Source organism: Diplotaxodon limnothrissa, linkage group LG12 (assembly GCF_057381915.1).
Source record: "Diplotaxodon limnothrissa isolate DT_005_m linkage group LG12, D_limnothrissa_male_GT1.1, whole genome shotgun sequence".
In the NCBI taxonomy this organism is placed as follows: domain Eukaryota; kingdom Metazoa; phylum Chordata; class Actinopteri; order Cichliformes; family Cichlidae; genus Diplotaxodon; species Diplotaxodon limnothrissa.
The window spans coordinates 37,200,711-37,437,845 of NC_140607.1; the positions used below are offsets into that span (position 1 = coordinate 37,200,711).

General features: G+C 41.0%; 8 protein-coding genes and 1 non-coding gene across 15 annotated transcripts; 4 read left to right on the forward strand and 5 right to left on the reverse strand.

Moving 5' to 3' along the window:
- Window positions 1-4,200: 4,200 nt before the first annotated feature.
- On the reverse strand, window positions 4,201-5,807 carry LOC146621840 (E3 SUMO-protein ligase ZBED1-like). Its single transcript, XM_085367568.1, has 3 exons — window positions 5,254-5,807; window positions 4,825-5,077; window positions 4,201-4,648 (listed from the first exon to the last, which is right to left on the reverse strand). The coding sequence occupies exons 1-3, from the start codon at window positions 5,754-5,756 to the stop codon at window positions 4,232-4,234; spliced, it is 1,173 nt and encodes a 390-aa protein (XP_085223694.1). The 5' UTR covers window positions 5,757-5,807; the 3' UTR covers window positions 4,201-4,231.
- A 7,568-nt stretch (window positions 5,808-13,375) lies between these two features.
- On the forward strand, window positions 13,376-85,798 carry LOC146621841 (protein unc-13 homolog B-like). 3 transcript variants are annotated; one of them, XM_085367567.1, is made up of 43 exons: window positions 24,816-24,887; window positions 26,493-26,712; window positions 26,795-27,022; window positions 32,767-32,908; window positions 34,084-34,253; window positions 34,403-34,518; window positions 36,466-36,629; window positions 38,754-38,904; window positions 50,301-50,369; window positions 50,834-50,923; window positions 51,688-51,828; window positions 52,608-52,852; window positions 54,400-54,485; window positions 54,608-54,643; window positions 55,455-55,496; window positions 56,671-56,797; window positions 57,306-57,402; window positions 59,856-59,999; window positions 63,104-63,181; window positions 63,469-63,546; window positions 64,510-64,530; window positions 64,846-64,884; window positions 65,363-65,395; window positions 65,525-65,539; window positions 65,671-65,700; window positions 67,772-67,798; window positions 69,453-69,497; window positions 70,049-70,063; window positions 70,160-70,180; window positions 72,497-72,523; window positions 72,708-72,728; window positions 73,472-73,492; window positions 76,966-76,992; window positions 80,399-80,487; window positions 80,661-80,798; window positions 82,770-82,893; window positions 83,454-83,498; window positions 83,797-83,868; window positions 84,053-84,200; window positions 84,323-84,379; window positions 84,889-84,972; window positions 85,269-85,428; window positions 85,516-85,798. In XM_085367567.1, the coding sequence occupies exons 1-43, from the start codon at window positions 24,816-24,818 to the stop codon at window positions 85,796-85,798; spliced, it is 4,038 nt and encodes a 1,345-aa protein (XP_085223693.1). The 3 variants fall into 3 exon arrangements, with proteins under 3 accessions (XP_085223691.1, XP_085223692.1, XP_085223693.1); XM_085367565.1 differs by lacking the exons at window positions 64,510-64,530; window positions 64,846-64,884; window positions 65,363-65,395; ... (8 more) ...; window positions 73,472-73,492; window positions 76,966-76,992 and adding exons at window positions 13,376-16,082; window positions 17,136-17,158; window positions 17,735-17,784; window positions 18,186-18,261; window positions 20,316-20,321 and having other exon boundaries at window positions 24,813-24,887; XM_085367566.1 differs by lacking the exons at window positions 54,608-54,643; window positions 55,455-55,496; window positions 64,510-64,530; ... (10 more) ...; window positions 73,472-73,492; window positions 76,966-76,992 and adding exons at window positions 13,376-16,082; window positions 17,136-17,158; window positions 17,735-17,784; window positions 18,186-18,261; window positions 20,316-20,321 and having other exon boundaries at window positions 24,813-24,887.
- Window positions 85,799-91,606: 5,808 nt separating this feature from the next.
- LOC146621842 (SEC14-like protein 2) lies at window positions 91,607-114,792 on the reverse strand. The gene is made up of 12 exons (XM_085366914.1): window positions 114,499-114,792; window positions 107,815-107,890; window positions 102,366-102,409; window positions 100,678-100,740; window positions 100,366-100,554; window positions 99,125-99,220; window positions 98,985-99,045; window positions 98,826-98,909; window positions 98,626-98,732; window positions 92,999-93,138; window positions 92,055-92,224; window positions 91,607-91,979 (listed from the first exon to the last, which is right to left on the reverse strand). Exons 1-12 carry the CDS (start codon window positions 114,550-114,552, stop codon window positions 91,828-91,830), a joined length of 1,236 nt encoding a protein of 411 aa, XP_085223040.1. The 5' UTR covers window positions 114,553-114,792; the 3' UTR covers window positions 91,607-91,827.
- A 920-nt stretch (window positions 114,793-115,712) lies between these two features.
- Window positions 115,713-123,484, forward strand: rnf215 (ring finger protein 215). Its single transcript, XM_085367571.1, has 10 exons — window positions 115,713-116,075; window positions 116,400-116,552; window positions 116,704-116,775; window positions 118,126-118,211; window positions 118,835-118,889; window positions 118,993-119,097; window positions 119,315-119,431; window positions 120,176-120,319; window positions 120,490-120,592; window positions 120,773-123,484. Exons 1-10 carry the CDS (start codon window positions 115,836-115,838, stop codon window positions 120,793-120,795), a joined length of 1,098 nt encoding a protein of 365 aa, XP_085223697.1. The 5' UTR covers window positions 115,713-115,835; the 3' UTR covers window positions 120,796-123,484.
- On the reverse strand, window positions 122,982-137,316 carry ascc2 (activating signal cointegrator 1 complex subunit 2). 2 transcript variants are annotated; one of them, XM_085367570.1, is made up of 19 exons: window positions 137,233-137,316; window positions 134,329-134,432; window positions 134,070-134,228; window positions 132,961-133,134; window positions 132,733-132,862; window positions 132,586-132,653; window positions 132,345-132,458; window positions 131,323-131,435; window positions 131,170-131,244; window positions 130,973-131,077; window positions 130,808-130,876; window positions 130,410-130,484; window positions 128,990-129,248; window positions 128,628-128,824; window positions 127,846-127,965; window positions 124,540-124,764; window positions 124,377-124,467; window positions 124,012-124,103; window positions 122,982-123,918 (listed from the first exon to the last, which is right to left on the reverse strand). In XM_085367570.1, the coding sequence occupies exons 2-19, from the start codon at window positions 134,410-134,412 to the stop codon at window positions 123,747-123,749; spliced, it is 2,322 nt and encodes a 773-aa protein (XP_085223696.1). In that variant the 5' UTR covers window positions 134,413-134,432; window positions 137,233-137,316; the 3' UTR covers window positions 122,982-123,746. The 2 variants fall into 2 exon arrangements, with proteins under 2 accessions (XP_085223696.1, XP_085223695.1); XM_085367569.1 differs by having other exon boundaries at window positions 134,329-134,435.
- Window positions 137,317-140,492: 3,176 nt separating this feature from the next.
- On the reverse strand, window positions 140,493-168,274 carry slc39a14 (solute carrier family 39 member 14). 4 transcript variants are annotated; one of them, XM_085367572.1, is made up of 10 exons: window positions 168,102-168,274; window positions 156,871-157,049; window positions 155,079-155,404; window positions 153,457-153,634; window positions 147,430-147,599; window positions 146,018-146,140; window positions 143,676-143,849; window positions 143,213-143,447; window positions 142,811-142,995; window positions 140,493-141,994 (listed from the first exon to the last, which is right to left on the reverse strand). In XM_085367572.1, exons 3-10 carry the CDS (start codon window positions 155,373-155,375, stop codon window positions 141,842-141,844), a joined length of 1,515 nt encoding a protein of 504 aa, XP_085223698.1. In that variant the 5' UTR covers window positions 155,376-155,404; window positions 156,871-157,049; window positions 168,102-168,274; the 3' UTR covers window positions 140,493-141,841. The 4 variants fall into 4 exon arrangements, with proteins under 4 accessions (XP_085223698.1, XP_085223700.1, XP_085223699.1 ...); XM_085367574.1 differs by lacking the exon at window positions 147,430-147,599 and adding an exon at window positions 148,959-149,128; XM_085367573.1 differs by lacking the exon at window positions 168,102-168,274 and adding an exon at window positions 161,199-161,243.
- Window positions 168,275-169,895: 1,621 nt separating this feature from the next.
- On the reverse strand, window positions 169,896-169,967 carry trnap-ugg (transfer RNA proline (anticodon UGG)). The gene has a single exon. It is a non-coding gene; the product is annotated as a tRNA-Pro (tRNA).
- A 633-nt stretch (window positions 169,968-170,600) lies between these two features.
- Window positions 170,601-179,548, forward strand: LOC146621847 (STAM-binding protein-like A). The gene is made up of 10 exons (XM_085366915.1): window positions 170,601-170,718; window positions 172,740-172,964; window positions 173,087-173,162; window positions 173,264-173,359; window positions 174,029-174,419; window positions 174,632-174,756; window positions 175,178-175,315; window positions 176,281-176,393; window positions 176,527-176,626; window positions 178,652-179,548. The coding sequence occupies exons 2-10, from the start codon at window positions 172,762-172,764 to the stop codon at window positions 178,706-178,708; spliced, it is 1,299 nt and encodes a 432-aa protein (XP_085223041.1). The 5' UTR covers window positions 170,601-170,718; window positions 172,740-172,761; the 3' UTR covers window positions 178,709-179,548.
- A 1,611-nt stretch (window positions 179,549-181,159) lies between these two features.
- On the forward strand, window positions 181,160-211,210 carry ppil2 (peptidylprolyl isomerase (cyclophilin)-like 2). The gene is made up of 20 exons (XM_085366916.1): window positions 181,160-181,298; window positions 181,483-181,532; window positions 182,025-182,070; window positions 183,355-183,417; window positions 184,151-184,202; window positions 185,344-185,395; window positions 185,773-185,864; window positions 186,263-186,352; window positions 186,441-186,516; window positions 186,619-186,779; window positions 190,807-190,882; window positions 191,616-191,722; window positions 194,996-195,085; window positions 197,225-197,258; window positions 203,448-203,565; window positions 203,962-204,018; window positions 208,056-208,128; window positions 208,507-208,569; window positions 209,471-209,613; window positions 210,989-211,210. The coding sequence occupies exons 1-20, from the start codon at window positions 181,267-181,269 to the stop codon at window positions 211,089-211,091; spliced, it is 1,578 nt and encodes a 525-aa protein (XP_085223042.1). The 5' UTR covers window positions 181,160-181,266; the 3' UTR covers window positions 211,092-211,210.
- The last annotated feature ends 25,925 nt before the right edge of the window (window positions 211,211-237,135 follow it).

Consider the following 237,135-nt stretch of genomic DNA (forward strand, 5'->3'; position numbering starts at 1 on the left):
TTTGATGTGGAGCTACAGCGTCTGACTTTAATGCTGTTTGGGGTTCCACGTTTGTTTGGATGGGTTTAACAGCCATAAACTGATCTTCAGTTCTCACTGTTAAAAGCTGCCCTGTGTTATTATCTCGTAAACAAACAACGAAACGGGAAACACATCGTGCCTCGTACCTGTGCGCGTGAATTTTCTTCATCTTTGAACACTTGCAAAGTGGATTTTTTTTTGCTTTGAAACTTAAATTGTTTATCTAAACAAGGCTTTCTCCCACTGAATGTGTGTGTCTGCTTTATTTGTTCCTTCATGCCACCAACTGTTCAGTGATTTAGCATGACAGAGAATGGAACAAAGGGATTTCCACACTGGGTATGCTGGCTTTAAAACAGCCCTCGGAACTTCAGCACTGGTCAGAAAACGCGTTACGTTCAAACATGAAGATCAGTAAGTGCTTCTGATGATCCGCCATCATCACTTTTCAAAAACTGCAAAGAAACAGAAGAATATGCACGTTTCTTAGGTAAAGTAACTTTGGCAGTCATACGAAAAGACTCTTGTCATGATCTCCTCGTTTGCTGATCTCATTTTCCAGTCAGTCTTTCTACAGAACATTTGTGCTTTAACTTAATGAACTGCACAAATTGGGATAATGGTTCCACTTTTATTCCTCATAGACAGAAAATGGCGCAGAAGTAATTTTGTAAAGAATGAAATAAGATCTTGGGAGAGGAGCTCAAATCCTGCCCAGTTTCTCACTTGTGCACCGTCACTCCTTTAGTTGGGAGCGTTTGTCAGATTCTTATGGAGATACGTTAAAAAGATGGTGAGACGGCGCAAACCTACAGCAGGTTTATCATATTATGTCTGATTGGCCCTGAAGCAACTATTTAAACGTAAAAAATCTGAATCATTTTGGACTCTTTTTAATCACTGACTGCAGTGGCTGAAGGACCAGGCAGCATCAATTTATTACAGTCAGCAGAAGGGAGAAAGCTTTCTGTAAAGAGCCATGGTTTTCTCCAAAATTGGCAGGAACAGCAAGAAGCATCATGGTTTGGCATCTCTGAAATGGCTGAGAGTAAGCTAAATCAATTAGCCTCAAGAGGCAGTGCATTGTCATTCGCATCGGGTTACCAGTGGCAAGCAGCCAGCTGCGGTTCATGGAGCAGACGTTCACTCAAGGAAACGGGGAGGAAAGGATTAAGAGGAAGGAGAGGAAGGAGAGGCAGCAGGGCGGCTTATTTGATTTGCTCAGGAAAGTGATTAAACCTTCTACTTAACATCCTCCCCTCCCTGCTGCTCTACACGTTAGCTGCTGAATGACTGTGGCACACCTTGCCAGAGTGTTCCTCTTGGCTGCTTTTGCAGCTTTGAACTTCCAGCGCAAACATTTTACCTCGTATTTACATCTGTTCATGCTGCGGACCAAGTTTTGTTGCTGGTGCTGTATAGTTTGTGTTTGATTAATGGAAAAAAAGGGCTCTTGTGTCTTTCTGATTATATATTTTTATATGTGTGTGTGTGTGTGTGTGTGTGTGTGTGTGTGGATATATGACTGATGAAATTGGACGGCGTTGGAGTGGCGATGATAAATCAATTAGAGTGCATAGGAGAATTAGGCTAATGAAGGTGACAGCAGGGCCAGCGTCCCACTCAGCTGTGACTCAATCTTATTGGTGGGTGTGTACTAGTGCACATGTGTGCTCTTACTGGATCCTACACAGGAGCAAAGAATTTTAACAAGGGTTTCATAATGATCGGGAACTGTAATATCACTGGATTTCAGTAAAAGATGCATAAACAGAAACAACCGCCTGCACTTTTAGATAAACCTGATGAGCACCGTTTGTGGCCATGTGGATTTAAAGCTGCTACCAAACTTTTATTTATTCTTTTTTGTATGAAATATAATGACTGGCTACTGCATGAATCAGTAGGGAAACTTTGTCTCTTACGCAGCAGAGACCTGCAGCATAATTAGAAGAAAGCGAAGCCATCGAGGATTTGAATGATAGTCAAACAGCACCAGTGACACCAAAAACGAAAAAGTTGCCGTCTCCCATGAGGTCTGTGCTAGAGATCTGAAATTTCACACAGAAAGTTTGGAGATTTGCATAATTCGTGATCTAGTTAACTGACTGACAGATTACAAAAAAGTTTGAGGACACTTTTTAAAGTTAATTTCTGATGTTTTTAGGTTGTTGTTTTTCAGCAGCTTGAAGATCTCTTTCTAATAAATTCTCATACGTGCACAGTTTGGTCCAGCTGTTTTCCATATGGGGATGTCAAATAGCAAAAAAAGGAAGTGATGCCAGTTGTTGGATGTTAAAAGATTAAAAACTGTTCCTTAAGAGTCTCATAATAATAAATGAGATATAATAAAGCTGCTGTAGTTTATTCCAGAACTGGACTAAAAGTGATTGCAACACATAAAAAGAAGATGCAGACAAAAACAACACTGATGTTAAATTCATGGTTCTCAGAGGATGAACCTTATTCGCTGGCAGCCCTCTGAGTTTTCTGTTATCTTCCATCAGTCTGACATTTTTGGTTTTAAAGAAATGTTCTGACACCTGTCAGATAGTTTGGTATAGATTTTATTTTATTTAATTTTTTTGCTGCACGGCGTATCCATATTCACTAGTGTTCACCGGTTTCATATCAGCTTTCTTCACTTCCATCCATCCATCTTCTTCTGCTTACTCGAGTCAGTGTCGAGGGGGTGCTGGAGTCTATCCCTGCTGCCACAGCACGAGAGGCGAGGAACAACCTAGACAGGTCGTCAGTCTGTTGCAGGCTTACTTCATGTACACAGTGAAATGTTTCGTATGTGAAACTGTGATTGTGGGCATGCAGAGACTGCTAAGAATCAGCATGTCATGTAGCAGGATGTTAGCCTTTAGCTCAAAGCAACGTCTTAGATTAAGAATGACTTTTCTTCGTTTTTACGCTCGCTTTGTTCTTGTTGTAATTTGGCTGATCGCTGGACTATAAAGAAAGAAACTCAAATAATCCTAAACTTGAGTTGAACTGGTTTTGATCTCAGACCTTTTTCAGTCCCACTTGAAATGAAATGAGTTTGGGGTTGGCCTCAAAGACTTAACAACTGAGAAGAAAGGAGGACCCTTAGACTACAGCAGATCACTGCCCTTTACTGTAGAGCTTTTTCTTTATTTCAATTCTATTTCAAATCATATTCCATGAGCATATTGTCTTTAAGCTATTATTTCCCCCTTATACTAATTCCATCTATTTACTGCCTAAAATTGCTCCTGTCATTGCCGTCTACTTTGTCACTCTTTGGAAACAGCTGTTATCGCACTTTTCTTCTCGGTGCTTTCTCTTTTAACTGTCTCCCTTTCTCAGCCAGCTTGCCACTATTCATCTGGTTGTCATTCTTTTCACAGGATTCATGCCCCCTCCTAGTAGTGGTATTTATTTTCTGTCAGGCAGTCTTTGTCCCGAACAGAATAGCAGGCTCATTAGACACACACTGACACGTTAAAGATGCTTGTGAGCATACACTTCTTTCACACAGACACACACTAACACTCCCCAGAGAATTGTTACTAATCAGCCTTATTTATGTACTTTCCTGGGTATACTGTACCTGTTCTTTCCCTGTAGATAAGCAGAAGGATGTCCATAGTAGTTTAGTGAGGTGTTTGAATGCAGTGAGATTGATTTGTTGTTTTAGCTGTTTTAGCATTTCCATTTTCTTTTTATTTCTTCTTCTTCATCTTTACTAAAACTAGTGCTGTCAAGAGATTAAAAAAAAATAGAGATTAATTAATTATGATTTTTAATTAATTGATCTAATTAATCTCTTTTTTAATCTCACCTAAAAATAGCTGAGGAAAGCCCTCAACTTATTGTGGCAGACCAAAAGACTGATATAACAAAGAAAGTAACTTTATAAAGTCATTTATTGTTTAACAAACGTTAAATAGATGCAACCATTTACATACTGTTGTATTCTTTTGTAAAATAAGTGGAAAAATAAATACAAATCAAATCAAATAAATTAAGTGCTGCAAGTTAGCACATCAGAGTTGCTCTTTTCTGAGCAATACAGCACTGAAATTCCTCTGCTTCAGATAATGAAAAATAAAACTGACATTGCAGTGCTGCAAGTTAGCACATCAAAGTATTCTTCCATCACAAAAAAAAGTGCTGAACATCAAGCAATCTATTCTAGTAGGCTACAAATGACACAGCAGCTATGCTGACCACATGTGTCTCATTTCTTCTTCCTCAGCCAGTCGCTAAGACACACCAGCCTGGTAACATTTTCTGGAAGCAAGGCTGCCCTTTTCTTTTGCACTATGTGGCCTGCAAGGCTAAAGAGTCTCTCACAGGGTACAGAGGTAGCTGGGGAGGCCAGGTACTTTTGTGCTAGGACTGACAGCTTTTCATAGACTCCTGAGTGAGCATACCACCACTGCAGGGGACAGTCATCAATACTGATGCTGGGTTCTGCTCTGTAGCGCTGCAGCTCTCCAGACTCAATTCCATCTTCTGAGTCAGAGTCAGACCCCAGAAGGAGTTCGCTCCTCCTCTTCTTCTGAGCTGGTCCATCATCCTCTGTGGAGGGCTGGAGACTATCTGCTCTTCTGGGCTCTGCTGCCTGGAGCATATTCTCCAGAATGGTCCACACCTGAATGAATGAATGAATGAATGAATGAATGAATGAATGATTGTGATTAAAACTAAGTGCTTTTTTTTTTTTTTTTTATTTAATCTTGTAAAGAACTTTGTGTTCCATATAATAAATAAAAGTTTGATTTGATAATGAATTGGACTCATTAGTCCAGCTTAACCTTATTGTCCTACCTGTTCCCTCTTTTCTCTTGGAAGACATTTCAAATCCTTAAACCGTGGATCCAATGCTGTGGCCACCTCGAACCATATCTCGTTGCCATTAGCTCGTCGTGCTGCCAGATCCTTCTGGAAGGCATTCTTGAACTTCACCACGTAGGCAGGATCATCATCAGTAATGTCCATGACACGGTACAGATGGCGAAAAGCAGGCAGCACTACAGAGCAAGAGACGTAGGCCTCACCACCCAGCAGCTCTGTCACATACCTGCAGAGGTGGAGAGGTTTGCTAAATAAACCTAGCTGGATTCATTTAAATCAAAGTGTAACTGATTTCCAATTTAATTGTCCTTAAAAGTTCCTTGTTATGTTCATTAATTTTGATTTTACACATGTAACAGTAGTTTATATAATTAAAATGGGAAGGTGTTTATTTGAACTTACTTGCATGGTTCAAGCAGGAGCTCCAGCCTCTGCAGTTTCGCCCACTCAGCTTCGGTTGGCAAGACCAACCTGTGGTTCTGTTGGTCCAACGTAGCCTGGACAGCCTCTCGGTTACATAGGAGGCGTGAGACCATTGCGAGAGTCGAGTTCCACCTGGTGGGTACATCCTGTATAAGTTGATCGCTCTTCTTTCCGAGTGCTACTTGTTGTTGGTTAAGTTCTGTGGTACTCGCAGGGCTTTGTTTAAAATGACCAACAATCTTGCGGCACTTTGCCAGTACACCGACAAAACCACTGCTATCGAGACATACCGTGATGGTCCTCTGGAGAATGTGAGCATTGCAGGCGATGTGCTCATATGGAAGTGCTCTCATAGCAGCCAGCATGTTTGCTGCGCTGTCTGTGCCAATGGTGGATATCTTGTTTTCAATACCCCAGTCATTTGCTACCTTGAGGAACTGTTCGGCGCATTTATCAGCAAAGTGCCTGGTTTCTGTTCTCATGACGGTCAGTGCAAATGAGTTGAGGTTCCACTCACTATCAATAAAGTGTCCAGTCACCCCAAAACAGCTGTGGTTGCCAGCTGAGGTCCAGTGATCTCCGGTTATAGCAACACAGTTGGGAGAATCCTCCGCCAAAATCTCAAGTTTGTTTTTCTTTTCGCCGTCGTACATTTTGCTGATTTTGGTCGTTACTGTAGTCCTGCACGGCGGCTTGTATGACGGGTCATTGGACGCAATTTGCAACACCTCTGTCAATCCTTCGTCCTCTACTATATTTATCGGCCTACAGTTCATCGCTATCCACTTGGCAATAACATTAGTCAGCCTGTCGGTCGCAGACTTGCTCATACGAGGGGTATTCTCTAGTTTTGTTTGGCGAAAAGCTTTGCTCTGGCTTGCTATATTGCTAACGTCTTCACTGCTAGCTGTTGCTGCACTCGCGGCTGGGTGCTTTGCGTTGAGGTGATAGGCCAAACTTGAGCTGCTTCGGTGGTAAGCAAACTCCTTCTTACACTCTAGGCAGACCACTTTACCTTTGTCAATGGTGCCGTCGGGGCGTTTATGAAATACAAATTTCCCGTTCATTGGGCCAACAACTCTCAGATGCGCCTCCATATCCACACTGTAAGCTAATCACCACTTCTCACCTTGACCTCACGACGTGACTCCACCCCCAACAAGTCAAGCACAAGGAGCCCAGCACATAAAAACGGATTTTTATAACATAGCAACTCTCATACAAAATCAATGACGTCAAGAGATTAAAAATTAGATTAACGAGATTAAAAAACATAACGCGCTAAATAGCATTGTAATTAATTAATCGCAATTAACGCGATAATTTGACACCCCTAACTAAAACAGCAAGTTTCTGGCACAACAATAAAAATGTTAATCATAGCTGCTCTTTGTTAGTCTCTGTGGGGCCAAGAAGAGCCTTGAGAAGGCTCACTAGATGAGATTAAATCAAATCTATACTAAAATGATTATTATGTTCCAATATTAGTCTCCAACATCAGGGTCACAACATGTAGAGTGAGGAGCCAAATGCTGGACTCCAAGGTAGACAAAGAATGAACAGGCAATACAAAAGTCTAGAAATAAATAATAATAAAATCCATCAGGTGAACAAAATGTAAGAAACGCATGAGGCAGGAAATAAATCCAGGAAAAACTGGGACAAACAGCTGCACACAAGGGAACACAAACAGACACATTAACAAAGGGCAAGGGGAAGACGGGACTTAGAGCTCACTGGGAACAAGAAATGGGAGAACCGAGATACAGGTGAAATGAGATGATGCACAGCTAAAAATAAATAAATAAAAAATCAGGATACAGACTCGTAGCAGACACAGAGGCAGAGGGAGAGGTCCTAACAAGAGACGAGATGGAGGGACGAAAACCGTCAAACACAGAAGGAACCTGAACACTAAATACTCTTAAAACGCAAAAGAAACTACAGCAACAAAGAAATGAAAGTAGGAACCCTTAACTCAGAAACAACATCAAAGAAAAACGGTATGAATCACATGACTTGGTAATTCTGTAACAGTCAGAGGTCGTGTTTTCTAGCTGACTGTGGGAAGCGTTGTGCTGTTTGCTGGTCTCTTGTGTGGATGGTTGGTTCATGGATGAAGTGCTTGTATTTTACATTAATAGAAACTGCATGCCTCTTTTGTGTTTTCCTTCATAAACCCTCCTCTTTCATTACCTCTGATTGGTTATCCTGTGTAGCTTGTAACTTGATGCCCGGTGTCATGGAAACCTGCAGTATGTTGGCTACTGAAGCCGGCCTTGATTGATAGCCTGTGTGTGATATTGGCAGAAGGCAGGTTTTGTTTGCCTGGTTACGGAGGAGAGTTTAAAATGCTGATCAATAAGTTTACAGCCTCTGAATAGGAAGCATGCTGTGGAGCTTTTACCAGGCCTTTGGACCAGCCGAGGAGAAAGCCATTACCAAAAGGCTTTGTCTAAACAGATGAGCTCAATCAGACTCCTGGCAGAACAATCACAGGGACAATCGTTCAAGTTTATAAATTCACCATTCAACATCTGTCTGCTCAAAAGCCTAGCTGGCTGTTATGTGTCGACGCAGATAAGATGAAGTGAAAAAAAGCAATCCACTTGACACTGTCATTGTCAAAGTGCAGCCAATGTATTTTAGTGTTCAGTAATATGGAATAAATCAGTGGTTTTCTAGATGTTTAGGCTGAGGATAAGCCAAACTCAAATCCAGATCCACAACGCACATCTGTATTCACATTTTTGCAACATAGCTGATATCAGTTCTTCTTTTCTTTGGACTTCTGACAGCTTTTACAGCATCTACTCACAGACACTTGAAATCATTTATGCAAGAGTGTCACCACTCCACTCGCACATCGTCTTGTCAGATACTTTCAGACAATCCAACTAATGTTCCTGCAGCCTCTGGTTTGGATCCAGGGCTCCTGAGGAGGCCAAGTTGTCATCATAAGGGAAAGTTGCTTTCCAAGTCCTTTAGTTTGTGGCACCATATTAGCATTACCAAACCTCTCCTTACAGATGATGCACCTGGGCTGAGAGCACCCCTTAGTCCAAAAGACAAGTATCTTTTGCATTTTTCCCCTTGCTTGTTAATCATGGTTTGCTCAGCATAAGTTCATTGCTGGTAATCGAGGCCTTTAATATATCGCACATATTTCCCACCATTTAGCAAGGCAGGTTGCATTTTTTTCAAGGATTTTTTTTTTTTTAAAAAGGGCTGATAAAGTAAACTTTTTGTGCTGATATATTTGCAATAAAAACACGTTAGTCAGAAAATGACTTTGTGTGCTTGTGATTGCTCACATCTCCTACAAGTAGCTAAATGTAGCTTCTCTAATTATAAGACATTTTTTCTTTAGTTTGGTTCCCTGACTCGGTGAGGTATCACTCTTGTACTCATTACTTCAGATTGTGACTCCTGTAATACTCTGTTTACTGGCGCAATAAATATCTCCAAAGTCACCAGCTTTCACCTGTCTTTGCATCGCTACACTGGCGTCCAATTATTTGGAAGCCAGCAGAGATGCAATGTATGTCAAATCTTTCCATTTTGATTCCAGCAGCTCTAATAGGCCTCCCTTTTACTAATAAACTTTAGGCTGTGGCATCAGAAAGGACACATGGCCTATTTTGTTGGTAAGATGGGTGAATAGCTTAGAATTGTTAAATCATACTTTAGTTAAGAAGCAACTATGTAACTAAATCTTTGTCCAATTAAGCTTGTGCTTACAGTATGTTCACAACTTTTGTTTGCAAATTCCCTTTTGTCTGTAGACATTGACCCACTAAATCCAACATGGAAACCCAGAACCCTTCATCGGTAGCTGTTACCAAACCTCTATGCTGTCCTTAGATGGCTGCGCTGACCACGGCCTGTGGACACGCTACAGTCCTAAAAGATTTAAGGAAGAAGGCCAATTCTCTTGGAAGCCAAATCACAACTTGCTCCAAACTTTGTTCCTCTTTTTTCAGTTTTTATATTACCCCAGTTTTACTCCCAAATGCATCAAATCATAAAACTGAAATGCACTTGGAAGTGACAGCAAGGTAACAAGATTCTACTCTGGAGCAGAAACACACTAGATATTGGCAAGTCTGAGATGTCATAATGCATTTACCATTATGAGGTGCTGTTTCTGCCTGTCATTAAAGGAATAATAATAGATTAGTTTTGTTGTAAATTGCTAATACAAGTATTTATACTATATTTAAATATATTTAATATTTTTAAGTGGTCATTGCAGCAAGGTAAAAATAAATATTTTGGAATTTGACATCTCATTCTTCCACTTGTGCTGTGACATGAATGGATGCTGCAGGATCATTCAGCAGACAGGAACAGGTAAATCTCCAAAGTAATCCTTGTCATTTGCTGGCACTGAAGCAGACACTCAGAAAATCTCCCCCTTGGCTCAAGCGTGAGTTTCTCCTTTGGGTCGAGTCCAATGTGAAATGACACCGAGCAAAAGCAAGAGGAGCATAGCCAATAGAAAGACAGAAGTAAGGATGAGCAGGAAGATGTCGCAAGGAAAATAAACTAAATTATATAAAGGATCTTTGTAATTATATCCAAATGGTAGCTTTTGATAATAAGGGCTTTGAGAATGAATGAGTCACCCCAAAGAAAACCAAAACTTGGAGTCTTGACATGCCCAGAGCTTCCTCCCATCCTCCCTGCAGCTCACTAATCAGTATGGCTGGATGGGGATGATGGGACTTTCTAACCTGCCATCAGCCAGCTGCTCTCCTCCAGGCTCCAGGGGGGGAAAAGAAACAACCAGCGTGAAAACAGTGATTCTGCCATAGAAATGTTTAATTATTTGAACTTTATATTATTTTTCTGCCTTCTTAGTGATATATTCGTGAGTCTCAGCTGCTGTCGCCAAGGAGAAGAAGCTAGTTAGAGCACATATCAGATGCTTTTTTTGGCATTTGAATTAAATTCAAATGGCAACAAAAGTTACTGTTACAGAAATTCATTCAAAAATGATCCAGGTTACAAAATGAGTTCATGAAAACAATGTATAATCGTTTAATTGGAGTTGCACAAAACATTTTCTTTGTCGTCTCCAATTCGTTGTGCAAACATTGTCATTTTAAGCTTGAAGAACAGGTGCCTTTTACTGAAAAGTCTTATTTGGAGTTGTAGGAGCTTCTTTCTCTCTCTTATTTTTTTTCAAATCACAGACTCAAATATTTCCTTGTGGATTACATATTTGCCAATCCTTCAAGTCCCCACGACACTACATGTTTGTTTTTTTCAAGCAAAGTAAGGCTTGGCCTTAAAAACTATGATACGTTACAGAAATGTTACAAAATAACAAGATGGTTCTGTCTGTGTTTTGTAAAAAGCAGATTAAGGAAACACTGCCAGGGGAATGATTTATGTTTTGGTTGCTATGTGTTTTCCTCTATTCTTCCCCGTTTTTAAAACTGAGTGTGCATAGCATAGCTGTTAGAGCTTCTTCCGTATGTTTAAAAGACATTAGGAATCCTTCATCTTTGTTCCATGTTTCTTTTAGTAGACCTAAGCTCGGTGACATGCAGGAATAAGGGGAAACAATTGTTCTGTTCTGATTCTTCTGGGTTTGTCTGAGCTCAGCGGTAGCAGATATTTTCTACAGCCAGGACAAATCTCAGGGTCTAGCTTTTATAATCATGCCTGAAACAGTGCTCGGTGTTTTCACATTGGTTTAATAAAATCTGTTTGCTTGATTTTTCACTCTGAAAATGGCCATAGTGTTTTAGTAAAGGTTGTCACTGACTTTATTCCTCATTGTCATCGTGTAAATAAAATGTTTACAGAGGAGTAAACATCAAAACAAAGAATAATTCATGTACAAGTTTCAAAAAAGCTGTTTGTGAGTAGCTAATATTTATTGTTCTAATTATATAGTATAATGGAGTAATTAGGTAGTTCATGCAGTTTGTTATCCTGTTTGTTGGTGCTTTTCTTTCACTTGCGTAAGAGTTGGTTTGCCAGCCGTATGGATTGTTGGTAGACCAAAACAGGACCCGTCAATTTGTGATGGATAGTTGTCACTGTTTTCTAAGAGGTGGAGGGATTAATTGATTAAATGTTTAAATAAAATAGCAAATTGACTGTTTATGATAATGTGGTATACTCAGCAAAAGTTCATCAATCTATATATTTATTTAAACCATGGCAAAAAAGACCGGTTTTTACTGGACTTTCTCATTTTGTTTGGTTTTGTTATTTTAGTGTGGTGCTCATTTGAGAATATTCCCAGCTTTTTGTAAGCTCAGCAAAGCCCAACCTAAGAATGAGTGTCAGTCAGTTGTGTCAGTTTCTAAATCAAGCTGCAGAAAACAGGGTGTCTCTGCTGTGAGAGAGGCACTTTTACTGAATCTGAAATTTTCCATGTCTGTCCTCATTTATCCTTCTCTAATGACCTTTAATTAGGCTTTAATGCTTCCTCTGTCATTATAGGAATTTTCATACTGCCTAAACAATAATATGTTTTTATTGGGCACTTGTGTTCATGTGCTCTTTCGTCCTTGCTAGACGTTTATTCATAAGAATTCATTGTTGGTTCTGCAATAAAAAGATATTAAGGATTATCTCTAAAACGGTCAAAAGAACATTTAGATTGCGTTAAAGCTTCTAAAATAAATCTTCATTTTTCCTGTTAGCTGGCTGACTTATAGTTTCCCCTTTTTGAAATATCAAGTAATTACCCTGTAATCCTATATAGCCTGTCTGTAACATTCATCACGTGTAAAAGCAACAACCATCATGTGCTTGGTCTGTTTTCATGAATAATGATATTTATTTTTAGATTTCAGCATTTAGGATTTGATCAATTATAAGGAAAAAAAAGCACAAGCTTCCATTTTGAAAGCTTTTAAACAACGGCTCATCTTTTTATATCCACGTGAGTGTGTTTGTTGATGTAGTGGAACTGGGTTCATATGTGATTTTTGCAGTTGACACTTTCATTTGCTGTAATTGCGATCAGTGTGAAGTGCTCGCTGTAGGACAGTCAGTGAATCTGATTAAGTCTGTAGTTTGAGGGTGATAGGCCAAAATCTGGCCACAAACCAAAGAGTCCCAATGCTGTTCAGTCCTCTTCTGTTCAATATTTTCTCACCAACAACTGAAAAAAGATTAAACATGTAGAAATCTCAGAGGTCGAACAACTTTGTCCATTATTTTGAAATGTACTTTTTGAGTTACCTGAATATTGAACAGAAGGCTTTGTTAATTTTACAACATATGTCAGTCTGCTGCTGAATGTGCGTCTTTGAAAGACACAAGCTGTGTTTTGACATTCTCCTTTAGTCGTCAGTCACTGAGTAATGTCAAGTTGTAGTGAATGCAGTGGATTAGGAAAGAGCAGTTATCATACATTGCATTGCAACAACGTGGTCTGTCTGTTCCAGGAGCTTTGCAATTTTAAATAGTAACCATTTCGTTATTATATTTGGTGCAAGTGCTTGAAGCTGGAAGGATTTTAAATGAGCTGGAACTTACAGCACTACGTTATAATCTTTCCTAATTGAAGTTCATGCCATTCTCATTTTTCAGATATTCTTGTAACATTTACGAAATAAATAATCAAATTAATCGTATTAATTTGAACATATAAATGTTTGATAAATAGCAAATGTAATTAGTTTCTGATGTTCAGAGCTGGAAATTTGTGTTTCAGATTGATCTGACCCGGTCAGGCTGTTCTGACATAACAATTGTTTTCTGAAGGGTTGATTTAACCTCATCGTTCCAGTACAGCGAGGACAAGTTTTAAGGCTCATGGAGAGCAAGGAGAGGAAATGTGTTGGGAGCATTGCTTTTTTTGTGCATGAATTAGTGTGCATGCGCCTTTTTTTAAAGAGTACAGGTTGATTAACTTGTGACATCTTTGCTTATCTAATGATGACAGAGTATTTTTAATCTTTACACATTTTATTTTTTGTCTTCCCATTTTAGCCATGGGCCACTGACTTTGAGTGGCTGGGCTGGATAAGCTTCTGACAGGCTTTATTAATGAACTATGATACATCATATATACACATCTCCCACTGACAATGTGGGGAACTAGATAAGGACAGACTGCTCTCTTTAGAATATGTTCTCCAAGAATCGTTTCAATGGACAACATGGAGCAGGTGTTTCCCCTAAAGGAGGCGCAAAGTCAAAAGTTCACCCACCTAAGAAGAGGGCTCCAAACCCAAGGGTAGCACTAGTTATTCGGGGCAAAATACATCGTTTATTGCAAGGATCTGCAGACCACCATGTCCCAGATTCCCACCTCTATTATTCAGGTATTGAGGAAGACGAGGCGAGAGAAACACATGAGAGCAGAAAGGAGCGCAGGAGCATATACCCAAAGGTTAGCCCAAGGGCAGAAGCATATTCCCCCACAGTTTCAAACACTAAAACGCATGGTGTAGCATCTGGGCCACCATGTGTAGGAGAGGTGGAACTGAACAGAGAGGGGTGTATAAGAATACCCTGCACTTTGCAGCATAAAAGATGTAGATCACCAGCAAATATTAAACGAATCTCCTTCGAAGAAGGACTTCGGGATGCTCCGGAGCAATTACGGCCACCCCTACACTATGCTCCGGTTGGTCCAGACGTGAATGGCAAGAAGTTCGTATCAACAGCAGGAAGGAATTTTGCCTCACCCCGTATTCGGCCAAAGAGACCTTATTCTACTGGTGACTGTGTTGACTACAATTTTAACAGACCTCTCCCTGGTACACTGCTAGAAGAGGATGAAGATAAAGAGGAGGAGTCAAGTGCCATCATCGAGCACATTCTAAAAGAGCTGAGGGGGATCAACAAGATCCAGGAGGAAATCTCCGACCTCAGGGATTACCTGACCTCAGTTCGAGGGTCAGTTGAGGAAGTATCATCGTGTGTAGATGCTGTTCTGTTGGAGATTGAGGGCATTCGTTCTAGCAACAAGCCTGGAGCCCATGCAGGTACTTGGTCAGGGGTAGGGTGCAAAGATGGTCCATCCTGCCGCAGGAGGCCTGCGAGTGCTTATGGCAGTTTAGGTAGTGCAGTGCCAAAGTCAGAGTCAAATTGTTTCCCTCAAGCATGCAATGAGCGCCATAGCATACATAGAGAATTACTGCTATCCCAGCCAGAAGACTCAACAGTTTCCCCAATCGCTGAATCAGTGGATCATCGGGAACTAGAGGAACCAGAGGAACCAGAGGATACCTCTGAGCATAGCTCTGATATCCCAGTAGGCGCTATAGCAAGAAAACTCAGCTTTGGCTACCTTGACAGGCAGGATGGTCAAGACTGCCTGAGCACCAGCTCTTTGTCTTCTGGTCATAGTTCCAAATCTGAATCAGACATAGAAAGACCATCATCTAGTCATGGAAGAAAGCAAGAGAGGACTCGTGATGGGGAGGAACATTGGACTAATGCTGTACCAACACACAGTGGACCTATGGAATCCGTGTGGCATAGGGAAACAGCTTACATAAGGGAGCATGAAGGTGTGAGCCCTCTTTGCTGTGAAGGAGCTGGGAGCTGGGAACAATACAGTGGTGCGACGGGATATGGTACATCTGGGCAGTGTTCTAATGCAAGCTCAGAACATCTCTCTATACACTCTGGAAAGCATTACAACTCACCTGCCAGCAGTTCTAGCAGAGAGGAATGGCAGCCGCGAAGGAGGCGGCCTCAGAACCAGTCTGGGATTCATGGATCGGCAGATCCCAGTGAAAACTCCACTGTAGCATATGAATGTGCTGCTGATTTGTCCTACCCGCAAAGTTCTGGTTACCACTCAGTTGATGGGCATGATGCTGAAGCAGAGGAATCAGACTTTAGGCATTCAGCTGATCTGAGCTTTACAACAACTTGTCAAGTTGAAACGTATTTAGCATATGACGAGTCTACAGCAATGACGTGGACTGAGCCATCCTGCGTGACTGACGTCAGTAACCAAAGCTTAGGAAATCAATTCTCTCACCCTGGCAATGCAGATCCCCAAGCTGGGGGTTTCAACGTCAAACGCATAGGTAGAGCAGTACTTGATTTTAGCTCTGCCTTGCGGGGAGCGTTGCGCAAACTTGAAGCACCTGGAGCTGTGAATCCTGAAGAAGAAACAGACTTTGAAATATCAATGCCTTCAGAGCTGCCTACAACTCAGTTGCCTTCAAAACCTTTTTGCTATGAGACACAATTGGTTCAAACATCTGATATAACCCAAAAAGGTGATGTGGTTGGTGGTGATGATATTGCTTTTAGGGAAAGCATAACCAGCATTGTAGATACATTAGATACTTTCTATGTGGAGCCTATGCTTAAAGAAGCCATCAACAGCCTTACATTGGAGTGTACAGAAACTTACCAACACCCTTTTTCTGACATTGTCCCACCGTGTCCTGAGGAACTCCCAGTCTGCCCTGACATGATTTGCAGTAGTGCTGCAAAACTGCCTCAACCTGATGGCCTTACAGAAAAACATGCAGAAACTCTTGCAGATGTGAGCCTTAAAGAAGCTCAGCTTTCGCAATGTACCACTGCGGATTCACTGTCGGCCTCGGTTTTGGCTGACGAACCTGCAGCCGTGGAAGAGCAAGGGCAAACTGATGTCCCACTACCACAACAAACTAGCATGGACGCCCCTATAGTTTCTGAGGACAAATCAGAAGGAGAAGCAGCAGAGCTATCCACAGAGATCAGCCAGATGGATGAGCGCAGGCTAAAGTGTCTGAGGAGCTTTCAGCAGATTCTTCGTGAGAAGAGAGAGACCAGGCGCAGCCTTGCCAGTGTGTCCACCTTCTCTCAGGATGAGTTTGAGCAAGGTAGTCATTACATGACATTTAATGTTGGGCTCATCTGTTGTTTTATTGTATGAATTTTATTTGGTTGTACAACTTTTTCAGTATCAATGCTGGTAATGTTTCAACAGCCAATACTGGTCATTAACCGGAGAATATTGGATTTATTAAGCTGTATTCCACTCTGAGATGTGTTGTGTTAACGAAGAATTGAGCAAAAACATAGAATTTAATTGATCAAACTGATTCAGTTAATTTAACTCTTTGAGTCAGGACTGGATAAAAATATCTGATTAATTTAATTTGGGTTTTTTTTTTTTGCTTTTTTTGTGATTAGAGTAGATGAACCATTAAAATGTTTCAAATGAAGAGCGATATGAACACACTTCATCTTCTCAGTAAAGGAGAATGGGTATTTTAATTCATTCAGATGTCTATAAATGGTAACTGAGTCATCATTTAACTTTTTTGTCAACACAAGTGTTTCTAGAAGAACAAACAGGAAAACTTTTCCTTCCCAGCTTCCTGTCATCAAAGCCTCTTCCCGTTACTGAAACTCTTTGATCTGTCCTGGCTGCAGTGCATCGTTTTCGTTGATGAAAGCTTAACCACCGGTGTCCTCTTTAAATACCCTCACCCAGAGGTTATGAATAAGCCCCAGTACCAAACGGTTCCGTTGGGTATTTACCGTACCAAATGTTTTCTGCTGGCGCTACACTTTTCTTGTCCCTTGAGAGTAATGTATCACCTGCCACTCAAGAGTCCCTTACTCCTCTAAGGCAGTGGCCATTTGCTGAATTAGAAAACATTAATTATCTCCTTGGAAAGCTAGCCTCACATTAAAGAGGAAGGAGAAGCGAAATATTAGGAGTCATTTTCATGATAAATTATACATGTTAATGAAACATTTATGACCTCAGACCTCATCTATCTGATAGCTCAGCAACTGTGCCGCTTTTAGCATTACTCAGGAATTAACAACAAAATGAGTAATCCAGGGTGTGGCATGTTATTTCACAAACTAGTCTGTGACTGTTTTCCATTTGTTTTTCTTTTTTCTTCTGTGCTGTGTTACAGATGGAAGTCAAGATGGAGATCAGGTTACTTATTTTGTGGTTTCTCCCCCATTAAAATTATAAACGCAGTATTTTTAAAGAAACTGTTCTTTCTATAATTATATTTCTGTTGTATTTATACATTTCCATCATGCTTGTGTCTATATTTAATTTTCCTTTTGCATTTATATCACTTAGATGTTCAGTTATATGTAGTTATGTATATGCAATAATGCCCGCACTGATTAGGACATAAAAGATTGAAACGTGTTAGTCACTGTGGTATTTCCTTTAATACCTGTTAGAAGAAAAAACAAAAACATGGTAAATATTTGGTTTGTGTTTTCTGGGAGCACATGTTATTTGTGTTTACTGTACAAGGGGAAACCACATTAATGAGGCTCATATATGCATGACGACAATTCAGTTGATCGCAGAGTCCTGTTTGGCATGCGGTACTGAAACTCAACCAACACATTTGAGTCCCTGTGCTCCTGTCTTGTTATTTCCTTTTCACTTTCTTCTATAGCTCATGCTTGTGCATGTGCATGCACCACTGTTATGAATCCAGTAAAGCCAGACCCAGTAGCTGAACGCCTGACCTGTGACATTCTTTTTCAGAGCCGAGATCAAGATGGTGACCTCAGCAAGCACCCGTGGGCCAAGCCAGGGTCAGTAAAGGTCTTCTGATGTGTGTGTGTGTTCGTTCAAGCGAGTTAGTATGATACAGTCGACCCTAGAAATTTGCAGGTGTCACGTTGCTAGAGCACCCGTGAATAGTGAAAAACTGTGAATTTTGGGTGTGGTCATAAAATGCATATAAATTCCTGTTATTATAGTTTAAACCCTTAATTTGGGCTTTAAGAAGACTGCTATGATACGAGAATGCTGGAGATGCAATCAGCAGAGATATAGAACGCCCTCAGATTGGCTATATTTGTGGTTTTTGTGGGTAGTTAGGCTCTAAAGAAAAATCTGCAAACGACTAAGGCCGTGAACTGAAGGTATGCTGTACTGTTTTCCTTATTTAAAAACCGATCAATACATTTCCACATTCGATTGTTGTGTACAGGGGGAACACACCGTTTGGCATTGACAGCATGCCAGATCTCCGCAAGAGAAGGCCCATTCCCCTCGTTAGTGAGCTGGTAAGCAAACACTCAATCATTTTCCTTGTGACATTTTAATTTTAACCCTTTCTGACCCTAAACTTGATCAGCTAATTGAAATTAAAGACAGCCACCTTTCATACTGACTTGTATTTGAATATGCAGATGTACCAGTTTGAAAATGTCAGTCAATCGTGACTAAGCGAGCTAAACAATCTCCCACATGAGAGCAATAAAACAGGTTTATCATTTAACTACAATGATGGAGTCAAGTGTCACTGCTGTGAATAATGAACAACTCGCTTAATTAAGTTTTCCCAGCTAGCATGAGTTTCATATTTGATTATATCTAAAATTATTTTGCATTTCTAATTATTGGCAAAGTGAAGGTCTAGCTATATAACTATATTCTCAAACGTCTTCACTGACCCATCCAAATCATTGAATTCAGGTGATGCAATCACTTCCACGGCCACAGGTGTATAAGATAAAGCAGCTGGACATGCAAGAGTGAGTCGCTCCCAGGAGCTCAGGGAATTCCAGCAGTGTAGTGAAATTTCCAATCTGTTAAATATTCCACAGTCAGCTGTTTGGGGTATTATGACAAAGTGAAAGTGACTGGGATCACAGCAACTCATTGTGCCGAGTGTAAAGTTTGGTGGAGAGGGGATTATGGTGTGGGGCTGTTTTCCACCCTTTAGTTCCAGTGAAAGGAACTCTTTCATTTTGGACAATTTCATGCTCTCAACATATTGGGAACGGTTTGGGGATGGACCCTTCCTGTTCCAACATGACTGTGCACCAGTGCGCAAAGCAAGGTCCATAAAGACATGGATGAGAGATTGTGGGGTGGAAGAACTTGACTGGTCTGCATGGAGTCCTGACCTAAGCCCAGTAGAACACCTTTGACTGCAAGCCAGGCCTTCTAATCCAACATCAGTGTCTGACCTTTAAATGTGCTTCTGGGAGTTTGGCCTAAAATTCCCATAAACACTCCTAATCCTTGAGAGATGCCTTCCCAGGAGAGTTGAAACTGTTGAAGCAAAAGGTGTGTCGACATATCAATTAAGTCTATGAATTTTAAGAACGGGAGGTTTTATTATTGGTTAGTTAACAGTATTTTTACCGTATGCACCAAAGCAGCAGTGTGAAATAAATGAATATCTGCAGCTTCCATTCCTTATCACTCAGTTGAAACGTTTGGGTTAAAGAAACTGCTGATAAATATCCGAAATAAAGCTAAGGCAGTATAGATCATAGGGGACTTAGTATGTTCATTTCCTGTTTAAGCTCCTCCCCTTTTAAGCTAACTTTCTTCTTATTGGCTGCTACCATAAACTAAAGGTTTGAGCAGCAGAGGATCAGCAAAGGAAGGGTGGGGCTTCTGTGCTCACAGCCAAAAGTGCGTCTCAAAGTTATCGTGTAAGGTAAAAAAAAGCTGAATCCGTTCACAGAAGTCTGAAGGTTCAGCTTTTGGTTCACAGGGTTTACTAACCTGTGCAGTACCAATACATACAAGTCAGAAAATAAATAAAAGCATAATAGTCCCCCTTTCAGATTCATGAGCTTCAATGCTGAGCTTTGGTGGAGTACACACTGTTGGCCTGACGATGGTCACCAAAGCAACCGTTGCTCTCATTTGCTTGTTTTTTTTCATGTACCCATTGCACAAATATGTATTACGGGGATTTTCCAATGTGTTGTTTTGTCTAGTGCATAGTTTTTGTTTCTCTTTGTGACTGTGGTGCACGAGATGTTTTGCCATAACTTTACTTATGGATTTCAGCTGTAATGACCTATTAAAGGCCTTCAGGTTCTAAAGTGGCAATTAAAAAAAACTGATGCAAGAGTTGTACGTACTACAATCACCTGATTTGATTCTTAAAGATTGATAATTTGCAGGTACATGCTTGAAATAGCACTGTACAGCAGCGATCGCTGGGTAGTAGTTTGTTTGCAAGCAGTGAATTGTTGGTTTCAGGGTAAAAGCTGCTGGTCCTCTCAGAGGGGAACCTGTTTGTTTTGTCTCTAACCTTTTCTTTCTTCTTGTTTTCTTTCTTTGCACATGTCTCCCTGCCTTTGTCGGCCCTCAGGCTATGGTGAGTAAAACACCAGGGATTTCAGCTGCTGTACTTTATTATTTGTTTGAGGCGCTTTGTTTCAAACTCTGCTTTGTAGCGAAGCATTTTGATCTGCTCAGTGCGAGTTTTTCTTTTGTGGGTTTTCATACATTCAGTGTGAGCGTGCACACACATGCAGCACATACGAGTCAAATATAAATCCGTTTATTTCAAAATAAGCTGACAAAACTTTGTGTGAATATTTTCAGATTGGCCTTTTTTTGAGGGGGATTTGTGTTTTCAATTAAACCGCTCCATTTTTTTTACATAACACATCCACTACTCTACAAAAACGCTAATAAATGTTAAGGTAAGTAGTGGCTTTCTCCCCTCAGTCTTCAGCTGAGTACTTTGGAGAGGCTCAGACGTAGATCCATTGGCTGCAGCTGTGAATATTCAGTCCCTGAGACTTGTTTGATTAAAGAAACTCGTCTCCTTTGATTTAAAGTGATGCTCCAGGGTGAAGGTCACTCTTTCAATGGCTGATGTGACAGATCAGGTTTGAAGGGATATAAAGATTCTTGAACAAGCTCATCTAACTTCAATTTGTCAATTCATCAATCATAAAGAGTAAGTTTCCCAGACAGGAGATGATGCCCACGGATGAACAAGAAACTTTTCAGATGGAGCTAAAGTAGTTTGAGGATGAAACTGCAGAAACTCGGAAAGAAGAGTAAAAATATGAACAGACAGTGGTTTGTGATGTTACCTGTAAAGAGTAAAAGTTTCAGATAAATAGAAATAAGATAATTACAAAATTGCTGCTATTTTTACAATGCAAAGCACACTTACAGCAGAGAGCTTTTTAGGAGCAACATGGTGTCCAGCCAAAGAGTAATGCAGCCAAACCAGGAAACAGGCACACATAGATACAGTGGGATGCGTATTGACTAGATGTAGTGGACTTCTGGTTCTGGCTGATTGTGATGTTATGTGGACTGAGCTGCAGCGTGCCGTATTTCCGCTTTTACTTTGATAGTCTCGTGTGCTTTGTTAGCATGTTTACTTTTCCTTCTCTTGTCACGTCCTGCCTAATTAGTTGCAGTTGTGTTTCCCTCCTGTTTCCCGTTCTCTGAGTTCTCCGATGTGTGTTTTAGTCCTCAGTCTTCTCCTGGTCGTTGTGGCGTTGTTAAGCTACACTCACTCCGTGCTGTGTTTGCTCCCTTCGTGTTCCGAGAATTCCCTAGCTCGTGTTTCCCAGTTTAGTCTCCAGTGTACAGTTTAGTTTCTAGTTTTTGTGTTTGACATTATAGTTAGCTTTTGTTAAGTTAATTTTTATGTAGCGTTAGCTACGCCCTAAGTTTAACTTTCTGTTTCCGAGTCCTGCAATTGGGCCCTTCATCCTGCCTGCCACACAGCACTCACCATGACAAATATAACTTTAAAAATTCATAAAACCTTTGAAGTGTTTTGTTCTTTTAATAACATTTGATGGCCAGTCCTGTTTTTTAAACCCTGGTGTTATTGAAATTAAAGTTATGGATCTCTTTCCATTTAGATTAGGGCTAGGTTTGCTTAGGACAGGGGTGGGCAACTCCAGGCCTCGAGGGCCGGTGTCCTGCAGGTTTTAGATCTCACCCTGGGTCAACACACCTGAATCAAATGAATAGTTCATTACCTGGAGAACTTCAGGACATGTTGATCAGGTAATTTAGCCATTTAAATCAGCTGTGATGCATCAAGGACATATTTAAAACCTGCAGGACACCGGCCCTCGAGGCCTGGAGTTGCCCACCCCTGGCATAGAATAAAATAATTGCGTTGCATCCTGTTGCTAGGACATCCTTCTACAAAAGATATGAAGATATAAATTCTAGATACTCTTTTAACCTTCCCTGCTCACAGACAGGAGCTTCCAGTCTGTGCTACTGGACCACGGACATGTTTTTATGTTTTCCAGCATCGACTGACCTCTTTTTGGCACTTTAAAGATATTTCACCTTGGGCTGTCTACCTGTCCAGTGGTATCGTATCCACTTCTATGAGCTTAGCTGTCAGAATGGATTAGGAGAAGCTGAGCATTTAGAAAGAAAAAAGAAATTTTCCAGTGAGTCACGGCTGGAGAGGGTTTAATTCTTTAAGCATGCTTGGTAATACCTTTCAGGCTGATGCACTTCAGCCAGAGAGGCTTATGTCAGAGAACTGACCATTACAGCAAATTATTGAACAGTTAGCTCTAACAGGAAAGACGATGGTGTTTTAAGAGGGCTCGCAATGACTGTTCAGAGAATTCGATAACCTCACTTCACTGATAAGTTCACACGAACACAACAAACTAGTTGAAAAATAACAGGAGGTTGTGGCACTGGCATGTGATTAATCATCAGAAAAACCGTGACTAAGCAAAAGGTCTTATATCTATCTCACATGCATGATTATAAACTGATCATACTGATGGTTCTCCTGGTTTCAGTGAATGTGACACGTATGTGAAACAGCTCATTCCACTCATATGAGCACGAATTCAGGGCTCAGTGTGATCCAATGCCAGGCTAATATTAAAGCTACGATACGTAATTACCTTTGTTAGGTTAGACAGAACCAGTGAAAGTTTGGTTTATTGATATAGATGTTTAAGACCTTGAATGTGTATATATACAATCTATACTCCAAAAAACCCTCACTCCATATAATGGGCCATTTTTGACATTGTAAATTAATTAATTTTAGCCCTTGATGTCACAAAAAGAGAGTAATAAGTATCTCTCGGTAACTGTGATCTGATTTCCCTCTCACTAATTTCCAATGAAGGAAGCTAAACTAAATACAGGCAACTAACAATCAGAAAACTCTTCATTGCACTCAATCAAAATACTGCTTCTTCAAGTGAAGAGTTTCGTAATGACTCATTCTGCAAATAAATGACTTTGATCAGTTTAACATGATGATAACTGACAGCAAGCTGCTGTGAGAGGAGTCACTGTAGGATTAAGAAATCTGTGCATGTATTTGAAGAATATTCTCAGGTGCGTCACACAAATGAGAAATGGAAACACTTTTCAGCTTTAGTGGTTTCTAACCTGTGTTCTCTTTATTTACTTCCTTTTTAGTCAATAACTTTCTTATAGTTTCACATTAAATGTAAACCAACAAGAAGCAGAAAATTAACTTAGCTTAGCACAAAGACTGGAAGCAAGGAGAACAACTTCAATAAATGTTGAAATGCTGAGAGTGAAAATGATGCAGAGAGGGGCGGAGCACAAAGCAAGCTCAACATAACCGGGCTTCCTTTGTGTTAGCAGACTCATCAAAATCCAGTAATGATATTAGCTTCGTTTTCTTGTACAAAGCTTTCAGCTTAAGGCTCCGCGTTTGACACATGATTTGAATAATCGAGTGCCGCCTACTCCAGCCAAGAACAGGTCATAGAGAGATGTGAAGGATAACGATAACATTTCCAACTGAGACACGAGAGAAGTTAATATATGATGTTTCAGAGCATCTTTAGTGCTTCTTTTTATTTCTTACAGCCGCACAACAGAGGCCTAAAATTTAAACTTGATCTTATTTTTTATATTTTTGCTCAATTTGCTGAAATTCCAGATGTGGAACAAAAACCTGAAGACCAACTGCAAAACTTGTTCTTGTGTTTTTTTTTTGTTTTTTTTTTAACCAAAACTTACCAAAAGGTCAGGTTAGTGAAGATAAGCAAATTGTGGTGACCAAGAAATACAAAAAAAAGTAAAAAAGCAAGGTAAGCCAATAGTAATGAACATAAATACAGTGAATAAATACGTATAGTTGTATCATTTCAGGGTTCATAGTAAGATCTTGCAGTGTCGACAATTATCTAACAATGTTTCGCAGATTCGCTGTATTGTGAAGGAGCATCACTGTGTGGTGATGATACCGGCAGAGCAACAGCTCACATGATCCTATCTGCATTTGTTATTTTTATATCTTTTTTGTACACTTAATGGTTTTCAGCACCTCCATAAACACTTAATCATAAAATGTAAATCTGTGGGCAGTTACTCCATGCCCCCCTGAATTAACCTAACCTATGACTTAACAGCCTCATATATGACATACGTGATATTCGTAGTGAATATTATCTGCTCATCTCAGAAGGTAAAACATAACCACCTTTGTGCCACTGAAAACTCTGCCTTCAGCCTCGACAAACCTGCCGAGCAAATTTGAAAGATTCCTGCTAATCGTTCATTACAAAGAGCCTCACAACTGTAGCAGTGCGAGCGTGCGTGAGGGTTCGTCCTCAAGGAGACAATACGTGAGAGTAGTGTGTTTCAGACAGTGTGCCTCAAAGACAAAAGGAGAACAAAAGCGTGTGTCGTTCTTGTGATGCTGAGCTTTCACTGCTTTCAAAGAAAAGCCCAACATCACACAAACTATTGATTTCCTGAATTTTAAAGCTGAAAGTTTTCTTTGTCTTTGTCTTGTAAACGTGTTTGTTTGCGTGTTTCTCTGTGGCTGTGAAGTCCTGATTTCTGTTTTCTCTCTCATTTCTAGTCTATGCTACAGTCCAGGAAAGCTAGACTCGCCCACACACTGGCCACACGGACCTCCCTGAAAGACGAAGAGCTTGTGAGTGGCCAAGTGCATATGCCATACAGATCAACACACACACACACACACACACACACACACACACACACACACACACACACACACACACACACACACAATAAAGGTGTGAGTTACCTACAGGGAGACTTGTCACCTCGATGCCAGCTAATGGGGACTCACGCAGACCTCAACTTATTTTTACAAACAGTCACACACACTTTCTCACACTTTTTTCCCTCCAACTGTTTTCCTGCTGTCATTATCCTGCAGATCCAATATACTGTAGGCTCTGGATTTTGCTGAGTCAACTTCAGACAGCTTCATGTTTTAATGGAGGCAGGGGCAGACTTCATGTTTGTTTATTATAGTTCATTCTGCAATTCTTTTCCATGCCTCGCCTGTGCCAAGTCATGATGGTGATTACATTATATATCAGAAGAAGCATTAATAATTAAAGTGCATAAAGTAGGTCACTGGATTTGGCAGAAAATGATACAGCAGAGGACAGGAGGAGTTTCAAAGGTTGGGATTTTCTTTTCAGAGTATAATTACACATGAAAAATTAAGAGCCTCTTATTTGGATGAAACGCAGTTTACTAGAGTCCTACAGTGTAGAAGACTTGTGCAGCTCAAGTGCAATGCTAAAAATAGACCATGCAATAAATACCGGCTCGCCTTATAACTGAGTGACTTTAGTTTTAAGGCCATAGGTTGTGTTGGTGGACTGAACCGTATTGATGGCCTCTCACCTTTTTTCCTATAATATATAAACCTTCATGAATTGTGTTGCAGACTCTTTATTTTGTTGGATTCCGATTCCAAGTTTGTTTCTCACCAATTCAGAAAGCCTAAAGGTTCATCCTGTGGCAAAAACAGTCGCAGACAAATGGAAATCAGAGGTGATAAAATCACAGAAAAGCACAAAGTGAAATCAAAAGGTCAGATCAATAAAAGTGAAAGTATTGATACAAAACAGTCATTTCTATTAGTAACTCCACTACACCAGCATCTCTACGATGGTAATTATAAAGAAAAGAATAAAGAGAGCATTAACAATAATAATGACTCACTTGCCCTCGATACAAAATTCACCAAATCAAACTGGGCTTCTTGTCAAGGTGTCCTCTGGTCTTGTATAGATTGTTCACCTCCTCCCACACTCCTCCTACAACATCAGAATTTAGTTCGTCAGAGAAAAGTCGTAGAATTTCAATCAAATTAATTGCTGTACATAATCAAAGCTCGCTGTAATTTTAAATGATACTTCCTTAAAATTACGCTGTGGTTAATTTTGACAGCTTTCCTGAATTACTTCTGCAGACCTTACTTAAATCAGACTACAGTGAACACAACTAGCTAATATATACTTTTATATAATTATGTATTACTAAGTGCGAATAGTCTTTTGTGCATTTCTGTCACTGACCTCATCGTCCTCTGTCTTGCCTTGTTATGCATCCTCGCCTTTTTGCTCCATATCAGTCTCTAAGCTGTTGTCTGCTCCCTCCGTTTACTTTCTTTGGGAAATGTTTTAAAAAACCAGTCCTACTCCTCGCTTTTATGCTTCTTTCAGACGCACGTTCTCTTTATCGCTTCCTCTCTCTCTCTTTTTTCCTCCAACAGAAAAACCACGTATACAAGAAGACCCTGCAGGCTCTCATCTACCCCATCTCCTGCACCACGCCGCACAATTTTGAAGTGTGGACCGCCACCACACCCACTTACTGCTACGAGTGCGAGGGTCTGCTGTGGGGCATCGCCCGGCAGGGAATGCGCTGTGCAGAGTGTGGGGTCAAAGTGCATGAGAAATGCCAAGAGCTGCTAAACGCTGACTGCCTGCAAAGTAAGTAAAGTTATTAAACTACCTGACAGCTGAATTGTCATATTTATTATTGCTTCCTGTGAACTCGCTGCATCGCCTTCAGGAGCGGCCGAGAAGAGCTCCAAGACCGGGGCAGAGGACCGGACGCAGCACATCATCATGGCCATGAAAGACCGGATGAAAATCCGCGAGAGGAACAAGCCAGAGATCTTTGAGGAGATCCGTAAAGTGTTCAACGTCTCCAAGATGGTCCACACCCAGAACATGAAGAACATTAAACAGAGTGTGCTGGATGGCACTTCCAAGTGGTCAGCCAAGATCACCATCAATGGTATTTACTTGTTACTTCTTATTTGAAGTTAAAGACCTAAACAGTTGCCTGTTTTCTCTACAGAGACCATTGAAATGTTTACGGTAGTTTTAAACTGGAGTCCAAATGCCGCATTTCACTACAAGGCATCCTTAATCTGCCTCTGCTTTTGTCTCACTTTCAGCTATTGAAAGATAAAAACACATTTGCACAAACTCTCCCCAACATTTTCAGACTCCTGTTAGGAGCAAATTTCTTGCAGACATCCAGGAAAAGTAATTCCCAGATTCTTTTCACTCTAGTAAAATGTAAAGGTTCCCTTTTATTATTGACCCTTTAAAGCCGGTCGGAGCAGAAACGCTCCATTTTGCCTAACTATTTTTAAATCTCAGTAGCACTGCAATCACGTGAGCTAGCGCAATATTTTTTTCTGCATATGAAACCGGAGGAGTTGTACTTACATCTTATGCCATCAGCTTGTCCTCGGTCACAGTTTCCTTCCACATATAGCTTTGCAAAAGCTGCATAAAAAGCACTTGCAGCAACAAAAACATAATATTCCAGAAACACGCTTTGCAGATCCGATCAGCTGTTCATAACACTTCCTATGTCCATCAGCGTGAACCATTGCATGTCCGCCATGTCGAAACCGGAAGTGACGTCATTTTTGAGGAAATGTAGTTTTTTACCATCAGGGCCTTATGAGCCTATACTGGTGTTTTTAAAAGTTATTTTTGACTTTATGACTTTCTGTGTCGTCTCTGGGATGCTTAGGACTCATATTGCACTGCTGGAAATAGTTTATTTTGATGCATATGCTGTTATTTTGCAAATTTGCATTATAATATTTATTTTCGTTTTTCCTGCAGTATATGAAAATTGGTGTATTTCAAAAATAAAACTATGAAGACACTTAAAATTAATTTCCTTTGGTGGGAAACTATTTTGTGCAACTTTTTTGTATTTACAGTTTTGAGGGATACGCCTCTTAAATTTCTCTAACTAGAAATATATGTTAAAAAAGCAAAAACGATTTTAAATTTTTTTGTAGTTTATTGCACTTTTTTGCAATTTATGTAATTACTATGCACTTAATGCAGACATATTATTAAAATTTGGGCTATAATGGTTGTATTGATGTATAGCAACTTGAAATGCTCCCAAAAATGGCTCCACAGCATGTAAAAATATAATATAAGCTCTGGCGGACTTGGTTCTATGGTAGGTCTTAAAGGGTTAACACTGACTTCAGCCACATTTAGTTTAGTGTATTTTAGTTAGGCCCCACATTAGTCAAAATAATCTCCGCTTATATGTGGAAAGTATACAGTAGTTACAGCACCAGCAAGACCTCCACAGGCATCAGTGACAAATATGAAACTGGTTTGGATGGTGGGTTGCAAAGTGTCTTGCAGAGGCAGCAGCAGCTTTAGTCAGGCTAATGGGTTTCAGCTAAGGTGTCAGCTGATATGGGCTGGGATCACCTGGGATTGGCTGAGTCCCTAAGGTGTCATTAATGTCCGTTAGTAAATAAATTCTTCTGGTAAATGCAAAAAACACACAGTGCCTTTAAGGAGGCCTAAATTTTAGTCAACCAGGCCTCAGTGCACAATTTCCGACACTTTCCCAAAGAGTGACTGTGGGTGTTAGAAAGTTGGAAAAGCAAAGCAGTTTTTTTCATGCATATTCAAATCCGATGAGAGTGTTAGGAAAGCTGGCACAGTTGTCGCCGACACCTGTGTAAACCTGCAGCTGTGTAGAAGTGAAGCAGAGTGTCGCTGAGCCGGAGCGCGACAGTTGCTAAAAAAATATCCACCCATATTCATAAAGCATCTTCTTTCCTCACACCGTCTACTGAGCTGTGCTGAAACTTTGACTGTTTATAGGAAGGAGTTACTAATTTGAACGGATTCACATCCCCACCTCTCTTCGCCGCACATCATCAGGACTGCCACTGTTACCAAAGCAACCAGACATATCACACCATATATTGGCAGCAGTGTTTCCATAGCAGCCATCACACCTTGTCTCCCCAATCAGCAGAGATGAGCTCATTTAAAGATGAGATACAGGGACGGGCGTGGAGCTGCTGCTTTGCTGAAAATCATTCATAACCTAATGGCTGTCATTCACTTTCCTGCTGAACGAGGTCTGACAAACATACTCAACCAATTCTTGATATGCAGTCATTGTCACGGCTGGGGCAGCAGTCGTGTGGTGGAATGGTAAATGGTAAATGGCCTGTATTTGTATAGCGCTTTTCTAGTCCCTTTTCTAGCGCTTTACACAACCTGTCATCCACCCATTCACACACACATTCACACACTGGTGATGGCAAGCTACAATGTAGCCACAGCCACCCTGGGGCGCACTGACAGAGGCGAGGCTGCCGGACACTGGCGCCACCGGGCCCTCTGACCACCACCAGTAGGCAACGGGTGAAGTGTCTTGCCCAAGGACACAACGACCAAGACTGTCCAAGCCGGGGCTCGAACCGGCAACCTTCCGATTACAAGGCGAACTCCCAACTCTTGAGCCACGATCGCCCCATGAATGAACGAGGAGCCAAGATGCAGATGGCAGTGGAGATGCAGGTGGAGATTTATTTACAGTGAAAAACCAGGTGAGGGCAGAACTGAATATAAACCTAAACTGGGAAAACTAACACAAACCGAGGACACGAGGCGAGGAACAGAGAGACACGGAGACATACCAAAATGATGCAGAAGCTTCACAGAGAAACACAGACGACGCGACACATACTATAAATACACACACCAGGTAACCAGGAAATGGCACACAGGAGGGGACACAGCTGGAAGTGATGGGCATAACGAGACTGACCTACAAAGTAAAACAGGAAACACACAGACTGTTTTACAACACAAAACTCGGGAACCCGAACAGAGCACAGAGGTAGGGATAATAAACACGACAACCAAACCCAAAGAACTAATACAAAATCAGAATAAACTAGAAAATAATAATAATAGACTCAAAGCGCTGGGTCACCGACCCAGGACCATGACAGTAATAGTTTTTTAAAAAGTACATGTTCAGAAGCTTTGGACGCATAATCTCTTTGTACAGTCCTCCTATCAGTGTGGCTGCTTGTAAGCACAAGAAAAGCTTTTCTCTGTAGTTGTAAATGGGATAAAACCCTTTAAACAAGTGAACTTTTTAAACACGATAAAGAAAAGGCTGCATGTGTCTATAAATTGATCAAGCTGTCTAAAACGTCAGTCATGTCATCCATCTGAAAAACAACTCGAAGCGCTTTTAACTCGAACCCCTCTGGACTGACAGGAGATGCTTCACAGAGAGCTCTTTGAAGACTCACTCGATTCCAGTAGGGAATAACCAATTTATATTCAAAATGCTCTTTAGCACAGAGACGTGGCCACTAAATGAACAGACAGCAAATATATGACTGGAACGTTATGGCTCATAACAGCATATTAATCGTACATTCGAACATACATCTCGTTAATCGACATTTTATTTGGGAAAAAACAGGAAACAAATGTTAAAGTGAGAAAACGGACCATTTAAAGAAATTGGGTAATTTTGATTTTGATGACATCATGTTTCCCACTGTGTGCAAACATCTGGGAACTGAGGAGACCACCTGCTGGACTAACAGGAGAACAATGTTGTCCCGTTCTTGTCTGATGGAAGATTCCTGCTGCTTCACAGTCCTGGGTCTTCTTTGCTGTAGTTTTAGTTTCGCGATGATGCAAATGTTCAGCACCCAGACTCTTCTACTGTGAAGCCGTGCTGTTGTTGTCTTGCTGAAATACACAAAACCTTCCCTGGAGAGAAGCAGGAGAAAGTCATCTGGCTGGGAGCATATGTTGCGCTAAAACCTCCTGAGCCCACGGAGCGATGCATGTGAATGCAGTTAAAAGGCTTTGCCCGTTATGCACAGAGATTTTTCAAGTTTCTCAGACTCTTTCAGTGATATTAGGCACTAATAATGGGATTTACATCATTCTGAATTTGTTCCACAATTTTTAGACATCATTCTTTGGAGTGTGGTGAACGTCTGCCCATCCTTACTTCTGAAAAACTCTGCCTCTCTTTTTATACACAGACAGGTCAGTGACCTGTCGCCAATTAACCTGATTGTCGTTTTTAGCACCATTTACTTTTCCAGACATTTGTTGCTCAATCCCAACTTTTTGGAGACGTGTTGCTGCCCTTGAATATGGTACATTTTCTAAGCTCAAATATTTAATTTGTTTTTTATGTTCTATTATAAATAAAATATGGGTATGCGACTGTCAAAGATTGCATTCTGTTTTGAATTATAATTTACTCAGCCTCCCAGCTTTTTTGGTGAATCTGGCATCAACAATGCGTTTTCTTCTGCTGAACTGCTGCTCGCGGGATGATTTTAGTATTTCAGGCCATTCTCTGTAAACTGTAGAGATGGCTGTGCAGGAAAATCCCAGCAGATCAGCAGTTTGTGAAATACTCAGACCAGCCTGTCCACAACTAACAACCATCCAAGTCCCTTAAATCACCTTTCTTACTCATTCTGATGCTCAGTTTGAACTTCAGCAGCTCATCTTGACTATGTCTGCATGCCTGCATGAGTGGAATTGCTGCCATGTGATTGCTCTATTTGAACATTTGCATTAACAAGCACTCTAACAGGTGTACCTAATAAAATGGTTGAGTGTAGATATTCATAAATGGCATAAATGTGTTATTCTTTTTTCTATTTTTAAAATTAAAAACGGATGTGATCGCCTGTTTACATTTCATACATGAACTGGCTTTTTTCAAATATTAGACACAAAAAACATGTCACACTCTTTAACTACAGTCAGTGTTTGCTGTTAAGCAACAGCTATTTATGGCCTCGGACACACACAGGTTGTGCAATCGGCATCATTTGCTACGTTCTGAATGATGAGACTCACCCTGAGCTCACCCTGCATGTCGAATTTCTGTCAATAACCTTCCTCCCGGTCCTAGAAAATGTGCGTGCATGTTGCTTAGTTCATTTGTCCTCAGGCTTCAGCTCTAGTTAAAGTCTGCAGCTATGAATAGTTCCCTTCATTAGTATGTGCTGCAGAAATCCCGCTTGCCTTCTCACCTGGATTAAAGTGACAGTGAGAGATGGCAGAAATGAAGTTGGCCCTCCTTGGTACCTGTTGACCTTCCGTTGTTGATAAATGTCTCCAGACACAATTCAGATCATCCGTCTATCAAAAAAGTTTTGTGCCAGCTGACTGGAGAGAAGCCAAACAGAGCCGGGTGTCACAGAAGCGGCTTTTCATTTATTGCTTGGTTGTTTTAGGAGAGTAAGGTACAGATGCAGCATACAGAATGCAATGTGCAAAAAGGAGATAAAAAAAGATTGCATGCCATGTGCTGCTGACACTACAGGCTTCACTACGCTCTGGTGCAACAGTGGGACCACATCATAGCCTCAGGGTTTTTTAAAGCCTACTTTCACCACTTGTTGCACAAAACCTCGCGGTTATTTAAGATATTTAGTAAAAAATGTTACCCAACATCTGCCTGTGAGTCACGAGTATTGTGTTACGAGGCTTTGCATAACTGTGTGGGTGATATTGTGTGTTTCGATGTGTATGTGAATGAGAAACCGAAAGATGATGGTAGGGAGTAGGTGTTTGTTGTTCTTATGCAATTTTCATAGTCATTTTCTCTGCGTGTGTGTGTGTGTGTGTGTGTGTGTGTGTGTGTGTGTGTGTGCGCGTGTGTGTGTGTGTGTGTGTGTGTGTGTGTGTCAGTCGTCAGTGCCCAGGGTCTCCAGGCCAAGGACAGGACAGGTTCCAGTGATCCTTATGTGACCATCCAAGTGGGTAAAACCAAGAAGAGAACAAAGACAATCTACGGCAACCTGAACCCAGTCTGGGAGGAAAAGTTCAGCTTGTAAGTGCAAGTTGCTGTTTTCCTCCAGGTTTAAAACGTAGTTGGAGCTGAAAGCTATGTGCCTCTGTCACGGTGACCCCGCTGTGCAAGAAGATGATTTGTAATCGTTTTCCTGAAGGTCCCGCACATCCATAGGAAACCCACACAGATGATTTCACTTGGTTCGTTAGAGGTCTTTTCAACACTGTGTGGGTTTGCACAGAGTATTCCTCGTGATCATCTTTGCTGTGTTGTTCCTGATCACAGCATCTTTTTTAAGTACACGGAGCCCAGTGGAACAGATGTAAAGGTGTGCAGGACTTAGAAATAGCAAAATGCATATACAGCAGTAGTATCAGTATCTGTGGTTCCTTTGGGTCCAATGGGTTGTGGCCTTGGGATCATATATCCAGGCAGATTAATGCCTGGGTTTTCATCAAGTTTTTATATTGTGGTCTAACATTGTTTCCATGAGGGAGGCCTGACATGTGAGGTGTGTGATTGTGCCGCAGCAATGGTGGGCGGTACGTTTCAAAGTAACACCCACGTCAATGTCTAGACCAAAGTTTCCCAGGAAAATCCAACTTTAAAGGCAGCAGTCATGTTAAGCACGCCTCCTGTCAGTGGGTTGAATGTTGTGGATGTTCTGTTTGATAGAATTTTGTATGCCCTCCTTTGGTTTTCATTGACTTTATTATATAATCTGATTAATAAGTAAGGAATATTTGAACAGCTGCAGACCAGTGTGGGTCAGTTAGCACTAATGCGTCTTATTAGCTTTTATTGTCTGGTGCAACATTGGTAGCCCTCTCACTTTGTATATTTATATGAATTTTAGAGCAGTTAAGAAGTTTAAAACTTTCCTCTGTACGGATAAAGCACATAAGAGGAGAGGTTTGGAGATTTAAAATATGCACGATGTAAAGTTGCGTCACATGCACTTCTTCAAGCTATATTTCAGCTTTGGGTTAGGACATCTATTTTTTTTTTTTTTTTAATAAATATAGCCAAGACGAAAACATTTTTTTTCCTTCAAATTAATGAGTCAGGAGCTGCTGGCTGCAGAGTGATAAAGCATGTGGTTCTTAAATCATTTCAAACATATGTTTATTTGCTCTGGGCTTGCATATGCCTCAGCTGCGTGCTGCCACATGTGTCAAAACAACAGCCCACCCACCTGTTCCCTGTCTGCACAGCGAGTGCCACAACTCATCAGATCGGATCAAGCTGCGGGTTTGGGACGAGGACGATGACATCAAGTCGCGAGTGAAGCAGCGTCTGAAGAGGGAGTCGGACGACTTCCTGGGACAGAGCATCATTGAGGTCCGAACGCTCAGTGGAGAGATGGACGTGTGGTATACCCTGGGTATGTAGTCACTCAGAACTCAGAGGATTATGGGAATAAATGTCTCAGAGTGTTTGTTTGTCATCTAAGACCTAAAGAGCATCTCAAATTCAACTCTGAGTGATGTTTCACTTCAGAGTAATTGTGTCTGTGTTTTTCTCTACTTACAGAAAAGAGGACAGACAAGTCGGCGGTGTCTGGTGCCATCCGTCTTCAGATCAGCGTGGAGATTGAGGGAGAGGAGAAGGTGGCGCCCTACCACGTGCAGTACATGTGCCTTCATGAGGTAAAGGACATCAAACATGTCGTGGGGACACTGACTGTATTTGTTAAACAGTTTGCTATGCTATAGTTTCTATTCAGATGAAGCTATCAACAAAGAAATGGTTAAAACAGCTTTCACAATTTACCACATAAAAGAGAGACCACGGCACGAGCACAACGATTATGGTCGTGTGCGATAAGTCTGTTTACAATTGAACGGGGTCAGGTTGACAATTACATGCAGTCTGTGTGTGACAATACTGCAGTCAGCTGTGAATAAATCAGTGCTGTGTACACAGAGACATTAAATCAGATTGAATTAAACAGAAATTCAAATTAGCTGCTTACATTTACCAGAGAACTTCAATCTATACATCTAAAAACCACAAACCAGGCGAGAAATTTGGGTGTAGTGATGGATGCAGACCTAAACTTAGAAAAACACATTAAGACAATAACAAAGTCAGCTTACTATCACCTCAAGAATATATCAAGGATAAAAGATCTGATGTCTCAACAGGACCTGGAAAAACTAGTCCATGCATTCATCTTTAGTAGGCTTGATTACTGTAACAGCATCTTTACAGGTCTACCTAAAAAATCAGTCAGACAACTACAGCTCATTCAGAACTCTGCTGCACGAGTCCTCACTAAGACCAAAAAAGTGGACCACATCAGTCCAGCTCTGAGGTCTTTACACTGGCTGCCTGTCCGTCAGAGGATAGACTTTAAAGTTCTGATGCTGGCCTATAAAGCTCTGAATGGTTTAGGACCAAAATACATCAATGACCTCCTGACCCAGTATGAACCATCCAGATCCCTCAGGTCATCTGGATCCGGTCTTTTATCAGTTCCCAGAGTCAGAACCAGACACGGAGAAGCTGCATTCAGCTTTTATGCTCCTTATATCTGGAACAAACTCCCAGAAAGCCTCAGATCAGCTGAAACACTCAGTTTATTTAAATCCAGGTTGAAGACTCACCTGTTCTCAGCTGCATTTGAATAAAGCACCAAATCCACACTTTAAGCTTAAATTTCAAAACTTACATTTAACTACTGATTTTATCTGTTTTGATTTTATATACTGTTGTTTGTTTGTTTGTTTGTTTGTTTGTTTGTTTGTTAATTAGTTAGTTAGTTTATTTGCTTGTTTTATTCAATTTTAAATCATGCTTTTTATTTGTTCTTGTTTCTAATGTCTCTGTAAAGCACTTTGAATCACCTTGTTGTTGAATTGTGCTATACAAATAAACTTGCCTTGCCTTTAGAGTCCAGCCAGAACCTCACAGGTTTGAAACTGAAGTTTCTCCACAAATAGAGACGCAGTGTAACTGCACAACGGCACGGGCGCTCGGTGACCTTGTTTTTATATGAATACAACCAGAATATAACCAGCTGAGTCACGTCTCCTATTGTAAAGAGACTCGTGGCAGTCAGTCTGTGTGATCTGTCTGCATTTATTGACCAGATGGCAGATTGGATTGTTTGGAAGCAGGTTGCCTCCCACCAGTAACCCTGCACGCTCAACCTCTGGCCAATCAGTTGGTCACTGCAGCTTTTTGCAACTGGTTGCTGAAATAGAAAAATATCTGTGCAATCACTGATAAACCACTGATGCCATTTTTACTCCATTCTTACTGAAACATAACTACAGAAACAACAATAAAAACAAAACAGCTTAGGGGCAGCAACCGAGAAAGACTGATCACCTTCAGATTTCAGGTGAGAGGAGGGCACTGAAGGAATGACTTTTGATTGTTTTTGGTTATCCGAAAAGTCTTGGAACGTTTTTCACACCTCTTTGGGATTTCTGTTTGAAATGGAAATATTCATAAATACTTTTTGAGGATCAGTAGACACACGTCTGAGTCTGTTTGCTAACACAAAACAGATTCCTAAAATAAACAAAGTTGTTTCATGTGGTTAATAATTACAGTTACATTTTTAAAATTTTAAATCCTCTCTCTAGAATACGTTTCACTTTACGACGGATGTCGAGGGAGGCGGCGCGGTGAAGATCCCGGCCGCTCAGGGAGACGACGCGTGGAAGGTTTACTTTGATGAAGTGCAACAGGAAATTGTGGATGAGTTTGCGATGCGTTACGGCGTTGAGTCCATCTTCCAGGCCATGACGTAAGCTCTGTTTGCAAACTTACCGAACACTTGACTACAGTCCATCCAACAGGCTGTGATGTGAGGTAGATGTATCAGGAGGGGCTCGTCGGTATTATTTGTGGACCTGTGTGTTTCCTGCATGTTAATGTGATGGGAGGCATTAATGTCATGAACTATAAACAACATGCAAATTAGTTTATCTCACCTAATGAGAAAAGATGACCCCTCACCTCAGAGATTTCCCTGCTGTTTGGTTGGATCATTGCAGGCAGGGGCACAGAAGCACTCAGCAAGCATTCATACACACATCCTGGTTTAATTGCATTAATAATGTCAGAATTTGGGCTTAAAGGGACGTGTGTTGGTTTTGTGTGCTGGGAAAAGGAGCGCAATCACATAACGCAATCATGTGGGGAAATATTGAGTGAAGTGAAGCTGTAAGCAGAAGTGGGCCAGACTCTGTCCCAGCGGAAATGTGGATATGAGCCGTTCAATGACACAGCCAAATGAAAGTGGTGATTGGAATATACAAGAACACTGTGGCCATTATAGAAGTCTCACTAAGAACTCGGTGAACCGAACAGCTCCTTCACCGATGAGGAAATTAATTTATTCACCTGTTTTTAGGACCCTGTCTAACATTTCACACACTCTAAATGGTATGTGTGTATTTGTTTGTACCAAACAATTTATAATTTTGTGGATAAGTTTAGAAGCAATTTGGCATCCTGCAAAAGTGAGCTTCTAAGGGCTCCGCTTCAAACTTCCACACTGGGAAACATCAATGACATCAGGGGCCAGACACTTGCAGCTTCTGAGATGTTTTATTTCAGTAAAAAGAAATTAAATGTCAGTTTCCCTAAAAGCTTGTTCACATACATTATGCTCCACTTAACATATAAAAAAGTCATCATGTTAGTCAACTGAAAAAATGCATTCTGATTACGTTTTACGTGAAGGTTGCCGCACAGTTGCCATACAACTGGCTGTTTAATTAAATGTAATATATTATTTTTCCCCTCAATATGACAACTCAGTGTAGTGTCTGCTTTCTGTGTGAGAAAGTTTGTTTTTATCATGTAGTTTCTCTGCTCTTTACAGCCTCTGCTTCTCAGAAAAAGCTACCACTCGCAAATACTCATATTCTTTTTGCAGCATCTTCCACTGAATGAGCCATTTCCTCTGCGACAGTGAAACCTGGTTTCATCACTTTGAGATTTGGCTCAAAGACAGTTTTTTGCTGTAGCTGCATGCATCTTTTCAGTTCAGTGGCTTTCTGAAACCTCTCCACCCCCTCATATGACTCCACATCTTTTGCTGGCGTGTGGATTCAAAATGACAACACAAAGAATATGAGATCATCTTGTGACGCGTGGATACAGGGGCCAGTCTTTAGAGTGAATAAAGGAGTTCCCATTCTCCAGCCTCCGTTAAAACTGGCTGCCTTCAGCATCAGCTTTCCTGTTTTGTGTCATTCTGTGTTTGCTACATTGCTGCTAAGATATTTAGACCACAGCCAAAACCAAGTGGACCAAAACTGATTCAAATGTAGCTATGGGGACAGAAAAATGCTTGCACATCTCAGATTTTATTCTACACCCAGGGTATGTTTGCACCCAACTCAAATCCATTTGGTCCATCCATATCCAGTTTCCTTTAGCTTTTTTTGGGGTCTTCAGAGGGAAATACTGTTTAACTCCCCCCCCCCAATGTTAAATCATCATTGGCAATATTAATTTCGGGTCCACACAAGAAGTTTCCTTCTTTCTTCATCTTCATTGACTTAATTTTTTGATCATTTCCCGTCCGTCTCTCTTTGTGTCTTTTGTTTTTCACCTTCTCATTATGTTTCGCTACTTCCTTCCTGCCTCCCTGCGTCCACTTCAATTACTCTCTCCCTTTTCTCCGTAATTTATATCCTCCTCCTGCTTCCACTGATTCCCCCTCTGGCCTCTTTATGTCTCATTCTCGACCTTCTTACCCTCTGTCCTCACCTGTCTTATCCTAATTGCTTACCCACCTTCCTTCCCGCCTCTCCATAACCACTTCTGCCTTTTTTTAACCTGCTAACTGCATTTATATCCTCAATCTTCCTTTCTCTTTCTCCCCTGCCCGTTTCCCCACATTTCTTCTCCTGCTCAGCCAATTCTCTTGCCTGTCCTCTAAGTACATGCTGTCAGGGGTGCCGGCAGTGATGAGCACCCTGCTGGCCAACATCAATGCCTTCTACGCCCACCCCACCGCCTCCACCAATGTCTCTGCTCCAGCCAGATTTGCAGCCTCCAACTTCGGGGTAAGTGAACACCCATCACGATAAAATATAAATGTAAAGTTGATCATCCAGTGAGAACATTTTGGGACGTGGTAAAACTGCAGTAATTCTCATGCTAAACTAAAAAAGACTAAAGAGATAGTTTATTAACATGATGTATTAACTGTCAAGAGCTTCAATGAGAGGCAAGCTGATTAAACACACACACTATGACTCAGAATAAAGGCTTAGAGTGAATGAAGCTGAAGGCTGAGATGAGACGTTTGTAATTCTAAGTGTCAAATATTGGGTAGCAGTGGTTGGCTCGTTTTCTCTTTGTTAGCTTTTTCTCTTCAAAAAGTTACATAATAATGGAGCTCTATTATTTCTGTGTCTGTCCTTGTGGTAGTGGAGCTGAATCAGTCTGTTAGACAAGGTGCTCTGCTGACTGTCCAGTAAGTGTTGCAGAAGGCAGTGAGGATTATTCATGAAGCTTCAGACGTGTGCCAGTCACAGAGCCAGTGTTCCCAATTACTTTATTCAGTCTGTTGGTGTCACCAGCTGATGATGCTCCCCCAGCAGACCACAGCTCTAGATGCAACAGAGCTGTGGTCTGTTAAAAAACCTCCAACATCTTGCTGCACTGCACAGAGACATACAACACCTCTGTGTTGGTCTTTCAGTTCAGCCTGTCAATGTCGATGCCCAGGTTGTTTGTGTACTCCATCACATCAGCATCCTGTCACAGGGTAGACACAAGACATGTAGCCATCCTCTTCCTTCTGAGGTCAACATCCATCTCTCTGGTGTCTGTCCGCATAGCATAGCGCAGTCCCCCGAGGGGCTCCGGTACTGCACATCACCAAGTCAGTCGGACCACTGCTCAGTCTCAAGTACTGTGGCCTGTTTGTCAACTAGTGAGTAATCCATGAGGTGGTGGACATGTTTGAAACGTCCTGTACTGTAGCTTCTCCCTCAGGAGCAGTGGACCGATCACTGTTGTCACTCAAACAAATTCAGAAATGGCGGCTGGTTCTGTTATTGCTCTTCAAAGCAAATTTTCTGCACAACAAGACTTCAGCAGAATATTTGAAACCATTTATTTACTAATGCATGTGCCAAATGTATTACATAACCATAAAATCTGTGCCCTTTCATCCTTGCTCAATGCCATCACTTTAACTCCAGTTTCTTGGTAATAATAATAATTATTATTATTTTAAGTGTCGATTTCCTTGAATCGAAGCAAACACTTTGGTTAAACATGCCTTGGAAAATTAGTTAAAGTAATTGCATAGCCACCAACAAAAGTGCCAGTGCGGTTATTCCAGTAATTCCCACCACATCACGTCCACAGTGTGCTTCTTTTTCTACATCCATATCATGATCAGGATTATTTAGATCAACACCGGCTGTAGTTGCTGTGTTGGCATCGACTTTGAAACTAACTCTCTCTCTGCAAACTCTTGTGCAGGAGCTCAGTGAGCTCGACTGGAAAATAACATTTTAGGAGTAAAAAGTAAACCATATTCACCAAAAAGAGCAAAGAAGATACAAAACCAGCAAAAGAACCGAATTTTAGAGAATCTTGACTGCAGTTTAATCTTTTAAGATGGTATTTGATGATGTAGCTTTAAAGCTACAGTTTGACCTAAAGTGAGCAAAGTCTTCTCACAGAAGGTGACCCAGGTAACGCCTGAAGCCTTGCAGTCTATTTCACGTAGGTATCCATGAGAGCGGCCGTACAAACCCAGCAGGTTTATCTCTATTCTGCTAATAATCTGCCCCAATAAAAGGTAATGTCATATCGCTGTTGGACCTTTGGAATGGCTCTGAACTTCGAGGTGGCACAAATTTGGCTCGTGGACCCCAGAGGAGCCACAGGCAGGGGGACAATGACAGTTAGAGGCCGAGCTTAATGACTCCTGGGATGGTTGCCAATAGCGAATCTCCTACTGGTCACACTCGGGCGCTAACGATATACGAGCATCCTCAGGCTGAGTGCTCCTACTTTAAAGGGTCCGGGGAAGCAGACAGACCTGCTCTCACCGTGGGCCACGGCGTTGCAGGTCTATTTCTGAGCTGCCAGCCTGGATAAGTTTACTTATCTCATTTAATATCACTAAATTGACTCGTTTTCTGTGTGGGTATCAAAGAATGTTTCATTAGGCTGTTTTCTTTCCCTGTTTGATGACAGAGGGCGTCAGTAATATTTGAAGGACTTGACAGTAATTAATGCACAGCGGCGAAATATTAAAGTTTGAATTTGTGCATGGAATATTCAGTCGAGTCTCTGCAACTCGCACCAATGAATGTTTTTCTATTAAAATGTTCGCTTCGTACATAAATACGAAGGTTCTTAATTTAACTCATCTAAATTCATCAAAGTGCTTAAATAAATTTCTTTAAAAAGATTTAACAAGGCATTAAAGCTACTGAACAGGAAGCACAAATAAACTGATATGACAACCACAAATGTAAAGCACATATGTCATCATATCAAACTCTGCTTTACTTATGAGACTGAGCACATACAGTGTTCAGTTTTCCAAAACTAGGGGACTGAATAAAAGGTGTTTTAGTGACCATTTGTACTTCAGCCAAAGTGGCTGCGTGTAATTGGTTCATTTCTTTGACTCCAAATGGTTTGTGTGGATGGATTTGGATGAGTTTTTTCTTTCTAAGCTGAGACAGGACCTCCGAGATTTAATAGGTTTTTTTTGCCATTCCAAGTTTCAAATTAAGTCTACATCTTCAAGTACATATCAAATGAAAAGGGCGGTTAAGAAAAATGGGTCTCGATCTTCTCAAGTAAATAATTGCAGACCAATTCTGATCCATGTCTAGGGGCTCTTTTTTTTTGGAGGAGGTGGTCTTGGACTTTACCCGCATTTCTGGTTCATGTCTGATTATTATTACTACTAGTAGTAGTAATAAAAATATAAAAATATTAACTGTCCTGTTCATGTATGCCCAGCACTGGGCATCTCACTGCCCCCTGGTTTGATTCCTGCTGTGTGACAGTGACTGTGTGGAGTGGAGAATAAAGGACCCAAATGCAGACAAAACAAAGCGCGGAAACAAACTTAATGTTAACTGAAAGTGAGCCATTTATTAAAGGCTGGTTTCAACTGTACAAAACAAGGCAAAACTAAAAACTGGCCTAAACTGGGTGAACTAATGCTAAACATAAAAAAACCTTGAGCGTGAACATGAAAAACCTGAACTGTGAAGACTTGGCAAAAGTACATGAAAATCCTGGAAAACCTGCCACGAGCATAGCAGAATAACAGACGACGAGGAATGAGTGAAAACACACACAGGAGATGAGCAGGAAACACATGGAGAAACAGCTGATTAGAATAAACATAGGAAACGTAAACACAGGGGTGACAACAAAAAGAGGTCTAAGAAACAATGGACTATGACGGCAACCTAAGCATAATAGAAATGAGCGTAGATAAACTAATGAACTTGAACCATCAACATCAAAATATATTAAAACTGAAAACACTGGGTCACATGACCCGGGATCGTGACATGCTGGTGACCTTTGCTTTGAATGAACGATGCTTTCGCCCCATCATGTTTCCACAGTCACTGCTGAATACCCAGCTATGGTTAGTATATCCAGATTTATAATATATATTTAAAGGATAGAGATGCATTTATTAATGAGTCACATCTTCTTGAAATCATTGAGTCGCTGTGTTTAATTATTTGCATCGACTTGATCTGTTTATTTATTTTCTTTCTTTTTTTGTAGTTTTACACTGAACCACAATCACCACTAACTTTCTTATTTTGTTTTTTTTCTCTTGATAAACCATCTGCTCGGTGACACTCGTGTCTTTTGCCCTCTTTTCATTTGCTGGAGCTTTTTTTGTGTTTCTGCCCTCTGCAGTGCTGCTGTGCTTCCTCTAAGATACGCAGCACTCTGAAAACCTAGGCATTATTTACCTCCACCTTCCGTTTCCTGGGATTTTATTACTTTTATTTATTTATTTATTGCCTTGAATGTTTAGCCAGTCCAAAAGCACCTGTTGCCATGGCAATGAGGTGCTTTTCTGATTTGTACGACTTCACTTGAGCCTTTCCATTCGATACAAAGAAAGCAAAAAGGAGGAAGTGCTCTGGGAACTACACGGTGTCAGACCCCCTCAGACCCCCTCGCTGTCATCTTTGAAACATAATCCACGGGCCAGACGTCGTCGTCTCCATCTTCTCTTTCCTATTTTCTCTACCCGACCCTGCTTCTGTCTGGAAACAGATACCATCGTATTGATCGGTTCCTCCCGTCTTCTTCTGCCGTAATTCATCTCTGAAATCATGTCATCAGCTGATAGTTTTAATGCCATTGTTGAGAAGAGCAGGTGTGTGTGTGTGTGTGTTAGACTGGTACAAATATCTACAGACATGCTGGTGCCTCACACCTCCCACCTGTTTCTTGCGGGTGAAGCTGTACATTCTGTCAATGGGAACAGGATTCGCTGGATTTTTTTGTTTGCTCGCTTTCACATAGACCAACTTTCCTGGGGAACAATTACTGAGCATCTGCAGTGTGCTCCTGTTTGGCTTTGCCCCCCAAGCTGTTATACAGACCTGGGATCTCGCCGGCCGTCAGCCCGTAAAGTTGAAGACGCTGTGAATATCTTGTTTGACAAGTACTTTAATCAGAAAAAATGAAACTCTAAGGAGCAGCAGCAAACTTGATGAGCAATCCCTGCTCTTTAAAAGCACTTTTGCAGTGGAGTAGGTCACGGGAAATTGAATAGGTTCATGTAAGCTGAGTGTAAAATGTTTTATCTGCAAATTTACTGGATAATGGCAAAACTTACATTCGCTCCTCTGAAGTGGTTCTTTCATGGGGGGAGCTGATTTTTCTGAGTCATTTTGGGGCCATTTTAGACCCTCAGTGTGGCTGGATGTGAGTGGGAGCAGAGGCACTGTGAAGGTAGATGTCAGCACAGTGTGTTAGAAATGGGCTTTATAACAGCTATATAACAGCAGTTTTCCTGGAAGAACTACTGTTAAGTATCCATTTCATGGGTCAGACAAAAACAAACGTTATTAATATTTCATTTTATTTAGTAAACATAAACAGGGCGATGTTTGTGAACTTTAAAAACACCATCAATGTGGTCTGTTTTGTCATGAAGCAGGTGTAAATAATTAATCTTCATTTGCTCCTGTTATCTTTTGAGCGCCCTGTAGGGGAATTGCAGCCAATTGGCTGAAGGTGAAGAAGCTCTCTGTGGATTGGCTCTGCTGTTAGTGTGTATTTAATGAAGAAAAAGGAAAACCACTTGAATATGTTGGTTTTATTAGTAAGACTTGATTGTGCAAAAGTTACTTACAATATGCAAACAAATAAAACTGATTCCTTACAGGGAAACGTGCTGTGAGATCATCGTTCCACAGTTTTTGAACAGGATGTGACTTCCCGGTGTGTTTGTTTGTGTTATTAAACCAAAGTCATGTAGTTCAGAAGATAAATGCCCAAAGGGAAAAATAAAATGTTGTCAATCAGTTCCAGCCATGTCAACAAATGTCCCGGCTTTTCATCATTGCAGAGCCTTTTTCAGTTTTCCTCTGCAACTCTTTCAAAATGATAAGACAGAAGTAAAGTGCACTGGCAAGCCTCCATTATATCTGAAAATGGTGACCGGCGGAGCTTTAACAGCATGACACAGAGTAGTCTGTACATGGGTCGTCAGGTTGTCTAGGGTTAAATAAGCCTGAGAGCGTGTCTGGCAGTCGAATTATTCATGGTTTGTTACCAACTTCTGTTTGGCTTGTAGACTTATTGAAGTGTTTTTCTGCTTTGGGCAACAGTCTTTGCACGACCAGAGCAATACAAGCACTTTCCTTCCAAGATAATTTGATGTCATCTGCCTGCAGCAACTTGTTTAAGGTGCCTTTTATTGGCTTGTGGTGAGCGTGTACCTGCTCCACACGGGAAAAGCAGAAGCTGTGGTGCTGAAAGCAGCTCGCAGCGGTTTTCATTAATGTGTGGGGAAATTTCAGAAGGAGGAAACAAGGATGTGATTTGGGTTCATATATAGATAACGCTGAGATTGATCCCTTTGTTTAAACCCATTAGTAATAAAGTTACCAAAAATAATGTTTTTACACAAAACTTTCTCAGACCTCCCAAGATTCGGTCGAAGGCAGAAGAAGGACACCGTCTGCTGGTCAGGACGAAAAAGGGTTCAGTAGAGAGAATAGAATAGAATAGAATACAATAGAATAGAATATTGATCCCAAAGAGGAAATGTATTTCTAGTAGTGATGGGTATCGTTTAGGTTTTATCCGATACCGGTGCCAAATCGGTACTTTTGAAACGGTGCCGGTGCTCAAACCGGTGCTCAAACCGGTGCTTAAAGAATGGAGAACACAAACTTTGTCCAAAAACCTCTCATGTTCAGCTGTTTTTTTTGTAAAAAGATAACAATGTTAGCCTTTTCTGCAGCTATGGGGCATATATGGTATCACTCTTGGCTGGAAGCAGGGCTTAAACAATGGAAAAAACACAAACTTTGTCCAAAAACCTCTCATGTTTAATTGTTTTCCACTTTTTCTTTGGTCATTTTAGCCTTTTTGGCCAGGGTGAAGGGAGCATCTGCCATCAAACAAGAAGACAGCCGCATGTAGCTATGATGATGTTTGCTAGTTCACCTTACATGCATTAATGTAATAACGTGGTTAGCCTACTAAACGTAAATTACACACGAACAACATGAAGCTACTCACGCAGAGAAGAACGGCTGCTGCTGCATCATCATCCTCATCATTTCTGCTACACTGGCAGGGCTAGGGGCCAGGACTCTAATCTTCGGGTTCTTGGGGGATGTTGCTAACTCCGGGTCCGATAACAGGCACCACACCCGCAGTAGATGTGCTCGATGTGAGGTCTCGCAGCAAGCTATCATACGGCGCATTTCTGGGCTTTTGAAAAAAAACGCTATGCGTCGCCAGGTGTTTCATCGGATTCTTGGTGTTACTTCCTTTGACAGTATCACAGTATCAGCTTAAAGCACTTGTTGCTGCTGAGTTTGCGTCTTTTGCTGTGAAGTACAGCCAGACTTTTGACCGCTTCGCCTTGGGCATTTTTAATCTGTAGCTCTGCTCTAAAAGAACATACGTACCTGGACCCGCCTACTATCCTCGGAAACGTAAAATGATTGGCTAGAAGTGTATCTCAGCTCAGGAAAAAAAAGCACCGAAATAAAGCACCGAAATGTGCGCTGCTTTTCGGTCTGGTTACTACCGTTTATGTCAGAACCGGTGCCATCATGGCACCGGACACCGGTACCCATCCCTAATTTCTAGTTTAAAAGTTCCAAACAGTACAGCCACCATATACATGCAAAGCACAACAAACCACAATCTGAGTAACGCTAAACATCAGTATAACTGTTCTGCTGCACTCAGTGACCTCGTTAGTACAGACTGCTGTACAGATCACTGATTGAACAAGACACAGAGAAGCTCTTTATCTTCTAACAGAAGGTAACCGTTCATATTGCGAGTACAGGGTCGCACAGAGTAACCCTCGTTGTAACACTTGCTGTTAATAAAGAGTCAGGACTGTGATGGGCGTCGTGGCTGTGATTTTCATGGCTGTCTGCAACCTTCATCTCACTGTTACTGAGAGATCTCTAAACCGTGCTGTTATTCCATATCTGATTACACAGAAGTGTCATTTCTTTATTTAACATTTATTTAACCAGGAAGTTAACGTCTCTTTGTCAAGGAAAACTTCCCCAAGACGTCACACCATTACAGTGTTACAAGTTTAAAGTTAAATATCTGCATTTAAAGTAAATAATAAATAAATAAGCAAAAACAGGAGAACTCAAAGTAAAAGCAAAGCATCTACAGGTCTCCAGCTGAGCAGCACCACCTGAATGTCTCACAGGACCCCAGAACAAGACGAGCAATAATAGTGATCTAAGAAAAAACAGGCTCGCCAAATCTAGTCAATACAGTTTCAGTCATAATACAAATTACAGAAAATCCTTAATATCACAGTGGCTGACATGGCCGTCTTCTAAGAATATGGAATACAATGCAAATGTATTACATATATGTATCATATGTTTGTTTTCATCAGAAAAACTTATGACAGGAGCAGAGGACAGGAAGGTGTCAGCATGTGGGGAGGAGCTACAATAACAAGGCGTTCATTATAATCATTACCAAGAGAGGACGAGCGGCGAGTGTGGTGGACAAAGATGGGTTTGCTCTGGGGAAGGACACCATGGGGACGGTGGGATGTTTTAAAGGTCAAAACTAAGATTTGTCCTTTTTTCATGCTTTTTAGGTTAAAAGTGTTTCTGGTGTTTCACACAATCAAAGCGGTGACATTTGGCATGTTCATCACTTTAAGTTAAGGTTCTAGGCTGGTTACAGCTGTACGAGAAGGTTGATCAGAGATCAGTGGTAGCTTGGATAGCTTGGTGTCTCTATAGGCTGGCTACAACACACAGAGACAGAAACCTGCTGGGGTTTTATTTGTTTGTGTTAAAATGTTGAAATATTAGAATTCCCTCACCAAAACAGTGGGACGGTCTTCTCAGAGAGGCTTTTAGTGAAGCTGACCTCAGAGTAAGGCTCCGACACAGTTGAGGTCAGGTTCAGTAACTTGAATTAGTTGAGGTGAAGCCTAGCAGACGACTGCCTGCTGCTGCCTCCTCTGTGATTATGATCTGTCAGCAGAAGCAGCCACTACCTAATGGCAAAATTAGCTTTAGGGACCAACCTATTAACGTGTTCATCTCTTCTGTAATGTTGGACCTTTTAAAATGGGAGCTTTGGGAACTAACTCATCTGTGGAAATCTGTGGAAATAGCCACAAGGACCTGATGTATTTGGCACTTTTTGGTTTAATTTGCTTGCTTTCAGCAGATTTAATCCATCAGTCCTTCCATTTGCTTTTATTTATCCAGGGCCGGGGCACAGGGCAACAACCTAAGCAGAGAAGCCCAGACCTCCTTCCCCTCAGACACTTCCTCAGGCTTATCCAGGGGAGCACCAATATAATAAAACTCCAAAATCTAATCATCATAAGGATTACTATAAGCAGATGTCATTAATGTGCACCGCAGCGAGGCAGTGGTCCTTAATTCGAGCCTTCCCTTCCCTGGTTTAGGCTCCAGCACCCTGGCAACCATGGCTTTAAAAGATGATTTGAATAGCGTCCGACTGATCGCTGACCTTATGTTAAATTAGAGAAAAATCTATTTTGGAGAAACAAAATGCGCTCTTGTGTGTTCAGTATTTGGTGTCTTAATTAGGTTATTTTAATAGTATTGCACAGATAAATTGGTGCATCCAAGTTTCCCCAGCAAATAACTGTATTTACAGCAGCGGGAGGGTCTGTGTGGGAATGACTAAAAACAATGTTCCTGGTAATGAAGGGATGTGTCATATGGCTCAGTGGTGTGGTTTTAAAAGTAGACGACAGCTCTTTGTTACAGGGGGGAAAAAGTTACAAAAAATGTTTATTTCACAGAGTTTTGGATAGTAAATAAATAATATTAGCAGCTGAAGCTTTTTAAGTCAGATTTGATCTTGGGTATGTACTTGTACTAGTTAGTGGATTTCCCTCCTCCCTCTCCTTCATCTTTTCTCCTTCATCACCAAACTTGTCTTCTTACTTTCTTAACGGTGACTCACAAAGCTGCACCACACTGTGTATCGGTCTCTGTTTCAAACATGGTCATTAACTGTTTTCGTTGTTCCTGCCATCACAGGACGCACAGATAGTCACATTTTTTTAATTGCTCATTTGTGCCAGTTATTGTTGGCTATTGTCCATCGTTGCACCCCAGGATTAAAACAAAGGGAAACCCTGTGCAGTATGTTAACAATTCAGCTGTTATGCAAGCATGAGGGTTTACTTTTCTTAGGACACGAAACACTGAGAATCGTTACACAATCGCAATGCACCCATTTTAGTATCCACCTCTGTCCTTACCTGTTAGATAAATGTTTGGGTTTTTTAATAATTTGTAATGACTAACAAGAAAGCCTGCACTTCTTTCTTCTGCCCCCTCATTTTCTCTCGATTAAACTCAATATTTTCACCTCCTCAGTTTATCAGCCACGTCGTGACTCCCAGCACAGCAGAGGACTCTGTCCCTCTCCCAGTTTCAAGTTGCTTTATTGCCTTTCCATGTAAATACATCTCTGGTGCCAAAGCATATGAAGGAAGATAGAGGGGAAAAAATTAAAAATAAGCATTGGGGATGCCTGTACTGGCTGACTGGCCATCGATCACAGGCTGGTTTGATTCCTGGCTGTTCCCGTCCAGATGTCTTCCTGTATTTAACTAAGATGCAGAGCACCAAAGAGCTCTGCTGAACACTAACAGTTTTATTTTGTAAGTTCTACTCTTGGTTGGTTCGGTAATACCTAATAACAGAATGATCCTCCAGAACGCACTGTAGTCCACAGCAGGGGTGGAACATATGTCTTGAGTAGCTGTCTGATATGCAAAAGAAGAGAAATAACAGATGCGTCTGTTTAAAAGTGCAGCCAAACAAACTCACCTGTGAGAATTTAATGTGAAACTTTCTCCCAACAAAGTTTAAAAATCTCAGGAAACAGGAAAATGAAAATATGCACTTTCACCATCCCGTGAATTCTGCCTCACGCTGCATGCGTTGCTCCCTGAGTGGTAACTACACATTGCAAATAAGTTTACTCAGTCATCTCCTACATTGTATCTGATGATCTGTAAATTCCCTTTTATGCTCACCAGGTGAAAACTCTGCCTGTAGTTCTGATTCTGCTGAAGAATCTCAAAGGATGATCACAAACAAGTTCTGCGTGTACTCTCAGGCTGCACAGGAAGTCTTATATTTATGTACTTATACTGCTTATACTGTACGTCTCAAGTATTTTCAACAAGAGAGGAGAAAGTCCCTGAATGGTTGTTGCTGTGGTTGCTGTGGCTCATTAGGTAGAGCAGCGTGAGTGGTATGATCCCTGGCTCCTGCAGTACAGGAGCGACATATGGATCATCCATGAATATGTGAATGAATAAAGTGGTTTTAAAAATGGTCAAATGTTTTTATTAAAAAGCCTAATATAAATGCCAATCTATTTTTGTGTCCAAGTTTTTTCCTCGATTCAGCAGAGGTCATAAAGTGCAAAGTACCAGAAAGTGCCAAACCCGCTTTCCAACTTGCAAATATATTCATGCAGCTCAGTTTGTATTTTGCACATGCATAGAAAAAAGCACATCTCCTTTTTGACACTTTTGTGAGACGCATCATTCTTTTATCTCCACATCTCTTCTTTTTCTGCTTTCAAATTCTGTATACAGTATGTTCAGTAGAGACACACAGACTGAGGACATTCATGTCTGTCTTCCTCACTGTTTGACAGAAGTACAAGAATCTGAGTTTCTCCTTCTTTTTCCCAACAGAAAGACCGTTTTGTGAAGCTCCTGGATCAGCTGCACAACTCCCTGCGTATCGATCTCTCCATGTACAGAGTGAGTCAGAGCTTCCAGCTGCTGATAATAGTTTCTTAACTGCAAACAGAGAATACGGTCGTATTAATTCAGTCGTTCACAAGATAGCACACGATAGAGGGCAGAAGTCAAACTAGACTACACGGACTACTTACTACATATTTCACCCCCTTCTGCTGTAAGGCAGTTTCCTTATTTCCTGCCAAAAATAACAATAAAAAAATCACCCAGCTGTTGTCCGTTTTCTTTATTTTAAGTTAATTCTGGACCTACAGAAATATGTGAATATAGCATTGGTTTCCATTTGTAGCCAAACGTTTTGCTTGTTATACAATTGAGTGCTTGATTCGATGAATGTTACAGTTTCATCACCATTATGAACAAGAGTTACAGAATATAAGAGCCTAGAAGAGCCTGACCTAAATAGGCTGATGCATTTTAGAAGAAACATAATTAACCAAGTGTTCGTGTGTGTTTATGTGCAGAATAACTTCCCAGCCAGCAGCAAGGCTCGCCTCAGTGACCTCAAATCTACTGTGGATCTTCTCACCAGCATCACTTTCTTCAGAATGAAGGTAGAATCAGCTCATAGTGTATAATCACTAATATCATAGCACTAAAACCAAACAGACAAAACACTGCTGTTATATTATAAGGTTAGATACCTTTAATGATGAAGTATTGACTCAAAGTATTAAATGTATTTTATAGATTTTAGCTTGTTTATAGAGCTTATGTAGATGGATGGATAAATAGATGTTTTTGATACACTTTATATGAAATATACATTTTTTTCCCCTTTGTAATCAGGTTGGTTGGGTTGCTGTTGGATTAGGACATCATAGTTGCACTGTAGTGCAGCATGCTACAATTAAAAGCTATACTTTAGCTGTTAGCAGTAGCGCATGGTCAAAGTAGCTAATTATTTTACTTGAATCTCTCTCTTCCAATTATGTCCTTCCATCTATTGTCTTATCATGTTAATTACACCTTCCTCTGTCTCTTCCTCGCTCTCTTGTTGGGAAGGCTGTCCCTCCTGCTACACTTCTCTGTGGCTAGTGCTAGGAACAGCAAGGGCCTTATATTAGTTCTTGCTGGTACTACGGTGCAGCTGCAAACACAAAATTTAAAGCATTGGTAAAATAAAGAAAAGAATGTAAAATACAGTAACAATGTATACTATACAGAAACACTGCACTGCCACCCCACGTCCCCTCTCTGGAGATTATAGCGTCCTGCTTTTTATCAGGCAAATTTATATTCTAGATTAATAACATGATAACATTGATATTCACCCACTGTGTTCTGTCTTCCCACTCCAATACCCGGTCTCATGCAGGTCTTGGAACTGCAGAGTCCTCCCCGTGCAGCCAACGTGGTGCGAGATTGCGTCAAGGCCTGCCTGAACTCCACCTACGAGTATATCTTTAACAACTGTCTGGAGCTCTTCAACCGCCAGTTTCAACCCGCCGTCCAAGCAGTGAGTGGCTATGACAATAAATAAATAAATACTAATACTAAATACTAAGTATCGACATGTTTTAAGCTTCCACAACAGATCAATACATCTTCTGGGAAATTTGTAAATGTTTGACTGAGAGAAGTGATAATACAACAGTATTTCCCATCAGCTACAACCAAACCCTAAACAATATGTCTGTTAGAGTGATAGAAAGCAGTAGTTTGCTCTCTATCACTATCCAGTGTTGTATAGTGTTACAAAGATCTATGAGTTACTTTTCATGTGACTACAGTGGTTTCTCCCTATTCTGTGGTTGATTTAACAATATTTAAATAAAGCAAACACCAGATTTAACTCTCAGTTTTTACATCAACTCCTCAAATTGCAATATTAATCACATTAATCTGCACTGCAGCCTGGTTTAAGTGATGCTCTAATGAACCCCTATCTGTAGCAGCCACAGAAATATTTCCAGAACAAGGGAAATTTTTAACCTTGCCAAGAAAGATTTTTGTATCAGTGTGTCTAAAGTCATTAAACCATTCGAGTCCCTGAATAAATTAAAAATATGTATTAATGGTGTTATTTTCAGCTTCATGGAGTGTACAAAATCTTATCACATAAATATGGAGCAAGAACATTTTTTAAAATGTGTCATATTATGATAAATTATTCATCGAAATTTCAACTGTCAAGAAAACTTCTGAACTTGTTTTGTTTTCTGCTTCCGTGTAGAACTGAAACATGTCAGGCAAGTCAATTCTTCCTTTATTTCATATTCTTTTTCACGTATGCAGCCCGAGCCAGACAAGAAAAAGAAGAAGAAGAAGAAGGAAAAAGCAGAGGGTCAGGAAGCTGAAGATGATGATGAAGAGGAGGAGGATGAAGAAGAAGAGTTGGAAGAGGAGGAGAAGAAAGAGGAGAGTCAACCGGAAGAGCAGGGCCCAAGCATCCAGAATCTGGACTTTTGGCCTAAACTCATCACACTCATTGTGTCCATCATTGAGGAGGATAAGAACTCGTACACACCCATCATTAACCAGTCAGTGTTTTCCTTTTGTCTTCTATATTCTAATTCTGGGAAATGTGTTGTTGCAGAAGTTGTCTTCATGGAGCAGAACTATCAAGTGTATTATATTTTTGAACTTATATATCTATTGTAATGAATGTTTAAAGACATATAGTACATTTTATTCATACATAAGCTCATTGTGCTTAACACAAGATAAAAACATAAGAACCTGAGTAGGTTTTGCCTTAAGGCAGTGAAAACAGCTAAAACAAGACTGTTTACTACAAAAGTATAGAAGTATAAAAGATCAACTAGGAACTAAAGGTGGTAGGTATTTTTTAATAAAAAATAATAATAACAAAATAAATAACACTTTTATTGTTGAGCAAACTGTGTGGTCTGTGGAGGTGCTAGATAAAAAAAAATCTCCAAAACACAAAAGCTTTGTACGTTGCAATAGAATCTTTTCTTTTGTTATAAACAATCTTTTTATTTTTATTTATTCAACTATTTTTACTGCCACAAGGCATTGCAAAACCAGGACAAGTCCCAGTAAATCTACTTCTGGTTTGCTATAGATCAATGGAAGTAACATTTAAAAAAACCAACATGGCCAGGGTTGAACCAGAGCTTTTGATCAATAAGGTTTAAAAGTTAACAACATAAAACAATTGCGCGCATGCAACTAGTGCAAAATGCTGCGGCACGATTTTTAAGTGGCAGAAGGAAAGTCGACCACATCACTCTGGTTTTGGCTTCTCTACATTGGCTTCCAGTTGAATTTAGGATCCGTTTTAAAGTTCATTTATTGGTTTTAAAATCTCTAAATGGTCTGGCACCTGTTTATTTGTCTGACTTGTTGAAGCCCCACGTCCCCATTCGTTCGCTTCGGTCAGCTGAGCAGCTGCTGCTTTCAGTCCCTAAGTCACAGCTGAAACTTGGAGGAGACCGAGCGTTCTCTGTTGCAGCTCTGATGCTTTGGAATAACCTTCCTCTCCATATTAGACAAACTACATCAGTGCCAGTTTTTAAGTCCTGATTAAAAACCTATTTTTATTCCCTGGCTTTTAACTCTGTGGGTAACTGACATTTTTATTAATTTTATTGCTCTGTCTGGTTTTTGCTATTTTATTCCTATATTTATATTTGTATTGTTCAGCACTTTGGTCTGCCAGGTGTGTTTTTAAAGTGCTATATGCATAAATGATGATGATGATAAAACAAACAGGTTTTAAAAACCAAACAGTGGGATCTGTGTGTGCTACTAAACTCAAATAACTATTTTTTGGTCAGTTGTTAGCTTAGATTAGAGCTTAACACAGATATTGTGTTCAAGTTAAGATATTAAATGATATCCTGGATAAACCCCCAATCGTATAATGTTTGGGCTCAGTGAAGCATAAGCAAAGTAACAGCAGCCAACCAGATGATCAAGACAAGTTTAAAGGGTAACATTTAACAACATTTCCAAAAATCCTTCAGATTCCAGTTACACTGGAAGGGAAAGGGGCTGCAGTGACCCCCATTACTTGCAGAGTAACGAGTATTTTTACTGTCTTACTTCTTTATTCCTCCAGGTTTCCTCAAGAGCTCAATGTGGGTAAAGTCAGCGCAGAGGTCATGTGGATGCTCTTCGCTCAAGACATGAAATATGCCCTAGAGGGTAAGACTATATCTTTGGACAGTATATGTGTGTGTGTGACAGAGACATCTCAGAGAAACCAACTCCTCCTTCTTCCCTTCTGCATTCACACTGTCTTTTCTTCAATCCATCATCTCCTTCAGTGTTGGATAAGATTGACCACTACCACTGGAAAAATGGTGAGATTAGAGATAAAAATATGGAGATACAGTCAGAAAAGTCAGTAATCGGGATTCCAGAATAGGGTTAAACATCTCCTGAGACCATTTCTATAAAAACTTGTTCAAACCTCTCAGCACTGAGCTAAAACACACTGACAGTAAGCATCAGAGAGTAAGAATGTTCATTGTAATATCAAATAAAAGTGTGTGCAAAGTTCTGAGACTGTTGCTGATAAGGGGAAAATACAGGAAGCAGGTGTTAGTGTTTAACATTTTTAGAGCTGAATTATTGATATTTTTATAACATCAGTGATTTCCCAGGAGCCTCCACTTTAGAAATGTGTGGACTCTAGTTGGGTTCTTTCAAGATAAGTGCATATAGGTTAGTCATCATAACGAGCTAACTTCGCTACCTAACAGTCAGCTGAGATCTGCTTAGCTGCTCAGTATTCTGACTTTTGATCGTGTCTCACGTCAGACTTGTAGAAACTGTAAAAGCTAGTGTCCTAAAACACATCGCCTGAGCAGGTGTTTAAAGCTTGGCTGTGACCCTGTGTGTTGAGTTTAGATGATTTGTTTTTAGTTTTGTAGTTGTTTCACAGCAACAAAGAGGAAACTTGCGAAAAAGTAGATTTTAGTAGCAAATTTGACTGGTGGCTGGTTTTCCAGCCTTCTGTTTTGTGCGTAGTGTACTTTCCAGCTCCTCTAGTATTTTTCTTCTAACATGTTTTTCTGAAGCCGTTCTCATCTCAGTTATTGCTGCCACAAACTTGCTTCTCTTTCAGTTTCTATTCTTATTGCTTTTGTCATATTTCTGTTGCCATCTCAGCTCCCGCTACATTTCGTATCCGCAAAGTTGACTTCTACGCTGGTAAGAGTGTGTGTGTGATGAGTGTGCATGTACGCATTTCTTTTGTCTTCAGTAGTTTCCTAAGGGTTTTTTTTTTTTTGCACCAGTAAAACTTATTTAACTGCATTTATCTTTTACTTAATTAAATTAGAACAAACATTCCCCCTTTATTCTATCTATGTGTGTACATCCTTCTTCATAAATGATGCAGATGTTGTTTCTCTGTATAATTTATCAATTTTTTTTAGGAGTGAGACAATAACGGAGAAAAACGACTGCATCAACTTGCAATCGTGAAAACCAAACTATTAGCCTAGTGGACGTATTACACATGTGTAGCAGTTTGAGTATTGGAGTTTTGTTTAATGGTAAAAAGTGTTGATATGAAAAAAGCAGGCATCTCCACGTTCAACCTGGTTACCTCAAAAACAGCTTATAACAGTTTATAATACTGGTATAATTATTAATGTTCAACATGTTATCAAATGATCTGTAACGTAATCAGTGTGAGGACTAGGGATGGGTATCGTTTAGGTTTTATCCGATACCGGTACCAAACCGGTACTTTTGAAACGGTGCCGGTGCTTAAACGGTGCTCAAACTGGTGCTTAAAGAATGGAGAACACAAACTTTGTCCAAAAACCTCTCATGTTCAGCTGTTTTTTTGTAAAAAGATAACAATGTTAGCCTTTTCTGCAGCTATGGGGCATATATGGTATCACTCTTGGCTGGAAGCAGTGCTTAATCAATGGAAAAAACACAAACTTTGTCCAAAAACCTCTCATGTTTAACTGTTTCCCACTTTTTCTTTGGTCATTTTAGCCTTTTTGTCCAGGGTGAAGGGAGTATCTGCCATCAAACAAGAAGACAGCTGCATGTAGCTATGATGGTGTTTGCTAGTTCACCTTACATGCATTAATGTAATAACGTGGTTAGCCTACTCAACGTAAATTACACACGAACAACATTAAGCTACTCACGCAGAGAAGAACGGCTGCTGCTGCATCATCATCCGTCATCATTTCTGCTACACTGGCAGGGCTAGGGGCCAGGACTCTCCTCTTCGGGTTTTTGGGGGATGTTGCTAACTCCGGGTCCGATAACAGGCAACCCACGCACAGTAGATGTGTATCAAAATCCTCATAGATTTTAAACCTGTCTTTACTTTGGCTGTTGTGGCTGTTGTTTTTTGCAGAACATGAGAAGCATAAGCTCTGTAAGACTGCTGACTACATGAACCTGCACTTTAAGGTCAAGTGGCTGTACAACGAGTACGTTAAGGAGCTGCCTGCCTTCAACGACGCTGTGCCAGAATACCCTGCGTGAGACCGTGTTTTCTCTCTCATTATTTCTCCTTCAGACAAAGGAGAGCTCTTGTTGATTGATTTTTCTGACTTTCCAATTAGATTTGGTGTGATGTTGCATACCAAACACACTCGAAGCATTTCTCTCTGGGTTTTGGCACTAGAAATATGGAGGAATAATAACATTAGCCAGAAGAGTTATCAGCGAGCACATTTTTTTCCCAAGGCCTTTGCTCTGTTTCACAGTTTAGATAACCAAAATTCAATAGGTTCACGGAGAAATGACCTTTTAATACAAAGGCACAAGATGTTTTTACACTTAAATATTTCTGTTCTACAAACTATAACATGTGGATGTAAAATATAAAACGCCAAACAAATCAGGTAAATTAGAACTGCAATGAAATGAATTTTGGACAGCTGAGCTTTGAAAACGTTTTCAATCTGCAAACGTTCCAGTTTTTCAGGCTGTCAAAGAGAAGATTAAACTTTGTTTAGCTTTGTCTGTTTCCTATTATTCCTTCAGATGGTTTCTCCAGTTTGTCCTTGCCTGGCTCGCTGAGAACGAGGAGGTATCCATGGAGTTTATGCATGGAGCGCTGGAGAGAGACAAGAGAGAAGGGGTGAGTCAGAGACTCGGGAGAAATTATTCTGTTTGCTGAAAGTTGTCACGTCATCGTGAGCAAAACAAAAGTGTCACAGACTCCTTTGAATAAGCAACAAGTTTATCGTCAGAGCTCTCTGTTAGAGTCTGAATGAAGACGTACGCAGGGAAGAGGAGGTAGTGCTCGGTCAAACACAGGATTTTAATCCAGAAGAGCTCATTTCATGTCATGTTTGAAGAAATCTTCGGGGTGGGGGTGGTGGAGTATCAGCAGGCTGGCTGTGATGGGCTGATCTGGCTAAAAAGCCCATTGATTATGTAAACATAAACCAGTGTTTTACCAGCATCATTTTTGACTTTTTGTTAAGTGGATGAATATTTTTTTTAAAGCACAAACTGTTTAATAATCTGTGGATGCATAAAAAGCGAGACAAAAACGTCATCTTGCAGCTCTGATCCTGATCTTGCTTTTTTCCACGTCATTGTCGTGATGATCATGGTCAAAAATCAGATGTGTGTGTGCTCTAGTTTTATCAGTCTGGGCTGCAAAACCAACCGTATTATTTTTGTTGCTGCTGTTTTTGAACAAAAGCTTACGTCAGAGCTCGTAGCCTTACACGGTTTCGTTGTGTCAAGCCTCACTGTCAGCCCCCGGTCCCTTAGAGATCTCCCACACTGTCCTTAGCTGAAAGTCAAAGCGCTGAGGCTTCGGGCACATTCGAGTATCTGGGCTGAGCACCGGCACAGCGTACACGTGGGTTCCAGCCTTTATTCAGGTGTGCCTCTCGATAAACACATTTGGCACTCCTGTTTATTTGTGGGGAGCTGGTGGGAGGAGATGTTATTGCTAGTGAAGCCATGTGAACTGATGATGTGCGGACATTATGAACGTCATGGCTACGCTTTCTAAATAAAGGTATGCGTACGTCTCCGCGTGTAATAAAAAAGAGAGATTTTTAGTTATGCATTCCTTGTTTTTCTTGTCAGTTTCAACAACGTCGTTATCCGAGCATCAAAAACTGTCCTCTTTGAAGAAAATGTATAATTTCACTCTATAAAGTTTCAGTGAACGTTTCTGTATTTCCTGTAAATTGAATCAGAATTGAATCATGGGAAACGGGAACGATTTGCTGGCTTCTCGCTTAGTGAAAATGAAACGTTATGTTTGTGATCTCGTCCATTATGAGCGATATTACTTTACAAGGTTTGCCTAAATGTGATAAATTTATGTTTTCTTGCCATTTGGACACTGCTGAGGTAACAGTGCTTACATGAGGCAGAGGAGGGGATGTGAGATGCAAAGTGGAAGGTGACGCACATCCTAAAAATAAAAAAGCACAAATATAAATGACTCCAGAAGTTTCAGACATCCTGATAAAAGATCGCATGAAAGCTGCTAAAATGTGAGCATTTCTGTTGCAGGTTGTGCCTGTGATTTAAAATATATATTGTCTGGCTGTTGTTAAAATAAACCTACAAAACAGCACAAGCACATCTAATATCACATAACAGATACAACCTGATTGTGCTTGATGCGCCCAGCAGCTGAGAGCACAGAGGAAGAGTTGTTGATCATGTTGTTGTCATGGCACCAGAGTGCAACCGCAGTAGAAAAACGATGCAGTAAAAAGGAAAGCTTTCTGCAGTAATGACAGAATAAAAGACCGCTTCAGACTCGTGACCTTTTGTTCAAATTCTCCCTTTGGTTCCTTCTGCTTTTGGACAACTTTTCGTAGATTAGAAGAATGATGAACAAGTGTTTGTCTGCCTCCTGTTGGTCCCCAAGCTGCACTCTGCCGTCCTATTTGTTGGTTTATTGTGCTAAGACAGCTATTGTGTGTCCTAAAGGAGGTTTGGCCCTTTTTGTGGCCTGAGCAGGTGGTTATTTTCAGTCATGCTCACACGGCTTGGCCTGCATGTGCATTTTCAAACATCGAAAGATTAAACATTTAGATATGTCTGTGAAGGTTCTCAGTCATCCAGGTCATCGTAGTCAAAGGATATAAACCTAGTGGGTCACTCCCACTAGGTTTATATCTGGGACTCTCCACCATTTGACCTTAGAACTGAAGAAGCTTCTCGGATGAGAGGTGAAACGTCTTCAAGCAACTTAAAGAAGTCCAGACGCTTTTCTTTGCAAGCTCCTTTGAAAACGTTTAGATACGTTTTTTCTCATTTTATCTTGACTCATAAAAATCATTAAGAAAATGGTAAAAATGGAGCATAGAGGTTACATAGTTGCAGGTGGATGTGATGTTGGAGCTGAACCTTTTGTGGAGTATATAAGATGCAAAAGAGCAATACATCGAAAAGGGATGTAGGTTTAATATTAGTATTTGAAGAATACGGTACATTAAATGAGAGAAGGGGAGGACGTACGAGTCAGCAAGGAGGAACACAGCGTAGGGAGACTGTTTGTTTTTTTTATTTGTGTCAAAGTAAAAAAATGTCCTCTTGTTCCTCTGTCTGCAGTTTCAACAGACATCTGAGCATGTTCTGTTCTCCAGCTCGGTGGTGGACATCTTCACTCAGCTCAATCAGAGCTTTGAGATTATCAAGAAACTGGACTGCCCTGACCCCACGGTGGTGGCACATTATAACAGACGCTTTGCCAAGGTGAGCCCCGTGCCTTTGTTTAGAGCCCATTTTGTAACTTTGGTCTCTGCAACACTGAAAAACATCTCAGATCTGACAGCATCTTAGTTTTTTATTCATTTCTCTGTTTTCTGCTGGCTAAACGCGAACATATGCAGAGACCATGTCTCACATTAGGAGCATATTAAAACATCCTTTTGCTTTCCAAGAACTACTGTTGATAGGTCAGGTTACTCTTTAAGAGAGCGCTTTACAAAAATACTCACTGGCTCTTACCTCTAGTGCAGGCGTATCACGCATGCAGCCAGTGAGGCCAGAATCATCCCACCGATGGTTCTAATGAGGCCCAGTTTGAAAATGTGAAAACTGCAAAAGAAGAAAAGCAGAAAAACTGAATTTTTGTCAGTTTATAAAACATCGAGCATGGCCTGTCATAACTGGATAATAAACTACTGACAGAAATGAAGTTTAAACAAGAGTAAACATAATTTACTCTAAATTAACAGAATATTTCTGTTTAATTAAATCCAGATAATGAGCTAAAAGTGTTTTTTCTATAATTTTCCTCAGTAATTTCTCAAAGGGGAAGCCCTTCTAATAGGTTTCTGTACATTTCTGGAGTATTGCAGCAGCAGAGTCGGTTCACTTCGGGCACGCTTGCACTTGGGGAAATACGTAGAGATGATGACCACTAACTCAGAGTGAAACCAGAATATTTGCTGCACTATTTGCACTTTAGTGTAATCTGATATAGCACAGACTTAGGAAGCTCACAGGTTCAACAGCGACTGTTCTCTCATGCTCAGAGATGCAGTGTGAAAAAACTTCATATTTGCTATATCCTTTTAAATATTTGAATTTCCCTGCACCTCACTGCTCATAACACACACATTTTCTGTTTTGGATATTTGGACAAGTTAAAGTGGGATAGTGGGTAGCGTGGATTGATCAGTTAATCGAGAAGATCATCTGACTCTATTCAAAAGCATCAGCCTTTTTAGAAGACCGTTTCCTCCTTTTATAATCTAGTAAAATTGAATTGTTTCTGAGTGATTTCAAGACAGAAATATTAGCTGGTTTAGCTCCAGCCATCCCCGATACATCATACAAAGGCAAGAGGTTGTATAAATGTAGACATGAGGAGGAAAATTGTATGCAGAAGGCTTTGAGATCAGAATTTTCTTGCACTTAAAGAATTTCATGTCTATATCTTTACTAGCATGTGACTCTGGTATGCAGTTGTTTGTTTGGAGTAAGTTTTTCATGACTGTATCCATCAGTGGTGCAGAGGTGAGATTCTTTACCTGAAAGTTCCTGCTCGGTGCAGCTTTAGACCATGACTCCTACTGAGGTCTTTACTCGAGTCTTCTTTGTTCAGTCTCTTGAATCATTTCTAACTCACTAACGAGTTTCAGGTATTTCTCTGTAAAACATACAAACAGGGCATAAAGTGTAGGGTTATGTTTTTTCTTGAAATGTAATTTAAGGCAGGTCCTTTTAAGCAGAGCCGTTCAATCTAACAAACCTCTGCAGAGAAACTGTGTGTGCGCGCGTCTGGTGTTATGGCTCGATCGATACGGGACTCATTAAATAAAGAAAGGCTAATGTGAGCCATCACTCTGAGCTGTCCATCTCTCTGTCCCCGACCCTTGACTTGCTTTTCATTTTGTGCCGCTCCACTCATGTTAATCTCCTCCTGAGTCTTTTCATCTCTACCCATCCCATCAATCCTGGGACTCTTGTCTTTTGTGTTCCTACTTTTCCGTCTACGTCTGCCTTTATTTCTTCTTCATCTCTTTGTCACCCTCCAGTTTCACATTGTTCTGCTTTCCTATGCAAGAAACAATAATTAGTTTGTTTTTAAAAGTGTGAGGAAAAAGAGATGGCTGCAGAACTTGAGTGATATAAAGCCGCACTAAGCAGTGCAGGCAGCTATCAAGCTGCATGTTTAATGCAATAGTTTGTAATCTTGCTGAGTCAGCAGAAAGTAGGGAAATCTCTCACAGTGAGCCCACGGTGCTGTGAGGCACAAGTTACCACTGTGATGATGACAAATTAACTCTGTGATTTATTTAAAAGTGCCCTGTTGAGTTTTTATTGCAAGCAAACATGTCATTCTTTGTTTCCCATCAAAAAGCAACCAGTTTGCTGGCTGGACATTATAAATGTTTTCTTCACTTCTTCTAGAAATATTTTTTCAGCTTTTATTCATGCAGGGCGTCTTCAACGAGCACATTACAGAATCCAGCTGTGTGCTGAAGAGTATAAAGCTCATGCAAATCTCATGTCTTTCCTTTGATTATTATGTGTTTTCTCATATAAAGGATGCGATAACAAAACAAGAAACATGCAGTGAGGCCAGTGATTGACAACTGCACACATTTTAAAAGTGCTTAAACAGAGGAAGAGTGCTTCTTTACGTCTCTGATTAATGAGCAGCGATTTTCTGCAAGATCTTCCAACAGCTGACGGCACTGTGTGCATCACACAATGTCACATGAACTCTGACACATTGTTTCATTTATATTTGCAAATTATATAATAAGATATTAATATTTGGTGTTCCTGTATCAATACAATATTGGCATGCAAAATATCACAATGCAGTGCAGTGTGAGTGACTTTCCGGTGCTTGGGCGGAGCCTACTGGTGGCAGCTATTCTCAGGTGGGCTCATGAAAGACATCACACAGATGTAGTGTTATTATGAAGCGGGCGCCGTGAAGACTGTTTAACGGCTAATCACGCAAAATATGACATTTGGCTTCTCACTAGAAGCTTCTGCATTAGCTCAGATTTCCATGACTTACACATATCCGGTGTGACAACAGTTAAGTGTCATCAATGAGTAAAAGGTAAATGAGTCAAACACAATGAGGCATCTTCTTTATTGTCTTTAACATTAGATTAGCTCGTGTTGTCCTGAAACTACACGCAGCTCTTTAAGGCAGACAGACTGACATTTTCAGTTAGCACAGTGCGAGTGTCTGATGCTACCTGAGTTCAAACAGCAGTGCTCTCAGCTCGCCAGACTAAAAGGCTAAACATCAGTGTTCAGCGTCACTCTTCACTCCAGAGGATCCCAGGGAAAGCACGTCTTATGTGAGTGTTATCTTGTTTCCACAGACGATCACCAAAGTGCTCCTGCAGTACTCTGCTCTGCTGGCCAAGAGCTTTCCCTCCTACTGTGAGAAGGAGAAGATAGTGAGTACTGCTGTGTCACCACTCTGCTACCACAACACCTCCCTCAGGGCTCATCTCTGATTTGGAGGGAGACACTTTGAAAGCTAGTAAACTCTCTTTGGAGTGGATTAATATTTCAGTGGTTGCTACTTACTCATCTAACTTCAGTCTTTAATCTTCCTGTCATCACCCTTTTATCTTGCTAATCTACTTTCATTTTATATTCTTGACTTTTCCTCTTTTTTAAAATTCATCATTTATGTTTGGTCTGCTTACAAACGCTGCCTCCCTGATTTATCTTCCTCCAGCCGTGCGTGCTGATGAACAACATCCAGCAGATGAGAGTCCTTTTGGAGAAGATGTTTGAGTCCATGGGAGCAAAACAGGTGAGCATTAACAGGTGTATGCACACGCACCAAACCCTAAAGTTTGTAAGCCATCTGCCAGGCAGACACTGATTTCAGTCACTTAAAAGGTCAAAATGCTGATTTAAAGACTTTTCCATGAAGTACATGACTGAAAAATGCCAGAAAAAAACACTTTTTTCTGTTCAGAAGTGTGAATGTGAAAAATGGTAAATGGATTTGGTTCTTCTATAGCGCTTTTCTGCTCTAGCTGAGCACTCAAAGCGCTTTATACAACATGCCTCATTCAAACAAACACTTTTTTCTATGCTTAAGTATTTTCTCTCTAACATTCGCACCCTGATGGATGCGTCACAGAGCAACCTTGGGTTAGTATCTCACCCGAGGATATTTGGCATGCAGAGTGGAGCGGCCAGGGATCACCAATGTTCCAATTAGTAGATGACCTGCTCTATCTCCTGAGCTACAACACCTGTGCAGAACAGAGTGTGTTACAAACGTAGGTTGACCGAACAGACAAAGGGGAACCTTCACTTTACAAACTTAAATTAGGTGCACACTGCAGTCGAATGTTGTCAGCATTCCAGTTCCAGTCATACTCAAAAAGCACATAGGACGAAGGTTTAAAAATCTATCACTGATGCACTGAAAGCTCTACGAGCCACAAAGAAATCCATTTTGTCTGTTGGTGTGTTGAAGTCCACTGCTGGACCTATTTGGGACACCTCCCCATCCTCCAGGTGTGACCTGATGTCTATAATGAACCTATTTGGTATGTATTTGGGTTCATCGGTCACCACAAGGAGAAGCAGCAGAGCCGAACCTTCTGTGGATGCAGGAATCTTTCCTTCTGCTGAGCCTGTGATTGTAGTTTCAAGGTGTAAAAAATACAAAGGTGCAAAAGCTGCAGCAAGTGTGAGCCTGCATGTATATAATCACAGATTTAAGAAAGCGAGAGTTAAGTGTGTGTCTTTTTTCCTGCAGTTAACAGCTGAGGAGGAGATGGTATGTCTCAGTGGGTTTTTGTTTTTGCTTTGCTTCCCTGTGGCTCCACCTCCACCCAAAACGATCTGTTGAGTACAGTAAAACCCACTCCACACCTCTTTCCTGTCATCAAACCTTTTTCCACCTTGCAGTGCGTATGTGTCTGTTTTTAGATTGATCCCAATTTACTCATAAACAAGAGCTAGAGCTTCCTCTCCTTCTTCCTAGACTCCCAGTTTTCACTCCTCAAAATAAACTCCAGCTGATATAAATGATGTAGATGTGTGTTTTTAAAAAAACAAAACGTTCTCTTCGTGGTGTTTTTTCTCTCGAAAGCTTGAGAATGAGGAGGAACCCGATGAGTGTGACGAGGAGGTGGGTCGACTTCTTTTTGACTGGTTTGATTTGTTTCTGTTCCCCTGTTGTGTCTGACTGCCGTCGTCGTCGTTGCCTTTTTCTGTGAAAGTCCAAATATTTGCTGTGACAATTATTTTTAGTTTTTTGATGGGAACAACACAGTTTAAATCAATGGAGTTTACAGCTGTTGCTCATTTTTAATAGTTGATGGCTCTAGTCAGGCTTTTATATGAACAAATAATATACATAATAAACAAACACTTTAAATACACTTACATATTAAATAAAACGATAAATTAAATGGGAAACGTTTAGCCGGATGAACTATAGACAAGCAAAAATCCCAAACTGACAGTTATAGTTCATTATCCATGTCCTTACTAAACCATAGCGGAGGATTATTTCCTGGTGAGATCGTTCCTTTGTGGGTTTGTCGTTTTCTTCTTTCATATATTTTATGCACTTTCTTTTTATTTCCTTATGATATTTGGACCAGGCTGTCTCTGACAACGAAGGCGGCGATAACATGGTGGGTAGGCCACAACAGCAGATATAAAACACTCCTGAAATCTACTTTAGTCTGTTTTTATTATTATAAAATGTTACTTGTGTTTTTAAATGACCGCATTTGTGTGGGTTTGATCCTTTTTGCTAACAGTCAGAGGAGACCAAGGTGAGATAAGGATTCTAGGTCACAGCCAATATTTCATATAGCTTCCTCAAATGTCCTTTTGTTTCTCTCATTTGTCTCATTTGACCTAGTTTTCTTATGTTTCTATTTTAATTTGTCGATGGCAACGTCAGTCTGGCTGCTCAGACTCTGAGGGATCTGAGGTAAGGAGGAGAATATCACACTCTTCCTCAGAGCTGCGATGATATTAAAGTAGAAATCTGTGTGAGATAAAAACGGGAGATTTGACTGCTGTTAACACAATCATCACATTCAGTTCTGACGAAGTAGACTCAATCGCTGAAACTGCAGTCGGCAGTTTGTTGTCATGCAGAATCAATGTGACGGGAGACAAAAACACAGTTTCAGAACAAGCTCGGGTGTAATATTTGAAAGGTGCGAACGCACAGACTGTATATAAAAGACGGATGGAGTCGTCATCTGAAAAGCCTTTAAATTCCTAAAACTGCCGCTCTGTATATTGACCAGCAGGGGGCGACTCATCTCGATACAATGCACTTGATCTCTGACCCCAGTAAAGCCTTGATGATTTTAGTCTCTGTCAGTATTTCCTATATTACCATGTATACAGTCAAATACACTCACGCCCATTTCATTAGGTACACTTTGCTAGTACTGGGTTGGACCCTGTTTGGCCTTCAGACCTGCTTCAGTGTTATCCAGATTCAACAAGGGGCTGAAAGCATTACTCAGATTTTTGTCCTTAATGATCCATAATTTGGTCTCCGATTCCACCACAGCCCAAAGGTGCACTGAGATCTGGTGACTGTGGAAGGCCATTCACAGAGAACTAATTTCACGTTCAAGTAACCGGTTTGAGATGATTTGAGCTTTGTGATGTGGTATGTTTCCCTGCTGGAAGCCACCACGGTGGACATGAACGCCCAAATTATGAGCTCACCATCCAAATATAGCAACCATCCAAATGAGACACATCAGACCAACCAACACTATTCTTCTGTTGACCACTGTTGAGGAGTCCGTGTGTCCTGTAGCATCACTTTCCTGTTCTTAGCTGACAGGAGTGGACAGCGTGGTCTGCTGCTGCAGGTTCAACATGTGCCCCTATGCTCTTCTGTATACCTTGGTTGTAATGAGTGGCTGTTTGAGTTAGTGTTCAATTTCAGTCTGCTCAAACCAGTCTGGCTTTTCTCCTCTGACCTCAACAAGGCCTGTGTGCTGTCAACAACCATGCCACAGTCAGCTTTCTTTCAGACTTTGATGCTCAGTTTGAGCTTCAGCAGGTTGTCTTGACCACGCCCACATCCCTAATTGCACTGAGTTACTGCCATGTGATTGGCCGATCCGAGGCTTGTCTTAACAGGTGTACCTAAAAATGCAACCAGTGAGTGCAGGCAGTATAGCCAGCTGGTTTTATGGCTTAACCGCTCGCATGAGATTCAGTGTCCTCAGGATCTCAGATCCACTCCTAGTTTATCACTCTGACTACAAAATAAAATATTTTTTAAAAAACAACCAAATTCCTGAAAACATGATTCTGGCAGCTCCATCTTTTATATACAGTCTTCTGTAGTTTTTAATCTGTCAGAAAATTGTGCTTCTTCCTAAATACTTGTGATAAATCCCTCCGCAGACGTGATGCCAAAATATTCATTAAAGCCTTTGATACCACATGCTGGCAAAGCTCTTTACACATTTACAGCCGTGTCCTAATGCAGACTCCTTCCTCTCCCCTCCAGTGAGTACATAATAGACCAGACAGTGGGCTGCCAGATAATTGAATTTGATGGAGTATAAACATGTTGTATTTAGCCGCCACTAAATGGTTTGCTGAAATGACTTTGATAGTCAGCTCAGTGTGTGTTTTGTGTATGTGTCCATGTCTGAGGGAGCTGTTTTCTTTGTGGCACAGGGTAGCGTGTCAGAGGTGAGGGAAGGCTGGATAAAGTCTGTCTCGGCTGATATCTTCAGTGTCCCAACCTCAGTCAGCCGGCAGTGTGTCTGCAGGGCAGCATGCTGCATCATTATATTAAGATTTAGGTCGAGGATGTAAAAACAGTTCAAATCCAATGATGTTTATATTCGTTTTATGACTTTTTGATTCTTGGATCACCCAACCTTAAATTTTTATTAAAGGATTTCCTTCCTTATGAAAAAGGAGCATTTTTCTGATAGCTCATACTCGTTATAATGATAAAACCTTCCTTTTCCTTTCCTATTCATCCTCTCCTGACTCCTCCTGCTCACTCTTAGGCTGACAACCGAGAGAAGGAGAAAAAGGTCAGTTTGTGCATAATGACCGTGTGTTTATGTTGGAAATCAGGCCTTTGTGTTTTATAAACTCCTTCACTCATCACTTTTTAGTTTGATTAGAAGTTACAATCAAAAAGTTCCACCTGTTAAAATCAAGTATCATTTGGCTACGATTCCCTGCAAATTTCCTCGTCTGCTGCTCCTACTAGGTTTGTTTTTTTCATTGTGCCCCTGAGTTTCCTTTTCGACCACTTCCATGCGCATGTTTGTGTGGTGAGTCTCCGACACCAAAGCAAAGACTCTTCAATATGATTTTATTTTGGGGAAGAGAAAGAATATGTAGGGAACAAGATCTGACTAGTATGGCAGGTAGTGAGAGAACTCGACCAACCTTTTCAGTTTACTGTGAGTGGTCACACGTTTGCATAGTAAAGGTGTATTTACACTGACTGTTCTAACTCGGATACCTCAGGAGGTTATAGTAGACAGTTTGACCCCGTGTGACAAACAACATGGTGCACAGCCCCGTGGAAGTCATATTTCTGGTCACACGCTTCACCTGCTGCAAAGCCTTCAGGCTCTTATACTGAAAACTTCATTTTAGTCTCTGAGTTGTAGCTGGAGACCCGACTGACTTCTCACAACACAAATTCTGGGTTCATTTTAATTGAAATACATGTGAAATCACAGGCGCACTTGCAAGTGGTCAGAACAGGACTTCCGGGAAGTGATTCAAACTTAGGAGAGCTGAAAGCATTTCATAGAAGTGACACTGAAGGAGCTCTAATCATGGCCAAGTGTAACGTTTTGATAGTTTTATGTTAAAAGGTGGACAACCAAACTCCAAATGAGAGTCAGGGGAAAGTGTTTCAGAGCTTAAAGCCCTACGCAAGAAAATTCACCAACATCAGCCCAGGAAGAATAATCCAGTTTCCAATCCTTTAACTTTAGCTTTCCACCCAGACGTCTGCCAGTGTCTGTATCCAACTCTTGATTCTAATTCAGGAAAATCAGTTGGATCTTAGTTTGTCTCCTAAAACAGTCTTGCTGCCTTTAGTGTTTTGCACTGATGTTCTTTAAGATATTGCCTGCAGCAGTTTAGATACAGATTTTGTGCAAAAACAATCAAATATTTATTCCAGCAAAATCACAAGTGAAACTGGGTGTTAGATTGGCACAGAATCAAGTCATTAACAGATGTATGTCAATCACACCATAGATGCTCCCTCACATCTGTGCCTGTTTCTCTGCATTAGTCTCTTGGTGGCAATGCATTAAGTGCCTCTTTCCACCAGATGTCTATTTTTTTCCATCGAGCAGCACTAAAAAGATGCTGTGGGAAAAGCGCGGGGTGCTACACGACTCCTGCTATTAAAGCCGACAAGATTGAAAATCTGGAGTGGGAAGTGAAAACTTGAGATATTTTAAACCAGTACTAAAAATGAAAATGCAGAGCTCTCATGGGGCAACACGGCGTGCCTTCCCTTTTCAAAACAAGGCGACAGCACACTGAAATGTATAAAACATTTGTTCAGCAATGATATACCATTAATTGTCATTTTCCCCGAGCTGACGCTTCAATAGTTTTGTGGAGAGAGAGCAACTTTGTACTGGAAGTAGACGTTTTAGTTTGCGGCTGTGTTGTCTTTAAAGCAGCTGTTTACCCTCTGTGCTCCTGTAGGATGAGTCCTCAGCCTATGATGACAGTGAGGAGGAGCAGGAGAAGGTTTGGCTCCATGTCCAGTGTTTCCATAACTGACCTCTCCTCTCCTGCTGACAGACATCACTGACTCAAATTATTACACATGGTTAACTAATGCTGCAGTCACACTCGGGAAACTGCTGGACAACCAAAATGATTACAACTCGTGTTATAAACTCTTATTACCTCAGAAATTGTTGCTGTAACGATGGGGATCTGGTCTGAAACAGACAGTTTGTGCTCATCAGTGCAGACAGACTGATTGCAATGTGCTGTCAGTCTGTCTGTGTTTATAAATCAGATGTTTTTAGTCACTGATTTGTTTCCCTAGTTTTTCTATAAGGGGGTTGCCATCCTGTTTTTACTCTTGTGTGACTGAACCATAAGCCTTCCAGTTAGTTTACCATTCCTGTGTGTAAGAGTTAATGTTTATGTCTGAGCGGGTATACATATGATCCACGTATGTATACATACAAGTACGTCCTTGTGCACCATTCACTTTTTGTCTCCCCCGGCCTTTTTTGTTTTCTGTTGTTTTAATTTTAAATATATTTTTATTGCTTTTTGTTCTAAAGCTGGGCAAAGAGAAGGTGAGCCATAACAAGAACCACACGACAGTTCAGTTTCTTTGTATTTCATTAACATTTGTCTTATTTGTCTTTTCTTTTGTTTTCACACCTCTCTAGTCTGAGTCCAAGAAGGAAAAGGTGTGTTTTCAACTAAACTGTGTTCATGTTTTTTGTTTTTTAAAGCACTTTGTCTTTGTGCTCATTTGTGATTATGCAGCCTAAATTGTTATTGTATATAAAAAAAAATAAGTTACAAAAGGCTTTAAAAAACAACCTGCCAAACAAGATATTTTGAGATATGAAGAGAAAAAACTGAGAACTGAAAGTAAATACTTGACCTTCATTTAGAAACATAAACACACAAGTTAATGCTGCTTCAGAGCAGACATATTTAAAAAAATAACTGCAGAATAAAAAGATGTTGTAAACCTTTTAATTTGCAGCATTTCCATATCACTGCTGTCTTGTTTTTCTCGCCAAAATCCCAAATTGTATAATTTATCTTCACTTCCACCTTAAAAACCGGTTTTGAGTGGTGTTTGTTTACTCTTTTATATTTAGGAGAGATGCTTTACACAGAACTGGAGTCAGTGGCCTTAAAAGTCTGTACCTTGGTCCCTGAAAGATTAGCTGAAGGGAGCTGCAGGAGGTCAGAATGGCCGTCAGCACCCCACTGTGAAGCTACTGACTGTACATAATTAGCTGATCAAAGAAAACAAACTACAGAAGAAAAAAAAACATACCTGTCCTGAAACTCCCACATTTGTGGAAGACAAAGACCACGGTGGCTAACACGAGTGGTAAATCAGCCCGGTCTCATGGCAGTTTATGAAATGGTCACGTTCATGTACACTAATATAAAGGTTTGGTTAATGAATTTTATATGTCTCAGTGAGCTCTTCTTTAACAACTCCATATTAAAATTCATTTAAATAAATGTGCATTTAAAAAAAGCACATTTAGATAATGCTCTTTTGGCCGTGGCATTAAAATGATACAGTGCGTTAAAGGGTGTTACAGGTGCATAAATGCTAAAAACAGGACATTGTAACCTGTGGCTAGATGGTTGCCAGGCAACCTGATGGCCTCATGATACACTATGCATAATTCAGTTTTTGTGTATATAATTTAAGTGTTACTGTAGTAAAATAAAAATGATGCAATGGTTAGTAAGGTATGATGGGTGCATAAATACTACATTTAGGTCATATTAACCCACTGCTACACAGTTACTAGGCAACATGTTGACATCAGATCTGATATAGATAAGAACCTTCATGGGCCTAAAATGTACCAGCATGCCAAGTCACACACATATATACAAACGTATTTATCCACATTTATAAAGCCATTTTTATTCTTGACTCAGCTAAAGTAGCATTTCATGATTCAGAGCTCAACATAATTCTTATTTATCTTACTGTGACCTGTAGTGATGTTTACTCGGCTCCCTTTATGCCATCTTTCTAGCCACTCTCACTGACATCAGTTGGAAGCCTGGTCATTTGACCAGCACCAAAACTAACCAATGGAAGCATAAAAGTAAAACAAGTGAAAGACTAAAATAAAGTTACTGTTGGCATTTAAACCTCAATCGTCTGAAAGAAATCCTGCAGCTTGCAGAACCTCCATACCCTGTCCCTGATTAAATGGGTTGAGTTGTTCTTTCAAACTGGAAGCGCTGGTATGAGATCATTTTTTGCCTCCAAAAGAAAAGAAAAGAAAAATGTGTCCACAAACACGAATCAGTAGACAAAACTTTGTGACCATTACATGAACTGCTGTTAGACTGTAATATACGAATGGACTTAGTTTTAGTTGTTCCTCATCAGTAAGAAGTTTCTGGACAGTGCACAGGTCCCAGTACACACCAGTGGGGTCCAATTATGTGCCATGAAGGTCCAAGAGTCTGCAGGCTTCCCTTTCAACTCCTTCCACATTACCACACCTTCGAGCACAGAGGGAGCATGTAATTATTGAAATGATTTCATGTTTATGAGGAGAGACTGCAGACACTTCAGAGCTCTAGACTTTTAAGTGTGTTCAAATCTCAGGGGGCTAGCTATCTGCGTACACGGTGTTAATGATCCTAAAATGATCAAAGGGGTTGAAATTATGATAATGACAGGGTCTATCTGAAGGTAGCTGAAGGTTTTAATCCTGTGTGAGCTCATGCATAATACTGTGGAAACCCCTTGTGCCTTTAAAATTTCGGGGCTCGTTTTAACTCTTCAGCTTAGAAGAGTCTGGACATAAAACTGTGAATCGGCAAAAGTCCAGCTGGGAGGGTTTTACCTGTAGGCAGCAATCAGCTTCATAAATATGTGAGTCTGCCTGGAGAAGTGAGAGCCTTACTGAGAAGATGAATCTAATAAAATGTAAAAACAAGTGTTTTTTGCATGGTTAGTGTGTGAATTTAAGCATTAGCTCACTCACAAATGTGTATCCTTGCAGGCTGAAAAGACAGACAAAGAGAAGCAGGTTGGTTCGTTTGTAATATCACTCGTCGCCCTTCATCTCCACTTTGTGCTATGTGAACATTTCAGATTTACATTACTGAAAATACTACAATCGAAGTTCAGATTTTAAAAAATAATTCACTTAAAAGAGAGATTAATGGTGTCGACTTTCTTTTCCTAATTTCTTTTCTCATCTTTGCCCAAAGGACGACTCCAAGAGCAAAGAGGTGGGTGTTTAAAACACAGCTTATGTCTTTGGCTCAACCAGTGCAGTGAGTACAGGGATTTGTAAGACCTGGAAGTCTTCCAGGGCTTTATACTATTCAAAAAGAGTGGCAGTGCTGATGAGTCTTTAGCCTGCTTTGTTTACATGGCATGGATGCTGGTTTTCCGGCCCACTTTGTACTTAACATCAGTCAGGATGACACGCCAGGCATGTTTGAGGCTACTGCTCACCCAGTTATTGGACCTAAAATTGAGGATAAATTGGTTAAAGTGCAGCTACCCAGCAGAAGAACAGCAGGAATCGAGCCATTAAACAAACAACAGAGAATCAACATCAAATCAACACGTTTGAACTCTAGCTCTGCCTCCTGGGTCTTTTTAAGCCTAATGAATATTCATTTAGCTAATTCAGAGAGCATTTTGAGTTGTCCTCAATTTAAAAGGACGTGTGTCAATATAAGGAACCACTTTCACAAATTCATATCTGGCTGATGTTTGTTTTTAATGGTTGGAAGGGCGGTCTGAGACAGCTGTAGCCTACATTAGCTGTTTATGCTGTACAAGTCCAGAACTGCAAACGCATCTTACAAAATTAGGTGTGTGTTATACTGACTGTGTGTGTGTGTGTGTGTAACAGCCTATATTTGACAGTGTTTGGCTGTTAGATTTGTGTTTGTGCAGGATACCAAATGAAAAGAAAAAAGGAGAAAAGTTTGTCTGATGTTTTTTGCTTTTTTCCTAATAGACAAAGGAGGAAGTAAACAAGGTTTGTTTATCCAGCCATCCTCTTTCCCCTGTAGACCTCTGTCCTCTGCTGCCCCTCCAAAATGCCTCGCCTGACTTTAAAATTGTAGCTAATATGCATCCCTGCCTCATAGTTATCCCAACGTGCAACATTTATTCTGCGGGTAGTGACAGCAGAATCGAGCTTGCTGTTGTGAAGGATCGGCAGACACTTCCAGAGCGAATAAATATTTTATGCTTTTTTTATATATATATATTTCAGGGGGTTTTATGTATTTTGAATTCACTGGCCAAAAAAAGCAGCAGTGCTACAGAGTATGTGTGAAATTTTAGGCTTTAAGTGGACATTATGAAGAACAAAATGACCATATCTTAATATACACATGCAAAACATGTATTGCCAATTCAGAGTTACCAATTGACCTAACCTCTCTACCTGGATAGATAAGCAAAACTGTTTGTTCTATTAAAAAAAAGGCAAGAAACTGTTGAACAATGCCAAGCTGAATGGGGGGGTGCTCACCTGAACTCATCTAATTTCATAATGGAAGCTCTGATTCATCGTGAGTGTGATGGTGTGCAGAGGGTTCCTCATGTCTGAGGAATTACAACACTGCAAACATAGAAATACGAGTACAAACATAGAAGTGCAGTCACACTTCATATAATCATATACAGTGGGGCAAAAAAGTATTTAGTCAGCCACCGATTGTGCAAGTTCCCCCACCTAAAATGATGACAGAGGTCAGTAATTTGCACCAGAGGTACACTTCAACTGTGAGAGACAGAATGTGAAAAAAAATCCATGAATCCACATGGTAGGATTTGTAAAGAATTTATTCGTAAATCAGGGTGGAAAATAAGTATTTGGTCACCTCAAACAAGGAAAATCTCTGGCTCTCACAGACCTGTAACGTCTTCTGTAAGAAGCTTTTCTGTCCCCCACTCGTTACCTGTATGAATGGCACCTGTTTGAACTCATCATCTGTATAAAAGACACCTGTCCACAGCCTCAAACAGTCAGACTCCAAACTCCGCCATGGCCAAGACCAAAGAGCTTTCGAAGGACACCAGGAAAAGTATTGTAGACCTGCACCAGACTGGGAAGAGTGAATCTACAATAGGCAAGCAGCTTGGTGTGAAAAAATCAACTGTGGGAGCAATCATCAGAAAATGGAAGACATACAAGACCACTGATAATCTCCCTCGATCTGGGGCTCCACGCAAGATCTCATCCCGTGGGGTCAAAATGATCATGAGAACGGTGAGCAAAGATCCCAGAACCACACGGGGGGACCTGGTGAATGACCTGCAGAGAGCTGGGACCAAAGTAACAAAGGTCACCATCAGTAACACACTACAACGGCAGGGAATCAAATCCCGCAGTGCCAGACGTGTTCTGCTGCTGAAGCCAGTGCATGTCCAGGCCCGTCTGAAGTTTGCCAGAGAGCACATGGATGATACAGCAGAGGATTGGGAGAATGTCATGTGGTCAGATGAAACCAAAGTAGAACTTTTTGGTATAAACTCAACTCGTCGTGTTTGGAGGAAGAAGAATACTGAGTTGCATCCCAAGAACACCATACCTACTGTGAAGCATGGGGGTGGAAACATCATGCTATGGGGCTGTTTTTCTGCCAAGGGGACAGGACGACTGATCCGTGTTAAGGACAGAATGAATGGGGCCATGTATCGTGAGATTTTGAGCCAAAACCTCCTTCCATCAGTGAGAACTTTGAAGATAAAACGAGGCTGGGTCTTCCAACATGACAATGATCCAAAACACACCGCCCGGGCAACAAAGGAGTGGCTCCGTAAGAAGCATTTGAAAGTCCTGGAGTGGCCTAGCCAGTCTCCAGACCTCAACCCCATAGAAAATCTGTGGCGGGAGTTGAAAGTCCGTGTTGCTCGGCGACAGCCCCAAAACATCACTGCTCTCGAGAAGATCTGCATGGAGGAATGGGCCAAAATACCAGCTACTGTGTGTGCAAACCTGGTAAAGACCTATAGTAAACGTTTGACCTCTGTTATTGCCAACAAAGGTTATGTTACAAAGTATTGAGTTGTATTTTTGTTATTGACCAAATACTTATTTTCCACCCTGATTTACGAATAAATTCTTTACAAATCCTACCATGTGGATTCATGGATTTTTTTTTCACATTCTGTCTCTCACAGTTGAAGTGTACCTCTGGTGAAAATTACTGACCTCTGTCATCATTTTAGGTGGGGGAACTTGCACAATCGGTGGCTGACTAAATACTTTTTTGCCCCACTGTGTATATATATATATATATATATATATATATATATATATATATATATATATATATATATAGATATATATATATATATATATATATATATAGATATATATATATATATAGATATAGATATAGATATATAGATAGATATAGATATATAGATAGATATGAAATGTGTCTTCTACATTAGAAATGCATGATGTGCTCAAAGTACAATAAAGAGATGTGACAAAGATTGGTCTATTTAATTTTATTTACTACTTAGATATCTGTAAGTCAAAGCTGTAGCTCAGGAAGTAAGGCAGGTTGTCTGCTTTACTCTAAGCTGTCGTCAGTGCATCCGTCATTGTGTGTGTGTGTGTGTGATGGTTAGAAAGTGCTTAAATGCCTCGAATATTAAATGTAGTGCCTTGTAATAAAAAGCGCTTTGAGTGCTCAGTTAGATTAGAAAGGTGCTATATATTTACCAGTCTATTTCATTTGTAGCATCTCCCATTTGACGTGGCTTTATTCTACAGTTTCTGTTTATTAAAACAAATTTACGGAGCGTGCTACAATAACAGAGGATGAAAAACATTTTGTGTGCTCTCTTCTACCTCCTGGGTATCTTGAAATTTTGGGAGCCTTTTTACAAAACTAAGAGCACTGATTGGCCTCCCTGTAACGACACTTTGCATGTGAATTATGGCTACTTTGTGTATTTGAATTCGACAATATTCTTCAGATTTTGTCAGGTAACATATAGCAGCTGTTGTTTGTCTAAGTGCATAGTATGTATATGTTTTCTGTGGGGCTTCAAATAAACACTGGGAGGCTTAAGGCCTCACTCGCAGTATGCTAATATCGGATATCATTGATTATGTGAGTTGCCAAAAAAAGAAAGCACTGAGCAGCGTACCTTAGCAGACAGCAGTGAAACATTGGACTCCTACCTTCAATGTCAGTGTCCTCTTTTGCGTCCCTTGTAGCATCCCAATAAACCAGAGGCAATAAAGTAAAAGCTTTTATTAAAATCACCCACTCATCCTTACCCAATCCACTTGACATTACAAAAGCCCACCCAAAATAAACCCTATTTTTACCTGCTATGATAATAATAATAATGAGGTAAAAACACAGCCCTGTGTTTGTGTACTTTGTGTTTTAAATCTCCTGCACATTATTGTGTGATTATTCTCTTTACTTTTTTGTAATTTTCCTTTTCATTTTGCCTTTCTGTCTATCTGGCAAGACTGAAGCTACCACTGCGACCAAGAAGGTACGGCTGGGTGTGAGAGAAGGATCAGAGTCTGACAAACACATAGTGCCTGTAAAGGACACCTCTAATTGGAGGCTGTGATTCTATAGACAGGAGTGTTTCTGTGAGTGTGTGTGTGTGTGTGTGTACCTGTTTAGACATCTTTGGGGGGCCCACCAATTGTGGGGACCAACAGTCATTTGTGAGGACAAAAGTGCCTGTCCTCATGGGTTTGAAGCCATTTTTGAGACTCAAAATGTGGTTTTAGTGTCAGGGTTGGGTTATGGTTAGGTTTAGGGTAAAGTTGAGGGTTAGGAATGTATTTTTCATGGTTTAGGTAAATGGCTAGGGACAGCATTATGTCAGTTAGAGGTCCCCACAAGACATGAATACCTGACGCGTGTGTGTGTGTGTGTGTGTGTGTGTGTGTGTGTGTGTGTGTGTGTGTGTGTGTGTGTGTGTGTGTGTGTGTGTGTGTGTGTGTTCAAGCTTACAGGTGCTTTTCTAACCTGAAAGCTGTCCTCATAGTCACTTTCTTTCTCCTCCCAAAGTTCACATGAATTATACTTAGAGAATTGAGGATTTGTAGATGACACCAACACATGATGAACAGTGCTGTTGGGTTTGTAAAGAAGGTAAATGCGAAATGTAATGTAAAAGCACAGCATGTCATTCTTAGCAGTTAGTTGAACACACAAAATTTGGCAGGAAACTTGAGAATAATATTGATTTTTTTTTCTTTTCTTTTAAGCTAATGATGGTAGCACTCTGCAGAGGGTTAAGTGTGTAAATAAGAGACGAGCACAGCTTCTAGGTCTGATAAATGAAAGCCAGTGTTGTTCTAATGGCCCGAACAAATAAGTGTGTTTGCATAGATGTCTGTAAAAATTACTTGATGCTGGCTTGATCTGTGGCCTATTCAGTTTGAGTTACTATAGCATGATGTTCACTGGGTAAATTGTGAATTACAGTAAGAAACATAAACCATAAAGCAGGATATGCTTTGCTACCTTGTTAATGAGTGCAGAGTACAGTGAGCTTGTGATTTGTATTTATATACCACATATAAACGCTATTATCTACTATTCCAGTTTCAGTCATTACACGTTCTCCGTTTATTATACTGCCTAATAATATTACAAAGGATTGTTGATGTCGTGGAGTTTTCAAGGACATCTCAAATGTGCACGGTCACTTACAAATTTCTGTCAGAATGTTTATGTTCAACACTTTAGCGTTCACGCCCACGCCGCGGTGCATTTGCGTTTTGGATTCAGACCAGAACAGATTTATTCTGAAAGGCCTGAGTTTGCAGTCCAACCTTTCACTTCACTCACTGCAACATTTCTCAATTAAAATGCAAAACGCTAAAACACTGTCACTTGAAAGTCGTGACCCTCCTTTAGTCCAATTATATGTTCTGGCAGTATGCCCAATGTCTTCTAGCTAATAACACAGTTCCACAGTTATTGATGGCACACTTTCTGCAAAGATGGGATGCCTTATCTTGTAGTCGTCTAGCCACTTGACTGGTGTAACACGCGGTGAATGCTTGAGGTCCAGCATACTAATGGGCTTAAACCTTCAGGTTGTATTTTAGTTTTATTGAAGGACTGTTACCAGGCTTCTCAAGGCCAGTTTATCTTGCAGGCTCAGTCTCGGCGTTTTTGTCGAAACGAAACAGTCGATTGTTGCTGAGGGTTTGTAGCCTTGTGCGTCCACAGTTATTCAATCACTCTGCCTAATGAGACCTTTGCTTTGCTATGTTGAAATTTATGTCATGTCACCAAACTCCCATAAGATTTATTGGTGTTTAATTTGTCCCACCCCGATGGTCTCGACAGAAGAGAGATGTGTCAATTCAAAACCTGGTCTGGACACGCCCACACAGTCCACACACGCCACACAGGTCTAACCAGGGTGCCCAGATGTGTGATGTGCAGCAGCACATGTTGTGCTTTGTGGGTTTTTTGGTAGTTTTCGAGCAGGGAGTTGCATATTTACGTTTTCTGTGGCATTTGGGTTGGAGTTAAGGGTCATTTTTTGCATGAATGATCACACGATCTTTTAATTTTACATGTGTGCAAATTGAAAACATGGCACACGTTAGATACAGATGTTAGTTACATACTTGCAGAAGCTGAAAAGAGAACATAGAAAACATAAAATATTAAAGGAGTTCCACTTTTCGAAAGCACGGACCTCTGTTAAAGTCAAGCTGCTCCTCCGACTGTGCGCGCACTGGTTTCTGTGTTCGAGGCAAAACAGTAAAAATCTATTTTATTTTTCAAATTAAATCATGGCTGCTTTACCTACAGGGCGCAACTGAAACCCAGAAATGTGCAGCGCTCGTATTTCAGTGAGTCCATTAAAAGAGAGGTTAGCCTGGTCATTTAAAATCATTTAATATAAAGCTGCTGTGTTTGCAGCTTCCTTATTTCTGCTCGAAACGTCAGCCATCAGGTTTATTATCGTCTGTTTTGTTCACAACACTTTTATCCTCACAAAGTTGACTCATGGGAAGCCTTATGGAAAGCAGGTGACAGCTTCCTGCTAAGAAAAGGTGAAATAGTTTTTACTACAGACTTCAAACTTCAGAGGTGTATTTTTATATTCTCTACTCTTAAGGAAGTGGCGTGCACTCTACAGCTCGAAGTGTCCTTTTCACGCTGGTAAATAGCTTTTAAGAGGCATAAAAGGAGTCATCATCCGTATCGCCCATTACATATGTGATTTCTTTACAACTCGGCCTTTCCAATGTGCATTTTAGTCAGCATTTACTTCCTGTTTGCCTACCTATCAAACTGCAAATACGCCCAAACTGTAAGTCGCTGTGTGACTCACGCGCTCGCAGTCATCAGTGTCTAACCTACCGTGAAAGAAATGTGGTGTTACACACAGCTCGTCATCTTTTCAGCACGCTTCCTGCAGTAGAGCTCGTGCACGCGTTTTGTACGACTTCTGCCTTTTCGTCTAACTCCACAGTCTGGTTCATACATATTTACTGAGCCTGGCTCACAGGTTGTAACAATGTCATGGATTATTGGATTCATTTACATTTTTCTAATTTCAATCTTATCATTTGTTTATAAATTTATGACTCAATAAATGTAAATGATTTCTGAATGTACTTTATATTTTCTATGCATACATGTAGCATATATGTATATTAAGGTTATTGCGGCTTTAGTGATCCAGCCCGCTCGAGATCAAACTGGGCTCCTTCTAGTTCGTTAAATGAAAACGAGTTTGACAGCCGTGCTGCAGAAGCACAGGATACTCGGCCGCGAAGCTGCATCCGATTCATGCTTGAGGTTTTTGCAGTCTATCGAGCAGACTGTTGAACTGCTAATAAAAGTTTGAAATAACCTGTGAACACCTCCTCTTCCTCTTCCCTTCTGCTCCTGCTCTTTTATGTGTGCTGCAGCTGGATACTGAGGCGGCTGACATCCTGAACGATCTGCAGGTGAAGCTCAGCACCGTCCTGGACAATTTCAGCACCATGTTTGCTAAGAGGTAAAAATGCTCATTTCCTGGTGTCTTAATCAAGCCAACTAAAAGCCCAAGCCAAGCTTATCCTGATAGAGCTGGAACCTAACACACACACACACACACACTTGAATGACTGAGCATTCACCGCCTTTGCAGAAGTCTTTTTCCTCTAAGTTTGCCTCGGTCTCTGCCTCCAGTTTCCAGACTCGCATTAACGGCTGCATGCGTCAGATGGCTGAGATTCTCTACCAGATGAAAGGCCCCCCCAACCACAGCACCGCTGAGGCAGACGCTGACACCATGCTGAGGCCCCTCATGGAGTTTCTGGATGGGAAGTAAGTAGCTAATGTTGTAAAGTAGATTATATCAGAGTACACCACCAGAGTGACTGTCCTAACTTGAATGTACTCTTGAAGTTTTAAGTCATTAATTTCATGGATTAAATGAAACGTGTATTTCCATTAACCCAAATGATTTTTTACTTTCTGCGAGTTAAAATCGATCCAGCTTGGCGGTACCGCAGTGCTCATAGGTAGAAACTTCCGAGACATTTTTTTTTTTTACCTTAATATTTTATGGCTGCAAGCTGCTATAACTCATATGTGTGTTTTTTGTCTCATTATTTATTGGTACAGAGTGTGCTGTTTGGAATATCATATGAACAGTATTGCAGTACGGGGGAAACAAAATATGAGTATGCAAAGTGATGAGACAGAGCAAAGGCTCCAGCTGAAGGTTCAAGATAGCGACTGAAGTCACCGGAGACACTTGTGTTGGTGGAGCAGTGTAAACAGATGGCTGATGGAGTCAGGACGACCCAGATGAGGTGGAGATGGAAAGGACGAGCGCTGCACAATAAGCAGCCTTAAACACAGAGACATCTCACAATGAATTTAAAGATCAGGGAGTCACTGGCTTGAAGGGCAGATAGATTACTGGGTAAGACTGGTGACATTCAAATTTTGAATGAGGGGAATTTGAATTGGTTAAAGCTCCAGCAACACTTGTAGTATATAAAACAACTTGACCATCAACCAGCGTGTGTTTGTGTCAGGTTGTGGCCTTCATCGAAGTCGTCGTGTGACAAATTACAGACAGCATTTTAAAGTACAAACGTATGGAGTAACAGGAGGGGCCTGTTGGTAACAAAGGGGCTTGTCCTACAGTGTCTTTAAGCTGAACAGCGTCTGTACCTTACAGTATAAAGAGCCTTAAGGCGACAACTGTTGTGTTTTGGCACTTTTAATCCACTTTTAATCCACTACAAGAGCTTATTAAAAAGAAGTTGATGTAAAACATGTACACAGTAGAAAAGATAGACCTAGCTGCATTCTTTTAGTGGCCACCAGGGGGCAATACCTGTGGATTTAAGTAGAAGTCTGGGAGAACAGCTGGCTGTGAGGTCTTGTAAACACCTTCCTGATGACTTGAAGGTCTCACTCATTTCAGAATAAAACATTATAGGTTAAGAAAGGAGGATTATCCACCGTTTGCTCGTTGGCTTATGACTGAAAACAGATGAGTCGTTAAAAAATGACCATGCACCCCAAATCCCAAAACTCACTACAATATGCTCCAGTCCCTCAGAGACCCTCAACTGGACAAAGTGGTAGAAAGTCGATGGAAACAGAAAAGTTAAAATGCTTCTGTGTTCATCCTGAGAGAATTATCATCACTACCTCTGATCAAATGAGCTGAATTCTTTACTCTGTTTCATCTGCTCGCCTGAACTGCTACAGGACTCAGAGCCTTTAGTTGCTCCAGGCCTTGGAGGACACTTCCACCAGATCTCCAGACCATCAACTTTCTATTTTTAAATTGCGCCTCAAAGTCCATCTGTTTAGAACTACACACCTCTCAATATAACATGGTTATTAATGATATACCTTATTATTATTATTATTATTATTATTAAATAAAACAAGGAGAGATTTAACAGAAACCCAGCATCATAACATCTTAATATGTTTCATCTTTTTGCGTCACCTGATCAGGCCGTATCTTTGCTTCCATAGCAATCAAATTATTTCGATGAATGAGGCCTCAGCTATGAGACAGAGCGTGCTGTACAATCACAACAAAAAGGGTTTTTTTTAGCAACATTGATATTTGCTTCTTTTCTGTTTCACTGGAATATCTGGATTTTTTATTTTCATTTTGAAAAAGCCAGATGTATCCTTTGTCATCATGTTCGTGTTAGTTTTTCTTCGTTAGGGTTTATTTGTGTTTGTGTCAGTCTTTTGTGCAGCACACGGGCACAGAGTGACACGGTCCCTCACATTTTTCCGTGTTTGCTTGTAATCCAGTCTCAGTATTTTTGCTGACATCTGTGAGAAGACGGTGCTGAAGAGGATCTTAAAGGATCTGTGGAAGATCGTCCTGAGCAGCCTGGAGAAGACCATCGTGCTGCCTCAGAGCAATGACAGCTTGGTGAGCACATTAACCAGCACAACTGAGTGGCCATCAAAAGTCCAGCGTTTACATACTCATGAGATTACTCTGGGGACAGTAAAGGAGATGGAAAACACACACACACAAGGACACATTTATGAAAGGACAACCATCTAGGACAGTTTGTCCCAATTTGTATTGATTTCTCTTTTAAAACTTTTTTGGTAATATGTCTGAGACAGAGTTGTTTCTTGCTGGGGGTCAAATCTAACCAAATTTAGAGACAGTTGTATTTATTATGTTTTTCTGTCTTCTCAGCATCATACTAATTTTCCTAAATGTACTAAATTAGTTTACAAAAATAATTTTTTACAGAAAAAAACAAAGTAAATAGAGTTTACAGCTAGCTTATACATGACCATCTTTAAGTGTGATGCAGTGTGCTGCAGATCCAGCCCTGTGTTGCCATCTAGTGTCCGACATCAGCATTTTTACAAAACGACTGCTGCTGTTAGATTTCTTTAATGTTGCAGTAATAATGAAAAAATGAAGGTTATTAAGATTTCATATATTCCACCTCTCTGTCTTTCTCTCTGCAGGGAGCTCAGCTCCTCACAGCAGCTAAAGGACTTTCTAACCTCAAGGTAACACACGTAGACTGTCGATAAAGGGCGTAGCTGCCTTTATGTTTCATTGTAAATTCTTATTACAGTTCAATAATAACCCTGCAGTTTGAATCGTAGGTAAAGTCAGTAAACCTGCACAAGTCGCAGTACATTCAAATCCATTTTACCACCTTCACAGCTCATAACTGCAAACTTCCAGACTTTCTTTAATAGTTAGCTGTAGTTATTATCCAGCATCAGGACTTACTGATGTGTGCTGTGTGCTCATGATCTGGTTTTGTGTATCTGTGATGTATAACTTCTCTGACTTCTGTAGGGAGGAGGTGAAGCCAAAACCCTGACGCCCAAGCAGTGCATAATTATTGATGCAAGCCTCGAGTCAATCAAGGTAGGTGAACACCTACATCTCTTTTACAGCTTCATTTTTCCGTCTCGCTGCCGTATTTGAAGTGCCTGGATGAGCTTAGAGTTTAGAAGAAAACTGTATTACTCTTCAATACTCTTCAGTATTGAGATGTTCCTCTAAAGTGAGCATTTCCTCACTTCCACCTTGCCACTTCCTTTCCTTTCAGCAATATTTCCACGCAGGAGGAAATGGGCTGAAGAAGGCGTTCGTCGAGAAAAGTCCTGAACTGGCATCGCTGCGTTACGCCCTCTCCCTCTACTCCCAGAGCACCGATGCTCTCATCAAGACCTTTGTCACCACACAGCACTCCCAAGGTGATCGCACACACACAAAGTTCACTCGCTGCACGCACAGTGTGGATGATTTTTGTCTTCTCTGTGGTTCAAACCGAGCTAAAATGTTCCTTAAACTTTTCTCCCCCTCCCTGTCCTCTCAGTGCATGATGGGATGGGCATCAGAATCACCGCCAATGAGAAGATCAGACCTGATAGGGGTAAGTCTTTGATACAAGAAGAACTCGCTAAACTCCGAGTAAAATAGACCCCAGGAGGTGGAGTGCTCCTCACCATGAATCAACACAGAAACAGAACCAACACCTTCACACTCGTGTAGAGCTGGAGCCCCTCGCAGCTCACAGTTAATATTAAAGAGGAAAATAATGAGAAAAGTTTGGAGAATTTTGGAAATGTTGCTATCACAGCGATGAGCTTTAATGAAAGGTCCTTTTGCACCCTTGAAACAAAGCGCATGCCTCCTCTCCTCCTCCCTGTATTTGACTGGACTTTGGTGATTCGCTGTTGTTGATGGTGTAACATTTCTGCCACCCAACTCTCCATTATCAGCTTGTGTGGAGATTAAATTAACAAGCTTGCCCAAAGCAGAAATAAAGAAATGAAAATGGGTCACTGAAGCCGCCATAAGAAGTGAATTACACAGTGAGTGAAGTTTAAAGATGTGTTTAATCGCGTTAGTGTGTGATACCGCTCCGGCTGTGTCGTGCAGGTTCGGGGGTAGATAAGCCGATCGGAGAGGCCTTGCTGCAGATCGACATGCTGCTCGGCAAAGAGCGCAAGGTCAACGTCAAAGGTGAGACGCACGCATACAGATGTGTTTAAATCACAACAACAGACCTCGTCTCCACACGGAGCAGATCTGTTCAAACATTTGAATTTAAACTTATAGCGAGGAGCAAATTTTGACCAAATCAAGTAAACTTGGGGTGAACTCGAAATGCTTTCTTATATCTTCAGTAGTTTCTTATCATTTTTTCACTCTTGTGTTTGTAAATCTACATGCGTGCATGCAGTAGCATCACCCCCACTGCTTTGTGTTTGTCTCTCTTGTCCTTTATCTGCTCACCCTCTCTCTCATCTCCCCTCCAGTCATCGCGGTGAACGACATGAAGTGGCAGACGTCTGGGATGTTTCGGCCTTTCGTCGACGTCTCCATGGTCGGTCCATTCCTGGCTGACAAGAAGCGCAAGTTCACCACAAAATCCAAGAACAACAGCTGGACGGCTAAATTCAACGAGGCTTTCCAGTTGTGAGTTGGAAATCTGAAGCGCCAGCAAGTAAGATTGTTGAGTGGGTTGAGATACCGCAGATGGTTAATTGTTTCCTCTGCTCGCAGCGTCCTGGGTAAAGAATCCCCGGACTGCTACGAGCTGCAGGTGACGGTGAAGGATTACTGCTTTGGACGGGCGGACCGGGTGGTCGGCGTGGCCGTCGTTCAGCTGCGCGACGTGGCCGACCGCAAGAGCTGCGTGTGCTGGTGTCCTCTCGGGCCACGCGTTCACACCGACGAGACGGGCATGACGGTGATGCGTATCCTGTCCCAGCGTCCTGCTGACGAGGTGGCCAAAGAGTTTGTCAAGCTGAAATCGGAAACTCGCCCCGCGGAGGAAGGCAGATGAGCCGAAACGGGCTTTACTGAAAGCGAGGTTTAGAAGCGCGGCTTTGTCTGTGAGCAGCGTTTCACCTTCATCCTTAACTAACGGAGACCCTTCTGACTGATGACGTACGAGTTTATCATAGTTGGAATAAGAAAAATGGATTTGTTAAAAAGGGCAAATTTTGAGGAAGAGATCGTCTCTCAAAATGTAAAAAAAAGACTTTTCATAGCACCAGTTTGCGATACCAGTCCTGTCAATGGATTTTATATCAGACGATGACTTTAGAGAGAATCACCGATCCAACCAACCCTACGAGAAAGCTCTCAGCAACGACAGAGACAAAACAAAACTCTAAACAGGAAGAAACTTCTGAAAACGTTCTCAGGAACGGCAGCTGTGATCGTTTCAGGTGAAGGGAAGCTCAGCATAGCATCTATCCAGTTAACTTTGCTTTTTTTTGTGGTGTCATTTCATAATTTAATATTTTAGTGAGTTAATCTGGATAAAATCATTCTGACTTTCAAAAACCACCGAGATACTTGACCGCGCGACACATTTTAAAACTAGACCTGATCAGTAACCTCTGAAGTTTAGCAGCAGGACGACAGCTCAAACACTCCCCTTTCACTCATGCGTCTATAAACGACCTCCCTCTGTTTTTTCATGACTCCAGGGGCCCCTGCTGACCCTCAGTGAGGCCGACGCCACTGTAGGCCTAAGTCTTTGCTCACCCTCCATAAACTTTGTCTAAATGTGTTTCAGGGTGTAGTCCTTGCTGGTGAATTGACTGTCTGTTGACTGTGAGTATCACTGAGATTACACGAGCCCATATTCTTCTATAATGTTTGAGCCTTTGAGGCCTTTAAACTCTTTACAGACACCGTGTGTGTGGAACAACCTCTGGATCCAAAACCTAATGTCATGAAAACACACTACAGTGAACAAATGCTTTATTTGATTTGTTGCAGAAAGCCGAAACTTTTAAGACTGATACACAATTTAGTCGTAGACGGAGTTGTAACTGTAACGCACATATGTTTATTAACACAACTTAAGAAAGGACTAGTCGTCACACAGTAGTCAGGCTATGCATTATCCACAGAGTGAGCGTCACACATTTGCAGCCAAATTTAACAGTGTGAAATATTGTGATACAGCGTCAGATCCTGATGATTTGCAGGTAATTAAACAGGAAATGCCTCAGACGTGTTTTTCCCTTTGATGTTAGCTTCAGACTGATCTATAGAACCTGCAGGAGCACTAATACGGGCTGTGGTTTGATTTTGTAGCAAGTTTTTATGGATTGCGTTGCCTTAAAATAAGCAGATGAGTTAGCTAACGAAGCTAGCCTGCTTTAAGAGACTTGAAATATGACAACACTGACTTGTAAATTAAAAGAAAAGAAAAGATGTTATTCAGAAGCAAAAACTCTGACTGACTGCTGGGCCGTTGGGTGTTTGAGGTTTTGATCTAATGCTAATTTGTGATGGTGACAAAATGCTGTGAATGGAAACAACAGCTGAAAAACCCTTTTAAGTGTTACGTAGCGTGAACACGAATATAGGACCAAACATGATCATTCCATTTCGTTTACTTTAACAGTTTTTACAAACTAGGACAGATGCAATCAGCCGCCGCAGCCTCGCCGCGCGTGCACCGTCACATATTTGACCGTGGCATTTTGCATTAACGTAAAACTTTGAAGGAAAATACAGGCAGAGCAAACAGGCCGGTTTGAACGGACTGACTGTAAGTGGGGTTTTTTCCACCCTCTTGTCTGTTTATGTGCCAAGGACCTCCGTGTTCAGCGAGCCTCATTCAGCTTTCTCTCATGTTTCGGGTTGTATTTGACAGATGTGGCCTTTGCAGACATCCCACTTTTTACTTTTCCAAACTGGCTGCACGAAAGCAACTAGAAGTGAGCCACATCTGTAGTTACACCCGAACTCTTGCACTCTGTTTCACTGTAAGTTTGTAAGAAATGAAACCAATGCCTACATCCAGAGCATGTATTTATTGTAAACAGTCAGCTAGAATTGTGATTTCCTTCCCCCATGTATGTACTGTGAAATATGAAGACTGTATGTAAAGTACTTATCATTATTCTAATGTGACACATGTTAAATATACTTGTAACATTATTTTGTACATAAAATATTTATGAATCAAGGCAGCGCCTCGTGTCTTTGGTCACAGAGCTCGCTGTTCCCGCTCAGCACGGCAGCTCCGGTCAGTGATTCCTGCCTTACCTGAGCGCCACACTCAGTTGCACACCTGCTCTCCAGGTTTAATCTTTCTGTCTTTGCAAACACACACCTTCAGTCTTCATCACGGTAACTGTTGGTTTAGCTATAAAAATTCACAGAAAAAAAACAGTTTAAACTAAAGAGCACGAACCACAAGGCCCCGGGTACTGTGGGTGTTCTGGGGTAGCGGTGCTTGGGATGTTTTGCGTGGCTTGTGCAGGCTCTATTATTCTGGGTACTCAGAGACTGTTAAGTGCACTGGTGATTTTAAATGGTTGTGGGCTGGATAAGTACTTAAAGGTGTATTGCATAAAGTGCTGCATGAATGGCCAGTAAGACTGCAAAAGCGCTGTATACATGCAGGTCGATTCTGTTTTTGTCTGATTTGTAGCTCATCTTTATGATGCATTAATACTGTAATCCTGCTCAGCCGGTCGTTGATGAACATACAGTCAGGGAGAGCTGCTCATTTAAGTCTGAATGACTGTTTTTTATAATTTGGAAGAAATAAATAATGTCGAGAAAATAACTGACTATTCCCCAGATGTCACAGCACAGAGTTTACTACACGTTCGAATGACCACAGCGTGAATCATCAGGTGAGTAATGCTGCTGTGGTGTTTGATTCTAATTTCCAGGTGTTTCACAGTTACCTTATGTTGATGCTTTTTTCTGGTTGCTTTAAAGGTAATCCACAGGTGACAGGGAAAAAACATGAGCCCAGAACTGAATGACTGGCATCTACATTCACTTCCTTTTTGGATGCCTTCCTTGTTTTATTTAACGATTATTAAAAAATTTTTGATCACGTTCAGAAAAATAACCGGTGAAGCAAATTCCCAGAAGAGAGAGCAGGTCATCTACTGATCGGAAGGTTGGTGGTTCGATTCCTGGCTTTCCCTAGCCTGCGTGCCAAATATCCTTGGGTAAGATATTAACCCCAAATTGCTCTCTGATGCATCCATCGGAGTATGAATGTGTGTGAATGTTACTTAGAAAGCACTTAGAACAATGTGCTTGTGCGAATGGGTGAATGTACAAGTTGTGTAAAGCGCTTTGAGTGTTCAGAAAGAAGAAAAGATAAGAACAAGTCCATTTACAATTTACCATAGTGTCACATTCTGAGTTATTACAACACTGCCTGTATCTAAACTCTGTCCAGTTTGGTTTTTACATTTGTTTTGCATCAGTATAGTTTTTGGTCTTTGAATCTGTGAAGCATCAATGTTGGAACGTACCATGAAAGCTTCAAATCAAACAAAACAAATATTACAATTATTCCATTTTTATTTCTGCACAGCTGTGTTAGTACAGCTTTGAGTCAGACTAACACGATTCACTCACTGGAATAGCAGGAATAATATATACTGTATATTTTACCAAACAAGAGGACTTATTATATTCATTTCTGCCTTCATATTTTTAGTCTTGGACTTAAAACTTAAATAGTAAATTATATAATAAATTACATTAATGCAATTCTTTGAAAAACATTCAGATGAAAGCGTTTTTTGTTTTTTTTTGTGAATGCAAGTTGATTGTTAACACAGTCATGTGAAAAAGAAAGCAATGAGCTCAAGCGCAGCAGCAAATCTCCAACAGAATGCTGAAAAAGAAAAGACTCGTGGTGCTGCAATGGTCCGGTCAATATCCAGACCTCAACCTGACTGAGATGCTGTTACAGGACCTTAGGAGAGCTGTGCATAAACCAATACCTGCAAATGTCAACGAGCTGAAGTAATGACGGTGCTGAAGGTGGTTCTATGAGCTACTGAATGACGCGATTCTTAGTTTTCACTGCAGAGTCCTGTGAAATGTTCTTTTTGACATGACAGTGTATGTTCAGGGAAAGCGTGATCACTAGAGGCACAGCTGATAAATGATGAATCAAAAAAAGGACAAATAGCACAAAATTTAGTGCATTTTGCAATAAATTCAAATATTTAGAGTTTTACTTTAATTTTACTGCATCTATAGAAAATACTTCCTTGCACATGGACAAAGTTTGATACTAATTGAACATTACTGGTTTCAGCTGTTTGTTTACACCGTATCACGCTGTGGTATAACCAGGGGCCCGTTCTTCGTACGTCGCTTACTACATCCAAGATCAAATGACACATCCAAGATCAAATCATCGCGCTAACCGTGAGCTCGCTAATCCGGTTCCCCGAACACACCTGCTGTTGACGATTACTACAGCTGGACGCAGTAATGTGACATCACTGGGTGTAGTAAAAGGGGCTACGCATCGATAGTAGAAACATTGATCGGCAACCCTCTGATTGGTCGCCTGAGTGAGGGATTTCAGGAGTTTCAGAGTTTAATCAGAACGCAAGGGAACACTGCAAAGGCTGCAAAAGCAAGGAGCGAGGGCTGGCAGAAAGTTGCTGACAAATCAAACTCGTAAGTAATTTAATAATAATAATAATAATATATTGGATTTATATAGCGCTTTTCAAGGCACCCAAAGCGCTTTACAATGCCACTATTCAGTCACTCTCACATTCACACACTGGTGGAGGCAGCTACGGTTGTAGCCACAGCTGCCCTGGGGCAGACTGACAGAAGCCAGGCTGCCATATCGCGCCATCGGCCCCTCTGGCCAACACCAGTAGGCGGTAGGGTAGATTTATTATATTACACTATATTATCCAATATTATATTACATTACATTATATTATAATATGTTATATTTTATCCTCTTTCACATTAGAGCCACGACAGGACCCACTAGAACATGGGAACAGGTAAAAGTGAAATATAAGAATATCCTACAGAATGGTAATATTTATCACTTATATTGCTTTTAGTCTCTTGGAAAGAGACCCTGGAATAATCTGTTTGTTTATAACAGCAACCAAGAAAAGGGCAGAGGAAAAAAAGACAGGTGGTGGTCCTGCACCCCCTCGTCAACAAGTTGGTTAAGTGAATAATACCCTCACGGGAAAATCGATATCTCTCTATGAGCACACTGTCGCGCTGAGCTAAAGGATCCTGTCTGTCCCGCAATATACGCTGAATTCTGAAAACTCTCCTTATCAATCTTGCACCTTCCGCAATGGGTGGCTCGCGTATACGGACAGGACATGGCTTCCCAAATCCACCTTCGCTTTTATAGCCGTGGTCTCTCATCTTGATTACACGAAGTAATTTACAATTGCTACTCTGAAATATGAATTAAATCTGTAATAATCACATACATGTAATAGAATGTTAATAGTACATTTCCCTTTTTTAGGAAATGACCTGTGTGAAATCAATAAATGGATCAGGTGCTGCATTGTCTTTAGTTACATTGATGTTATTTATTTATGGTGAAACAGTGGTGGAATATCGCTGTTGCTTTCGTATAAATGAAGCGGACATACCTGCGTGGCCGCGATCTAATCCTGTTTACATAAAGTAAACCTGCTCCCGAGCAGGTTTACGCTTACGGCTCTGTTGCTATGACAGCAAGTCCCGGATGAGCTTCGGGGAACCGACTGATCCAGGATCACGCGAAATCGTCAACAATCTAATCCGGCTAACCTACTTAGCGAGGTACGAAGAACGGGCCCCAGCTCATTTATTTGGCGCCTGTTTGAAACACCAGTGCTGAGTAAAGATAAAATGGGCTGAAAATCTGGGATCCGTGATGTCGGAGAGGAGAGTGGGTAGAGTTTCTAAATAGATGCCACATGAATACGAGTCACCCAGCACTGAGATATAACACTATTAATCCACACGACATGTTCAAATCAACTATGTCAGGCTGTGCTTTCTGAGCGGCTAAACATCGCTGATCTGATGACATCATCTTTGTTATAACTGACTGTCGCACTCCACTTCCACGTGGTCGCCAGACTTCCCGTTGTTCTGCGCGGGCTGTAAATGATCAGGAAGCAGGACCTCAACACTGTAGCTGATGCGTTTGGCCTGGAAGATGCTGTAGGTGTTGTCGAATCTCAGCACATCTGTGGAGGACAGAATGGAGTATTTAGACAGTTGGGTTTAACATCACAGAAGCACTCGAACACAAGGCCACTCACAGACTCCTGGACGCTCACAGGTCAGTGAGCCATCCTCGGGTACTAAGTGGGCGTTGTATCGCTGACTGGGCACGATTTCCTCCATCTCAGCCGCCTTCTTCCATTCACCCTTTTTGGCCTTTTGAAAGACCCCAAATCCGATGTCTCCACCGTCACTGGCAAACTGCCACCTAACAGGATGTAAAAATGCTTTGAATTAGCAAAGCCTTTATTTTGAAAGCTAGACTGTGCTCTACAGTGGTACGGACGTTAGCCGTGGTTTCTCACAACCAAGATGGTGATGGCAGAAACGCTTGTCTCGAGGCTACACAATGGGACTTTAGAAACCAGTGAATGATGTCACTATGGTCTCACTACAGCTGGGAGAGGACGAACTACGACGGGGCACATTCTTCCCGAGCAATAAGTGGCAGCTCAGGTTGACTGGGACCCTACTCACTTGATTTTACGTTGTCAGCATGACTGTCACATGTTCAAAATAGCAAACCTAACTTTGTTCTGTTTCTTCTTTTGTCACGATTCTGTGCTTAAAGTTTAAAGATGTAGCTGATTTAATCTTCCTATTTTTCCAGCTGTAGCTTGAACAGAGACCCTTTTGGTTTGTCGTTTGATTTCTTGTGATATAAGTGAACGGAATAAGATCATTTTAAAGATATGGATTGATCTATTTCCCCACGCTCCAAAAATGGATGGCGTGCGTCAACCTTTAATCGCACAATGAATGAAGTGAGTGACTTCACAACAAGCTGGCGTGATGAGCCATAATCATATCAGAGCTCTGCGGCTTTGAGTCACGCTGTCTCTGTAATGATTCTTTTTAAGACCTCTTAGCTACGGCTCATCGACTCCACTCTGAGAAATTTACAGACACTATTCTTTCTACATGACTGTCTCCTTTTGACAGGACCTTTAATCATAGACTCTGTATGACTTTTATCACTGACCTGAGAACGCAGCCGGGGAACAAGATCTCAAAGTCCACTTGCTCTGAAGAAACTCGGCTGATGGTCACAGACTGCTCGTAATCCACCTTCACATGGTCGCGCACGTAGTAGGAGGGAGGAACTGGTCCAACATGGTTTATCTGCAGCAGAGAGTCAAAAAAAACAGGCGTCAAATACTCACATAGACAATGAGTGAGAGGTTTGAGAGCAGAAAAGTGAAGGAAAGAAGAAAAGGCTTCACTTACTGTGCCATTATACAGCTATGAAAGCCTGTAAAATGTCTAGTTGTGCACAAAACTGGTAAAAATGTTATAAAGGAGCAAAGTGTTCTCTCTTTTCGGTTTTTCTTTTTATTCACATAAAGTCAAACCAATGATGTTCAGCGATTTCCCATAACAGTGCAATACAGGATGCAACCAGCAGAGGGCAGTGACTTCCTGATGAGACCTGAGCTGCCTGTATTGTTGAATTAATGTCCATCGGTCCAGCAGGTGACGAGCAGGTTAACAGCACGAACAGACAGACAGAGCTCCCAACTGCAGGTCGAGGTTGAGAAAAGCTGTCACGGTTTCACAAAGTGTCCCGTAAAGTTTTCAGCTGCTTTTGGATGTCAGCTTTATTGTGGAGGAAGTCAAACTATTGTGTAACCACTTCTCTAAAAATCTTGCAGATATGAACCTTTAGATGATTTTATTTTATGACTGCCACAGAAAAACGAACAGGTACAGAAAAGAAAGGCAGAGGCAAAGAATGAAAACAAAACTAACAGCAAGTGAGAAGAACATCAGTCTGATTCATTTACACAGTTCATACAGAAGGAGGAAGAGTGACGGGGAAAAAACCCTGTGAGGTGCATAAGGCGCTATGTATGTTTCATTTTGTTTAAAGTAGGTTTTTAAAATGAAGTAAATTTCTCAGATTTGTGTCCCCGACCACTCGGCTCCTGTTGGAAACAGAAAGTTGCATTTATCGATTTTCTCTTCTCTCCTTTTACACTCGTGTTGTTCCAGAGAGTTTTATTAGTAAAGCACTTAATAATCTTGTTATTTTAAAAGCTATATAAAAATGATGTTATCAAAGCTGTTTCAAAGCCACTAACTGTTTAACAGTACCTGAAAATAACGAGGCGTCATATCCAGAAACAAATCAGCACAAACTCTTAAACCTTTCTAGTTAAACACTCGTTCTGCAACACAACTACACTGGGCAGCACAAGTTCACACGTGGACCAAAATCAAAATAACACAATAGAAAATCAATGACACACAGCTAGCTAAAGGACAACTAGTTAAACACACAAGGTTAAAAAAAAGAAGCAAAACATTTGAGGCTGAGCGTCTGTTCCCTTCAACGAAGTCAAAATGAATTTCTCTCGTTCTGTTCCTCATCTGTTCTCGGCCCAATTTTTTATCTACAGAAACAGTGACAAACACGGGTCAGTTGTGTCACCTGGAGCTGCGTCTACGGCTGCAGGACTACCAAAGCTGCTGTTTTCTGCGGGGTGAGGCCACTACTCGCTTCACAGAACATCTGACATCTACTCAGCAGGGGGGGAGGTTTAGCTGATTGTTTTTATTTGCAGGTCTGCAAACATATTATTGGTCATTCATTTTAGTGCAACACACAGGCCCTTTGTATTGTATCAAGAAAGATCTGCTGAACAGTTTTTTCGTGTGTGTGTGTAGCTGTATTGATTTATCCTGCAGCAGGCAGCCAGTCTGGAATAGCCCGTTCATCATCAGTGACCTGCAGTGACTGGACTGGTTCATCCATGTGTAACAGGATCGCTCACACACAGAGCCAGCAGAACATTTTATGATTCAGCGTTAGTAGCCTGGTGGTAGTTTGTTTGGCTGTAGCAGGAGGTTATGTAAAACATAGGCAAATGTAAACCCACAACATATTAGGATGATATCAAAGCACAGGGGAAGCTGCTAAAACTGTAGGAGCACACGATGCAGATCAGTGAAGGGAAACTACAAGACGGGACTCGGGACGGTAAACTGGTGACTATTTCTGCGTCTACGGGAGGGCTGATTGGCTGTAGTTGGAGTCAGACGCTATCCACTCACAGCAGTTTTGAAAATTAAAGTTGTCACATTGCTTTGTTAATTTGAAAGCTTAATAAAAAATAACTCATTAATCTTACAATTTTCTGTTATTAACTGTGATTAATCGCCATTACTTGATCAATAGCCTGACTGTAATTACACTTTTCAACTTTATATTTAAGCTTGTAACAGATATTTATGCAACATAATGAAGTAAATGCAGAATAAACACAAAGGGAAAATATACGCACTTAACATGTTTACTGAACATCTTGAACATTCACGTCTCTGTAAACATGGATCCACTCTCTCTGTCACTTTGTGAGGCACTTCAAGTCTTTGAAACGAGGAACCAAAGCTATGTAAAGCTTCTTTTCACCTGATTTGTGACCTCAGTGATGAGGTCCTGAGGAGTTTATAAACTTAGTTTCAAGTGTTGTGTCATCCAAATTAATGTGGATATTATATTATGGCCACAGTTAGAGTAAAACAGCTTTATAAGCAGAGAACGCTTTAGGGTGTGGCTGCATAGTGACTGACAAGTCTGCCTTCAAAACCCAAAGATGGCGAAGGGCATTGTGCTTAAGACTTCAAGACAGATCGTCCAATGAGTGATGTCAAGGTGGCTACATCCATCTTTTATATACAGTCTTTATCAACATGGGCAAAACAACTACAATAGAATAACAGTCGATAATTTACCCGGCAACCAAAGAAAACATCTTCATACTACTACAGCGACCGAGGCTGCTCTTTTAGAGATGTTGAGATTATATGCAGCAGATATATTAATGTCTTATGAGTGAGTCCAAAGCACAAGGTTTTAATCTTGGGTGATATGAATATTCATGTGTGTTGTCCTACTAAACCATTGGCAAAGGACTTTTTAAACCTACTTGATGCTTTTAATGTTTTGCAGTCTGTCACTGGTCCCACTCATAAATATGGACACACTCTGGATCTGGTTTTGTCTTATGGTTTACCTGTTTATAATCTTCAAATTTATGATGTCGTCTTTTCTGATCATATGCCTGTATTGTTTGAAACTTCTCTTCCCTGTAATATCACCACCTGTGGCCCTCCTACTGCTTCTCGCATGTTTAAACCATCAAGTGCCGTCCAGTTCTCTACCGCCTTTAATAAGGCCTTAAATGTTGACTCAGAGCTCTCAGTCTGTGCCGACACTGAGGTGCTGACTGCAAAATTCTTATCTACTTGTCAAATCATTCTGGATACTGTTGCTCCTCTGAAGGTCAGGCGGCCTAAATTGAAGTCTGAGCCGTGGCTGAACGACATCACTCGGGCTGCTCGAAGAGAGTGCAGAAAAGCAGAACGCAAATGGGAAAAAGACAAGCTACAAGTGTCTTATGATATCTTAAGAGATAGCTGGCATAGATATCAGAAAATTGTCAAGAACCAGAAATCCGCCTATTTTGCAGGTGTTATTAATGACAACTGCCATAAGCCCCGTGTCTTATTTAGTATTTTAAGCTCTGTTCTTAACCCTCCCCAATCCTACTGTATAGAAGCTTCTGCTGAAACTTGTGAAGCTTTTTTAAAATTCTTTGTGGAGAAGATTTTATCTATTAGAGCACATATTTTACTCCCTTCTTATGACCCTTCTGTTATTTTTACGCCTTTAGCAATTTTTAGCCATTTTGAACCTGTGTCTCTATTTAAACTGGGTAAAATTGTCACCCAAATCAAGTCTGGCTCTCCCAGTGATGTTCTTCCCCCTCGCTTTTTTAAAGAAGTTTGGGGCACTATTGGACCTTATATTCAAAGGCTTATAAACAGCAGCCTGACTTTAGGCCATGTACCTGCAATTTTTAAACAGGCAGTGGTCCAGCCTCTGCTGAAACGCCCTGGCTTGGATGCCTCTTTGTTGAGTAATTTCAGACCTATTTCAAAGCTGCCTTTTGTTTCTAAAATTTTAGAAAAAGAAGTGTGCTCACAGCTGCAGACTTTTTTAGAGAGTCAAAACATTTTTGAGGTATTTCAATCTGGTTTTAAAGCACTTCACAGCACAGAGACTGCACTTTTGAGAGTTTTTAATGATATCTTATTAACTGCTGACTCTGGGAAGTCTGTCTTACTTGTGCTTTTGGATCTCACAGCAGCTTTTGATACAGTAGATCACAATATTTTGATTTATCGTCTAGCACATCATGTTGGAATTAGAGGCACTGCTTTGGAGTGGTTTAAATCATACCTCTCTGATAGAAGTTTTTCAGTCTCACTTGGTAAATTTCATTCATCTTCCGCCCCCCTCCCATGTGGTGTACCTCAAGGATCCATCCTTGGGCCCCTTCTTTTTAGTATTTATTTACTTCCCCTTGGAAGTCTCATTTCATTTTTATGCAGATGATTGTCAAATTTATCTACCGATGAAACACAATGACCTTAACCCCCTCAGGCCTATTTTAGAATGTCTTAAGGATATCAGAGCATGGTTGGCTCTGAATTTTTTAAATTTTAACGAAAAGAAGACTGAAGTCATTATATTTGGGCCGAATGGACCTGGTGTCCCTCCATCTGACTTGGGTCCTCTTACATCGTGTGTCAAATCAATTGTCACCAACCTTGGAGTAAAATTTGACACAGCTCTTAAAATGGACAAACAAGTAAATACAGTGGTGAGAAAAAGCTTTTTTCAGTTGAGGCAGCTCTCTAAAGTAAAACCTTTTATTTCTTTTTGTGACTTGGAGAGAGTTTTGCACGCATTTGTGACCACTCGCCTTGATTACTGTAATGGACTTTATATTGGTATTGATCAGGCTTCACTATCACGCTTGCAAATGGTCCAGAATGCTGCTGCTCGCCTGTTGACAGGGACACGCAAACGTGAGCACATTACCCCTGTTCTTGCCTCCTTACACTGGTTGCCTGTCCATTTTAGAATTCATTTTAAAATTTTATTGCTTGCTTTTAAAGTTTTAAATGGCCTGGCTCCGTCTTACCTGTCAGACCTTTTACACCAATACACTCCACAAAGGTCTCTCAGATCATCTGACCAGTCACTCCTTGTTGTCCCCATGTCGAGACTTAAACACCGAGGAGACCGAGCTTTCGCTGTTGTGGCCCCCAAACTATGGAACAAACTGCCCCTCCATATTAGGCTGGCCCCAACACTTGAAATGTTTAAATCACTTTTAAAAACACACTTTTTTTCAAAGGCCTTCTAGGAGTGTTATCAGAGCCAGTTTGTAGTCAGTTTTTAGTCAGCTGTTGGTCATTCTTAATCTTTTTACTTTGTTAATTTTATTCATTGTATATCTTATTGTTTATTCTACTCATGTTGATTTATTTTTATCTTCTTTTTCAATTATATATTTGTTTTGTTTATTGATTTCATTGTATGCTTAAAGTATGGGTTTAACTGCTATCTCTGTTTTATTATTGGAAAGCACTTTGGTCAACTTTGTTGTTTTTAAATGTGCTATATAAATAAAGTTGGATTGGATTGGATTGTAAATCTGTGATGGATATTTTTTGCCTCCAACTTTTCAGCCATTTTTAATTCAAAAACAAACTAAAACGAGCTAAAACAAGTCAGGATGCTGCAGCCTGACTCACCTTGTTGCGACAGCGAGGGTCTCCGTCAGGATCCGTCAGTTTACCCCCGTATATCGCCGGCAGCTCCTCAGCATCGATGTGGTTCAATAAGACCTCCTGCCAGTTGGCTGTGAAAGCGGCGAAACCGTAACACTAAATTTCACTCTTTCGGGTGACGTCCTGTAAACAGGAGGTAGTGACATGCAGTGTTTTTGTCTCACCTCCCAGGATGCAGATCTTTTGTCGCGTGGCCTCACTCAGAAAGTGCTTGACGAGGTTGTAAGCCACAGGAAAGATTTTAGGGGCTGTGACAGAAAAAGCAGAAATCTGTCAATCGGACGTTCAGCTAAATTTGTCATTTTAAAAAAGTATGAAATCACCTTTGATAACAAACAGTTTCTTCAGCCCTTCTGGATAGTTGTCTTCAAACATCTGGAGGATCTGGTGCAACAGAGAAACATCAGCACCAACTTCTCTTCTGCTCTTTCTGCTTTTACACTACGTGCATACAAGTCTATACCTCTCCATATGTTTCTATAGCTGGTTTCCATAAGTGCTTCAGGCCCAGACCTTCAACATCGTAGATCATTGTGATCGACTCCACGTTTTTCCCCAGCTGGAAGGAAACGGTGACATAAAGACAGTAAAACATGTTTTTAATCATTTTTAAAAAGTGGCAGAGATGCATGTTTACTGCAGAGTTAACAGTCAAGTTGCTACAAACAGCCACAGTGTGATTAAATAATGTTAGAGCATTAAATAATTCCGTTTCAGTGACATCCAAATAAGACAAGCAGAGTAAAATAAAATGTAAACATTAGGACGCGATTATTTAGTATTTATAAAATTAATGAATTCATGAAGATTAAAGAATGCTAATTTTGAGCTAATTTTCAATAACTGTGATCTTAAACAGTTGTTGAACTTTAAAACAGCTGCATTAACTTTGATCCTTATTCAAATAAATTAAAGATGCAGTGCTGGAGGCCAAAGGGTCACCAGGTGGGGAGTTATCCCAGGAATATGGCAAACGTGCACAGTATTCAGGCTGGTTGATTTTCAAAATAAAAAGCCCAACCAGGAAAGATCCTGTTTCTGAAACACTCCTGGTTGTTCTGAAGCCGTGCAAACGATGAAACGATACCGTGCTATCGAAGATGAGGTGGGTTTGCGGGATTGGACCCAAACTAGCAAGTTTTTGTTGATAAATGGTCTGTATTTGTATAGCGCTTTACTTGGTCCTAAGGACCCCAAAGCCATCATCCACCCATTCACGCACACATTCACACACTGGTGATGGCAAGCTACAGTGTAGCCACAGCCACCCTGGGGCGCACTGACAGAGGCGAGGCTGCCGGACACTGGCGCCACTGGGCCCTCTGACCACCACCAGTAGGCAACGGGTGAAGTGTCTTGCCCAAGAACACAACGACCGAGACTGTCGGAGTCGGGGCTCGAACAGGCAACCTTCTGATTACAAGACGAACGCCCAACTCTTGAGCCATGATCGCCCTCATAAAAATTCCCAGCTTCCGAGGGTACCCGCTGGTCCCTGTCAGCCTGCAGCACCACGGGCCTGTGGGTGCGGACGACTTAACGACTGTTAAGAACTAAAAGTTGAATCCTAACGATCTTGTTTTTTAACTGGTGAAAGACAAAATCAGATTTTGCACCACCTGAATGCAGTTTTGCTGCAGCAGAGCTTTGAGTTAATCAGATTTTAGTCTGAGGTGTGAACAGGAACGCTGCGTCTGCTCTTACTCTCTCCGACTGGAGGTTACACTCCTTCTGAAGCACCTCGCAGTCTCTGATCTTGGACTTGATGAAGTCTTGCTTGGAGGCAGACAGAAAGAGGCCCTTAGGATCTACGGGTCCGATGACATCGTACCAGATGGGGCTGCCCTCGCGGTCATAACCGCACATGCCTCCTGACAGATATTTCTCGATTACCTGCAAGAAAACCCCCATGTTGATATCAAACACTGCTTGGAATAGTAGCGAAGAAGCCGTGTCATTTTCTAAAAGTACAATGAAGCTACATTACATGTACATAAAACCTTTTTAGGGGGTTACCTCTGGTGGACGCCACTCAGTGATTATTGTGTCTACTTTCATCTGTCTCCTGAACTCCAAATGCTGGAAGAAAAGATGGACGCATGTTAGCTTCTGTTGTTATTGTTGTGCCATCTGTGCTTCTGTTGTCCTCATCTCTTATTGATTCCTGTATGTTTACTCTTGTTTTGCTCACTTTCCATCCTCCTTGTGAGTCTTTCTGTTGTCTGTGTGAGTACAGTTAACTTTTCGTTAACTTCCTGTTTTATTTGGTGCAATTCTCTGTCGCTTGCTACATTTTCACTTCCTTCTTCTGTTCTTTTCCACACTCTGAGTGTCTGATTTATTTCAGCTCTTTGCCTGAACCTTTCCCTCCATGCGTGTATTCAGTCTGTGTCTATGCCCTCAGTTGTTGTGTCTCCTGTTGTGCTTCTTGTTTGATTTTATGAGGCCATCATTGTGCAGTTTCCTGTTGTTTTTATTTGAGATAGTAACTGGGGATTGTTAGCCTCTGGTTTCCCGTTCACTTCTTATTGGAGTTTGTTTGTAACTTCTTTTTTCAAGATTAGAGGTCATCACTTCAAAAGTTATTAATTTTTTTTCATTTGTTATTTAGTAGTTCTCACCATTAAATATCAGCAGGGCTGCAGTTGAAACAAACAACTGTGTTACCCACATTAATAATCTGTCTCAATGACAGAGCTGAAACACTGAGAACTTTCTTTTTTATATACACAGCAGGGGTGAGGAACTCCAGGCCTCGAGGGCCAGTGTCCTGCAGGTTTGGATGTGTTCTTGATCCAACACAGCTGATTTACATGGTTAAACAACCTCCTCAACAAGTCCTGAAGTTCTCCAGAGGCCTGGTAATGAACTAATCATGTGATTCAGGTGAATTGACACAGGGTGAGATCTAAAACCTGCAGGACACTGGTCCGCATACAGCATAAGAACCTGGGATTTTATTCAGATGCCAACTTGGAGTGAAACGTGAAGGTGGCAAACAACAGAGGAAATCTGCCTTCAGCGAAAACATGAACGCGAACCGGATCCTACCTGCAGCATTCAGGTTTGAAAATACGGGACATTTTCTCAGAGGTGTCTGATGTCATCAGGGGCTAAAGTGTTGGTTGACATTTATTTTCTCATTTCCTATCCTCCCTTCAGACTTTGCATAAAGTACGTGTGCATTTTTTGTTGAAGATGACAACTAGCAATGGAAGCAACACGTGAATGATTAGTAGTCGCTTTAATCCCTGGTTGAATCATGGTTTGAAACTGTGTTTCATAGAAGGCAACAATGATACAAACACGACAAATACAGAAACAGCAAATAATCGCAAACGCAGCTTCACATATTCTGCCCCTAGTGGACAACAGCAAATTTAGTCACTGTAAATCTTATCCCATCAATGGAAATGCTTCTTTAATCCTTTTTATCTACATCTTATCTCTTTGGTGGCAGTGATGACTCAGTTTATCCACAGCGTAAAATTACCACACTGCTCCTCTCTAATCTGGAGCCACTCCCACACTAATGAGCATTGTGTGCTGCAGCTAAGCGCATGAATGTCGTTCACTACATGGGAACGCATTATGGTCGTACTTTGGCTCGCGGTTCAGCAGTGCAATGCATTTCTAGAAGAGTGTTACACGTGGAAGCCCTTTAAAAGTCCAGGCCTACAAAACTGAAAGTCCACGTTTATTACCTTTCGCAGCATTGCCTCAGACTTCTGGATATTGAAGTTCCTGGCTGAAAAGGAGAAATAAAAAGCAATGATCAATGCTGAAATCCATCTTCTATTCCACATTGTAGAGAGATGAAGCTTGAATGGGATTATACAACAGGTGCAAATTAAAATGATAAAATAAGAGAGCGCAGAAAAGAGACAAGAAACATAATTTTGCTGCGATTCTTAAAATTTAGATAGTAAAATTTTATATTTTAAACAAATGTTTAATGCTGAATTATACAATGTAGGATATGTTACATAAAGCTAAAACCACTGCGCAAACACATGGTGCTGTAATTAAAGGGGCAGCTGGTGATGTAGAAAGGCTTTCATTTATATAAGCTTCCTCTGGAATTTTCTCTCATTATTCCTAAATCTGCTTATCAACAGGAATCTAACGGAAATATTAGCAGGAATAATGGCAGTACAGTGCTCATGTTGGAACTATGTCATTCCAACTTTGGCCAAATAACATTAAAATAAATCGTGTAAAGGTGTCAGACACAACGAGCCGAGAAGCCAGGAGTTATTAAAATGTTGCCGCTGATGTTTTTGAATGATGGTGGCGCCATTATGCAGAAATATAAACCAGTCTCTTAAATGATCAAACTTTGGTCGGCGTGCAGCTCTTCTCCGTAACGCTGTCGGCATTAAGACCACGGTGTGAGTACGAGTGATGCAGGGCAGAGTGCACACACAGGCTAATGCTCCTTTTAAGGTGATTAGCTCTGCAGCTGACAGTCCGGTGGAAAGACACGACAGTGCTGTGAACCGAGACATCTTACTCAACCACTAGATTACACTGCAGCTAATGCTTCCCCCTGGCACACTAACAGCAACCTTGAGGACACTCAAGCACAAAGCAGGGCCAGGATTAAGACCTGGCCACCTCTTACTCTGGGTCAGTAATGACATGCATGTCACCTTAATGGTCTGAAGTAACGGTTTCAACCTTTTAAATTTTAGATGACAGTTATTCTTTCAAACGCCACTTGGTCTATATGATATTAGAGGCCAGAATGTCCAAATTTACAGCATTGAAAACACAAAAATAAGACAAATGGGTAGTTGTCCACTTCATCAACCATCCACCCCACCATGCTTTGACACTGTTTGACACTTCACCCGTTGCCTGCTGGAGGTGGTCAGAGGGCCCGGTGGCGCCAGTGTCCGGCAGCCTCGCCTCTGTCAGTGCGCCCCAGGGTGGCTGTGGCTACAATGTAGCTGCCATCACCAGTGTGTGAATGGGTGGATGACTGGTTGTGTAAAGCGCTTTGGGGTCCTTAGGGACTAAGTAAAGTGCTATACAAACACAGGCCATTTACTGTTTCTGCAGATATCAGTGCCTTTGTGCGCATCAGTGCTGTTTATGACTGCTGCTTGTTAATGAACCTCGCCACGCTCTCTGGCTTCCTGTTTTCCATTTGCTATTTTATGTTGTTGATTGCTTTTCCCCGGGTTTCTTTCTTGGGTGCTTTCGCTCCCTGTCTGTCGTCCTGATCCTCTGCAGCCGTCTCCCACCTGTGCTCTGTTCCCACCTGTGCTCTGTTCCCACCTGTGTCTCGCTGCTTTCTAACTGACTGAAGTCACCTGGAGGTGTCTGTGTGGCAAAAGTGCTTCAGCGCTTCCCTTATGACCCCCTTTAGCAGAGGCTTCACAGGAGCGTCCTTTACCTTTACCACCATTAACCAAAGCTAATGATTAACGTGGCTGACAAGTGGCACACCTGTAAATGCTGGTTAATAGTATTTTTCACTCCAGGCCATAACTTGCCGTTGTGTTCTGAGCCTTCAATGAAAGGCTGGTAAAACCACAGATGTAATCGCAGCTCTGATGAAATCTGCTTCTTACATGAAGAAAGTGGATTTATACACACAAACAGTCTTTACATAAAGATTAGAATTATCCAATTACATTTAAGTTATACAATCACTTAATTCTAATGCCAGCTTTTAGAAACTTTCATTAATTGACTACATTTGATAAGAAGTAATAAGGAGTAGTACTGGATCCTCTCTCCAACAGGAAGAATGAATAACATGATTAACCTCCTAGGACCTGGCGTCCACATATGTGGACATCACCTTTTGCGTTATTTAGACCAAAATACTCAATTTTGCTCTACAAGGGCCTGATATCCACTTACGAGGACGTTATAATGCTACTGTTCTATCGAAATTTTAAATCAATATCCTCATATGTGGCTCTCATTTTTCTTAGAAACAAAAATAAGGTTTAAAAAAAAAATAAAATCTGGTAATTCTTTGTTTTTACATTCATCAGGACCCAATCAGCCCAAATATCAAAGAGAAATTAAAAATGCAAGTCGTGGAAGAGTTCGGGTCTTAGGAGGTTAATCAGCTCTGTGCATCATGGATCTCTTTTCCTTATAAAATTCCTTATGAGCTCATGATGCTTTCCCTCATAAAAATATTAAGGAAAAGACCCTCGAGGTCATTTTGGAGTATTCGACTGCAGCTAGTCTGTCAGGGCTTCTGTTTAAGCTGCCTGGTGATCTCTGCACTGGATTCCTATTTTGTAGCTACTTCTGGGGATTCTGCTTGTACCAGTAAAGGCTCCTTTTTATGTTTCACATTTGGGCTCTATCCATGCACCTTCACTTCACAGCTCCAGACATTTTCAGCGTCGACTTTAGGTGTAATAAAAGTTTACGATGTGCCTCATTACGGGTACAAAGCCTCCGTGTGCAGCTCATTGTCGGATAACTCTGATAGTCTCGCTGCTATCACTGGTGCATGCTCGCTAAAAAACAATGCAGGGAGATCAAACTCCAAAATTAAGCGATAATGTATTTGTGCACCTTACAGGGACTCTTACTGTTTACTGTTCTAAAGAAAGAACGCGTGCTAATATCAAAGGAAAACAAAATGTCATCATATGAACATGTTCCCACAAACGTGATTAACACCGTGGTCGTCAGAAGAGGAAGTCTCTGTACAAAATGTTGGCGCTTGTGGTTAATAAACGCTGACTCAGCAGACTCTGTTTGATGATCACAGGCTGAAGTGGTAACATTTTCTCTGCCATTTAACTCTCCTGCTGATCCTTGCTGCACTCACAGCACACAGACATCCCTGACTGGCTTTAATGGAAGTGATCGGGCTTTTCACATTTCTTCTCATTCCCACAGTATATGTTCTATTCTCGTTTATTTACCAGGAAACCAAGATGGAAGGTTGGTGGTTCAATCCCTGGCTCCCCCAGTCTGCACAGAATTTGATATTTTAATGGTGATCATGCGTCCTCACCATGTGCCAAGTCGAGCTATTTGCTTCACACCAATAAACCACACCACTGTTTTTCATCTAAAAGCTCCCGTCAGATGGGCTCTACAACATCTCCACCAACAACACCTCTGATGTTTAACGTTCAAATTGTGGCTTGTAATCTAAAATTCTTTGAGTGGTGTACAAGCACAACATAAATGGCACTCCAGGCCCACGTAAATCTGGACATTCAGATTATCGCAGACTTGCAGTTATGACCAGCAAACAGTGACGACCATCAATTACTACTAGAATTCGCTTTCAATCACTCATCCAGTTAATTTCAGTTATTTCTTTCTTTAAAAGCTACTCTAAATTGTGTTTAGTGAACACTGAAAATAACCGGTCCTTTATTTTAAGCTAGCTATACGTTTAGTTAATTAAACTTGTTATTCATAATTTTAGGAAGCTATTGCAACTTTTTATCCAGTGCAGTCTACCTACCAAGTGTAAAAACCCATGGTTTAATCTGAGGAGAAGACATAAATCCTTTTAAGGTTGCATCAGGAAGGGCATCCCACCTGCTGTGGTGAATTTGGTGAATAAGGAAGCAGATGAAAAGAGCTTTTATCCTCTACGTTTAGCTAAGACTATGCATTTCCATATTCTTAACCAACAGCTTGAACTGCCAGCCACACTTTAATCAATATTTCCTAACTGTGTCATCCTCATAGTTTAACTACAGTACCGTGCAAAAGTGTCGAGCCACCCCTCATTGCCTTATATTTTGTTAGGAAAATGGGAAACAGGTGCAGCATGTGTACATACAGATGGAAATATATGTAAGGTAAATATCGAGTTTTTACATTTCCAATGATCCATGATCTTGAAAGTCAATATGGTTCGACCAGGCGCCATCTTCGAGTGCTTATTCATCACTTTTAGGCAACTTTTCAGCTCAGATTTGTTCAGGTTGCATGCAGGTTTTTTCAGATTGGTTACAGATACAGAACTAATCTGTTCATGTACCCCATGGCACAAATACCTCCTGGGCTACTTTTGCCTCTTGGGAATCACTAAGCTGCACTGTTCCTACAGTGTGATGCTGAGCGTGACATAACTCGTATCATTTAGAGCATGCATTGTCCAAACAGACCTTCATTGTCGATGTTTGGAGCTGTGACGCTCAGCTTTCTGAGAAGCAAATCAGGCATTTCACAGCATTTACGCTCATTTAGTAAGGCCGACTTAAAGAGAACAGCACGCCCTAATCGCCAGTCTAAATGCTCATTATGAGACACTTCTTCATTGTTATCAAAAATCCAGGGAACTGAAACCTAGAAGAGCAGCAGACAGCCGTAGTGCACCTTTAATGCGATTAGCCGTGGATTAGCCTGATACACAGAGTGCTAGGCTTCTGCTTCAGGACTTAATCAGAACAAGGCCTGCTTTAATCGCTGCGCTTCCTCCAGGGTGCAAAACTACCACCTATTCAGACTCTGGATATCAGTTACACAAAGAAGACCTCCAATTTTTGTATTTATCGCTTATTTATTTGTCACCTTTTGGCAAAAGAACTTCTCCTCTCGACAGCAACTTTAGCAATCGTGATCTGATGGCACCGTTTTGCCAAACACATTTGCTTCGCAAAAAGAAGCTCAATAAACTCTCTATAGGCTCCCCTTGTTAGTCTGCATCGTGTTATTTTATTGTATTTATTCACATTTGTATATTTTACAGTGTCAGAGCTGACAGGCAGGGAGGGGCAGATTAGTGTGTGTGTGTGTGTGTGTGTGTGTGTGTGTGTGTGTGTGTGTGTGTGTGTGTGTGTGTGTGTCAAAATGTGAACCAGACGCAGACAGAAGGGTGGGGCCTACGGGGGCATTAAAAAGGGGTACAAGAAGACCCGCCTCCCCCTCTCTCAACGGTATAAGAGGTGTCGTGCTGAGTGCACATGTTGGTTTATGTGAGCAGAGTCATGAAAACACGTTGCTTCATGTCTTTTCATGCAATAAGCCACCACGTTATTTCACTCGTCTTACTCCACAAGTGAAATAACGTAACCAGATTTTTTTCCCAGTTTGCATTACAGGAGAAAATAACTTTAGCGTGTAGGATGTGGAATTATGGGAAAACTTCTGCTTTTTGCCATTTTCAGTTTGGGAGAAGTGACAGATGCAAAGTGGTAGTAAACTCACCTCTGAGCCAACGTAAGAGGAAGTGGTCATGCTGTGCAGGAAGTTGAGGAAGAATATCTTGTACCCGTACTCGAAACTGCAATCAGACACGGGAGAAAAGAAGAGGCATATGACTTCAGAGGAAACGTTTCACTAAATGTCTCCAGCTGTGAGCCTGGGAGTGAAAACCGGACTTAAAAGAGGTTTTCCTTCACAGTGGTGTGTGTCACCGAATCTTGTGACTTAATGACTATTTTCCATTACAGCTGATGCCTGTAAACATGTTTGCAGAGCCCGAGGCAGGCTCACGTGACATTTTAGGCTCTAAACTTACTTTATAGCCAACAGCATGTCAAACAAATACATATAGATAAGGACGAGTATGGAATCATTTCCCCTTGCAACACATGCAGGTTGATTCCTTTCTACAGATTGTGACTTACAAGAGTCACTGGCACAAATAAATGTGAATGCAAGCTTTGCAAAATTGCTGTATCATGATTTATATTCACTCAATGTATCAACTCATTGTATCACATTGATAACAGCTCTCCCCCTTATCTGTTATCAATGCGAACAGATAAGGCACAAGTTTATTTTGAAATAAGCAGATTCTACTGATAAAACATGCAAATAAAATCAAGTCAAATAATAAGTTTGGGGCCCATAAAAGAGGTCATATAAACTCAAATCAACCCCGTGTTGGTGCAGGAGGTTAATTCTTGGGGGTGTGGCTGCAGGTTTTGCAATCATAGAAAAGTATTTGTTGAGAAAAGAAACAGATGGAGGATGGATTTGTCAGATTTCTTCCTAAAACAAAGAAGAAATATTTGTATCGCTGGTTTTGTCAGTTTAATGTAAAACAAAGGGCAGAAATAAACGGCAAATATTAAAAGTTCAGTTGCTGCAAAATGCAGGATGGTCAGGTTTTCCATTAGGATGGTGGAGTTTGTTCCCATACAGCCACTACAGCTCAGTCAGTGTGTCTGTCCATCCCTGAGGTGTTGGATGAGGTGGAGGTTTCATGTATCTGTGCGGACTAGTTCAGTTCTGAAATAATAAACCCAGTTCTTTAAGTGCCTGGCTTTATGTGCACTATCATGTTGAAACATGTCAAGTGTCCTGATATCAGTGTGTCACCTTGATCACGTGACGTTACCTGAAATCCACACACCTTCCACTTAACACCATATTCCGGCAAAATACGAGACACACCCAGAAAGCCAGACAACCCAACCGACCTCTCAGGCCTGAAATACTTTTTCAACCACTGAAAACCACTGCTGTAAAAAGATATTGATTAAACCTACAATTTTATTGGTCTAACTGTATGTATTTTAATGTCTTTTCATATATAGAAATAAAGTCACATCCTTCTGTCCACGCACCAAACCTACAGTAACTGCTGCTGGTTTTAACCATAAATCACTAAAACGTTTTTTTGCACCCACAGTTTAAATCAGATACTTTGCCAGGCAATGAAAATCAGTTTTTTCAGCAGCACCAAAACTTCCCATAAACCCATAACTTAACGGATGTGGATAAGAGACACAGGAGCATCTCATATGCTTCACAGCACCAGACTGAGAAAAGAAGAGCAAACAATTTTATTATTTTTTGGTTTGTTACTCGATTAAAACGATCATGACCCATCATTTTAAATGACAGTTAATGAGATCTTTAATTTCCATCTTTAATTTAATAAGCCTGAGATCATTTTAGAAAAATATGTGCAATTTTAGCAATATACCACACTGCATGTGGATTACAATGTTCACATAATAGTGAACTTTTAAAGACACATGGAACTAAACGGCTGTTTAGTAAAGCTGGAATCACCACGATCGCCTGGAGCAAACTACTAAACCCTGATGCTGTGTGAGTGTGCGCACAGATCAACAAAGATAAAAGCACTGTATGAATGTGGGTGTGACTCGGTGAAGGAGCCTTGCAGTAGAAATGCTAGTCTATGTATAATTTATCTACCTTTATCATAACAGTGTAGTATATGTCTCAATCTTTCTTACTGTAAAAACACTCCTGCCCTGCAGCAGAGACCTCTGCTGTGGAGGGTTAATATGAACTAATAGAACATGTCCATAAACTTTTGGCCTTATCGTACACTTTGCAGTGTGTATAGATGCAGATAACAGACTTTCCCTTCAGCTAAATGATGAATGACAGCAGACCCCTGACATCATATGATAACAGATGTGGAGCTGAACGTGGTCTTCCAACAGGACTGCTCTTAATGGGGTGCAGCTGATAATGTTGCTAATGACTAAGAACTGCTTTGTTTTTTTCAATGTTTATTTATCCAGAAAGGAATTATTTTGCGAGAAAGTCGTGGCAGAGCCTGTTTTTTCATAAACAAATTTCCGTACCCACTGTGACGTTTCCCATCATTTAGGGCAGTCGTGTTATGAACCCTGTGTTTTGTGTTTTTGGACCTTTAAGTTCTCTTATTATAAACTTTCTTCAGTTTAATTCTCAGTGTCTTGTGTTCTCACTCTTCTGCCTTTTTTTACAGTTACTGTTGTGTGTATTGTGTTCCCTGTCTCAGTTCACCCTTCCTCACCCGTGTTGCCTGTGTCTAGTTAAGTCTCCATCGCTATGTTAAGTTCCTTCCTGTTTTATTCTGATATTCTCCATATTTTTGTGCCCTATATTCAGTTTTGCTTCCCTTGTCTTGTTTTCCCTGATTGGTTTCAGCTGTGTACCCTGGTGTTTCTAATTGCCTACACTGAACTGAATGTTTGTCTGCCTGTGGCTTTTCCATTGTGTTGCTCCTGTTTGGCTTTATGTGATTTGTTTCCTGCTGGATTTAAACAACACAAACATAAAGGTTTGTTTTTTCTTCCTTAATTAATTCCATCTGATGAGTCCAGTAATCTACACAATCCATCACATGACAAAGGGTGGATCTGACTGTGAAACCACAAGCTCACTGGCTTGTGATTAGCCGCTCACAAGCTGTTAACCAATAACTGTATCTAGAAATGTTCCAGTAAAACACTGTCCTTGTGGGTTTATTGGATGAGTTACTGTTTTTTTGTCATAACAAATACAAAATTAAGTCCATTTTGTAAACTACAGGGACCCTAAGAGTCAGAAGGATTATTCAGGATATGCTCACTTGTTACTAACCTGTGCAAGGACAAAAAATGTTATTTTTCTTGACAGCTCAATGACCGCAGCATGTTTCAAAAGTAATTTATGTAATTTATTGGTTAAAGGAAATCACTGTTTCACTGTCTGAAATACTAGTTTGAACTTATGTTTTGCAAAGGTCTTGAGCCACATCAGATTTCTTTATAGTTAATAATTTGTTAGAAAAATGGGAAATGGGTGCAACGACTTACTGAAACATAAGGCACAAACAGGAGCTTGAAAGTCAATATTTGGTTTGACGTCTTTAGGAATAGTTCTCTATGGTTCATGAAGGACATTCGAAGCTCTTCTTTAGATGTTGGTGGCTTTTTGTTTCCCATTGTCTGTCTATATGATCCCACACTGCAGTGATAATGTTGAAATCCAGGCTCTGGAGAGGCCGATCATGACTGCTAGTGCTCCATTTGGTGTTGTTTGTTTGTTTTCTATCCATGATGGGTTTACTGCACTGGCTGTGTGGTTGGGATCAGTGTCATGCTGAAAAACGAAGCCGTTGCCAATCACATGCTTTCCAGATGGTTTTGTATGGTGGATGAAAATCTGATTGTACTTTCCCAAGTTCATAATTCCATTCATTTAGACAAGATCACCGACATCACCGGCCCCAAAATATAAAGAAATGATGATGGCTCAAGACGTTTGCACAGCACTATAAATCTGAAATAGCACCTATTGTTTTTCAGTGATGTTTTCCCACTCTCACTTCTTGGTGGAAAATGTGCACCGACGAGCACAGGGGTAATCTTAAAAAAGACGTTTTAATATATTTTTATTAACACTTTGTTTACATACAGATGGAGAAAAGGACATTTTTAATGTCAGTGAGACGTAAATGTTACTGTGCCAAAAACTAACTGCAGCTCCTTTTTTCTGTCTCAGAATTACTTGTCCGTTGTTTGGCAAATTATAGGCCAAAAAGTCATTTACATTCATTTAAATATGGATACAAATGTTTTTTTTGCAAATACACAAATAATTATTTGGAACATCACTGGCTTGTAAAATATTAGGATTTTAAATGTATTGAACACTGACTATCTAATGGGTTTTAGACAGCAACTAAAATCTGAGTTTCTTAGTCAGATTAGCTGATTATTTGCTACAACGCCGTCCTTATTCTATGGGCTGAATTCTGATCTTTAAAAAAATCAAAATATAATCAAGTTTAAAACAACAACAACAACAACAACAACAACAACAACAACAACAATAATAATCATCTTTATTTATAGAGCACATTTAAAAGCCTTGGGCATACCAAAGTGCTTTACATAAAACAATAAAAGGTTCAAACATTGATAACGGATAAATAAAAATAACGAGTTATGTTCATAGATAAAAGCTACCAATAAGAATGACTACAGCACATGGGTAATAGCAAGATAAAAGCTGTACCACCATAATAAAAGACACCAATAGAAAGATAGGAGGGAATTAATACAAGAGGTCAATAGGTCACAGGAACCAAACAAACAAACAAACAAACAAACAAACCAGCAATTAAAAGGTGGAGAAGGCAAGTTTAAAAAGATATGTTTTAAGCTGTGATTTAAAAGAATGAATAGAATCAGATGCCCGGATGCCAATCGGGAGATTGTTCCACAGCACAGGTGCAACAAGAGCAAACGATCGATCACCTCTAGTCTTAAGTCGAGATCTGGGCTGAGCCAGCAGTAACTGTGACGATGACCTTAAAGCCCTAGCAGGAGCATAAGGGTTTAAAAGGTCCTTAAGGTAGCTGGGTGCAGTGTTGTTAGTAATTTTAAAAGTAAACAACAAAATTTTAAGTTGAATACGATATTTGACAGGCAACCAGTGCAGATCGGCAAGGACAGGAGTAATGTGGGCAAACTTGCTGGTTTTAGTTAGAATGCGAGCTGCAGCATTCTGAACTGTCTGTAATCTCTGTAAAAGGGAAGAGTGGAGACCACAATAAAGTGAATTACAATAGTCTAGCCTCGACGTTACAAAGGCGTGGATGAGCTTTTCGAGATCTTTATGCGGGATGTAGCGCCTAGCCTTAGAGATAAGACGAAGCTGGTAAAAACTAGATCTGACAACAGCAGACACTTGTTTGTCAAGTGAAAAGGAGCTGTCAAATAAGACACCCAGATTCCTGACAGTATCAGAGAGAGAACAACTAAGAAAACCAAAGGCATCCCGGAGTTTGGCACGAAGGGCATTACTACCAAAAATCATAATCTCGGTTTTCTTCTCATTAAGGATAAGAGAATTCGACAACAACCACTTCTTGGCCTCAGACATGCATTCTCGGAGGCTATTCAGAGACAGAGCAAGATCGTCGTTTAGCTCAAAATAGAGCTGGATATCATCTGCATAATAGTGATAAGCAATATGGTATTTCTCAAAGATGGCACTTAAAGGAAGCAAGTATAATGAGAAAAGGGTAGGGCCCAGCACAGATCCCTGGGGGACACCACAGCAAACAGGTACAGCTGAGGAAGAGGATGTAGCCAGATGTACCGTAGAGAGCCGATTGGAGAGATAGGATTTAAACCAATCCAGGGCAGCGCCCTTGATGCCTACAGTGTGCTCAAGTCTCGCTAATAAGATATTATGGTCAACCATGTCAAATGCCGATGATAGATCCAAAAGCACTAAGACTGAGGGGCGTCCGTTGTCAGCCATTAGTAGGAGATCATTGAAAACACGAAGCAATGCTGATTCTGTGCTGTGATGTTGTTTGAAGGCCGATTGAAATTTATCATTTATATTATTCTCATCAAGGTAGGTCTGCAGTTGGAGCAGAACCACCTTCTCAAGTATTTTAGCCAGAAAGGGAAGCTTAGAAATTGGCCTAAAATTGGCAAAATCACTAAGCTCAAGGTTCCTTTTTTTTAGAACAGGTTGGATTATGGCATGCTTGAGAGCTGAAGGTACATAGCCAGAAGCAAGGAGAAGTTCAATATGGACAATAAACAAGGTCCAATTACACTGAAACAATCCTTAACAATACGGGATGGGAGAGCATCATGTACACAGTTAGTATTGTTCAATTTATCAATTAGACGCTTCAGAGTGGAGAGAGAAACGGGTTCAAATTGACAATAATTTAAAAAATCCTTATAAGCCCTTCATAAAGTGTGGCTTACTGACAGACTCACAGGAAATAAAGACACCACAGTGTCAAACTTGGGTGATATTTAAATTTAATCTAGTTTAGCAAATTTAACCTTCCTCCATAGTCTCTTTGCTGATCAATAACACATCAGTATATGGCTAACATTAACAGAAAACATTAGTGCTGCGTATAAACCCTTAATATTTTCGGTTAATTAGACAGAGGAGACTCCACTGTGATATATGGGCTAGAAAGGAAATAAATGCAGGACAGCGTCTGTGCGCATGCTGTGACAGCTCACTGTGAGCCTCTACACACATTATTAGAGCGTTTCACACTGTGACGGAAACCACACACTGAAAACAGCGAAGCAGATGAAGACAGATAAGGCCAGAGTGAAGGCATCACCCCATTCAGTCGCGTTATCAAACTCTTATTATTATGAAACTGACCTGCTCCAGCGCCTCAGCCTGTTTAGGACTCAGGTCTCCCACTCTCCCGCTCATGCCTCCGACCTGTGGATAAAGACAGCAGAGCTCCTTCAAAGTTCCGTCTTTGACGCCTCCACGTGATGCTCATCCACGGCCTCAGCGTCCTGCTATCCTCCGGTGACACTGCCCGGTGGTGCAAAACGTATGAGAGGGGGGAAAAATGTAAACACGGCTCTCACACCGCCCGTTTTTACCCTATGCTTAAAGATCCAGCCCAGCTGGCTAACTCAGCCAAAGAAAAAGGGGAAAATGACAGGAGCGTCATTCTGCAGCAGAGGGAGGGGCCACGGAGAGCAGAAGCCCCGCCTTCTCTGTTCATAGGTTCACTCACTATTAAAATCATGTTATTAAATACAGAATTATTCAATGTATCTTTCGCCATTAAATTGTCGAGCTAATCAGCTGAAAATAAAGAGTAAAGTAATTTAATCTACGAGGCCTTACACTGAGAATTTTAAGCTCTTTAACGTTTAATAGTAGGTGTTTTTTCCCTTTTGGGTAAGACATTGTCGGGACAGAAAGGAAAAGAAAATAAATTAACAACAAATCTTGCACATGCGCACATACAATAAGCGTTTTCACATCGTTAATTAAATTAAGTTATTGCGTATTATGCCACTTTTATAAAGTTATGTTTAACTGCGTATTATTCGTTTTAATTTATCATTAAAACTAATAATGTGTGAGTGTGCTATCCTATATCGTACCGGGCAAGTGAGAAAATGAACTTGTTAAAAGATCCTGATTTTTATCTCCAGTGCTTTCTGAAAAATATTAGACTTTGATAAAGGGAATTTAGTTATTCACCATCTTAGTATAAACACCAGGCCGTTTTGAAAATGTTTTATACGGAACTTTAGCTGTAGGGTTGAGGCCTAGCTTTAAAGCGAAAAAGGAAGTGTGAGAGAGTACTTCTCTCGGTGTTTTTATTCGTCTCTGTTTAAATTAAAAGCTCAGCGACTGTACGCTAGCGTGAGAAACAGTCATATGCTAAAGTTGGCAGTTCATAACCAGTGTGATACATCGATAGCTAATCAACAGCATTAGCATGTGATTTAATTTCTGTCGATGCTGTCTAAAGGGCCTTTTTTGCGTTTTTCCTATGCAAGAGAATAATTATCCTGCAGCTTCCGGGTTCGACCGGAAGCTGTTTTTCTTGTTTACATTCTCCGGGGCTCTGCGAGCTAACTGGCGAAGGGAAGCGCTACGGCTTTTCCAAAACAATGTCTGACAGTTGATTAAAACCGTGGATTTATTGCAGTTTTCTGCTCTATTTCCTCTGTGTTGTTTTGGGGGTCATGGCTTCCCCTCGCTGGTGCTGCCTCGGGGTGTCGTTACCGCTCCTGCTACTGCTGCTGCTGCGGTGGCCGGGGCTGCTGGCGGTGGCGGAGCAGGTTGCTCTGGTAGAGGTTTTCTTGGAACAGCGGCCAGATGCGAGCGACCTGCTCCAGGGGGAGGTGGTTGAGTCCAGCCTGGGCGGTGGGAGCTCCGAGCAGCGGGACGAGGAGCGAGAAGAGTTGGAGGCAGACCTGGTCCTGGTGAGTGGGCCTGGGGGGGTCAAAGCTGCTCGGCTCTTGTCCTGGTCCTTTAATAGAGTGGTACATGCGGGTGACACGAGCCCAAAATAACAATTTGTTTTGTTAACTACGTTTTATTTTTTTTTTGGCTTAAAATAAGATTTTAGATAGAAAAATTTAACTTTAACGTGTTGCCTTTTTTGTATGTGGACCAATCACACATTTCAGGTAAAAGAGATAAAAGAAGATGTACTAATATTAAAAACAGATCAACAATCACCCGTCAGAACTTCCACCCTGGTGCAGGGCAGATGTTCAGCCTGTTTCCCTGTCCTTTGTCTTTAGGTTAGAGATGAGGTGACACCAGTGGACGAAGGAGAAGACGAGGCTGACATCAAGAAGCAGGAGCCGTGGATCGGGGTTGTGCCCGTGGAGATAGACGAAAGCAAAGCCTCGACTGGGAACCAGGAGTCCTTCGCTGATGCTGTGGTAAATAAAGTGAGTGGTATTTGTACAGTTCAGTCAACTGCTTAGTTTTCACATGTTCCACATTGCCTTTCTGCTTTAGTTCTGTGATCAGTCTGTTTTCAGTATTTTAGAAGTATTTTAGTTAAACCTGAAAGGTAACATCGATTTCTCTCTGTTCAAGATGAAGCGAGCGTTGGTCCTCGGAGCGTCGGCGCTGATTATTCTGGCTCTCAACCAAAACACCGTCAGTGAGGTAAAAATTCAGAAAGAAGGATGTGTCTGCAGTTGATACGGATCTTGTTTCTCCATCTTTTCCATCATAACTGTACGGCAACTTCCTCAGACGTTTTCCTTATTTGACTTATTTTTACATGTGCCAGTCCATGTACATGACCCCGATGCAAGTTACAGGCTGAAAGTAAAGTTGCAGGTTATACTGCAAGTGCCGCTGGAGTGTGAACATCCTCATGCCAGTCTGTGTCAGGACAAGGCATAAAAATGGCTGCATATATAACAACAGTTCAAATGTTCACATTCTATTAGAAACAGATCTGAGGTTTAGGTCCAGTGAAGTCCCCAAGCGACAGAGATGACAACAACATAAAAGGATGTCTTTGCAGAAGCTTTTTTGGATTTCTTCATGAATCCCTCAAGAAGAGTGAAACTGAGAGGATCATCTGAGAGCAGCACCTACAGTTCCCATGAGTGTAACCCAGCTGCCTTTCTCGTTTCCCTGTCCTCACATCTTACTCCCTCCCAGCAGACATCTAAGCGGGGAGGCACGTTTGATACAACTTCATCATTAATAGTTTTATCATAGCCAAACTGCTGCTTTATTTTATGATCTCAGATGTAACTGTACTGATCGCAGTATAAGAGAGAAAACCGCCAACAGTCAGATGACCCCTTGTGAACACCCTTTGGTAACAGTGGGAAGGAAGAACTCCCTTTTACAGGAGGAGACCTCTTCAAGAGCAGGCTCTGCTGGGATTCTTCAGGCGATGAGGAGGAAGAGAATTGTTTGGACCTGAAACATGAACTCTGACCCTGAAAACCTGAGAAACATACATTTGTTTTCTTCAAAATTTCCTGACATTCATGAACCTGTGTGTCATTTACCTTTTTGTGTTGATCGTTTAGGAAGTACGCTTCATAATTTAGTAAATCACAAAGCACCTCAGCTAACTCTTTGTCTGCAAGAGAGGCCGAATCTAATGTTTATTAAGCCAGTGAGAGGACATGCAGTACACAGCATGATGAAAAGGGTTTTTGTTTTTTGAACCTTTCTTTCATAACAGCCCAGCCAAATGTGCCGTTGTTGCACTCTGTGCATGCTTCTTATCAGATCATTGACAGTAATAATGCTGGTGGCTGTTTTAGGTTTACTGTGTAAATCCGCTTTTGATGTTGCCGCAACCTCTATTTCTATTTTCTCATATGAGACTATTATAGTATTTTATGTTGTATCTAACTTAATTGAAGAGCCACCATTATGCATGGAAACATGCAGATATCATTAAATAAGTCTTTTTCAACTGCACAGCTCTGACTGTGTTTACATTTCAGTCTGCTGAATTCTTAACCCTGTTTTTCCTGTTTGTAGATGGATTTATCCCAGGTGCTGTCCAAGCCCATCATTGTGATCCAGACATCAGAAAATGTGACCAAGCTGATCGGAGCACTGCTCAGGTCAGTGCCTGATTATCAGAGATGCAGCTGCATACATGCGTCCATGAGTGTGAGTTGCATATAATGGCACATGTGTTTGCAATTCAGAGGGACGGAACGCTGATGGAAACTGTGCATTAATTTGAATGCGCCCTGCATAGTTTCACAGAACAACTTCAAAAAGTAACAGTGGGAGGTTAACTTACCTTAAAAATGGGTTTCAAGGGTATTTCAAGCATGCATGCAGTAAACTCAGGTTCTGCCACACTCAATTTCAACAGCCTCACTGAGACAGGAGAATCACATCAAGGCGAGATGTTTACAATTTATCGATAGGCTTTCATGTCAAATGTGTCTTATGTGGATTTGAAAATGGCAGCATCAGTGTGTCCGTATTTCACAATACAAGCACTGTGTTGTATGAAAAAAACTTACAAGTAGTGATTGAGTCCAGTAGATGTCACAAATGTCACCCTCTGCTGCCCGTGAGAGAGGATGCAGATGTTCTTAGCCATCATTGATATACAGTCTGCGCTTGTTGGTTGTTGGAAACGCTAATGGAGAAAAATGCAAACAAAGCAGGAGGACTGGAAGGTGGCAGATGATTTTTATCGGCACCTAAATCTGCACCGACCTCTTCACAGGGGCCTTCAGGCGACGGCAAAAATCACATACAGGACGATCCTGCAGGACAACCTGGTGAGATCCACACCCATCTCAGTTGTTAGCACCCTCCAGTGGTGAGTGAACAGATGACAGGCTGAGCTGACAGTGAGCGCATTGCTGCTGTGTGTTCGGGCAGGGAGCCACGCTCACGCTGTGGTCCAGCTGCGGGCGGTCGAGAGGAGGTCGCTACGGGGAGTGGCAGGGGGTCATCTGCACCGGCGAGACCAACTCTCAGGTCCAGGTGGGCAAACACGACACAGTCAAACACACGTCTGCTTTTAAGCTGCTGCATAGGAGCCGAGTGAGTAACTCGTGTTAGAGCCTAAACCTCTGACTTCCTACTTGTCAAGATAACCCGATTAGATGGAACGGTACAGAATTAGAAATATAAGCTAATTTATCTGGAAGACTTTTCTTGTTTGTGATGTAGAGGAATCCGTGTTGTTGCTGCTTCACAGAAGTACCTGCAGCAGCTGTGGGACACCGTCCTCCTGGTGGCTCTGATCCTCAGCACAGGAGTCATCGTTCAGGCTCGCTGGCAGTACCAAGGCCGCCAGCTGAACGACGACTTAGAGGTAGACAATTATGTTTTTTATTTAAAATTTGCTTTGGCACAGCCCCTCGGGTCCCCCCCCCCCCCTTTTTAAGCCAAGTTTTTCTGATTGGCTGCTCCTTTCAAATAAAAGATTCAAACAGCAGCAACTGTTCCTGAGGTATCTGCTCTCAGGAACAGTTGAGAGCAGATATTTTTAAATGCTGGATGCCTTCCTGATGTAACCTCAGTGTGTGTGGCTGGGAGTGAATCGGCGACCTTGCGTTCATTAAGCAAATGTGTAAACTTCCGCAGTACAGAGGCTCGAGGCAAAGAGCACAACAAAGCAGCCTACACAAAACAAAAGCTGTCTGTGAGGAGAACTTTAAGTCAGGCCTCTGTCGTGCAGTTTCAATTAAATTTTATTTATATAACACTAAAATCACAACAACATTCACCTCAAGTCATCTAATACTATGAGCTAACGTCTCTACAATTACACCCACACAGAAATAAAAATCAGCGGTACATGAGATGTTCTGCTGGCTACTTCTCTCACCCCAACCGGTCGCAGCAGATGGCCCCGCCCCTCCCTGAGCCTGGTTCTGCCGGAGGTTTCTTCCTGTTAAAAGGGAGTTCTTCCTCCCCTCTGTCGCCAAAGTGCTTGCTCATAGGGGGTCATATGATTGTTGGGTTTTCTCTGTATCATGAAGCGCCTTGAGGTGACTTTTGTTGTGATTTGGCGCTATATAAATACAATTGAATTGAATTGAACTGTGTTTTTCAGCTCCTTCCCAAACAGGACGTTCTGAAGAGGATGTCATCCCTGAAGACCAAACGATACCGTCAGCCCAAACCCTGGTGTGACCCGTCGCAGCTGGCAGAGGCGGAAACCTGCGCCGTCTGTTTGGAGCCTTTTAACAACAACCAGGTCAGCCGACACCCCCCCACACACACACACACACACACACACTATAACTCTGTTTAATTCAGTAAGAAGGGAGTGACTGTGAATGATGAGAGTAAATAGTCAAACACGCTCTGCTTTTTGGCTAACTTTGTGATTTAAATAAATGATGCATCTATAAAATGTCGTCTCAGTGTCTGCGGGTGCTGCCGTGTCTTCACGAGTATCACAGAGACTGTGTCGACCCCTGGCTGCTGCTGCAGCACACCTGTCCTCTGTGCAAGCGCAGCATCCTCAGTGAGTTTACACACTCGTACACGCCTCTGTCATCCTCTTGTAAAGGCTTAAAATTACTTGTAGTAAAACACTTTAGTCTGCAGTGGAAGAAGGCTGATCTTTTAAAGTCTCAAGTCTTTGTCAGTCTAATCGTTTTCACGACCGGGACTGAAATGTGTGTCTGAATCTTTTCCTCTCCAGGCAGCATCTGCAAAGACAGCTAACAGTCGTTTCATCTCGGGGAGTCGGTTCACATCCCGACCTCAGTGACACTTATTTTTTGTTTTTGGTTAAAGCGACCTCAACACTTCCTCCTTCCAGCTGTGGATTTGGGAGCATAAACTTGTCGTCGCTGCTGACCGGCCATCAGATTTTAACCTCTACAACATACAGTGGTAGTTTAAAGCAGTACTACGAAGTTCCCCACTGGTCGTGTTATCTGTGAACAGAACTTCTTCTTGAGATCTCGTTACTGTACAACTCGGTGTGTAAACAGCAGCAAATGCAACTGTTTCTGGGATCAGTATGTGTAAAAACTGACAACCTCAGTATCTGAGTCAGCTGCTGGTGCAAAGGCGTTCAATGCTTTTATGTTTTTAGTGTGGATGTACTGATCACCTGGTTCACTTTAGGTCAAAATGATGTCAGTAACCAACAACCAGGGAGGACTGAAAGTTTAAAAAATGGTCGTCTTTGGTACTTTGCAGTTCAGTGGTAGTTGTAGAGCTTCTGTAGTCGTAGTGCAGGAGTCAGTGTGTACCAGCTGGTATCATGTAGGGAAAAAAACACATCCTTAAACTCCTCCTTTACCATTTTATTTATTTTTCCTGCAATTAATCATGCTTAGCATACATCAGCAGCCAGTTTAGTTTCACCTGCACAATCAGTGATGCTGAACAGGTAGGATTGTGTTGGCAGCATAGAAGGATATTGTCCCTTTTTATGAAGCTCTGTGTAACGAGTGCTCTCACAGCTGCTACAGTTTTACTTTACAAATCATAGATCTGCTGCAGTGTCTTTTCAGCTCTTATTTTCCATTTAAATGAATTATCTTTGGGAAATTTGAATTCTGCAGTTTGATGAGAAGAATTCCACTCGTGTTTCTAAGATTTAAAGAAAAGAAAAAAAAATGAAGCCAGACTGAAATGACAGCAAGTCTGGCTCCATCCTAAAGAATCAGAATACCAGAACCTCGTTAGCTTATGGCCCATCCTCTTTCCTTACCAATGAGCTGCAGGGCTGCTAATTTGGATGTAGCCTGTGGACGGGCCTTAAATCTCTCTCTCCTCTGTGGCTCCAGAAAGAGTTCTGGTTGCATAAAAATCTACTTAAAATTACCTTCAGCTCTCTTTCTTTGTTAGCTTTCATAAACCCTGTTGTCACTTTCAAGTCTTATTGAATAAAACGTCAGGTAGTGGGCAAACAGCAGTTTATGCAACAGGACTTTTGTATACAGTCTGTGCTCCACCCAGAATCTGCAACGGGTGGGGAAGTCGCTCACATGTTGACACACCAGGTTAACTGAGGCATCAGGACAGTCTGTTAACAGCTGTAGTCCAAAAGCTGGTGTTGGAGTCTGTCCACAGGAAAACGAATGAAACGGAGGACCGACATCACTTCCTGTCCAATCCTGAAATCACAGAAACCAATCAGGGCCAGAGGCTTTGGGACAGGTCAGGGTTAACTGGTTAGAATTGACTGAACATTACATGTAACGCCTTCAAGGGTGGGGTTGTCGGTCCATCTCTTTTTCAGAACAGTTTATCCAATTTAAGGTTGGAGGGAAAGTCCAGATGAAGCGAGCTCTTCCTGTCAAAAGGGAGTTCTTCCTTTCCACTGTTGCCAAGTTCCGCTCATAAGAGGGTCATCTGTTTTTTGTCTTTGTCTTTTTAGTTTTCTCTCCCAGAGGTTTACCTAACAATAATGTATATATACTTAGATATGGAAATTAAACTGAACTAAATCCACTGCACAACCATTTTTACATTTTCGATTACAAGCCAAGACTATTGAGTTAATGAAGTGCAGAGGTGCTGACAGGCAGATTTAATCATGTTTGGACATAGTTGAGTTTTGGTTTTTTTGTCCCTGTGTTTGATGTAAATGGCAGTAGGTTCGTACAATTTACTAACACAGTAACAACATTCTCACCTGATTTTAAGTAAAAATGTCAAACAGCTCTTTGGAAGACGACATATCCAAACTGTGATTAAAGTAAATCTCTGCAGTGCTGAAACACAGAAAAGAAGCCGTGTACTTACCAAAGCTGAAGATAATTATCACCGTTTTTACTCTGAAGTGTGTTCCTACTGCAAAACGGGAATTTAATCTAATTATTTCCAAACTTTGCCAATAACCACAAACTCAAAGTATGTTAAACATATAGTTTTATTGTATTTATTTTGTGATGTTTTTTTGCAATGCCAACTCCAAAAAGCATAACTTTGTGCTGAAATTGTTACAAAAAGCTCATCGCTGAATAGAAAATAGCGTGTGCATGGCAGTGTGTAGGAAGTTCTCCACGAGGACCATCCTTGCAGAAAGTGCTTCCAAACACAAACGACAGCATCGTTATGAGTTGGAGTTTCCTCATTTATGGTGAAGTCTGGACAGCAGTGGTGTGAGCGGAGTAGATGATGATACACGCGTGCAGCAGCTTTCGCACATGCTCGAACAGGACGAGTCGGCCGCTGAATTCCAGACTTGATCTCCAGGTCAGTAATTGTTCTTCCAGCTACAGAAGGAACTCCCGAACGTCTCCTCCTTTTATTCCTATGTAGTCTGTTTGTCGATGATGATGATGTCAAAGAAACTTTGTTAGATCACCCTGGATCTTAATAATAAAATGATTTGTTACATGTTATTCTTTATCGTCAGTCCTTCGCTCACACTTGATGTTTATTGAACTATAGAATAAAATCCTTTGGGCTCAAACACGACACAGATCTCTCAACTATTTCAGTAAAGCCTGTTGGCAACTTTTAATAAAAGAAAAAGCCAAAATGCAGTTTTACCGAAACCATTCTGAAAACTAACGAAATCTGTGACGGCCTTCACAGTGACTGGAACCTGAACCACAGTCAAACCAGAACCACACCAGAGCCCAGATCCTTCAGCTTTCACGCACACCTCATCCTCCCCTTCTCCCATCAGTCCATTGCGGTTGAGCCACAGGTCAGGAGGGGATCATGCCTTTGTTCCTCTTGCGGTCGGCCATGCTGCGCCGGTTGTGGTTGGCTACACGGCTCTTGTTGGTCTCCTTCTTTCGCCGGTCCTGTAACGTCTCAGTGGTTTGTCCTTGTCCTTTGGGTCGGCCAGCCACGTTGCTGGAACGCTCTGGCCGGAAGCTGCAGGAGGGAAGACGGCACATATTTTCAAGAACATGTTGGACGGAAACAGCTGAGCAGAGTGAACCTGCGCAAACTGAGCATCGTCTTTACCCTTTCCTCTGCTGCATGGCTGCTCTTCGAGCCTCGGCTCGCTCCCTCAGCACAGCCGGGTCCTGCACGAACTGGTCCCTGTTTACAGCGCTCTGAAATAAAAGGAAGTGACAAACAATAAGACACGGACTGTCCAGGATTCTAGAAATGTGGTGGTGCAAAGCCGATCACGGGGGCTGAGGGCAAATCATAAATAACCAAACCATTTAAATGCTGAAACTTCGGCAAGTTAAATCATATATGGAAAGTGTGACTTCCGCGTAATAACAAGGCAGCTGTGAGGTAACAGATTAACATCAACATTTTCTAAACTCCATCATCGCACAGCATTAAAGATTTCAAATCCAATCAAATGATCTCCGTACCTTTGAAGCATCTTCCTCTTGATCGTCTTGATCGTCCTCCTCGTCTTCTTCCTTGTTTCCTTTTCTCAGTACCTGCGGTACCGTGAACGGCCTGCAGAGGAACAGAAATTAATTCCGGCTCGCTGCGTCTCCACTCCATCATAATCAGCGACACCAAAGATACCTTCTGGTCAGTAAAGAATCTCCATCTAGGTCGTTGGCGCCCACTTGGTTCATGTCGTAGGTGTCGTCGTACTCGTCGTCATAGTCGTCCAGCTCGTAGGCCGTCGCGGATTCTCCGGGTTCGACGATGACCTCGTCCACCACTGTCTCGTACGTGTGATAACGCGCTTTCTGCTCCGCTATGTGCCGCTTGTCGTTCAGCATCTCCCGAACGTTCTCACCTTTCCTGCAGGAAAACAAAGCGTCTTTAAGGGCACGCAGAGTTTGAGTTATGAGCCAAACATCCTGAAATAAGAGCAGCACGGAAGTGAACATCTGAACATATTACTCTGGACCTGGTAGATTTGACACTGAAAACACGTCCACTTTCTTTTTAACTTCCCGATCGGTTCCCATATGGTTTTCACTGCCCTATGCATAGCCAAGAAAACAGTCCTCATGAACTGGAAAAATAAAAATAATCTTAATTCTAACCAATATAGAAATTATCTATTAGATTACATTAGTCTTGATACAGCCTCTGCCACCACATCAGATCAATTGCTCTGGGCTCCTTTGATCAGCTCCATCACCTAGTGGGGGTGGGGGGTCATAGTTTGGTCCCGCCTTCACTGTTGTGATTGGTGTGGGGGTAGGGACAGGCTTAGGGCGTCGGGGGGTTCCCCGGAGGCATCTTCCTTGGGGGGCTCAACCCGGGGTAGCGGTCATGTCCGGTTAGGGGCTCTGTTGGCTCTCCGGTGACTGTTTCCTCGCGGCTGCGTGCAGCGGGGCTAGGGGAGGGTCTGTGCTGACGGACGTGGGTTACTGACCTGGTAGCCTGGCTGGCCCTGGGTGGGTCCGGGATGGGCGTGAGGTTCTGGGGGCGCTCCGTCTCTGGGCTGGGACCCGGACCGGGCCTCGGGGGCTTGGGTCCTGGTTGGTGTGTTGCCGGGGTTGTGGGCGGGTGGGTGCATGGGGGCCCAGCCCTGGAGCAGGGTGCCGCCGGTGCGTCGAGCCACCTGGGGGGCTCTTCAACCGGTGGGGGAGATTGTCACATCTTGCAGGAGCTTTCCTCTCCTCGGGAGCTCCCTCTGCAGGAGGGGGAGATACAGGAGAGGTGGAGGAAGATCTCAGCCTGGGTGTTTATTGTCTTATGTAGTCTGGAAGATGAGTGGATGGTGGGGTGGGTGCAGTTTTCTCTGTGGTGGGGTTGGGTGGACTGTCCCGGGCTCTGTGGGGCCGGGCGGCGCTGCTGCACTGGGCCCCGGTCTGGATGGGCCTGGGCCCCCTTTCCCTGGCGGGTCGCGGAGTATGGGGGTGCCTACTGGGGTCAGCGGGGGAGCTGGCCCCAGGGAGGGGTCACTTGCCCCTCCCTTCCTTCCCTCCCCATCTCCAGCTGCCTCCCTCTTCCCGCTCCACCACAACCACCCACACATGCAGGGCCTTGGAGTAGGGGTATGTCACCAGGGTGCAGAGGAGGCTACCCCCCCCTCTGTCCCCTTCTGGCTGCCTCTGCCTCAATTTTATCCCACAACTTAGACATTCACATTACTCACACTCTCATTACACATACATATAGGATCTTGGGGGTGGGCACGATACACGGAGTCCAAAGTACCATCAGGGTGTACACCCCACCCCTGGCATCGTTGCCCACCTCTCAATTTTAAATACACGTAGACATTGAGGGCTAGCAGGAGGGACCATGCGCTTACCTGCTGCTCTCTGGCAGGTAGCTCCAAGCCCTCCTGGGTTTTAAATGCACCTTAGAACACACATGCATCAACACTACAATGAGCGGGTGGAGGGAGGTTTGGAGTCTTCTCTCACCCCCATTCTCTGCGACCTGCTGGAGCAGGGGGGCTAGGACTAGGAGGAGGAGTTGGCCGTCCGACTGCGGTCTGGAGTGTGGGGCCTTCCTGCTGCTGCGGAGTCGGGGCGGTCTGCCTCCCCCCACCGCAGGGAAAAGGGAAACACCACCTGGGTCTGGGTGCAGTTCCCCCCTCCAGGGGCGGGGGCACCTAGACCCGGTTTGTAGAGTACGCTTGGGGAGTGTGATCGTGTGTACAACGTCTCTTTATGTCTGTCTCCACGTTGGTTGAGTGTGGAGTAAGTGCATATGAGAGCATGAGGGTGGGAATGGATGTTTGTATCTGTGTGTGCCTGTATGTCTGTGTCTATATGTCAGGTTGGGTGTCAGGCGCCACCTCTCTGGGGACACCTCAGGCCCTCCAAGGTTTGGAGGCCTATCTCCCCCTACCACCACTTCCCCTGCCAGTGGCAGACCCCCTCAGACATCGGTGCGTTGGTGGTTCTTTGTGTCCGGGGATGGGCGTCCAGGTACACACCGGCTCACTCCTTGGCGGCCGCTTATCGGGGCCTGGAGCCTGGGGCTCGCTCGGGCCACTTCGGAGGTGGGGTGCCCCCGGCCTCTCGGCCTGGGGCTCGGTCACTCAGGCGCAGCTGGCTGCCGGCGGAGCTCACGGGCGCGTCACTGCAACTCCCCCTGGCTTCTGCTCCGCGGCTGCTGAGTGAGCCCTCATCTGGGACTCTCCTCAGCTCTTTCTGGGACAGTGGCGCGGCTGCCCCTCTGTTGGTCTTCCTTGGTCTCTTGTGTTCTGGGGGCCTCTGGATGTCTGGAGTTTTGATCTCCTCCACACCTGCTTCATGCCCTGGAGGACGGGGCTGTGGCCCCCCCACACACTCTAGCAGATTATTACATGAAGGAACCTTTTAAAAAAAAAACAAGCGCGTCCATGCTCACAGGTGTACACACGGGTGATCACACCCACAAACTACACCCTTTTTGGCTCCTACCTCAAAGCACACTGTGTTCTGTTGATCTTATGTGCTGCACAATAATGTTTAACATTTAGTATTTACTGTCATATTCCCATATATCATTGTGATGTTGTTTATTCTATTACTCTTGTTCTCTTCTGCTTGCTTTCTTTTTTCTTTCTCAGCAGATGATCCAGGTGATTGATATATGCATTTTTTTTTCTCTGCCCGTTCTGTTGGTTTTTGTCTTTTGCCCTTCTCCCCCGTCCCTCTTCACAGCTGTTTCTCTTTCCCTCTTTCTTTCTCCCCTTCTTTCCCCCAGTCAAGTCTGTCCCGTATTCAGTAAGTGAAAATAAAATAAACAATAAAAGGTGAATCAAATGGACCATTACGGCAAGGCTGGGATGGTCAATTTGGTAAAGTAAATACGTTGGGCATCTTTCTTTGCCTTTAGACAACAATTCTGATGGCAAAAGAGCCAAACGGGACAGGCCAAAAAAAACCAAAAAACTTCCCGATCGGTGATTATCTCGATGTGTGCTTTTACCTCCGGCCCTTCCAGACGCGGGACATGTCCACCTGCTCTCTGCGGAAGACGTCAAACTCGTCACCATCAAATACGTTGGATCTGTTGTTCAGAACAGCCGGAAGCTCCTCTTTCACTGGCCTAAAAGAGCCACGACAAACATGATAGCATAAAACTCTACAGTGATCTAAAACTGATCAGCACAACCCAGACCGTGTGTACTTTTCTACTCTAAAACTATAAGATCACTAAACACCACCCAGAGAACCGAGACTGAGGCACACGAGCCCCAAACGTCAAAACTGCAGACTCAACAAAAACATGAAAAGGAAAAATGTGTGCTGTAACACAAAGGTGAGCAAAACATTTGTCGTCCTGCTGCCCTTGGAGGTTTTTCTCTGCATCAGATGTTTATTAAAGTTGCTATAAATATCTTCTGTAGGCACACCATGCAGATTTTTATTCCAGAACAATGACTCTGTTTTCATCTGCAGCCGTGTTCAGATGTGGCGTCCCTGAAACATCTGTCTGCACCTAAAACATTCAGGATTCATTCTACCACATCCCATTCTACTTCCTTTAGATGTGAAGGCTGGGAAGGTCAAATTAACTCACAAACTCAAAGCAGTTTGACATCATTTTTGCTTGATGATGATCCCATATTATTATGGATTACGCCATAAGTAAAGTACATAATCAAATTATCTAGATAAAGAAATGTTATGTTAGACACTGCTATAAATGTCAGATCACAGAGCAGATGATAAATATCAGCATTATGTATAAATCTCTCGGTGTGTTACCGTGGCATGGCTCGGTCCAGTTTGGCCAGATTGGGAGCTAACCGGTCCTCCAGGATGTTATTGATGACCAGCTCGGAGTTGTAGTTGTATTCCTTCAGGCATTCCAGCAGGAAACCTTCACCCAAATCAGGAAGTAGGTCCCTGATACACGACAGCAGAGACTCCAGCTCCGCCCCGATCACTGGATACACGGCGCCCTGAAACCACGTCAAAGGCAGGCTGTTTTTAGACTCCATCGCAGTAGCTTTGCTGACCTAATTATTTAAAACTTTGGCCATTTTAACAGGATATATAGGACAGAAAATAAGGAAAATCTCTGGGCTGCTATAATCGTGCATTGAGCGGTAACAATCAGAGCTCACATTGTTTCCTCTTTGGGGGACATCCAGCATGGCCTCTGCTCCCCTCGTACTCTCTCCTTCTGCTGGCTCTCTGACCTCCTGAGGTTTAGAGCCAGCCAAAGAGGAAGCAGCAGCACCAGCTGCTGGTTCCCGATTGGCCGATAGCGATGCAGAAGCTTGAGCCTGACTAGTCCGAGTCTGGCTTTGTGGTTTCCGTCGCCCCACGCTGTCCCAGGCACTTTCAACTCCCTGGAGCAAGTAAGACGTCCTGGTCTCATCACTGAGGCAAAAGGTGGTTAAGGAAGGTACCGAGGAAAACAACAGTCACTTTATCATCCAACACTAAGACCCAAGTCTGGCTTTGAGATTTAAGATCCATCCCATCATCCATCAGAGCAACAGTCTGAACCCTAAGAAGCTTAAATATTACGATATTACAATGGAAGACAATAAGGGATGAAACAAATTCTCATATGTTTTTAATTACTTAATTAAAAAACATCACATAGTGCAATAATGCCACTGTTGAATATATAAACTGCATTATCCCCAGTTAAAGTTAAAAGTCCTTCATGAAATGAAAATGCGTCACCATAAGTGGCCAAATGAGCGCTCCTGGATCTCACTTCAATTACAAACACTGTATTTCTATTCTAAGCTGAGCCCACGCAGCACACACTCGCTCAGCTCAACAGATAAATGCTCCAACATTATCATAAATCTGCTGATAAACTACCATCTAATGTTCCTGCTGTTACCAGAACACGTAAAACAGCCCGGAAATATAATAAAGGAGGAAATCCGATCACTTTATCACTAATTAATAATAGTAGGATAAATTGTACATCCCTTTATGTAAACGTAGTAATCAGTGATTTGGTATTTTTGACTTTTCTCTTTACGGTGGACGTGAGAAATGAACTTCCTCTCTGCCTCTTTATCTCTCACCCACAAATATGCATATATTCTGATTGTGCCGCACGCTTTATTTTACAGCAATCGGATGGTGCAACACAACCCACACAATGCAACCGAGTGTGGTTTATTTCTGGAAGTTGGTGTTTTCTAGTGACTGCCTGGAGTGTGGTCCACTGGAATACCAGTCCTTCCATAACTGCACATATGAATGCAGATATAAACTTAATGCAAACCACAGTGGTGGTCTCTTTACATTTTGTTAATGGCATTAGTGAACTTTGAAACAGGGTCAACTATTTTAACTTAAAATGAGTACGTCTAAAACCAACATAGCTCACAGGGAAAGCCAACAGTGAAGGCTCAGCAGTTTTCTGAGGCTTTCAATGCTTGCTGTAGCAACAGCTTTCTTTGTACGTTTGAAAATCGTGGCCATGTGTTGTTGAACTGTTTGTGTGAGTGCTTTCAGGCTACTGTTAGTCATAACAGCCTTTAGAAATGTCCTGCTGTGAAGCGCTGAGGATACATGACAGGGACGGCCTGCTGCAGGAGGCTGATGTCGTCTGCAACAGGGAACTGCTCATCGTAGTCCGTCAAGAATCTGGAAGGAACAAGAAACAGATGTTAAATTTAAGTTTTGATGACATATTTCTCATTACAGCAGCAATCAGAGAGTTCAAGCAAAAACCAGAATAACCCGTATACTGAACGACAAAACACTGAAAAGGTTTCAAACTTTCCAAAAACAATCAGCTCCAACAATAAGTCAGTGTGAATAACTGATGAAATTCAGTTTCTCTGTTAATTTTAATATTTCATTATTTACTTGCAAAGTTGTTTGAACTTTTTTCTTTGTTGTTTGAAAACGTGCTTATTATAATATTGGCTTATAGACTGAGATAAATTACTAATCGTCCATCTCACCTTTTCTCAGGTAAAAATGATGTGAAATATTGCAGCAGTTCCTCTGCAAATGTTTGCATGTTTTCTCTCCTGCGAGGAAACCAGTAGAAGTTTTAATGGGTGTGTCTGTTTAAACATGTAATGCTAATCCTGCTAATCTCCATGCAAAAACTCTGGGCGTCTCACCCCTCCAGGATTGGTTGTAGGCAGGTGTGGTGCAGCAGCAGGTGCACCGTCTCCACCATCTTACGACAGGAGTGAGACAGCCTCTTCCACAGGTCCTCCTGAAGACTATAAGAAAGTTTGTCATCGCTCAGGTGGTAAACGTTTCCCCTCGCACTTACATTCCTGTTTGGTTTTGTCTTTACGCAGCAGACGCTCACCTTTTATCGTCAAAGTTTCTCTTTCTGATCGCCTTCTCGAGGTCAGGCACACCGGTCTCATAAAACGAGGTCAGACTGCCAGCAGAGAAAACACAAAGATCGTGAGAAGGTTTTATGGAGGTACGACTCACGGTAAACTTTCAGGGTAACTACCTGCTGAGGAAGCTGTGGGACTGGAAGCTGGTGCAGGCTGCGGGGAAGATGTCCAGGAAGGCATTGATGGTGGTGGTTGAGTCACACAGGTACAAAATTATATCTAACAGTTCCTAGGACAGAAATTATAAAAGATATTATCAATCAGAACACCTTCTGTAGAACCGTAGTCAGCCTAGTAGTTAAGCCAGTTGCACCACCGAGGTACAGGCCTTTATCTTGAAATGACTGTGCAAAAATCTGTTCCTATAATAACAACCTATGTTTAGCAGGCTGGAGCACTAAAGGTGAGGCACGGCTCATAGACAGCTGGCTTTTAGATGGAAGAGATCCTTAGAGATCCTGGGTGAACAGAAGGTTATCGTGAGGTTCTGAATCTGAGCTCTATTTGAAGAGAGCTGCACGACACTGTGAGACTGTGACCAAACCAGTGAAACAAACTGATTCTTGTAGGTTCTGTAATCTTTTTTTAACCTTAATCCCAATGAAATCGCTTTTTCTTCTGCTTATCATCCACAGCTGCTACAAATGAACATGACAGCATGTTTTGTTTTTTGTTTTTTTTAAAAACAGCGACAGGAAGTGACCCACTGTACTCAAAAAAAAGAAGAAAAAAAACGAGTTTCAATCCTTCTTTCACACCTTATTTAGCAGCAAATACCGTAAACTGGACCAACCTTTATGAAAGGGGCGGAGATAATACCATCCCGCAATTCACAGCGACTCACACGATTCGGAGAACCGACAGTTAAGATGGTTTTAATAGGAAGGATATCATTTCCCTTTCAGCACAAACACGATGTGCCAATAAGGACTTTGAAAATCTGCATCTGTTCAGTCGAAGGCTCGATCGTAGGAAGATGGACCACTTGATAAACTCAGCTTCACCCTGCACAGCTGTGTCACTTTCTTTTAGTTAATGGACTGAGAGAGCCAACCTGATGTGGTCTCCTTCATGGATCTCAGATGTTTCAGTATTTTATTTATTTAACTGCATATTGTTACACATCTGTCTGACTGACCTGCTGGCTCATGGTCATGGCAGTGGGTTTTTTGTGTGCATTCAGCTTCATTGGCTCTGCAGCGGTGGCTCCTTCACACTGGAGACCACACTTCTGCAGGACCGTGTCAAATACCTGAAGTTGACACAGTGTTAAAAGTTAAAAGCGCATTCAAATATTCTCCGACAGAAACAATGTGCTTTTCATTTGGAATTGTGACATTTGGATATTTTTCAGTGAAATGCAAAAAGCGGGCTCTCGCCTGTAAAACTGTGGCCACCGTCTCATCCAGGTCGTTGTAGTAGGACGGCTGCTGAGTAAAGATGTTCTCTGAAAGGCCGTCATGTTGAAAGTGAGCGGAGTGCAACAACTGGCATGAAACATAAATAAGATTTCACACACAGCTCACCTATCATCTTGTGCAGCAGCTGGCCGTTACCCTTTCCAAAAAGCACACAAAGATCCAAAATTTTGGGAATGTCAAACAGAAAGTTCTCGTAGATGATCTCCCCAAACACGGCTGGGGTAAAGAAGTGTTCCTGCAGGGAGGTGGAGGAAGTTAAGGTTTCGTACTGCGCTACTTTATGTCACCACCAACGTCAGCCCGTAAGACCCGCTGAAGATCTAGTTTTCCTACCTTTGATTCTTTATGCGTGGCCATACGGAGGAAGGTCAAGAAAACCGCTTTGTGGATGGAGCGTTGCATGTCAGCCACCGCCGGGGAGGAGGGTAGCGTGGAGAGATCGAGGCCACGAGGAGCGTGACGCAGGTAAGAGTCCAAACACCTCTGCAGGGACTCATCAAACACCACCTGATGGGAGAAACAGGCCACGCGACATCAGGAGGAGAACATCTTCTAGCATCAGCACCATTTCCTACACGTGAGTCACCAGAAATCTAAACTGCTACCCGGCTCCAGAGGACGCCTGCAGCTGAATGACAAATGTGCACCTGAATGTGGCATCAATGTTAAAGTCTTACTATCACAGCAAGAACTATTCTTGACCCTTCGGCAGCTGAAGGTCATGTCTGATACCATCAGCCTCTCTCTGCACTCCTTCCTGAGTCTTTTCCTCTTGACTTTTTCTTGTGCAGCTTCTGAGCCGTCGGTCATTCACCATTTTGGCACCTTTTTCATTGAACAACAGAGATTCCCCTGCTTCCTTAAACTAACCTGGTAGCTTATTAAAGGCTTCTCTATTTACCCACACATGCTGTACATGGATTTATTACAGTTCCATAAAAATAATCCTGCTTTTATTATCTAAGAGGCACTGAGACGTACTGAGACACGCTCTCACGGCAACAGCTTTCCTACTGTCTACTGTTATGTTTGTACTAATGTTTATAGAGTTTTTATTAATTTTATTATTACAGTTTTTTGCTTTTATATAATTATTTTATATTTATCTTTTTAATTGTATTTACATTATTTATGTATTCATTTATTTGATTGTTTTAATCTTTATTATTTTTATCTGTTCACAATTTTCTTGTGTTTTTTTGACAGTTTGCATCTTGGTACAACACAAACTGTTAACATGTTTCTGATAACAGAAACAGATCAGTGTAATACTGGTCTATGAACACTGCATCCATAGGCCAGGATCATGTGACATTACTGTCTGCTAAAGAGCAGGTGTGTTTGAAGCATTAGTCTTTGTGTTGCACAAAATAAAACACAGGCAGTCCTGCAGAGCGCGAGCCGTTGAGTTTTCTCTACATAACACGTTGACACGACTGTACCTGACACCAGAACTTGTCATGAGGCAATGCAAGCAGCCACTCCAGGTCCTCTGTGATGAATCTGGCATGTTCTAAAAACTCCTCCACGTCAGCTGGAGAGCCGTCTTCTGGAGGGGGCTTGTAAGGCACGAAACAGCGCTCCTCTGTCCTGTCTGGGTGCTGATGGATGGCAGAAAGCACAGGTTGGGATCCTGGTCAGTATGAGAGGTGAGCAGCTGTCTGAGTGAACATTAGCATAAAACCATCAGTGCCGACTCACCAGTGCAGGCAGCGTGCGCTCCTTTCCCAGAGGGCCAGGCTCGGTCACTTGCTGCTCATCCAGTGGCACTCGAGCACAGGCCATGGCTGCTCCTTCTCTGGGTTCTTCTGATGGAGTGTACAAAAAAAAAAGTACATTTTACTGGAGGTAGCTACATTATTATTAGTAGTAGTACTTTTAAGGCAAAACTCCTGGACTTCAGCCCGTGACGGCAGTCCTTGATCAACGCATTGACCACTTCCTGTAAGGACTATCATCACCTAATGCACTCAAAGACAGCAGAGTGGGCGTCCATCAGACTCATCTGAGTGGTAGCTGACACAGCTGTTAGCAGCCACAAGACGGGAAACAAACAGGCCACCTGGAAAGCACGGACTAAATTTTCACAATAAAACATTTACATACAGGCTCTTTAAATGTGCACTGAATTTGTATTCTAAATAGGGATCCGACACGTCGTCCCGAACTATCTGTTTGATCTTGTTTGATCTTTATACCATGACGTGATCCTCCGTTATTTTCTCGTTGACATCCCTTATGGATGTTTTGTTGCTGAAACTTGTTTTCTGGTCCCAAATATCAACCATGTCAGCAACTCGGAGTTTCAACTTAAAACTGTCCATCTTTTGAGCATACAGTGGTTTAACACACAGACTAATTATAAGACTAACATCACAAGAACAACCTGAATAGATGAGCAAACAAAATAAAAGGGCAGAGGTCACTTCAAAACTCAAAACACTGAGTAACAGCCACTGCGCTTGTTTGAAAAGCAGTAACACAGACAATAAAGGGCCTCATATCTGCAGGGAGGCCGCCAATTAAGGTTACTGTGTAAAGATGGGTCCAATAGCATGATCCTCTCTTTGTGTGCAGCTCTAATTTAAAACAACTGCCTAAATCTGCTCCAGTTATCAGGTTCAGGCTGTTTTGTGAAGGTGAAAATCAACTTGATAAGTTTACCCAGAGTTTATTAATCTAGCTACAAGCCTGTTCAAATAAAAGCACAAGTATTCACAGCAATGGACAATCACAAACATGCAAAGAAATTCTTATTCTGTCCCAAGTCCACTGTGGTTTGCACTGCTGACACATCGTGGTGGGTCTCATTACTGTCAACGATCAGGAGTGATCGTTGACTTCAGGAGAAAACAGCACAGTCATCCACCACTCATCATTAACAGCAGTGCTGTGGAGATAGTCAGCATCATCAAATTCCCTGCAGTAAATGGCCTGTATTCATATAGCGCTTTACTAGTCCCTAAAGACCCCAAAGAGCTTTACATATCCAGTCATCCCGGCTACATTTCACTGTGTGTTATACTTGTATAACTATGCATGTGACAAATAAAGAACCTTGAACATCCACCCATTCACACACTGGTGATGGCAGCTACATTGTAGCCACAGCCACCCTGGGGCGCACTGACAGAGGCGAGGCTGCCGGACACTGGCGCCACCGGGCCCTCTGACCACCACCAGTAGGCAACGGGTGAAGTATCTTGCCCAAGGACACAACGACCGAGACTGTCCAAGCCGGGGCTCGAACCGGCAACCTTCCGATTACAAGGCGAACTCCCAACTCTTGAGCCACGATCGCCCCCAAATTCCCTGCAGTACAGATAAATGATCGTCCGGACTGGTCACTGAACACATTAACACTGGTTGAACGGGCTCAGCAGCACCTGCACTTCATGTGCTGGTTAAGGAGAGCACACCTTTCCCTTACCATCCACCCATTTAGGACATCACACACAAACACATCTCAGTAGAGCCCATAACATCATCAGAGACTCCGCCCAGCTTGACCACGCAGTGTTCTCCCCGCTGCTCTCTGAGAAGAGGTTTCATTCTCAAAGCCATCAGACTCTTGAACCTTCGATAACCCTGCAGCATCAGTCCCCAGCTACTTCCCCCCTCCCGTCTCTCCATACATGTATAAAGCACATTCTGAAACTGGACTGGTAGGGACTCTATATTTAGGTCAGTGTAATATTTCTGGAATGGTGAATGTACACTGTTATTCTGTTGCTACACTGCTGTGAAATATATTTATTTCAAAGATCCTGTATAGTTTTTCTTTTCCTATTATACATATATAGGCACATTTTCTCACATCTCAGGTTCTTTTATATTTAGATTTATATAATCTAATGTGCACTAACTGGTTTGCTTGACTGCTTTACTTCTTAAAGGTGGTCACGAGGGAAAGATAAAAACATAAGAGCTTCTTACAACCCGCGTACAGAGGTCTGACATATCTCATCATGCACGTGACCTCCACCTGAGCAGGTTAGGTCTGCTGCATGAGTTACCATGGCGATGTACCACACCTTGATAACAGTGACACGCTGGGTTAACCCTGACGTTACCTCGCTCAGCCCCAAATCCTGCTTCGTGGTACAGGCCTCTGATGGATTCCTTAAGTTGAAAGCTATAGATCCAAAAGTATTAAAGAAAAACTCTCTAAACTTTCTATGCTCGCAAAACAAACTGAAAGGATTAACTGATGATAAAAACTAAGCCACGCACAGTCAGTCTGTAGCAAGCTAACGTGAAGGGTTTACTCAGAAAGCTGAAAATAGAAACGAAACACATATAAAAACCCACTCCGGTTAGTTAGGAAGCTAAGGTAAAGTTAGCTAGTAAAAGCTCCAACCTGTTAACCTGTTCACGGCTAGCAGCCTGCAGGTAATTAGCTAAGCTCAGACTGATAACTAACTGCGTGCTCAGCTAAAGTTACCTGTTAGCTGTCACTTATTCACAGAGTTTAGCAGCGCGGCAATGAATGGACGCGTTAACACAACGTGTCAAACCAGCCGGTGCCTTCAAACCCGTCCCCCCGGGACCGGAACACCAGCATCGAACTACCGAACAGGAAACAGGCGACATGACCCCGCTCACCTCTCAGAATCACTGTCCCCAACGGCTCACAGCCATCACATCAGAGTCACCACAGCAGCTTCCCACAGTTCCTGCTACCAAACGTTTTCTAAGCATCTGTGTCAGACAGGAAGTGACGCAGATTGTTTTCCTTCAGCGTGACGCATGTGACGTGCAATGAGGGTTGGCTGTTTACATCGCCCCCTGGTGGGCACCAAAGAGCAATGCCTAATTTCTTTACATTTTCCACAAAAAGATTAAATACAGTATATAAGGCAAAATCACTAATGAGTTTTAAAGTCAGTGATTGGTATGACTACTTTCAATCTTGAACACAATCTGAACTCTTTGGGAATTTTCTTCTCATTTTTGTAAGGTGTCTTGAGGAATAACTCTCCAGGCTTGTTGAAGGACACTAAACACTCTTTACTGGATGTTGGCTGTCTCTTGTCCTGTTCTCTGCCAAGATGATGCCGCTACGTTTCAACAGTCCAGGCTCTTGTGAGGCCAGTCCATAACTGATATTTTCAGGTATGCTTTTATTGCATTGGCAGTGTACTGGGTTCATGCTGCACATTTATTGAGATATAAACAGGTACTCCAGTTAGGGGACTTGTCTGTTTGCACTACTGCCTAGTGGGCATCAAAGCCCAAAGGAAACAGTCCCTATGGCAGCTGGGATAGGCTCTCAGACTTTTGTAATGAGTGCTCAGCAGTGTTCTTACCTTTATTGTGTGTGTGATCTGAAAACACACACGTACACAAATAAGACTGTTTTGATATGTTGGTGAGTTTGTATGGAAGGAGCTTTTGTGCATTTTGTATTTAGATGTTTGTGAAAAAAAAAGAAGGTTCTAAGAAATGTGTCTTTGCAGGAGTGAAAAACTAATGTGCAAAGCATAATCAGCTTCATTGTGGTTTCCCGGTCAAAGGAGACCTTCTTTTCCTCAAGAACGATAAAATTTGAATGCTTTCTTTGTTATTAGAGAACTGTTTGAACATCCACTCGAGTAGCCTGGATCCTGTCTGCTACAGTATTTGTCATCTTAATGCTTTCATGATATTTGCTGAATAGTACATTTCTCCAAGAATGAAGGACCTCTAATAAACATATTCTTCCAAGTAACATAACCTCTTAAAGGTGGGAAGCTCGGTAATCTGAGGACAAAGAGCATTTCATAACATTGATTAATACTGAAGCAATCAAGCTGGCTCACTATTGTATACACAAATACTTTTTTAAAGGCTCCGTTTGTGTTTATCATAGCTTTACTGTTTGCTTTATCTATGACAAACTAATTATGGCTTTTAATCATTTTTACACAAAAAGAAACTGAAGCTACATCCAGTGAGCTGTTTTCATCATCACGTTGGGCTTTTAGTATCAGCCTCAAGGCTTCAGCAGCGGTGGGAAAAGTCAGAATTAAAATATAAAAAAAAAAGATAGATACTATATTTATTCATATAAATGACTCTGTCTGGTCACTTCTAATTAAACGGGTGAAAAATAAACCAAAAATCAAGCACAGTATCAATCAATGATGACACTTCAACAAATACAATTTCTTGGAAAATGAAATGTATATATAAAAACAATCTCCATGACACACACAGAAGGCTAACGAGGATTCTCATACATGAAATTAGATACAATACTTTTCAAAATGATCCTTTACAAGTCTGCGAGAGCGCTGTAAATATTAAAATGGCCAGAAAGCCCATCCTCTGTCAGTCGGTTGGTTGGTTCGAGGGTCAGCTCCTCATAGATTTGTCTCTTCTGTCCTCCCTCTTGCTTTCTTGTCTTCTCCATCACTATGCTGCAGCTCTAATTTGAACATATCAGTATTTTTTGTTATTAAATTCTATAATTCCCTGCTTTTTCCTGCTTACAGCCCCTGACCGAGCCCCAACACACATTCACAATTAGCCGAATTCTTATCATTTATCTCTCCTATTTTGGCTTCCTTAGTTTTATTAGAAATCCCACCCTCCTGCTCCCATGAGCAATCTGACCCCCAATACAACCTCCTCACCTTAATCTTTCTGCTGCGTTTATAAACTGCCCGATAAAGTGTTCTTCTCTGTGTTCTGCGTCTGGTTTTTGGTCTGTAATGTTCCTGTTTCTGCTCCAAAGAACCTCTCCTGGTCTCTGAATGTATTATCTGCATTGACTGAGTGGATATGTTATCAGTCTGTGTGTGCTGTAAATCCACTGGCTTCAGTTTTAAACACAGCATTAACAGTGTGCAGAGCAGAGACGGTTTAGCTTGTATCTGACCCGTTTATTCTAAATAAAAACTAAACTCCGTCTGGACTCATGGTGTGAAACTAAGCACAACACTTGATCTTAGATGTAAAGCATAAAATAAATATTTTATGGCTTAAGCAACAATAAATAATCTGTTACATGACGTATCAAGCAGCAGTAATACTCGCTGTACCACTCAGGGTACTCTTTGTAATGGCTTGCCTTCTCCTTCCTGGAACTACAATTTCATCTTTATTGTAAACCCATCACGGGTTTCAGCTTCGAGCTCTAATAAATAATATTCTACAGCTCGAATCTACACTCACATTAGGAAAAGTATGTAAAGATGCTACATAATGGATCACGTCAGCTCTGTTGAAGTGTCAGTGTTCAGATGAGGGGAAATCTTTTTAATCCACCTGTAAGACAAACACAGAAAGCAACCCGACAATCTTACACTGCTGTAGAGCACAACAGCTGCCCCCCCGACCATCCAATAAACTATTAACCCTTTACATCATAAACCTTTTTTTTTTACAGCATAATGGCCAAATGTATGTGGACACCCAAACCCAATGCCCCTAACAACAGCCTCTGCTCTTCTAGTTTTGTAGTTGTGTCCATCAAACTGGATGGACATTTGCACACACGAGATCCATCGCCAACACAGCTCCTCTGCACAGCGCTGGCAGTAGCTTTACTATTCGTCTGCAAAATGCTACTAAATGGGTAAAACGAGTAATTCTCAGCATTTAAAGAAGATCTGTTGGGCTGATGTCCAAATGCAGTTTAAGTCTTGAGCTCTAGAGTTGCTGTGCAAGGTTCACAGATCAAATTAACTAATATTTCATTAAGATAAAGGTAAATAAACTGTTTTAGCTCCCTTTAAGTAAAAAAAAGTGTTTAAGAGCTTTTGGCTCACAGGGTTTTAGGAAACTTGAGCCACATTAAAGAGAAAATAAGGACAAGTTCTTAATGAAAAACCTAAAAATGAGAAAAGAAACACAAAGTAAAAAAAGAAAAGAAAGTCCATCCTTGTTTCAGTTTCAGCTGATCTTTGATTTTTGACCAACTAACATGATAAGAAAGAAACTTTCATTTCAGCATCTGCATTTTCTTTCTGAGTTAAAAATATCGTAATCATGTCATTTGATTCCCCTTAGTGGGATTGGGTTAAAAATGCAGTGCAGACTGTTTCCATGGTTAAAATGGCCAAAAACCCCTTTAAAAACTGCCCGGTGACAAAAAGAGGCATCGAGTCTGTCCACATACTTTTGGCCGTAGTTCTTAATTCTGAATCGCTAACACGGATAAGGTCACAGGCGAGGTGACGTGTGCGTGATTATACAGTATGATCCACCTTACAGTATTCTGTTACAATGACACCGTAAAAGAATAGATAATCTGGGAAAAATAGTCTATGGGATATGTGAAAACTGCAGATCTGCACTCGGAATTCAAGATCAGAAGGAATAAAAAAGCTAAAACTTTTCACTTGCTATTCTAATGAAGGGCACAGATGGTAAACTACAGAGAAATGCTGCCGCCGTGATCTGGATGAAGCCACTTAGTCCCTTTTCCGTGTCTGACCCCGGAGTCTTTGGGAGTTACCGGCTGGCTGGCTGACACGTGCGCTTCCAAACATCACTGCGTAGCCCTTCACCATTCTCAATGGTCTGCCCATATTTGGTCTTTAAAAGTCAGTATTCATGTGTAAAAAAATATAAAATCAACTCACAGACAACAAAGTCCAGCTGGAAGTCGGAATAATTCCAGTTGAAATGTTTTAACATTTGCTTTTTGGTATGGAATGGAGAAAAGAAAAGGGGACGTGTAGTGCCTGGGAATCAGAGATGTTTGGAGTACAGCTGCTGTTACCTGATTGTGCTTTTCACAGAGGATTCATGATATAAACACTCGCTAGGAATCTCAACTGGCCTGAGTGGAGGCTCAATGGCATCAACCAGGATGGATGATGAGGATGAAGGTTGAGGAAAGATGCCTGGAGAGCAGTCTGACGAAAAGGGGAACATCTGAGAGACTGGGTGAGTATTGCACATCAAGTATAGCCGTCTTTTGCGACTGCTTCAGTTGATGTTTCAGGACGTTTTCAGGGCAGCTGTGCAGAAAGGATTGAAACGCTGAGGAGACAGGGCCGTCAAACCCTCGACCTTGAACCCTCTGCATGCAGGAACTGCACTAAAGCAGCTTCTCGTATAACTTCAAAAGACGATTGCACGTACCTGCCGCACAACCAAAATCCCCAAAGTCCAGAACCCGAAAAATGAGAACAGGAGGAAAAAATAGAGGAGAAACTTTGAGCCAGCCTCTCTTTGTTTGGGCTCCAACAGCAGCTGATGGTGATCCTGGAGGAGTCTGCTGCTAGCCCAGCTGTATCTGTCCAGAGTACGTCGTCAGGAGGAGCATGATGGAGAAGCCCGTCAGCAGGCCAGCGTTCTGGATGCCAAAGGTGAGGAGGAAGCTGCTGCCGCCTGCATCCTCTTCCTCACGACTCACCTCGTTCATCTCTGGAAACTGTGACACATAAAACAGAGTGTCACTTCGTAAGTATCTAACGAGTAAACAAGAACAGCTCGACCTTATTCAGCTCAGTCACACCAACTACTACTCATTATCTTACCCCTCATTCAAATTGTTCAATCTTTCAAAGTCCAACACATAAAATATTTACAAGGACTCTCCCCTTTCCTAACCAGCTGTTCAAACCTTCTGTTTGTAATAAACAGCCAATCAGAAGAAAGCTGGCTTAGAGTGGGAGGAGCAAAAACAGCTTGTTTCAGAGAGAGGGTAAGCTTGGAGGCAATCAAGGCTAAGATGAGAAAGAATCATTCAGGATTATTTTTCTCATTTATGGTCCAAGAATAAAAAATGTGAATCTGAAAATGAGCAGCAGAGCTCCGCCTCAGGTCAGCTGTCAGCTTAATCGCACATGTTTCAATATAAATATATTAACACAACCTAACGTGAAGGATGTAACAAAAACTGCAAAAGCAAACTGACTAGCAATCAGTGTACAGACTGTATAGTACAAATCATTTATTTCATTAGGCACCTTTTAAGTTTAATACATAGAAACATAATGCACAGCTTTTAAACTTTCTTTGAAATATGACTCTTGGACATCCTGTAAAGTGTCTGACAGTGAGAATTTAAAAAAGACTTTTACCGCTACAAATAAATTCTGTACTTCTGATTGGATTTTTACTTGTTTATTATTTTTATTTCTCAGCATAACCAACTAAACAGCAACACGAGAACATATTTCAAAAGCCCACTACCTCAAGAGACCCATCTGTGTTGATTTAATCTCATAGTTCACAAATCACTGACCATGTCTGCCAGAGCGATGTAGAGGAACATTCCTCCTGCCAGGGCGAAGATCCAGTTGGGAGAGAAGCTGTTACCGGCCAGGATGCCAAAGCCCATGCCCAGGTAGCAGCAGCAGGCCGACAGGAAGTTAAAGAAGAGAGCCTGCTGTATGCTCATGCCGGCGTTCAGCAGGATCACAAAGTCTCCTGGTAGCAGGAAAACATGCAACAGAGTCAGAACAGCTGACGTTTCAAGTAGTTTGTTTTGTGACAGCAAACAAAACATATCCATTAAATTCATTAAGAAATGTTCTCAGGAGATCTTATACTAAAGGGCCAAAAGGAAAGTAGCTGGGGTTAAGCTTGCAGCCTGATTATCTCGGCATTAGGGACACCCGCCCGCTCAGAGTCCGCCCTGACTCACCCAGCTCATGGGGGAACTCCTCGCACAGGATCGCCACCGAGGTGCTGATGCCCTGGAAAACAGAGGCGGTGAACGAGGCCCCGATGGCCAAGCCGTCAATAAAGTTGTGCAGGCCGTCGCTCAGTGTGATCATCCAGGCCAGCGTGCCGATATCAGAGTAGGTCGTCCCCTTCAGCCAATAGCAGCCGCCACCACTGGTGCCTGACCGGCCACCGCTGTCTGGACTCTGAGAGTCCTGGAAGGAGCGGAGGGAGAGAAACCGGTGGTTCCCACTTTGTAAGTTAAATTTCTTTAGATCTGATTATTTCAACAAGAGTGATTTTGTTGTTTTTAGGTGTGAACCTCCAGTCATAAACTGACACTGTCCACATATACAAAAGTTAATTCCCATTTTCATTTTCTGCGTTCCTCTTCTTTTAAAAGTCCAGCAGACAAGCTGCTCTTTAAGCTGTTACATCCATACCTGTGGAGTCTGTGCAGGGCTGAGCATGAGCTCGCCCTCCCCTGCGTCCACTTTGCCCAGAGCCAGGCTGCTGGCTTCTCCGTTCTGCTGCAGCTTCTCCTTCTCCCCCTCCTCCAAATCCCTGTCAGGGGTTGAGTAATGATCTGCACCGGGGTAGTGGCTGTGGCCGTGGCTCTGAGAGACAGGCGGGGAAAAATCTCAGCACATTCTGATTATTGTGAGCAGCATCTTCCTGACAGGTGAAATAACCTCAACATCTGGTTAAGAGGAGGTGCAGATAAGAGATCTGACTTAAAAGTTGAAGATGTTCCTTTTTGCTTTTGTCGTATTTGCTGGGACTGAACAGCTGAAAAGGCCGACCACGTGATTTTAACCATTTTCTCCTTCAGTGACTCAGTGAGGTCGAGTTCTGTGAACTGTCTGCAAAGCCAACGAGGAATGAAATCTGCTCAAAAGCGTGCAACAAAGTCGCGAGTAAACCACAGCACAAAGTCACTGTTTCACTCAAGGACACGACACCAGATCCGGAGCTCCTTTAGCTCGTAAAATTGTTAGCAGTTAACTAGGTTGGACTGAAAAAGAGCAACCACAAGGTGGAGCAACGGTCCCACAATCACACCCCACAGTTTCTTTTATTGGCTTGTCATTTAAAATTTTAGATTTAAAATCGAGGAAAATCTACAAAACGAGTGCTGAATCTGTGCAAAGTTATTATTTTTAACACTGAAACCGTTACAGTATCCACTCTGAGGCTTTTCGGGTTTAAGGAATTTAATTTTCTAAGAGCCGATGACAGGACACCCTGCTGTATCTTTTTATAATGGAGAACTTTGAAATACAAACACATGCTACACACCACCTATCAAATTGCACCACAGCACTGGCTGCAATATTCAGTGTCTACAGCTTATATAGGTATGCATATATAGAAAACAAGCTTTGCGTATTTGAGTTTATGGTGTTAATCTTTCAAATATTTTACTGTTTTCACAAAACAATGTGTAAAAGAAGAAGAGGGTGAAAGCGGTCGCAGGCAGCTCAACATATTTAATAACTGATATTTAATTAGCAGCGACATCTGAGTGACTGAAGCTGTTAATTTATAGAATTTCACCTGATAAACTGCCGAATAAAACTTTTCTGCCGCAGTTGTTCCCACTTCCGAGGTGCACAGGGAGGAGAGGATGAAGATCCAGGTGGTGTGAACTACGACCTCTCCGTGAGCTTCTACAGCGATTCAAATATTTTATTTACCTTTTCGGAGAACCTTTTATCAGGCATCTTCTAACACATGAGCGCATCTAAGGTAATAAATGATTTATTCCAAATATTTTCATTTATTTTTTTAAAATGTCTTTTTAAGTGGATCTTCCCGAGCAGTTGCACTTCTCCCGTTTACAGACCACATATTTCACCATCAAGGTTTTCTATTGGTCGCTCCCCTTCGTCGGGACCAATGACTGGGAATATATCATGTGACCAAATGTCCATGACGCGCCATGTGGTGCCTCATTGGCTGTTACGTGTGTGGAGTTAACTGATTGGCTCTTTTTCTTTCTTTTTTTAAACGTCTCTATCGATCTCATGCCCCGATGAAGGCAAAAACACGAATGTCTGTCAGCAAAATCCTCTTTTGAGTGATTAAATTATTCTTCAAAGTCACGGAAAACAAGAATGTTCAGGTCATCTCGCCTTCCTATTATGTCTAAAAGTCACGAGAACATTTTCAGGTGTCTCATTTTTCACTTTAGTACAGTATGTACAACAAAGACTACAGTGCATAATGTACACTGTATTAGCAGCACCTCTGGCTTCAACTCCAGCTAGTGACTTTGCAAACCTCTGTGTCAGTCAACAGATGGGATCAAACACGCGGTTTGTAAACTGCCTGCAGCGTTGAATCATCACTTTCCCAGTTCTTTCTCTCAGTTACTGAGACGACAACACCCTGTCCAACTAGTGTAACCTGCTGCTGCTGCTGACAATAAATATTTCATTGTGTGGCGTGATCACAGCAAAGACGAATCAGAAACATTAGATGCTAGCCTGAGAAACACATGAAGGAGTAACCAGGGATAAACTATTCCCCACTCAGCAGAAACATGACGAGAAGACACTTCAAGCCTTGCCAGGTGTCTGAACAGTTTTAAAATAGTGAACAGAGCACAGCTCAGGCTTTTGCAACACACCGTGAACCACATTTGAAAATAATTACTCTTTCTCAACATTTGCACGTACTTTCTGTAATCTTGGTGACTGGTTTGAACGACAGCGACTATCTAACAATAAAATAAAATAAAACACAATGAAGTCAATTTGTATCACTCTTGGTATACACTCACCCCGTTTTTTTGCTTTAGGAGCACTCTGAGAACTTTTTCAGTGAAGAAGAAGAGGTAAAAGCCTCCGAACACCACGGCGGACTTGGACACGTAGAAATCGACCATTGGGTCAAATCCAAAGGCCTAGCATGCAGAAGAAGATGATGTTAACACGTGCAGCAATGTGTTGCAATAAAGAATGCTTTCATGAAGGGCAGTGGTTCAGGATCAGAGGGCCCCGATCCAGGATCAGAGGGCCCCGATCCAGGATCAGAGGGCCCCGATCCAGGATCTGAGGCCCTGAATCACTGTCCTTTGTGTTTCTTGCAAAAATCGTATTAATTTAGTTGAATTTAAGTGAGGACTGACTCACAGCTGATTGATGTCTGCAAGACAATTTAGACTATTAATGTCATTTCCAATCAAAAAACCTTGATTTTCCTTAATGCTTGTGCTGTCTATGGTGACTATAAACTTTAAAGCAGATTATTCTGTTGTTCAGTGGTACATACAATAAAAACTCATCCTACTCACTGTGAAACTGTGATTTATCTCACATTAAGTGAAAGGAGAAAAAAAAATAACTAGTGCACATAAATACATGTGCACAAGGATTTGAACAATGACAGTTTATCATTTTGTCCTTGCACATCACCACAGTGGATTTTAAAGTCATCAAAATGTGATTTAAATGCAGAGTTTCAGCTTTAATTCAAGCATTAACTGTTTAGGAATTACAGTTATTTTTATATGTAGCCGCTTAAAACTACAACATTTTAAATGTAAGGACTAGAAACTGAAAACTGCCTTACTGGGTTGAGATCAGGTGACTGACTCGTCCACTGAAGAATATCTAATATATAGATTATTTTTTGGAGACTTTTGGAGAAACCTTTTAGTAATATGAGCAGAGAGTACAGCCCAGCACACGGTACAGAACTGAGAAAAAACTCTAGTGACCCAGTTCCACTGGCAGCCATACATGCCCGTGCTTGTTGGGCATGTATGGCTCCACCATGCTTGACATATAATTTGCTACACTTCTCCAAACTTTTCTCTTCCCATTCCGGCTACATCGGTCCAAAGAATTTCATTCCAGAGCTCTTCGGATTCTTTCAGATATTTTCTGGCAAAGTGTAATCTGGCCCTCCTGCTCATGAGTGTAACCAGAGGTTTGCACCTTGCTGGAAGCCTTTTGTATTTACGTTGATGAAGGAGTCTCTTGTATGCAGTTATGTAGTTGTTTTTGTAAACCATGGAAATAATTCTGTGATCATCTGCTTCTCTTGTCTTCTGTGGTATTTCAGGCCTTTTGCTGTTGCTGAGCTGGTGAGTCCATCCTTACTTTTTAAGAATACAGCAGAGTGTTGATCTGACACTCCTAAATGTCTAAACAGTTATTTGTTAAACCCCTTCAGCAGCACCAACACTACCTCTGGGATGAGCTGAAACAGGGCGTTGGAGTAGAGAGTGCCAATGGCCAGGGCTATGAAGTAGAGCAGCAGTCGCTTGTAAAAGGTTTTCTTCATGAAGGGCACGACGCACGCCCCGACCAGCGAGCACAGAGAGATCAGTGTCACGCATAGGATCCCATAGCCCCAAACTGATTAACAGAGGAGAAAGAAGGGGGAAGAAGAGAGAGAGAGAAAGAGGTAATCAGTTTGGAAATAATCTTGTCGGATTAATGACCAGTGTGTTAACCAACGTCATGAGTTTTAAAAAAAGGGGGGAAGACCAAGCAGTTAACTCCCTGGAAAGGAACAATTAAATGAAATCATCCTGAGAAAAAAGAGACATGAAAGGATTTTCAGGAACAGCGAGCCGATAATCCGCTGAAAACAGCTGAAGTGAGACCACCTTTTACTTGTATTTGAAGATAATCACCAGTTCCTCATTTCCACTGATAAAAAGAAGATGTCATTATAGTTTACTCCAATCTCAAGCATTCACACACACACTCTCGTTTTCATATCTTAGTGAGGACATCTAATTGACATGCTTTCCCTAGCTGCTTACCCCAACCCTAACCATCAAAAACAAATTCCTAACCCTCAGCCTAAACCCGAACCATAACCTAACCGTAACCCTGACACTAAAACCACATTTTGAGCCTCAAACCTGCCTTCAAACTTGTGGGTTTTTGTCCCCACGAGTACAGCGGCATGCCAATTTTCTGTCCTCACAAAGATGTGGCCCACACACGGTTGTTATGATCTACTCAGGTGTGTCTGTACCACTGTCATAGCCTCAGGCTAAACACTGCAGAGACAAAAGGGGGCAAACGAACTTTAAATAGCCCACTCGTAGCAGAAGGAGCAATGCTAACAAGGGGTCACATTTCAGTTTGAAGGACACTTTAAGGGTGCAGTGCTCCATTTCCCAGGGCTCTGTTACACACAGTGAAACACATGACCCCCCCAAACAGTGACTAAAACCATGTTTCAGGTCTGTACAGCTTTTCTAGCATCAGAACAGAAATTCTCTCCTCAGTTAAACAACATAGGTGGCTTAGATCTCAGTACCAGGAGAGCTACAGACACAGGTACACACACACACACACACACACACACACATCAGATCAGAGCAAATTCCACAGGGCCCGAGAAAGCCACAGAAAGGAAACAAAGTCAGAAACAGGAAAGAGTTATGAACACAGGAGAGACAATGGCGAGCTCGGCCAAAGTGCCGCAATTTTGTAAATGACGGCAGGTCAGACCGTTTCCAAGTTTCCTACCAAACCCCCTCACAATCAGCTGTTTTTTGGTATTTTTAATGAAGCCATGAAAAGCATTAATTACAGTACTATAAGCATTTGCTGAATTACACCAGCTCATTATGAGAGGGTCGGGTGGAAAGCACTGACTGATTTTTGATGGCAATGCCATGAACGAAGCAGAGCGTAATCTTTGTATGAGTGCATGAAAGTCAAAGGTCTGCATGTATGCATGTCCCGATGTCAAACCTCTGGCAGCAGCTGCAGGATGGCAGTGGAGAACAGCGTGCCAATGGCAAGCGCGATGAAATAGGTGAGTGCGTATTTCCCAAAGCGCGACTTCATCAGGGGCACGATGAAAACTCCGGTCAGGGCGGAGACATTGATGATTGTCACACTTAAGAAAGAAAAACCCCAAACTGGAGTTGGAGTAACAGGAAGGTACAACGTTAAAACAAAGCGCTGTGAATAACGTGCAGTCATCCATCTAGAAATCCAGCTCAAGCTGTGGATAAAAGATAACGTCAGCCAGATTCAATCATACAGGTCAAGCATTAAAAACAACAACAAAAACATCATGTGGGCTCCGGGTGTTGGATGTGAGAAAACTGTTGTGTGAGTGTCTTATGTCTGCAAGATCAGCAGCTACTTTGACGTTCATGCCAACGGCAGTAGATTTTCCATCACTGCAGAGGTGAAAAAGTAAATTCTCATTATTCCAACAAATGCATACGATAGCATCAGCCTATTTGATGTCAGTTCAAATCTGGTATCAAACAGTCATATGAAAGAAATAAACACCATCTTTCAGTTTTAAGGTTTAAGTATACATATAATTAAAAAAAAAAATCTGATCCTTAGAAGGTCTTCCAGTCATTTAAATACAGCCTCAAATGAACAACAGCGCACGACATATTACACTGTGTCGTTATTTCTTTAACAGTTTTTTAAAACCCCTTCCTGCTTCCTGCAGCCAGGTGCTGCTATTCAAAGGCACACGATTACTTGTTCATCAGCCAGTTTAACCAGCTCGATACAACCAGACATTTTGGCAGTTTGCTGGTTTGGAGCGTTCAGGTGGGCGTTAAAAAACACCATCAGCGATCTTAAAGAACAACGCGTGCAAACATCAATGAGATGAAGCAACGTTGTAAAGAAAAGTGGCCAAAAGTCCTGTGAGAGAGTGATGAAACCATTACTTCCAGGTATTGCTGTTTAAAGGTGCTCCTCCAAGCTACTGAATCACTGGGTGCATTTAGATTTTCCACTCGCTGCTTTTGGATTTGACTTTGTTTTGTCAGATAAAAATATGACAGTATAATATGTCGCGTGTTATTGATTGACATTGACCTGATACGTAAAACCAAGAGAGCTAAAAGCAGATGCATTTTATTTTTCATATGACTGTATGCAGCTGCAGCTTATTGATTTTTAAGTACTCAATTAAACTGTTCTTATATTTTCATGGGGTTAAAATCAATGCTCAAACTTGTGTTGACAGATTTTCTGATCAGGAGAAAAACAGGCTGCACAGACAGTTGAATCAGCTAGAAGCATGCACCACATAAATCCTGCAGTTTAATCCACTTTCTGTTCCCTTCTTTAGTTTTAGTAATTATATTGTGATACGCTGCAGCTTTACTCCACCTGGACTCTAGAAAGCAGTCAAATAAAACAATTTAAGTACATGAAGTAGTTGAAGTGCTCACACACAATGCTACAGTTAAATATATCCAGCAACACCTGTAAAAAGAATAAAAGGAAGTAGCCATTGGTTAGATTTTCCATATCCTACAAAACAAATTTTTGGATGCTGTGAGACAACTTCTCAACTTCTTGCTGAGGAAAAAACAAGTAAACAGATGAGCAACAATGGTGATGAAGGGAGATGAGTACAGCTGAGGAAAAGAGATATTTAATAATGTTAAAAAAAAAATGCATAAAGGGGAGAAAAACATGAGATTGTATCAGATCAGAAATGGTAAAAAATGGAAATCAGCATCCCGTCATGTTACTAAACTGGATACAAAAGAAAGGATAATCAGGTCATATTTCAAAAAGTATTTCCTCAAAGAAAATCTGCTGCATGCAGATCAGAAGCTGTGACAGTAGTTTCCCAATAGCAGCATCCAGCTCAGCTATGAACCATGGGAACTTTATCCTAAACATTTTAATGACATCAGAAACTCAAACAGAATTTTAGAGAATACAGAGCCAGATGTCTTTGAGCCGTTTAGATGAGTTTGAATTGTTTCCGCTTTCTGATGAAACTATGGTGAAACACTCTGTGGTTTCTGACTCAATAGCAAAACTCTGTTTGTTTCCCCACTACTTGGCACCACTGTTTTATATTTCATCATTATTATTTAGTGTTTCCAGTAGCTAATGGACCTACAGTAGCTCTGGTACAGAAAAACAAGAAACACCAACATTCCCATCACTGACTTGATATTGGTTCTTATGTTCAATGGTAACTTTATTGTCTCCAATGGGAAATTGATTTGCTGACTTCGCATCCCTGCTAAGTTTTGCGTCTTTTGGTCTCACACACCCGACACTTTATTAGGTACATCTTCTAGTGCTGGGTTGGGTCCCATTTTCCCTTCAGCATTGCCCTTAACGCTTCATGCCACAGATTCACAGGATGCTGAAAACATTTCTCTGAGATTTTGGTTCATAACGACATGATAATATCACACAGTGATGTCAATCTCCCAAAGGTGCGGAGGTCAGGTGACTGTGGAGACCATCTGAGCACAGTGAACGGTCATGTTCAAGAAACCAGTCTGAGAGGATCTGATGTTGTGAACCGGAAAACTGTCCTCTTGGAATCTTTTATTAAAAGGGTTGGATGAGGTCAGCGACAATACTCGGGTTGGCTGTTGTGTTTAACCAATGCTCCTTTGGTACTAAGGAGAACAAAGTGAGAAAATATACCCCAAACAACTAGTTTTGATGATACCTGTGAACTGTAGCCTCAGTTTCCTGGACTGAGCTGACAGGAACAACACCTGATGTTGTCTTCTGCTGCTGTAGTGCATCCGCTTCAAGGATCAACATGTTGTGCGTTTATAGATGCTTTTCTGCATACCTTGGTTGCAACCAGTGGTTATTTGAGTTACTGTTGACTTACTTTCAGCTCTAAGCTGTGTGGCCACTCTCTGATTTCTGGTATCAACAAAACATTTCTTCCCAGAGACGTGCCACTCACTTCATATTTTCTCTTTTTTGGATATTTTTCCTATCAGTCACCTAAATCACCTTTCCTACTCTGATGGTTGGTTCTAACGAGTTGAGATGGAGTACACACCAAAGTGGCTGGTGAGTAACCTGCAAATTCCATGTTTGCAAACTGTCTCCATTACTGCTGTCTAGAGTGTTTCTTTCAAAAGAGGCTCAAGACTTCTGGAAAAATCATCAATCTATTGAGAAATGTTCACGGTGTACAAGAGCCGTGCAGACGAGTCAAAAACCATTTAAACACAGCTGCTGGACACGCGGTTAAGAACACAAGCAGCAGAATAAAGAGAATGTCATCAAACATCATTAAAACAAGTATCTGGTTAAAAAAGGATCATTATTTTATGTCTATTAGCAGCATATCAGTGCTAATGTGAGTCCTTGGGTAAAGCTGGATTATTCACATGATGAGAAAAGAAAAGGTTATTAAATTTCCTCTCTGATACCCGTAAACCTCCAGCTAGGAAAACATCTCTCAAGCCAAAATAAGCTGCCTAAAGAGGAAAGTGTGAAGTGAGCTGAAGCCATGAGGGCCTGATAAGGGAAAACAAATTTGTCAGTGGAGAGTGAGAAATGGAGCCACAGCTCTGGGGCCATTTCTTCTTCACCTGTCAAGGATGAAATAAATAAGGACACCGGCTACAGCACAAGATTCAAGCCCAAAGTCTTTGCCTGCATAAAGAAAGCTGTCGTTTTTCTTTTAGCTGAAGCTCAACAAATGTTTTGGACTTTTCTGAACCGATGATCCTGAGGCCTTGAGCACAAAACATCACATGACTTAACCAAAACCTCCAAGTCTGTGATTAGCTTGCTTTTTATACCAGCCACACACTCCAGAGCCAATTTAGTTTTACTTCATGAAGACTCAAAGGTTTTTCTTTTTCTCTTTAAACAGCAGCCTGCACTGAATTCAGCATTTCCTAGAATTTCTGACAGGATGTGCACGTCAAAGCTTTCCAGCCTGGACTGTCTTTACCTGGATGAGATCTGTGCTGCATACTGAAAACGCTGAGAGAAGCTGGACTGTGGACTCTGAAAAATGTGCTGGTTTTTACAGAAAACTGAGAAATGCAATCTGAGCTCTTGGCTAACTGTGCGTGCTTATTTTGGCTTTCACCTCCTTCGGGGACACCATAAAATCACCAGGCAACAAAACACACAAATTTCGAGCTGAGATTTGCAAGGTGTGTGATAATACTTGAACTGACAACAGACATGAACAATGAGGCACAGAAAACCTTGAAAGAAATACAGCGATTGCAGAGGAAGTTAAAAAGAAAATATTTGGAGAAGAAACACTTTCTGGATTTATGCTGTTTTTGTCTGAGATGCTGCTTGGATGAATCCAAATGTGTCTCTTCTAAATAACAATGAAAAACAATGAAAAAGGCTTTAAAAGACATTAAGGAGCAAAAGGTAAACTTTGATCAACACATATGTACAATTTCCACCAGAGGAAATTAAAACATACAAATATGTTAAATATTAGTATTTAGTTGGTGCTCACCTTCAGCGTCTGAGGGCCTGGGGTAGGTGTCGCTGCTTTGCTCCTCCCCTTTATGTGCCCTGCAGCTGCCAGCATCCAGCTGCTGCAGCATGGTGGGGCACAGCTCCTGAAAACCCTGGCCATCCAGCCGCGACTCCTCGCTCATGCTGTAAATGGCCAGTGTGTCTGCAGGCAAGCACTGGAACAGGAAACATCCCCATAAATGACCCACACAAGCGAACATCTCACCGTTGGTGAATTAGCCAGGACATAACCAGGATGCAGTGACAGGTTAGCATGCTTTTCACCTTCATGTGGACTGAAAACACAACACAAATGAGTCTGTCAAGACTCATATTTGGAGTCTAGACTAGACGAAATTAACAGGAAGGCACTATTGCATAACATTGGTGTCACCAATAAAATAAATAAATAAAAAAAACAGCATCTGACCAAATAAAAATGATGATTAAATTTTCGACTCTAATGAGTTAATGTTAACAAAGTAACAGTTTAAAATAATCCTTTTCGTTGGGCCTCGTTGTTGCCTCCACCGACTGTGTCATCACAGCACTGTAACATTTATACTGGGCACGCTGAGGCGGGCTGAACCTGCTCAGAGACAGGTGTTGCCACTCAGAATAAACCTTCATGTTCATGCTGGAACAGAAATAGAAGTCAGAGCTCCCTCTTTATAATCGGAGAATCTGAGCTCTTGAACTGATATATCAATGAAACTAATGTGTCTTCAACTGAGCTGCAACGCATGACCGAGGTCATAAACATCAAGGGGTGGAGAAACAAGGAAAGTGCGTCCCAAAGTGACGTCACAACTGCCACTCACGAGGGCGACAGCACCTAAAGTAGGTGTTTTCACTCAGAGCCAGAGCTTTATAAAACATCTGCTCTCATTGTAATTATGAAAAGGCTGAAGTAGAGAAACAAGTTCAGAACAGAGTGTTTGATGCAATCAGAAGACTGAGCTTTTGGGATTAGTTGCGCATGCGTTGACTCGGGATGCATGTGGCAGATGTCGCTTTAATCCTGACTTAAAAAGATGGATCAGAAAAACAGAGGAAGACAGAATAAACACAGTGAGTGAAAAATTAAAATTAGGTGAATAAAGTGATCGCTCAGATTTTAATGTTATTTATTGTCATGTAATAAATACCAGTTCATTAGATTTATATTTTTACATGTATTTGTTTGCTACACTGTATTTTACAAAGGTGGGAAAGAAAAGTTGGTGCTGAAAATAATAAAAAGGTTATTGACAAACGAAACGTTTCAGTGTCACAAACCAACGCCTGACTCACGTGTGACGTCCTAGCCATCATTTATTTTTTTTGGAAAGGTTCATACTTGGCCACCAGTACTCACAGCGAATCTATTCAAAGGCAGATCAACAAGTGAGTGAGTCAATGAGCCACGACACTAAGTATGGGAAATATGCTAAACAGCTCAGCTATCTGGAACCGGTACTGCCTGTTTCTTCCAGACCGGACTAAAGCTGGATTTATGAGTCTACTTCAGAGTCCTGCAAAGGTGCACGAATGTTAGTCTTTAACTTCTATTTGTTATATTTATTCCACAACAGAAATAAAATATGAATTTAAAATGGAGAGAATGAAAAGGTTTTGTACCTTGGAGTTGTTGAACTGGGGAGGTGTGGTTGTTGGTGTTTCAGCTGTGCTGTCGCTTTCACTCTGGCCCTGGCTGAGGGCTGCTAACAGAGATCGCAGCTGAGGGACCGTGATGGTGCTGTTGTCCCCATAGCGGGACAGAAAGTCCTGTAGCACCTGAGCAGGTGACTGCGTCTGACTCTCCACCTGACCAGTCACCTGGCAGAGCAGCACAGCTAGAGCCAGCAGGAGCGCCAAGTCAAAGTGAAAGAGGCTGGTGGATGTAGCGGCACGGCCATGAGGGCAGCAGATGAGCATGTCTTCTTCAGTGGACGCAGGACGTCGATCTGTGGGGAGGACAGAAGCCACAAAAAAGAAAGTTTGAGTAAATCTTTGAAATCACTGAAGAGAATGTGGCATTACCTCGCTTTTTAGGAAACTACTTGGATTGCATGTTGAGGACCTGAAATACCAGACTATCAATATCTGTTGGACACATCACTGTTTGTGTGCAAGCACGCGTCGCTATTTGCTGGAAATTCACTATACTGTCTAAACAGCATAGTTTCTGTATGCGACTTCCTGATAAGGTGTGTTAACATTGTGATAGTACGTAACAGAACACAGTAGTAGTAGTAATTTTGACGCATACTGACAATTTTCTGATAGAAAACAAGCACGCTAACAGTAATATATGGGTTGATGTTTCTCATGTTTATCTTATTAATCCCGGCCAATCTGAGCGATCGAGGTAGACGGGCCTTCATCGGGGAGGCCACATCCCAGCCTGCCCGGAGTTTGTCAAAAGGCACCTGAAGGACTCTCGGACCATGAGAAACAATTCTTCACTCTGATGAAACAAAGATTGCACTCTTTGGCCTGAATCCAGGCATCATGTCTGGAGGGAACCAGGCACTGCTCATTACCGGGCTAATAGCATTACTAAGGTGAAGCATTGTGGCAACAGGTACTGGGAGACTCGTCAGTAGGGATGGGAATTGAGAACCCAGTAGTCCAATTCCTTGGAATGGTTAGTCTGCCTGGCTATCCATACTCTAGGCACAATCAGCTGATTTCTGCTCGTGTGTCAGAGGAGGAAAATAGTGGCGCAGTCTACACCGTGGACATTACTTTAATTTTTATTGTATTATTCGATCTACAACAATAATATGCTGCTGTGTGGTTTGGATTGCTCACTATGAAAAAGTCCTGACCCTAAGTTTAATGTCCACACTGAAGTCTTCCTGAGCCCAAGATTGATTCTCTTCTGAATTATGACAACTGAAAGATTTTGGGAGCTTGTAACAGAGCTTCATCCAAAGCAGGAGAAACACTGGTACCAAAACACTCTATAATATACAAAATAACTGCTGCTTGAAGCAAAGCTGTGAACTTCTAATTAAACACCAAACACACAAGGTGACACAAAGAGCTTTTGTAGCACGAAGCACAAGCTGAGAACAGGAAACAGTGGAATAAACACAGTCCCCAATTACAGGAAATTATAGCACACAGATTATCACTGACAATCTCAACCAATGTGCCGTCTGTCGACCGGAAATAGGATTTACTGGTCTTTCAACACTTTACTCAATCGGTGTTGGTGGGATTTATCCAACACTGTGTGTTTCGACTATATAAAACCCTTATGATTTCCACTTTTTTAAAAACTCTGACATCACATAGGATCATGTCCACATAGGGTCCACTGTTGTAACAGAGTCTCTATTCATGTCTGTGCACCCTGCAGGTCTACAAGCAAAGCTGGGCTGAATAAACACAGCCATTCATTTTGTTGTAAAGAAGCGCTCACCTTTTCCTACAGAGGTGCGTAATGATAGCCGGTGAGTAAAGAGGCTGTTTCAGTCGGTCTGCCCTGAGGCTCCCAGCCTGCTGAGTAATGCTCACGGGTAACTTGGGAGCTGAGATAGATGTGGGGAGGGAGAAATGTGAGTCTGGAGAGAGCAGCAGGGTCCTCAGGAGTGCAGCGGGCTGTGGAAGAGAGGGAGACAGATAAAATGAAGGTTACAAGTCGCTGGTTAGGAGGAAACAAATAGGGAGAGGTAGACAAAAAGAAATGAGGACTAAAAAGAAACCTGACATGGCAGCTGCCAGCTCAAATCTACCGTGTGTTCTCTTATCCATCGATTCGTCCTCTTCCTGTCTGACACTCGATCCACAAAGTCAAGAACTGAGCCGAACCCTGAATATTTCTTTTCTGCAACTGAAGTGTTTCTTGTTGACACCTATGCAGTTACTTAAAACTGAAGCGTTAAACAGCTCTGAAAAAGATTAATTGAGAAAAAGCAGGCCGACGTGCAAGCAAGTGATCAGGATGATTCACTTTGAAATTTCTCACTTCCAAACATCACTGATGTTTTGGAAAAATGCAGCCTTACCTGAAAAAGTAAAAGTTTTATTTTATCTGGGGAAAGTTGACTAACTAATTTGAGTTCAGGCACCGTCTTTACGTCTCTCTCCAAAGGTCTCTGATCTGAGGAGGCAAAGAGAAGACTCTCCTCTTCTCCCCAGTGAATTACACCCTCTCTCCCACATTTTCCCCTCCACTTGGCCTAATGAGGCCTTATTCTGGAGTTGGTGGAGGAGAGAAATAGAATAAAACTTCAAAAGCATCTTTAGGTACCACTTTTTCAAACTTTCTTCCCTGCAAGTCTCTGTTGCACAATCCTCCTTAAAGTTGCAGGAGCTCTGAACCTTGGCCTCTTTCCTGCTGGCTGCTAATGTTCAGGCACACGGGGAAGCTGAGAGTAAACAATGGTACTAAAATAAATTAGTCAAGCTAAAATTAATACAACAAATACTTGCTCCTAACTTTTTAAAGCTGAGGTTTTCCTGCAGTAGGCAGTGGGAGAGTGTGGTGGACACTATGTTGTGCAATCTGTAGAGTCTATTTGTGAGAAAGGCTTAAAACTGAGCACGCTGATGTGCAAAATAGAAGTGGTGCAACATATTTCATGGGTCTGTGAAGTCAGACTGTTTGTATTAAGTAGTTGACAGAAGCCTAGCAGATATTTGATTTCTTTTTATAATGCCACTGCCTTAGCCAAACATCCTCATATTAACAGGATTTGCTTGGTTAAATAAAAAGGTCTTAAGTACCTCTAATCTTAAGAATGAGATGAAGTAACAGCCAGCTGTTTTGAAGCTTCACCTTGTGGTTTAACTGCTGTTAGTGGTCCCTGTGAAAACCAAGGAAAGCTGCCAGAAGTAAACTGATATCTCTCTCATCTTGTGCATTTATTTTTTAGGTGTGTCAGCCTATATTAGAGAGTGAAAGCACAAAGGTGAAACGCATTCACGGGCATGTTCGAGACAAATGTTTGTCTAGAAGAAGGGGAGAACATGTTAAAGAGACCAGTACTGAGGGGAAAAGCCAAGACGCATTTTCTACAGGACAGTATATTACAGTTTTCTGGTTCTTTTTGCAGCCTAACAAGTCTGACTCAAAAGTTTCCCAATATGTATGTGTTAATTCCTCTAAAACCAAAGAAAATGGGCAGACACCAACCAAACCCAGAAGACTAGAAGCTCTGCTGCTACGTTACACATGAACCACCCAACAAACACAGGAAGAAAGGCTTTAACATTCAATTAATATGTTGAAACTTAAGAACCAGCCATGTAATCTTCCTTAACACAAACACAACATGTCGGGTATTCACATCTTGTGAGGACATCTAATTGGCATAATGCTTACCCTAACCATCAAAAATGAATGCCTAACCCTAATATACCTAACCATAACCTAACTGTAGCCTTTACACTAAAACCACATTTTGAGTCTCAGAAATGCCTTCAAACTTGCAGGGACCCTGATTTAGGTCCCCGTAAGTGCTGCTGGTCCCCACAAGTATAGTAAGCTTCCAATTTTTGGTCCCCACAATGATATAAATACACGCTCACACACACATGCATGCACCACACACATGCAACAAGGATGTTTGCAGTCAGTCGATGACATAAATCGTCAACTATCAAATGTCAATATCAACACGAGCACCATAATTGCTGTGTTAGAAACCTGCCTGGGATAATCTCCAGGTTACACACACTAAATACACACATGCATCTCAGCGTCTGGAGGATGTGCAGCTCCAAAAAGTCGAGCTATGATAAACAGTGAAGGAGCAGAAACATTCCTCACTGGCAGATGGCTACGGTCCAATCAAAACAAGTGCCCCGAATGTTGGGTCACGCTCATGTCACCATGTCTGTTTTAGTGGTCACCATGTCACCATGTCTGTTTTAGTGGTGTGTGTGTGCCCACAGATAAGATAAAGGCTGGCAGACGAGACTGGCAGTCTGCAGCACAGATGTGAGCTCTTCAACATGATGGTGAAGGCCATGGATGGAAAGCATGATGATTACATGGGAGCTGGCACAGGGGTGAAGGAGGGAAAAAGCTTAGTCACCAATCCCGACAGCACGCAGAGGACCTCGGATGTTTCAAGACGTCACCTGTTTGTCTGACTTTGTCTTTTTAGGCTCCCATCGTGACAGGATAATCTCTCCCTGATCCATACCCAACCCCCCAAATAAGTAAACATATAATGTTCACTTATCATTTCAGTGATACATTTTTTTTTATTAGTATGTATTCTTGAAGATTTGTTCCCATTTTCAAAATAAGTGTAACTGGCATTTAAATACACCATTTAAATACAAATAAGTATAAATACAATGATTATATTTCTCTATAATATGAAATACCAATGAAGAGGAAATCTAATCTAACACTGGCATGAAAATGAATCCCGTCAAACTGAAGCGCTGACAGGAAGGACACACAAGACAAATCGGGTTTCCATTACAGATCAGGTAGCCATCCACGAGCAAGCATGAGAATACTGCAGCCAGAGAAAGCCGTGAACTCGCAGGCTGAGGTCACCGCGGTATCAGAGCACTTGTGGTGATTAACCATTATTACCAGTGTTTTCTGCACTACGGTCACATCTCACGGCTACTGCACCCACGTGTAAACACCGCTCGATGACCAGTTTCCCTCGTCATCACCAACTTCGTGTGCTGACAAGGCAGAAATGAAGTCAGCGGTGGGTTACAGGTCTCACAGGACTTCTGGCTGACACTTTACCACCAGCCTCAAAAACAACATGAATAACTGCTTTCCATGGATTAGTTTAACCAAACAAACCATGACCACTCCAAACCCACGCATCCTTTTAATAAATTTGTGAGTAATTAGGGTGATGCATACTGATGAGCTAATCCACAAACTAAACCATCCATCATAAAAGCACAGAAAGAAACTTTCTGCTCGCATTTCGCCTTTTTAAATAAGCCGGCACCATGAGGCTCCGTACAAGGAGCATAGATGTCGTCATTTGGCACCAGAAAGTTTTAAAAGGGTAGTCTGAAGAGGCAGATCTCAAGAAACAAGTAGGTGTAACAAAAAAAGAAGAAGTGGAATTTCGTAACAAAACGAAACAAAAGAAGAGCACAGGGGAATTAAACCAAACAAAGCAGTGAATAAAAGAGGCGCCTGAAACTGTAAGATTAAGTAAGATGTACTTTGTGTTTTTCCAAAAATAAAATCAAACAGCATAATTGCAGTCACTCGTAACAATTCTTATCCTTACTTTCAGCTGGGGAAGATCACAAATCTGTACAGAGAAGTAATAAGTCAACACAGCATTTATCAGGCTAGATATTAACACGTTCACATGAAAGGGATGGCGTTGGTGTTATATTACTGATCACAAACTGGGGTAGGTCTACTGAAGGGAGATTTTACAAGGAGAAATAAAACTTTGGCCAGTGTGAAGCAGGTAAAGCTGCCATAAATGCCGTCTGTGGACGAGAACACATTCATCAGTATCACAGCTCCGTCATTAACACCTGACGTACCAGCGAATGACAAACGCTTAACTATGTTCAGGCGTTTAAACTCTGATAATAAAGGATAAATATAAAAAAGAATTTTAAAAATGAATTCAAACTTAGGCTTGATCTATTTGAAAAACTGACATAAGGTAAAAAAAAACAAAAAAGTACAAAGTGCTCTGTTTTAGGATCATATATAGAGGCTTACAGAGCAATAAAGTTATTTTTATATTGCAGCCAGAACAAATAAAGTTGCTTCTAAGAATCCGTATTTCTTACCGATGCTCTTCGGGGAAAGATAAAACTCTGCACTCTGAAGTCGAAGAGATCGTACAGAGATAGTTTTTTTAGAGATTTCAATGATTAACAGGCAGTGATTTCATTCATGTTGCCCAACAAAATGATGATAAGAACACTTGGTATTAAATGCTGCCATGCCATGTGTGTTTCCATAAAATCAATATTTAGGTCTTTAAATAACAAAAGTAACGACTGCCAGTCCCAAACCTGGATAAATAAGGAGGGTTGTGTCACTAAATAGCAAAATTACATTCAATATCAGTCACTCTTATTAGTCCAATAACTGTACTTATCAGACTTGTGACAAATCTAAAAACATAAACAAGCTCTCAGATCTCTGATCTGGTTTCAACAGGCTTTCTCTGCAGACTTGTGCTGACTACAGAGCATGCATTTCATCCTACCTTTTCTATGAATGGAGACTGCTTTTGAACAGATCCTTTGCAATTTCCAGCAGTTTGCACCTCACATCTCGTCCGTCCTCTCACATCTGCACTCTGTCCTCTCAGGCCACTTTATATACAACCACAGGGAAGACCAGGTGAGGCTGTGCATGCCTTCATCAACCCCTAATTACTGTTTCGCTTGGTTCTCGTGCAGTTATCATCAACCAAAGCCGTCATTAGATGATAGAGTGATAGCTGTGGGCACTGTTTTGGTTCACCAAACACATTGTTATTGTGCTCCACTCATCCTGACTACACTCCAAACGACCACCAACCATAAAATTAAAGGGTTTCGACGTGACCCGGACTGACTCAGACCCCATCTCTCTTACCCAGGGCAGGAATCCAGACACAGAAAGCCACAGAGCACGTGCACTGAAGGAAGTTACACACATTTTAAGTGGTGGGTTACTGTTTCCTTTTTACTTTAAGAGAACATTAAAGATAAACTGCAGCCATCAAATTAGTTAAGGTAGAGTTTTTTTATCAAGAGTAAGTTAAACATGACGTGGATTAAATCCAGTCTTAGACTATAAACCTTTTTCAAGTAGGTTAAATAATGCACTGATTAAAAAATAATAATAAAAATGAACTGAGTGAGGTACAAATTAAAAAATAAAATAAAACTAATTAAACTACAGATCATTGACTAACTATATGTAACTGAAATCAGCACAAAAACCAGATAAAACAAGCACATGAAAACGAGCTCTTGGAAATGATCTTGTATGAAACATGTCAATAAAGTAATTGCTGAGAGGACGACTGAATATTGTACAGCTTGGGGTGTTTACAGAAATCAAATCATTTACCACAAACACACTTATAGACAAAGAGCTGGTCCAGGATTTGAACCTAGGACCTCATGCAGAGAATCATACTCCCTACCAGGGGCGGGGAACTCCAGGCCTCAAGGGCCGGTGTCCTGCAGGTTTTAGATCCATCACAGCTGATTTAAATGGTTAAATGACCTCCTCAACATGTCTTGAAGTTCTCCAGAGGCTGGTAATGAACTGGTCACTTGATTCAGGTGTGTTGACCCAGGGTGATATCCAGGGGCAAAATTTACAGGTGGGTTAGGGGGGTTATCACCCCCCCCAATAATCAGACCCAATCAATATAACCCTCCCAATAAAATTATGAATTATCTTGCATAAAGAGGTTATTGATTATCTTTACTCTTTTCAGTTATTACCAGCAAAATCGTTTCATGTTTAATCATCTGGGAATATACCCAGATTTATTTATTTATTTATTTAGACAGAGATCTTAACCCCGCCAATGTTCAGCACAAAGTTACGGCGATGGTGATACCTAAAACCTCGAGGCCTGGAGTTGGACACCTAAGTTATTTGCAAACACTGGGGCAAAACTGTATGGGTGAAACACAGGCACAGCTAATGAGAGCCAAAACTAACAAAATACTAGAATTTCATCACTAAACCTTGAGCACGGACATCATGGATTACACAGTAAGCCCTAAAATTAGATTAAAAACACTCCCACAGGTAACAACAGCACATGCATGATCCAGTTTAATGACTCAGAGTAGTGAGGCCTGGTCAGGACGTGTCAATTAATGTGGACAGAGCTCTGAAGAATCATCCAGATGAACAAAGTAAAAGACCAAAAAAATAATAATCCATAATCAGCCTTCTCAGAGCTGTTATGAAGAAGGAAACTATTCATAGAGGCCAAAAGCATTTCTAAACCAGACTGTAAATATGCTGCATGCTATGGCTGGGTAATCAAAAATCATTCAGAACCTCTAACGGACGAAATCTTGCTCAAGTCACTATGGGTTTTTCTTTTGTTGTTGTTACTGTTATTCTTCTGTATAAAGCGCAGTAACATTATTTTTAGACTGCAGCCAACATGAATAAAGTTGTTTCAAAGAATCTGCATTTCTTACTGAAGCTCTGATCCAAATGCTGTAGAGCCTTTTTTTGGAGTATTTCAAGTTGCTATGCATCAATACAACCATTATATCCCAAATTTTAATAATAGGTATGCATTAAGTCCATAGTAACTACTAGGGGTGCAACAATACTCGTATCGATATGGAACCGTTCGATACAGTGCTTTCAGTTCAGTACGCATATGTATCGAACAATACAAAAAATTGTATTTATTTTATCAACTTTTCACTATGGGCTCAAAATGTGGTCATAAATATTTTGTACTTGTAAATCAGTTTAGTATGTGTAAAAAGAATTTGTGTGTGCGTAAAAAAGATTTGAGTGTGCGTAAAAAAAGATTTGAGTGTGGACTTAGCCAAAAAAAAAACCTGCAAGTTACAAGTACGAATTTTGACCCTATTTTTCTTCCTTTCATCTGATTGGTCAATGTCATGTCAATCACAAATGTAACAATCCAATCAGAGAACAGATGGGTTTGGCTGTCGGAGGGGCGCTTTTTTTGAACTGCAGGGTTCAGATCGCGCGAACAGGTGTGGGTTTAGAGCTCTGGGTAGCTCCCCAGCTGGGTCTAGACTGGGTCTAGACCCAGCTGGGTCTTCCCTGAATTCTATTTTAAATTCCCTGAATTTAAAATAGAAAGTAGCTCGTCCACAGAAGGACTGGTAGCTCCCCTTACGATAAGGGTTCAGATCGCGCGAACAGGTGTGAATGTGAATGTGTGTGTTTAGTTAGTTTGTTTGCTTGCTTGTTTTAATCAATTTTAAATCATGCTTTTTATCTGTTTTTGTTTCTAATGTCTCTGTAAAGCACTTTGAATCACCTTGTTGTTGAATTGTGCTATACAAATAAATTTGCCTTGCCTTGAAGGGTAATACAGTTTGAAGCTGGGGGATCTCTATATAAATATCCGATAGCAGCTAGGTCCCCTAACTTTCAGTAGCTGTTGAAAGGATAAAGTTGTGATATGTCAGTGGTTAGAAATACCATTATTACTTTAGGATTAGTTTAACACAAAGTCAGGGCTGACCCGGGACCATTGCTGTGAGTCACAGTGCGCAGCATAAAAGTCCTTTCACATTGGATGCAGGATGTGCTGCTAATGCTAATGCTAACTAAAAGCAAAGGATCCAGAATTTGTTACGCTGGCTGCTGGGCTCTGTGGGTTTTTGCAGCAGCTCTACCTGTACTAGATGCACCTGCTCCTTGTCTTTTCTACCTCTGACTTTATGTCCTCTACAAGAGTTTGTTTCTTTTTACACACACACACACACACACACAAATTATTTTTACACATATAAAACTGATTTACAAGTACAAAATATTTATGACCACATTTTGAGCCCATACTTTTCTTCTGACGATGCTGTCTGTGTTGAGAACTCAGTGGATCTGCGTTCGACTACTCCGCCTAGGCTGCACTGTCCAGTGCAGATCCACTGAGCGCAGCGCAAGCTAGCAAGACAGAAGCTAATCTCGTTGCAACATGGCAACTGCCTGAACACTACCCGAAATTTAACCTCCCCCACCCTCATTCAGATCTGGCGTTTGGAACTATTTTGGTTTTCATGTGACGTATGACCCTGATGGTAAGCGCGTCATGGACAAAAGTAAAACAGTATGTCGGATGTGCCACGCAATGCTCAATTGGTGGGAACTAGTGCGTTAGCGCAGTTAGCTTGTTAACGTGTTGACGCCGTCCAGCCCCACGCACGGGGTGATCCACGGTAACTCGTTAACGGAGATTTGCCGCGTTATGCCGTTAATGTCATTTTAACGAGATTAACGCTGACAGCACTAGTGGGAACACAACGAATATGACTGCACATTTACTCCGACATCATCTTAGTGCAAAGACAAGTGGAAGCAGACAAAAACAACAAGCATGCATGCTACAAACTTTACCCGAGTCATTTAGACAGCCGTTAGCACAGGATTCTCCTTATGGGGACCTGATATGTTTAATATGCTGCTGAGAATATAGCCCAGAAGAAGCTATAGTATAGCTTTTATTTTGGAAAGAGACATTTCTCTGTAATAAACTCTCTTTTCGAAAGATGAGGGATTTCTCCATCAGATAGATTTAGTATTTTGTTGTTTCAGCAACATTAAATTTAAAAACTGTACGTTTGAGTTAAAATATATATTTATAATTTTAATAAATGACAAATTAAAAAAGCATGAACATTTTCTTTGTATCGAAAAAATATTGAACCGTGTCACCAAAGTATCGAACCAACCGTGAATTTTGTGTATCGTTTTACCCCTAGTAACTACATAAATTGCTAAAAAGTGCAAATACTACAAAAGAAACTGAAAATCGTTTTTCTAGTTACAGAAATGTGAAAGATATCCCTTAAATCTATAAATGCAAAAACATTATGCAAAATAGTTTCCAACCACAGGAAGTTTATTTTAAGTGTCTTCATAATTTCTGAGATAAGCTCATTTTTAAAAACTGCAGCAAAAACAAAAATAAATATTGTGCACAATTTGCAAAATGCAGCATGTGCATCAAAATAAACCATTTTCAACAGGTCAAAGTTCTAAGTGTTCCTGGAATTATACAGAAACTGTATAGTTCTTTCAGTAGCACCAGTGGGCATTTAAAAGGCCCCGAGGGGGAAAATAAACTACATTTCCTGCAAAAATGTAAAATTTGGGTTTTGCAAATAATGGCTGACACGTGATAGTTTGTTCTGAAAACACGATGACGTTTATTTCAACGTAGGAAGTGCCACGAACAGCTGAACAGATCAGCAAACCGTGTTTCTGAATTATAGTGTTTTTGTTGTTGCGTGCACTTTTTACGCAATTTTTTGAAATCCATTAGTGAAAGGAAACCATGACCTGGGACAAGTTAAATGCTTGAAGAACAACGAGACGCACAGCAAGCCATGATAGCAGTCAGAAAAGCCTTTGAAAACGGCAGACTCACACATAAAGTAAAGCATCTTGTTGTATAGAACTGTAAAGCTTGAGGTGCTTGCAGATAATGCACATATAAAGTATGTATGATAGCGCATAATTATGTGCTATCATACAGGCGTGGAACAAACAAAATATGAATCCAGGGCCTTTAGCACACAAAGTAAAGCGCATACACATCACCCAACGGGCCTGTGAGAGCAGTGAAACATCTCACCCGTCCCAATTTCATATCGAAAATGCACCACTGATGGCAAGAGGAGGACAGATGTCAGTCTAATCCTGACTGAAAAAAGCCAGATCATGCATCAGTGACAACAGGCACATCTTTTCAGATCAGATCTTTGCTCATTTCTCACCTGCAATCCAAACTCTATTAATAGTATTTCCCTTCACATGTCTAGTGTTGGCTCCACTCCACGCACAACATGTTTGTGTAGGTGGTGCACGCACAGAGAGAGAGCTGTCAAAGGAAAAGCTGCCATGCTTTTTTATTTTACAAAGTTCAGCACCAAAAAAATTTAACATCATTGCTTTAAAAAATTATTAATGTATATCTTATAAAGCAAGAATCGTATGACATATGCGACATGCCCCTTTATATGTGAAAGCCCACAGAGCCTGAAGCAGAAAGTCAGCTTAACAGAGAATTTGATATCTTTTATCCCCAAATGTGGTTTTAGGTTTGGTCACACCAGCTAATGCAAAGAAAGGCTGGCTGTGTTAAACCATGTTTGTAGTACACCCCTCTGTGCTCATATCTCCAAACCATAGTGTCTGTATGCACACACACTGTAGTTATTTTACAACAATAACACTGAAAGTAATAAAATGAAATACAACTAAATAAAACACTAAACTGAATTGTAAAGTTAACAATTAAAATAAAGGGCCTTTGAGATACTTGTAAAGTCTCCAACCTCATTCACAATACTCCTAATCATTATTACTTTTAACTTTCTGCAGACTGTAATATAAACTATAACATTTCATAATGTGACCTATAAACTACAAGCGACCCTAAACGACTGACGAGGCAGTGGACTTTACAGGTTTAAGCAACTGTCAGCGTGAGCAATAAAAGATAAATTAACAATTAACTCATCCTATGCAATACATCTGTATATAAGTTGAGTAAAAATTAGAAGCAGTAGTAGTACTGAATAACAGTTCCGACTTCCAGTGACCAAAATGAGATTTAATGTGTGCCAGAAAACAGATATTACATGCATACATTAAAGGGACTCTTTTTTTATTGGCAGATTTCTACAGACACCTGGGTGAGTCTCACCTGTCTGCACTCCTTTATTTCTCACCAAAGACAAATCTATGGATTATCGTGGAGAACACTAAACCCAAAACTGAATGAGTTAAAAAGCTTGAAGATTACTTATCTAGCTTTATAATGTTAGCTTCTACACTAAAAAACAATTGATTATTTAGCTATGGTCTTAAATGCTTACGTTGAATAAACACGGACACACTACCCTGTGTTCATCAATAAAACTGAGCAGACGTTTTATCTTAGTGGTCTGATAACCTGGAGTCAGGTATATTAGCTAGTTTTAGATTAGCCTGGAGAGTTAGCTTACCGGGTGCCACTGTTAGGGACAGAAAATCAGGCTTGACGTCAATTCCTGTCAACAATTCAATTCCCGTGGCTCCGACACGAACCGCGACGTCAAATACAGGGAGTGAAAATGTCAGCTGTGGTGGGGACGATCCATCCGGCACTGCTCAGGCGTTCACACAGACAGGACGCTTGCTTTTTAGCCCCTGGCAGCAGGAACGCGTGGAGCATGTGGTCGTTTTCACTGTGGCGTCACAGACCGCACTGGCTTTTTCCACATGGTCGTGTCTGCCACCTTGCGTTCAAAGGTGGTACTGCACGAAAACCCCGTACCCTGATTATGTGTGAGCTATATTACTTTACATTCAAATTTATATTTATTTTACTTTTTTTTATTTTTACCTAACATTAGTTTAACTAATGTTTTGTGATATTCTATTTTACTTCATCATTCTACATATTATATATTCTCAAGATGATCCCACACTACCTGAATTATAATTAAAAGGATCAAAAAAGGATTGTTATGGGTTGTTTATTGTTGAACAAAAAGTGAGGTAGTTGACTATTCACTAATGTTGAGGTCATCATTATTGAACATTGGCTAGCCCGGTCCATGCTCCTCTGTGTGTTTTTCTATCCAAGTATGCTTTTTCTGCATTGCCAGTCTGTTTGGGATCAGTCTGTGAAAAATAAACCTTCTGCCAGTCAGACACCCTCCAAATTACATTCCCTCATAGTATTTATCTGTGTCCATATTTCTGTCATTTTTGATAAGATAAGGTCTTTGATAAGATCTTGGCAATCGCCATGAAGTGCAAAGCCATCAACATGCTTCCACTGTGTTTTACAGAGGGCTTTACACATTCACCGCCGTACCCGATTCCCTTTCTGCCTGCTGTAGATAGGATTTTCAGGCCTGCCACATCTTTCATCCCCAACTTTTTTTTTCCTCAGAAAAGAAATACACCCTAATTTCAGATGCTTTGGGGGTCACTTTATTTGTGCAGAAATACTATTTCATGCCTGTCAAACTCTGTTGTCTTTGTCTCTCTTTTTTAAGAGTAAACTAAATTACAAATTGTAGGTTTTTGAGATAGACATGCCCAAAAATGCTTGTTGTATTTTATGCATAGAAAGAAGAAATTGCAAAGAAGAAATTTGATAGACCCGCAGAAACCCAAAAAACCCCCACTTTGCCAACTTATATGAAAGTCTGGCACCTTGGAAGCAAAATATTTTAAAAATGAGAAGTAGGTCAACAAGCTATTTATCCATTAGTGGCAACTGACCAATGATTTAAAACGTTCATGTGTTGCTAAACAATATTGTTAAATATCTTAAACCTTTAAAAAAAACTAGCAGAAATGAATTTAATATAATAAAATAAATACAGGTCATGATATAAAATATGCCAAAGCAAACAAATATGTTATTATGGTAAGAACTCTACAAAAGAAGGAGTGGATGGATTTATTTTCCAAATTTATTTGTCATTTAATTTTTGGTTTAAATTCCCAATTTCATCCTTAAATGTTCAATTAATATAATGAAGTAAACTGTGATCACAAAAAGGAATTCAAAATAAATGTGTTGTTCCATCCCTACCGTGTAATTCAGAACATTTCATGTGAATTCTATTTACGATTATATAATTAATAAACCCACAAAGTACCCTAAAGACACGCAGATAAGCCTGACGAACACAGTGAGAACTCATTTGCATAAAGTGCGCTACATCAATGGATGTGTATACTTTTTTTTTACTGCCCAAGCGCCCACGATCTCATACAGTCCGTAAACATTAACAAATAAAGGGCTCGTCCGGGATTTGAACCCGGGACCTCTCGCACCCAAAGCGAGAATCATACCCCTAGACCAACGAGCCATGCTGCTTCGTGGAACATCGTCCATCATATTCGAACGAGCTAGGCTAATTGCTGGTTACACTGTTAATATACAGTATATTCATTATTGAGCACAGTAATCAAGGTCTCGACATTTTGATGCCAGACTGCACGAGTAACCACGTCGCTCTCTCTCAGGATACCGTGGTTTGATTGGTTGGTGCCTGGGCTGATGGCTGACGTCACCCCATTCAGCCTGAAACGCATCCGCTGTTCTGGACCAGCCGTTTCAAATGCATATCACTAAGCAAGGGAAAGTACCAGAGCACAAGGCCACCTGGGGAAGGACAGCGCATGCGTGTGTAAAGTACGAGGCGAACTGTCCAATGAAATGCTAGAAAATGTTTTTATATAGGAAAAGCTTGAAAACACATGAAGTCAATAGCTACACAAACAAATAGCAAAAGACTGCAAAATGACCATCAAACACTTAAAATAAATCAATTTTTTGTCTGAAAATTTTCACCTTTAAAAATCAGATCAGTGTATATATATTTAAACACAACACAAAGCCCATATCCATGCGAAAGAAACTAAATTACAGGGATACTTCTGCGCTTGCGTGAGGATTAGTCGGGCGGAAGTTGCTTTGATTGCGGAAGTGTACAGATGCTGTTGGTTGTAGGCGCAGCTTACTAACAATTAGCCTTGGGGCCGTAATTTGACCGTGTTTATTATCCACTTGTATGTAGTTCTGTGGGAGCTTCGGGTTCAGGTTCACGGCTCGATCAGGTAAGAAGGATGATGGAATTTGTACGGAGGTGGAGAGCTTTTTACCCGTTTATTAGAGGCTAACTTAGCACAGGCTAACGCGACGTTTTTAAAGAGCTCGATCAGTTCAGTGACAGGGATACAGGGATCGATGGGAAAATATAGTGACACACAGGGAGTGTCGTGAAGTTTTTAAAGGAGGTGAAAGCAACCCTGAAGGTTAAATAGGCCATGACCGAGCTGGCAAATTGTTTGGATAAAAAACGAAGTCTGGCACGACATATTTGTAATTTACCCGTTTCTATAAAGATCACACTGACTGTAAACATAAAAGTTACTGTCACTGTGGTTTTTACGTTTTACTTTCTCAAATACTCTGTCAATAAATTTTCTAAGGAATTTATTCACGTCAAGCACCTTATTCGTGTTTTTATTGCAGGTTAATTTTGATATTATATAGTTATATAGACTTAAAATATACAGTCATGTTGAGAAATCTAATTTTTACCCGCATTTGATGACTGAATACTAATGAAGTTCTTGAGGGTTTATCTCAACTATAAAATTTAGTATCACACGCTGCCAACCCCAGCTGTGGTTGTGTCATCTCTTTGGCCTGTTTTAATTCTGTGTGAGTCTACAATAAGGGTAGATTACTGGATAATCATGTTAAAAGGTTTAAGGTTTCTCTAGGCTTTCTTGCTTAGAAGAAGAGTATTGGAGCCAAATGAAAAATAACACCTTTTTAAATACATAATATCTTTAAGCCGTTTTTATAATTAGGCTTACAGACACTTATCCATAAAGCAAATTTTGTTTACCAAAAATACCATCACGGGTAGTCACTTCCTACAGGCCTATTCTGAGTCTACAAAACAAGTTTCAATATTTTATGCAGATATCAGTGTTGTAATTGGTAATAAAGTTTAGTTTTTCTCCATGAATATCTCCTTAGTTTTATGTTCATCATCTACTTTATGTGGGCAACATAAATAATTTAGACTTAACAAAGCAGTGACTAAATATGTGTTACATAATATTACGAACTTGTTATATAGACCATATATAATATAGTCTATATATACACACACAATTGTATTGTTTTTTTGGGGGGGGGGGGTTTTGGGCGGGGGGGGGGGGGGGGGGACAAGACTGTTTGTGCAGCTGTGTATGTTAGAAAGAAAACGGTAGATAGCACTGGACAACATGAACCACAAGTACCACCCCTCCACTGCTTTTATCAGCGCCACACCTCTTGAGCTAAACTGTTAAGAAGTGGCCGCCTCTTTACACACTGTGTTTCTGTGCCTTCTAGCCAAGAAGCCATCATGGGAGAATCAATAGCAGCCTCCCAGCAGTTTTTTTTTCCCTAAATATATTCAGCAGCCAGTGATTTTTAGACTGAGTTGTGGCCTTGATACTGAGGACACACTGCCTCTTTGTGCTAGCGTATACGAGAGTCTGTGTTTCCTACATACTTACTGAATTAATTAACTTAAAATATACTCTATATACGCATAGTTTCCAGTGATGTCATTGTGAATTCCTAATAGAGTCATTTGTTAAAAACTCCAGCTGGATATGCCTTAATTTTTTTTTTCAAGATTCCTTCTTGCTGTTAACTTCTAATAAAATGTACATTTCCTTAGGACTCATGAAGGTTGTAAAGAGTTCTGAAAGCAGATGAAGCAGTGTCTGACATAAAAACTGTGAAACAAATGTGCAGCATTTTAGAGGTTTAAAGGGGGCCAACTAAATGTTCTCTTATTTATTCCCCACTCTAGTTAGCTCTATAGTTTTGTTTTTTACCTGCTTAGACTTTCCAATTCCTGTTTGAGAATGAAAGTCTGACTCTGCACAGTCTTTGAATAATTGTGTTAAATTGTCTTTTTCTCAGTATTAACCAAAATAATCATGTTTAGTTTTACCTCCAAGTCAGAATTCAGATTGACGGTGTGTTCAAAGGCTCTCGGATGTTTAAACCCGGCGTTATGAATCCACTGTTGGCTTAAAGGCACCACTGAGTCAGCCTGTTTCTCCAGTCTTACAGGTTGAGCCATCGTGATGGCCGATCACACTGATGTCAGCCTGCAGCCGGAGGAGCGCGTCCGCGCCCTGACCAAGAAGGGCAGCTCGGTGGAGATTAATGACGACATGCCCCCACGCCGCTACTTCCGCTCAGGCATGGAGATGATCCGCATGGCTAACATCTACACGGAGGAGGGCAACATCGAGCATGCCTTTGTCCTTTACAATAAATATATTACGTGAGTGTCTTTTCACATTTCTGTCCGCATTGACTGAAGTAAGCTGAAGGAGTTTACGTAAAGACCTCTCTTAAGAGTTTTCTGACCTTTATGGGTCTTGATATTTTTTTCCCCCTCCTAAGGCTCTTTATAGAAAAACTTCCCAAGCATCGGGATTATAAGACAGCCAACATTCCTGAGAAAAAGGACACACTAAAGGTCGTCATCCAGTTTTATTTTGTTTGTTTTTTTGCATTACTAATTGTTTTCAAGGAAAGTTGGACACTTACTTCACTTACTTCATTCTGATTAATCTACAGAAACTGAAGGATGTTGCGTTTCCTCAGGCTGAGATTCTCAAAAAGGCTCTACTGAAAAGATTTGAACAGGAATATGCTCAATATCTTGTCAAAAAGGTGAGCTGAGACACTCTTTTGTGAATTTACACCCTTGCATCACATTGCTGCATTAACCTCCTAAGACCCGAACTCTTTCATGGCATGCATTTTTAAATTCTCTTTGCTATTTGGGCTGTTTGGGACCTGATGAATGTAAAAACAAAGAATTTCCAGATTTTTTTTTTTTTACCTGATTTTATCTCTGACAAAAATAAGATTGACATATGAGGACATTTGTTTTAAATTTCAGTAGAACATTTGCAGTATAATGTCCTCGTTAGTGGTTATCAGGCCCTTGTAGAGTAAAATTTTTTATTTTGGTCTAGACATCCCAAAATGTGATGTCCACATATGTGGACGCCAGGTCCGAGGAGGTTAAGTCACACTGGAAAGGTTTAAGAGATTTGAAGTAATTAAATAAAAACCAATTTACATTTAAAGTCCATAAGCAGGTGAATCATTAACAAGCCCCACAGTAACCTCATATCACAGTTCATTAATATGCACCTAAGCTGACCTTGAATAGTCAATCAGTAGCAGTTCATGTGCCACACTAACTGTTCTACAGCAAACTTGTTTCATCATCAAAAAGATCAATACATTTAATGTTGCTGTTTAAAAAAGGGCCAAAAAGAGAAACCACGGCTGAAACTAAGCCAGTATGTGATGTGTTTGCTACATGCTCAGAAAGAGGAGGAGGAGGTGTTGGCGCGGCAGCAGTCCAAGCAGCGAGCGCTGGACGCAGAGCGGGAACGTGTGGCTGAGATGCAGCGGCGGCAGCGGGAGCAGGAGCAGTTCAGTGCCTTTGAGGAGATGATCCGCCGCCAAGAGTTGGAGAAGGAGCGCCAACGAGTGCTTCTGGAGTTTGCCACTCCGGCTGAGCCTTCCTCTGACACACCCCTCATCCCAGGCATCCAGGGCCCCCCGTTAGTCTCCCCTACCTTTCCTCAGATCCCAGGTGAACTGTCCAACCACCAACATAACCGCCCTCCCACATCCATCGGCACACCCACCACCGGCCCGCCCAGCTTTGACCGCTCACTCAAGCCGGGGTCTCTGGTCAGCCCGGGGAATAACAGTGAGTTCATTCTTTTGTGTCACGGTGGGCTGGCCTTCACAGGATTTAAAGCGCTGCCCTGCTCCTGGGTGAAAGTATTTATTCCTCTGAGCTGATTTCTTTCCCCCCCGACCTACTTAATTTCGTTTGTTTGTTTGTTTGCACCATGACTTGTTTCAGAATCTCACAAGAGTCTAACTTTCCCATTCAGCTTTTGTGTATGGTCTCTGCAGATACAATGGTGGATGCCCTTCGGCAGTTGGCTGTTCCCGCTGAGTTGTGCCGGAGCTTTCTGAGGTTGGCTGAGGCCAACACAAGCAGAGCTGTAGAAACTTGTGGCATCCTATGTGGCAAACTGGTAAGAAGCTGGAACAGTGTAGCTATGCTGGAGCGATAGGTTGCTTTTATGCAGCCCTTGAGCCCAGAGGTGCTAAATGTTGTGTCAATAATTCTGAGACTGTGAACATTTTATGAATGTGGATTTTAAATTAAACAACAGTTGATGTCCCTCTTCAGAGGTGTAGAAGATAATTTGACTCTTATCTCATTGCTCTTTGGCTACTCTGCCCATTGTTTACATTATATCATTTGCTGGTGGGGTTAACTTCAAGCTCTTTCCACTTTTCTATGAGCATGACTGAGCGTTTTTGCTAGCAGCTCTGTAAGTGCTCAGTGTTAATTTTGTGCAGGCAGTGCCCTTGGGTAGCACTTTGGCAGACAGCAGGACATGCATAATTTAAATGAGTATAAAAGCAAGACGCTTTTTGTGTTTGGTCCAGACCAGAAATGCGTTTACTGTGACCCACGTCATCGTACCAAAGCAGTGCGGCGGACCAGACTATTGTGACACGGAAAACGAGGAGGAACTCTTCCTCATGCAGGACCAGTATGATCTCATCACACTCGGCTGGATACATGTGAGTAAAAGATGGGCAGGTTGGCGTCAGTGCTGACGAATAATCAGAGTCACCCACACCAATCAGCTTAGCTTATAAACTTTATTCAAAGAATAGATTAAAACATTACTCACTGAAATTTTAAAACAAGAGCATGTCAGAAGAGAAAAATATAAATGCGTGTAAATTATAGGAGTAAAATCAGGCATAGATGATAAATAAGACGATAACCAGAAGATAAAGACGTCACCAAAGCCACCCTGTAAAATGTCTTAAAAAGGAGGTGACTGATTCATAGTGAGGTAATCCTCTGTGTCTGATTTCACACTAAAATAGATTTTCCTCATGTGTTCACGAGGGCTGAGGGGAAAAAGTATCGTAATATTTTGTGTGGTGATATTGTATTAATACAACAACACCAAATATTAGCATTGTATTAAATAAATTAAAATACTATATGAATACTACAAATAAGAGCGCTCACCTCATACTGAGATTCTTCTTAACTCAGAGCAAACCAATGGCTCAGTCACACGAGTAAAGATGTAACTGCAACCTCATTGCATCTACAAAAACATTCTGAAAATAGCGACAAGAACAGGAAGAAGCAACGCTCAAATATGAAGCTAAAATTGAGGACTGTTTAATGGAGGCTGTCAAAAACTGTCTAAACAGAGGGATTAGAAACCACCCATCACATTCTTCAGTAATGAATCGTACTTTAATGCTGCTTAACTGTGTGGAACCTCGTATCAACCAAAGTGGCGAGTAGGTACTAAAACCTGCCGCCTAATGTAAAACTGTTCACTGATTGGTTTTGAGTTTGTATTAGTTCACGTGTATAGTTAAACTTTTTTTTTAGACATTCTGACCTGCATAAACTACAGTTTGGTTCACAAGAATAAGTCCTCATGGCTACCACTGGTCCTGTTCTGCTGTGTGATGAGCACTGAAGTAAACTGAGGTCTGCCCTCTGTGTTTCCCAGACTCACCCCACACAGACAGCCTTCTTGTCCAGCGTAGACCTCCACACGCACTGCTCCTACCAGATCATGCTGCCAGAGGCCATCGCTATAGTCTGCTCGCCTAAATTCAACGAGTGAGTTGGAGAACTCAGTGTCCTGTCTTTACAGACTATGGGATGGTTTTTTTTTTGTTTTTTTTTTGTCTTTTTCTGTGATCTAACTGTGTGTGTGTGTGTGTGTGTGTGTGTGTGTGTGTGTGTGTTTCAGAATTGGCTACTTCAGACTGACAGATCGGGGAACAGATGAGATTTCCACATGTAAACAGAAAGGGTTTCATCCTCACAGCAAAGAGCCACCTCTATTTACAGTAAGTATATCTGTGCTGTGAAGTCATAGATGCAGTGTTGTCGCAAATGGACAGAATTTGTATCGCTAAAGAAAACGATGCAATTTCTGGGGATATTGAAGTTGTATAGATGATTTAGGATTATAAAAACAAATTTAACTGCAAGTGGCACAAAAAAAGAAAAACACGCTGTTATTTTGAAAAATCTAACACTAAAGCATCCTATAATTAACTGGTGGCTTTTATTGAAAACATCTTCTGTGCATCCAGATTAATTTCTATAACTCCTATAACTGGAGTTACATTTTATTTTGAAAATCCCAAAGTGTTTAAACAGGATTATAATTTCCAGTAACTAACTGGAGTCTTTTATTTTTTGAAGGATTGTTAATAATGATGTAAAAATAATCTCATCTTGACAGACTGAGTGACTGAGCCTCACGACTTCCCCTGGAAACTTATTTTACTTGCCTCTAACCAGCCAGTTAGAACAAGGAAAAGTATTGGCCTCCCACCAAATCACTATTAAAGTGATTTCAGTGTCGCAGTAAAACCTCAAGTCTTACTAAAGCTGTAGTGGGATTGCATCATCATCATCTGCTGTTTGGTGGTCAGGAAACTGAGTCTTTTTCCTGTCTTGGCGTTCCAATAAAGTCAGCCATGTTTAACATTATTTGAAGTTTTCAAAGTCTGCGCTCTCTCCATGCTGTGCCCACATTCTGCCAGATCTTTTTTTTTATTTTTTAAAGCTCTTTTATCTTTATTTAGAACAAACTACTCCACACAAAACTGCAGGTGTGGCCAAAAGCTCCTTCCTTGTTTCTGCTCCAGTTTTTCTGCTTGTAAATTTCCACCATGTGCATGATGGGAAATAACCTCAAAAGGAATCCAACTGTAGTCTTGCAAAAAGTAAACATGTTTATAACGTATGACTAAAAATTCTCACATGCCTGGGTTTTTTTTTTACGTGCCAGGGTGGTATGGAGGTAGATGCAACACTCCAGAATAAAGATCTTGTTTCCCGCAGCTGTAGAGTACAGTTTATCTTCCCTACAGATACGTAGATGTACTGTGCACAGTTTTCTGTGGAAAGTCATATATGATTTTTGGCACGGGCAGGGCTTATTGCCAAAAAAGTGCAGATGAAGTGATGACCCAGGGTTCAGTGTAGCTTTTTCTTTCTTCCTTATGTGAGATATTTGGGTCACTTTTAAAAGGTTAGTTAACTCAAAGAGTACTCAAATCTACTCAATAGGAGGCGTTTTCTTATATTTACTGCAGTATCTCAGTCAGATTAAAGGTTCATAGAGAAAAATTAAACATCTTAAATAGATTTGATTATTACTTTTTCAATAAAATAACTTAAATGTTTTAATAGTTAACACATTTCTCTAACATGTGAAGAATCCCAGCATCCAAACAAGGAGGAGACACAAATCCAGCCTCAGGGAGTCACAAGCTTAGTGTCCTCACAATGGCCGTCCCAAAGGCGGATAGATGGGAGGGTTGCATCAGGAAAGCCATCCAGTTTTAACTCCGTACTAATCTGTGGGCTGGATAACTTTCATCAGATCGAACTACCTAAAGCTTCCTGAGAATTGCTTTTTTATTTATTTCATCAGTAATGAAAAACTGCATGTATAGAATCAAATCTGTTTAAAAAAACAAAAGCTTGAGAAACTGATTCTTTTTGTCCCAAAATAGAATTTAAAAGGATTTTTCCACAAGTTATTTGTGTGCAAACGTGTGATATTACAGCTTTATGAATGGCTCACTGTCCACATCGTTGGCCAACAGCATGCTAATTAATGTTAAGAGAGCGTAAACCAGGAAATAAATATTTCAAAAGTACTGTGCTATAATCACAAGGAGACGTATATCTGCCTCCACATGAAACGTCTGCTGCGATTCCCAGTCCAGCTCTTGTTTGGCTCTGCTTGGGGGGAGGAGGGATGGGAATGGGGTACGGTACTCTTCCTGGAGTACCGTACCCCAGAGTGGCTAACTGTTTGAGCATGTAACTGAAATGTGTTTCTCCTTTTTCAGCACGCCGGACATGTCACCATCACTGATGGCACCGTGTCCATGATGGATTTGCGGTGATCTCTTTCCTTTGTTTCACCAAAACACTCACAGACTGTTTCATCAAGCTGGGGGAAAAAAAACACTCATTTTTATTTTCAGGGCGGTTCTGAGCAGATGCTGGCCGCGAGTTTACCATAATTATGGACCTCGGTTGTTCTCAAAGAGAACAACGCTGCAAACGTTTTTCTTTTTATGTTTTTTGTTCTGTTAAGAAGATATTCCACATATTGTTGCACTTTCCAAACAAGCAACCAGCTGAAGGACTTGTTCTTGGGGCCCTTTGTTTCTGTCAGTGTGCGGTGTACTTCTTTCCTTTTGTCATTAATAAAGATGTTCGTTCATCAGTGAGAGACGCACGTCTGGTAACCCAAACCTTTCTTGCACCATCGTCACATTTTGGTTTCTGCCTGAAGGATAAAGTGCCAAGGATGAGAACATAAACTTGTTTTTGAGTTTTTCAGTCTGCAACATGAAGTCCAGTGTGGAGTATATAATTTATTCTTTGTTCTTTTAAATGAGTGATGAGAGAAGTGAAAGCAAGTTGTAACTCAGGTATGCAGGCGGTGCTTGTGTTGCTGCGCTGTATTCTATTTTTATACCCCATCACTCCAGATCATCCTCTACCGTTAAAGGTGTCTGTGTGAAGCTTAAAAATGTCCTTATTGTTTCTTGGATAAGGGTCGAGCTTTATCATGTGTTCATGCTTCAGAGGACAAGTGTGCAATCTGAATGTACCTGAATGCTCCACATTACAACATTTTACTAACCACCCGGCCCTGGATCATGCCTCTGTAACCAGTTTTGTTTGCTCCCTTCTCTTGTTAGAAGAGGTCAATGATTAGCCATAATTACGAATTAATTGCCAAGAAAAGAATAAACTTGTAGATGAATTTATCCTGTATTGTCTTGTTATGTTTGTACACTGAGAAATAATGTCAGAAATAAGAGATGCAGCTACACAGATTGGAAGAGGAAAAAGAAGATGAAGACAAATACGTGTCCAAAGCTCGGACGGGACGGTTCTGGACGATTCAACAGATTTGTAATGAAGGAAATTGATCATTTTACATAAGTGAGCCTGTAGTTTGCGAAAACGCAGCCAGTTTGGTAAGTTCAGTGATATGAAGGATTCCACTAAGAAGAACACAAAATAGTGGATCAAACTCGAGCAGACCCGTGAGGAACAAATAAAATGCTTTCCAAAAGTATACAGGGTAAGTGCAGGTTTTACACGCTGTTTTTTCTGGAAACAGACCGTCGGACAAATTAGGCAGCTGAAGGACAGTTTGTGTTTTTTATGTAAACATAAACTCTTCAGTTAGAAATTGAGGATTTTGTGGATAAATCAGTTTTAAATCTGGCGTGGAGGTCACCTTATATTCCACTTTATAAAGCTGAAAACGTGTCTGATCTGTGCTTTGTAGATAGTGTTACTGTGCCAAGTGCGTAAATGCACACATAGCTTTTGTTTGGCTCCAGGTTAAGATCATTTGACGTTTGACTCTATCTTCCTTGAATCAATCTACTGGCAAACAGTTACAGTGTGCGTGGACGCAGGCAGCGGAAGTTAGTAACAACTTGTCAGCCTATTAAAAATATTGATTAAAATGTTTTGTTTTTGTGACCCTGTCTGTTTGGCTTATGGCAGCTTGAATACACTCAAATGGATGATGATGATAATAATATAATATAATATAATATAATATAATAATAATATAATAATAATATAATAATAATATATAATAATATATAATTTATTTATAGGCGCCTTTAAGACCCTCAGGGTCACCTTACAATAACACAAGAACAATAGCAGCAATAAAATATAATAAACATGGCAAAATAAAATGCAGACATAAGGTAAAAAAAAAAAAAAAAGCAGCAAAAAATTGATTGGTGTTTTTATCATGTATGACTATGATTTATCACATAAAAATTATGATCAACTTGTTTTGTGTAACATTTCAAGTGCTCTTATGAGCCCCAGTAGATGCTTTCTCTGCTCAACCGTAAATTCTGCTAAGTGTGTGTGCTTTGCAGTCCCCAAAAGTAAAAGAGATGAACTGCAGGCTCACAGAATGAATGAGAAAACAGTTTTTCAACTGTGACATAAAAAGACATAAAACACAAAATTGTTGATTTCAAAAATACAGTATGATACAGTATGTCTACAGTATGAATTTGGAACTCCAAATTAGGCTGTGGTTGTCACTCTTTCATTTTATTTCAATGGTGGTAAAACAAACAAACAAACAAACACTGTTTTTACATATTTCATAAAAATCCTACAATTTATCTCTACAGAGAGTCACAATACTCTATTTCTGACCGAACTACATGATTGTGTATAGCTCCTTATTTAATTGTTTCAATTCAATGCTTAAAATGTCTTTACCGGACTGTCGATAGGGGGCAGCAGAGTGCAGCTGTTACATACAGTGTGCAGTTAATCACGACGACGACAAAGAACGTAAACAGGAAGATAGGAAAGGCACACAGTGGTTATTGCGTGTTATTGTCTTAATATTTTATTTTGTGACTGAGGATATTTCTCCAGACCTGCAAAATCAGTCAAAATGGGGAAGCGACAGCACCAGAAAGACAAAATGTAAGCGTGAGCATCAAACAGCTCTGAAACGGGCTTGTTTGGCCACCGTTAGCACTTAAGAAGCTAGTAGCAAGCTAACCCACATTAGCGTATTGAGTGTTGCGTTACTAACAGTTTAAAGTGTTATCGTTAAAGTTGTATCGTTGCCTTTGTTGTCTCACCTGTGTTTTGTTTAACCCTTCAGGTACATCACATGTACAGAGTACACGAACTTTTATGGAGGGAAACGAGCAGGTGAGCTGATTTTCAGACTAACTGGTTAAAACCAGCGTCTGTGGAGACACTGTTCATGTTATTTATTTATTTTTGTCTTTGATATAAGTTTATGCAAGTTTTTGCAGCGTGCGTTCAGATTAGCCCACTAAGCTTTAACACAGGCGTGTTCAGAAGGGTTTCGCCTTTAAGGAAAATCAATATTATATGCTGTGTGCTGTTTTGGGGGCTTTAGTTTGTTTAGCTGCTTGAAATCATGTTCCTGAATTAATATTTTTTTTTATCATTGAGTCATATTTAATTGCACGGATTACAATATCTATAGTTAGTCGTTATAAGTAATGTTATAATTGTTAAGTTTGGCTAAAGTACTGTAAATGAACCAGAGCCTCTGAAGGTAAAAAGTGCTGAGGGCTGCTGTACTTGATCGGGGGTTTGTCAGTGGTTTTTAGTCCTTAAAAATGAAACTGATTTTTACTTGTCTTACATTCTCTTTGTGTATTTACTTTCCAGAAATCCCACAAGGAAACTTCAGACGGCTTCCCTTCGACCACTGCAGGTAACAGGAGACTCGTTTATTATGAGAAGAGGCACCTTAGAAAGCGACAAAAGAGTAAAATGATAGAGGAAAAGATAAGGATGGTGGTGAAGCCTGCTGTGATGTGTTTAAAGTGTTATAGTTTGGAGATGGTGGCACTGACAAAAAGAGAGGAGGCAAAGCTGAAGATGCTAGACTGTTTTAACTAGGGGGTGAGCAGGATTTGACAGGATTAGAAATGAACACATCAGGTTAAGTGATTTGGAGACAAAGGTAGAGAGGCAAGGCTGAGATGGAGATGATTTTAAAGAAAGAGCTGTCAGGGAGAAGGAAAAGAGGAAGACCATAGAGATGTTTTCTGGATGTAGTGAAGAAGGGCATGCATGTGTGACAGAGCAGGATGATAGAGAGAGGGTAAGATGGAGTCAGATGATCATTGTGGAGACCCCTAAAGGGAGCAGCCGAAAGAAGAACATGATGATGACGAAGAAGAAGAGGCACTCTAGAAAAAAAAATTGCCAGCCAACCCATTTCTAGATTTCTGCAAATTATAAAGAGCATCTTATAATATTAAAAGAAGGATGTTTTATTATGCAGTTGTTTGGTCCACTTGGGAACAAATTGTTCTCTTAGTACTGGCAGGTGACTTATTAGGAAGGGAAGGAAAATTGAACTAATTTTAAACCCCATATATAGAATCAAATCCTGCTATGTTCAGAAACTGCTTTTTCTTGTTTGTTTGTTTTTAAGGTACGTCATAGCTTTGTTCCCATCAGTTCATACTGACAGAGTATGACCAGGTCCCCTGACAAACATCTGGTTGGGCAGTTTTTAGCTCTTGTTCCCCAAGTTGCAGCTGGAAATGTTTAAACTCAAACTCTGTTCTCCATCCCAACATTTGCACGAGTCACTTATTTCTTTTACCTTATTTGATTAGTAATTTTTTCCCTATTGTACTGTTTAGATTTTTATTTATCATTACATAATTTTATTTTTATTCACTGATTGGTGCTTTTATATTGGTGGATATTGTACTTTACAGCATATTTTATCTAACCTTACTTTTTAAACATTTTAAGTTAATTGAATTTTTCCTAATTTAATTTGAATTCCTTATGCTAGGAATGTTTTTCCGTATGTTATTTGCTTTGCTTTGTTAACTCTTGTTATGTCTTTTTATTGTTTTGTTGTCATCTGTGAATAATTTTGAGCTGTACTGATCTGCCTGAAAGATGCTATACAGACAAACTTTGGTTAATTGATGAGCTGAAGTGAGTTTGACACTTGTGCTGTGACATGTTTCAGCTTGTCCCTTCAGCCATTTGAGTATCCTGTCTGCACTGAGGAGGGAGTTGTCTTCGACCTGCTGTGAGTAAATGATGTCTGATGCCTTTAAGTGTTCACATAACACCCTCAGTAGCCAGGCAGGTCTTGGAAGAAGATATTGGAAGAAGCTCTGAGTGTGTACTGTGAGGCAACATTAATGGACAGTTTTCAGTGTATTTAACCCCGGCTGGATTAGAACATATGCTGAACACATAACCTCCTCCTGTATGTTCAGAGTTTTGGTTTAAAATCATCCAGTAGTGATTCTTTTCCTGATGACATGCTCTAAGCATGATAAATTATATAGTCTATGCTGAAAGAATAGATATTATATATGCAGTTTCATCGGCTATATCTTATTTCTGCCACTTGATGAAGCTGTACAGAAAAGTTGCAGAAGTGCAAACTTTATGCGTCACGTTTCAGTCATTAAGTTGTTGCAGTAAAAATATGTTTTTATGTTTGGTCCTGATTTGCTTCCAACTCTGTTTCTGGGTTTTATCAAGCCAGCTAACACAAAGGAAGCTTGGATATGTCACACTTGCCTTAATTCTGTTAAATAAAACCAAACAAATATCAGTTTTGTTTCAGTTTTGGCTTTTAAAGGTGATTTTTCCTTTTCTTTTTTTGATGATTTATCTGGTGTGTGACTTGACATCTCACTTGGCATAAATAATTTTGCACAACATGATGTATCTCTTACATATTTTTGCATCTCCTTTCTTGCTTTTAGCATAACCTAAAAAATTATTTCCTGTGTACTTCCTGTTTTTAGGAGCATTGTTCCGTGGATTAAGAAGTATGGTACAAACCCGATCTCTGGAGAGGTGAGGAGACAACGATTCCTTCATGATCTAACTGCTCCATAAGCTGCTCTCATTTACAGAAATTGTGGTTTTAATCATCCAACGCAAAAAGAAATAAACACAATTTTCTATAAAAACATGACCTCAAATATTAGCCGAGCAAGCCAATTATAAAAGCTGAAGGTGGAATTCAATAGCTTAGGGTCGGGTTAGCTTGACCTTGAGCTGTTTATAAATTTTAAATTCAGAAGAATATCAAGTTTTTACCGTGACCCTGCATGTCAAACATGTTATTTACTGCTAGCGGTCACTGTCTTACAATGATAAGAATAATATTTAGGGTAAGGCTGTGTATAACATGTTACTATCATCTTTATAAGCAGTTTAGCTCCTCTTTCATATTCAAGCTTTTATTATAAGTAAGAGAAAGTGCTGCTCACAAATACAGTGTTAATGCCAGACATTTTGTTTAAAGTTAATGAGTATACTTATCAGTCATGAATATATACAGCACATCTTGATGCATTCTCAATCATGCAGGGAAGTAAATCTCCAAAAGTTGATTCTGTTCATCAGGATGCAGCGTTTTCAGTGGGAGAAACGTTTCGTCACTCATCCAGGTGACTTCTTCAGTCTCAGCTGACTGCAGGTTTCAACCTTATAAACAGTACATTTGCATAATGACTGAAACCAGCCCACTGAAGGAACAATGGGCTGTGAGGTCAGTTCCTTGATCATTAATATGCAAATTCTCATGACCATTGATCAACAACCACTGAACAAAGCCCACTGATCAATGGCCATGAGTACCGTTCACAGAGAGTTGGGGAATGGCTGCAATCACAGCATTGTAAGATGGCAAAAGATGTACCCTTAGGCCCCCTCCTCGATTCAGAGTCTTTCCCTTTTCACATAGAAGAAGTCACTTGGATGACTGATGATACATTTCTCCCACTGAAAACGCTACGTCCTGATGAACAGAATCAACTTTGGGGATTTACTTACCTGGATGATTGAGCATGCATCATGAAGCACATCTCTACAATTTCCCCCATGTCACAGCTGGAAACTAATCTCTGTAAGATGATCCATTTGTGGTTGTACTTGTAGCGCAAGCACTGTTGTACAGTTTGAGAAGCAAATTTGTTCTTTTCCTCCACAGAAACTGGAAGCAAAGTCCCTCATCAAACTTAACTTAGCCAAGAACAATGATGGTAAATATGCTTACGCTTTGATGCACCTGAGGCACAACAAAATGAATGTAGAAGAAATTTAATGCTGTCATTAGCCCAGTTTGCCAGGTCATAGTCACTGAAATCCTGCAGGCTTTAGTTTTCTTTTAAATCCACACTTTTCTTACTGCTTTGCTTTGTGTGAGGGGAACCTTAAAAAAGAAAGCTTGACTTAAAAGGGGTTGGAGGAATAAAAATCCAAAAAAGCAAGTGAGGGGAGAAGATGTGATATAATTCAGCAGAGGATTGCATGAGGTACTCGTTGACTTCTTGAGTGGATTCAGCCCTGGCAGCAGATTGGACTCTGCTGCTCAGCCTGCTGCTCTCTCACTTTTTTTCTTTGCTTCGTTTTGTTCCAGGAAAGTATCACTGCCCTGTTCTGTACAACGTCTTCACAAATAATTCTCACATTGTTGCCAACAAGGTCACCGGGAATGTGTTTTCTTATGAGGTCAGTGAACTCGTGCTCTTGCTGCATTGATCCTCACGATGATGCTTTTCAGACAGAAATCGATGTCTAAAATTACGCACATGGAGAAAGAGATGATATTGATTTTGGTCTTGGTGTGATACAGTGCAGATGCTCAGCCCACATGGTCTCACAAGATGCTGCCTTACATCACACAGAATTAGCTGTGTGCAAAAAATCTCTCTCCAAACAAAAAACAGTGTTGTTCTGTTTATTTTTACAGATGAATTCCACAAAGTGTTGTTCATTCAGTTGTAGTAATACTAAGCTTGTGTTAAACTTAAAGGAAACACATATAATTTAATTTTACCTGCTGCCCACGTTTGTTTTCCTTATGACCAACAGAGGCTTTTCTTTCTAATATTTCTGTTTTCATGCAGGCAGTTGAGCAGTTAAACATTAAGACCAAAAGTTTTAAAGATCTGCTCACAGATGAACCCTTCACAAGAAAAGATATTATAACTCTTCAGGTGAGATGTAGTTTCACGATTTTTATCCACCTACACAATGAAAGAGTACTTTTATTTGAGGAACAGAGACGTTGTTTTCTCTTCTTAGGACCCCACAAACCTGGATAAGTTCAACGTCTCCAACTTTTTCCATGTCAAGAACGACCTGAAAGTGTTGGACCCAGGTGAGCTATCAGTATTTTTCTGGTGATGGGTAATTCTCGCATTATATAAATGTGCTATGGTAAAATCATCCGTTTTCTCTTGCTCTTTCTGGCATGTTTCAGATGAGGAAAAGGCTAAGCAGGACCCAGCATACCATCTGAAGACCACCAATCTGGAGACGAGGGAGACTTTAGCGGAGCTTTATAAAGAATACAAAGGGGATGAACTTCTGGCTTCCACCATGAAGGAGCCGCAGGCCAAGAAGACGGACAAATTAAATGCTGTAAGAAAACCATCCTCACTATGATCCTTAAAGCCACTTTATAGCTCCTGGTTTCATCATTGCAAGGCTCCATGCGCAGCAATGCCTTTGTGACCATAGAATAGAATAGAATAGAATAGAATAGAAGAGCCCTTTATTGTCATTCTACATGTACAACGAAATGATGGGTGCTCCACAACAACTGTGCAGGAGTTAAATATAAATAATAAGACAACAGAATAAATAACAGACAGGAGCAAATATAAACTAGAGAAAGGCAAACACTGGAGGCCAAAGTGTTTGGAAGCAGTGCAAAGGACTTGGTCTGAGTAAGAGTCCGTGTGTGAGTGGCCTGAGTGATGAGGGCTATTCAGACCATGGCTCAGATTGGTGAGGTGGTGGGTACAAGGTGTCACCTATGTTGGCTCTAGTTTTCCTGAGACAGGAGGATCTGACGATGGTCTCGGAGCAGCAGAGGGCAGCCAGTGATGTTGGGGGCGGTGTTAATTACTCTCTGTTAGCCTTCCTGTTCTCAGTCGTGACCCTTGCGTACCAAACACCCAGGTAGGAGGAGCACACGCTCTCTAATGAGGAGCAGTAGAAGGCCAGCAGCAGCTTCTGGTCCAGGTTCTTCTTCCTCAGGACACGAGGAAGTGCAGCTGCTGCTGGGCCTTCTTTACCAGGGCGATGGTGTTGTGGTGGTGAGATCAGTGGACATGTGGATGCCCAGAAACCTGAAGGTGGAGATTCCAACCCTTCAAGATGGGTGAAGGGTGTTACTGCCATCTCTTTTATAAATGCCGACACACTAATTTATCTGCAATATTTAATACCAGTTAATATATTGGTCAGTCTCTAATTCAACGCCTTCACCTTTTGGGTGGACTTAGACATCTCATCTGCTGCTGTTATCTGCAGCTGTCTGTGTCCACAGCAGAGTTTAATCGCTAACTTAAGGTGATGTAGAGTCAAATGCCTGAAAAACCAAGTTGCTAGAAGTGACTTTAGTTAATAAGATTAGATAATATATTTGGACAGCAGTCTCATAGTAAGAGGGTCTTGGGTTGCTGGATGTTCTCTCTTTGCTTACATAGGTTTTCTCAGAAACTCTGGTTTCTCCCACCTTTGGAAAAACTCACTGCTGTTTTTAAACCTTTGAGCTTCTCATCTTGCTGCGTTTGGTTACTTGATTAGTAAACACCATCTTATTTGCTATGAGCAATGAATTAGTCTTATAGGGATCTTTGGCCAATATGATGCTGAATCACAAAGACTCATAAATGGTTATTAAGAATATAAATAATAATTTAAAAACTGTCCAGGCTCGGGTGTCCAAGCTTCTAAGCTGCTGAACGAAAAGTCCCAACATTTAGACCAGGTGATGGAAACTGAGCCACGTGCAGAAGTATTTAGACAAGGATGCACTTTTCCTCCGTTTTGCCGACACGGCACCACACTGGATTTGAAGTGAAGCCGACAGGATGTGACCTGAACCTGTTTCACTAAACTGTTACATTATTTTATGTCATATTTCTTTACTTTTGGACAAGCTCAAAACTAGTAATGAAGCTGACAGTTAATCAAATGTCATTGCTGAGAACTAATCTAACATAATTTAGGAGATTTTTCAGTTATTTAGTCACGTCACTGCAGCAGGTTTAAGAGAGCCTTCTGAACCAGGTGAAGATGTGCTAGTTTGACTTTGTCCACAGGAGGGAGCCAAATATTAGAAAATATATTCACAGTATTGTGGATGAGAAAACAAAAACAAACACCAGATAAAGCCCAGCTGTATCCAGGAACAGAAACAACAAAGAATAATATATATTTACCGTAATCTAAGGGAGATTGATGGATAATATTTTGCATGTAAAATATTGTTGATAAAAAATAACATCAGTGTCAGAACCAGAGAGAGTAAAATGTAGAGCATGTTTATATCCATTTGAAAACTCAACATATACATAATGTAACCTTCCTCCAGGCCTGCTCTCAGTCATCATACCTCTGGGGAACACTCGCACACACAGACCGATGTGTAACAAAGGAGGTCACTGGCGGTGACGTTACCGCCGTGACTGTTCCCTTGAATTACTGGAAGGATGACGGCTGATTCAATTTGAGCCGCAGCTACACCTTCTTTCTTATCAGCTCTCCTTTGATGCTGCGCCGTGCCTCATTTTTACAGCACAGCTCATCCTTGGTCGCTCTCTGTGTCGAGTTCATAGTGACGCTTTGACAGCATCTGAGAGAAGAGGCAATATAGGTCAGACAGAGCGTGCAAGGTGAAGTCTGCACTTTCATGCGCCTTCACAAGAACTGGAGCAGAAGAATGCTAAGCGGGGACTGAAGAACAGACTTTTAGCTTTTGAAATCCATTTTCACTTCTCTGCTTTAATCTTCAGAGTTGTTATTCTTTCACTTGAATAACTCTAGCTGCCTTATCACATGTTTCTGGTATTGTTAGGTGTATATTACGATCCAACAATTGCTTTCTACTATAATTTAAGCTCAGATAACTTCTCTGGTGCTCCGTAATTATAACGTGATAGAAATCTTTCTGTTCTCGGCTCTTAATCATGCGGAGCCTGAAAAAGCTCACACGCCCTTTAGAGCAAACGAGGGGGCCATTCGAGAATGAAGCTGGAAAGATATGACGAGTGGAGAAGACGCTTCCTCAACTGGTGGATGAACCTTCAGGCCTTTTTAATGAGGAAATATCTGCCCTGGCTGCCTCTGAGCTCCAGGGATTATTTCACAGTAGAGAAAAATGTACAATAATGAGAGAAAGTGATGAGGTTTTTTTAAGTAGGTAATAATTACATTGTAAAATTTTACATATTTTCCCTGCATCTAGAATAATACAAAGACACTAAAGCAGCACAGAAGCTTGAGATCCACATACTGGCTTTTTTTCCATACCTGTGCCCCTCCCTTGGGACTTAAAGCAGGTCATCCTGAATCAGTAGGTCAGTGGTTCATTCCCCAGCTCCTCCAGCCTGCATATCCAAGTGTCCTGGGGGAAAATACTGAACCCCAGATTATTCTGCCACCATTGATGTGACTACTAAAAGGCTGTTCTTGCACATTTGTTGCACTTCTGATGTTCTATATAATTCTCAACAGATGGCATTAAACAGCCTTGAACCTGCCAGCTTCAGTCCTGTCAGATTATACCAGTTTATGTTTATATGAGAATAGTGCAAATACTGCATAGTACAGGTGACATGTCAGCAGCCTCATGTGTCCTGCCTCCTGCTAGCTCTGCTCAGGTGACTTAAAAACAAAGAAAAGTAGTAGTTTTTCCTGGTGTGTGCTACGTGTTTTGGATATCACGACTTTAATCAAGAGTTGTGCAAAGTTTATGTGTAAGAATGACTTATGAGTGTGTCCAGTGGTCAATAAGACTAGAAAAGTTATTTAATGCTGTTACGACCCGGCTCAACAGAATCATAGTCTAGGAGTATGATTCTTGCTTGGGGTGTGAGACGTCCCGGTTTCATATCCCGGACGAGCCCCCGGTTTCATATCCCGGACGAGCCCCCGGTTTCATATCCCGGACGAGCCCCCGGTTTCATATCCCGGACGAGCCCCCGGTTTCATATCCCGGACGAGCCCCCGGTTATGTTGCGAAACGGCTCAAAAGCTGCAACATAAATATGGAGAGTAACACCAGAATTTCAACTAGAAGAGGTTTTATTTTCAACTATGTAACAAGTTAGCTAAAATAGCTGTTACCACTAAGACGAAGGCTAGTGTGTCTACATGAAAGCCTGCCTCGGGTATGCCTTTATCCACACCTGACTAGATGTGGTCAATTAGCAACAGCTGAACACTCTTGCACTGCCACTGCAAAGAGATTAGGGGCTGCAGAGGGGCGTAACAAGTGCCACATGATAAAGATGCTAACAACACCCCCAGAATTTAGCATTAAGTAAACCTCTTGTCTTAATCATATTTATATTCAGCATCCTTTTGAGCTCTATTGACATATGACAGATCGGCATGACTTTTTAAACTTTTATCTTGTTCTTTTTTCCCCCCTCAGGCTCATTACTCCACAGGAAGAGTTTCTGCCTCGTTCACATCCACGGCTATGACTCCTGCCACAACACACGAAGCAGGCAAGTGAACACATCACACACACAAAGCCTCCACAGAGTCCCCGTAAAAACAAATGTTTGGCTCATCTTCAACCTGCATTCATTCAGGGACGACTGGCTGCCCATGTGTGCTCTTTTTATTTATTTATTTATTTTAAAAAGGAAAGTGCAGCTTCACGCTCACACGGTTTAAATGCAGCTGCAAGTGGGAGCTGCTTATTTCGACTGTCGTTTTCTTCTCCTGTCAGCCGCTGAGCTGCTTCATGAAAGAGATTTGCTGTTATGCAACTGTATAGTAGGTTCAGCACACTTCAGAAAAGGAGGACAATGTTTGGATTTAGTGACCTAGTTCAAGTTTCTGAGAAGGGATGAAATGGCTTGAAATATATTTATACAGAGCTCTTTATTTAGCGAAATACAAGAAGGGATTTGTATTTATTTTTTTAAACCAGTGTTTCTAGTGAAAAGCTAAACGCTGATGTTTAAAAACGGCTTTTTGATCTGAAGATTGTCAACAGGAGAAAAACACTCAGGCATAAATCTACATAACAGCTTTCCCTGCAGACGCATGCAGACTCTTTAAAGGTCAGAGATCTCACCTGTGCCAACATCAAGCTGAGACTCACAAAACAATCAATGAACTCTTAAGATTGTTTTTCAGAATAACTGTTCCCGCTTGACGTGCCAGCTATAAATGTGAAATATTTTCATCATATGCACGTCAACTAAATTTATATTTAAACGTGTTTTACAGACGCTATTGCAGACGACACTGTGCGTTACCAGTATGTGAAGAAAAAGGGATACGTACGCCTGCATACAAACAAGGGAGACCTGAATCTTGAGTTGCACTGTGATAAGGTAAGAACGCTTGTATTTACGCATGAACAGTAGGAATAATTTGGATGGTAATTGCTAATCGATAAGGTGGAAATAATTATAATAATCTGTGTTATACAATGAATAGATTTCAGCCGTTTAGCGTCGTACGTTTATTTTGAAAAGACAAGAAACTGAGGAGAAAGTGTGCAATTCAGCAGGTTTTACTGTTAGTATAGTAACAGTCCTCATTGATGTTTTCTTATGATCATTGCAGGACAGAACTAGAAAATAAAAGCTCATTAAAATTTGTAGGGTAAGTCGGGGGTTTCAGTTCTTAGCAGTTAGCACAGGAAGGACTGTGGGAAAATAAAAATATATAACTTTTTGTTTTTGCGGTGCCAGCTAGGTCTCTGCAGGCATTGAGATTTTGTGAGTTGTTTTTATCTCTGTATAAAATCTGGACGTAGCTCTCAGGTGGGAGAAATGAAGCAAATGCAGAAGTGCCGTAAGCACAAGAACAAATGGGTGAGTGACATGTGGGCGTAAGAAGGTGGGACTGGACATGTTTTCACTTCTTAGCTGTCAGAATAACGTATAATAAGGTGTGTAGAGTATGCACACACGTCAAGTTTGCAGTTTTTGTCGAACATGTTCCAAAGAAGTGAACATTTTTTTTGACAGTTATTAAGAGACTAACCAGGAATCAAAGTTTAAGCTTTCAGCTTCTTGTCATAACATTTTAAAAACCACCGGCTTAAATGGAGGCTGGCCATAAACAGATGTTCATTGAGACAATGGACCAAACCACTGCATTAGGCTACATGAAAACAATGTGGAACCTGAAAGGAGCAGATGGCTTCACTTGGATATTAGCAATCCTAACTGCCAAAACGAATAGTTTTACAAGTGCAGCCTGTGAGGCTCTGATTCAGGTGACAGGGTGATTTCATTCTCCGCTGTAAGGTTTTCAAATGAAGTTTTTCCTGGTGCATGTGTTTAAATAAATAGCTTTTAGGATGACTCACCTGAAACTGTGAAAATAGACAGTGTCCCCACCTCACACTTTGCCAAACTTGTGTCTTGGCAAAGTGTTCACCCTTCTAAGCTTAGACGTGGGGGGCTCCTGAGAGCCAGCGTGAACTCCAGGAACATATTTCTTCCCTGGTAACCGAGCGCCTCGTGCGTCTGGTTTTCATTGGCTTCTGAGCTGTCGAATCAGAATAATGAAGGGAAAGTTGCAGCAGTTAGACAAACCTGCCCTCTGTGCCCCACATCCTCCTCCACCCCGCCTTCCTCCCCAGTGGTTTCCTCACAAGATCGCAGCTCTATTCGTAGCCTGCTGTTTATGAATTAATAAGAGCTGCTTCACTGTCACATTCAGTCACACAGACCCAGATCCCACCTCCATGTAAGGTTTGCTCACTCAGCCTGCCCAACCCTCGCTGTCCGCAAGGGGGTGGATTTTTGTAATTGTCCGACGGAGCCTGCGCTTCAGTCGCCCATGATATCAAAGCTTTATTATATTCAAAAACACCTTTGAAAATGTAAAGTCAGATATTTTTGTCTTTGAGTGTGAGTTTAAAGTTAAACAAGACGCACAAACAATGATGACTATTTATTCTAGTGAAGTGGATTATGTGGGACCTATAAAATCTCAGCTGCAGACAAGTAAATGTCTGCAGCTAAAATGTAAATGAATTGAGTAATTTTAATGGATTTATGCTCCTCCGCTCTTTCACATTACTGCCTGATTGCATGGCAGCGTGAGCGAGTCTGTAAACACGTGTGAATCAGGACATTTTCTACTTTTCCTTCTTGTCTGCGTCACCAAATGTTTCCATGCTGACACCAGCTGATTGTTGACAATTTTAGGTACCTAGGCATGTTTCTAAATTGAATTGCATTTTAGAGACTCGCAAAGTAACGCAAAAGCATGCACGCTAAATTAACCATTATTACAGAGCAGCAACAGCGAGAGGGAGAGGACTTGCAGACGTGTCTCTGACGCAGGAGACTGGTTAATAATCAAAGTTAAAGCACTGGGGGAAGAAGGAGGCTTTTATATTGATTTGTTATGTATTTATTCATAGAGGTGGTAGTAATCTGTTGAACCAGACAGCTTGTCCTTAGACAACTATTTTAAGACGTCCTTTTCAATTCCAAAAATCAGTTTTATATCCAAAAATATAGAAATAAATTACTTTGTGTGTGTGTGTGTGTGTGTGTACTTAGTGGTTTAAAACAATAAGCCTCTTTGTACCAGAGTGCTTGGAAAATCTGGGATTTATGTTAGAGGGAAAAGGAGCCAGAGAGTTGATCACCCCCAGCAAAATCAAGATGTATGTGGAAATAAGACCAGCAGAGAGCTGTTAAAATAAAGAGGTTTAAACGGAGTATTTTATAAATCTGGGGAAACCACCAACCGTTGTTGCCGGGCCGGGGGTGTGTGTTTCTCTCGCACGAACACTCAGAGAGGTGTTCCTCCAGGCTGTTGACATTAATAACGGTAGACCTGACCGGCGTCATAGTCAAAGCCACGCCTTCTGCTCGGGGCTGTGTCGCCGCCTCGTTTCACAGACTACCAGTCAGTCAAAATTAGCGCCTGACGCTTGGTGTTTTGTAATGATTTACAAGACGTCTAAAAGTTTCATAACCCAGGAAGCACCTTCAATGAACCATTTTATTTTTCAACATTTAAATCGCTCTGTTGTAGATGTGAACTAAGCCTGCCTTCTCGCTACGAGCCCTACTTCATGACAGACTTATGGGTACAACAAACATTTTGTAGCAGGTCAGGCAGAGCTGAAAATGTGCCACTCAGTTTGTTTATGTGAATGTAAAACTTCACGCTGACAGTAACTGCTGCATGAAAGCTGAAATACAGCCAGTTCAGTGTTTTCTGAAGCTCCAATAAGAGAAGTCAAATATTCACATGGAGGATGGAGTGAAAGTACACTTAGCTCCATAAGTACTTTTTTTTTTTAACCATGCATAAAAACGGCTGCAGTTCCTGAACAGGAAGAGCAATATTTTTGTTAAACACGTCAAAATAAAGCTGAACTTCAGAACAAACATTGTGTCATTGTCCAAAAGTACTATCATGAACTTGAAAAATGCTAACAGGTTATGCAATTATGTATATGTGTGGGAAAGAAAACATATATTGGTATATGACACTAGTTTGACACAGTGGGCACTTTTTGACTGTTCGTGCTGGCACTTATCAAATGAGTGGCGATAAAATGAAAAGTATTGATCTTGCAGTGAAGAAGAAAATCACAAAGCTAAGCACCTGCGTTATTTTTCCTCAAGGTTCCCAAAGCGGGCGAGAATTTCGTCCGTCTGTGCAAAAAGGGCTACTACGATGGAACGATCTTCCACAGGTCCATCCGGAATTTCATGGTAAGGAAATAATACCTGCTTAAAACACCTTCCTGCTTTTACCTTCCTCCACTAAAGCCACCAATTAATGCGTGTCTGGATTGAGCTTTGAGACCTTTCTCTGTGATTCACAAGTTCCTTTCACAGATTTTTAAATCAATGCAACTTTTTATTTCGAAATTATGGTCTATGCTCGGCCTGCTGCCTTTTAACTGAAATGTGGAGGATTTATATTGGCTTAAACAGTGATTAGAGTTCACATTATGAAGAAGTCAGGATGACCTGAATATATCTGGGTACATCCTCCACCCCTGAATAATTAGAATCTGTGTTTTATTACATTGGTTTTTGTTGTAATCATGATAGACTTTATTTGCGTCTCTTCAGCTTAAGCTTTAAACACAGACCGAGAATATGAGGCGGCAAGTCTGATCAGCCGTCATCTGTGTATTTCAGAACTGCTGCTTCCATAATTAAAGTGGCTCTGAGTGGACATCTGGTCTCAAGAGGACCGTTACCTTTTTCATTCTGTCCTGTGGCGTTCATTCACACTGGCAAGCTGTGAATTGTTTATACGTAATTACACTGCCACTAGCGCCTTCAGCTTATCCTCCGCAGCCCAAAAGGAGAGGAGGCCTCACAGAGAATCATTTCATAGCAACAAACACTTTAAAATCTGTGGTAGTGGCAGTAAAAGCACTGTCACTATAAAGCAGGACCTGTGAATCGCTGAACATCCAGAGGTGGTTTTACTTTGAAACATGAGAGGCACAGACGTGTTGAACATCAACATGATGCAGCCGTCTAATAATTCAGGTTTAATATTAATTGAATAATATGTATACTTATTAACTGTATTAATGGGGAAGCATTACAAGCATTGCTTTTTGTCGTCTTTTGCACCTTTTTAAAGCTCTAACATGGGAGACCAGTACACTCGAGACGGTGCAGTGTTTGTTTGATTCCACCTTCATGCCACGAGAGATCTTTTGCATTAAAAAAACTTTATTATTATTTGTGTTGCACTATTCAACGAACAGTAAAACAGATTCTAGTGAAAAATAAAACAGTTAAAACAGCAGCAACAAAAGAGCCAATCAGCAGTAAGGAGGAATGAGAGAGGGGGAAGCAGGTTAACAAGGGTGGCAGAAAAAGCATAACTGCACGGCTGGCACACTGGGGCGTGCATAGCATAAACCGTACCTAAAACAATATCCTGTTTCCACAAATTCTGTTTGAGCAAACATGCTTCTGCTCTTTGTCTTCTCCCTTTCCCTGCAGCCGTTCTTTTCTTCTCTGTCCCTGGCTCCTTTTTAGAACATGGCTTCAAAGGCAACAGTGCAAAATGCAGAATAATCAGCTGCCTGTGCTGTTAGAAGAAAGTCCAAAAACAGTTGATTCTGTTCATCTGATCACCATTGATCGGTGGTTGTTGATCAATGGTCATGACAATTTACATATTAATGATCAAGGAACTGACCTCGCGGCCCGTTGTTCTTTCAGTGCTAGTTTTAGTCATAAAGTTTATAATGCTGGAGAAACCTGCAGTCACCTGAGACCGACAGCATCACCTGGATGATGATGAAACGTTTCTCCCACTGAGAACATCCAGATGAACAGAATCCACTTTTTGGGGATTTCTTTACCTGGATGGTCGAGCATGCATCAAGACGTTAGAAGTGTTTTCTGCATGGAAGCACAGGAGGCCCACTCAACAAAACTGTGCTCCACGGTGATGCTGGTGGTCAAAAGTTCAGAAAGCTCTTTAAACAAGAACACTAAAGAAATGCAGAGAACTGTAGAAGCACTCATAGGAACACCGGGCAAGTTTACAATGAACAATAGGGGCCAGTATCCTGGAAAGCTTTGAGTCAGGCTTCTAACAGGGAAACGTGACCCCAGGTTGGGTGTTTGGCAAGAAGGGAAACTTTAGTTTTGTCAATTGTGTCGTTTATCGCATGTTTAAAAACTGATGAAACATCCAGAAGCCTCCCATCCAAAAGATAATCAATTTACAGTCACATTTGGGGAAGAAAAACACTTAAAAACGATGTATCATTTGTTCCTGTATTGCAGAACAAAACCCGCATTTAGTTTTTCAGTGTGCAGCAGAGGAAGCTGAGGTCACCCAAAGGTCATTTTTTCTTTTCTTTTTTCCAGATTCAAGGAGGAGACCCGACTGGCACAGGCACAGGTAAGATTAGCACTGCACTTAAACTACATTTTGAATTCATTTGAGTGGTTGAATCATTAATAGTCCCTTTTTGGAAGCTTTGCGCAAATACTGCAAGTCAAGAGTGTTACTAAATACGGGAGTACATGCGTACAAAGCAACAGAGATGATGTGGATAGAGGCGGCTGAGGGTAGAGTGCTGAATGGGGCTGTGGTGAAACACCAGTCATCTAGCATATGCTGTAATTTTCCTGCTTTTACAACCACTTTAAAAGCAAAAGTGTAATTGACTGCTAGGCCACATGTAGTTAATTTCCTGCCTTCGTGTCGTCGGAGCCGATGTGAGAGTTTGCAGCACAAAGTGAGCTTTGTGTCTGTGGGCGTCTCTGAACTCTATGCAAAACACATCCAGCATGACAGATTTATAGAGGTGCAGAATTTCTGGCCTGTGGGCAAAATGTTCCTCGTCACCTGGACTGAACAGTGTGTGCACACAACTCCTTAGCAGACCTTCAACCGGACTTAAAGGAGGGATTCTCTGCAGTGCTTAAAGAGGCCGTTCATCCAGAATCAAACTGGTGTGTTTTTCCCACTGGCTTGTAGAGCTGTTTATCTTTATAGATAGATTTATTATCAGTGGGTCAGTTTTGGAGATATTGGCTCTAGAGGTGGGTATGCGTAGATTCATGTGAAATATTTTCGTTTTCTCACAGCTGTACGAGTATGTAAGGCCAAACTGCTACTGACTCACTTCCCTTTCTCAGGATTTTGTTATTGTCTGCTAAAGATATCACCCCCCTAATGAGGAAGAGGGCAAACGTTGCCTCTGTCTCTTGCTCTCGCCCGGTCTGTATGCCTTTAATCCTTTGAAAGGCTTTGAAATTTTTAAAAAAGAGCATTTAAAATTAAAAGGTTCAGCAGCAGTGTCTCTGTGCAGAAATCATGACACGCTGAAGCCATAAAATCCACAGTACTTGCTGTTACAGTTTCATGTAGGAAGTGTTTTCTTCCTGATGTCGTCATCCACCAATCAAAAGAAGCAGGCAGCAAGTTAGCAATAAAGGTCAGCTGAGGATGGACACCATTAGGAAAGAGTTGTTTTTTAAGGGCTGAAAACCACCTAGCCACACGCTTAATGGAAAACATTACAACCTTTCTTTTCCCCTGTTGAGATTCTTTTGTTTCTGTAAGGCTATTAAGACAGACAGTAGGTTTCAAGTACGTGATTGTTACTTATCTTGGCAGATCCACAGTGGGCAAAGTATTCCTCTAATCATTTTTAATATTCGGATATTTTTGGGATGGCCTCTGGCATAGTGTCATATACAAGCCTGTTGCTCCCATCATAAAGAATAATAAGCCTCGCCAGCCTCAGGAGAAAAACCCATTACACTGTCCCTAAATTGAGACTCTCATCATGGGTAGATACGTCATTTTTATTTGCAGGGTGATACAGTTGCTCGGTGTGCTACAAATAGTTACTGTTCACAATACTTTCGTGTGTTTCCTTTGAGTAATCGGATCATGATTTCTGGAAAGACGATCTGTAAAACATTTTTTTTAAATATAGCTTTTTTTACTGCCTGCAAGCAAATGCCATCTTGTTCCATTATGTTCAAGAAAAGGCAGACGACTCTACAGGCGATATCTCCAAAAGGCATGAATTAGATTTTGGGTGAACTGTTCTTTTAATAGTTCCAAAGCACGTTGTAGGGTGCAGTCTAGCATGCTGTTTGTATAATAAAATGAACTGTAGGGAAGGTTTGGAGTGCGACTCTCAATCTGTTGTTTTGCTTTGGCCCCTTTTGTGGAAACCAAAGCAGATGTGATGAGTTTCACATGTTGTTTAATGTGAAGTTTTCTGAATATCTCAAATACAAGCATGAGGTAAAAAAACAAAAACTAATTGTGTATTTTAAGGTCAAAATATTAATACTGTGTGTGCATGGGGAGGTAGTGATGTTAAAATAAGTTATTAGGTCATGTTGGAGTGCTTTCCTGTCAGGAGTTTCAGGAATTGCTGAAATGTTTTGAGCGAATCTGTCTTTTTCACTTCCTGTATATGACATTCAGCTAACTGCTCACTGTAGCGTTAATGCTTTGCCAAGTTTTGAAAAGCTTCATTTATCTAAAACCCTGCAAGATCAGGTGCTTTGGCCAGAGCTGATTTTTAAATACTGAACCGTGAAATCGCAGATGCGATAAAAAATAAAAAGAATGTTTATTAGGCTGAAGCTGTCTTCACGTCTCTTCCTTCTTTCCTGTTTAGGTCGAGCAAAGTTTAAGTTTGTACCATTGATTTAATTTGAGGAATATTTGAAATTCCCCACAGAGGGATTTTCACTTTAATTTAATCGTTAACTCGCTGGTGGGAATTAATTTCTCCCTTGGCCCTCCTCTCTCGCTCACCTTCGTTTACGATCCATTCGTAGCGAGGTAAAATGTCAGCGACTTTATAAATTATACAAAAATGTCACCGGGGGAACGTCGTGGCTGCAGAAGCCTCTAAAGAATTGATTGGTTGGTTGTATGCATCGCAAACACACTCACGGGTACATATTGTGCCTACGTGGAGACACACACACATACACCAGCTGGCAGCACGCAGGACAGTGAAACACATCTCAGGGCGACAGATCCTTTCCCCTGTTGGGAGCCAATAAGCCCCTGCAGTGCGTATTCCTGTATACTCATTAAGATGATTCTTAATGATGAAGTCAGTCTGAATAATGATTCACAGCTGAAGGCTGTGGTACTGGCAGAGCCGCTAACTCGAGTTGTTTTCATACAAACTAATTTGATTTGTTACTTTCACAATATAAAAATATAACACGCACTTATGTGGAGCTGAAAGCTGAAAACAAGACTTGTATGGGCTCAAAATGTGGTCATAAATATTTTGTACTTGTAAAAAAGATTTGTATGTGTAAAAAAGATTTGTGTGTGCGTAAAAAAGATTTGTATGTGTAAAAAGAATTTGTGTGTGCGTAAAAAAGATTTGTATGTGTAAAAAAGATTTGTGTGTGCGTAAAAAAGATTTGTGTGTGCGTAAAAAAGATTTGTGTGTGCGTAAAAAAGATTTGTGTGTGCGTAAAAAAGATTTGTGTGTGCGTAAAAAAGATTTGTGTGTGCGTAAAAAAGATTTGTGTGTGCGTAAAAAAGATTTGTGTGTGCGTAAAAAAGATTTGTGTGTGGACTTAGAAAAAAAACCCCTGCAAGTTACAAGTACGGATTTTTGACCCTATTTTTCTACCCTTCATCTGATTGGTCAATGTCATGTCAATCACACATGTAACAATCCAATCAGAGAACAGATGGGTTTGGCTGTCAGAGGGGCGCTTTTTTGAACTGCAGGTCCTTGAAGGGTGATACCGTTTGAAGCTGGAGGATCGCTATATAAATATCCGATAGCAGCTAGGTCCCCTAACTTTCAGTAGCTGTTGAAAGGAAAAAGTTGTGGTATATCAGTGGTTAGAAATAACATTATTACTTTAGGATTAGTTTAACACAAAGTCAGGGCTGACCCGGGACCATTGCTGTGAGTCACAGTGCGCAGCATAAAAGTCCTTTCACATCGGATGCAGGATACGCTGCTAATGCTAACTGCTAACTAAAAGCAAAGGATCCAGAATTTGTTGCTGGCTGCTGGGCTCTGTGGGTTTTTGCAGCTGCTCTACCTGTACTAGATGCACCTGCTCCTTGTCTTTTCTATCTCTGACTTTATGTCCTCTACAAGAGTTTGTTTTTTTTGCTAGTTCTTCAAATGTTCAATAAAAACATGTATGCTAATTCATAACGAAGAAAGCTTTGTAATGAAGACTGTCATTTCCAAAACACTGCCCGCCCCCACCCCGCGGTCCGCAGTGACATAAAAATCACCAAACTCGGACAACCACAGACTGTTTTCCTTCGTGGTGATGAAGGAAAACGCTGGGTTGGCATGTAAAAGGGCATTTATTCCCTTCAAAGACCTGCAGTTCAAAAAAAGCGCCCCTCGACAGCCAAACCCATCTGTTCTCTGATTGGATTGTTACATTTGTGATTGACATGACATTGACCAATCAGATGAAGGGAAGAAAAATAGGGTCAAAAATCCATACTTGTAACTTGCAGGGTTTTTTTTTCTAAGTCCACACACAAATCTTTTTTACGCACACACAAATCTTTTTTACACATACAAATCTTTTTTACGCACACGCAAATTCTTTTTACACACACAAATCTTTTTTACACATACAAATCTTTTTTACGCACACGCAAATTCTTTTTACACACACAAATCTTTTTACACATACAAATCTTTTTTACACATACAAATCTTTTTTACGCACACGCAAATTCTTTTTACACATACAAATCTTTTTTACAAGTACAAAATATTTATGACCACATTTTGAGCCCATAGACTTGGACATGTTTCCTTTTTCCTAACAAACGTCGAAGTTGTTTTTCCGTCCACGTTTCTCACTAAAACCCTCGCGTGTCCTCGAGGCTCGACGTGTCGCCTTCTGTTAAGCATTTGTTGATGTTTTTATTTTTGAAACCTGCGTTGCGTTTTCCATCTGTTTATACCAGCTAGCAGTCTCCTTTTTCCCACCCTTAGGGCATGTCAGCTGTGGATCAGCGAGAAACCACAGTTTATTTATACAACCGTGTGGGTCTGTGGATAAATGACAGGCATTTCTTTACTGTACACACATGACCAATCTGGTTAGGAAGCTCAAAGTGCACTTTCATCCTGGTCATGGGACACTTGATCGATTTGTTTTCCCCTCAAGGATATTTAAGGGAGCGTAGGAGTTTGTCCAACCGGTCTATATGTGTTTTGTGGACTTGGACTCGGTCACTGTGGGGAGTGCTCTGGGAGTGTGGGGTCATTGTTACACCCTGCCTGGCCCGTGTACAACCATAGAGAGAGTCTGGCTCACATTGGCAGCAGTAAGTCGGACTCTATCCCAGTTAGCCAGGACTGTCCTCTGTCACCAGCTCGGTTAATAGTTTTCACAGGTTTGTTCGATTACATTAAACAACAACCTCCAGCTCTCACTGGGGCGCTTTGCAGCTGAGTGTGAAGCACATGGGATGAGAAGGAGCACCTCCAAGTCTGAGACCATGGTTCTCAGGCAGAAACGACCTGTTGGCCTAAGTGAAGGAGTGGAAGGGAGTCAGAGCTGCTACTCCTCCACATCAAAGCAACGCGTTGAGGTGGTTTGGGAATCTGATTAAGATGCCTCTGGGGCTCCTCCTATGAGAGGTGTTTCAGGCGAGTCAGAGCGGGAGGAAAACCCGGTTAGGAAACCCTGGGGCAGAACACACTGGAGATATCATGTCTTTGCTCAGACGGCTGCCAGCCCCAAACTGGACCCGGGTTAATTTAGATTTACTTTCTAAACGAAGAAAAAACTCGTCAGGCATACAAGGGCTTTATTAATTCCTCATGTTACAGCAGTACAAGCCTCAGCAAGAAGAAGTGAACTAGAGTATATTAAAAAAAGAGATACGAAAAAGTAGTGCGCAAATTAGGAAACCCCCCCCCCCCCAAAACATAAATATAACGTTGTATGACCATACTCAGTCTTTCTAAAATGTATTACGAAATCATTCACTCACCATGTATTCTGCATGATTTGGGCTCCATATAGCAGCCATGCTATAACCAAAACCAACTTTGTCCTGGTGGGGAGGAGGTCACCGTCCACCCACACAAACACAGCTGAGTTTATTTCTCTCTCTAAAGCGTGAAGAGAGAATATCGGTAATTATTTAGCCTTCTGTGGTTAATGAGTGGATGGATATGAGAGAGAAAAGTGCTATATAAATATATTTAACTTGCTTGCTTACTTTTTACCTCAGACTTATATATCTTCAAAATGTGAATAGCGCCCAGTAAACACCGCCAGTGAGCCAGGATGCTTAATCCCAAGACCTTGAAAGCTGGACAGCAGGATGTACAGCATCCGTCAACAGTTGCTGCTAACATGACCCAGTGTCTGCAGTGTAAAAGGTTTTGCCTGAGCAAATATTGAAGCTTTACCTGCAGAAACATTTTCAGCCACGTTACCAGAGCGCAAGAAAGTGTTAAAACTGCACATCAATTAGGACTCTGAAGCAAATATGTTATTAAGGACTTGACTGTTTCTGTTGTTTTCCATCGTGACGTAATGTTTTCTGTTGTTTTCTTTCTCTCGGTCATTCTTTCTCCATCCTCAGGAGGCGAATCCTTCTGGGGAAAACCTTTCAAGGATGAGTTTCGCCCCAACCTATCCCATACCGGCCGGGGGATTCTCAGCATGGCAAACTCTGGTCCAAACACCAACAAATCTCAGTTGTAAGACATATTTTTCCTAAACTTAGAACAGTTGCCCAGAAAGTCAGCCGGCAGGGAATTATGTTGTGTTTCGTCTGTGTCGTTGTCTCTGCTGAGCGTACACAGAAACTCGTGTTAACAGCACAGCCATTAGTTCCTTTTACTTTCTTGCTGTTTAGTGTTAAATATCTGTTATAAAAGCCAACTGGGGCAAATTTTGTCACAAAAGAGCTCTCTGATCATTCAGCTAATATTCCACAGTTCCTTGTTTCCACTATTTCCAGTCTTTTAAACCTCCCTGCTTTAGCTTTTTTTAGCCTGTGTGTATTATTGAAGGGTATTTCTCATATTTTGTAAAATAAGACTGGCTACTATTTCCAAAACTTGTGTAACTTTTAAAAAAAATTCTCCCTCCAGCTTCATCACATTTCGATCGTGCACCTACCTCGACAGGAAGCACTCAGTATTTGGAAGGTAAATCTGCCTTTTAAGTGTTATCATATTCACTGTATGTGTGTACTGTGTCTATGTGTTTATTATTTGGGTGTGAAAGGCAACAGTCCTGCATGTTCTTCCTCATCTCTCCATCTCTCCTCTCATATTATCTTTCATACACGTGGTCCCAGTACTCTGACTTCTAAACTGACTTCTGGTCAAAAGCGGTGAAAAATTTAGGAGATGCTGAACCTAAACTGATGGCTTTCTCTCTCGCTCTCCCTGCTAAGCGAATGGTCGTCTTTTGCAAAAAGCCTTGACTGTTGTCTAAAAATATTCAGACTGCTTTTAACAGGCCGATTCTTTAGATGCTCAGCACACTATAAAAGCTTCAGTTTTAACCCTGCAAGCAGCTTTTTTTACCGCCTAACCCAGTGTCTTTGCACATTTAACTGAGGCCTAGGCAACCAAACCAGATCTATTTAGGTACTTTACAGAGGACACTGTTTCTGCAGGGTCATCAAGAATATTTATTATTGTTCTAGTACTGAACATAATGTGTTTGTTTTTAATTGATGAGGAAACACTTCATCTTATTAAATAACCTTCATGGGTTGCATAAATAATGTCGAATGGAAAATTAAAAATGTCTAAAGAAACAGATATAACGCTCGTATTAATGATGTGCGACCACATCCTCAGTGTTTTCTGATTGAGGGGAATCACACTTTCAGACTGCTTCTTTATACATTTTAGTTTTTGTAAGTGATTAAATGTTTAGCTCCGTGATGGATAGATTATTTTTCCATCGTCTAGGGTCACGTTTAAAATGTCTTGTTTTGCTTGACCATAATGAATCGTATAACACGGAGGCATCACTTCGTGTAGTCTTTTTTTTTTTTTCTCATGCAGCTTATTGGTTTCTTTTATTAGCATTTTTTGCAAATGTTAAGATTTTTTTTCTTCCTTTATTAGAAGAAAGACAGAAATTTTGGGGTTTGACATGCAACAAACGTCTCTGACTGTGTTTTAATGAGGGATGTTCAGATTTAGCGGCAGCACTCCAAACACACATTTTATTAATTCACTGCACTTTATATACAGAACAAAAACTCTGTCGGGCTCGTCTGGAGCTGGTACGTTTTCTGGGTTGACTTATGATATATTTTTGTGTGCATTATTTTTTTTCTTTATAGTACACAGTATACTGTTGTTGCTATGACTCTCTCTGGTTTTATCTCGACATGTTAGGTAGTGGAGCTACGAGACGGTGAATTTTTGTTGTTAATTATTTTCTCAGTTAATCGATTATTATTATTAATCTGCATGTGAATTCTGGCTTCACAATATTTTTTTCCTGTAAAGTGACAGGATCGTTTTATTGTCAGAAGTATTTCAGATTAATTTAATTTTAATTCACTAATTGATGAAGCGTTTTTTTTCCTGTAAAAATGATTAGTGGGAGTGCTTTGTGTTGTTGTGTTTGTGATGTTGTGATGATTTGTCATTCGCTGGATTAGCCCAAACACCTCTGTGTTATTTTATCTGGCAAATGATTTTATTTTGAAAATCGATTATATAACGCTGGTTCTTTGTACCTTTATATAGAGGATGTTTGTTCACATTGCAGGTACCTGTTGTGCAGACAGGTGGGATCTTAATTTATACCTTAATGTAAATTTGCAAAAGAGGCTCGAGCTGGAAGGCCTAGAGATAAAAACAATGTGTCGGGTCACCGGGAGGTAGGAAAAAAGTTAAAAGCGCTACAGTTTGATCTGATGCCGCAGGTCAGCGAGTCATCAAGTGTTTGTGCTCATCGGTTCGCCTGAACGTATGAAAGCAGCTGGAGAAAGAGTTTGCAGTTTAAAGAGTGAAGTGAGAGCAACTTCTTGACTACGTCAAAACAACGTGACAAAGCTCGAGTGTTGAATCCAGTGAGGAGTGTTATCAGCTAAACCTGCAGCTCCTCCTGGCCTCACTGAGCTTTATCAGCGAGTCAGCTTTTTGTTTGGCTGCCTGGACCTAAACCTTTCCATTTTATTTCACACTCACTGCTCCCTGAGTCATTTTTGCCTGCAGAAACCAGCCTTTTAACAGAAAATCCTCAAAATGCTTCTGAATACCTTACATGCTCTGCACTAAATGGCAGACAGGGTTAGTTGAGTGTTTATCAGCCAAAAAGCCAGATTTTTCCAGCAGGAGTTGGAAGTGTCTAAAAGCAGAATTAATTGTAGTGAGTACTGGGCTTCGATTCAGAGCCTGACTCCATATAAACGCTGTTCTGTTTCTATAGGTTTAAACTGAAAAAGCAGCTGTTTGCTGATGTTCACAGCTTGTTTAGCTGTCCCCATGTGCAGACGATGTTCATTCACTAAGGAGGTTATAAGCTGCGTGACACACTGGCATCATAATTCATGTTTACCTTTTTGTTTTTCACGATGAGTTCATGTATATATATTTATTCTATATTTAATTAATGCTCGAATTGTTTTTCTGTGTCATCAGAGAGTTTCAGTATAAACTGTCTGTAGGTGCCATGTTTTCATTGATTACAGCATGATTTTAAGTGCTGTATAGATTATCTGATGTAAACACGTGTTTTATATGTGCATCTTGTTGAAACCACCAAATCAAACCCAGCTGCAAACCAGTGTGTAATTTCCACATCTCGTAGAGAACAGTATTCATTAATATTTATATAGTTTTACTTATAAGACTTAAAGTTTCAGAGCCCTAATGTAGAAGGATCAAGTTACAAATAAACTGTAAAATTAGAATATATTAACTTGAATTAAAGTATTTATTTTACCGCTCTGTGCACTAAATCCCAACAATTTAACAATTTTCTACAGCGTTAATCTCTTATTTACAATATTTTGACTATAATATTTTATCATCATCACTTGATGATGTCTGATTGGAGTAGGCAGCGCTCATAAGGATTGATGTGTGAAACAAGCACAAAGCCTGAAGCAGGAAGCTGCCTCTAACCACCATCTGAAAGCTGCGGTTTTAGGTTTTGTTAAGCCAGCTAACACAAAATGGTCCAGCTGTGTTGAACTTCCTTTGTCGTATACCTCTCAGGGGCCTGAGAGTCTCCACCTAAACTCTGAGTCGATTAACTGTGACGATGGGAAACTGCAGCGTTTCCAGTTCCAGAAACGCTCATCAGAGTTTCTAATAAGCTGAAATAAATTTGCCAGTACAAAATTATAGAAATCCTGGTGTGAGGTTTGGTATCTGTAGCAGTCATAACCTTACAAATAAGATGATGATGCTGGCATTCATACAGCTGTGTTAGAAACCCACATATAGTCACTCCAATGGTCAACAGGACGAGCAGGGGAGCAACTGAAGGCTGAATGCAAGCTAAAGAAAGAGTTTTACAAATCAAGTCAAGCTCGTCCTCCGTTACTGACTCGCGATGCCGATAGAAGAATCCCAGCTGATGGGTTTTCATGATGAAATAGGTTCCCAGCCTTAATATACATCATCATTGTGTAATTGCACTGTGCTGATCCATAACACATGGATGTATGAAACATGTCGCCCGTTGGTTTGTGAAGACTCGTTTCGAAGTGTTCTGAAACTGGACGTGAGAGGCGTCAGTCCAGGAGTGACCGAGCCCACACGTCAGTCCGGACAGTGACTGGCCATTAAAAAAGCTGCAGGTTAAAGTCCTGGAATCTGTTGGTGTTTACAGGTGTGATATGAATCGACTCGGTACCATTATCAGTCAGAAAGGAAGGTTAAAGTCAAACACCCTCCTGCAGTGGAAGGTGAGCGCAGGGCAATCACAGTTCAGCTCTCTTAATGTAGATGGATCAGCTCATGGCGATGTAAGCTTCATCATGCTCCTCTCTCTCATCACATCACTCTTAACATGGATGTGTCATTTAAATGGTAAAACTGGGAATGAATTATTCAGCAGTCTGAGTCTCTCACGGCTACATTTTCATGATATGTTTTATGACGGATACGATCCTCTTCCTGGCAAAGGTCGGCATGAGGGGACCTTTGTCAGGACTCGGCAGCGTATAAAGTGAAGGACGTGTTGTGTTTTTTCTCTGTTGCAGGGTGGTCGGTGGATTTGAGACTCTCACAGCCATGGAGAACGTGGAGAGCGATGCCAAAACAGACAAACCAAAGGTATGAAGCAGTGAGGTATAAGGTTGGCTTTTGCTTGTAAATGTATGAAAAGACGTATCACTCCTCAGGTTTGTTGTATGTCAGATTTTTTACATGTTAAATGGTTGAGCTGTAGTTTTAAAATGAGTTAAAGTTTCTGGATTGGAAACATTAAAAGCAGCTGAGGAGAACAAGACTCCACCGTCATGCCACGGATACACAGATCATCTGAAGGTCAGATACCAGGACTAGAAACGATGCAGGGAGAGTTCTGTTTAACGTAGTAAACAGCTGTACACAACAAAGAAATCCAGCAGCAGTTTTCCAAGTTTACCTTAAAGTTAAATCAGTGAATAAAATTTTTTGCATTTAATGCTTCAATGTTTGTTTGTTCCACAGTCGGAGATCAAGATCATAAGCACGACAGTGTTCGTGGACCCGTATGAAGAAGCTGATGCACAGGTTTGGATTTTTCTCTATGACGTGACTGTGAAACCATAAATATCTTTAAAGTAGAGGCGTTTCAGAGGGAAACAGCTTTGTGCTGTTTTCAAACTTAAGAATTTGTGTTTCTGAGAAGTCTAGAATCCCCTTATCGAGTTTTTAAATGAAAATGCCAACTGTGTAGATAAAGTAGTTCCTGTGGGAGGGGCTTAAGGTGTACAGGCGTGTACAGTGTGGCACTTGGGGGTTGGTTTGCTTGTTGCCCAATAGTGATGGTGCTAACTTCTTGAAAAGTTTGTTCTTTTGAGCAGTTGTAAAAGTTTGTAGTTTTTGTTCAGAACCATCACGCTCTGCCTCGTTTGGCTGGTAAAGATAATTCCCACCTCTGCTCGAGCTCGAGGCCTCTCACACAGTCTGCGCCAGCACTGACCAGCGCCACAGATCACATTGGTTTCCTCTAACGTTCTCCTTCAGATGCCTCAGGATCGAGAAACTCTTGTGGTGCAGAGCTCAGTAAAAAACGATTTAAAAATGATGAGGAGCTTGCTCCTGTTCTCAACAGGCTACCTTCAAGCTTGAAAACTGTAGCCAGCTCTCATCGCCGGTGATGATCCTCGAAAGTCGAGTCAGTTTGAAAAAGAAGCGGACTGTAAACTTCAGAATGTGCAGTGCAAGTAGTCAGCATGGATTTCTAGTCAGCAGTCTAAAAATAGCAGCTGTTTGGACACGACTGAGATGTTGACCTTGAACAGGAGATCGGAGGAATGTAAAGCAGATAAGCTTTTTGATTTTTATAGGTCTGCTCACGGAGTGTCAGGTCACAGCTCTTATATTGACAAACCTGGCAGCCCTGGGTCAGAGTGATTATTCAAGCTATCCTGTGAGTTTTGTGTGGATTTACATGATTTTTGCCTCTCAGATTGCCGCGGAGCGAGAAAAGGAGCTACAGAAGCAGGAGGAGGAGAAACAGCAGGCCAACATCGCCCTGAAGAAAGCCAAGGAGGAGCAGGCGCCAAAAACCTTCAAAGCAGGTGTTGGAAAATACATCAACCCTGCCACAATGTAAGGAACACACGTGAATACAGATGACTACAGTCTCCCCTGTGCTTTTAATGCAGACACGACTCATTCATATGCACCAGCGAGACTATGAAAGCTGCAAGCGCACAAACACGAGTTAAAGAGTGTTTCTTTCCACTCCGTTGACAGAATTTACATTAAAAAGTTGCAGCGTTTTCTCACCGTCTGATGTAAGAGACTAGAGAAAGTGGAAAGCAATGAATGTATGATTACATAGCAGCATAGCAAGAGAGAATGGGAATAGGCATATTGTATGAAATTGCCAATTTTCCCCACAGGGATAATTCAGGGTTATTATCCATAACATATTTTTGATATTCCTTTTGTTTTCACATGTTTTGGCATAATATTTAGAATAACTTTTTATTGCTCAAGTTTTCTGTTCAAATTGCTCAGTCACTGGGTTATAAAACAGATGGATCCAAACAATAGAGTTTTGTCCTCTGGCTCTATTTTATTAGTCCATAAAGGGCCTCTTATGGTGTTTTATGGGATCATTCTTTTGGGGGGTTTTAATCTATCGTGTTAAGCTTTTAACTGTGTTAACATATAATGCGCTTAGTTAAAATTTGAAGAAGCAGTCGTGAGTAGTCGTGCTGCAGCTGTGGTTTGATTTTTGATTTGGATCATAATGTGGCTGAATTTGTTTTTCTTTTTAACTTTGTTTCCACCAGCTGTTTTTTTTTTTGTTTGTTTGTTTGTTTGTTTGTTTGTTTGTTTGTTTTTTGATAGCAAAACGCAGGAGAGACAGGTAAAGGTTTAGGCTATTATATCGCTACCACAAGGTATCAGGATGCCGGTGGTCATCGGTGGTCCCACAGAAGCAGTGGGACGATCAGACTGCGGAGCAGATTCATGTCAGTGTGTGGGACTGTAGCCTGAGGTTTATGACATTAACTGTTATCGTGTCACAGTGGAAAAATAATCAAATGAGTAGTTGAATGAATATTTCTCTCCAGTGTGAATGTTGGATAGAAAGCACTTGTAGAAAAACGTGCTGGTGTGAATAAGTTATACAAAAGCAGTATATAAGAACCCGTCCATTTACCAGACAAAACGGGACATTTCCTCAGTCTCTAAGGAACCGTTAGAAGCATTAAAACATTTTTAAATGTATTTTCACAATGTACAGACCAATCTGTTAAAGACTGAAGGTACGCCCCACCGCCCCTTTTTTAGGCTGACTTTTACTTTCACTAAGAAGAAATGCCTGAAAATATGAGCCCAGCATGCAGACAAGGACATGCACAACAGAATTTACAAAGAACAGAGTTACAAGAAAGATCAAAGAATTATCTGCAAGAAGCAATATGTAAATGGATCTTCGTGTGTTCATATTCTGCTTCTTTTCTCTCAGAAAACGTTCAGTTGCTGAAGATGAAAGCGGTCCGTCCACCAGCGGCACGGCAGCCAAGAAGTCCAAAGGCAAAACCAGCTTCGGAGACTTCAGCTCCTGGTAGCACTGACACATTCTCAATTTACCAGATTGTATCTTTACTGGTCAGAATGGCAACCAGCAGAATTACTTTTATTCTTTTTTTTTGTGTAATGTTTTTCTTCTCTCAGTAGCATCGGCTTTTTGACAACTATCAATTAAAGCTCCTTTTCATAAAGACTGTTTTCTTCATTATTAAAGATAATCTTATCGGTATTTGGATTAAATATCTCACTGATGTTTCGTCCTGGATGGTTTAATAAGTGTTGCTATGCTACTACAGTTAGCTGCTTGCTAGCAACACTGGCATAATTAATTTACAGTGTCTCTAGTAAACAAAAGCTATATGTTTATGGGTTCAGCGGCTAGTTTCACATCTTTATAGAACATGCAAGGTCTCTTAAACAGATCCACCTCTCGTTTGAGTGATGCCTCATTAAACAAGGAGGACTTTACGGCGGCTACGTTCATCTTTTATGTACAGTCTATGCACACATCGTGCAGCACTGGGGTTAAAGGCTGTTTGAATCAGATACAAAATTCAGATATAAAACCCAAAATCGATGAGTCTGTGCAGACATCTCCGCTGAGGCTTCTGCATGGCACAGATGATGAAGTGTATTTAACACGTTTTCAAACCCGACAGTCAGATAGCCTCCTGTGAGCAGCACCCAGTGATAGTGGGGAGGAAGAAGTCACGTTTACCAGCCTACGAAATGTAACTAAAGCATGGTTCAGCTCAGGACTGATGGTGGATATGCAGGTGGCTCATAGAGCAGTGCTCGAGAAGCAGTGTGGAAAAGTCTTTGACCTAATCTTGCAGCATCTAGAGCAGGGGTGGGGGCGAGGGCCGGGCTCCTGCAGGTCTTAGATGTGTCCTTGATCCATCACAGCTGATTTAAATGGTTAAATTACCTCATCAACATGCCTTGAAGTTCTCCAGAGGCCTGGTAATGAACTCATCATTGGATTCAGGTGACCCAGGGTGGGATCTAAAACCTGCAGGACACCGGCCCCTGGGGCCTGGAGTTCCCCACCCTGATCTCGAGCGATGAGCCTCAAAGCTCACTGTACTCGAAAGAAAAAAGCTCTTGTGTGGGTTTTTTTTTTTCATGTTTTCTGAATTTCATAGTTCATAAAGTTAATATTTTCTAACAAGAAAAAAGGATGGTCCGGTGATTTTCGAGCACTGGGAAGTGCTTCTCTTCACCTCACAAACTCAATAGTTTGATATTTTCTCATTCTGGTTGAAATCACCTCGAAATAATTTTTTCAACAGAGCTTCAGGGTTAGAATCTTTTATTTTTTTATTTTACTTTGACAAAAACCTTATTATTCACTGCTCTCATTCAACAGCACCAAGAAAATGTATGAAAAAATATGTGAAAATACTTTCAGTTCTTGAGTTTTCATTGAACAACACTGAAGGAAACCTCGTTTGTTCTCGTGTTTATAGTTTCGTCTGTATTGATTCATTGTTTTCATGCATTTGAAATAAATGTTCAGAGAGGGCTCCTGTCATCCCTTTTATGTGAGAGCATAATTTGAAAATTACATTTCATACATCCACACAAAGCTTCTATAGAAAACGATCAGACTAAACCAAAGAAAGATCTGAATTTACTGCCTACAAAGTGACGTTGGATGGATGTTTTCAACACATAACAAGACAACTTGTGACTCTCTATCATTTATTGTTTTGTTTTTTTAGGTCATTTTAAGTTTTTTGGACAAAACCTGAAGAATTTTTTATTTATTTATGTGTTCTTGTTTTTTTCATGCTCTGGTGTTTCCTGACAAATACAGATTCTGCGTTTTTCTTCCATAAATCCGTCTTGTGTTTTAAAATGTTTTAATAGCAGCAAAATCAAAACTTGCAGTCTCGTGCAGATGTGGTAACATCCATGACAGATGTGCTTGAAACATCGCTCTGAGGCAATGAATAGAAAAACTGCGTTTCGGTCTCTGTAAATAAGCCTGACAGGTGGTTTTCTGCACATTTATACAAACACGCACCTTTTTACCTGCAGTTCATTTTATTCTTCTTCTTGATGCTCAACAGTGACTCCCACACCTTATTGGACTAATCTTTGCTTGTTTGCAATCATTTAAGAAACCTTTATGGGGCTTTTGAGGATTTTCCACTTGGTGATTGTGACTGCAGTGAAAGGTTTATATGCAGGAAGCTGACGTTTTTGGCTGATCACTCCTCCGGTCGTGTAATTCCTCCAACCTCAAAACAATGTGAAATGAGCACCGTGGGCATTGAGTAATTATTCCTATAACCCATTGGTCCTGGGAAACATCACTTCCTATACACTATAAATATTTCTGGGAATTACCAAAAGTATCAGGTGTTCTGGGCAGGAAGTGTGAAAGCTTTCACTGGATGAGTATTAAATCATTAGCTCTATATCTGAAGGCTGAAAAACAGGCGTGTAATTCCACGGAGCTGCGTGGGATCGGCCTTTTAAAGATCCTTGTTGTGCTGTTGCAGAAGACCTATTTGCAATGGCCCCCTTGTGTCACATAACACGTAATTTATTGGATGCTTGGTTATCGCCCTAATGCTGCTCCACTCAAGTCTCATCATTTAGCGTTGCTCTTGGCAGCAGTTGCTACGCTTTGGGCTTTTACCTGAATGAATACACCCTTGAGTGTCCTAAGTTTCTCCCTTGTCTGAGTGAGATTAAGCTTCGTAAACACGGGGAGGTGGAAAATGAAGCTGGTGCCCTCCAAAACTTGAACTTCTTGACCTGCACGATTATCCTTTTCACACATGGAGCGCTAAAACGGCGCTGCAGCGTGACGGACACTCATTCGTTCTCACAACTGTCCCGTCAGCAGAGCAGCTGACATGAATTCCTGCAGGCTCTCAGATGCTGATGTCACTAACAGAATGAATAATTAAGGTCTGTGCTGCTTGAAAGCATTGGCTGGGCAATTTGAGACTGAGGAGTGACATGTAAACTGTGTGTTGTTTACATAATGAAGTCAAGTGGTAAAGCCAGGGGAAGGCTAAGCATGTACCGGGTTACAGTGTATATGAAACTTTTATACACAGTAGTTTTTCTTTATCCAAAAACATCTTTATAAAAGTTTAAAATAAACAAAATCTGATTTGAGTTTTAGAAAATAACAAATTATATTGGGAAAATTTAGAAGATGTTTAATTAAAAAATGTTGCTCGTGTTTTAATACCTGTTCTGAAGTTCAGGACAGTGCACGTTCATTTGTTAAAGCCACACAAGCAAATTGTAAAACTGATTTTTCTCTTCTTAATTTTTGAGCCTTGAAAGTAGCGATTGAGACCAAAAATTAATCGAGAGCGAGCTGAGTGCCACTTTCACGGACTTCTATACGGTTGTTTTAAGAAATCCGCAACTGCTTTACTTTTCAGACCCACAACTAACATAATTTATTACAGTTTGTACTGTTTGATTTACACATAATTTTAATGCTTTTTTATTAGTGCAGGTTTAATAACTGCTGTAAATCACTTTGGTTCTATTTTAGCACAAAAATGATGCAAAACTTTGAAATGCCAAAGTTTCTTCACTGAATGAACCATTAAAATATGTCCTTGAAATCACACCCCTTTCAAACAGTTCCTCCTAACATGTCACATACTGTGGATTGGTCACAATAATTAGCTTTGGTTATCCATATTGTCAGGGTGAAGGTTTGTTCAGTGGAGTTCAGTAGGACTCCTTCAGCATCTGAAATGAGACCATGGACATACCGTCTCTAACCACTGCGACCGAGGGACGGTCAGAAACTTTTGTTTGATGTGTTATACATCTTAAAAGGGTGTATTTTTTGTCTCGAACCAAGGTTATACCCCCAAAACCGAACACCGAGGTCTCAGAAGAAGACCGCATAGGAGTAGAGGCAAGAATAAAAGCAAACACTTCTGACTGGTGCAGCTCGAACTCTGACAAACCACCTGAAGGCTGCTTATAAGGCTGCTGTGGTGGAATCGTGAGCTGGGCCTGCTGTTTTCTTTTTTTCTCTGTTGGCGCTTGAAAAAAGAGCCTAATATGGTCATGGAAGCCCCACCCAACTTTGCTGTTTGAACTTTTTGTTTGCGAGGGACAGCCAATCAGAAGAAGTTTAGCTTAAAGGAGAGCTAAATTAGCTTGTGTCACACAGAGGATGATTGAGGGGTTGCACCAAGGCCCAGTATACATCGTGGACTGTAAATCATTGAAATTACGTTGATTTGAGGCTTTCAGATTTTGATACAGAAAAATTCCTGATTGAATTTTTCTCCAGTCAAAGTTGAAGTTTTGCTGTTTGACAAATCTGAGAAGCCAGACTTGCTCTTCCAGCTTTCAGGACGCAGGATTATTTTTATTTCTGTATTTCAGGCTACAAATATGTGATTGGGTGATGATGTGGAGCAAAGTTAAGATGTCAGAAAGTATTTGAATTGTTGTCAAATCTAATCTGGGCGCCCAAATTCGTTCCAGTTTTATATTTTAAGAGTATTTTTATTGAGCAAAACAGTTTCACAAAGTAATGACTAAAGTTGGCACTGGATGTCCTTTAAAACATTAACCACTGAAACATTCTTGGTAAATGCACAAAGAACGGGCTCCAACAGCATCTCATTTTCTGCATAATTAAACTCTCAGTTTTGTTCCCCCCTTTTGGAAAAACAAGCAAGAAAACTTTAAAGTTTAAAATGATTTAGATAAAAAGAACAAACCCAGTGAACATAACTGTACAAATCCTAAATAAAGAATTAAAATGTATAGTAATGACATTTATATTTACTCAGTTATTCCTTAATCATATAGTATCTATAGTTCAAAAAGCCTGTTTTTACACATCATTTGAACAGTATTTCTTTAAACCATAACTGTTAATTACAAAAATGCATTATAACACTCTATTATATTGTTTATGCAGTAATGCACAAACAATAGAAATGTTCAGATTTTTATTTGAAGCTTCTATAGATAACAATAAAATAATAAATGAATAAATTATAAAGAATTGCAGCCATTAAACTCAGAAACAGGACAATTATAAGAAAAGTGTGCTTAAAGTACAAAAGTCAGTATTTGTAAAGCTTTTTTTCTTGCAGGTTATTGCTTCAAAGATGCCTCACAATCCAAAAAGTCAATAAAAAATTCAATTTCAAACTTCATGTAATGCACAAAACACCATTAAAATACAATAATCGAATTAAGACTAAAGAAAAATAATATCTGCAAAGTATACTCAATCGAAAACCAAGCTGAGCAGGCGTGTGACATGAACAATGTTTAAGTATGTTTCACTGTTTGATCCCAGGTAGCAAATGTCAGGTGTGTCCACAGGAACATTTCAGAGCCGGGGTTGGAAGGTGATTAATGTGAGAGGAAATTTAAAAAAGAAACAAACTTAAGATTTATTGTTACTGTAACGTGTGTCGGTCCAAAGATAAATAGTTTGAGGTCAGAAACATGTGTTTCATATATGCTCTGTCACTGGTTAAACCTCCTGCAGACCCTGTCTCAGCACCCTGATTTCAAAGAGTAGAAATATTTTTAAATGTAGGTTTATATTGGTTTACTTAACTAAACGTAGGTGTGAACACATTTTTATGAATATTAATATAAAAATTCAAACAATATTGTGTAATTACAAAAAACTAAAAGCTGGATACTGTTGAGTCCAGCTCCTCCCGGGTTGAGTCTGACCTGCTGCTGACTGTGCAAACCAAGCTGTCACTACGATGGGTGATGAAGTATTTTGATGAAGACTCACTTCTCTGAATCCTCTGCTTTGAACATTCTGTTGCTCCTGATTGCAGTACCTGCTGGAACCACCCCAGTGTTTAACCTTTAGACCTCTGTTTTAGTTGTTTATGTCTTACTCTTTGATCTTGTCGCCACACTCTTGGCTTCAGACCTTTTGATGTCGTTTTTTCTGTGTTTAGTACCCTCCTGTTAATCATTCCCATCCTTTTGTGTACCAGCATTAATGCCATGCCTTTTCAGTGGCTCGGGGTCGGCTTACCTTCCCAGATCCCCTCTCTGGGGTGGTAAAAGCCCAACTGGAATACACAACAAACACACCACCACAGCAAACTCTGAGGAACAGGACTTGGAGACATTTCTTCACCAGTCTCTCCATACTCCCAAAGCACTGACCCCCGTAAGATGCAGTCAAATGCCTTCTCTTATGCTTGATTTCGACTTGAATCTGCAATGAAAATCAAGCAAGTATGCAAAAGACATGTAGACTGGTGGGGCAAACCCCTCCACATCTTCGCGTGCCCTCAAGAGGATACAGAGCTGGTCCAGTGTGGCACGACCGTGGTGAAAACTGCATCGCTGCTCCTGGAAGTTTGACTAACAGACTCCACATTGCTCATTAGTTCAACCAGAATAGTTTGTCACTGTCAGCCAAGTTGTGTCTCAGAATCACGTCTCTCCTCTATGCAGATGATGTGGTTGTTTTGGTGTCACTAGGTAGTGACCTCCAGCACGCTCTAGGGTGGTTTGCAGCTGAGTGTGAAGTGGCTGGATAGGTAGCGTCACTCACATGCATAAGTTTGGTGGAGAGGTACATCACCAGAGGTGGCTAGGATCCCACTAAGGTGGACCTCCACCTCACTTGAAAGGAAAACCTACAACTCCTAGTTTTACACAACCTAATCAAAATTTAGAGGTTTAAAAATGGGATACAGCGTTCTTAGAGGTAAACATGACCAGGGATTCAAGAAAAAAAACCCTCCTTTTACTACATACCTGTGATGGCTACTGCCATCTGCAACCAGAGTAACAGGTGGCCGAGAGAGTGAACATGGAGCTTTGTATTCATGCTCTCCTGAGGAGTTTGAGGAGGAGTCAGAGGCCGTGTTCATCAGCACCACTCACCAACGGCCCATCAGTCAGTTATCTGGCATTTCCTTCTCCAGCTTTAATACTGATATCAAATTAAATAGGCAGTAACAGCTGTGTCAGGCAATTGCAGAAACTGGATGTCTCACATGCTGTTGTTATAGAGATCCAGTTTCAGTGCCTTTAAAAGGCCAAGCAGAGGACATAGTCTTTATAAAGTCATCACCCTACCGCCTCAGTGCTATAATAAAAACTGACCAGAAATCTCGTAGGGTACGTGAATAAATTTCTAATGTGTGTCTGCGCACATCACCATCATCACCATCATCATCCCTCTCCCTTCTCAGTCTCACTTTTCATTCCCAGGCCTCCTTTTTGAAGTAGACCGTTGAGAGCAGACATGAGCAGAGATACTGCAGGGGGAGAAAGTGGGTGAATGCTGCGCACAGTTATGCAGCAGTCAGATTCTCGTCTTGGTTTAGCATCCCCTTTCAGATTTTTAGATTTTCTAGGAATATCACTTGCTTTTTTAAAATCTTAGTAATGGTTATGTCCTCATTCCCTGTCTATTTTTTCTTATGTAACACTGGCTCTGATGCACCAGTGCGTTTTAGGGCTGTAGCTGTTGGTTGGTCCAGACCACAGACTGCATGTAAAGAAGTGTCAACACTTCCTCTCACCTTACAAAGCTCAGGCCACACTAGTGAAAAAATGGGTGCTGTTATGTCATTTGCAGGACTTCACTGTGTCGACCAGGTCTGCACCTTTACCTCCTCCTGCTCAGTTATTATGTTGTCTCTCAGTGTAACTGACTAAATTCACTCTTTTGATGATTGTGGTTCTAATGTCATCATTAAGTGGATATTATAGCTCAAATATAGGTTTGTGTTTCCTGTTTCTGCTGTTTACTTCTGGCTCTGCAGAGGGAGGAAGAAAGGACTTGAAGGCAAGTGTCAAAAGCTGCAGTTCCTCTGGTGGCCACATGAGGCTGACTTCAAAAGTAAGTGAGTCTTTAGACTCTCACATTGAAATTCCCAACTTAACAGTGTTAAAGCTTGTGTTTACACCCTGACAGTTTGGCCTCTATGAGTCGTTTTGACCTTCATCAAAAGTTTGATGAAGTGCTGGAAAGTTAGAGGTGGGTCCAGTTTGATTGACAGCTGTTCTGACAAACCATCCAAGAAGTTTGTGCTTCAGTGTTGGTAATTGAAATTCTAGCATTTTATCAGATTGTTTCTTAGCACTAATTTACAAGCATGTGTGTCTGTGTGGTCCACCCATACAGCTTTTGGTAACCAAGTTTTCTCCTCAGTGATGGTCATCTGTCTGTTTGGGTTTTCAGTCATCCTGGTCATGGTAGTTTTAAACACTTGAGCTGAAGGCAACTGGATTTCGTTTTGGTTTCTTTCACCTCTTGCATGAAAATCTTCCTCTTCTAAGGGGTTAAGGTTGTCACTTAATGACAGCTAACCCTGCAGAGGGTTTAGTTTCGATGTATTTTCTCTCGTGATCTCTCCGCTTTTCACATCTGAAGTTCAAGAGAAACCAAAGAAGGCTTTCAGATGAGAAGTGAAATGGCTTCAAGAGCCTAAAAAAAGGAAGTCCAGTTGCCTTCAGCTTTCAAGTGCTCAAGACAAAAAGGCAATGTTGGGTGCTTTAAAGTAGGATCGGGGAGGTGGTCAGTAAACGACTGATGACATCCCACTATGCTGGAATTTATACATACAGGTGTGATCGGAGGGTTACTTCATCTAGCCCAGAGATCGAAGTTTCCATCAGTGACAACTTTAACCCCTGACCTCAGACATAACTCATCATGAGTGGCAACATTACCCACCACCCTAACTCTATATTTTAGAAAAAAGGAAATAATAGAAAAACATTTTGGGGGTAAACAAAAAATATCAAATAATATTTTTTCAGATATGATGTTTTCTATTTAATTTATGTCTCTCTCTTTTGTTCTGTTAATTAATCCATCAAATTTTGATCAGTTTAGATGGATTAAGATGAAAAGTATTATTTAATGTTGTTTTGCTCCCTGAGAAATGATGTCATTGTTTGTTATGTTGTAATAAGTTAGCTTAATAAAAGAAAACCCTAATGATCTAAAGAGTAATTCAGTGTTAACATTTATTATTTGGGTTATTCAGATGACAGTCCTCAACCATAGTTAAGGGCATTAAAACAGTGCATTAAATACAGCTCCAGACAGCCGTTGGATACACAGAGTGTAAATTGTTTGGCTTGTATTTCCAGCATTAAACAGTGGCTTTAACTGAAAATAGAATCATTTGAATCAGCTGTGTATTTGGATAAAAAGTCCTGGTTTGTGTAAAGATTCCAGAACCACGACAAACATCCAAACTTCAGCCTCTCCGACTCCCGAGGCTGTCAGCACCAAGTCTGGGTCTTTCTATATCTGCCTTTTTCTAAATTACAACCATCAGCTGTCTGTCTTTTTTCATTTCACAGGTCAGCCCTCCATTTTACATGCTGCATCCATTTCACTGAAACTGTGCCAGAGATCACTTCTTACTTTATAAGACGGGGAAATGATTCACCCATCCTGGAGCAGGGAGGTGATCTGTGACTCCCTTCCTCCCTGCACCGCAGCGAGGGAACGGGTTTGTCAGAGCTGCGTCTGAGCTGCAGCGTTTTATTCTGAAACATTTATGAGGTTACATAGTCCAGAGAGAGGAGGCACAAAAAACCCCACTACCAGGAAAGCTTCTACATATACACTGCTTTATATGAGCTAAAACATCAGTGTATGTGACCCATTTATTAAAGGTTTATACACTGCTAAGTAAACCAGGTGAAGTTAAAAAGGAAGACTCTAGATGAGCTGGTGGGGAGAGGGAGGTCGGGGCAAACCGATAAGTGATCGAAGATCGACGAACACAAGAAGTTGTCACTGCCTCGTCATAACAAGCTGTTGTTAACGTCTTAAAAAGTGCTCCTCATATCTGTCTCACTCCCAGGCAGCAGCTTTTCCATGATTTTTAAATGAGGTGAAAACAAAGAAATGATGGTGTTCAGTGCCCTAGACGTGGAACAGGACAAGAATTTATCCATCGTTTTCAGATCAATACCTGCAAGGCAGGTTTAAAAGATCTCAACCCTAATTAAGACAAATACTACAGAATCTAATTATAGTTATATTTAAACTACAAGTATGAGTTTAGTTACTTTTAATGTGAAAGCACAGCTGACATTTACCAGCCTGATTATTGGCTTGGTTCGATGTTTGGGTTACTTCACTATTTAACCTGACTGTGTGCTCATGGTAGCATGAGAAACAGTTCCTGGGAGGCATTAACAGATATCACAGATGGAAGTGGACACCGTTAGGTTTAAATATAAGAGCTTCCTCTGTGTTTTTGGATGAAAACACCTTTTAAAGGTCCATTTTCTCTTCTTGTGAAGGTGCACGCTTCTCCTGCAATAATCACGATCATTTCGTTTGATCTTGTGTCTGATGTGTTGAGAGGTCTGTTCAATTATGTTAGAAGCTCTCAGAGGTAATTCTGATAATTCGCCCTTTCACAAAGAAAAGTAAAGTATAAAAAGTGTTGTGGAGACGCGGTGTTGTTTATTTCGAGTCCTTTCATGTTGTCCTTTGAAAGCCGTCAAATTTCCTGGATCGCTGTGTTCACACACTGAGCCGACAGCAGGCTTACAGCAAAACAGAAAGCGCCGAGCTTCTGTTCACCATTTTGTTTTTCTGGATAAAGAAACATTCCCTGAAACAAATGGCTCTACAGCTACAGAAAAACAACAAACAGAGCTTGTGTGTGAGCTTTCATTACAACCTGAAAGGTATAGAAGTGAAAAGTTATCCAGCCCCAGCTTACAGAGTTAACACAAAGCTCTTCAGGCAACACAAAGTAAGGAACTTGGGAAGGTGAACAGACAACAGAGAAAAAGCAAAGCACAGGTGAAAACAATCAGGTGAATAAGTGCCTGTAAAATGTGAGCTGGTGTCATCGTTAGGTTGAACTACACAATTTAATTTTTTAGCAGTGGAAAGAGGTGCAAGGTCCCCAAAACGATGAATTCTGCTGTTCTTTCAGATAATGCTGCGGATGATGGACACGACAAAGGGAGGTGACATGTTGTATTTATAAAGTATCAAATTTCAACAACAGCAGCCTCAAGGTGCTTTTATTGTAAGTAATAATACAGAGAAAACACTTGGTGACAATGGGAAGGAAAAACTGCCTTCTAACAGGAAGAAGCCTCAGACAGAACCAGGCTCAGGGAGGGGCGGGGCCATCTGCTGCGACTGCTTAGGTGGGGGTGAGGAAGACGGGACAAAGACATGCTGTGAAAGAGAGCCAGAGCTCTAGTGGCAGAGAGTCATGTTGGGTTGCAGCGTGTGAGCTGTGTGTGTTTGGTGACTGATCCTCTTTTACATACTTTTCAGTTTACTGACCAACACCTGAGTTTTGTTGTTTTCTTTCTTTGAATGGTGATGGCAGCTCGTCCGTCTCTTTTAGTTTAGTTATCAGTAGAAACGTTAATAAAACCTGTTAATTTAACCAGTCTCCTTTTTTCAACCTGGACACTTTTTGTTACTTTCCCTCATCCCCTGGACCTTTTTAGGGAAATGTAACAGGTGTACAAACACATAGTGAGTGAAGCCTATTAAGCCTATTGCAGCATAACAAAGGGGGGATTCAAGGTCACCTGGTCCAGCCCTAACTGTATGCTTTAGCAAAAAGGAAAGTTTGAAGCCTAATCTTTTTTTTTCCCTCTTTATATATAAAGTTTTGCACATGTAATTTGACATATCAGGCCCAATACAGCAAGTACCAACCGATATAAAGACATATATCAAAACAAATTAGGCCATTAAAATTCAGATGATAACAATAAAACAGAAAAAAGAAAGAAAGCAGTGAAGTGAAAGCAATAATATCCAGTTGCTTACGACTAAGGTTCAGGGTGGCGTCCTCAGAAACACCAAAAATGGCAACTAGTGGACATGGTTTGAGAGTAACGTTCAAAACACGAGAGAGCACTTCAGAGTAAAAAGTCCAGTATAATTGAAGTGACGGGCAGGCAAAAAACATATGAGTTAAATCACAGGGGGAGGTGTTGCATCTGTTGCACAGGTCAGGTATGCTGGGGTATATTTTAGATAGTCTTGAAGCCTAATCTTGAAAGTAGAGCTAGTGTCTGTCTCCTGAATCCAAACTGGAAGCTGGTTCCACAGAAGAGGGGCCTGAAAACTGAAGGCTCTGCCTCCCATTCTACTTGTAAATACTCGAGGAACAACAAGTAGGCCTGCAGAGCGAGAGCGAAGTGCTCTAATAGGGTGATATGGTACTACAAGGTCATTAAGATAAGATGGGGCCTGATTATTTAAGACCTTGTATGTGAGGAGTTTGAACTCAATTCTGGATTAAACAGGGAGACAATGAAGGGAAGCCAATATAAGAGAAATCTGCTCTCTAGTCACCTTCAGGACTCCTGCTGCACCATTTTGGATCAACTGAAGGCTTTTCTCATCTCTGGTCATAAATTGGTGGCGTTTCTCAAGTCAGCTGCTGCGACTCATTTATGCATAGGTGTCTGAAGGAGCCTGTACCATGAAGCACTGGTTGATCTCATTAGTGTGATGGGTACGTCACTCTAAACTTCCTATTTGTCAGTGAATGGGTTATTGAGGTAAAGATTCCTGCTTTAAACCAGCTCATTAACTTTCCCCAAAGCTAGCCTTAGTCTAACCAATGAGAGAAAAGAAATAAAGTGCAAAGCAGAAAGCTTCCCATAGTGTCCCGGCAGGCAAACGTTCAACTTGTTTATGTTTTTGGTTTAAAAAGTGGAACCATTATGTGTTAAAGGCCACGGCATGAGGGAGGGGACATCAAAGGACACCTCAGTGTGATGGGGAGTCACAGAAGGAGACTGCAATCACATATTATGCTTTGAAAGTTCACACTTCATGTCTGATTTGGGGTTTTTACACTTTATTTGGCTTTGTTTTCACTTACTTTTCCTTTTGCTTCCTTAAAAACAACGTTAAGTTTAAGAAAGGCTCCAGATTTAGAAATTTTACCTCCTCAGAAACAAGGACACAGGAAGATGCAGAGGTCAGAAAGATGATCTTTAATGGGAGGAGTGGAAATAAGAAGAAAATGTTCGTGCTGTTTATGTTTATGAGAAATGTTATAGATTACTCTAATGACACTAAACAGTCCATACACAGATTTATGCTTCACATCAAAGTGACCCTAAAATCAATTCAAAATACAGCTTATCATGTATTTCGATATTGTTCTTTAGTTCCCACAATATTTCTTTAAAGTATTTCCCCCACTTGTGTTTATACTTCTGCCAGCATCTTTACTGTTACTCTTCAGGATCCTCTGAGTGCTCTGTCTCCTGTTTATATCTCTCTGGTATAGTGTAGAGTTTGTTTCTGGGTGTAATAGATCTTTAGGTCCGTGGAAAAGCTTTGATATTTTGAACCACTTACCCGCAGTATGCCAAACCCCACCCAGAAATACCCGACATCGTGAACAGCGCAGGTTTAATTGGCTATATGAGTGCTAAAGAGCGGCTGGACTGAGCTGTAAATGATCTCAGACCCTGGCATCCACCCTCACCTGTTTCCTTCAAAGAGATAATGTGATGGCCTGTCGTGTTAAGTTGGTGCGTCAGCAGAAGATCTGACAATCTGTGTTTGGATATGCATCTCTGCCTCAAATCCATCCTTTCAATGACATCACTCACCACCCCTCCCATTGGACAAAGTGACCGTCAGTCCGAGGCACTGACCAATGACTGCCCGGCAGTGCATCTGAGGGAGGTGTGGCAGGTGCAGTGCTGTAGCCATGGCGACAGTGGATGCTGAGCACTGCCACGACTTTGTGTAGGCAGAGTCTGAATGGGGATGACATCACTCAGGGAGACGGGAGAAAAACAACATCGCCTTCAGTTCCTGTGTCTGTTTTTCTGCCCGTAACGATAACACCAAATGTTATTTGGAGGAAGATGCAAAACTAAAGACGGTCGTTTTGTTAGAAATCAACTTTGAATCCCAAAGCAAAGCCAGAAACTGGCCTCTCTCTTTTGCTGTACGCAAAAAGATGACTGCAGAAGAAAACCAGTACTGATACAATCTTCTCCATTACAGGACAAATGTTTTGGAAACTGTTTGAAAAATGAGTTTTGGCTGAATTTTATATTTAGGAAACCTTTGTACATATGTGTGATTAAAGAAATATGACACTTTATTAAAAGCTGAGGGGAAAAAACAAAATAGAAATCATTAAAAGTTATAAAAATATATTTTTTAACTGCAAAAATAAAAGATCAAATTCATTAATGCTGATTAAATCACCATGAAGTACAGAATCTCTAGAAATAAAATTCAACAGAAAAATATTCTTAAAATACTTAAAATTCAAAAAATTTGTTCATTTTAAAATACAACAGTCACAATAAACAGAAGAACGTGACAACGCTGGGTTTACTGACTGTTTTATTTAGCTGCATCAGCCCAGTTACACCAGTTTGTGCGCTGGTTTTTCCACCATGAAGGTTTTAATGTCTCATGTGACAAGATGGGAACAAACAGCATACCCCTGATGTTTAGATGCTCCTCCTCACTGAATCTCTCTCTCTCTCTTTCTCCTTCTCTGGTTGTGACTCACGCTCTGGGCATGAGGGCCGGCCCCTCCTTCAGATGACATCAGAGGGCTTGAAATAGCTGCTGCAGCAGCAGCAGCAGCAGCAGCATTAGAGCTTCCAGTCATGGGATCCTGCTGTGAGGCCTGCAACCCAGGCAGCTACTTCCAGCTGAGGAGGGGAGTGAGACTGGGAGGGGTGGGCCATAAAAACAAAGAGACGGGGGAGATAATGAAGTGACAGGAGCAACAAGTCAGAGGGGTGATCGGCTCAACATCCTTTCAGAGCTACTCTCACTCAGAAGGGGTCCAAAATATGAGAGCGGCAATTGTGTTTGGTCAAACTGAACACGTGTACCTGGATATTTTTCATTTTCACTGGTTTAATCTGTCGTCTTTGTTTCTTACTTTGCAATAAACCAGTAACATGAACTAATTCATGGTACATAATATAGCTGCAAATATGTCAACCATATATGTGGTTATAACAGTAGTTGCCCATAATAAACATGGCAACGTTTCAAAGAATGGATGCCAACGTATGTAGAAATAAGCTTACACAGACTGATCTCCACACTCAGAATCCGACTGTTTTTTCCAATCCTGGCTCTGTATGATGTCACTGAGAGCTAATGCCTCATAACAAAATATGAATAGCTCAGGTTTATGGACTCGAATTGTGACATTTGATCAGGACAGTAAAAATGTGTATGTAATGTATTTCTCTGCAACACCTACTTTTTACAGATAAAAACTGGGGATGTGTCACCGTGGCAACCAAGAAAACAGCTTTAAAGGAAGTGCCAACGATTGTGTCTTAACCCAGACTGTGTCCTGTTTCATTCCTAACTCTAACCAATGGTTTTTAATACTAAATTTAATCAAAGCACACATTTAAACGTTAAAAAAATTAATAATACTTGTGAAGTGATTTACTCGAGCTCCACCATCAGCTCCTCCTGTGCCCGCAGCCTTCTCCAGCCTCCAACCATGAACTGTTTCACCGTTTGAAAGTGGAAAATCCTGATTTCATGAACATGGATTGTACATATGAGACCGGACGGATTTAAAGTCAGGGTCAGACTGTCTTCCCGTCTCGGGCACACAGCTCTGGTTGCGAGCAGTGGCATCCACCCACCTGCTGCTTGGGCCTCCTGTTTGAGAGGGGCGGCCTATCAGAAGAACGTTGGTTTAAACTGTGAGGACATAAACAGCTCACATGAGAAAGAAGATGAACTGAGATTCCACATCAAGTATTTCTGTTTATGCATGAACGGCATGCATATTTGCATTAAATCCTCTAGCAGAAAGCAGAGAAATAGTATGGAAAGATTTCATTACCCTCATGTTCTCAGTTTACCTCTCACTCCTCATGCTTCCCTCACACCCAAACACTTCTCTTTATCCCTCCCTCCGCTCTCACATCACAACCTGTCTGTGGATGAAGTGACAGAGTGTGAACAAAAGAAAACAGCCTTCCACCGAGACCGAGAGAGAGACCCTCCTGTGCAAGAGAAGTAGGACAGGAAACGTAAGGACAGTGAACATGTGAGTAACACGCGCAGACATAAACAGTCAGGGTGTGCTGCTGTTAGCTATCTGCAGCCATCACAACACCAACAGCACACCCATCCATATTCCCCCTGCCTGCCGCTCTATCTGCACACAGGAAATGGACCTTACAAAGTAAAGGCTAGATTCTCACTCTGGGCTGCCTGGTCTGTGTCTCATAACTGCACTCAGTCATCAGTAAACAAAAAGAATGATTTAAAAAAACCCAAAACATCTTTTTTTTCTCTAAAGTTCGTCTAAACGTTTGAAAAAATTCATAAATTACAGTACAACCTCAATTACTAGTGAGATGCTGTGTGAAGTGTAAATGAAAACAGAATGCAATGATCCGGAAATCAAATAAAACCATATTTTATTTACCATAGAACAAAACAAAAGGTTAGCTCTTTTGGAGTTTTAAGGCAGCAACACATCCTAAAAAAAGTTGAGTGCTGTGTGGATCCCCTCTTCTCTGAACAGCAGTCTGTAAACATCTGGGCACTGAGGACACTCAGCTGGACTCTCAGGAGATGATAGATGATTCTAGCTGGTCTGCTTTCTTGCAACTGTATATATAACTTTGGATTATACAGATTATACAGTATGAGTATGTCAAAAATGTAGACTCTCAGGAAAAAGTAACATTTTTACACTTAACATCACATAATCTCTATTTATTACACGTGCAGTGAAATATTTCAAGCAGTTTTTATTTCGATCTGGATGGTTTTCATACAAATCTAGAATCCAGTGTCTTATTTGAATAGTTTGTTTTGAGTTTTAGTATATTGTGTATCTCTTGGACTGTTTCAATAAACACCACCAGAGTAATGGGTTGCGGTTGATGATCATGAACTTTGTTTGTTTTAGCTGCTTTCCACCCGATGGAAAAGGACCTCCCTCTTCCTTCTCCTTTCCCCTTATTACACATTATCAAACGAAAGATAAGAAACACCCAAAAATACAGGTGAGTTATCAAAGCAACCTGGGCTGTGAGTAACACCCCAGCAGCTACAAGCTGAGCACCTCTGTGCCAAACCACACTGATGCAGTAATTCATGATAAAGGAGCCACAAATAAGTATTGAGTGTGTAAATGAAAATACTTTTTAGAAGTTATAGATATATTTATATCGAATAAAAACATGTCAAAAGTATGGCCTGGGGACAAAAGTGATCTGCCAAGAGTTCCACAACCCGACCTGCTGGGGGCTTTGCTAAAGGGCAGTAAATCAGCTTAGATGACAGTTTAGTTTTCTGTGAATTTTACAGGAAATCATGGAGCAGACTGCCAGTACTTTTTCTATCATTTTACAGATCTGTTTCGTAGACTATAAACTCGTGGAGACATGCTGATGTGTCTCTATTATGGTCATTTGTGCAGATAAGTGCTTGACAATAGGCAATCTCGTACACACGCACACCTTCATACACCACGTTACTTTTTGCATAATGCTCAGTATTTTGCACCTTTCTATTGTCTCGTGTCTGTGTCGTTCTGTTCTGTCTGCTGTTGCACAGTGTTTGTTTTGGGGGTTTTGCAATTTTTGCACTTTGCACTTTATGTAGTCCTGTGTAGATTGTCTGTTATATGTCACATGTAGCACCGCGGTCTTGGAGGAACGTTGTCTCGTTTCACTGTGCACTGCATCATTACACATGGTTAAAATGACAATAAAGCCACTTGACTTGAGTTGTATTTATTATCAGGTGTTTCTCTGCTTGGTGTGGATCAAGTTTTTATTTTTTGCTTTGACTCTACCATCTTGAGTCTTGTTGCGTTTAAGATTCCTTTATGTGTAATTTGGTTTGTCCCCTTTGTCACAGTACTGGGTCTTGTCCAGCTGCCACAAGGCAAAAGACAGGGTACACATCTTTAATTGATGTGAATGTTCTCAGAATGTATTTCTTTATACTAACAGAGGATTCATTCTGAGGTATTTGTTTTTACAGGTTATTGGTAATATTAGTTCTCTGGCCCCTCTAAATTGGGCTGTTTGCGCCCCACAAACTACAATAAGTTTACCAGCCTCTGATATAAAAAGTCTAAAACAGTTTCAAATCAATATTGAAAACTATAACTTGGAAATCTATATTAATATTATGCATTTATAGTCCTGCAGCTTAAGAGAAAAGCAGAATGTGGGATAAATTAGAGGCTGACAGGCTGCTTTGTGCTTGAAAACAAGCCAGCCACCTCAAGGACATGAAAATACGAGGCTGTGTGGGCATCAGCATCACAAGCTAGACAGATAGAAAGCACCGTGGAGAGAATATTTATCTAAGTATGTACTGTCACAGGAGCTCCCGTCATTACAACAAATGAACTGTCTGTACTTTACCAAATGATTCATGCTTAATAAGCTGTGCAGCTGCAGGTCAGATAATCTTTCTGCAAAATAAAAGCTCCAGAGCTCAGTGACACCTTTTAAATGGTCAGTACACTCAAATCAGCATAAATACACACGGTGTGACTCACCCATAGTGGGTTTGAAGCATCGCACAAAGTTCTCCCAGGTTTTGGGGATATTTTCTGCCACAGCCTCATTTGTGCTGCTCACTGCAGAGCAGACTCAACACTTCACAGAGCCCGACAGACGCTTCTTCTGGACTGAAACGCACAGCTTTGTTAAATAAGATTTTGTGGCATTATGCGGCACGCCGAAGTTTTATCTGGCTTCTGCTTTCAGTTTACTTTGATACACGATACACACTTGACAAAGTTTTCAGCCAGTAAACATTTGTGAGTGTTTGGGCAATTTACAGGATCTGATTAAACAATAAATAAATGTATTAGTTGATTAATGATTAAATTATATAAGGTGATTGTCTGATTGTTGGGATTTTCACTAATATTACGACGTCTGTAGCTTACAAGATAAAGTGCTTTGATGCAGCTACAGTTATAAATTGATTAAAACTGAGCCTTTAAAACCTGAACCATGAAATAACTGCCAGAAATCTTTCATTTTTTGATGATGGAGTGTTTGTTGAACCTTTAGACAAACTATATAAAAATATATATCAAATTTAAATCTGCATATATGAGTTTTAATTTGAATCACATTTGCTACATAAGCAATATTTTTGCAATGTAGTTATTAAAAATGTGTCATGCAATTCATATCATTTTGGGGGGGGGGGGGGTAAAAAAAAGTCATGCTGATCATGTAGAAGTCTCAGAAACTCACAAAACACATGGATCAAATATGATATACCTGGATTTGAAGGGTTAAACTGTTTACCAGTGAGTAGCACAGAGACCTCCAGCTAAAGCAGGTTTGGGTGACCTGTACTGCAACTGGTTGAAGACAAAGAGAAGAAAGAAAAGGACAAAACAGAAATTAGAGGAGAGAGAAGACATGGGATCCAACATTGTATTTAAGTAATGAAATATTATTGTCACATAATTGCTGCAATGTCTGTCTATGAAATTATCTTACTAAAATCCCGATTAAATTATTTTAGCTCCATTTTTGGTCTCCACCAGCTAAAAAGAACTATCAGGCTTCTCATTTATTACTTCTGCAGTTTCCTCTTTGCTGGTTGGTCTGTCTGCCACACGCTAAAGTTCTCATTTATCTATTAATTAATGCTTCCAAAAACCATTATAAGAAAGTGTCTTTTGGTGGAAAAGACAGCCAGTCTTTCTCTTGTTTCACTGACATGCCAAAAACTGAAAAAAAGTGTATTTTTTAAAGAAATTACAGCTTCCTGAGATCAAAGCATTGATATTTCACTGTGTGGCAGCCTTTTTTGTGGAATAAGTTTACATTTCTGTGTCTTCTGATGACTTTAGGCTGGAGTAGTGGGTGTAACTGTAAATAAATAAAGAGACCAAGGATGGAATAATACAGAAGCTTGAAGAAATGAAGGTAAACAAGAAGGTTTTTGAACTCATCTGAAAACATAACAGAATGACTTTATGGTTAAATGTATGTCTTCTGTTTGGAAAGTTATGTGATGAATATGGGCTTAAACTGCAGAGTCTTAGCTTTCATTTGAAATTATGACATTTTTAAAGATGCACTGTTATTTTAAGCAGGTGGGCAGTCTAGAGATGATTCTGTATGTGGCATTTTGTTTACTGTGAACCTACAACATGTGAGCTTACGATGCAAATTAAATTGTTCATCCTTACTGGGTCTGAGCAGAGACATGGCAATTAGAGACCAGAGAATCAGAGACATTTGGCGACTTGGAAACAAGAGCTGGTGATGTGAAGTGGGTGGGTGGGTTCATTTCAACAGCTATCACTTCAAGTCCTTGAATTTCATCAGCTTTCTGTGATCTGGTTGCCATGTCGCTGCTTGTTATTTACTGTGTGGAAGCCCCGAGACAAAATCAACAGTTTAGTATATTCTGGGGAAAAAAGAAAGAACAACACACTTCTTATAATACTTTTCTTAAAATAAAAGGCCTGGATAATAGAAAACAACAGCGGTGGATGATCGCAGGAAAAGCTAGTCTCACTAAAGACAGCTACAGGCCTGGGAAAGCATCTAAAAGAAGCAGACGGACTATTTTGCAGTTTTCTTGTTTTTAGACGGCTGTCATTGTTTCTTTCATTGTTAAAAACATTTAACAGTATATTAAAATTATTGTACTTCCTTAACTGTTTATGCAATATCTTTGTTTTTTGCACTTTAATATCAAATAACTGATATGTATATTATTATACGTAATATATTTTGATATTTAAAATATGACATTGACACAACATGTTTGTTATTTGTACTACTGTTTCTGTTGAGTCATTCTGAGTCATTGTGTGTGCGTGATGCATGTAAACTCCTGAGGTTTATTCCACAGACCTTACATATATAATGCACAGTTATTCTCATAATACAGACATTCAAATTCAAATAACTCCTTTACTTTGAGCTATTGCAGGTTAAACAATTGTGAGTGAGAACAGACTGAGCGGCTGCTGGGAGAGCGGTAGTGAGATTCATTCGTCACCTCGGGCCTTCACACTCATCAAATATGATTTAAAAAAATACTTTTATGAGAGAGGAGGAAAGTGTTCCAGTCTTCTTTTATCCATCATATTAAATTTAAATACCAATCCCCCCCACTGCACTGTCTTTATCTTCATACCATTGCAGGCTATAGTCATTTTAAATAATCTGTTTAAAGTTGTTTGCAAGGAATTCACATTTTTTATACTTTAGCAGAATTCTTGCCTTTGTTGTTGAGATACCGTCACATGTATGACCATGATATGGATATGATGATACTGAGGGAAGTAAAGATCAGTTATAAAACAGCAACCTTTCTGTTTGAAGTACTCGCTGTGTGTCAGTCTAACTCACCCAAACAGAGAATGATTAACCTGTGAGATAAAAGCAAAACTGTTGTGAGAACAGAAGAACCAATATAAATCTCAGCTGAAACTGAAACTCTTGGGACTGCATTCAAAAGTGAACATTGTAACATTGTACTTCACTCGAGTAAACCAGAAAACAGGAGGAAAAAACTTAACAAAATATTGTAAAAGAAAATTTATAGGGCAGAACTTTTATTTTTCCTTCTTTGTGACCCCCATTAAACATCTTAAGACCCCTCATATTTTAGGGTATCTGTACACAGTGACATCGGCTTCTAAATCAAACAATCAATTTGAAGTGCAGAATTTTGGGTTTATTTCAAGGGGTTTAAAAACAATTTTGCATTAACTGTTTAGGAATTGCCATCATTTTTATTCATATTTGAAATACTTTGCAATTAAAGACCACCTGCTTTATTTGAGGGTCTTTCTGCCTTCAGTTTTGTCTTCAGTCTCTCATATATATATATATCTCATAATATCTCATTTCTTTGCTCTGAGAAACTCTTGGACTGCTTTTGCATTTTGCTTTGGTTTATTTATCCATGTCCTCTCTGAAGCACAGTCCAGTCAGTTTTGTCTGACTCTGAGCAGAGCGTACAGCCCTGTACACGTCACAATTCATCCTACGACTATCTGCCGTCACATTAATAAACACTAGTGAGCTGTTTCTACATGCACGCTCATACATAACAATCCCCCACCATGTTTGCCAGATGATGTGGTGGTATGATCTCTCTGTTAGGTTTCATTTGGTTTGAACTGTTGAAGTCCTCCTTCATTTCCATTATTGGACATCACGTTCTAACTTCCAGTGAACAGCTCCCAAAATCCAAGTTCAAGTCTTGGAATCTTTTCCGACTCTTCAGCTGCACAAACCGAAAACAAAAAGCACTGTCACCTGCAGTTCTTTGTGTTTTGAAGAAATGACCTGACAACCCTCCACACTTGCACATCAGAAAGGAGACTCGTGAATTTCATGCCTCAGTAATTGTTTTACATTTAAAGCCTATATTTCCTGCAAGGCCTGTAATACTCAATGAAGAAGTTTCGCCTCTGTGGTAAACTGTCAAAGTTCATTTCATCACCTTTCACAGACATGACATCCACCACAGACCAGTTCCTCTTTCAGCTGCATCCCTGTTTTAAATGCTCCAGGCCAGTGCTCTGGTCTAATTTACATTATCACTTTCAGGGCTTTTTATGGTGCTCAAATAAGCACATAACCATTGTCTAATTTTTGCATTCTTGTTGTTTATCCGTGCTCACAAAAAAATGTATAAGGGAATAACCATTTAAACTAACTCACCTTAACAGTTTAGTGCACAAAGACAGAAAAAGTATATTTATTACAGTCAACAGTTACAGACTTTGAATCTACGTATCAGGACATGATAAGCAGTTGTCTGGTCCTTCGCAGGTTTTCAAATGAAGAACAACAACACACGACATATTACACTTTTTTTTTTATTTGGTAAACTGTAAGCCGAATAGCAGAAGCAGTGTGTGAGAAATGAAGAACATCCCATGATTCGCTTTTAGAGCAGCAATCATTTTGTTGAGTGTCAGTGTAGCTCACTGGGCTGAGCAGGTGACCCATATGCTGCAAGGCTATTTGCAGAAAGCTGAGTTTGATGCTGTCCCAGGCAGATTTACTGTGCGTCCCCCCTTAAAGCATCTCTATCAGGTTGAGGTCTGGACTTTGATAGTGCCAACGCATCAGCTTGAGGTTTTTTCATTTTCACTTATTCTGTTGCTGTGCTTGGCATCATTGTCCTGTTGCATGACTCAGATCAGCCAAACTTTAGCTGTCAGACAGATGAGCTCACATTGATTCTAGGATACTGTGATACACAGAGGAGTTCATGGTCGACTGCGAAACAAGCCTAAATCATCACCCGTCCACCACCGTGCTGATAGTTTGTGAGGTGTTTGTCCTGATATGCTGATTTGGTTTTCTCCCAACGTGGTGCTGTGCCTTATGTTAACCTCCTAAGACCCGAACTCTTCCACGGCATGCATTTTTAATTTCTCTTTGATATTTGGGCATATTGGGGCCTAAGAACGTCAAAACAAAGAATTACCAGATTTTTTTTTTCCTTATTTTTGTTTTTAAGAAAAATAAGAGCCACATATGAGGATATTGGTTTAAAATTTTGATAGAACAGTAGCAGTATAATGTCCTCGTAAGTGGATATCAGGCCCTTGTAGAGAAAAATTGAGTATTTTGGTCTAAATAACCCAGAATGTGATGTCCACATATGTGGATGCCAGGTCCTAGGAGGTTAAACATCACCACTTTGGACTCGTCTGTCCCAAAGGCCATTGTTCCAGAAGTCTTTCTTCAGAACTTTTCAAACCTAAGCTATGGTACTATGTCCTTTTTGGAGAAAAGAGGCCTTCTCCTGGCAAACCTTCCAAACAATCCATAAGAGTTCAGGCTTCTTCTAATTGTAATTTTCACGAGCTTTAACATTTAACAAGCTAACCAAGGCCTGCAGACTCTGAGAGGTGGATTTTTTTTTGTATGGTCTGACCTTGGGGTGAATTTGTGGGAACATCGACTCCGGGGGAGATTGTTCTGAAAAACTGTAGAATGATGGACTTCAGTTCCTTGAAAGTGGCAACAGTTGCTTCTCTCATGGCTGATGTTTATGACGTTTATGGAGGGTCATTCTGATTAATGATTAATTAATCAAGTGATTTCATTAGTAGCACTTGGTTGCTTACTCTTTACATCTCAAAATATAAATAATAAAAGTTGCATAATCTTTAGATTGTATATGTTTAAAAATTTAATATACAAAAAGCTCTCTTACTTGCACACATTCAGAAAAAGTTAATGTGCTACGGAAAATGGCATATGAAATTTAAAATGTAAAAATAATGACACCTTCTGACAAACTGAGACTTAATGCCATTGAAAATTTTATTGTGATATCTGATAGTTTACATTAGAGTGAAAACAGACATGTGACATGGCTTTAATAAGACAGAATGCAAAGCAATGTAGTCAAATAAAAAGCAGAATATTTGCTTTAAAATTTAGGAAGAAAAAAAAAAACAAAAAACAGGCACGACATCATAAATACAACATGCTTTTAGACCTCAAACTGTAGTTTAACAGTCCTAAGAAAAGAACTTGTACAGTCTTTTCCCCGTATACCCATCTAGCCTTTGATCAACATCCTGTTTAGACAGTAACAGAGCGCAAAAAGTAGGTAGCCAGTGCCACGATAACAACAGAACAACAATAAAAAGTAAACAGTTTTCAGCAGCAAATATCTACATTTTTCATCCAGGCTGCTTTGACGCTGTATTTCAGAGAATCAAAACATTCTACAGAAAGACAATGTCATAGGTGACAGGTTTTCTACTCTTTGATTTTGGTATCGCAGTCGAATCTCCAGGGGCCCATCGACCGTGGCCCCTGGCTTCGTTCCTGCCCGCTGACACATGACACTGATGCATTCGATAGAGCCTGGGTCTTTATTTGGTACGCACTGGCGGTGACACTGGCAGCTGCTTTTTGTTGGTTCAATTTTGACTGACTTATCGAAGGGAAGAGTACAGAGGCTCTGCAGTCGGGTCGCTCCCAGAAACTGCTGCTGCTGCCATGTGGAGGTCCTCAAGAGAAACTGGCTGTGTGCATGTAGCAGAGGGAAATCGTACAACTGTGTGTGTGCATTCAGTAATGATTCAGATAGACACAAACAGTCCTGTAAGGTAGATTTCTTTCCAAATTTTGCTACCGGTGCTGGTCTTGTGAGACTGAGTGTGTGGAAAGTTCACAGAGGTAAACCAACCTAAAGGCAGGGGCTGTGGCATTGTTATGTTAATGCAATCAGACTTTGCTGTTTTAATAAAAGCTCATCATAGTTCAGGAGCTGCAACCTTCGAGCATCTAACGATGCATTCATGCGTTCATGTGAACATCTAATGTTTGTAGCTTTAAACTGACCAAATCTCACGACATGTGGAAGAAGACATGGCTTTAATGCAATGACTGTTTTATCCGATGGCCTTCCAGTCTGTAGTTTTCCAGCTTGTTACCAGGAAATGGAAAGACAAGCTAGTTCTGGCTGAAGGACCTCAAATCTTTCACATCATCTTTCAATACTTTAGAATTTGGACTCAAAAACAGGCCATTAAAAGTTTGATACGACATCCGCAAAGAAGTTTGTTGCACCTCTGAGCACACGCCCAAACGATGCTACGGGGTTAACTCTTGCAGCTGCGCTCAACACTCTATGCATTAAGTTGTTGGACAGACCTGCAAATTCTTGCCTGCATTTGACAGGCCCTGCGTGTCCTGCAAAACATCGAAAGGATGCAGCACCAGAACTGAGATGTGACTAAAACAGGCTATTATCATCAAAACAAGCCATTCGATCAAATAGATAAGGGGAGTAACAGTTCACTTTTACACAAAAAAAGAAAAACACCCCGAGAATGAATACGTTCAAAAAATACAATCAGATATTCACAGCCAGTGTTGCCGCAAACTAATGACCTCCGACATAGCTGCCACAGGGTGCATTTCTACACCTGAAAGCCCTCAGCACAGGAGACACTGACTGCGGTGGCCAAAGGGTCTTGGTAAAGGCTCTCCCTGCGACATGGTGGGAGATTCCAGCTCGCCCTCAACGTCTACATGGCTCAGCAGAGACCTAAACACCGGCCCTCTAACGGGCTCTTACCACACAAGCTAAAT

What these genes read in the sequence shown, in the direction of transcription:
- LOC146621840 (XM_085367568.1), bottom strand. Translation starts at nt 5,756, where the DNA reads ATGAGAACAGAAACCAGGCACTTTGCTGATAAATGCGCCGAACAGTTC. An exon ending in CTCCTGCTTGAACCATGCAA is followed by an intron (nt 5,078 to 5,253) that starts GTAAGTTCAAAT and finishes CCACCTCTGCAG; the next exon opens with GTATGTGACAGAGCTGCTGG. An exon ending in CAAGAGAAAAGAGGGAACAG is followed by an intron (nt 4,649 to 4,824) that starts GTAGGACAATAA and finishes TCATTCATTCAG; the next exon opens with GTGTGGACCATTCTGGAGAA.
- LOC146621841 (XM_085367565.1), top strand. Translation starts at nt 13,376, where the DNA reads ATGTTCTCCAAGAATCGTTTCAATGGACAACATGGAGCAGGTGTTTCC. An exon ending in CCACTACCACTGGAAAAATG is followed by an intron (nt 54,644 to 55,454) that starts GTGAGATTAGAG and finishes TTGCCATCTCAG; the next exon opens with CTCCCGCTACATTTCGTATC. An exon ending in AAGGACTTTCTAACCTCAAG is followed by an intron (nt 83,499 to 83,796) that starts GTAACACACGTA and finishes TGACTTCTGTAG; the next exon opens with GGAGGAGGTGAAGCCAAAAC.
- LOC146621842 (XM_085366914.1), bottom strand. Translation starts at nt 114,552, where the DNA reads ATGAGCGGGAGAGTGGGAGACCTGAGTCCTAAACAGGCTGAGGCGCTG. An exon ending in CCTCTTACGTTGGCTCAGAG is followed by an intron (nt 102,410 to 107,814) that starts GTGAGTTTACTA and finishes TCTCCTTTTCAG; the next exon opens with CCAGGAACTTCAATATCCAG. An exon ending in CTGAGTGGCGTCCACCAGAG is followed by an intron (nt 100,555 to 100,677) that starts GTAACCCCCTAA and finishes GTTTTCTTGCAG; the next exon opens with GTAATCGAGAAATATCTGTC.
- rnf215 (XM_085367571.1), top strand. Translation starts at nt 115,836, where the DNA reads ATGGCTTCCCCTCGCTGGTGCTGCCTCGGGGTGTCGTTACCGCTCCTG. An exon ending in CTGATCGGAGCACTGCTCAG is followed by an intron (nt 118,212 to 118,834) that starts GTCAGTGCCTGA and finishes ACCTCTTCACAG; the next exon opens with GGGCCTTCAGGCGACGGCAA. An exon ending in CGATCCTGCAGGACAACCTG is followed by an intron (nt 118,890 to 118,992) that starts GTGAGATCCACA and finishes GTGTTCGGGCAG; the next exon opens with GGAGCCACGCTCACGCTGTG.
- ascc2 (XM_085367570.1), bottom strand. Translation starts at nt 134,412, where the DNA reads ATGGCCTGTGCTCGAGTGCCACTGGATGAGCAGCAAGTGACCGAGCCT. An exon ending in CCACGCATAAAGAATCAAAG is followed by an intron (nt 132,863 to 132,960) that starts GTAGGAAAACTA and finishes ACCTCCCTGCAG; the next exon opens with GAACACTTCTTTACCCCAGC. An exon ending in CGGTGGCCACAGTTTTACAG is followed by an intron (nt 132,459 to 132,585) that starts GCGAGAGCCCGC and finishes TGTCAACTTCAG; the next exon opens with GTATTTGACACGGTCCTGCA.
- slc39a14 (XM_085367572.1), bottom strand. Translation starts at nt 155,375, where the DNA reads ATGCTCATCTGCTGCCCTCATGGCCGTGCCGCTACATCCACCAGCCTC. An exon ending in CAGGCCCTCAGACGCTGAAG is followed by an intron (nt 147,600 to 153,456) that starts GTGAGCACCAAC and finishes TCTGTTAATCAG; the next exon opens with TTTGGGGCTATGGGATCCTA. An exon ending in TGTTTCAGCTCATCCCAGAG is followed by an intron (nt 146,141 to 147,429) that starts GTAGTGTTGGTG and finishes TCTGCATGCTAG; the next exon opens with GCCTTTGGATTTGACCCAAT.
- LOC146621847 (XM_085366915.1), top strand. Translation starts at nt 172,762, where the DNA reads ATGGCCGATCACACTGATGTCAGCCTGCAGCCGGAGGAGCGCGTCCGC. An exon ending in GGTCAGCCCGGGGAATAACA is followed by an intron (nt 174,420 to 174,631) that starts GTGAGTTCATTC and finishes TGGTCTCTGCAG; the next exon opens with ATACAATGGTGGATGCCCTT. An exon ending in GCATCCTATGTGGCAAACTG is followed by an intron (nt 174,757 to 175,177) that starts GTAAGAAGCTGG and finishes TGTTTGGTCCAG; the next exon opens with ACCAGAAATGCGTTTACTGT.
- ppil2 (XM_085366916.1), top strand. Translation starts at nt 181,267, where the DNA reads ATGGGGAAGCGACAGCACCAGAAAGACAAAAT. An exon ending in CAGCACCAGAAAGACAAAAT is followed by an intron (nt 181,299 to 181,482) that starts GTAAGCGTGAGC and finishes TTAACCCTTCAG; the next exon opens with GTACATCACATGTACAGAGT. An exon ending in TTATGGAGGGAAACGAGCAG is followed by an intron (nt 181,533 to 182,024) that starts GTGAGCTGATTT and finishes TTTACTTTCCAG; the next exon opens with AAATCCCACAAGGAAACTTC.